General features: G+C 39.6%; 4 protein-coding genes across 16 annotated transcripts in view; 1 reads left to right on the top strand and 3 right to left on the bottom strand.

The window, feature by feature from the left end:
• Window positions 1-49,625: 49,625 nt before the first annotated feature.
• On the bottom strand, window positions 49,626-82,513 carry ATG4C (autophagy related 4C cysteine peptidase). 10 transcript variants are annotated; one of them, XM_070746055.1, is made up of 13 exons: window positions 82,220-82,469; window positions 78,242-78,398; window positions 77,118-77,189; window positions 76,909-77,041; window positions 69,000-69,083; window positions 68,218-68,451; window positions 66,541-66,868; window positions 65,621-65,691; window positions 61,535-61,671; window positions 57,818-57,896; window positions 57,040-57,116; window positions 53,464-53,583; window positions 49,626-50,454 (listed from the first exon to the last, which is right to left on the bottom strand). In XM_070746055.1, exons 4-13 carry the CDS (start codon window positions 76,994-76,996, stop codon window positions 50,284-50,286), a joined length of 1,389 nt encoding a protein of 462 aa, XP_070602156.1. In that variant the 5' UTR covers window positions 76,997-77,041; window positions 77,118-77,189; window positions 78,242-78,398; window positions 82,220-82,469; the 3' UTR covers window positions 49,626-50,283. The 10 variants fall into 10 exon arrangements, with proteins under 10 accessions (XP_070602156.1, XP_070602161.1, XP_070602163.1 ...); XM_070746060.1 differs by having other exon boundaries at window positions 77,856-78,398; window positions 82,227-82,464; XM_070746062.1 differs by having other exon boundaries at window positions 82,227-82,464.
• Window positions 82,514-106,817: 24,304 nt separating this feature from the next.
• DOCK7 (dedicator of cytokinesis 7) lies at window positions 106,818-277,620 on the top strand. Of its 4 annotated transcripts, XM_070746049.1 has the most exons (50): window positions 106,818-106,937; window positions 117,175-117,280; window positions 140,955-141,130; window positions 143,384-143,452; window positions 144,369-144,498; window positions 144,686-144,898; window positions 147,210-147,295; window positions 156,120-156,186; window positions 156,883-157,032; window positions 158,888-158,968; window positions 162,043-162,208; window positions 166,626-166,768; window positions 169,529-169,622; window positions 169,729-169,891; window positions 195,416-195,533; window positions 196,160-196,230; window positions 199,862-200,000; window positions 200,685-200,786; window positions 201,224-201,310; window positions 202,582-202,813; window positions 205,319-205,483; window positions 207,388-207,557; window positions 211,763-211,855; window positions 213,327-213,416; window positions 215,020-215,115; window positions 216,265-216,405; window positions 216,569-216,682; window positions 217,345-217,515; window positions 218,859-218,998; window positions 221,976-222,145; window positions 225,163-225,317; window positions 227,422-227,604; window positions 228,306-228,441; window positions 229,956-230,052; window positions 234,361-234,457; window positions 237,972-238,106; window positions 238,429-238,581; window positions 240,014-240,172; window positions 243,072-243,172; window positions 243,271-243,463; window positions 248,626-248,769; window positions 250,283-250,414; window positions 254,343-254,357; window positions 267,085-267,210; window positions 269,843-269,932; window positions 271,385-271,621; window positions 272,371-272,514; window positions 274,575-274,681; window positions 275,802-275,969; window positions 277,177-277,620. In XM_070746049.1, exons 1-50 carry the CDS (start codon window positions 106,900-106,902, stop codon window positions 277,217-277,219), a joined length of 6,396 nt encoding a protein of 2,131 aa, XP_070602150.1. In that variant the 5' UTR covers window positions 106,818-106,899; the 3' UTR covers window positions 277,220-277,620. The 4 variants fall into 4 exon arrangements, with proteins under 4 accessions (XP_070602150.1, XP_070602152.1, XP_070602151.1 ...); XM_070746051.1 differs by lacking the exon at window positions 211,763-211,855; XM_070746050.1 differs by lacking the exon at window positions 254,343-254,357 and having other exon boundaries at window positions 267,076-267,210.
• ANGPTL3 (angiopoietin like 3) lies at window positions 178,133-192,492 on the bottom strand. Its single transcript, XM_070746053.1, has 7 exons — window positions 191,946-192,492; window positions 188,416-188,526; window positions 187,365-187,467; window positions 185,400-185,513; window positions 184,830-184,925; window positions 182,195-182,467; window positions 178,133-178,954 (listed from the first exon to the last, which is right to left on the bottom strand). Exons 1-7 carry the CDS (start codon window positions 192,429-192,431, stop codon window positions 178,773-178,775), a joined length of 1,365 nt encoding a protein of 454 aa, XP_070602154.1. The 5' UTR covers window positions 192,432-192,492; the 3' UTR covers window positions 178,133-178,772.
• A 2,823-nt stretch (window positions 277,621-280,443) lies between the features above and the next one.
• The window catches only part of USP1 (ubiquitin specific peptidase 1), a 13,577-nt gene continuing 5,662 nt past the window's right edge, over window positions 280,444-288,358 (bottom strand). The window contains exons 3-8 of the mRNA XM_070746047.1: window positions 288,351-288,358; window positions 287,584-287,744; window positions 286,414-287,102; window positions 285,744-285,908; window positions 284,650-284,851; window positions 280,444-281,689 (exon numbers count right to left, since the gene is read on the bottom strand). The exon at window positions 288,351-288,358 is cut by the window's right edge and continues 88 nt beyond it. Of these exons, the coding sequence (XP_070602148.1) occupies window positions 280,963-281,689; window positions 284,650-284,851; window positions 285,744-285,908; window positions 286,414-287,102; window positions 287,584-287,744; window positions 288,351-288,358 (1,952 nt within the window). The 3' untranslated portion in view covers window positions 280,444-280,962. The remainder of the gene's footprint in view (window positions 281,690-284,649; window positions 284,852-285,743; window positions 285,909-286,413; window positions 287,103-287,583; window positions 287,745-288,350) is intronic.

Raw genomic sequence — 288,358 nt, 5'->3', positions numbered from 1 at the left:
AGACAAGGAGGGTGGGGGGCAGTTCTGATCTCTGGGGGGAGTTGATTCCAGAGGGCTGGGGCTGCCACAGAGAAGACTCTTCCCCTGGGACCCGCCAGATGACATTGTTTAGTCGATGGGACCTGGAGAAGGCCAACTCTGTGAGACCTTATCAGCCGCTGGGATTCGTGCCGCAGAAGACGATTCTGGTCCAATGCCATGTAGGGTTTTATAGGCCATTACCAACACTTTTAATTGTGACTGGAAACTGATCGGCAGTCAATGCAAGCCACAGAGTGTTGGAGAGACGTGGGTGTACCTAGGTAAGCCCACAATATTATTATTATTATTATTATTATTATTATTATTATTATTATTATTACTACTACTACTACTATTATTATTTATTAGATTTGTATGCCGCCCCTCTCCGAAGACTCGGGGCGGCTCACAACAGTAATACAAAAACAATATAACAGTGAGACAAATGTAATATTAAAATAAAACATATCTAAAACCCCAACAATTTAAAACCATACAACACATACATACCAAACATAAAATATAAAAGCCTGGGGGAAGATGTCTCAGTTCCCCCATGCCTGGTGATAAAGGTGGGTCTTGAGTAATTTGCGAAAGACAAGGAGGGTGGGGGCCGTTCTAATCTCTGGGGGGAGTTGATTCCAGAGGGCCAGGGCCACCACAGAGAAGGCTCTTCCCCTGGGGCCCGCCAAATGACATTGTTTGGTTGATGGGACCCGGAGAAGGCCAACTCTGTGGGATCTTATCAGCCACTGGGATTCGTGCAGTAGAAGGCGGTTCCGAATGTATTCTGGTCCAATAGGTCTAGCGGCCGCATTCTGCACAAACAATATCCCCACAGGTGCACCCCCTGCTTCTCCCTGCGCACACATGCAGGCTTCACCAAGGACCCCTGAAGCCTGGGGAGACCGAAAATGGCTCAATGGCCCAACCAGAAGTTTGTTGGGCCATTTTCACTCTCCACAGGCTTCAGGGAAACCTTCTGCAGCCTGGGGATGCTGCAAAACAGACAAACAGGCCGAACAGAAGTTCAGAAATTAACATCCAGTTGCGCCATTTGGACATTTTTTTTCTCCCCGGGCTTCAGGAGGCTTCCTTGAAGACTGGGGAGAGTAAACATGGCCAAAAATGAGAGATTGAAAATCAGCTGGCCAGCGCGTGCAAGCATGCTGGAGCCGATATAGGGCAATGTCTCAAGTGCCCTCCACTATGGCTCCATGTGCCACCTGTATCATAGATTCACCACCATGGCTTTAGAGTTTCCTGTCTAAGCAGGAGGTTGGATTTGAAGACCTCCAAGATCCCTTCCAACACAGTTATTCTATATTATATATTCTCACCCCCACTATCACCCCTTGAAAAGGAGAGATAATTTTCTCTCTTCAATACTTTGGTTATATGTAAAACTTTGTCCTCACATCTGAAATAATGCAAACACTAGTATGACTCTGATCATAAAACTTAAGGAAAGATGGACTATCTATATAGCAGGACTGTCTGATCTCAGTCACTTTAAGATATGTTAATTTCAGTTCCCAGAATCCCTCAACCAGTCATGGCAAACACACATATCAGCCTCCCTGAAAATAAGACCTAACTGAAAAATAAGTCCTAGCATGATTTTTCAGAATGTTTGTAATATACGCCCTACAGCCCAAAATAAGCCCCAGTTAAGATTGTCAGCCAGACAGATGCATTTAGTACCCTGTTTCCCCCCAAATAAGACCTAATCAGAAAATAAGCCCTAATATGTCTTTTGGAGCATAAATTAATATAAGAAACGGTTTTATTTTAGGGGAATCAAGATAGTACAATTGCATTCAGGGCTCCTAAGAATTTTCCAAATAATAAAATGGCCTCTTGGACTTAGCAACATGGAATAGTTTATAGATCATTTTGCTCTAGGAAAAAAATGCCTGTCCTTAAGGCCCATAAGAGATTTGATGCCGTCGCCACTTTGATCTAATTGAATGCAGGTAGTCCTCAACTTGCAACTTTTCATTTAGTGACTGTTTAAAGCTACAATGGAAATGGAAAAAAAAGGTATCTTTGGATCGTTTTTCATACTTACAAGCCTTGCAGCACGTGATCAAAATTTGGTTGTTGGACAACTGGCATGTATTCATGACAGTTGCACTATCCCAGGGTCATGCGATCACCCTTTGTAAGTTTCCTAGCTGGCTTCCGACAAGCAAAGTCAATGGGGGAAGCCAAATGTGCTTAATGACTGCATCTTTCACTAAAGATGCCTCCCCGAGTCTACGGAGAGGGGCGGCATACAAATCTAATAAATAATAATAATAATAATAATAATAATAATAATAATAATAATAATAAACAGTTGCAATGATCTGCTTAAAAACTGTGACAAAAAAAGGTCATAAAATGAGGCACAACTGACTTTAATAACTTCCTCGCTTAGCAACAGAAATTTTGGGCTTAATTGTGGTTGCAAGATGAGGATTATCTGTACACAAAACAGCATAATGATTATAATCAATTAAACACTTAAGGTTCATGTATACATATTCTTCTCTGTACACATTTGACAAATTAGTGGGCAGCCTCTCAATCATAATTTTTATGGCAAACCCACAAGTTGCTTTTAATTTTCTTTGCGGGATTTTTTAAAAGATCCTTAGAAGATGGTCCCTGCAATTGTTTCAGAAAGATTTCAGAAGTGGGGACTGAGAGAGAATAACTCACCTAAGGTTACCCACCTCTGGACTTCTGTTGCCAGCCAAAGCGCCCGTTTTCGCGCTGGTGGGATTCCCCTGAGGCTCTCGTCTATGGGAAACACCACCTCTGGATTTTGCAATGCTGCAGGGGAATCCCAGCAGGGGAATCCCACCAGCATGAAAACGGGTGTTTCGGCTGGCAATAGAAGTCTGGAAGTGGGGTTTCCCATGGAGCGGAGCCTCAGGGGAATCCCACCAGCGCAAAAACAGACACTTTGGCTGGCAAAAGGGGTGAATTTTTGGCTTGCATGCGTTAATCGCTTTTCCATTGATTCCTATGGGAAACATTGTTATGTCTTACGAACTTTTCACCTTACGAATCTCATCCTGGAACCAATTAAGTTCATAAGACAAGTTATCAGTGAATAAACAAGCTAACAGGGAATGCTTGTATGTATTGAGGTACTATAGCTTTAAGAGGTAGGGTTGCAAATTGCCATAAGAGGGAGGCAGAAAGCATGATTCTGCTCTCTCTGTTCTTTCTGTTGATTCACTGTGACTGATGTAGTAAGCTCTGTGTTATTGCAGAGCTGTAGTGTATGTCTGATATGTAAAACAAAGACAGGCTTGTAATATTATTATTGTATTGAGATATATTGACTGATCTGAATGTGTATGACCGGACTATTTAACTTGATTGTGCTATTTCTAATGTAAACTCTCCTTAACAACAACCATGTGATTAACAACTGCAGTGATCCATGGCATAGAACCGTGGCAACAAAGATCATAAAGTGGGGCAACCATTAGCCAAAAAAAATTGGAGCTCAGTTGTGATTACCTGTATTTATCAGACCAAGTTAAGCAACCAATCTAATTGTAGCTGGGGGGAAGGGGGGAGAGCATAGTCCTATTTAGAAAGTAAAAATATATACGCACACACAAATCCTAACTGATCACATGTATGTGTATTTTAATATCTTCATTACACTGCCTACATTTTAGATATTGTTTGCCGAGTAGTAAATATTGAACTCGGAAATGTTTTGTTGCTAGCACAGCCTACTCCCAACTCCTCTTTTTCAGAGCAAGCAGCAAGCAATATGTAGAAATGACTAAACTAACACATGAACTACAGGACAAGGACATGGAGGACTTTCATAAAACTTGGGACAGATGGTATATCTTGATTGCAAAAAACAAGTTAAAATGAAAGAAAATTGGGAACTTAAAAATTAAATTCAGAGAGAAAAATTAAATTGATATTAAGAAAAAATATTAACAATACAAAGCATTACTATACCATTGAGAAAATGAAATAAAATGGATACACTAATAAGAAAACCAAAAGGTTGTATATATATGTAATATATAGTGATACCTTGTCTTACAAACTTAATTGGTTCCGGGATGAGGTTCTTAAGGTGAAAAGTTTGTAAGACGAAACAATGTTTCCCATAGGAATCAATGGAAAAGCGATTAATGCGTGCAAGCCCAAAATTCACCCCTTTTGCCAGCCGAAGCACCCGTTTTTGCGCTGCTGGGATTCCCCTGAGGTTCCCCTCCATAGGAAACCCCACCTCCGGACCTCTGTGTTTTTGCAAAGCTGCGATTTCACTGAGTCTCCCCTCGCTGGGAAACCCCACCTCTGAACTTCCGTTGCCAGCGAAGTGCCCATTTTTGCGCTGCTGGGAATCCCCTGCTGGGATTCCCTTGCAGCATCACAAAAACACGGAAGTCCAGAGTTGGGGTTTCCCATGGAGGGGAGCCTCAGGGGAATCCCAGCAGTGCAAAAACGGGCAACGGAAGTCCGGAGGTGGGGCATCCCAGCCGCGGTGGTGGGTTTGTAAGGTGAAAATAGTTTGTAAGAAGAGGCAAAAAAATCTTAAACCCCAGGTTTGTATCTCAAAAAGTTTGTGTGACGAGGCGTTTGTAAGACGAGGTATCACTGTATATGTAATAACTATTAAAAGGAAGATATTCCTTTTTGTATTATATATAAGCTACAAACCAATCACACCACTTTTTAGGTGGTGCAGACACTAAGCTATGATACCAAATATTCCATGTATAAAGCAAGATGCTTTATTCTTTTTTCTATTTGTATGTTGTGTATATATTGTTATTTTGTTGTCTTTTGTTATCCTTCTGTTTTAATGTATATATTTAATAAAGTCTTTTTAAAAAAAAGGTATCAATAGCTTCCAGGTTTAATTTCCATTTTTGTGATTGGTTTGCATATTATGAAACCACCCATCTGATCTATAATGGCAGGCCTGCTGACCCAGTTTGACAATCTGGATAGAAATGGCAGGGCTGGCTGTCCAATGCCTGTGTGACTTTAACAGCGGGGCTTTGGGCCTGGAATCAATTCTCTCTGTTTACAGACCATTTCACAGCCCTTTACTCGCAACATCATTTGTGTCAGTCCCATAAATACTTCAGTGTATATAAATGCTTGAATTAGCATAATGGTTTAGGCACAGGGCTTTGAGCACAAAGAAGGACATGTCAACATGTGCTCTTCACTTAAGCAATTAAGAGTCATTATGCTGCTTCAGTGGAATATCATCAAGGTTAAAGACAATCCTGAGCCCTCGCTAACCTTTTTATTCTAAGTCTAATAAATGAGGCATAGAAATTGAAATGTTAGTAAACAGTGCTACCTGCAAGCCCTTTTTGGATCATGTTTAATCAGACTTACCATTCCGCTGCTTCCGAAGTATAAGGAAAGGGGTAGGTTGCAAATGGTCACCGGCACTGTTAAGGATTGGAGTCATTTCTTGGACGGCAAATAAATTTGAGGGGGGTCTTCCTGAACAAAGCAAATTATTCATATTTGTGAACTTTGCCCTGTTTCTAGTTTGATTTTTTTTAATGCTTTCAAAGTCAAGTCGGTGTTGACTCTAGAAGACAATTTGGATTAATCCCTACAGTTTCCTGTTTTCTCCTTGTTTTCTTCTGGGACTGAGAGAACGTAACTGGCCCAGGGTTACACAGCATTGACAAGGGCAAGGGAAGAACTTACTGTCTCCCACTATATACCAAACTGGGTCTCTTTTTTTGTGTGGATATAACTATTTTTATTTTTATTTTTTTTATTTATTCTTTGTCCAATATACAATACATATGGAAGAGAATAGACATTAAGTAATATATATAAAGATAGTAAGTAAAAAAGAAGAGAACTATATGAGGGGGAGAGAATATATATGATATATGAGATAAGGAAAGACAATTGGACAGGGGACGTAAGGCACACCAGTGCACTTATGTACGCCAAGTACATAATATGTACACACCAAGTGCATACACATGCACTAGAGAGGGGTCAACAACGAAATATATCAGGAAAGGAAATTTGAACACAATGCTATCTGAAAAGGATCAAGGTTGAGTGCTAGTTTGTCTAGTGCAGAGGTGTCCAACTAGCGGCCCACGGGTTTGATGCATAACGAACAGGCCACGCCCACCCCCGATCTGCAAAGGGGAAAAACATCATGAAACATCCTGCGACGGCAATGAGATGCCACAAATTTGACACCTGTGGTCTAGTGGATAAGAGACCAGGTTGGTTAAATGAGGACCCAGATTGTTGGGAGCAATATGCTTACTCTCTGTAAACCGTTTATAGAGGGCTATAAAGCACTGTGAAGTGGTATATAAGTCTAAATGCTATTGCTATATATATAACAACGCTGTGAGGATATATAAATAAAAATAAGTGCATGGAATAACCAATACCCACCTGATGAGGCAGCTGATGTACATATTTTAAAAGTGACTCTGTCTGCCTCTCTGTCTATCATCCATCCAGCCAGCCAATCTAGGAATAGCACCAAGTTATAACTAATTAAAATGTTTGCATTTATTTCTACATACATGCATAAACAAATATATCTCTTTTTTTTAATATAAATTTTTATTTACAAATATAAATATAATACACAGAAAGAAAGAAAAAAACGTATATAAAAAGAAAAAAAACAGTACATCACAAATACATATTAAAATATAGGCGAGTACAGGGTCAATCTATAAATTCTTCCGAAACTATGTAAATTTTCTTTAGCCAGTTACAGTTAATATCAAAATTCAATTTGTCTTTTTTAAATAACATATAAAAGAAAATAGAAGCAGAATATATAAGTAACATAGAAATCAGATGTTCGTCTAGAAGTTCATACCTTTATCTTATTTGCTCTGTTTGCTTTCATCAGGTATAATTTTTATTAAAAATTACATGTTCGTAGTGTACTTAGCAATGATTTTTTTCCCCTATTTTCTAACCACTGGTAGCGTAGATTCCAACATTCATAGAATTATGAGTCATCTTTGCCTTTAATTTTGAGGGTCAATTTAGACATTTCTACGCATTGGGTTTTGAGCATTTCACTGCAATAAATATATCTCTTCTGAAACTCCTCATCCAAAGGGAGGAAAAACATATGACTGTCCACAGCTTTATTGTATAATCCAGTTTTCTCATTTCTTAATTAAATTATATTATATTCCTAATTTCGTCTAGCAAGCATCATGCAGCAAGGTTCCAATGGACCTTCTCTTTACTGGACTTCCACAGCATGTTTTACTTTAAATCTGTTATTCAGCATTAGAGTATTATAAAAAGATGGCAAGTGAGGGAGAGGAAATGAATAAGAGGAAGCCGAGATGCATATAAGTTTTGTTTTCGAAAATAAATAAATTCAGTACAGATTTGGGCAGGAGGCCTAAAAGCAGAGGGGGTATTCAGCCAGTTTGGGATGGTTCTCTCAAACCAATAGCAGAAATTGCTGGTATCGCTATGCAAAATAGATCTCTTTCTTCTATACAATTACATTTTATCCTAAAATGAAATTAATTTTCAAGATTATCATTTTGTTGACAGAGATCATGCATACTCAAGTAATAGGACATTATGCCATGGCAGTTATACCAAAAATTGTCTAAGGTGGCCAGAAAGGGAGTTTTGCTGAGTTATAGCTATTAAGATGTAAAATCTAAAATCTGGCATCGGAACATCTATCTTTAATAAAGATAAAAGTAAAAGACCTTGGAATACTAATATCAAATGATCTAAGTGCCAAAGCCCACTGCAACAATATCGCCAAAAAGGCTTCTAGAGTTGTTAACCTGATCCTACGCAGCTTCTGCTCCAGCAATCTCACACTACTCACAAGAGCCTAAAAAACCTTTGCCAGACCCATCCTTGAATACAGTTCATCTGTCTGGAACCCATACTACATCTCGGACATCAACACCCTTGAAAATGTCCAAAGATACTTCACCAGAAGAGCCCTTCACTCCTTCACTCAAAACAGAATACCCTACGAAAGCAGACTATCAATCCTATGTCTAGAAAGCTTAGAACTATGTCACCTAAAACACGATCTAAGTATTGCCCACAAGATCATATGCTGCAACGTTCTACCTGTCAATGACTAATTCAGCTTCAATCGCAACAATACAAGAGCACACAACAGATTCAAACTTAATATTAACTGCTCCAAACTTGACTGTAAAAAATTTGACTTCAGCAACCGAGTTGTCGAAGCGTGGAACTCATTACCTGACTCAGTAGTGTCAACCCCTAACCCCCAACATTTTTCCCTTAGACTATCCACGATTGACCTCTCCAGGTTCCTTAGAGATCAGTAAGGAGCGTGCATAAGTGCACCAGTGTGCCTTCCGTCCCCTGTCCAATTGTCTCTCCTTATCTCATTTATCTTTTCTTCCTTTCAAATATGTTCACCTATACTTTTATATCTTTTCTTCTATTCTTTTCTTTATTTATATTATTACATATCTATTCTCTTCAATGTGTATTATGTATTGGACAAAAGAAATAAATAAAATAAAATAAATAAATAAATAAATAAATAAATAAATAAATATACTGTATTGGGTGATATCATACTCACTACCCTAAGAACTATGAGTAAGTAAGGAACAAATACCAAGTTCATTGGTTGTTGAAGTATCTATGTCAATTAAGCATTCTCTATTTTCAAAGAAACACAAACTCAACTGAAATTATGATAATTGTTCTGGTCACAATTCCAGAATGTGGTTCAACGTCTTAAAATCTTTTTACTGCTTATTATCCTAAATTGCCCCAAAGCTTTGGAGTTGGGGAAAAAGAAAGAGGGAGAGAGGGAGGGAGGGAGGGAGGGAGGAAGGAAGGAAGGAAGGAAGGAAGGAAGGAAGGAAGGAAGGAAACTATGGAGCTCTAGTCCATTAAAACAATCTCTAAAGACAGGAAATGTAATGTTTTATTTATTTATTTATTTTATTATTTATTTATTTTGTCCAACACACAATGAGGGTTTTAGTGGGTATATATCTATATACACATAGTAAAATACATGATGAAGGTTATAGAGGAGATACTCATAGTAAAATATATCTAAGAAATAATAGAAAAGAAGGGATAGTAATAGAACATATCAATGAAAGAATAGAAGAAGAGATATAGGAATAGAAGAAAGGCATAGGAGATATAGGAAAGCAATAGGACAGGGGACGGAAGGCACACTAATGCACTTGTACTCGCCCCTTACTGACCTCTTAGGAATCTGGATAGGTCAACCGTAGATAATCTAAGGTTAAATTTAAATAAGAGGACTTGCTCCAAGAAAATGCTGAATTGACTTTACAAAATGAGAAAATTATTAATGAAGAGTGGTAAAATCTTTTTTCCCAAACAAGGGAAATTATGTGTTCGGAGAGGGGCGGCATTATGTGTTCGGAGAGGGGCGGCATACAAGTCCAACTAATAAATAAATAAATAAAATTTCAGGATATCTGTTGAGGATAGACATAGTAAATAACTAAGCCAGCCTAAAGTATTATAGATGGGTACAGAATATTTTAGGTCTGAAAGGAAAGACTCAAAGAAAAGCAGAGAAAACAGAAAAATACTAAATTGGGTTTAACTCACATCAAATAACATCAATATGACTGCTTCTTGTATATATTTCATATCTAAATAAACAGTATAACAAATGTTCTTCCTACTGTTATGAATGGTGGTGATTGATCTCTTGTGACAATTGGTTAGAAAGAAAATATGGATAGTAAATGCTGAGGAAAAATGAAATTAAAACGTCATTGAACTTAAAGAATTGCAAAAACTGATCCACTTCATTCCCTCCCTCTTGCTACTCATTTGTTAAATGTTAATGTTGAAGAACTGGAAGAGTTAATCACCTGACCGTACTACTGGTATAAAAGAGAACTTTCTGGAGAATGTAACAATTTATATTTTTAAGTTTTACACCTGAAATTTGCCTATTTCTGTAGACAAAGGAACCTTAACCCATCTAACATAAAAGCACCAATAAATTTAAAATAGCTTGTACATATTAGGCCCTAATGAAAGTCATCTTCTGTTTTGTCATGAAAAAAGATATTCTGCTGCTAAAAGAGACTGATTTAGATTATGAATAGCAGTCCTGATTTGCAAAAATGGCTCCAGAGAGAGAATCAGAGATTCTATAGGCTTGTGGCACTTGAGGTTTCTGCCCTTTTTGTTGAAAATTAATTTGTCCTGTGGGTTATTGGATTTCAGCTCAGCCAATGTAGATTGCTCAGTCATCACAAATTTACTTAAAATTTAGTGTAGTTGAAGTTCATCCTACAAGGCAAAAGTTGGTACCTGAAAATGTCTACTAAGAATTCCTACTAATATATACTGAAAAGTGCCAGGTGTCTGACCAGATTAGTTTTACTGTTAATCCTCTCCAAACAATCATCATTTGACATAAATAGCCCCTGAAAGGGCACAACAAACATTTGTATAAGATATTTATGGAATTAGAATCCTGCTTGTGTGTATACTTCACATCTCAAGACTGCAATTTCTATTGCATGGGGCCCCAAATTCAATCCAAAGAGAGTAACATACATGCCACAGGTAAAGATAAAACTAATATGTATCTGACTAGAGAGTCCTTTTGGAGTGAGCAGCATATAAATACAATAAATACAATTAAGTAAGTAAGTAAGTAAGTAAGTAAGTAAGTAAGTAAGTAAATAAATAAATAAATAAATAAATAAGTAAATAAGTAAATAAGGAAGGAAGGAAGGAAGGAAGGAAGGGAATAAATAAAACAATAGCACTTAGACTTATATACTGCTTCACAGTACTTCACAGCCCTCTCTAAGCAGTTTACAGTCCTCAGCTTGTTGCTCCCAACCATCTGGGTCCTCATTTTACCAACCTCGGAAAGATGGAAGGCTGAGTCAACCTTGAGCCTGGTGAGATTTGAACTGCAAAATTGCAGGCAGCTGGCAATCAGTCTTAATCCAGTGGGCGAAACCAAATCCTATAACAAAGAGGATTTTAGGCTAAATAAATGAATAACAATAGATTGAGAAAGGTTCCTCATTTATATACTGTGAAGAATTAAATACATTTGGTTGAATTCTCTCCTTCCACAAAATATCGCCACCTAGCAAGATTCTCTGTGTTATGTTTGCAAGTTGCTAGAATAAAGGTGATCGCTGATTGGAGCAGGGCGACCAATAAGAAGCCTGCTAGCGCAACCAATGGGAAGCCTGGGCGCAGCCAATAAGGAGCCTCCGGGTTCAACCAATAGGAAGCTCCAGCGCGAAGTCTTGAAACATTGTCACCAATCCCTGCGCTAGTAACAATGTATATAAGGTGCGGTTTTGGCCGCTTGTTTCTTAAGTCACTACCTGCCTGCGAGCTGGTCACTTTAGATGTTCCTGCTTATTAAATAAAGAGCTGTTATCCTCTTCATCGGCCTCCAGCCTCTGGTTTAACACTCTGACTTGTGGAAAGAGCTACAAAGAAAACCTTGGACAGATAGACAATGGTTGGAGAAACAGTGAAAGCTTGAGAAAGAAGCTCTGAGTGACAGAGGACAAACCTCAGGCTTTCAAAATTATACCAATTATACCAATGTGGCTGTAACTTCTATCAATGTGATACAGTTCCAATCCAATTTGTGGCATGCTATTATTTTCAGAGCTGACCCTTCATTAATGGCCTTTGAACCTAATGTTTCTCCCTGTCTACTTTCTTCATTCCACATATGATTTGAACCCATTACTTGCTCATCTTATTTCCCAGACTAAGGAATCCCAAATGTTCAAAGCTTTTCCTATAAGGGAAATATTCAGGATCTCTGTTTCGCAGCTCTCCTCTTATATTTTCATAAATATCATATATTCCAGACATGGATGTAACCATTGAGTTTTACAAGACTACCAAGTAATAAGAATTAGGAAAATAGCTTATATAGTAAAAAAAAAATTATCTGGCTTTGTTTAAATTAAACAGTAGCAGTTAATATAATTTTAGCAGATGTGGCCCAGAAAGCAAGATGGCGGAGGAAGTAAATAACAGAATATTGTTTCCAAAGGTACTTATAATGAGAAAATATAGAGTTGGGTAGGCACAGTAGTTAGAGTGCAGTACTGCAGGCTATTTCAGCTAACTGCTAGCTGTAGTTTAGCAGTTTCAGTCTCACCACCGGCTCAAGGCTGACTCATCCTTCCAGCCTTACGAGGTGGGTAAAATGAGGATTGTTGGGGGATATATGCTGATCCTGTAAACCACTTAGAGAGGATTATAAAAACACTATGAAGGGGTATACAGTGGAACCTCGACATACGAGCAGCTCTACTTACGAGCTACTCGAGATAAGAGCTGGGAGGGGAGCGACATTTTTGTTCGCCTCCCGAGCTCACATTCGGGATACGAGCGCCAAGGAGCTTCCGCGTTCGGCTTCAGGAGACAGCTCCTTGGCGCTCGTATCCCGCGTGTTTTAAAAGGTTGCAGCCAGCCTGGGGGGCTTGGGGGGGTGCTGGCAAGCCCCCCAGGCCGGCTGCAACCTTTTAAAACACGCGTGCCGCTTCGCAGCTGTCTCCTGAAGCCGAACACTAACTTCCGCATTCGGCTTCAGGAGACAGCTGCGAAGCGGCGCGCGTGTTTTAAAACGTCACAGCCGGCCTGGGGGGCTCGGGGGAAAGCCCCCAAGCCCCCCAGGCCGGCTGCCACATTTTAAAACACGCGCGCCGCTTCGCAGCTGTCTCCTGAAGCCGAACGCGGAAGTTAGCGTTCGGCTTCAGGAGACAGCTGCGAAGTGGCGCGCGTGTTTTAAAACGTCACAGCCGGCCTGGGGGGCTCGGGGGGAAGCCCCCGAGCCCCCCAGGCCGGCTGCCATGTTTTAAAACACGCGCGCCGCTTCGCAGCTGTCTCCTGAAGCCGAACGCTAACTTCCGCGTTCGGCGGCAGCGGTTTTTTTTTGTTGTTGCACGGATTAATTGACTTTACATTGTTTCCTATGGGAAACAATGTTTCGTCATACGAGCGTTCCGACTTACGAGCCTCCTTCCGGAACCAATTAGTCTCGTAAGTCGGGGTTCTACTGTATAAGTCTAAATGCTATTGTTATTGCTATAAAAAATGTATAGGTAACAAAATAGGCTGTGAATTCAGAATAGGCTCTGTTGTTCCAAATAATAGAATAAGAGAGTTGGAAGGGATCTTGGAGATCTTCCAAGAGATCTAGTCCAATCCCCTGCTCAGGTAGGAAACCCTATATCATTTCAGACATTCGCTACTAGGTATGTTGATACTTACCTGAATACATTCTTTCTTCCACGTGCACAATATTTCCTGTGCCATTGGCACTCATATAATCCTAAAGCCTAATAGTGCCATCTGGGTGCTTAACATTTGGCAAGTTGACATCTTCAAATGCTTTTTCCTCCCAAAGGCAATTTTTGCTTCCCAATCTTTGATTTTTCAGTTCCTAACACGTTATCCAACGTATTTCTGATTTATCTGGCTTCTCTTTTGGCTTACTTTAGATTAAGATGTTTGTGAAAAGTTTACAAAAATGTTTCCTTTCGACAACTATCATACACAGATTGTTCTTGTATAAGCACTGTATTGAAAGCAAGTGATCTAAACCTTTTTGTTGGTGATTTGCAGTAATCGATTGGTTCTGTTTTCTGAGAGTTCTAGAAGAGATTTTAGTTTGCTTTCAAGTTAATATCCCATAGTCAATCAAGAAACTCAATCCTGCCCAAAAGTTAGGTATTGCACAAGACAATGATTTCAAACATATTCAAAAAGTGACCATAAAAAAATCAGTAACTTTAGAGATAAATGTACTGAATAATTTCTATAGTCTCTAGACTTCAGTACAGATAGTCCTCAATTAACAACCAGTAGTAGGTTCTAAATCCTGTTGCTACCAGTTTATGAACATGCTCACCCGCGTGTCCGACTCTTCTGAGCATGCACAGAAGAGTCCCAGGCAGGTGGGTGGAGCCTCCCGCTGCTGCCACCTCCAGTTCACACAACCCAGAGCAACCCAACACTGCTTACAACAGTTTGTTTAAGTGATTGTTCAAAGTTACAATGACACTGAAAAAACTGATTTATGACCATTTTTCACTCTAATGACTTTGCCGCATCCCCATAATAATTCTCTTGCTTAGCACCAGAAATTGTGGGTTCAATTGCTATTGTAAGTCAAGGACTACCTGTATTAATCAAAGTCTGCAGAGATCTGAAAGATGCAAGGAGGCTTAAAAATATTTCTGAGCATGAAGAATCCTTCAAGAAAGAGTGGGGGAAAATTCCAGGAACAAAAACAGACTCTTAGCTAACTATGTTGTATACAAATGTTTAGACAAACTGGTCAAATTGAAACATACGATATGAATATGGTCTCCTAAACATTTTTATAGAAACATATGTTGCTGGTGAAAGGGTATTTGCAGAGGTGCCATAATTTTCTTTATACAGTGCATTTGATTCAACATTCAGTAGCTAATTTAAATAATAGAACTATGAAATTGTAACCTTTTAAAATACCATACACAGCTCACATAAGGTGAGACTGAAAAAACTAAACCAGTTCTTCTAACACTGGCATGGTGTTACATTTAAAACTGTTTTTTACAATTGTAACAATAATGATTCAAAGCAAGGGTTAGATGCCACAACTTTTAAAATAACCTAATTTGAAAGATTGGAGGAGATACATTTTCTACCCTCGCTTCTGTGGTGCTTCGGTCTCAGCTTTGAGGCTATCCCCTTTGTGCTTAAGGTACAACCTTTACTGCAATTGTAAGAAATGAAATATTGTACGAAAACCAAATCATGGCACGATGGACTGGAAATTTTAGATTAATAAACCTCTTCCTGTGGAGAACTAAATAACTTTTACAGTCTTATCTAGGGCTATCTGCTTCTCTGAAGATTTATGGTCCTCTCTACAAATATGCATCTTATGTCTCACTTCTTCTGGTTAGAGAAAGATGGTTTTAAAGAGGTTTCTGAATGACATAATCTGGGATGATTTAGCTGTGATATTGTGTGTGTGTGAGAGAGAGAGAGAGAGAGAAGAAAGAAAGAAAGAAAGAAAGAAAAGAAAGAAAGAAAGAAAGAAAGAACAAGATCCAATTTGTAATTTGAATAGGATCTTGAAGGCTTACATTATAATGACTTGAAGAAAATAAGTCTAGTAAAACATTGTGCCCATTGTTTTTATTCATCCAGTTGCAGGAAGGTATCCTTTAGAAAGAATTAAAGGTCGTTTCCCTTTAAGGCTGCTTTAATTGATTGATGCTCAAAGTTTAGAAACTTAAAAACCCATCTAGCCATTACAGAGCTGCTTTAACCAAGCCTTCCCCTTTGAAAGCAGGGGGCTCAATTGAAACTGGCAGCCCACAATGTTAGGTTTCAGGCAGCTCTGTCATTCTGCAAGCAATGTACCTGCCACTTCACACGATAGGTTGAACTGAAAGACAAGGACTTTGAATCAAGGAATCAATAGAACACTTAATGGACAATTAGGGGAACAGCTGTAGGACTGTCAGAGTCCCATCTGTACATTGCTCAAACAGATTCAGCCTGGACAGGCCACTGCAAACCAAGTACACTGCTGCAGGGCATTCACTTCCATTATCAAACCTCCCTTCCTTTCTCCGTTGAATCTTAATATAGTGCTCCCCATCTCTCTTCCCCCCCCCCATTACAAATTTTAACACGTGTCGGAAATTATGGAAATTGCTTGGGCCCTTTGTCAACTTATATCATGTGAATTGATCAATAAATTTTACCGCTTTGTTGTTAATGTAGATAAATTTTGGCATTTAATTAAGCAATCGCAAAAATGTGGCCACTTTCAATTTCGGCAGATGCTGCCTCTTGCTCTCAAAGGCAGGCGCGGCTCAGACAAATGTGCGCCATTGCTAAATATTTATAGACAACATGACAATAAGGAAAGAGTTATTGGAGATGGCGTGTTTTTTTTCTGAGACAATTAATAGGAGCATAGCGAAAACCCACGCGTGATAATGAAGTGAAATTATTATTTTAAGGAATCTATGACTGGCAAATCCATTCACAAAAAAATGAAATGCATATGTAAAGGCACATTACATATAAAGATAAAAGTCTCTAATTTCTGACTGCCTCGTGTTTCAGAAAATGAAATGGATGGAAAGACGTTGAAGTTCTTGTCTCTCTCTGGCACATAAAAAGCTATTTTTGTCCCATTTTGATAAATACGAATTTTATTTTATTTTTTAAAAAATGTTAATTGGAGGCATCAAAAAAGCTTTTGGGGGGCACTGACGACATTTTGGATCTTTTCCTAATGGTTCAGTGAAGCAATCTCCATGCCCCATTTCAGTCTTTTTTAAAAAAATAATAATAATTATCTGCCTCTAAAAAAGATTCCACTGTAGTAATGGGGGAGATGTGACAGGGATATATAGAGGAAGTGGACAAAGATTGTTCAGAGAACATTCTAACATTCTCTTTGGGTAGAAATAATTGTTCTGCACTTTGAGTATAAGCCAAAATATTCAATCGATATGAGGTTCAGGATTGCAGTCAGTATTATTTTCCTCTGTACAAGGTTTTATGATATCTGTTCCTTGACAAGGAAAAACATTTTCTTATTATGAAGCATTTTCTTATGTTTTCTTATAAAATCTGACGTTTCTTATGAAAAATGTGCCAACAAAGGAAAGCTGGGATCTAAAGAGTAGCAAATTTGATATTTCCAGTGGGATTTTGGCATATACTTGCCATTCACTATTCTCAATAGGATATAGCTATTGACTTTAGAATAGAATGGAATAGAATAGAATAACAGAGTTGGAAGGGGCCTTGGAAGTCCAATTACCTGCATAGTCAGGAAAACCTACACCACTTCAGACAAATGGTTATCCAACATCTTCTTAAAAACTTCCAGTGTTGGAGCATTCACAACTAGTGTTGGGTGAACTGAACCTGCAAAGTTTGGGTTCATGCCAAACTTTGCAGTGTTCGGCATGTTGAACCCGAACCTGAACTTTTTTAAAAGTTCAAGTAAAGTTCGGGTTCGGGTTCGGCATTCGGCCCCACACCGCGAAACGCCGCCACCCAGGAGGAGAGTGGGGAATCCTATCGTGGGATTTCCCACCTCCTTTTGCTTGCAGCGCTACAAGCAAAAGGAGGTGGGAAATCCCATGATGGGATTCCGGGGGCGGGGCTTTGACATCACAGAGAGGAGTCTCCGTGATGTCAAAGCCCCGCCCCTGGAATCCCATTGTGGTATTTCCCACCTTCTTTTGCTTGCAGCACTGCTGCGGCATCCTTTTCTGTAAAAATAAAAGGAAGCAAAAGGAGGTGGGGAATTCCCCACCTCCTTGTTTATTTTTACAGAAAAGGACGCCACAGTGGTGCTGCTGCTGTTCGGGTTTGGGTAAAGTTCGGGTAAAGTTTGAGTTCGGGTAAAGTTTAGGTTTGGGTAAAGTTCGGGTTCAGGTTCGGTGAACTCACCCGAACTTCACGGCAAAGTTCGGGTGAGTTCGCTGAACCCGAACTTCGTTGGGTTCGCCCAACACTATTCACAACTTCTGGAGGCAAGCTGTTCCACTAATTAATTGTTCTAATTGTCAGGAAATTTCTTCTTAGTTCTAAGTTGCTTCTCTCCTTGTTCAGCTTCTACCCTTTGCTTCTTGTTCTACCCTCAGGTGCTTTGGAGAATAACCTGACTCCTTCTTCTTTGTGGCAACCCCTGAGTTTATTGTTTTTTATTTATTTATTTATTTATTTATTTATTTATTTATTACTTAGATTTGTATGCCGCCCCTCTCCGAAGACTCGGGGCGGCTCACAACATGTAGAAACAAATCATAAGCAATCAGACAAATTTAAAATATTTAAATATTTAAAAACCCCATATGCTAACAGACACACACAGACATACCATGCATAAATTAAATGTGCCCAGGGGGAGATGTTTCAGTTCCCCCATGCCTGACGGCAAAGGTGGGTTTTAAGGAGTTTACGGAAGGCAGGAAGAGTAGGGGCAGTTCTAATCTCCGGGGGGAGTTGGTTCCAGAGGGCCGGTGCCGCCACAGAGAAGGCTCTTCCCCTGGGGCCCGCCAACCGACATTGTTTAGTTGACGGGACCCGGAGAAGGCCCACTCTGTGGGACCTAATCGGTCGCTGGGATTCGTGCGGCAGGAGGCGGTCTCGGAGATATTCTGGTCCGATGCCATGAAGGGCTTTAAAGGTCATAACCAACACTTTGAATTGTGACCGGAAATTGATCGGCAGCCAATGCAGACTGCGGAGTGATGGTGAAACATGGGCATACCTAGGTAGGCCCATGACTGCTCTCGCAGCTGCATTTTGCACGATCTGAAGTTTCCGAACACTTTTCAAAGGTAGCCCCATGTAGAGAGCATTACAGTAGTCGAACCTCGAGGTGATGAGGGCATGAGTGACTGTGAGCAATGAGTCCCGGTCCAGATAGGGCCGCAACTGGTGCACCAGGTGAACCTGGGCAAACGCCCCCCTCGCCACAGCTGAAAGATGTTGTTCTAATGTGAGCTGTGGATTGAGGAGGACGCCCAAGTTGCGGACCCTCTCTGAGGGGGTCAATAATTCCCCCCCCAGGGTAATGGATGGACAGATGGAATTGTCCTTGGGAGGCAAAACCCACAGCCACTCCGTCTTATCCGGGTTGAGCTTGAGTCTGTTGACACCCATCCAGGCCCCAACAGCCTCCAGGCACCGGCACATCACTTCCACCGCTTCATTGACTGGGCATGGGGTGGAGATGTAAAGCTGGGTATCATCCGCATATTGATGATACCTCACCCCATGTCCTTGGATGATCTCGCCCAGCGGTTTCATGTAGATGTTAAATAGCAGGGGGGAGAGGACCGACCCCTGAGGCACCCCACAAGGGAGAGACCTAGGAGTCGACCTCTGTCCCCCCACTAACACTGACTGCGACCGGCCAGAGAGGTAGGAGGAGAACCACTGAAGAACAGTGCCTCCCACCCCCAGCCCCTCCAGCCGGTGCAGAAGGATACCATGGTCGATGGTATCGAAAGCTGCTGAGAGGTCAAGGAGCACCAGGACAGATTATAAACCCCTGTCCCGGGCCCGCCAGAAATCATCCATCAACGCGACCAAAGCGGTTTCCATGCTGTAACCGGGCCTGAAACCCGACTGCCGGGGACCTAGATAATCGGCTTCTTCCAAGGACCGCTGGAGCTGGAGTGCCACCACCTTCTCAACAACCTTCCTCATAAAGGGAATGTTGGAGACTGGACGATAGTTATTAAGCACACCTGGGTCCAGGGAGGGCTTCTTGAGGAGGGGGCGCACAAGCGCTTCTTTATAGAGTGATGGAAAAACTCCCCTCCCCAAGGAAGCGTTGGTAATCTCCTGGGCCCAGCTCCGTGTCACCTCCCTGCTGGCCGAAACCAACCAGGAGGGACACGGATCCAGTAAACAGGTGGCGGAACTCACAGCTCCAATGGCCTTGTCCACTTCATCAGGTGTCACCAGATCAAACTCTTCCCAGACAGGTGGACAAGTACGTGCCCCAGTCACCTCGACTGACTCGTTGTCAGTCGACTCTGTTTTACAATTGGAGTCGAGGTCGGCCCGGATCCGAGCGACTTTATCAGCGAAAAACATGTTAAAATCCTCGGCACTACTCTGCAAGGGCTCCCCAACTCCCCCCTGATTAAGAAGGGAGCGGGTCACCCTAAACAGAGCGGCCGGGCGGGATTCCGCTAATGCAATCAAGGCGGCATGGTACGCGCATCTTGCCGCCTTGAGCGCCACTTTGTAAGTCTTAATAAAAGTTCTTACAAGTGTTCGATCGGATTCAGACCTACTCTTCCTCCATCGCTTCTCTAGACGTCTCTTTTGGCGTTACTGGAACACTGCTATCATGTCTCCTCTGGTCCTTCTTTTCATTAAACTAGACATACCCAATTCCTTTACAAGTCAATCAGTTTCTAAGACTGGTTTGGAACAGGTCTAGGTAAGCTGATGAAAGGGGGGGGAAGTCTGTTGATCAGCTCCAAGTTACAGGTAGTCCTCGACATACAACCACAATTGAGCCCAACATTTCTGCTGTTAAGTGAGACATTTGTTAAGTGAATTTTTCCCTGTTTTACCACTTTTCTTGCCCAATTTGTTAAGTAAATCACTGCAGTTGACAGGTTAGTAATGTGGTTGTTACGTGAATCTGGCTTCCCCACTGACCTGGCTTCTCAAAAGGTGGTAAAAGGTGATCACATGATCCTGGAACACAACAAAGGTCTTAAATATGAACCAGTTGCTAAGTGAAAAATAGCCCCTTTTTTCAGTGTCATTCTGTGATTTCACACTTATCAGAGTGAAATATTATTTTCATTACTAAATTTATTTGCCATCTATCTCACCATGGGGTTACAGTAGGCGCCTTACAACGATAGGTACAGAAACTAGTTACCTTCCAAATTGTGATGAGGGGTTGTCTTCTTCTACGGAATACTGCAACTAAATCATGAATCAGATTTGAGCACATAGGTACATAAAAATACATCCAACTGCACACATCATTATGGTAGAAATACCTGTTTCACAATGAGATATTCTGAGAGTCAATATTTAAAATCATCTCAGAACATTGTAATATTTATAACAGCTTTGAAAACCAGAGACTAACCTAAATCTAAAGACTCCACTGCCCCAAATCCAGGGGTGGGCTACTGCCTGGATGGGGGGGGATATAGTGGGGTATCAAAAAAGGAGCTCTACCCCAGAGCACCCAATTTGCACTGAAAGATGTTGAAAGAAAATGCATAAGCCACGCCCACAGTATGGTGGTAAAAATTTTGGTAGCCTTTCACTGCCCAAATCATTTGGAGAAGTTCCTATTATGCATGGTATGTTTGTATGTATGTTTGGTTTTATAATAGGGTTTTTTAGTTGTTTTTTATTATTGGATTGTACATGTTGTGTTTATTGATGTTGTTAGCCGCCCCGAGTCTGCGGAGAGAGGCGGCATACAAATCCAATAAATAATAATAATAATAATAATTATTATTATTATTATTATTATTATTATTATTATTATTATTATTTGCAATTACTGTAAAAAGAAATAAATAAGGGATTAACTAAAAGCAACAACTAAAACAACTCCTTTGTGACGAAATGCTGCTTGAACTTCATGGGGGGGGGCTGGTGGTTGTGGATATACGCGCATGCAATTGAAGGTCAACTTTGGAAACTTAAAAGCGTGCACAGATGTAGCCTGACAATAGGCAGCATAACTGAACACGTCCAGTTTCCAAGATGGCCTTAGGGACTATAAAATGAAATCCTGACTTAGACAGCCAGAGGCCCTAAACACAGCATTCAGCAGCCAGGCTTGACATGATTAACTGCGGTAACTCATTGGAGTGAGTAGGACTGCCTTGTGCTGCTATTGCTGCTGCCTTGAGATTAGGAAAGAGTTTGAAATCGCACTGTTGTTTTAATCATAATTACCCAGAACAAGCAGATTCTACACCAGATCTGTATTCTTCCCAAATAGCTTTTGCCAGGTAGAGGGGTGAGAAAATGGAAAGAATCGATGTCTAAGGGAAGAGCAAAAACATTCTCGGTCAAAGAAATTCTTCTGCACTTCATTCATAAATTCATCCAGGATTTCTCAATATTTTAGGCTGCTGTAATCTGATATTCTTAGATGTGCTGTGACTACATCCAAAGTGACTAGAAATTATTTGCCAAATTATATTTATTTTATTTATTATTTATTTATTCATTCATTTGTCCAATACACAATATATATGGAAGAGAATAGACATGAAGTAATATATATAAAGATAATATGTAAAAATAGAGGAGAAGATATATGAAAGGAAGAAAATATATATGATATATGAGATAAAGGAAAGACAATTGGACAGGGGACAAAAGGCACACTAGTGCACTTATGCACGCCCCTTACTGACCTCTTAGGAACCTGGAGAGGTCAATCGTGGATAGTCTAAGGGAGAAATGTTGGGGGTTAGGGGTTGACACTATTGAGTTCGGTAATGAGTTCCACGCTTCGACAACTCGATTGTTAAAGTCATATTTTTTATAGTCAAGTTTGGAGCGGTTAATATTAAGTTTAAATCTGTTGCGTGCTCTTGTGTTGTTGCAATTGAAGCTGAAGTAGTCATTGACCGGTAGGACGTTGCAGCATATGATCTTGTGGGCAATACTTAAATCGTGTTTTAGGCACTGGTTTCTGGAGAATACAGGTCTTCGTTGCCTAAAGCATATTGATCAAAGCTGGAATCACTTCTTTTAAAACCAATTCAATTCTTCAAAGGCAGTAGACAAATCTAATATTTCCTTGCCATTAAATTAGCAAGATAGCCCTTGATAAAATTGAAAGATGTAATGCTGCCTTATGTCAGTTAGACCAGAGGCCCATGCCATTCAGCACAGGACTTGTGCTTAGCAGATGCTCTAAGGTCTCCAGTGGGGCTGATTCTAATACTTGTTATTTCACAGCCTCAGTGACAAGTGACAAGAAGAAGCAACCAATTTAGCATCCGTTGAATGACGGCTGTTGAATAGATTCAACACAGTTCTGCTCTGACCATTCCTATTGAGAAAAGTAGGACGGGGGTGATGTATGCACAATTGTGAGATTATGGAATTGCACAATTATGGGGGAAACTGATAGAAGGAAAAAAACAATATTATATTTGGAGATAGAATAATGCAATAACTATAAATTACTTTTGGAAAGATATTTTGGAAAGCTGCAATTCAATTTTAAATCTGTTAAGTCAAGATCACCATGTATGGTTAAAAAAAACCCACTGATATGCTTAGCTGAATTTTTTTGTTTAGTCCAAAAACTAATCAATTTCCAGTCACAATTCAAAGTGTTGGTTATGACCTATAAAGCCCTTCATGGCATCGGACCAGAATATCTCCGAGACCGCCTTCTGCTGCACGAATCCCAGCAACCGATTAGGTCCCACAGAGTGGGCCTTCTCCGGGTCCCGTCAACTAAACAATGTCGGTTGGCGGGCCCCAGGGGAAGAGCCTTCTCTGTGGTGGCCCCGACTGTCTGGAACCAGCTCCCCCCAGAGATTAGAACTGCCCCTACCCTCCTTGCCTTTCGCAAACTCCTTAAAACCCACCTTTGTCGTCAGGCATGGGGGAACTGAGATATCTCCCCTGGGCCTATATAATTTATGTATGGTATGTTTGTAGGTATGTCTGCTTAAAAATGGGTTTTTTTTAACTATTTTAAATTTTAAATTGTAAATTATTAGATTTGTCAGGAATTGTTTTTATTGTATTGTGAGCCGCCCCGGGTCTACGAAGAGGGGCAGCATACAAATCTAATTAATAAATTGATAAATTGATAAATTGATAAATTGATAAATTAATAAATTAATAAATTGATAAATTAATAAATTAATAAATTAATAAATTAATAAATTAATAAATTAATAAATTAATAAATTAATAAATTAATAAATTAATAAATTAATAAATTAATAAATTAATAAATTAATAAATTAATAAATTAATAAATTAATAAATTAATAAATTAATAAATTAATAAATTAATAAATTAAATAATCACTCTATACCAGGGGTGTCAAAGTCAAGGCCTGCAAGCCAGATCCGGCCTGCAAGGTGCTTAGATCTGGCCTACTGGGTGAAGGACTGGCCCATGGTATCTCTGCCAGCAAAAACAGAGCTTAGTTTTCATTGGAAGAAGGTTGCAGGAGGCTCTCCCAGCGGAAAATGGAGCTTGGAAGTCCATTTTTTCTGGCAGAGTGCTTGGGCCACCACAGGCACCCCCAACATGAGTGATGTGAAGCTGGCCACACCCACCCTGAACATGCCCCCCCCAAACGCCCAGGTCAAACACAATGCTGATGTGTCCCTCAATGACATCAAGTTTGACACCCCTGCTCTATACCAACAAATGACCATCAAGAAATTGTAGTTTGCTATCAAATAGCAGCATATAAAGGATGCTATATGTTTTCCTGACCCTTTGAATTAGTGGAATATTTTAGATGCATGAGATCAACATTTAGTGAATAGAAACTGCAGTACGGAGTTGGAAAAGAAGAATCACAGAAAAATGTGTGCAGCACAAAAGATTTTAAGACTATTTTAGGGATCTAAGTTGGCACTGGATTTGTCCAGTGGCTCAACTTGGGCCTTTTTGCAAACTTCTTACAAAATAACTATGAGATTTTCACCGCAAACGGATTGCAAAAGATGTATGTTTCCTGATTGGCAGCTATTTAAATAGGTTTTTAAAAATTCATCCTACCTCGTCATAGTTTCAATAGAAAAAGAAAGGAGATATAGATGGAATCATATAGTACAATGTACACAATGTAGCTTGTTATGATTTGACATAGAATGTGATGTGAATTCACCCACTGTGGCTTGTAAATCACAATCTGTGACTTAGCATGTTGTCTGAAGCTGACCTTTTATAGTTTAATCAATAAATTATGGTTAAGCAATAATGGTTTAACAATCATTGTGGACTTCAGATATCATTGACATTTGCTATGAATCTGAATGAGAAAATATAATTTCTTTTTAAAATGTGGTAACTGTTAATTCAAAGCTTTTGAAATTCAATAAAGCCTAGCTTGAAGGATACCAATCAATAGTGTGGGCTTTTTTTCTATTCCTTAACTATTTTTTCTTTGCTTATTTTTTTAAAATATAAAGAGCTTAAATGTCTATAAATTTATTAGAGGTACAAAGGGTCATAGAAGTATTTGTTAATAAGCCAAGAAAACAATTTATTCCTGGCTTTGTTGTGAAACCACAAATGTTAGAAATGGTCTGTTGGTTATATTGAAGCATTCCTAATGAACCAGAGGGTCAGCTCTATGTAAATAATGTAAAATATCCACATTCATAATGAGATCAGATTTTAGTGGAGCTCAACCCTTAGCCCATTGAACATTACCACCACCACCCAAAAAGGAACTGAGCATGCATCTTAAGTATTTCGTCCTGTTTCATCCTTTCTCATTCATCTTAAACTGTGCTATAAAAATAACAAATATGATCATTTGCTAACATGCCAGATTTTCATGTACATGAACAGCCATCTGAAAAGCAAATCATTTGAAGGACTGCCTCTATTCTTAACCCTAAAAGCTCCTTTTATAAATACACTTTTAAGAATGTATTTCCTTTGCCCATTATTAGACACAAAATAGGCACAAAATAATTGCGAAGCACGAAACACCTACTTCTTTCAATATCCTTATGATTGGAAGCAGCACTGTGTTACTATTTCCTAGCGCAATAAACTTCTACATGGCCTTATATAAAGGCCATGTAGCTGCACCCAACTATGTTCTCCACTAAGTGCCATTTTTAAGGGTTCCCAAAAATGACTTCCTAATTTTCAGTTTGGTATGTAGAAAGACAGATGTACAATCATATTATTATCAATAAATGTACAATCATATGATTATCAATTATTATTATTATTGTATTATTATTTATTAGATTTGTATGCCACTCCTCTCCGCAGACTAAATATTTATTTTTGAATATATTCAGAATTAAATTAAGAAAGGGGTGGAAAGGGAAAGAGAGTAGGGGGGAGAGAGATTTTTTTAAAGTATACAGTTAGTCCTCAACTTACGACTACAACTGAGCCAAAATGAGAGTAATCAATCATTGGAACAGCTTGTGGGAGCTTATTCATTGGAAGCTTTCAAAAAGAGACTGGACTGCCATCTGTCAAAAATGGTATAGGGCAGTGATGGTGAAACCTGGGCTCAACTGGAAGGCATGTGCGCGCAGACCAGAGCACCGGAAATTTAACAACCGGCTGATCGGCATGCATGCAAGCATCAGAAACCCAACAATCAGCTGGCTGAACTGGAGCAATGGTGCACATGCCCACAGAGAGAGTTCTGCATGTCACCTCTGGCACACGTGCCATAGGTTCACCATCACAGGTGTAGGGCCTGCTTGGGCAGGCGGTTGAACTAGATGACCCACAAGGTCTCTTCCAACTCAGTTAATGTGTATTCTGTAAAATTTCCATTGCTAAGCAAGGCACATGTTAAATGAGTTTTGCTCCATTTTGCAGCCATTTTTGCCACAGTTGTTAAGCCAATTAAATTATTAAATTATTAAATTAAATTATTAAATTAAATTATTAAATGAATTGTGCAGTTGTTAAGTGAATCTTATGCAACTGGAACAGATGGTAGCTGATTGCTATTATGAAGCAATACATCTCCATAATATATCATATATATATATATCATATCATATTGTATCATGGAAACTAGAGCCAATATACATTTTTAAATGTTATTTTCATTTTCAGCAGCCCAAAATTGTCATGCTGTTGTTATGCTCACCTGTAGAACAGTGTTATAGGTTTAAGCCTGCAACATTTCTCATTCTCGTTCTCATCTCAAAAAGTTACCTTGGCGTCTCTGAATTCCAAGAACATTGTAAAAATATCTATTAAGAAATTGGTCTAATCATTAACCACTTATTGCATTTGAAGATTCTAAATTACTGTTCATTGGCTGTCAAAAGTGAGGCATATGACTTTACTACTGGATAAATAAGTTGCCTTTATACCCATTTCTATTGAACAGCATCTTTAAAAAAGAATCCATATAAAATATCTTGGTCAATAACCATTGGAAATCTATTTCTCCTGAAGGGCAATAAAAACACCTACTTGATAAGGTTCAAATGTGTTATTAAAAAGGACCACTAGCATACAGAGCCCTAATGGACATTTTCAAACATGCAACCTTCCCCTTTATGGGGAAGGTTGTCGAGAAGGTGGTGGCACTCCAGCTCCAGCGGTCCTTGGAAGAAGCTGATTATCTAGGTCCCCAGCAGTCGGGTTTCAGGCCCGGTTACAGCACGGAAACCGCTTTGGTCACGTTGATGGATAATCTCTGGCGGGCCCGGGACAGGGGTTTATCCTCTGTCCTGGTGCTCCTCGATCTCTCAGCGGCTTTCAATACCATCGACCATGGTATCCTTCTGCGCCGGTTGGAGGGGCTGGGGGTGGGAGGCACTGTTCTTCAGTGGTTCTCCTCCTACCTCTCTGGCCGGTCGCAGTCGGTGTTAGTGGGGGGTCAGAGGTCGGCTCCGAGGTCTCTCCCTTGTGGGGTGCCTCAGGGGTCGGTCCTCTCCCCCTTGCTATTTAACATCTACATGAAACCGCTGGGTGAGATCATCCAAGGACATGGGGTGAGGTATCATCAATATGCCGATGATACCCAGCTTTACATCTCCACCCCATGCCCAGTCAACGAAGCGGTGGAAGTGATGTGCCGGTGCCTGGAGACTGTTGGGGCCTGGATGGGTGTCAACAGACTCAAACTCAACCCGGATAAGACGGAGTGGCTGTGGGTTTTGCCTCCCAAGGACAATTCCATCTGTCCGTCCATTACCCTGGGGGGGAAATTATTGACCTCCTCAGAGAGGGTCCGCAACTTGGGCGTCCTCCTCGATCCACAGCTCACATTAGAAAACCATCTCTCAGCTGTGGCGAGGGGGGCGTTTGCCCAGGTTCGCCTGGTGCACCAGTTGCGGCCCTATCTGGACCGGGACTCATTGCTCACAGTCACTCATGCCCTCATCACCTCGAGGTTCGACTACTGTAATGCTCTCTACATGGGGCTACCTTTGAAAAGTGTTCGGAAACTTCAGATCGTGCAGAATGCAGCTGCGAGAGCAGTCATGGGCTTACCTAGGTACGCCCATGTTTCACCATCACTCCGCAGTCTGCATTGGCTGCCGATCAATTTCCGGTCACAATTCAAAGTGTTGGTTATGACCTTTAAAGCCCTTCATGGCATCGGACCAGAATATCTCCGAGACCGCCTCCTGCCGCACGAATCCCAGCGACCGATTAGGTCCCACAGAGTGGGCCTTCTCCGGGTCCCGTCAACTAAACAATGCCGGTTGGCGGGTCCCAGGGGAAGAGCCTTCTCTGTGGCGGCGCCGGCTCTCTGGAACCAACTCCCCCCGGAGATTAGAACTGCCCCTACTCTTCCTGCCTTCCGAAAACTCCTTAAGACTCACCTTTGCCGTCAGGCATGGGGAAACTAAACATCTCCCCTGGGCATGTTAATTTATACATGGTATGCTTGTGTGTGTGTTTGCTATTACATGGGGTTTTTCTTAAATCGTTAAATATTTTAATTAATTGGATTGTTGTGACTGTTTTTACTTGTTGTGAGCCGCCCCGAGTCTTCGGAGAGGGGCGGCATACAAGTCCAACTAATAAATAATAAATAAATAAATAAGTTTGGAGTACTTCTAAAATCTGGTCCCTTAACAATTAACGGGATTGGAGAATTAAACACAGAGTTCCTTAAACAAAGGTTACTTAAAATATATATATTCAAAAGGTTAACCATTATAGATAGAAAGATTTATCTTCAAAACCACAAGCATCTGCTTATCATTAAAATTTAATCTTAAAAGATTACTGCTTATCAGGCCTCAGGGAGATTCCTTACAAACACAGGCCTAGCATCCTTTTGAAAGAGCACTAAAGATATACTACAAAGATTTATTTAAAGGTGGAAAAAGAGCTAGATTCTGTAACAGGATATTGATGGCTTTGTTACTACAGAGCACTTTTTAGTCTTTCCATGTGACACAAGTTTTTTTTTGTTAGCAAGGAAAATGTAAAAATGGCTTTAGTCAGACATGGACCTAGGGTTATTGCATAGGTGTCTATAATAAACACAGAATAATGTTTAGAATGGAAACAAGAAAAGTAAAAACAAAAATAGTGATCAGGATGAATAGCGATAGCACTTAAGTTTAAGTTTAAGTTTAATCAGATTTGTATGCCGCCCCTCTCCGCAGACTCGGGGCGGCTTAGACTTATCTGCCACTTCATGGTGCTTTACAGGCATCTTTAAGCGGTTTATAGATTCAGCATATTGTCCCCAACAATCTGGATCCTCATTTTACCAACCTTGGAAGGATGGAAGGCTGAGTCAACCTTGAGCCGGTGAGAATTGAACTGCTATAGTAGTCAGCAGAATTAGCCTGCAATACTGCGCTCTAACCACTGCACCACCACTGCTCTTACGTGGTTAATTTCAAATTTTAGAAAAGGTCAAAAAGTATTTGGATCAGGAGTCACTGCTCACAGTCACTCATGCCCTCATCACCTCGAGGCTCGACTACTGTAACGCTCTCTACATGGGGCTACCTTTGAAAGTGTTCGGAAACTTCAGATCGTGCAGAATGCAGCTGCGAGAGCAGTCATGGGCTTTTCCAAATATGCCCATGTTACACCAACACTCCGCAGTCTGCATTGGTTGCCGATCAGTTTCCGGTCACAATTCAAAGTGTTGGTTATGACCTATTAAGACCTTCATGGCACCGGACCAGATTATCTCAGGGACTGTTTTCTGCTGCACGAATCCTAGCGACCAGTTAGGTCCCACAGAGTGGGTCTTCTCTGGGTCCCGTCAACTAAACAATGTCACTTGGCGGGACCCAGGGGAAGAACCTTCTCTGTGGCGGCCCCAGCCCTCTGGAACCAACTCCCCGCAGAGATTAGAATTGTCCCCACCCTCCTTGCCTTTCGTAAGCTGCTTTAAACCCACCTTTGCCACCAGGCATGAGGCAATTGAGATACTCTTTCCCCTAGGCTTTTTACAATTTTATGCATGGTATGTCTGTACGTATGTTTGGTTTTATAATAAGGATTTTTAACTGTTTTAGTATTGGATTATTATTATATGCTGTTTTATTGCTGTTGTTAGCCGCCCCGAGTCTGCGGAGAGGGGTGGCATACAAATCCAATAAACAAATAAATAAATAAATTTGTAAACAATTTGAACCAATGCAGTAATTATAGGGATCACGAAGGGTTTGTCAGGAATAAATTCACCAAGATAGACTTACCTCACTGTGAAATACATTTTATTAGATCATGGAAATGTTTTGCATATGATAAAGTTTGGCTTCAACAAAGTTCTGCATAATTTGCTAATTAGGAAGATTACTGTGATGGCGCTATCATTTGATGGTCACTTAACTGCATTCAGAAGCACTTGTCAATGTTTAGTCAAACAATTAGAAAAAGGGGTCATGTACAGAAGGGGGTGCAAAAACTGGAGAGAATGCAGATTAGAAATATGCAGGTGACACAAAATTGAATGGAATGGGATTAATTGGAGAACAATAAAATCAAACTGAGTACCAAACACACTTTTCTCTTGAGAAATGATTTAGTGAGTCACAAGGCAGCTGATGCGAACAGGTTCTAGCTTGCTCATTGAGTACCAAACTAATGATGAGTACTGGGACACAATTTTCCTGATGAGATGCATTGAGTACCAAATTCAATGAGTTTCAAAGCAAATGAATACCAAATTAACACTGTAAATGGAAATGCCTTAAGGAAATGCCTTAAGCCGCCACCACCCCAAAAACCTTCAGGACATTGGTAAGTTCAGGAATTACATACAAACAAAGCTATGGTACTACCTTAGTGTAGTACTGGGTCTAAGTTACAGGGAGGTAGATTTCATTTGAGCCTCATGAAAAAAATTCTAGGAACAAGACTGGCTTGAAAATCAATTAATCAGGATGAGTGTTGATATTTTTCAGTCATGCAATGTAAAAGCTGAATACACCCTTACTGTACAACTAGTCCTCAACAGACAACTGTTCCTTTAGTGACCATTTAGAGTTATGATGGCAGTGAAAAAAGTGACATTTTTAATCCCTAGGCCACAGGTTATTCTCCTGTCTCAGCTTGTACCAGGGAAGAGTACAAACTCTATTCTATATGTGTAACATATAGAAACATAGAAACATAGAAACATAGAAGTCTGACGGCAGAAAAAGACCTCATGGTCCATCTAGTCTGCCCTTATACTATTTTCTGTATTTTATCTTAGGATGGATATATGTTTATCCCAGGCATGTTTAAATTCAGTTACTGTGGATTTATCTACCACGTCTGCTGGAAGTTTGTTCCAAGGATCTACTACTCTTTCAGTAAAATAATATTTTCTCATGTTGCTTTTGATCTTTCCCCCAACTAACTTCAGATTGTGTCCCCTTGTTCTTGTGTTCACTTTCCTATTAAAAACACTTCCCTCCTGAACCTTATTTAACCCTTTAATATATTTAAATGTTTCGATCATGTCCCCCCTTTTCCTTCTGTCCTCCAGACTATACAGATTGAGTTCATTAAGTCTTTCCTGATACGTTTTATGCTTAAGACCTTCCACCATTCTTGTAGCCCGTCTTTGGACCCGTTCAATTTTGTCAATATCTTTTTGTAGGTGAGGTCTCCAGAACTGAACACAGTATTCCAAATGTGGTCTCACCAGCATTCTATATAGCGGGATCATAATCTCCCTCTTCCTGCTTGTTATACCTCTAGCTCTCTGAGGTATTATATTTTTTGCTGATAATGAAAATGAAGTGAGACTAGTATAGATCTATTTCGAAATAGATCTGTATTAATCTCTCTTCATTTTCATTATCAGCAAAAATATGTTACATACATAGATACATACATATATACCTACATACCTACGTACATATGTATATATGTACAGGGAGTGGACAAATAAATGGAAACACCTTGAAAAATCATCAAAATATCTTTTAATATGGTGTTGGTCCACCTTTTGCAGCAAATATAGCCTCAATTCTCTGAGGTATTGATTCATACAAATTGTGAATTGTTTCCAAAGGAATTTTAGCCCATTCTTCAGTTAAAGCACCCTCCAGTTCTTTTAGAGGTGATGGTGGCGGAAATCGACTTCTTACTTGAATCTCTAAAATTGACCATAAATACTCAATAATGTTGAGGTCGGGTGATTGTGGTGGTCAGATGAGATGCTGAACTTCATTAGAATGTTCCTCATGCCATTCTTTAACAATTCTTGCTCTATGTATTGGTGCATTATCATCTTGAAAGATAGCATCCCCCTCTGGAAACAGCTCGTGAACCATAGGATGAATTTGGTCAACCAAAATTCCTAAATAGTGATGGCTGTTAATTCTTCCATGAAGGGAAATCATTGGCCTGGTGGATTTCCAAGAAATAGCACCCCAGATCGTCACTGAATCCCCGCCATGTTTGACGCTTGGGAGAAGGCAGTCTGGATAAAATGATTCTTTTGGCTGTCTCCAGACGTAAACACGTCCGGAGGTCGGAAAAAGGGTAAATGATGATTCGTCAGAGAAAATCACATTTTGCCACTGCTCGAGGGACCATTTCTGGTGGTTTCTACACCACTCTAAACGCTTTGAAACATTTGTCTTTGAGAGCAGAGGTTTTCTAATTGAAGCTCTTCTGTGGAATCCAGATTTGTGAAGCTCCCTTCGAACAGTTTTTGTGGAAACTGGATTCTGTATGCGTCTATTGAGCTCTGCAGTGATTCTGGAGCTGTGGTCTTGCGATCCGCTCTAACAATTCGACGGTCTTTTTCGGACAACTTTGACTCTCGACCAAACCTGTGCTTGGCGGAGGATGTTTTCCCTTCTCTTTCAAAAGCAATCATTACTTTTAAGACATTACCTCTTGAAATGGCACTTTCTGTTACACTAGCGCCTGCCATTCGAGCACCAACAATTAGGCCTCTTTGAAAGTCTGAGAGGTCTGCCATTTCTAGAAGGTTATAACCAATTTCCTTAAATTTCTGTAAAAACAAAAAAGGTAGTTTAAAAGGACATATCAAATAACAGAATTTTTTAAAAAGCACATTAAAATATGTCACGTTTGGATTGATTTGAACATGTTCAAACATTATGATGCCAAAAAGTCAGGTGTTTCCATTTTTGTGTCCAGGAGAGAGATTTAGCATGGTTTCTTCAAACAAATCAAGAAATTTCTCTTCTTTATCAAGCCACTAAGTTACATTTCATTTCCTAAGACTAAATCTACCAATTTCAGGAGAATTTTCTTCTGAGAATATCTGAAATAGTGCTACAAGGAAATTAGAATGAGCCCAGATGCATATTTAATGGCTGCATTATTAGTTATTAGTCAAGGAAAAGACTTGCACCACAGAATATAAAATTAAATATAGGAACATTAATAAATATATTAAAGTTAATGTAGGAATAAGTTGTCTATATTTCAGTGCTTGGTTGACTCATGACTGCTATTGAAATCATCTGCGTATATGCAATATACCCTTGCAAGTGTGTCTGTGTGTTTGTGTGTGTGAAAACACATGAATTGCATTCCATCTCCACCGATTTAATTCTTAAATGTTACATATACTTGCTTAAACTCCCAATTTATAAAATAAGAAAAGGTTAGATTATAACATTGGTTTAGCTCTCTTTGAAGCTGGTAATAATTAACTTGATTCACTGTTACAATTACTGTCAAATCCCCCTTAATTACCAGAGATTTTATAGCAGCTTCATTACATAGCTGCTCTAATGCAGTGTGGCCCTAAGGAAAAGGTTGCAAGAATTTCTGCAGAGCAGTCGTGATTCTAAGTTGCGCTTAAAGCTGCTGCACTGGATTTCATTCTTTCTCTCTGTTTTCAGAAAGCTTTGAGTAGTTTCACTGAAGCAATACGCCTAAACTCTCTAATGAACATTCTAAGGAAGGATTGATCTTTTCAAAGGTGTGAGAAATACAAATGGGAAAGGAACAAATGGATAGGAAATTATTTCCTGTGGGAAACTTAATAGCAAAATATTAGCAGGGAAGAGTAATATGAAAATACAAAGTCAGCGGACAAGTAGTTTTGATCTCAGTGGTAGGACATTTTTGTTTTGTTTGTCCTAAACATTCTTTACTATTCTGTCACTGAATGAATGGCTTCCAGTTTGCAAATGAAACATATTGGAACCAAGAAGTATTGTTTTATTTATTATTTATTTATTTATTTATTATTTATTTATTAATCAAATTTGTATGCCGCCCCTCTCCGTAGACTCGGGGCGGCTAACAACAGTAATAAAACAATATAAACAAATCTAACATTTAAGTTAATTTAAAAAGAAACCCCAATTTAGGAAACCAATCATACATACAGACATACCATGCATAATTTTTTTATAAGCCTAGGGGGAAATAACAGGTAAGAAAGACAAAGCAGAGCTACTTAACACATTCTTTGCATCAGTCTTCACATAAAAAGAAACTTCAGATCAATTAAAATTCAACATAAGCAAAAACACAGTAAGAGATCACCTGTCTGAACTTAACCAATACAAATCACTAGGACCAGATGGACCATACCTTAAAGTCAGGGGTGGGCTGCTAGCCGGAACATTAAATTGGGCTCGCTACTGCGGCTCGTGTTTTATTTATTTTTATTTTATTTATTTATTAGATTTGTATGCCGCCCCTCTCCGAAGACTCGGGACGGCTCACAACAGCAATAAAAACAATATAACAGTGGAACAAATCTAATATTAAAAACATATAAAACCCTATCATTATTTAAAAACCAAACAGCAACATTCATACCAAACATAAAGCAAAATATAAAAAAGCCTGGGGGGAAAGTGTCTCAACTCCCCCATGCCTGGCGGTATAAGTGAGTCTTGAGTAGTTTACGAAAGACAGGGAGGGTGGGGGCAGTTCTAATCTCCGGGGAGAGTTGATTCCAGAGGGCCGGGGCCGCCACAGAGAAGACTCTTCCCCTGGGGCCCGCCAAACGACATTGTTTAATCGACGGGACCCGGAGAAGGCCAACTCTGTGGGACCTTATCGGTCGCTGGGATTCGTGCGGTAGCAAGCGGTTCCGGAGATATTCTGGTCCAATGCCATGTAGGGCTTTAAAGGTCATGACCAACACTTTGAATTGTGACCGGAAACTGATCGGCAGCCAATGCAAGCTTGGAGTACTTTGCGGGGCCAGTGCAATTTTGCTTCTGCACCTGTGGAGATTGCAAAATTGCGCACAGAGACGCAGGTGTACCCGTGTTTCAGCGAGCTTTTTTTGCTTATATTGCCAGCAATATAAGCCAGCAATGTGTAGCAACAGCCAAAAAGGCCAATACAATACTGAATTGCATTAACAGAGGGATGCAATCTGGGACTAGAGAGGTACTAATACCACTCTATAAAACCTGAGTTAGACTACACCTAGAATACTGCATCCAATTTTGGTCATCACACTACAAAAAAGACATTGAGAATCTAGAGAAAATGCAGAAGAGAGCAACCAGGATGATATGGGGACTGGAAACAAACATATGAAGAGAGGTTGTAGGAACTGGGCATGCCTAGTCTAGCAAAGAAAAGGACCAGAGGAGACGTGATAGCAGTGTTCCAATACCTGAAGGGCTAACACAGAGAGGAGGGGGTCAGGTTGTTTTCTCAAGCACCAGAAGGCCTAGGAATAATGGGTAGAAGCTGACAAAAGAGAAATTCAACCAGAAAATAAGAAGGAACTTTCTGACCGTGAATGATCAACCAGGAGAACAGCTTGCCTAGAGAGGTTGCGAGCATTTCAACACTTGAGACTTTCAAGGGAAGATTTAATTTATTTGACTTCTATGCCACCCCATCAAGGCGGCTTACAGCAATTAAAAAACAGTGCACTACAATAAGATTGGACTACCATTTGTCCGAAAAGATATGGGGAGTCCTGCCTGAGCAGGGGGTTGGAGCAGATGACCTACAAGGTCTCTTCCAAGTCTAATAAATAATAATAATAATGTAAAAATGGTTAAAACTTCAAATCTGGATATGTGATGTCTTCACTTGTGACCGTAATGACTTACTGGGCTTAATTATGGTTGCAGGTCAAGAATTACCTGTACAGCTCTTAGAATTGGTATAGAATAAAATGGTATAGGTTCTCCTGCTTGAGCAGGGTGCTGGACTAGAAGACCTCCAAGGTCCTTTCCAGCTCATTCCATTCTAAATTCTCCAACTTGGCCAATATTCAAAATATGAGGATGTCAATTCTCAGAATTCTCAGCAAAGCTCTAATAGCCAGAGAATTTGGGAAATAGAAGTCTGCCATCCAGAAGATGCCCAAATTGAAGAAAAGGATATATTATCAAGCTATATTATATATTGTTCTATTGAACTCCTATGCACATAAAAAGACCTAGTTTTAGACTATTTCCTGTACTGCATCTGATAAGCAGTATCTCTTTTTATATTATGTATTCATCTAAAAGAGTAGTCATTTATGCAACGGTGGGCTACGAACTGGAACGCTAAATTGCACTCTCCGCTGCAGTTCGTAAATTCTTGCAGGACCAGCACCAGTGGAGGAAGCAAAATCGCGCACGGAACTGCAGGTGCGCCCGTGTTTCAGCATGCGCAGAAGCAAAAACACCTCGCTGAAACACAGGTGTACCTGCGGTTCCGTGCGCGATTTTGCTTCCTCCACTGGTGCAGCAGCAAAATTGCGCTGATCCCGCAAGAACTTATGAGCCGCGGCAGCAAATGCAATTTAGTGTTCCAGCTCGTAGCCCACCACTACATTTACGATATAATTATTAAAAGGAGCGAAATGGAAGGAGCTTCTTTTTTCCTTCCAAGTTGTTGAAGGAAAATATGTTGGCTTCCTGGCCTCCCTATCAAATGCATACAAACACAACAGTCTTTTACAGCTTGCGTGTCCAAGATGGTTTCCACAGGAAAAATCTTTACAAATTAGAGCCAGCAAAGTGAGCTTGCAAAAGTTCAAAATCGAGGAGTGTATCACAATCTTCTCTTGTGTTCAAAAGGAATTCACTTCCTAGCATAGATTTAGATTCAGAAAGGGCTTCAGTATCACAGACACCATTAGCAGCTGTGTTAACAGTGAAGGAGCTTGTTTTGTAAAGCAGTACAGTTATTAAATTTCGCCAGAGACCATGACTCATTAATCAAATATTCATACATCTTTGTAAATACACACAAGACAGAGAAAGGCTTCAGAGTGGACCATCCGAACACAAGGTCTCTTTCTTGCAGGGCTGACAAAAATCCTGAGAACAAGAGGTCATGTTGTCCATTTCTGATGCCCTATGTACCCCAATTCCTAAAACAGAACAGAAGAAAACTTACCACTGGCAAAGGCTATGGAGTTACAATTAAAATTACTTTGCCATTGCTTCATACTATCTTGCCTTCTTGGAAACAAATTAGAATCATGTCTACTGTTCTTTGTTTTCCACCCTGCAAGTCACTTTCCCCTTGGGAGGATGGAAAAACCAAAGATAGAGGAGTTTGTATGAATTTGTCCCATTGCATTTGTATTAGAATGCACAAAAACAACTTTACCACTTGGAGCAGGGATCCTAGAGAAAGCAGTCCTTTGAACTGAGTCTTAGCTACTTTGACAGCCCAGCTTTTACAATCTGCAAAGGGATTAAACTTGCTGTCTTTTACAAGCCATTTGTCTTGCTTCTTATCCATATATATAAGCTGCAGGTTTACTTGTTAATGTTTTGGGACTGAACTAACTAGAATGTATTTCTTCCTATCAAAGTTTTTCAAGCGAAGCAACAAAAGCCCAACATGCAGACTCACTTAAAACAAGCAGTTGGGTTATGCTTGTACTGAGAAAGAGACCAGGCTACCCAGAAAATGACCAACACCTGTGCTGCTGTCCTACCTCTTTAAGCCTTTTCTCCAGCTAGCACAGCAAGCTTGATTAGAAAGGCTGTGCTGAAAGGTAGCTGGGTGTAGTAGGTGGGAAAGGAGGTGTGTGGGAATGAAGCAGTCTAAACAGCTAGAAAGCATTTTCTCTAGTTGGTGTAGCAGTAATAGTAGTAACTGGGGAAAAGTGGAGTAGTGAATAATAGCTCATGAATGTGTGTTGTCTAGGGACTTGTGCTACCCTTGGCTCCTTTGTGTCTTGAGTCCACCAAATTGGGTGCAGTTAAAAAGAACCTATGACAGTAACCCATCAAAATGCTGCTTTGTATAGAGTGTCTAACTTGTTCCCTTAATTTTCTGAAAAAACTTTTCTGAGTACTGTATACCAATGGCTATGTTTTGCAACACAGGTAACCGTGATTTGTTGTTAACTCATAACTAATACAGTGGTACCTTGTCATATGAACCCCTCGTCATACGAACTTTTCAAGATACGAACCTGGGGTTTGGATTTTTTTTTGCCTCTTCTTACGAAATTTTGTCGCCTTACGAAGCCGCCACCGCTTTTGGGATGCCCCACCTCCGGACTTACGTTGCAAGTGAAGCGCCCGTTTTTGTGATCCTGGGATTCCCCTGAGGCTCCCCTCCATGGGAAACCCCACCTCCTGACTTCCGCGTTTTTGCAATGCTGTAGGGCAGGGGTCTCCAACCGCCGGTCCACGGACCGGGACCGGGCCGTTGGGGGTTTTCAGCCGGTCCGCGGCGCCAGGGCCCCCTCGGCCTTTCCGCGCTGCCCACCGCCCGCCCGATTTGCCCCCTCTGCTCCTCTGCCACCTCCTGCCTTTCACCGCAGCTCCTCCCGCACCCGGAACGCACGCCCTGCCCGCCTCACATTTGCCGAGAGGACTTTCACCCCGGGCTCTCAGCAAGGGGGCTGCATGAGAGGCGGGGCCGGCGGAAGGTGATATTCAATGTCGGGGGCGCATGGGTGGTTTTGCGCGCGCTCCCTATCTCCCTGCTAGCCCACTCGGAATACTGTATTCAAAATAAGAAAAGCCTTCGCCGGCAAAGGCTTTTCTTATTTTGAATACGTATTCCGAGTGGGCTAGCAGGGAGATAGGGAGCGCGCGCAAAACCGCCCATGCGCCCCTGACATTGAATATCACCTTCCGCCGGCCCCGCCTCTCATGCAAACCCCCTTGCTGAGAGCCCGGGGCGAAAGTCCTCTCGGCAAATGTGAGGCGGGCAGGGCGTGCGCGCGTCACCGCTGAGAAGAACGGAGAGAGAACGAGAGTGAGTGAAAGCAACAGACAGCAAGATAGAGAGAAAGTGAGAAAGAGAGAGTGAGAGAAAGGGGGGGAGAGAAAGAGATAGCAAGAGAGAGAGAACAAGAGAGAGAAAGAGCGTGAGAAACAAAACAAGAGAGAAAGAGTGAGAGAGAGAGAAAGCAAAAGAGACAGAAAGAAAACAAGAGAGAGAAAGTGAGAAGAAGAGAGAGAAAGAGAGGGAGAGAGAGAGAAAGAGAGAGGGGGGGAGAGAGAGAAAGAGAGGGAGAAAGAGAGGGAAAGGGGGGAGAGATAGCAAGAGAGGGAGAGAGAAAGAGAGAGGGAAAGGGGGAGAGAGGGGGGAGAGAAAGAGGAGATAAAGGAAGAGGAGAGAGAGAAAGGAAGAGAAAGAAAGAAAGAGGGATAGAAAGAGAGAGTGAGAGATGCTCAGTGAGCCTTTCTTTGAAGTTGCCTTTCTTTCTTTCTCTTTCTTTCTTTCTTGCTCTTTTTCTTTCTCTCTTTTACCTTTCCTTCCTCTATTTCTTTTCTTTCTCCTTCCTACCTTCTTCCCTCCCTCCCTCCAGTCCTTCCTCTCTTACTCTCCCCTTTCATAAGTTTCCTTGCTTCCTTCCTCTGTTCCTGTCCCTTCCCTCTTTCCTTCTTTCTTCCTTCCTTCCTTTCCTCCCTTCCTTTCCTCCCTCCATTTCTTGCTTTCCTTTTCCTTCCTCCCTTCTTTCCTCCCTCATTCCCTTCTTTCACTCCTTCCTCTCTTACTCTCCCCTTTCACACCTTTCTTTGCTTCTTTGCACCCTTCTTCTGTTCCTGTACCTTCCCTCTTTCCTTCCTTCCTTCCCACCCTCCGTCCATTCATTCACCCATTCCTCTCTTGATCGCCCCTTTTACGGCGCCGCTGACAGCTAGCTCCCCCCCCCCCACCGGGCCATGGAAAACTGGTCTAGCTGAAAGCCGGTCCCTGGTGCAAAAAAGGTTGGGGACCTCTGCTGTAGGGAAATCCCAGGAGGGGAATCCCAGGATCGCAAAAACGGGCGCTCCACTGGAAACCAAAGTCCTGAGGTGGGGTTTCCCAGCGAGGGAAGCCTCAGCGAAATCACACCATCGCAAAAACACAGAAGTCCGGAGGTGGAGTTTCGAGGACTTCCATGTTTTTGTGATGGTGCGATTTCACTGAGGCTTCCCTCGCTGGGAAACCCCACCTCTGGACATCATTACACAAAGCAGAACAATGTAATATTTAGAGCTTATCTTCAAAACAGATCATGGAAGGGCCTTGACATCTAGTCTTTAGCAACTTCATACTTTCAAGCAAAGGAAATCTTAAACTAATTCTGCTGTGCTCAAGTTTTTATTAGAACTTCGAGATTGAGAATATGGATGAATGGATACCATTGCTATCAATAGATAAATGGCATTTGTAGGCAACCTCTTTTGTGACACCACAAAATTTTATCTGTTGCTATTTGATTAATGTGTGTTTATGCATTACAACTAAAAACTAGAGGAACAGCTATTCTTAGCTCAAAGAACTGGTTTAGGACCACATATATATTGGTTTGGTATTCTTAGCATGCTATACGAGCAGATGCCTTCTCAGTGGCAGAGAAAAGCAGGGGAGAAAGTAAATTTGCATGGTGAAATTAATGAATTCCACCAGACTGGAAGGCTGACATTGATTGGCAAGTTTTTGCAGGATGTAATGGATTACAAAATATTTCCTCAGGCTTAAATTATATAAAAGGTGTGCCTTTCTCTATCTGGAGATCATTCAAAGCATGATCTCTTTTTTATGCAAATCATGGATAGGGAATCAAATGTTTGCAAAAATTAGCAGATGGTAAGATTACATACTCTAAAAGTTGTGTTTTTGCCTCAAATTCATGGCAAAAAATGAAAGGGATATTATTAAAAGGCCTGGTACATTTTTTTATTGCAATCATTTTTTGATTGCATTTTCGTGTTTCTCCGAAAATAAGACACTGTCTTATATTAATTTTTGCTCCAAAAGTTGTGCTACGTCTTATTTTCGGGGGGTGCCTTATATTTCTCAAATAAGACAAATTCAAAGGCAGAAAAGCTGACACCCCCAAAGAAAGTGTACCATATGGTACACTGATTACGGTACAGTACCTGTCAGTATGGCACCCACACACACAAACTACGGCACTTATATGGTACAACAGTATACTCCAGCTATTGCAGCTTCCCGCCACCAGAGGAACTACAGTCTACGCACTGTAGTGGAGACTGTAATGGCGGTGAGACAGCAGCATACTGTGTCTGCTGTACTGGACGGTACAAAGCGATGGAAGGGGCCAGCAGGGGATGCCACATTATTACAGTACCGCTATGAACAGCTTTGAATGGTACTGTATGTTTTTCCACCGTACCGTATGTAAACTTGAACACGCCTTATTTTCGGGGGGTGCCTTATATTAGCAAATTCTGCAAAACCTCTGACATGCCTTACTTTCGGGGTACGTCTTATTTTCGGGAAAACAGGGTAGTAGACCTAACAAAACTGGCCAGTTCTAAAGATAAAATAGGATGGTCTGTAGAACTGGGTTTATATTCTTGCAATAGTTTTCCACCTGCTGTGTCAAGTTCTAGTTGTTTAATACACATTTTAAATCTTCAGTCTGAATCTTAAGCAACTAAAGCCAGGTTTTGATTTACAAAGGTATCTTTAAGGAAACAAGGCTGCTGCTGGGTTTGTGATAATGAATGCTAGGATAGTTTGTTTGAAAGCAGCAACAATAATGACACAAATTAATTGCAGAGATTTCAGAGAGAGAATGCAACAGAGGTAACAGGAAATCACCATGTAATTAACATGGTTTCAAATTAAAGGCCCCTGTAGTTACTGAAAAACATTAATTTATGGTAACTTGGTAATTTAACTTCTCACCACCCACCACAGCCCTCTAAGAATAAAGACAGTTTAGGAATGGATCTAACATGAAACTGGGGTCCAGTGCAAATGGGATTATTAGTTTTAATATATTACTAGTTTTAATATATGTAATATATATTTAATATATAATAAAAAGTTATAAAATATAACTTTTGCTAATGTTTTCAGACTTTAAAACTGAATAAAATTTTATTTTGCAAAGTAACTTATGATGGTAGCTCAGTACTCATCACTTAGTGCCCAAAGTACTTCAGTTCAGGGGAATGTCTTGTTCTGGGCTGCTATGGAATTGTAATATAGCCTGCAATAAACCCATTGTGAACCTTCCATAAGCAAAAGAGAAAGGATATGTATTAATTCCTTGTTTCATGCTTTGATTGGAAAAGTTCCATGGATGCTGATGTAATTATGTAATCTGAAAAATAAAGGTTTGAAATGGCCCTTGCAACAGGGACTAAACATTTGCCACTGATTGAAATACTTTAAAATGTCTCCATGGGCCCTGCCTTTGAAGGCCATTCTGAAACTATAGTTTGTCCAAAATGCAAATGACAAATCATCACTACAGCAACATAGTCCCTGTTTTAAAGACACTGCACTGATTAGTAGTTTTCCAGGAACAATACAAACTGGTATTTTAATCTATAAATCATGGACTTCCTTTTCATCATAAAGGCTGCCTTTCTGATCCACTCAGTATACATATCAGTTTTTGTCTCTCAAGTCCATAAAATAGTGAGGTTACAGACAGGGCCGCCGATAGACGGGTATTACTGGGAGCGGCGTACCGGGCCCAGGGAAATTGAATAATGGGGGGGGGGCGGCGCTTCTCCTGCTGAGCCCAGTCCTCTCCCAGTGGCTTTCGGCTCCTCCCGCCGAGGAGCTGCAAGGCTGGCCTCGGAGCCCCGCGCGGCCAGCGTTCCCTCGTGCCCGGCGGGCTCCCCTTTCCTAAACCCCCACCAGCCCCCTCCTTCCCTTCCCACCCTGCCCTCCTTCCCCAAGGCGTCCCTTGCCCATCATCCCCTGCCGGGCAATGGGGCAGCGGGACTGCTAGATGGGCAGCTCTTCCGGCGAGGGTGGGCAAGGCGCGCCCTTTTCAGCTCTCGGCCTCCGCCCGTGCAGAAAGCATCCTTCCTTGCATCCAGCACCGGCCATGGGGTCTTCCGCTGCCGCCTTCCACAAGGCCCCCTGAGGAGCTGCGTGGGTCTCCAACCTTCTCCTGGTGAGTCACCGCGGCAAGGATGCGGGCGAGGGAGAAAGGGAAGAACCCGGCGCCTCGGGCACTTCCCTCTTGCGGTAGAGGGGTAGGTGGTTTGTGGGGAGCGGGGGAGGGAATGAGCCGGCATAGTCAAAATCACAACTTCTTTCGTTTCTTTTTCTTTCTTTCTCTATTTCTCTCTTGCTCTTTCATTCTTTTTTCTTTATCTTGCTTTCTTTCTTTCTCTTGCTTTCTCTCCTTCCTTCCCTCTTTCCATTTCTTTCATTCCCCCTTTTTATTTCTCTTTCATTCTCTTTCTTTCCTCTTTCTTTCTTTCGTTTCTTTTTCTTTCTTTCTCTCTTGCTCTTGCTCTTTCATTCTTTTTTCTTTCTCTTGCTTTCTTTCTTCCTCTTTCTTTCTCTCCTTCCTTCCCTCCTTCCATTTCTTTCATTCCCCCTCTCTCTTTTTATTTCTCTTTCTTTCTTTCTCTTTCTTGCTCTTTTTCTTTCTCTCTTTTACCTTCCCTTCCTCTATTTCTTCTTTTCTTTCTCCTTCATACCTTCTTCCCTCCCTCCCTTACTTCAGTCCTTCCTCTCTTACTCTCCCCTTTCATAAGTTTCCTTGCTTCCTTCCTCTGTTCCTGTCCCTTCCCCCTTTCTTTCTTTCTTTCTTTCTTTCCTTCCTTCCCTCCCTCCATTTCTTGCTTTCCTTCTCCTTCCTCCCTTCTTTCCTCCCTCACTCCCTTCTTTCACTCCTTCCTCTCTTACTCTCCCTTCACACCTTTCCTTGCTTTCTTTGCACCCTTCCTCTGTTCCTGTCCCTTCCCTCTTTCCTTCCTTCCTTCCCACCCTCCGTCCATTCATTCACCCATTCCTCTCTTGATCGCCCCTTTTACCATTCCTTCCTTTCTTTCTTCCTTTCTTCCTTCCTTCATAGCTCGCCCTCACCTTTCTTCCCTTCCTTCCAGATGGGAGTGCCCCCTCAAGACACCCGCCTGACTGCTGGTACCCTGCTTTTTCTCTCCCCTCGTCCTTTCCAGCTCCTCTCCGGTGGCTGCCGGGTGTGGGATCCACCTCCCCTCTCCCCTCGCTAGAAAGCACATGGTTTTCTCAACAAGAAAGGAGAAGTGCCAAGGAGCCGTAAATAAGCCTCGCTCCACCTGACCGATGCCAGGATCTTTCTTTCCCTTGTCACTCCCGCTTCTTTCTTTCTCCTGGATGAGTCCACACAATCGGCTTAACCCAGTTCCTGAAATAGCCTATGGCAGTGCTTCCCAACCTTGACAACTTGAAGATATCTGGACTTCAGCTCCCAGAATTCCCCAGCCAGCATTCGCTGGCTGGGGAATTCTGGGAGTTAAAGTCCAGATATCTTCAAGTTGCCGAGGTTGGGAAACACTGGCCTATGGGACCACCTCGCTTGGTGTGAAGCGGGAAATGATCCCCGGGGGATGGAGTGGCTTGGCGACTTAAAATAGTTTTAAAATGACGGGGGGCCCAGACACTTAGGCTGTATGGGGCCCCAAAATTCCTGATGGTGGCCCTGGTTACAGACCTAAAAAAGAGAGATTTTAGATTAGATTAAGGAAACTTCTGGAGACTGTTGTCCTGGAGCAGTGTTTCCCAACCTTGGCAACTTGTAGATATTTGGACTTCAACTCCCAGAATTCCCCAGCCAACAAAAGCTGGCTGGGGAATTCTAGGAGTTGAAGTCCAGATATCTTCAAGTTGCCAAGGTTGGGAAACACTGTCCTGGAGGACATTTGTGGAATGAAGTTGGTTCAATTATATTGATCAGGAATCCTGATGATTGGTTAAAAGATACATATGTTAAGATGGCAGCACTGAAGTTCAGGCTTCAGTAGGACTTTGAAGCTATGGAAAGTTCCATAAGAAACCATAAGCCTGTGGGTTAAGCATATGAGCAAAACCACAGAAGGCATACATGAGTATTTTGTAACTTTTATACCTTAGATGTTGTGTGCTAACTTTCTCTTATATAGAGATTTCTTACTTTTACTTAGTTACATATCTGCTATACACTATGTTCAAGGTTCTTCCAATTTAAGGGATCCATCTTTGTTCAGCTGAATAAACTTACTTGGCTTATCAAGAGAGATCAGGGCTACATCTAATTTTTACAGTGTCATACCTTAAGTCTGTTTAACAAAGTAGCAATCACTTAACTTTTCCATTTGTTTATGCTGCATTTACATGTTGAAGTTTTCTACTGTATAGTGTAAGTCACTGGGAATTGCTTTTGTTATACAATAGTAACCAGATTCAATAAAGCTTTCTGAAATTATTTTTGTCCAGAAGCTTGCTGTTAAATGATGGATCTTTCTTATAATTAGAGTATCTGAAAATTAGCTACTTGTTGACAGAACTAAGACTCTCCTGAAACGATCTGTTGTATCTTGAGCTGTACTGGATGGTTTTGAATTGTCTAGCTTACATAAGATCTTTATCCCAGGAACAAAGCGGAAATTATTACTCATTTGCCCTAAAGAGTTTTGTTTCTGCATAACTTCTAACAAAAGTTTATTTTATTCATTTATTTATTTGTTTGTTTGTTTATTAGATTTGTATGCTGCCCCTCTCCGTAGACTTTTATTTATTAGAAAAAAAACCTGATTGCTGGTGAAAACCCCCCAAACCTTTTTATTTAAAAAGTGGAAGATATACACCAAGGTATAAATGAACAGTTAAAGGGGCCTTAGCAATTTAGACATGCGAAAGTAATTTTATATTGTATTGTAACAAAATCTGTGACTAGATTTTAGATACAGAGATTACAATTTACCTCACAGGCAATTTAAGCTTTTAGTTGCACCTCTATATGCACAAGTATTTCCTTAAAAAACCTCATTGGTAAAGCAGATCCCAAATAACATAAATGTGAGCTCCCCTTACAACCAGGATGCAGAGTAAAAATATTTCTGGTTTCAATTCTAATATTCTATTTTTTTCTGTATCATTTCTTCTATCCAAATTTGTGTTTTGCACCAAATTGTTTTGATTTGGGGACACGTCTACCACATGTGGAAATAAGTTCCAACAATTTGGTTTGAGGTTCATATACATTTTTGCTAGCCTTGCAGGTAGTAAATGCCATCTATAAAACATTTTGATTATGTTTTTTTATATGTTGTAGCTTTAGTCATTTTGTACTTTTCCTGCCAAGTTCTTTCCCATTGATTTAATTGTATGTTGTGGCCAATATTCCTTGCCCAAATGATCATGTTTCCTTTAACTATTTCTTCTACCATTTTGTATTCCAATAATACTTTATATACTGTATATTCATAATTGCTTTTCTTCCTTGACCCAAAAGAATTTTATCAAGTATTGAATTTTGATTTTGAATTCCATAATTCCTCTTATTGTAATATGACCTTGATTTAATTTGTGTATATGGCCACCAGTCTATTTTTATTCCTTTATCTAATATCTGTGAATATGTGACTATTTTATCTAAGCCTATGGTGTTTGGATATTTTACAGCCTCCATTCTTGAGAACCAAGCTGCGACTTTTGTGTAGTGTTGTCTTTTAATTTTGTTCCATGTTTCTAACAACGATTCTCTAATTTTATGATTCCTTAAATATGAGTGTGTTTTGTGTTTCCCATCCCAGAAAAAGCTGTGCCACCCTGCCTGTAGATTGTGCCCTTCAAATGCCAAGAGTCTTATATTCTTTAGTTGGATCCATTCTTTAAGCCAAACTAGTACTGAGGCTTTAAACATACCGTTTAGAAGTAAATAAAATCTTGGGTCTATAAGGGATCAGTTCTTCCAGAGATGCAAAGGTCTATAAAATTTCACAAGATCATACTGTAATATACCTGTAACATTGGCTGCTGGTGTCTCACTCCACAATTTTAGATTTATTAAGACTTCTGATGTTATGAGCATTGCTTGAATCCATTATTATAGGCTGTAGTTTAACAGTAACAAAATGAGGGGAGGGAGTCAATATTATATTAAAATTTCTTGTTAGACTTCAATTACAACTATAATGAGTAGTCATTATAAGATCATACTGTTTCATAATAATCTTTACTCACTGTTCAGCTTACAATTACATAAGCAACACTAGTAAAAAGTAAAAATACATTGGACCACAATACTTAGCCTGGAATTTCATGATTACACCATTCAATATTATAGGGACTGACACAAAATAACACTAATATTTTGATTCCCTGGTTCTTTATGCACATTAAGCCAAGGTTTTTAACAAAATAACATTCTAAGTATTTGTTTCCAACAAACTGTATGTTCTTGCAAGCTAGCCAATTCCTTTGTCTTATATTAGTTAAGTGAGGCTCAGTTGAAGTAAATCATGGTCCTTGGAATACTTGAATCCTAGTCTCTTATCAATTTTTATCAAAAATATTTTTAAAATATGCAGTGTACCTTAATAGAAAGATCATCACATTTCAGTGAATCCTTTTACAGTCAAGAATTGATTGAATTCAAAATAGAAATGATTGAAAAGCTAGAAATATGAGAAAACTAGCCTAATGCATCAATATTTAACCATATCTCAATAAGCTTAGTATCCTTTTTATTGCCTGCCATTATATTCGTCTATTAATAAAATAAGTTGCTATGTACATTTTAAAATGTTTTAAAAGACCTACTCTGGTCTGTGAGGACATAAATATTCAATAGATTTGAAGGATACTGAAGGAGACATAATTCCTCTTCAAACACTACCATTTCCCTGAATTTGGGAGAAGCCAGGTGGATACAGTATCCCAGAGGTCATACCTCTAAATCAGGGGTGGGCAATTAATTTTGCCATGGAGCCGCATGAGAAATTGGGATGGTTTTAGAGGGCCGGACTAATATAATTAACTCAGTTCTACCCAGTACTATAAAGACCCAGACCCTGGCCTGACCTAAACACCCAGACCCCTCTACAGACCCCTAATTGTTTGCTTTATGGCAACACAGCGCACCACAGTCACTGCACTGGAGTGTTTGTGTGATTTCTGTGCTCGGCTGCTCTCGGTAGGAGGTCGAGGTTGGCTCCAGTGCGAGGATGAAAGAGCTCATCAGATTCATCAGGAAAGCAGAAACCGGAGGAGTCCCGGCAGAGGCGGTGAGCTCTTTCATCCTCGCACTGGAGTGGACCCCGACCTCTGCAGATAGTGGGCGGGCCGGTCACAGACAGGGCCGCCCCTAGCCCAGGTCTGTTCTAAATGCTACCTGTTAGTTAAAATGATCATCCTAGCAGATATATATATATATATATATATTTTACAAAAGTACATTCTTAGGACAGATGTTCCTCAAAATGCTTTAAGGAAATTCATGCAACTCAATGCTGATCTGCAAAGCAACATTATATTTATTTATTTATTAGATTTGTATGCCGCCCCTCTCCGTAGACCCGGGGCGGCTCACAACACAATAAAACAATTCATGACAAATCTAATAATTTACTATTTAAAATATTTTTTTAAAACCCCATTATTAAGCAGACATACATACAAACATACCATACATAAATTGTATAGGCCCAGGGGAGATATCTCAGTTCCCCCATGCCTGATGACAAAGGTGGGTTTTGAGGAGTTTACGAAAGGCAAGGAGGGTAGGGGCAGTTCTAATCTCTGGGGGGAGCTGGTTCCAGAGACTCGGGGCCGCCACAGAGAAGGCTCTTCCCCTGGGACCCACCAACTGACATTGTTTAGTTGACGGGACCAGGAGAAGGCCCACTCTGTGGAACCTAATCGGTCGCTGGGATTCGTGCAGCAGATGGCGGTCTCAGAGATATTCTGGTCCGATGCCATATATAATGGCTATATCAGTGTATTTACTAATAAATGCAGACTATAGGATTAGAGATGTATTACAGTAGATTGGGCAGTTCAGAACTGACATCCTAGCCTTAAGCCATTTAGCCTAATTGCCAGAAGATTTTTACACCCTTATTGACTTTCTAATGCCCATAGGCCAGGAGGCATACCTGTTGCTATACACGTAAGATAAATCCCTTTTGGGGGGACTGTGTGATGGCTCTGGTCAAAGGCGTCTCTGCAAAGGTATGGAAGATGCTCTACAATTTATGAGGTGCACTTAGAATGGGTCAAACTTTATTATGATGAGCAAATTGTTAAGATGTTCTTGAGCAGATCTTCAACACCGAGCACTGTAGGCCTTCAACACAGATTGTCTTTTGTCATCTTTTACAGTAGAGATTCTGGATTCGCCTTAGTTTATTTCTTTAAACATCAGGAAAAGAGCTACTGATTCTTAAGGTTTTTGACCTATTAACTACAGATCTGTTTTTACTAATTATATGCCAATAAATGCTTTGTTTGGTAAAGCTTATATTTTTATCAATTAAAGTAAATATTTAATTAAACGTTCTATGTGATATTGCTTTATTTTGTTCATAGGAGGAATTCCTCCTGTTCAATTTTCTTTCTTTCTTTTTTTTAACCTAAACTAACAGACTTCTGACCATTTGGGCTTAATATCTCCTGCACTTGGAATTCACTGCTGGAAAGATTGATGATTCTAATCTTGTAGGTTAGACTTGAGTCACCACTGAGTGTCCATTCTCTTACTTGGCAATTGAAGCGTTGGGCATAGTTATGCAAAGCAAAAATTATTGGGCGATGGTGCCTACTCTTTTTTTCCCTTTTAAATAAAGTTTATTAATTTTCAAATCTTTTCTTTAAAATAACTGTTACAATGGTTCTTTGAGCAATTTTACATTGTTCTGTTTTTGTTTAAATATAAACACATTATACTTTTATTTATTTTATCATTATTAAAAACATATTTATATTTACATATTTACATGTTATGGTCCTTATTTATCTATTTTTCTTTTTTGTATATTCAATTCATTGATACCATTATCCCCAAATCTCATAATAATCTGAATCTTTTTGGCCCTGTAATTCTATTGTAAATCTGTCCATTTAAGCATATTGGTAGATTTTATTAATTATTATGCTTTCTGCAAGGATATCTGGGTTTTTCCAGAACTGTGTGAAAATATCCTGGCTGCAGTGGTAATATGTAATACTAAATATTTATGGTAATACTTTTAAGAGGTGCCTACTCTTAAACGCTAGGATCTCCTTTGCTGGAAGTCAGAAAACAATTTTTAACAACTGATTAGCAATGGATACTTCTTGGTAGTCTACTTATTGCCACAAGTTTTTATTAATTATTTTTCGTTATGATTTTTATGTAGCCTCTAGCTTTTAGTTAAGCCATTTTGTAGCATCTGTGAAGACTGAACATAAAAAAAAAATTAAATTAATAAATAAAAATGTCCTCATAGCAAGACAAAGTCTTCATTATTAAAACGTGCCAACTTTTTGTGTTCATCTTCAGAGAACATTGTCTTCTCTTCCTGGACTGGACTCGCCACAAAATCATAGTCTCTGGAATGTCCGTTCACAAAAGTAAACAAGGGATATTTCTCTTTAGATGAGGATTTTAGAATCTATAGTGAAATGTATTTGGGGAAAAAGAACATGAATTAGAAGATCAATGCGCAGAGTATAAGCATATCAGCTTGAAGCAAAATGCACAATTGTTTAAATCATCTCCTTTTCAATTTTTTTCCTTCTGTTCCTCCTCATCATATTTATAATGACAACACAGTTAACAAATATTTCCCATTAAAGATAATATTTAATCACTTCTTGGGCAAGGCAAAATTGAACTAACAATATTCTGACTTTTATTTATTATTCTGCAACGGCTTTGGGGGCTTTTAGAATTTTAATCATTTAAACTGCATAAATGGTTTCAGTATCGTATAAAACTGCATTGATCTATAGATAAAGTGCATAAAACACTGGTCAAATCTATATCGGGAAAAATATTCATAGCAATATTATCTGACATAATTTTTAAAAAGCAAACTATTTAAATGGGATAAAGTGCTTTAGAAGGAACCAACAAGGTCCTGGAAAATTGTCCGAAGTAAAAACAGATTCTATAAATTTTATTGTGCTTTGTAGTTTTAAACTTTATTTCTACTCTTCTTGAGTTGTATCCTCCAAATAATCCATAAAAGAAGCAGGATTGAGAAACAAGAAGAAAAAAGAGAATCAGAAAAGGACATTTTTAAGGTGGCAGTTCATGACAAAGCATCTCAGGGGACATGGTAATTAGGCAGAGACTTTTTATTGTTTGGCTACTGGATCAATTCAGCTCCCATCAATAACAAAAGTTCATAGCATTCTGATGCCTGCTTAGTAGCCTGTGAAATTAGCTGGCGGGCTAACCCCTCCTATTAATTGACAGGTGTCTTATAACTTGACAGCCACCACCAAGTAAGAATCTCACTACTACTTTGCCCTTTGATCAGGATAGCTGCCACATTACAGATCACTTAGCCAGACAATGTAAATTGAGCTTAGTCTAGCAATACAGCATTACATGCTGTTTGAGTCACAAGACGAGGCTCATGCTTTCTGAAGTTAATTACTCCATCCTAGAAATTAAGTTTAAAGAAAATGTGTGACAACTTACAATATTAAGTAAGTACGTGCAATATTAAGTACGTGCAATATTACAGTAGCTATTTTTAAATTGAAATAATTGTACTAATATTTTGTTCTGCCTATACTGATGATTCTTAAAATACATGACAGCTGTATAAACCACTGTTGATCTGAAATCATTTACCCAACAGAAACCACTTTAATGGTCTCATTTTGACATTCTCCAAACATTTGGCGTATAGTTCCGATTTTTCTCTTGATTAAAAATATCCAGGCTCGAACTTGGCTTTCAAAAATTTAGCAAAGAATGTGTCCCCCAAAAGAAAAATGCGGTCCTAACTGTGGCTTTTAAAATAAACCTAGATCTGATTTTTTTTCTACTTGTAGAATAGTTTTCCTTTTATTAAGACACTTAACAAAATTGGAGCTTTCTATATCCCTGATCAATGGCTCGTTTCTAATACAGCTATTTTTCTCACACAGAGATGATTTTAGAATGAATCGTAGGTAAAATGTTACCCTCCAACCAGAAAACTAGAAATAACAGATTTTTTTTCCCAAGGAAAAGTAATTTTAAATGTTGCTCTCTTCCAGAGAGAGAGAAATCTCTTATACGAAAATTACTGGGAATTTGATTGCCAGTGCAAACTATGAGGTTTGAAGTCCGTAATTCAAATGTCATCTTACTCGTGAACTTTCCAGCCTTAAGAAGTGCCTTTCTTCTATCTTCCTACACCCCAAGAAGTTATTTTACATAAAGTTAAAAATAACACAAGATAAAGCATAAATTTTACTCTTTGACAAAAGATTGATCTGAATTATCAAATAATTTTAAAAAGCAATAATTTTATAATCCGCCTGAGATACTAAAAAATACTCATGGTATATTATTTTGACCTACGCAGTTTGGCTTCTTAATTTTTAAATCTAATAAATAAGTAAACATAATAGCTCTGAATTTTATAGAAGTAATATTATGTGCAAGCTGAAAGATGAAAATAAAAGTACAATATAAAAATCCATTTAATCATCCCAATAAAGCGACATATAAAATTATCTAATTGGACAAAATAAATCATTAATGACAGCTTGAGGAAAATGAAGAGATTAGTAAATAGGGGCAAGCATGGCTAAAGTGAAAATGAAATATTTTATTCCAAGAATAGTTTCTTTCTATGTCGTAATAAATATAACTATTTTAATTTTTTTCAACTATATTAAAATAAATGCTCTAGGAAATACTTATCTTTATTTAACACATCATAATAATATTTAAAGTGTAAATGTAAGGAACATACTTCAGCTAATGAAGAAATAATCTACAATTTATTTGATTTAATATTTCCATTTAAAATCCTCCCCTAGAAATTGATTGTCACAATATAGTTCTTCAGGCTAATGACTGGAAAAGAGATTTTCTGTAGATATATTTCTGTTTAAATGCTGCCACCTAGTGGAATAAGCCTCTACTTGACTGTCAGGGAGAAGGATTGAACTTAAACCAGTTTTACTCTATTTGGAAACTGCTAGATTTGCTAGAACCAGAACGCTCAGAATCCAGAAATTTGCAACCCCAGGACATTTAGAGGGTTACCATGCTAGGAAATATTGTCTTACGGTATCAGAAATAATTTAACTTGGATAAAATCTTTATGTACCTATCCTCTACATTCATATTGTCAAAATATAGTCACTTCAAAGTGTACTTTTAAAATGCAGCTAAATCTCCATAAGAAAAAGAGATAATATTTTACATTTTGCTACAATTACTCTGCTTGTTACTGAAACCTGTTCCTTTAGAAAAGTTTCTAAATCTTTTGCAGGTTTTAATTGAATCAATTAAATAGAATCACAACAAACCGTTAAGACGGGGTTATCTTGGGGAGTAGTTTGGCCGTACTATGATAGTAATTTACATTCTACTGCTGTAACTAAAATGGCAGCATAAAATAGAACCAAGCAAATGAGAATTACATTGGTTTCTTCATTTAAAAATTTACCTTATTTATTTCTTCAGCAGTCCTTTCAAAAGCCTGCACGTCACGACAATACAATCCTATGGTGCAACTCGGATCCATTTTTTTAAACGACATCTTTTTTGGAGAAGGGCAGTGGAAAGACTGCGGGTGACATATAATATTTTTGAATGGTTAATAAGCATCAGAGAAAAGACCTATGCGACAAATATCCCTGGGTAGCTAGCCAATATTTATATGCAACGGATGAAGTTTAGGCTTTCAACAGGGCAAAAAATTACGCTACCATAACTCTCCGTTCACTTCTCGGCCACCTACGATAATATTTCGGTTACCTACAATGTGGCATAACATTGAGACCGGGGGGGGGGGGGCACAGATATGTTGGCAGAATTATTCAGAGAGAACATCTTGCTTCATTTTTTCCATTTTTCTTCTGTTACTCAATACCCATTTGAATGTGCAAACTTTGTTATTTTAATGCTTGCTATGAGTGATAATGATAAAGTGTTGGTTATGACCTATAAAGCCCTACAGGGCATCGGACCAGAATATCTCCGGGACAGTCTTCTGCCGCACGAATCCCAGCGACCAGTTAGGTCCCACAGAGTTGGCCTTCTCCGGGTCCCGTTGACTAAACAATGTCGTTTGGCGGGACCCAGGGGAAGAGCCTTCTCTGTAGCGGCCCTGACCCTCTGGAACCAACTCCCCCCAGATATCAGAGTTGCCCCCACCCTCCTTGCCTTTCGTAAGCTCCTTAAAACCTACCTCTGTCATCAGGCATGGGGGAATTGAGTTATTCCCTTCCCCCTAGGCTTATAAAATTTATGCATGGTATGTCTATATGTATGATTGGTTTCTTAAATTGGGGTTTTCTACATTACTTTTAATATTAGATTTGTTCATATTGTCTCTTTACTGTTGTTAGCCGCCCCGAGTCTACGGAGAGGGGTGGCATACAAATCTAATTAATAAATAAATAATAAATAAAATCTGGTAAAAGATATTTAAGCCCCACTCCCACATTCTCTTCTCTATAGAAGAGGGGAATGGACTTTGGAGATCTTTCTGCCTCCTGAATGAAACCAACACGCAAAAAGCTGATGGCTAGTGGTAGTAGAGGCAGACTGGAAGACTTCTATCTGAAATCCCAGAGAGATTCAGCCAATCAGTAAAGACAGTACTGAATCAGAATACTAAAACGATAGCAGCCATCAAAGAATTCCTAATAAAGTGGCAAATGTCCAAATGGACATTTTGAGATTAATTTTTTTTGAGAAGCTATTTAATTACCTTAAATTGGAAAATAGAAATTCAAGAAACAAATGAATAAATGGAAATGCTGTATAGGCAGACATCAGTTTTCTCAATGTGCAATGTTGCTTTATTAACATGTAGTAGTAATAATTGATAGTAATTGATAAGCTTTTTGGATCAACCCCTTAATGTAGTGGGTAAACAGCTAAAAAATTATATTAATCTATGCTTTCTGCACAATCTTCAGTTGCACATAGTACTATAAGTCAGCAATACAGAAAACTAAAAAAAACATAGATATTTTGATATTTGAATATTTTAGCTGCTTTAGAATTTGCTTCTCCGTGTCATGAAATGTCTTTTTCCGAGAAATGTTTTGCACTGAAAAACAAATTATCATTTTGTCTTCATATCTCAAAAGTCCAGGTAGATTAATAATTGAGGCACTAGAAGTTGAGATATATTACAAAAATATCGGAAAACCTCAACAGTAAGCAAATTTGATATATCTAATTATTACATTCAAGTTAAAAGGTAATTGTGCAATTTAATTCAATAAATTGCATAATTCAATAAATTCAATAAAATATGTACACTTGAAAAACAACAAATAACTGAAGGACACACTTAAGTTGATCAAATGAAATGGGTGTCCGTTTCTAAGTTTTAAAGGGGGAAGCTAGATTGCCCTAGAACTTCAAATTCACTGCAAAGAGTATTTAGAACAGCTGGCAATATAATGGGGGACAATTCTTTGAGGCATTGTATCAAGGAGATGCATGAGCAACACAGTAAGATCTAAATCAGTGGTTCTCAACCTTTCTAATGCCGCGACCCGTTAATACAGTTCCTCATGTTGCGGTGACCCCCAACCATAAGTCTAGCGACAATTATCCCAACAGAGCTTTAAGCCGATTGGCAGGAAGGTCGGAGGGATACCCCCCACTATAAATGCCTGATTGGTCAGATTGTGAAAATATGTTCCAAGGCGCCAGAATAGAAGCTTTAGTTCCTAACACTGAGAAATTTGTCTTTTTCCATGGTCTTAGGTAACCCCTGTAAAACAGACCCAAAGGGGTCCCAACTCCCAGGTTGAGAACCACTGATCTAAATGAAGTTCCACCCTGTGTCTGAAAAGGTAGCCTTATTAAAAGCCGACCAGAAGCCATGCTTTCCTGTACAATCTTCCCTATACAAATACACACAAACACACACATTTTCCGAAGAACACACTATATATATGAGACACTGAGTTTCACCTGTTCATGGACTGCTCCCATAGGTCAAAGATCTCCACCTAACCAAGGCCTGAACATTTAATGTATAACAGATAACCCCAACAACTTAAACTAGAAATGAAGGCAATCATTGGAATGGAAGCAACATATAAAATCTAGCAATTAATTAATCAATGCATATCTATAGGTTTGATTGGGGGCTTCAGCAGATAGAACTGCTTGTTTTCTTCCCTCGTACTTTCCAGGCTATCTTCGTATCTGAGAGAAAGAAACAGCTTTCCTATTAGAGTAGTGTCAGCACCTGAAGCATTTGACTTTGGGTTAAACATTTATGAACATAATTGTGTCAAACACCTCTGGAAGACTCTCCTCCCTACAGCAGTGAAATTGGATATCCAACATTTGAAACTCTTCTAACTGCAGCGCAGGACAAACTAGCCTGAGGGAGAAAAGTCATAGGACAGAGATCATGCTGCTAACACAACGGAGTCCTTCTAAGATATTCTCTCAAGTAAAAAAACGTGATCCAGGCAACCTCCCAAAAACCACGGTAGTGTATTTGATATTACAGTGTTCCCTCAATTTTCACGGGTTCGAACTTCGCGAAACGTCTACACCACGGTTTTTCAAAAATATTAATTAAAAAATACTTCGCGGTTTCCCCCCCTATACCACGTTTTTCCCCGCCCGATGACATCATATGTCATTGTCAAACTTTCATCTGCCTTTAAAAAACATTTTTTAAATAAACTTTAATAAATAAACATGGTGAGTAATAATCTAAATGGTTGCTAAGGGAATGGGAAATTGCAATTTAGGGGTTTAAAGTATTAAGGGATGGCTTGGGATACTGTTCATAGTCAAAAATAGTGTATTTATTTCCGCATCTCTACTTCGCGGAAATTTGACTTTCGCGGGCGGTCTCGGAACGCATCCCTCGCGAAAATCGAGGGAACACTGTATATATAAAAGATTAACATTTGACAGAGCAGGGTTGGTTTTTTTTTTGTTTACTCTAGATCTGAAAGGAAAAGGAAGGGATGATTTAATAATTAGGGTTTGGTTCATCCGCGAAGCAAACAGTGCTGTTCTTTACCCATCCTACCTCAAGGGGGAAATCCTTTACGCTGACTTCTACAAAAGATTGGCAATAATGAGGATCCATGTAAATCAAGCTGTCATCTACAAGGACAAAACAAAAGACAAGTAATTCAAAAAACACCATATTATTACACTGCTTACAATCCAATTTCTATGCAGAACAGGAGGAGGGTGTGTGGATAAGAGTCCCCACAGCAAGCCACTGCCTGCCAGAGTATATTCATTGACTGAGGTTTTTGCAGGACAGATTAACTTCTGCATAATCAAAGATGCTTGTAGAAGCAGAATTTTGATAAAGCGATAAGACTGTCATTTAATTTTTGGAGATAAAATTACTTTTACAAACACACAATTATGTACCTTGAGTTTGCATATGAAAAATGCATCGTATTTCCTTATCGTGACAGGAAGAACTTATTTGCTTGTCATTTGATCATCAACTTGCACCATTTAAAACTACTAAAGAATAAATACATAACTAGGATTTGCCAGGTAGTAGGCTGGGAAAGGCTCAGGGAGTTTGATGTAAGAGATGAATTATGCCTTGTTTGTGCAAGAAGGAAAATTAAATACGGTATACATTTTTACAGACTCTAATTATAACTTGGAGCAAAGGACAAATGACTGGACTTTGTTTTAATCTTTTTTCTTTCTTTCTGTGGGTCTTATATTAACTCCAAAGCATTTGGAATTGAGATAGAAGGGGAGAGACATGTTATGTTTGTGTGTGTGTGTGTGTGTGTGTGCGTGTGTGTATGAATATATAACGTTAAAACACTAACCTTGAAAGCCAGCAAAGTAATATGACTGCTTAGGTTTGCCTCCGATAATGCCAACGCAGTAGTCGAGACTCAAAATTCCCTGTTTTATAAGAGCATATAAACTGAAATTCAGATTTTTATGGCCGGAGTTTGCAGTGTAACAAGTTCAGACCTGTGGCCTTTTAGAACAATGCAAGCTGTTTGCAAATCCCTCAGTGCGCAAACATGAACTCTTTTATTTTTAGCTGATAAAGAATAATAAAAGCATTCAATATGCAAATGCTTATGTATAAATAGAATATTTTACAAATGGGAACAGTTAAATTCTACATACACAAGCTCTGGGTTGCAGCTTTTCAAATGAAACAGGAAATCAAATAAAACATCCCAAGGTAAAAACATAAAATAGAGATTTGTTAGCCCAAGAATCAGTGGTGTTCTGGCCCCTGTACCAGCTATTAATCAAAAAAGGAGGAAGTTACAGTGCATTTTATCTTTGTAGGCTATAGATGAGGAAGATCTAGCATCTGTTAAATCTGTCTCCACCCTGTTCTCCCATTCTCCTCTTCACCATCTTCATTTCCTTGAATGTTACTCTAAGGAATACTAATAAAAAAGACAATTGCATTGATGCAACATCTGTCTGTCTTATCATTCTTTTCATTCCAGATTTCCAGTTCTTAAAGAACCAAAAGATTCATTAGATATGTCCTGTCTTACTTTCCTTTAACAGAATACGTCCACATTTTATTTTAGAAAAAAAGATTAAAAATTCAAATATTTCAGCCGGCAATTGATTTCTTCCAACTAACTTGACCATCTGGAACATAGAAACATAGAAACATAGAAGTCTGACGGCAGAAAAAGACCTCATGGTCCATCTAGTCTGCCCTTATACTATTTTCTGTATTTTATCTTAGGATGGATATATGTTTATCCCACGCATGTTTAAATTCAGTTACTGTGGATTTACCAGCCACGTCTGCTGGAAGTTTGTTTTATTAGAATATAATTATCAAGAAAAATATCAACATATTCAAAATATACTGTAATTGTGTGAGTGTCACAGTTTTCCTTATCTTTACATGATAGTTACTGAACAACAGAAAATACTATAATTACTTAGATTCAGCCAAATGGCTCCTCTTGTATTTTTCTTGTTGCATCTTTCTTCAAACAGTATATAAGCTCCTCAATAATGATATGGCTATTTTATTTAGATGTTTAAGAACTGATAATGTTGTATAATATTAATAGAACTTTTTTAGAAGAGGAGAGATAAGAGCCTCCATTGAGTAATAAGAAAAGAAAAGTTTATATATGATAATAACTATAACTATATATTGTTTATTTTATAGTGGAAAAAATAAAAAAATTATACTGGGGGGAAAAAAGAATTCTGGACAATGTACAAGAGTGTCATTTCCCAACATTAAACACTTCCAATGAGATTCAAAAGCCAAACGTCTGCCAAGACAGCTTCTATGCTTTCTCTATTCTTAGGCCTCTAGTGGTTCAGAACATTTTTACAGGGCAAGGTTAAATTATTTTACAAATTGCCATTGGTTCACCATCACTGTCTTAGACCAATGGTTCCCAACATTTTTTTGGCCATGCCCCACCTAAGCATCTCTAAAATCCTGAGCCCCCTCCCCCCCATGACATATAATTTTTATTATTCAAAAAGTTAAGTGCTCACACAGAGGAAGCTTAAAAGGCCATTAATTAGGTTTAAACAAGGTTCCAACTGCTCCCATTAAAAATGAAATTTCCCCCCTATGGGTCATGGGCCCCGTGTTGGGAACCAGAGTCTTAGACAATATGGGAGTGGAGGGTTTGCAGGAGAGATAGCAAAGTCTGCAAATAAATTGACAGAAGGAAGTGGATTAACAAAGGAGAATATTTGTAGCTCAGGTTTGAAATCGTGTTTCTGAGCTTGCTTTTTTTCTTAGACATTTCATTACCCTATCTAGGTAACACCAGAGTTAGTAAGGAGTGCTGTTTGTTATCAAGTTTATATTCTGGTATCTTCCTTGTCTATGTGGGTGAAGGAGGTATTAGAGATTCTTTGGTTGGGCTCTTTACTGATGGCTCTTTGGCAGTTTCTTGATTCGGGTATTTCTCACTTGATTTTGTTGGGCTGAAGTTAACTTTGGAGTTAATCTATGATGGTCTGAGTGCTGATTACTGGTGGAGAAATGCTAGAATCGTTTTCTCTTTGGGGCTTGTTGGTTGTCTCTTTTGCATAGTCTATAGATGTTGTTAAATATCTATGCATCTCTTGATCACTGATTATTTTTTGAGTGCCAGGCTTCTAGAAATTCCATGGCATTTTGAGACTTGGCCTGGTTTAGGATTATTGCCACATTTTTTCCCAATGGAAACTATGGTTAAATCTGTTTCTATATTGTGAAATTAAAGAATTTTCTTCATAACAATAACAACAGCATTTAGATTTATATACCGCTTCACAGTGCTTTACAGCCCTCTCTAAGCAGTTTACAGAGAGTAAGCATATCCCCCCCCCCCCCCCAATAATCTGGGTTCTTATTTTATTGACCTTGGAAGAATGGAAGGCTGAGTCAACCTTGAGCCTACTGAGATTCGATCTGCCAAACTGATGGCAGTCGGTGATCAGCAGAAATAGCTTGCAGTACTGCACTCTAGCCACTGCACCACCGAGGCTCACTCACTCACTCGTGTCTTGACTGCCACTTAGGGCTCATGCTTGCGTTCTGCCAGTCTTGTGTCTGTTTGTCCTACATAGTGGTTGTTGCAGTTCTTACATTGTATGTTGCAGATGGCCCTTTCCTTCCTCCTATTACAGTGGTGCCTGATGATATGAACCCCTCGTGATACGAACTCCTTGTGATACGAACCCGGGGTTCGGAAAATTTTTTGCCTCTTCTTACGAACTTTTTTCGGCTTACAAACCCACCGCAGATCGCAAAATGGTGCTCCGCTGGGCGCCGCCGCCCAGCTGTCACCTTCTGAAACAGCCGGGGGCTTCTCGGCGTTCTCCTGAACGCCGAACCCGGAAGTTCAGGTTCGGGTTCTGGAGGCCGCCGAGAAGCGCCTGGCTGTTTGAGAAGGTTTCAGCCGGGCGGCGGCGCTCGGTGGAGTGCCGTTTTTGCGATCGGCGGCGGCATTTTCGGCTGATCTGGAGGCTAGAAAGCAGGTGGGGAATCCCAATAGGGAATTCCATGGGTGGAGCTTTGACGTCACGAAGACGTCCGACCGGATACAGTGGAAGAAGGGCACAATCCCATATTATTTTTTCACTACTAATAGTTTTTCTAACATAATTTGCTCTCTATCCTCAAATCCTTGGCTCAAGAAGCAAAACACTTTGCGGAACCCCTAATATTGAGTCTATGGATCTATTAAATCAACATATTGGTTCTTATCCTTCAATGGAAAATCAATTTCAGAGATGGCCTATTGCTGATGGTACTGGGAGTAATAATCTTTACATTTTATGGGGGGAAAAGTTGGAAGCTATCTGATCCCTGAAGTAAACCCCAAAAAGTTTGAAATACGTTCAGTCCTTATGGTGAATTCTGTAGCAGGAATAAAGCTATTTAGGGTCTGGAATAGCTATACTAGTTTACTGTTAATACTTAGGATTTTCAATCACGGCTGCATACTGAAATTTCAATTATTAATAGGTTAATTACAATTTTCAACTTTCGTGCCATTTAGTGTCCCATTCTGAAAAGTGATTGACTCATTTCATACCTTCACAAACTCAAGGTATTCCATATTGGTGCGTTCACCACCAAGCCTGACGGGAATTAATATAATCACAGATTTGGCACCTGTCTTTTCAGAATCCGTGAAAGGGCAGAGAGCATCAATAACATCGGACTTGTAAACTTGAAAGAGAAACAGAAAGAAAGCTTTATTGAAACGCAACTTAAGCACAAACTGAGTTTTGTCAAGTACATCAAAACAGCTTACAAGGATAAGTTTATAAGCAGAAAAACCAGCTTGCCATTTCATTTTATTGGTGTGCGTTGATGTGTGAAAACGCAACAAATACCACAAACTAGTGATGGCTTTAACAGGGACCTGTACCATGTGTATGTGTGTTAAAATTGACAAGATGGCAGATGAATGTTGCTATACAAGGCCATCCCTTTCGTACTTACAACATCGACCCACAAATGAAAGAGACAGGGTTGTTTAGACTGACGGCAGAAAAAGACCTCATGGTCCATCTAGTCTGCCCTTATACTATTTCCTGTATTTTATCTTACAATGGATATATGTTTATCCCAGGCATGTTTAAATTCAGTTACTGTGGATTTACCAACCACGTCTGCTGGAAGTTTGGTCCAATGATCTACTACTCTTTCAGTGAAATAATATTTTCTCATGTTGCTTTTGATCTTTCCCCCAACTAATCTCAGATTGTGTCCTCTTGTTCTTGTGTACACTTTCCTATTAAAAACACTTCCCTCCTGAACCTTATTTAACCCTTTAACATATTTAAATGTTTCGATCATGTCCCTCCTTTTCCTTCTGTCCTCCAGACTATACAGATTGAGTTCATTAAGTCTTTCCTGATACGTTTTATGCTTAAGACCTTCCACCATTCTTGTAGCCCGTCTTTGGACCCATTCAATTTTGTCAATATCTTTTTGTAGGTGAGGTCTCCAGAACTGAACACAGTATTCCAAATGTGGTCTTACCAGCGCTCTATATAAGGGGATCACAATCTCCCTCTTCCTGCTTGTTATACCTCTAGCTATGCAGCCAAGCATCCTACTTGCTTTTCCTACTGCCCGACCACCCTGCTCACCCATTCTGAGACTGTCAGAAATCACTACCCCTAAATCCTTCTCTTCTGAAGTTTTTGTTTGTTTTTTAAAATAATCTTTATTGGGTTTTTTTCATTAAAAACAACAAACAAAACAGACAAACAAAAATACATAAACCAAAACGAACACAAAGAATGGCTAGTCACTTTTACAGCTTTTTCAAACTATTTCTAGGTCTAATTCCATATTACAGTATTTTTATGTTCCTTTTAACCCTCAATAATATTTATCTAAATCTATCTAAACAAAATTAAGTCTAATAATATATTTTCCAAAACTATTTCTTCTACTTTACGTACATATAATTCACTTGTTTTTCCTAGGAAGAAAGAGTACGAACATTTATAGATTCATCATGGATAGTCCTGAAACCAACCAGGAGGGGCATGGGTCCAGTAAGCAGGAGGAGAAACTCACAGCTCCCATGGCCTTGTCCACTTCCTCAGGGGTTACCAGGCCAAACTCTTCCAAAATGATGGAACTAAGACCTGACCCTGTCACCTCGGTCTGAATTGCCCAATTAGAGTCCAGATCATTCTGAATCTGAGTGACTTTATCTGCAAGAAACTGAACAAATTCCTCAGCCCACCCTGTAAGGGCTCCACCACTGCCTCCCTGTTCAGGAGAGAGCGGGTTACCCTAAACAGGGCGGCTGGGTAAGAATCTGCAGATGCAATAAGGGTGGTAACGTACGCTGACTCTGCCACCTCTATCACCACAAGGTAAGTTTTCGGTCAGACTCAGAATTACTGATCTTCCATGCTTGCTCTAGGCGTTTCTTCTGGCGTTTCATCTTCCAGAGTCCCTCAGAGAACCAAGGAGATCTGCAGGGTCTACTACCTCAGAGGTGCAATCCGGTCCAAAGCTCCCAATGTGGCCTTATTCCATGCCATTACTAGAGATTCAGCTGGACTATGAACAAACGAGTCAGGAATATGCCCATGTTACACCAACACTCCGCAGTCTGCATTGGTTGCCAATCGGTTTCCGGTCACAATTCAAAGTGTTGGTTATGACCTATAAAGCCCTTCATGGCATCGGGCCAGAATATCTCCAGGACCTTCTTCTGCTGCACGAATCCCAGCGTCCGGTTAGGTCCCACAGAGTTGGCCTTCTCCGGGTCCCGTCGACTAAACAATGTCATCTGGCGGGACCCAGGGGAAGAGCCTTCTCTGTGGCGGCCCCGACCCTCTGGAACCAACTCCCCCCAGATATTAGAGTTGCCCCCACCCTCCTTGCCTTTCGTAAGCTCCTTAAAACCCACCTTTGTCGTCAGGCATGGGGGAATTGAGATATTCCCTTCCCCCTAGGCTTACAAAATTTATGCATGGTATGCTTGTATGTATGATTGGTTTCTTAAATTGGGGTTTTTAAACTACTTTTAATATTAGATTTGTTTATATTGTTTTTTACTGTTGTTAGCCGCCCCGAGTCTACGGAAAGGGGTTGCATACAAATCTAATAAATGAATGAATGAATGAATGAATGAATGAATGAATGAATGAATTTCCTCAAGCTCCCCCTGAAACCCATCCGGGTCCACTGACGCCTGGGGCAGAACCCCCTAATTGGTTCCGCCTCCCTATGGTGGGGGATTGATCGATCAAAATCCAGCCTCAACAGGGAGGGATCTGACCATGACACGGGTGTGGTGACTATATCCATTAAACCAGATCATTTTCCCATTGCTACGAGAAAAATGGCAAGTCAAGTGTATGTCCCCCTCTATGTCTACCCTATGCCAGGGCCTAGAGTCTCATGGACTATGACGACCACTCCCCCACCCCTTCCCTGGTGTCGCAGTTGATGCAGGACCAGAAACCCATCTGGGCACATTTCCAAGAGAGGGACGCCTCCCTACAGACCCAGCCAAGTTTCGGTCACACAAGCCAGGACAGCCCCCTCTTCCAAGAGTAAGTCTTGGATCAAGAGGGCCTTGTTGGCAACCGACCTGGCATTGAGTAGCAGCAGCCTTATTGTATGTAGGCAAGAGGCAAAGGGGAATTAAAAAAAACCACTTAACATATTACAAGAAAAAATAATGAGTCCAAAAGGCAGGCAAAGAGTTCAGAAGACCATTTTATGGCAGATTATAAAGGAACTGAGAACATGCACAGTCTGCTAGACAAATCAGAATATGCATCCACATTCCTTCAGTCACTTTTCCTTTTCAAATATTATTTAAACATTTAGAAGTCTATGCAGCAATTATCATTATTTAGGATTCTTAAGCCCTGCAACATGCGATCTTTTTCCAGACACTGGGTTAGCCCAATGGTTTGCTCCCCCTCCAAAAGGCAAAAAGGAATTACATTTCAGAAGTACAGATCCTGAATTTATCCCCATGCATTTCTACCCTCTTTCACAGATATAATAAAGTATAGTTAATACTCCATAAGGATTGTAGGTGGCACCGGAGAAGTTTGTTCACTAGAAGTTCAGGCACAGCTCTCTTTTGAGCTAAAATTAGTGCCCAGCTATGAGGAGTGCCCTCAGGATTAGTGGATCAATAAGTCACTGTTCGTATTCATGCAACATTCCACATTCCATTCAGTGACCCAGTTAAGTGGCTCATGTGATCCTAATGTACTTTACTTTCCTAAGTAAAATACCAAAAGATTTGCTTGGTTTTTCAGTCAAACACTGAACTTGTTAAATGTATTTAAAATGTGTTTAATATGTTTTGAATAGAAAATTATGTCAGATGTACTTTGCAATGGCTTGATATAGAAAATAGTAAATAATTTAATAACATACTTTTCCTTTTGTAGGCTAGGCATATATAAGTGTACAAGACTTATAATCTTGTAAATGCAAGAATATAATTATTTAAGAATTTTATAAGGTGGAACACTCCCGATCTAATTTTAAAGGACAACCTTACACTATGAGAAACTATTAATCTAAAAACCTTTGATTCTAATATTACACTTTCAGGCTCTCAATAAATTTTGGGAAATACTTTGAAGGATGATCAAGCATGTAATACGCTCCCTCTTACCTGTACAGTCTTGAGCAACATAGATGGTTATTCCTTGTAATTCAGGATCCCTTGCTTTTTCAACTGCTTTCCTAAAAGCATAAATGACAGACATATTTTAAGTAAGTTGCAAAAAGAATTAAAGGAAATGTTTTCTAGAAAAAAGTCACAAAATTTTGAAAAGCTGGCTTTAAAAGATTACAAATGTAAATACTGTACGTGCAATTAGACTGCAAAATATGATGGTGTTTTGTTTGTTTTTTTAAAAAGGCCAATACATTCTTAGATTTATTATTTTGTATCCATATTGGTGCAAAGAAACAAAAAGTAGACAGGTTCGTAAGATTCACAAGTAGTATCAGACTGTCGAATGAAATGCACAAGAATAGAAACTGCTTTGTGTTCCATTTCAAGTGGAGATGACTTAAAATCTTGCTTTTACATGATAATCCTGATGCTTTGGAACATCCTTCTTGGCCTTCTTTGAGGCAAATTATTTGCAGGGTATGTAAAAATCTAATTATTCCACATGTTTCTATAAATGGATTTATGATTTTAATAGCTTCCATATCACGAAGCATAGGTTATATTATTTGATATAACGAAGAATTCCAAAGCACAAATGTTTATTTTTAACTCTACATTCGAAGAGGGAAACTTTTAACTCTAAATTTCAAGATGGAAAGAAAAGACCTGCAATGAAAAAATAGATACTGTAGTTAAAGGCTAAGTTTGCAGTGTGTCTGGTTATCTTGACTTTAGGCCCCATGGGACATTTCAGGAATCAGAAATTGTACAGAGGTTCTCCAATATCCCTTTCATGTTTCTGCAACATTTTTTCATGCTTGAATTATAAATAATCAGGACACATTTTTAAAGGTCTGTTGTTTTTAGTCTGTTGTTTTTAACTAAATTTGTTCTGTCAAGAATGTTGTTTTTACCTCAAAAGGTGTGCTACCACTGCTGGCCCATACCAATCTCCAGCTGATTTTCCAGACTTCCTTCCATATTCTATCAGCTGATGCAAGCCAAAATTGGCAAGTGGTGAATCACCAAACCAAGATATGATTCTTCGGTGATATTGCTCCTCCATGCTTTCTTCACTTTTCTGGATGTGTACTGGGCTTTTAGGATAACTTGACTGATTCCTGAATTCTCTTTCTCCTACAAGTGATGTTTCAAGAGATGCTGTAAGCTTTTTTACTGTTTGAGTTGTCCATGATTCAGACTCTGGATTGTCAAAAACAAAGGCATTGACCCAAGTCCAATCTGTGATAGGATTGAAAACATATTTAAATAAATAAATAAATACTTTATTGTCAATGTATGTATACAGTGTTCCCTCGCTTTTTGTGGGTTCGAACTTCGCGAATATCCTATACTGTACGGTTTTTCAAAAAATATTAATTAAAAAATACTTTGCGGGGGGGGGTTCTATACCACAGTTTTTCCCACGGTTTTTCCCATACGTCATCGCCAAACTTTTTTCTGCCATTGCTGATTGGCCGAAATCTCAACCAATCAGCGTTGTTATCACAAATATATATATATATTGTTAATAAATAATTATGTTTATAAATATCAGAATCACTAAGTGTCTTATTCAATGGTGAGTACCAGTAATAATGGTGAGTAAATGGTTGTTAAGGGAGTGGGAAATGGTAATTTAGGGGTTTAAAGTGTTAAGGGATGGTTTGTGATACTGTTCATAGCCAAAAATGGTGTATTTACTTCCACATCTCTACTTTGCAGAAATTCGACTTTCGCGGGCAGTCTCGGAACGCATCCCCTGGGAAAATCGAGGGAACACTGTATACACAGTACACCCATAAAACAAAATTCACATGATGCCTAAAGACCAGTCCCAACACACATAACACGCTCCAAAAAACATGCCCCACCCACCACAAATTCCCCACCCTGAGCCACCCAAGCATCTACACAACAGACCAAGTAATACTGTCCAACAGCTCACTGATGGTGATCCATTGTTAAGTGCAAGTATAGCTCTGGAATAAAAACTATTCAGAAAACGTGTGGTCCGAGTTTTAATTGTTCGGTATCTTCTGCCAGAAGACAACAGTTCAAAAAGATTGTAAGCAGGATGAGAAGTTGGACACCTTCTCTAGATGCATATATTATAGGATATACTATATTATAGGTTAGTGAAGGTTATAGTATGACATTAACTTGCTTAAGAAGAGTTATATTCTTTGTTGCCGTTTCATATTCAATATTTAAAGTTAGCTATTCTGTAAGAAAATGCTGCAATTTAGCAACTCTACAATAAGCGTTTCAATTAAACAAAACGCATAAATGTACAACAATATAGAGCTTAAGTCAGCAATGTAACAACAGCCTCAAGACATCCACTCAAGAGAAAAAAAATATGGTGATTATTGTCAAATATTTTGTCCTTATAATTTCACATTAACTAAAAACATTAGCCTATCTATGAGATTGTACTAAGATTTAACTGTAATTAAATGGTTAATATTTAAATTATTTCAGAATAAGCTATCCGTGCTAGTTAGAAAACTCTGATATGAGAAGTCTCCATAAATTTAAGATTTATCGAGCATAAACACTTGGCATCCACATAAATCTTAGTAATTTACCTCTACCAAGAAAGTGGAGAACAAGTCCTTGAGCCAGAAGCATTTGGCCAGTCCTCAAGGTACAGCCCCAGCCACAGTCTGTTGTTAAAACTGAACCTTTGATTTGGGGAAATTCTTCCCTATAAGTCAGCCAAATCCTAGAAATAAAGTCTTTACGGAACTCTTCAACGTTTCTGGAAAACGTTTCTTCTGTCATGTAATCACAGGAACCATTTGGTGACTGGTCACTGGACTCTGTATGAGAGACATCACGTGTAAATGTTGCAAAAGAAGTGAAAAAGATTAACAGGTTATCCCCAGTTTATTAACACTGTACATCCTACTGTAGGAAAATATCATTTTCTACAGCTGTAAATAGCATTTGCAATAGAAAGAAAGATAAAAGAGTTTTCAGTAAACAGCAACAACATGTTCTCTTAGTAGAGTTCAAGGACCTTGTTAAAAGTTTCTATGCTCTTCTCTTCAGAAGATGAATCCAAATAGAGCACTGCTTTGAGTTGATTATAAAAGCAGTCTTAACCCTAAAATCTTTTCATGGGGAAAAAAACTGTCAGAACAGAAACAGTCTTTTTCTCCTGCTCAGAGAAGATTCAGGATTTGTGTATATTTCCAACTTCTTTTGTAGTCGTGTTTTTGTTTTTCGCTCAGGAAGTGAGCGTATATCTGAATTGATCTAATACCAAAGTATTTTCAGAAGCGACCACAAAAAGTACAACCCAAGATTTTTTAAATATAAAAACTAAAACCAATAGCCACTCGGATTTAAAATTAGGTGCACATACCATCGCTCTTGAAATGGTAGCATTTTCCCAGCAAAAAGACAGGAGAATTTCTGCTAAAGTAAGTTTTGGTTTTCAGTACCCAGCCTACAAAGACAAGCACAGATTTTGTTAAAGCTGCTCCATTTAGATTGAGTAAAAAAACCAATAAAAGAAATTAAAATTAGTAACTTTCCAGTTTAATCTGAAACACATTCTGGAGCAGTGATAGCAAAACTATGGCAGGCGTGTCATGGGTGGCACATGGAGCCATATCTGAGGGCACCCAAGGTGTTACCCTAGGTCAGTTCCAGCGTGCATGCGCATGCTGGCAAGCTGATTTTTGGGCTTCTTTTCGGCCATTTTTGCTCTCCCCAGGCTTCAGGAAGCCTCCTGAACCCTGGGGATGGCGAAAAATGGTCCAATGGGACTATTGGAAGTCCAGAGGCTTCAGTGAGGCTACCGTGCATATGCATGGGGGCAGCACAGGGGTGTTGTGTGCATGCACAGGGACAGCATAGGAATTGTGCACATGCGCAGGGGCATTGCATTATGGGTGTAGACAGGCGGTGTAGACAGGCGCACACACACTATTGTGCATGGGCACACACACTATTGTGCATGGGCACACCCTTTTGACAACAGGTGCACTATCACTGTTCTAGCGTCTTTTAAAGATGGGAGAAAAATGAAGGTGTGGCTTAGCTTTCAAAATTATTATTATTTATTAGATATCTATGCCGCCCTTCTCAAGGTGACTCAACATTAATATAACAATATATAAGAAATCTAATATCTCTAAATTATGAAAATTTACTAAAAACATTTAAAAGACCCCATGAACACGCGCGTACATTCATCCAATGCAATCATATCTCATATCGGCCGGAGACAGTCTCATCACTCACGGCCCTCATGCCTGCCAGCAAAGGTAGATTCTTTAGGCTTTGCGAAAGACCAGGAGGGAGGGGGCGGTATGTATCTCCGGAGGGAGTTCGTTCCAGAGGGCCGGGGCCTCCACAGAGAAGGCTCTTCCCCTAGGCCCCATCAGTCGACATTGTCTGGCCGACGGGACCTGGAGAAGGCTGACTCTGCGGGACCTAATTGGCTGCTGGGATACATGAGGCAGAAGACGGTCCTGAAGATAATCTGGTCCTAAACCATGCAGGGCTTTATAGGTCATAACCAGCACTTTGAATTGGGCCCGGAGACCAATTGGCAGCCAGTGCAGCTCGCGGAGTGATTTTGAAATGTGGGCAGATCTTGGTAGTCCCACTATAACTCGCATGGCTGCATTTTGCACAATTTGTAGTCTCCGAACAGTCTTCAAAGGCAGCCCCATGTAGAGAGTATTGCAGTAATCGAACCTCGAGGTCCGATTATCATAATTAAGCCTCATATATCATAATTAAGCCTCAAACCAACTTAATTCTCTAACCAAGATTTTTTTCATTCTTTAAATCAGTTTCTCTTTTTAAAAATTTAAGTTTAAAGAAGTTACAATTAACATTTCTTAAAATTCATTATTTTAAGTTGCCCATTATACAAGTTGCTCTTGTACTTCTAGTTCCTTTTGGTCCTTCAACTCTGTAATCATCATTCCTTATCTTTTCTATTGTCTTTATCATCTCTTCCTGTCTTTCCCTGTCTTGTGTTTCATTCCATCTCAGTCTTTTCATTCTTATTTCACTTAATTCTCCCTCTTCTGTTGCCTCCCTTTCTTCTATTTTCTCTTCATTGCCAAAATTTTTAAAATAGAATTCTTCTGCTCTTTCAATTGTGTCAATCCTTATCCTACTATCCTGCCAAGACACCATTACTCCTTCTGGGGTTAACCACCTAAAGTTAACATTGTGCCTAATCAACTTGGTTCTCAGGAAAAGATAAGGTTTTTTAAAGTCTCTGACTCTTTTCAGAATTTGCATCAAGACCACCAGTTGCCTCCCTCTAAATTCTCTTGGATCATCTCTTGCTCTATGTAGAATTTCGTTTCTAGTTGATTTTTTTCAAAACTTTATGTGCATTTCTTTTGGCAGATTATGGGGTCTCACATAGCAGTAAACTTCATCTATTTCCGTTAGCATCTCTTCCTTCTCCGTGCCTAATGCCTTGGCCAGAATTTCTGACATCACATGGGGGAGATCCTCACCCTTTTCTTTTTTTAAAATTTTGAAAGGGTAAATAGTGATTTGATTTTTCAGATTCAAGAAGGATTATAGTGGTTTCCAGTTCTTTATTGGCCTAAGTCAGTTTCTCCTTCATTTTGTCTATTCTTTTGTGTTCTAGGTCCATCTTTTCCTCTATCTCTTGAACCCTTTGTTCATTTTTGAGCATCTATTGCTAAAATGTTTCAAATTTCTCATCCATAGTTTGCATCATTTATTTTAGTTCTCCTGTATCATTTCTCACTTCTTCTATTTCTCTTTAGATGTCTTCATGATTTTTAACTATGGTTTCCTGCACCTGTAGAAGCATTGCCTGTAAATCTTTATAGGAACTAGATCTCTCCCTCGGCATCATAACTTCCAATAGATCTTTGCGATGAGGAATTGGGGATTGCCAATGTTGATAGCCTTCTTCCTGTCCCTACCCTTGTAAGGTTAGACATATGTCATTTTTATACATTTCCATCACCACAATTCCCACTTTGTCACCACTCTTTCACCTCCCTCCTATTATTTCTATTATTGTCTATAAACAGTTCATAGTAGCACATGGTTTACCCCATTCAGGGTTGTCTATGGCCTATGATTTGCTTTTTCGGACTCAAGAAGGATTATAGTGGTTTCCAGTTCTTTATTGGCCTAAGTCAGTTTCTCATTTTATACATTTATTTTATTTATTTATTTATTACTTAGATTTGTATGCCGCCCCTCTCCGAAGACTCGGGGCGGCTCACAACATGTAAAAACAAATCATAAGCAATCAGACAAATTTAAAATATTTAAATATTTTAAAAAACCCATATGCTAACAGTCACACACACAGACATACCATGCATAAATTAAACGTGCCCAGGGGGAGATGTTTCAGTTCCCCCATGCCTGACGGCAAAGGTGGGTTTTAAGGAGTTTACGGAAGGCAGGAAGAGTAGGGGCAGTTCTAATCTCCGGGGGGAGTTGGTTCCAGAGGGCCGGGGCCGCCACAGAGAAGGCTCTTCCCCTGGGGCCCGCCAACCGACATTGTTTAGTTGACGGGACCCGGAGAAGGCCCACTCTGTGGGACCTAATCGGTCGCTGGGATTCGTGCGGCAGGAGGCGGTCTCGGAGATATTCTGGTCCGATGCCATGAAGGGCTTTAAAGGTCATCACCAACACTTTGAATTGTGACCGGAAATTGATCGGCAACCAATGCAGACTGCGGAGTGATGGTGAAACATGGGCATACCTAGGTAGGCCCATGACTGCTCTCGCAGCTGCATTTTGCACGATCTGAAGTTTCCGAACACTTTTCAAAGGTAGCCCCATGTAGAGAGCATTACAGTAGTCGAACCTCGAGGTGATGAGGGCATGAGTGACTGTGAGCAATGAGTCCCGGTCCAGATAGGGCCGCAACTGGTGCACCAGGCGAACCTGGGCAAACGCCCCCCTCGCCACAGCTGAAAGATGTTGTTCTAATGTGAGCTGTGGATCGAGGAGGACGCCCAAGTTGCGGACCCTCTCTGAGGGGGTCAATAATTCCCCCCCCAGGGTGATGGACGGACAGATGGGATTGTCCTTGGGAGGCAGAACCCACAGCCACTCCGTCTTATCCGGGTTGAGTTTGAGTCTGTTGACACCCATCCAGGCCCCAACAGCCTCCAGGCACCGGCACATCACTTCCACCGCTTCGTTGACTGGGCATGGGGTGGAGATGTAAAGCTGGGTATCATCCGCATATTGATGATACCTCACCCCATGTCCTTGGATGATCTCGCCCAGCGGTTTCATGTAGATGTTGAATAGCAGGGGGGAGAGGACCGACCCCTGAGGCACCCCACAAGGGAGAAACCTAGGAGTCGACCTCTGGCCCCCCACTAACACTGACTGCGACCGGCCAGAGAGGTAGGAGGAGAACCACTGAAGGACAGTGCCTCCCACTCCCAACCCCTCCAGCCGGTGCAGAAGGATACCATGGTCGATGGTATCGAAAGCCGCTGAGAGGTCAAGGAGCACCAGGACAGAGGATAAACCCCTGTCCCGGGCCCGCCAGAGATCATCCATCAACGCGACCAAAGCGGTTTCCGTGCTGTAACCGGCCCTGAAACCCGACTGCTGGGGACCTAGATAATCGGCTTCTTCCAAGGACCGCTGGAGCTGGAGTGCCACCACCTTCTCGACAACCTTCCCCATAAAGGGAAGGTTGGAGACTGGACGATAGTTGTTAAGTACGGCTGGGTCCAGGGAGGGCTTCTTGAGGAGGGGGCGCACAAGCGCTTCTTTATAGAGTGATGGAAAAACTCCCCTCCCCAAGGAAGCGTTGGTAATCTCCTGGGCCCAGCTCCGCGTCACCTCCCTGCTGGCCGAAACCAACCAGGAGGGACACGGATCCAGTAAACAGGCAGCGGAACTCACAGCTCCGATGGCCTTGTCCACTTCATCAGGTGTCACCAGATCAAACTCTTCCCAGACAGGTGGACAAGTACGTGCCCCAGTCACCTCGACTGACTCGTTGTCAGTCGACTCTGTCTTACAATTGGAGTCGAGATTGGCCCGGATCTGAGCGACTTTATCAGCGAAAAACGTGTTAAAATCCTCGGCACTACTCTGCAAGGGCTTCACCAAGACTTGGCCAAGATTTTGTACCCATCCCTGAACTGTCATAGGAGAAACCTCAGATCCCTTCATTAAAGAAGTGTATCAAGCAGCTCCAATTGATTTGGCCTATGACTCGCAATGCATTAGACAATGCTCACCAAGCCCATAAGAAATAGGCTGACAAGTAAAGAGTTAAACCAAAGGAATGCCAGATCGGTGATAAAGCTTGCTTGTCTACTAAATACCTACAGACTACACAGAAGTCCAAGAAGCCTGGCCCCAAGTATGTAGGACCTTTTCCCATCTGAAAATTGTAAACCCAGTGGCAGTGCCCACCCTGCTCAGAAGATCTTTGATACAATTGGAATGACAGTACTTAGCAATTCTAAAGTCCCAGGATTCCATCCATCTATAACTAGAAATTTCAGAAACATCCAAAACCTAGAGTTATTGAGACCTCTCCACAACTAAATCTGGTTTGATGAATGAACCCCCAAATGGTATAATAGGCTCACAACCCAGGAGCAGACACTGTCTTGTCACAAACGTTGGTACAGATGAAGGATTGCAACTGTGCAATAATGTTCTTCCAGCACCAAGAGAACATGGCAGCAGCATCTTTTCTTTGGAGCTTGTAGAAGCGCTGGGTGAAAGCATAATTCACCCTACAGGCATCTTCTTGATTTTTTTTACCCCTACTCCTGCCTCAATTGCATTAAAAAATTAGCTAAAGCACCAGACTAGAGACTTGGAGACTGAGTTCTAGTACTGCCTTAGGCATGAAAAACCAGCTGGGTGACTTTGGGCCATCAGTCTTTTTCAGTCCAACTCACTTCAAAGTGTTTTGTTGTGGGTAAAATAGTAGAAGAAAGGAACATGAAATATGTTGCTACCTTGGAGTCGTTTACAAAAATAATAAAAGGATAAAAAGAGACAAATGGCATTTCAACTGAGCAACTAAAACAAAAATAATCAACCCACACAAAACGCCATTAGCAAATACATCAGACAGTTGAAGTGTCTAAAGTTATATTTTGTTGTTTTCATTTCTTCATTAATATTCAATTTTTAAACAATATAGTCAAACTAGGACATAGAGAATCTTATTATCTGCTCTCAACTGTTATTCAATACAAAGCTAATTTAAAGGCTGAAAGCTGACAAATTTCATTACAAGAAGTTTTATAGTTTGGCACATAAGATTTATTTCAGGAGAAAATAGTCATCTTTTTCTAACAGTCCAATATATCAAAAGTTCGTTTTGAATCAAGATGTTCACATTTTTAGTACATATCTTACTATTTTACTGATACTTTTCTTTTGTAAATACCTGGCAAGTTCCTAGTTCATTATAATAACATCTAATAAAGAATTGTAAGTTGACACACCTATAACATGATTAGCAAACTTCCTTCAAATTTATTGCATCTTTGGCATAGAAAACACAGTAATCTTTTAAAAACATTATTGGATTAGTTATTTATTAAATTCATGTTGCCCACCTCACCATCAAGCAACTCTTAATGTCATTATATATATATATATAAAGTGTGATTCTTCAGTTCTATATTCTATGTTCCATTTTTTAAAATATATATTCCACATTTATTTTTGCGATATTTTAAATTTATGTCACTAATAAATTGTTGGTTTAATATAAGTAAAGAAATTTTCCACTACCTTCAATGCCTTCAGAATTTCAAAGACTAGCTCTTAGCATTAATTTCAATACGATACTAAACTGTAATTAATTAAAAGTAGAACTGAAATAATTTACTTACTTGACTGCTTAAGAGTTCATTCAAAGTTAAATCATGAAACCTAAAAGGTCTGAAGTTGACTATATTTCTCCCTCATTATGTCTTCTGAACAAATTCCTTTTCCTTCTCTTATTGATGTGTTTCACTTGAACCAACTTAACCATAGCATATTTTAGTAATTTAGTTATTAATGGTCAGCAAAAGCTATTGTTGGTGTCCACTCTGCCTGCTTGCTTCGGCTGCCACAGAAATTGGGGGGGGGGGGCTTAGGTATTTGGGTGAAGGGAGGAAGAGTGCTAGAGGTTGTTCTACTTGTGTAGAAAGTTAGGGAGGAAAGTTCTCGTCAAGCTTGGACTGCCAAGGTACATAGACATTTTATAACCTGCTCGGGGTCAACGGCCTCGTCGGACCAGATGTAGAAGACCAAACAACCAGTGCACCCACCTGACTTCTTGGAATAAGGGGATTGGGTGAACTGCCGGGGGGGGGGGGGAAGAGTATGAGGGAGGGTTTGGGTATTTCTTGTATATGCATTTTACACACTTTTTACCTCAGAATTTGCTTTCCTTTTGTTGCTATCACATTTTGTCTATTAAAAACACTCCGCAGTCTGCATTGGTTGCCGATCAATTTCCGGTCACAATTCAAAGTGTTGGTTATGACCTGTAAAGCCCTTCATGGCATCGGACCAGAATATCTCTGAGACCGCCTTCTGCCACACGAATCCCAGCGACCGATTAGGTCCCACAGAGTGGGCCTTCTCCAGGTCCCGTCAACTAAACAATGTTGTTTGGCGGGCCCCAGGGAAAGAGCCTTCTCTGTGGCGGCCCCAACTCTCTGGAACCAGCTCCCCCCAGAGATTATAACTGCCCCCACCCTCCTTGCCTTTTGTAAACTCCTCAAAACCCACCTTTGTCGTCAGGCATGGGGGGACTGAGATATCTCCCCTAGGCCTATACAATTTATGTATGGTATGTTTGTACGTTGTCTGCTTAATAATGGGGGGTTTTAAATAGTTTAAATTTTAAATTATTAGATTTGTTATGAACTGTTTTATTTTGTTGTGAGCCGCCTCGAGTCTGCGGAGAGGGGCGGCATACAAATATAATAAATAAATAAATAAAATAAATAAAATAAATAAAATAAATAAAATAAATAAAATAAATAAAATAAATAAAATAAATAAAATAAATAAAATAAATAAAATAAATAAAATAAATAAAATAAATAAAATAAATAAAATAAATAAAATAAATAAAATAAATAAAATAAATAAAATAAATAAAATAAACAAATAAATAAATATATTCATCTCTATCAAGTGAAGATGGAGTTTTTCTTTCCTGGACTTTGAAGGAGAGATACCTGACAGCTATCCTGCATTATTTTGCTAATAATTTAAAGTAAGGTTTAAAAAGCCTATTACATTTCACTCACCATATTTCATATTATTCCATGCAGATATAAACTTTGATTTTATTTTATCTACTTCATCTGTCCCAGTGGCCTCCATATTCAGATTCATCAGAAATAGCCATCACTATCTCAAAGACCTTGATTGACTTTGTTCCTGTGAAAGAAAAGGAGTTAAGCACAGCCATTGTTACTCAGGACAGAACTGGATGCTTGTGTTATTAGGTACTTACATCCATTATGACCAGGAAGAGAAATAAAATCTCAAGAACATCCACTTGCACAGAGAGAAGCAATTGTAAGTTCTATGAATAAATAATAAAAACATTTGATTCCAAATATACAACAGTAAAATTATCCTGCAAACCTAAATAAAACATAATGTCCTCCAACTGCTTTCTACATCACAATAAACTATCCAGCAAGGGTGTATGTGTGATTGTGCAACTGAGATCACCGAAAGGCTAATTGGAAGGCAGAGGAAAATATTTGAATTGCCGTACAAGGGACACCGTTTTATATTATGCCTATTCAGTTCGCAGCAAAACTCAAGGCTTATCAATACTTAATGCTCTATTTTAAAAAGCTGGGTTTTATCCCAATCCAAATTGCATGAAGCAGAAGAGGTTGAGATGCAAATAAAAAGAACGTGTTTAAAGGAAGTAAGAAACACAAAGAAAAAGACAGAAACACAAACATTTTGTTGTGCAACACTAACCCAAAACAGTTTTAAGAGAATGAAAATTACCACACATCCAGATACGTTATTTAATGTAGTGGTAATCAGGATTAGCCTTTTTATTTTGCTAAGTTATCTTTCACTCCAAATATTTACCAAACCAATAAAGACTTTTGCTAAGGCACAGGAATTGTCTCTTACTCAAACCATAAAATGCATCAGCACCTTTTTTTCTTTTTTTAAATTAAACTTTATTAAATTTTTCATAAAAACACAAACATGACATACTTACATTTAATGTAATGTCAACCCCATCAGCACCTTTTTAAAAACACCATATCACACAAGTTATGTTTACCCAGCTGTGGGGCGGGGTGTTGACTTTTGCATACTCAGAATCAGATGCTAAGACTAGTGATTTTGTTGTGTTAATAGCGGACAATCTGTTCTTTTATTGACTTTCTCAGATCTGTCAAGGACATCACTTCAGTTTCATTGAGTCAGCAACCTGAGAAACTCTTCCTGTTTATTTTCTGGAATGTCATGAAGCCTTAGGTGATTTTGTGCAGAAACTTTCCTTTTCCTTGCCAATTTAAACACATTTTCCGTTCCATTTACTTTATGTGTATGCACCAAGACAAATTCCTTCTATTGTAAAAAATGTTGCAGGATTAATACCTGATTTCACCATTCCTTACATGGGTTCAAGCTTAATGTTTCCAGTTGTCCAAAAGATGTCTGGAGAAATATTTAATAAGCCTTGAATAGCCAAACAAAACTCAATTCTCATATTTACAGGAGCAGGTTCCTCAGCTAAACTGTCCAATATGCAAACCTGGAATTGGAGAAAGTAATCTAAGATGACCTTTCGTCATGTTTTACTTATTTGATTTTTATCCCGATTTTCTGCTAATAAATGGGAGTTGCCACTTACAAAATAACAATCCAATTAATATTAGAAATAAATAATTAACATGCTTTAATAGTACATAATACAATATTAAAATCAGGTGATCCAACCATAATTCAAGTACTTCAAAAGCATTATGTGAAAGAAAAAGGAAGTGAATTCGGCAATTTTGGACCCATATCTTTAGATATGACCCATATCTTTAGAAAAATCTCATCTGCAAAATTTTATATCTAGACTTCTTCATAATGATCTAGATCAAGGTTGTCAAACTCAAGGCCCAGGGTCCAGATCCAGCCCACGAGGTGCTTAGATCTGGCCCACAGGGCCGCCGTAGAAACAGTGAAGGACAGGCCTATGGTGACTCTGCCAGCAGAAATGGGCTCCTGAATTCTATTTTCACTAACAAAGGGTTGCTCAAGGTCATAGCCAAAAATGGAACTCTAGAGCCCGTTTTTGCCAAGAGTGGTCGAGCTGGCCACACACACACCAGTCCCCTCCCAAGGTCAACACACAGCCTTCAATGAAATTGAGTTTGATCCTCCTGATCTAGATAGTTTATTAAGTAATCTGGTAAATCATCTAGGACTGTAAAAATTCAAAATGAAAATCATGAGTTGATTCAAAGGGCACTGAAGACCTGATTTTTCCCCGCATACATTAGGTCTAGCAGGGATAAAACCCTTTGGATGAACCTATGCGTTTGTATGCTGCTACTTTACATTTTTGAGTCTTTTGTGGGTTTTATTGGTGACTGTTTTATTGAGATACAATGCCCTGAGTCATTTACTGAGTCATTTATCTATAGATAAGAAAGCACTTGTAAATCTTTAATTTAAACAATCAGTTTACTCATCACGATTAGTTTTTACACACTCTTTGAGTATAATTTGCTTTATGTCTCACAGAATCCCTACAATCAAAAATTTTGGACTTGGCTATTAAGAGCAACAAAAATCCCATATAGCCAAACTGATGGTAAAAATCCAGTGATTTTAAAAAAAAACTACCTAGCGACCTGCATTGCTTTATTCAGGAACTTATCAACTTATAATAACTTCCAACTTTCCTCTGAAAGCAATATGCGATTTGTAATATGCAAGCAATAGTTTGGGAGTTAAGCAGATCATATATAAGGTGATCTATATGGAAACTCAATAGAAGCGAGTTTGAAAATTAGTCTGTATGTTGACCCCAAAGACAATTAGTTCAGTTTAATTTTTATGGAGGACTGCATCCTTTTTGTTAAAAAAATTAGATGACTACCTTCAAAAAGGAGAAAGAGCACTTAGAATGAAAGATAGGACTTGAATTATAATTTATTAGCCTATAATCCTATATACATTTTCTTGGAAAATTAAGTACTGTTGGATTCAGTAAAGTTATCTTGGACAACGCACGTTTGCAGTGTTTATCAATACATTGATCACTGCAAAGCACTATTTTTAACTTGAGAGTAGCTATTACAAATGCCATGAAGTTTCATAATTTAACTTTCTCTTTGCACGTTAGACTCAAAATTAGCACATTCTGTCCAATGTACTGTGTATATAATAATCATCACTTTTAAGATACAATATATAAAATTGTAGAATGTAATAAGAAAAAAATGTGAAATGTTAATTCACTTTTAGGTTCAACTAAAGGAGGATTTAAGAAATATATAGTAGAGATTGAAACTGGACTTGTCAGGCCTCTACAGTGATCCCTCGATTATCGCGAGGGTTCCGTTCCAAGACCCCTCGCGATAATCGATATTTCGGGATGTAGTGGTGCGGAAGTAAAAACACCATCTGCGCATGCGCGCCCTTTTTTCATGGCCGCACATGCACAGATGGTGGAGTTTGCGTGGGCGGCGGGGAAGACCCAGGGAAGGTTCCTTCGGCCGCCCAGCAGCTGATCTGCTCGGCAGCGCAGCGAGGAGCCGAATCGGGGTTTCCCCTTTGCGTGGGCGGTGGGGAAACCCCGATCTTCGTCTGCTCGCTGCTGCTGCGGCCGCCCAGCAGCTGATCTGCTGGGCAGCACAGCAGCAGCGAGCAGACGAAGATCGGGGTTTCCTCGCCGCCCACGCAAAGGGGAAACCCCGATTCGGCTCCTCGCTGCGCTGCCGAGCAGATCAGCTGCTGGGCGGCCGAAGGAACCTTCCCTGGGTCTTCCTCGCTGATGCCCCCGCCCGCCCGCCGCCCGCCCGCCGCCCGCCAGAAAGAGGGGGAGAGATAGAGAAAGAGAGAGAAGGAAAGAAAGAGATGAGAGAGGGAGGAAGAGAGTGTGAGAGAGGAAGAAGCAAGATAGAGAAAGAGAGGGAGAAAGAAAGATGAGAAAGGAAGGAAGAGAGTGACGTCATCGGGTGGGAAAAATCGCGATATAGCGTTTCGCGAAGAACGAGATCGCGAAAATCGAGGGATCACTGTATTTCATTCTCTTTTAAGTTCCTGCAATGAAAGTCAATAGAACAAGGAAAGAAGAAATCTAATATGTAATCAACAGGCATTAATGTTGAAAAACCCAACTAATATTATATTCATCGCACTTTGTGATTTTTTTTTTAGTTCCTATTAATATAAGTTCTTGTTAGTTTACTGCGAGGGGTCAGAGAAGATGAAAACTTGCAAACTATTATAAATTTAACATCTCCTTGGCTCTACTTCTCCAAAACATTACAGGAAGTTTTATGGGATTTTTAAAACATATTTAAACGTACACACAATGAGCGTTTAACAACTAAACTAAAGCTCTTTGTAAATCTATTTATCAGGGTAGAAAGAAGACAGTACACGGTATATATACAGTAGATCTAAAAATTGGGAGGGATATCAAGGGCCAGGATTTAAAAAAAACACACAAAATAATTAGACACACTCCATTTCTACCCATATTTATAAAATGCTGTCAAAATGATTTTAAAAGATGAAGAATTCATGGGAACCTTTGCATATAATAATAATAATAATAATAATAATAATAATAATAATAATAATAATAATAATAAACAAAACAACAACAACAAAGTTGGAAGGGACTTTGGAGGTTTTCTTGTCCAACCCTTACAAACCTTACAAAAAACAGCACTTGTTTTTTTCCTGTTGGTTTGATTTATTTGAAGGATAGATGTTCATGCCAGAAGGCAATAAATTTCATAGCATTTAAAAGAATATGAAGAAAAACTACCCGTCCTACTATACTAGTGTTTTACCAAACAAGCATTCTAAATGAGATCAAGACACTTCCAATTTTCAAAACGTATTTTAAAAAATGAGTTGGATTTTCCTTACATTCAGTTGAAATTTATTCCTGGAATTACTGCTCTTTAATTTCCAAACCTTACCATCTTTGCAGAAAAAAAAAAGCAGAGTAATCTTCTATTGCAACTGAATTCAATCTCAATTGAATTTAATTCACATACACAAAGACCTCCGAGTCAAACCCGTTCACACGCGCCCTTCTTCGCCTTTTGCTCCATTGGTACACGTTGCCCCCCAACCAGGTCCCCAAATGATCAAAACTTCTATTTCAACCACTCGACTCGTAGAATAAAAAGCGAATTTTTTGTACTAATTTAGATGATTCTCGGTACCCTTTTTTTAAAAGCCAATCTTTCTGATCTTTCTTGAATTAAAGAAAACTTTTCCCAGTTTTTTCCCCCCCTGCAGAAATTTCAGAGATCCACTCTCTCTCCCGCGCTCCATTCGAGTCCCACGATCTCAGATTATTATTATTCACCCTTTGCAAAAGAATTTTCCACGCACCGGGTACCTCGCTCGGGGTTCGGAACCCGATTGTTTCCTCCCCGAAGAGAACTCCGAAGAATCGAGGGGTTCGAATCCCGTCCTGGTCGCCTTCATCCAGGACACCTGAGCTAGATTAAAGCGAGGGAGATACCCTCCCGCCCACCAAAAGGGGAGGGAGGTGAAATCCCGTTTTCATTTACCACCGATTCTTTTGACCCACTCCGGCTTCCGTTACTTATGCCACCAGAGGCACCGTTTCCGGAAAGGGAAATGAAATTTGCAAACGGTACAGTACATTGTTACCATCAACTGGGGGAAATCCGACATTGCGGCCGTCTCATTTGATAGCGAGGCACGGACTGCATGTCCCAGAAAGCATTGCTCTCTGGACGGAAGTCGACCCTCGGGGAAGAACTGCTGTTTGGGAAATGTAGGCTTTCCGCTTAGAAAAGTTGCAATGTTGAGAATCCGAGGAAATGGCAATTGAGAAATGTAGTTTTCAGACTAATATATATTTAGCACATTTTAATAGTTACCAGTAGATGGCTCTATTAATATAATGTCTGGATAATTTACGTGATGGCTGTATTTCTTTTTTGCCATAATGTATTACTTGTTTTACCATTTACGTTTTCTATACAGAATTCAACATGTGACATGTGCAATATTTCTTTCTTCTACTGTATTTCTTTTTTGCCATAATGTATTACTTGTTTTACCATTTACGTTTTCTATACAGAATTCAACATGTGACATGTGCAATATTTCTTTCTTCTATTTTTGCCACAGTACCTTTGAGGTACTTTCTAAAATAAAAGTAATCCGTAAACTTCATCTGCATTATTTGAAAACAATGGCCCAGATATGGTGCACATAACATAGCCTATAATGCAGTTTTGTTACTATCAACATATGTGCATGCATATAAATATAGACCCATGATAAACCATGTATTCTTCTACTGTTGTCCAAATTGTCATTTTTTTTATTTCTCTTAAAGTATCTATTAAATTTGTCTCACTGTCTCTGCATTCTGTGAGCTGTCCAGGGTTGTTTTGGACTTGAGTGCAGTCAAAATCAAATTAAATAAAGAAATTATGAACTGAGCTTTACATCCACTATTTGTCTTGTATTACTTGCATATTTAATAAGTACTTTATTAAATAAGTACTAAGTATTTATTAATTTAGAGTACTAAGTATTTATTAATTTAGATTATCAACCAAATTCTAGTATGAATTCTTTGATTTTGATTTACCATATTACCATTAAATGGCTTATTGGTGAACTTAATCAGAACATGATGCATACTGATTTCATGTTTGACCTTATGTAAATAATTGCATAAAATCATATAAGGAATCACTTCAGTTTAGTTTATCAAACCTCCTGAGGATTAAGTGGACCATTCTGTTTCCCAAATAAATGGCTTTGGATTTGCTCCTTTTAACTGTAATATATTCTTTTCAGACCATTCTACTATATCAAGATTGTTTTGAAGTTTTTATTCTGGCATCTCAAATATACAAATTCATTTTGGGGACCTTGGCAAACCTACTCCATACAATGCTCAAAAAATAAAGTATCCCCAGCAGGTTCAATACAGCCAATGAAGAGGATTTATTATTCTTTTGTTAGATTTTTTCTATATTATTTGGAAAAATATGATGACCTGTAATTTACATTCATTACTTTTTGTTATGTAAATATAGTGCCAGACTTATAAGAATCTGTTCAGGTATTTGAATAGTGGCATCATGTATCTTCTTAGAGTAGCCATGACTAATTCTATGGATATATTTTACAGTATTGGATTTAGTTTTTAGTTACTGGTCACCATCATCAGCATCAGCAGCAGCAGCAGCAGCATCATCATCATCATCATCATCATCATCATCATCATCATTATTATTATTATTAGACTTGTATGCCGCCCCTCTCCGAAGACTTCTCTAAATCTGATATAATTTGTCTGAAGACTTAAAGTATGTCCTAAAAGCTGAACATACAATATTTAATATGGAGTCTACTATCTATCACAGAATGAAATGGAATTATGTTCTGTAATGTGAAATATATGCCTCTATTAATAAGCCTAAATACTTTTAGCAAAGCTAGTATTCCTCATTCCATGTCTGTTCATTTGATTTCTGTTTATAAATGGCTTTGGATTTGTTCCTTTTAAATGTAATATATTATTTTCAGATCATTCTACTATATCAAGATTCTTTTGAAGTTTTTATTCTGGCCTCTGAAATATACACATTTATTTTTGTGAACATATGCTATGTATTTCTTTTATATCTTTACCCAAGTCATTAAGAAAAGTGTGGCAGCACTCAAGCTCAGCACTGAAACTAGTTTGCATTCCACTTGATACCACTCTCTGGTTTAATATTCTTCTATTATAGTAGTCAAGCCAATTTGTTTCAGCTCTCTAGGCCAGTGTTTCCCAACCTTGGCAACTTGAAGATATCTGGACTTCAACTCCCAGAATTCCCCAGCCAGCAAATGCTGGCTGGGGAATTCTGGGAGTTGAAGTCCAGATATCTTCAAGTTGCCAAGGTTGGGAAACACTGCTCTAGGCAACAAACTTCAGAATCATATATTTCCCAACTTATTTACTGCATTAAAGAGATACCAAACATTGAAGAACATCATGCTATATATTCTTAATTCCTTTTAGCAAATCACTTCATTTTTCATAGTATGCAAGATTTTTATTTCTGACACACCAAAAGTACTTAAAGTGCCTTCAATATTCTCATGTGAAGAATTCACTCTTATTTTGGATGAGAAACAAAACATTTTCAAGGGGAAAAAACAAAGTCCACTTGCCTTTTGGTTAACCCCTTTGGGCACTCTTATTTTGATGAACGAAATACCTACATTTTTAAATTCAGCACATCTTACTCAGTTACCATTTATTCTGAGCTAAAAATTACATTTTAATGTATCCTATAATGCCTCCATGTCAATTAAGCGTAGCATAGTAATTTCTTTAAATAGGTTTGTTACAGCCATCCACCAAAAGGCACCTTAGGGAGACATCCAATCACACATATATTTAAAATGCAGTAATAACAGCAGCATGACCAGAAGAAAAACACTCCAGAGCTATATCAGAACAAGGAAATGTATCCACCAGAAGAGGATCTACATCTCATGCACTTACTGTATAAATTAATATTAGCATTGACATATACTGTATGCATAAATGCTTTATATATATGATGCATCTAACTAAGTCAACAATTTAGATGTTGAAATAAGTATTTGTTCCTATTAATGTGCAGTTACAAAATATTTTTATGGCTCAGACAAATAAATATTTGCATATTATTTCCCAAACAGTCATACACGAGGTTTCCTCTTTGTGAAATACAGTGTACTACAGCTGCTTTCATTTATATGTTATTGGATAGCCTATCAGGGCTTGCTGTATTTAATAAGAATTTGCATGCCTTCACTTCCATGCATGATCATCCCCGGCTATTATGGTATATTATACCCATAGTAACTGTCTCAAGGGAAGTACACAAATGTTGATCATTAGTTGCAAGCCATTTCCTCAATCTTTGGACAATAACGGATGAAAGGTGCTAATACTAATAACTATAGTCATAGGAAATGAATGGCCGGGAGTCGATTGTTCAGAAACTTCCTGTACATTAGGTAAAATAGCTCTTTTCCTAACAGAGTGACCATCTGTTATCTTCTGCATAAAACAGTTAAACTGTACGCAACAGCCATAGTGGCACACTGATTGGAATGCAGTATTGCAAGCTAACACTGCCAACTGCCACAGTTCAATTCTGGCTAGCTCAAAGTTCTTCTATCCTTCTGAGATCAGTAAAATGAGGACTCCGATTATTGGGGGCAATATGCTGACTTTGTAAACTGCTTAGAGAGGCTGTAAAGCAGTATGAAGCAGTATATAAAGATAAGTGCTATTGCTATGGCTGTACACATAGTTAAGCACAATTCACTTTAATTACCCTTCCCTGCATATAAACCAGTTACCCATCCTATACTACATAATTGTTAGATTGAACAGCCCTGGCATGAGATCAGTGTCTCCAATCAATACACCTCAGTTTTAATAAATTATTATTTACTAGAAATATGTTGATTCATATGGCACAGTGACGGCGAACCGTTTTTTGTACATATGCCAAAATGAGGTATGTGTTAGCATGCGTACACATGGACACACCCAGGGTGCCTTGCAACCAGGGGTGGGCTACTGCCCGGACAGGGGAGGAATGCAGTGGGGTAGTGAAAATGGAGTTCTACCCCAGAGTACCCAATTTCCACTAAAAGATGTTAAAAGAAATAATAATAATAATAATAATAATAATAATAATAATAATAATAATAATATTTTATTATTTTATTATTTATTAGATTTGTATGCAGCCCCTCTCCACAGACTCGGGGTGGCTCACAGCAGTGATAAAACAGTATACAATGGCAAATCTAATATTAAATCTAAAATAACAATTTTACATTAAAAACCTAAAAAAAACCTAAAAAAACCTACACACAAACATTCCATACATAAAACTACATAGACAGGGGGAGATGTCTCAATTCCCCCATGCCTGACGGCAGAGGTGGGTTTTAAGAAGTTTACGAAAGGCAATGAGGGTGGGGGCAGACCTGATCTCCGGGGGGAGCTGGTTCCATCACAGAGAAGGCTCTTCCCCTGGGTCCCGCCAGCCGACATTGTTTAGTCGATGGGACCTGGAGAAGGCCAACTCTGTGGGACCTAACCGGCCACTGGGATTCGTGATACTATTATTATTATTATTACTATTACTATTATTATTATTATTATTATTAATAATAATAGTAATAATAATAATAATAATAATAATAATAAATTAGATTTGTATGCCACCCCTCTCCGAATAAGCCACGCCCACAGTGTGGTAGCAAAGATTTTGGTAGACCTTCACTGACCACACCTATTCCCTCCCCCCCATGCATGTGCACCCGACATGCTGCCCTGCACATGCACATAATAACAACCCCCCCCCCCCGTCCCTATGCATATACACAGGCCTCAGTAAAGCCTGGGGTGGTGAAAATGCAAAAAAACAGCCAAACAGGCAAACTGGAAGTTTGGAAAAATGAACTTTCAGTTTGTCCATTGTGCTGTTTTTCGCACTGGGGCTTTAGGAAGCTTCCCTGAAGACTCAGGACTCAGGAGTGCAAAAAACAGCACAACGGCAAACTGGAAGTCCCTTTTTCCAAATTTCCATTTTGCCTGTTTGTACTCTGGAGCCTCCGTAGGCCAAAAATCAGCTGGCTAGCATGGGCATGTGCACTGCACCTGACATAGGGCAATGCCAGGGATGGGCAGCAGGCAGGATGGGGTGGAATGCAGTTCCACCGGCAGAAATGAAGCTGCATGCACAGCTCCAGCTGACAAGCAGCAGTAACTTCCTGGATTACTGGTCTCAGCTCGGCTCTCCTTTTTTCCCCTGCTGCTGCTGTGCGCTCCTCGCTTTTTCCTCTTTCCTCCTTCCTGGTCTCAGATGAGCTTCACTCTCTCCTGCCCAGCTACCCTCCAGCCTCACGCGGCCACCTCCCAAGGCCAGGAGAGCTGCGCCACGCCAAAGCAGTCTGGGCTGCGGTCTTTTTCCCCTCATGAAGCCCTCACTCTGCCCATAGCTGAGATGAAAAGGCATTGTGCGACAATAACAGTTCACTTGAACGATGGTGATCATTCAAGCCATTCCCACCTGGTCACATGGCCAGCAAGCCACTCCTACCCAGTCACATGACTATCAAGCCACACCCACAAAATAAGCCATACCCATAGTGTGGCAGTAAAAATTTTGGCTGCCCATTACTGGGCAACGCCTCACATGCCTTCCAATATGCCATAAATTCAACATCACAGATATAAGCAGAAGAAATCTCTCATCAGGACAAATGAATTTTGGCAGAAGTCAGACCTTTGATTCCACATCTACACTATCACAAATCTTTCCTTGTGTTAATCGGCTAAGTGCTCCTTGGAATATGTCCAGGTTCTCTTTATATCATAAATCTTTTGTAAGTTTCAGGAAATTTAATTTACAAACAACACAGTGTTCTATTAGAGACTTCGGTGTTCCTGTTACTTCCTTCTTGACAGTTTATAGTCTTATTATCAGCTCTATTTCCAGCTTCCCATCCCAATAAACCTCCACACAGTTCTTTTGTTTGTAATGTTGTGACATCACTATTGCCCACACTTCTTCCTGCTGTAAATTTTCCCACTTATGTCCCATAAAGCTTACACGGCATAAAATTGGAATCCGTGAATATCAGACATTATCGTAATAGCAATCAATGGCTTTGATGAAAAACTAGCAATACAAATACAAATATATATTATGCAGATTATTCATTCCATTGTTTCAATATTACTCATAGTCTTTGGTCAAAGTTCAGTTCGCATTATAGGGGCTAGGCAATCAGGCATTCTAAAGGCTATCTGGGAATTATCTGCAGAAGTGAATTTTATTATATGAAGACTATACTCAGGTCTGTTGGCTATACCTTTGGCTATTTCATCATGTACTCAGCCAAATAATTGATGCATTGTCACACACACACTACAAATATCCACTTCTTGTTTATTCACAAAGACAAAGGATTCTCCCATGGTTCCCTTCTGGACCAATCCATTGTTCCTATGACCCTCAAGATTGTTCAGGGAGCCTTCATATCGTTCCTATATAGGAGATCACTAATCCCCTAAAATATCCAGTACTTTGGCAATATCCCATACATTTTGCAGGGACGTGTTCATATGAATGTTGTTGGTAGATCATTTTATTTCAGTAGGAGAGGCAGAGACTGCATTGTACCTTTTCAGACTTGATCAATTTTTCCTTCCGTTTGTTTGGTTAATCTTCCATGCACTGAGAAAACTTGAGTCAGACTTCAATATCAGTTGGTTTGCCTTATAAGGTCATGCATATTATTAGTCATTTCCTATCTGTTCTGATTTAAGGTTACTGACACTCATATAGTTGCTTATAACACAGCTGTATGGGTCATAGAAAACACTTCTAGAAAGTGTTCCTTACCACAGTGTAAAAAAAATAAAACAAAACTATACAAAATGTATCTTATAACTTTCTTCAATAAAATCCTAAAAACCAATGACTCTGAACTTGAATAAATAATATTGAACTCTCTATATAAATACTATGGAGAAACTATACTCAACACTATATAATCATACTGAACACAATTTTACTTTTTCCTTATCCCTCTACTGGTTAATTCTTTATTCATTGATTTTATATATTTTATTATTTTTAGAAAGTTAATAATGTTTTGAAAAAAGAGTCTTTTTCCTTAATTAACATATTGAAAGTTACTAAAATGAAAGTACTCTACCTTTGGTTGGATTAATTTTAGAGACAAAATGTAGTGGATCTGCAAGGTCTAACTTTGCAGAAATAAGTGGTATGATTGTATAATACTTTGCAAACTGTGGAGGTTTATTATTAAATACTTGTTAATTTATAGGTCTACAGTACATTTAGACCTTATGCAAAAAATAATATTGGGGATCTAAACAATAAACTGAGTCAGAATTTATTCTATTAAATGCTAACAAAGATTAGTAAGGTGGGCAGTACATTTTGATAATATATACTTCATATAATATATACTGCATACTTTACTTTGTGTTTTCATTTTTATTAAGTTTATCAGGATATAAAACACCTGAAAAGAAAAGAAAAAGGAGGAAAGTGGGAGAAAGGGAAGAGAAAAAAAGTATCTTTTTGTCAGGTTCTGGAAGGCTGGAAAGAAATGCCAATAAACACAATCCTGGTTTGTAATGGGTTCTCTCTGGTTCTGGCATGAACTGACCATCAATAAGTGCAAAGCAACGCAATGAAATCTAGTCAGGGCTAACTGCCCAGTGCTCCCCATCACCTTTTAAATGTTTCCCACCACTGCACCCAATCACAAGCCATCCCTAGCTAGCTCCACTGGCGCGGCTGCCACTCTGTTTCCGCTGCCATTGTTACCTCTCATCTGTTGCAAGTGGGGGTTCCTACTTACCACTGCTACCAGTGCAATACGCATGCAGCTTTGTGTTGCCGGCATGCACACACACGCATCCCAGTGAGATTTTGCTTCTGCACATGCGCAGAAGCAAAAAATTGCTAAAATCTCTCTCTCTCTCTCATGCAAGATTTTGCTTCCTGCACATTTATTATTATTATTATTATTTCTTTATTATTTGGATTTGTATGCCGCCCCTCTCCGAAGACTCGGGGCGGCTCACAACAAGTGAAAAACAATCCAATACAATCCAATTAATTAAAATATTATAAATTTAAGAAAATCCCCTATACTAACATACACACATACAGGCATACCATATATAACTTCAACGTGCCCAGGGGGAGATGTTTAGTTTCCCCATGCCTGACGGCAAAGGTGTCACTGGGACACATGTACACAGATGTCAGAGATGTTTAGCTGCATGCACAGCTCCATTTTCGCTACCAGTGTGCAGTGTGGCCGGTACCGGATAGCAACCCGATTCTGCCACCATGGCTCCATTCTTCCGGACAGGGCTAATACAGGTGACAGGCAGTCAGTCCTGAAGGGGCAGGTGGTGGTTGTAGTATCCCGTCACATTTCCCCCTGCCAGAATGGAAGCCCTGAGACATCAGGTGCACCAGGGCTGACATGCGGCCCCTCTACCATGCAGACAGTACCTGAAAGACAAAGAGTATTGTGAGCAACGTTGTAGTGAACCCTCCTCCCTGATTCAGTTGGGTGTTTCCACTGGAATCTAGTGTAGAGTAGCTCTCATATCAGTGCTGGGTACCTATGATGTTTCTGATAGATGGTACCCTTTCCATAATATCACATATTGTAGCCGGCCTCTATGCCAATGCAGTGCTGGATGGCAGAACAATGAGCCGGAAACCAGTGAGCAACCTGGAAACGCTGAGAGTGATTGCTGAAGTTACAAAGCAGCTGGAGAGGGGTGGGGAGGCAGAGACTCGTATTGCTAGCTTAGCCTCACATAGACATACTTTGCGCCAGGATTCTGTGCTTGACCAAAGACGTTGACACTCCGTAGTGTGTACTTCATTGGCTTGGAGCTTGGAATGTGAATGAGGAGATGCCCAGTCAGATGTATGCCCCAAGGAGCGCAAAGGGCCGGCTGATGTGCAGCCAGCCTAGGAGCAGTCTGCAGTAGGAGCAGGGCAGGAGTTGGAGCCAGGAAGGGACTAGTGGCACATCTCGACAGCAGCAGCTAGATATGGAGCTCCACTACCAACACCAAGCTTCTCTGATACTCATTTGATAGGTGGTGGGAAAGAAGACTGACAGATGGTGATGAGGGAGGGAATGGAGCTACTTGATTGCTCCAGGCAACCAGAAGATGGAGTAGTTGCAGGAGCATTTTGGAGAGGCCTACAAAGTTTTGGCAACTACACCCCATGCTCTTGGAGCCACCAATTTTGAGAGCTACCTTTGATGGGAACCCTGGTAGATTGGCCCTGTTCCTGAGCCAGGTGATCAGCCACCTGGACTGCTACCTCCATCTTTACCCCACCTAATGGGCCACGGCCATGGCAGTGACAATGGGATTGGAAGGAGAGGCTGCCTCTACACTAAGCACCCCCAAGAGTTGGGGGTGTCGTCCTGTCCCTGGAGGCATTATGGGACTACATCGAGGTTGTGACCTGAGCTCAGCAGGCCAAAGGGGAGATCCTGGCACTAAAGCAGAGTGGGAAATTATGTGCAAGAGTTTCGCCACATCACCAGTAAGTTGCGGCCATGGATGGAAGAGCTCCTGATTCACCATTACACCAGGCCTAGGCCTACAGAGGCTTCTCCCACCAGCTCAGTTAGTGGTACAGACAGCTACCAAGTTGGATGTTGAATTGCGGGAGTGCCACCCCAAGGCGATGTGGGTCGTAGGCTGCGGAAGCTCCTTGAACGATAATCAATTATCAACTGGATGAACCCTCTTCTGGTGTTGACCCCACTGGAGAGATTTGCAAGACCGCCTCTCCATTGTTTCTGATGCAGCCAACCGGGCCACCATGCAGCCAACCAGCAATTGAAAGCCAGGTCTCCTTGGACAGGGAAGCCTAGGAAGTCACCCAGGAAAACCTAGGTGAAGAAATCTAGGGTGGCACACCAAATGATGGAGGTCCCAGCATCATTGGCAAAGGGAGAGCAACAGCAGAAAGGAAATGCCACCTGACCCCCTATAACAGTAAGAACGAGGGGGAAGGCAATTCAATGGTGAGTGAGTCTATCATCAGAGTGAGACTGCAAATAACCATTCACCATTCACTTAAAACTGAAAAAGGTTCTTGGATAAGAAATGAAACATTTTCAAGGGGGAAAAAACAAGTCCTCTTTCCTTTTGGAAAAGCACATTTGGGAACTGAATATGGTTTTGCCTCAGTATTGGGTTCCTACTGGAACGGTAGGGGATGATGTACTGGTAGTAAAACTGGAGCTGCACACACAGCTTAGGGTCTCTGGCGTGCGCATGTGTGCATCCCAGCAAGATTTTATTTATTTATTTATTAGATTTGTATGCCGCCCCATTCCGTAGACTCGGGGCGGCTCACAACACAATGCGTAAAACAGTTTATAACAAATCTAATAATTTACAATTTAAAATATTAAAAAACCCCATTATTTAAGCAAACATACATACAAGCATACCATACATAAATTGAATTGAATAGGTCCGGAGGAGATGTCTCAGTTCCCCCATGCCTGATGACAAAGGTGGGTTTTAAGGAGTTTACGAAAGGCAAGGAGGGTAGGGGCAGTTCTAATCCCTGGGGGGAGCTGGTTCCAGAGAGTCGGGGCTGCCACAGAGAAGGCTCTTCCCCTGGGGCCCGCCAACCGACATTGTTTAGTTGACGGGACCCGGAGAAGGCCCACTCTGTGGGACCTAATTGGTCCCTGGGATTCGTGCGGCAGAAGGGGGTCTCGGAGATATTCTGGTCCGATGCCATGAAGGGCTTTAAAGGTCATAACCAACACTTTGAATTGTGACCGGAAATTGATCGGCAACCAATGCAGATTGCGGAGTGTTGGTGTAACATGGGCATACCTGGGGAAGCCCATGACTGCTCTCGCAGCTGCATTCTGCACGATCTGAAGTTTCCAAACACTTTTCAAAGGTAGCCCCATGTAGAGAGCGTTACAGTTGTCGAACCTCAAGGTGATGAGGGCATGAGTGACTGTGAGCAGTGAGTCCCGGTCCAAATAGGGCCACAACTGGTGCACCAGCCGAACCCGGGCAAACGTCCCCCTCGTCACAGCTGAAAGATGGTTCTTTTTGCTTCTGCGCATGCACAAGAAGATGAATCTCGCAAGGGGACACACACACGTGAGATTTTGCACACAAAAAATCACCCAAATTTCTCGCGCACATGCGTTCCCTTGTGGCATTTTGCTACTTGCGCATGCACAGAAGCAAAATATCGCTTGGACATGCAGACACACCAGACACCTGAAGCTGCATGCACAGCGCACCAGTCGTGGTGGTAGTGGCAACCCCCACCAGTTTTGCCCCATGAAGTAATGCTCCATTATCGCTCCATTCTGCTCAGCAAATTAGAAATCAGTTTCATTAACAATTCTTGGAAGAGTGAGAAGGAAAGACGTGTGCTTTTCTTTGTGCTTTCGTAATCTTGTGCAAATGAACTTACCTTAGTGGGGCAATTTGGGGAAACAAATGTTGAAGGGCACTGAGAGTACTTAGGCCTCTCAGCAAGAGAAGTCAATTTATCCAGATACTTTAATAGCACATTGTTGTGTTATGGTAACATTAGGGGGTTTCACAGCAAGGTTTCACACCTGGACTGTGAAGTTCACATCTTGTCTATGATGGTTTATGACTGTAATAAAGATTTGATTTGATCTGATTCAGCTCTTACGATTGAGTCTTGTTTGTAGTGGATCTGGGACGAAGAAACTATACTTAGATTCTAGCATTCTGGAAGATGAATTAAGAACTGAATAAAGCCTTGGTATGATTTGATTAGCCTCTCTTTGAGAAAGATGGGGAGTTTAGAAATATGAAATATAAATAATTTAACTAGTCAAGTGGAATGTATGATGTAAGTCCGACCGCTTTAAAAGGGGAATGCCCAGGGGTGGGCAGCAGGCAGGACGGGGTGGAAATAAATGTATGTTTGTTTGTTTGTTTGTTTCTTTCTTTCTTTCTTTCTTTCTTTATTATTTACTTACTTACTTACTTACTTACTTACTTACTTACTTACTTACTTACTTACTTACTTACTTACTTAATTTATTGGATTTGTATGCCGCCCCTCTACGTGAACTCGGGGAGGTTCACAACATAAATGAAGCTGTGTGCCCAGCTCCAGCTAACCATCCCATCCTCCCATCCTCCTCCTCGGAAAGCGGCAGGGAGACCAGCATCAGCAGGAGTTATAGGGGGCCCATTTCCTCCCCCCTCTTTTTTCAACAGCCGATTAGCACCCGTTCCCCTAGCTACCCAGCCTGAGGCAGGGAGTGACCCAGGAAGGAGAGCGTGAGAAACACGAAGCAAATTGTCACCCCAGAGAGTGACACTGGTGAGGTTATAAGTCGAGGACTTAACAGTTCACTTGAACGATAATGATCATTCAAGTCACTCCCGCCTGGTCACGTGACCATCAAGCCACACCCACAAAATAAGCCACACCCACAGTGTGGCAGTAAAAAATTTGGCTGCCCATTAATGGGAATGCCATTTATCTGGTGACAGTGGGAAAAATGAATGCATTTAGATTAAAACAGCTAGAAATAGAAGGTGTTTTTTAAAAAAAAAAATAGGAGCTAAATTAATTAATAGTTGTTATTCTGAATACTTCCCACACTACTAATAATAGCTTCCTTTTAGGAAAACAATTGTTTGCAGTGTGTTTGTTAAGCTTGGTTTTATTGCACCTAATTAATTTTGTAATTATTTGTTTCTAATTACACCAAAAAGAACTACAGTACTTATGTATTATTAAATTATAAATTTGCAATATAGGAGTTATATAGTTTAGACAGGTTATAGTTCTGGCTTGTAGTCACACATATATTTACTCTTAAATCATACATGTGTTACATGTTAGTCCTTTGAGATAGTCCAGACTAAAAGCACAAGAGGAATACTAACTCTATCTTTATTTCAAGTTTGCATTAATATAATCTTGCAAGACTGTTTCTCCTCTTCTATCCTTTTACTCTCTGGAAAAACAGAGAGGTTTCCTCTGAAATGTTTGCCACATTTTCCCTGCCTGATTAGCCTAACTAAATATAATAAATATAGATATAGGTTTCCCTTTTTTTGTCAATGTCCTTGACTATTTGATCATGCTGTGCAGTGAAATGCAGACCATCTTCCAACAGGGTTAGAATATGGAAAAGCTATGTTTACTTTAAAACTATTTTCATGTGATCTCTTTTATCCTTTATTTTTTTACTATTTGTAATGCAATGTTTGGCATAAAATTGTGACGAGCCCAAGAGAGGCCTCAACTTGCCTCAACTGCTTTAGCAATGCTATCTATTTGTGCATGGGAACAGATAAGAGAAATAAAAGTTATTACAGTAACGGGAAGGTTGCTATCTTTCCCACGCAGTAAAACATCTTGGAGTTTTGGCCATCTCAGGCTACAATTTTTTTAAAACTGGGAGATAGCTAGAAACCTATCATCCATTTGAAGTGTCTGTAATTATACTGCTTCATGTGTAGGTGCTTCCTTTGCAAATAGGCTGTTGCTATGACACACTTACTTGAAGTTAAGGTAGTTATAGTAAAACTCAGTGAAGTGAGATGCATGGTTCATTCAGCATACTAGTTTGTGCTTCATGTTCCAGAAGAACAGAGAAAGCGTAATTATATTTTGTACTAAACATCTGTCTATTTTTTAAACAAACAGTTTAAGATGGAACTTAATCCTAGAACATTGTAACATATAGAGTTTTAAGTTCTCCTAGTGTAACTTTTGGATCTGAATCCATATGGTTATTGATAGGTCTTCATGCCAAATACTGTGAGTTTAAAATTCACTTTTTTGTAGTTGCACCAGTATTTGGAATCCATAAAGATCACCAAGAGTAGAATTCAACTTAAGGAAGGAAAGAAGGAAGGAAGGAAGGAAGGAAGGAAGGAAGGAAGGAAGGAAGGAAAAAAAGAGCATGTTCCTACCTGTGCTTAACAGCAATTGGATTAGAAGGAAGTTTATTTTATTTATTTATTTATTTATTTATTTATTTATTTATTTATTTATTTATTTATTGGATTTGTATGCCGCCCCTCTCCGGAGTCTCGGGGCGGCTAACAGCAATAATAAGACAGCATATAATAATAATCCAATACTAAAAACAATTAAAAACCCATTATAATAAAAACCAAACAGACATACAGACATACCATGCATAAAATTGTAAAGGCCTAGGGGGAAAGGGTATCTCAATTCCCCCATGCCTGGCAGCAGAGGTGGGTTTTAAGTAGCTTACTAAAAGCAAGGAGGGTGGGAGCAATTCTAATCTCTGGGGGGAGTTGGTTCCAGAGGGCTGGGGCCGCCACAGAGAAGGCTCTTCCCCTGGGTCCCGCCAAGCGGCATTGTTTAGTTGACGGGACCCGGAGAAGACCCACTCTGTGGGATCTAACTGGTTGCTGGGATTCATGCAGCAGAAGGTGGTCCCGGAGATAATCTGGTCCGGTGCCATGAAGGGCTTTATAGGTCATAACCAACACTTTGAATTGTGACCGGAAACTGATCGGCAACCAATGCAGACTGCGGAGTGTTGGTGTAACATGGGCATCTTTGGAAAAGCCCATGATTCATTTATTTATTTATTTATTTATTAGATTTGTATGCCGCCCCTCTCCGTAGCTGCATTCTGCACGATCTGAAGTGCATTGGAAGGAAGTGTATATCAATAACCCATAAGAAGGAAGAAAGGAAAGAAGGAAGGAAGGAAGGGAGGGAGGGAGGGAGGGAGGGAAGAAGGAAATAAAGAGCATGTTCCTACCTATGCTTAACAGCAATTGGATTTGAGGCATATTAATGAGTAACAATAGTGTTTATAGTCTTGTTTTTCACAAAATGACAGACTCAGAAATCCCCTCCCAGTTACTATAGCACAGACAGCAGGATATGGGGAGAGCGAAAAACAGCCCAACAGACCTACCGGAAGTCTGGACACTTCAGTGAGGCCTGTGAATATGCGTGTGAGGGGTTTGTGTAGCGTGTGGGGGATTGTATGACTGCGGAAGGCAGCACATATGCAAGGGGAGGAGGGCATTACATTATGGGTGTGGGCAGATGCGCACACGCTATCTCACACCTGCGTACCCTTTTGGCACCTGAGCAAAAAAAGGTTTGCAATTGCTGATATAGTACCATGCTCCGAAATCTCTCTTCTGGTTATACATTATGGGATCTCCTCTTTCTCCTGATTCTTGCTCCTTTCTTCTGCATTGTGTGAAGTATCTATTTTGGAATGAACATAATTCAAAGGCACATCTGGAAGGAAGGAAGGAAGGAAGATAGGAAGGAAGGAAGATAGGCAGGAAGGAAGGAAGATAGGAAGGAAGGAAGATAGGAAGGAAGGAAGATAGGAAGGAAGGAAGGAAGATAGGAAGGAAGGAAGGAAGGAAGTAAACGAATATACATTAAAAGCCAAATCGTTGTGATAAATATTGTGTCTGTTACTGCTAGACAAGGAAGGGAATGTCTGGAATTCAGAGTGTGGTGCTAAAATAGTTTGGCAGCTGGCCCTGGGTGATGCTTAGGAAGGGTAGTAAGTACCATTTGTTGGGGGTCAAGGGAAAGGGAGGGTCTTGCCTTCTCTTTCTGCTCAAGATCCCTATGTACAATTGGTGGGCCACTGTGTGACACAGAATGCTGGACTTGATGGGCTTTGGCCTGATTCAGCATGGCTCTTCTTATGTTCTTAGTAGGAGGGGACAACTCTTGGATGCTCTACTTTAGGTGATAAAATAACTTCTGGGGAACTAACAAAAAACTAAACACAGGCATTTGCTTTCTAAATTGTTACACTTGTTTGCTCCTGGCCTGTGAGGGATCTGGTGATCTCTATCATGTAAACAAGCTTGTGTTTGTGTGCTTCCGAGTCGTTTTTTGACTATGCTGACTTCCTGCACCAATTCCTTGCAGTTTTTTTGGCCAGGTTTTTCAGAAGTGGCTTGCCACATTGTCTCCTTCCTAGAGCAGAGAGCGAGCAAGTGAGTGAGCCGCCCAAGGTCGCCCAGCTGATTTTGTGGCAACAGTGGGCCAGGAATTCACAATTTCTCAGTTTCTAAGGGGATGCCTTAACCATTACATCACTCACTCTCTCACAGCCCTAAAATAAAAGCCCTAAGAATAAAGGGGAGCAATGGAATAGTACGGTAGGCACGCTAGTGTGCTTATGTATGCCCTTTACTGACGTCTTAGGAATGAGGTGAGGTCAACAGTAGACCGTCTAAGGGTAAAGTTTTTGGAGTTTGGGGAAGAAACCACAGAATCTGCTAGTGCATCCCAGGCATTAATAATTAATTAATAATTAATACATTAATATTCCTCAGCTGTTAAGAACATTCACAGGGAGGGGTGACTTGAACAGGATACTCTTAAGAAATGATGAAAAACTAATTGGTAAAATATATAAATTCTTGATTCGTTATGAGACAGAAGTGGAAATCGTAAAAGAAAGTATGATAAGCTGGGGAATGAATTTTGGATACACAATTGAATTAGAAAAATGGGAAAAATTATGGACTAATAATTGGCAGATGACAAAATCGACTGCATTCAAGGAAAACCAATTAAAAATGTTTTACAGGTGGCACTTACCACCAGAAAGACTTTCAAAAATGTTCCCAAAAACCTCCCCATTATGCTGGAAGTGCAAAAAAGAAAGAGGCACGTTCTATCATCAATGGTGGACATGTGTACAAGCAAAAAAATTCTGGAATAAAATAACAGATTAGTTAAAAGAAATAATAAAAGAAGAATTTGAAAAAAAAACCAGAATTGTATTTATTGGGTATTTTTAATTTAAAAAATGGAAAAAGAGGTAAGATACTTAGTTATACACATATTAACAGCTGCCAGGATAGCATATGCCAAACAATGGAAAATGGATAAAGCACCGGAAGAAAATATAGTAATTAAAAAAATATTGGACTGTGAGGAGATGGACAGGTTATCCAAAAAATTAGAGGGAAAGGAAGATTCAGATTATTATAAAATATGGGCAAAATTTTATGACTGGTTAAAGGAAAGAGCAACAAAGAAATAAACAAAAATTCAAGCAAAGCATCACGTCAAATAAAAGAATTAAAGAATTAATACTATGTGAAAGAAGTAAAATTCTCTGATCGAACATTCAAAAAAAGTGGGAAAACTTTTGTTTCCCAAATGTTGTATGTATATGTTTTGTGTATGTCTTTTTTGTTATATTTGAAAAAAAACAAATAAATTTTTTTTTTTTTTTTAAAAGAACATTCACTTTATCTGGATCCCCGTTATTTTCCCATTGTCTTATTCTTGGCTCCCTTTCGCTTTCTTTCCTTGGTTTGGGGACCTCTCTTACCTATAATAATTTATTTTTTGGGTGGGGGGGGTTGTGTGATTCCTTTCGATGCCCTCAGCAGGGTCCTTGGTGCTTTCTGAGCTCAGTGGTTTTCCCGCAGACATTTCTTGACCCAACTGGGTATCATCATCAGTGCTCTGATATTACCTAGCACTGAGGTTGTTGCCCAGTTTGTGTGGTGAAAGGTTTGCAAGAAAGCTGCTAAGCTTGAAGGACACCATGGAGAGAGTGCAGTCCTTATTCCTCCTCCCACCCTTCTTCCCCTTTCCCCCTCTTCCCCACTCTCTTCTAGCACTGATGTTACCTAGTTGGGTCATGAAAAGTCTGCAAGAAATCCACCAAGTTCATGCTCTCAAAAAAACAGGAAACAATCTGATAAGTGCACTAGCCTGCCTTTCGTCCCCTGTCCAATTGTCTCTCCTTATCTCATATCTCATATATCTTTTCTTCCTTTCATATATCTTCTCCTCTGTTTTTATATCTTCTCTTTATATATAATACAGTACTTCATGTCTATTATCTTCAACATGTATTGTGCATTGGACAAAATAAATAAATAAATAAATAAATATAAATAAATAGAGCCTTGATGGTGCAGTGGTTAGAGTGCAGTAGTGCAAGCTACTTCTGCTGATCACTGGCTGCCAGCAATTTGGCAGATTGAATCTCAGTAGGCTCAAGGTTAACTCAGCTTTCCATCCTTCCAAGGTTGGTAAAATGAGGACTCAAATTGAGGGGGGGCAATATGCTTACTCACTGTAAACCTCTTAGAGAGGGCTGTAAAGAACTGTGAAGTGGTATACAAGTCTAAAAATGAGCTGAGGTGGTGCAGTGGGTAGCATGCAGTACTGCAGGCCACTAAAGCTGACTGCTAGATCTGCAGGTCAGCAGTTCAAATCTCATTACCGGCTCAAGGTTGACTCAGCCTTCCATCCTTCGGAGCTGGATAAAATGAGGACCCGGATTGTGGGGGCTGTTGTATCTTGAAATGGCTACCTTGTATTTCCTGTAGATAGTTTGTTCCGTCTTCCAGCGCTGTCTGAGCTGAAGCAGGAAGTCGCTCCTGATTGGCTCAGACGCGGCTGGCTCTTGCTTTGGCGGGAGCCGCAAATGTATAAAAGAAGCGGTTTCTCCAAGCAGAGTCAGTCGGTACTCGCTGAATTGTCACTTGCCTTGCTGAGCTGTCACTTGTTCTCTGAGCTGAATAAAAAGTACCGATTTGTTTGAACCCTGTCTCTGGGTCTACTTCACTGGCGACGAACGGACGGAAGAAACACCGCGTGCAACATGAGCAACGTCCAGATCGGCCGGGCTCCAGAATTCTGCGACCCCGAAAAAACGTCCTGGGACGAATACATGGCCACCTTCGAGATCTTCCTCGAGGCGGCAGGGATACAGGACGCCGAAGCCGATCGCAGACGGGCTATTTTTCTGAATTACTGCGGCCCAGAAATCCGTGGCATTGCCCAGACTCTCACCGACCCGCAGCCAGCAAGAACCGTCGCTTGGGACGTCCTACAAGACAAGCTAGCGAGCCACTTCAAACCGACCAAACCAGCCATGGTTTTTCGGCATCAGTTCTCCATGATGGCTCAGAAGGAAACGGAATCAATAAACCAGTTTACAACGCGACTTCGGACGGTACTTGCACAATGCAAGTTTAAAGCCCCGGAAGCTCGCCTCACCGATGCCTTGGTTTTCGGCATGAGAAGCGCCACGGTGAGGAACAAACTCCTCACCGAAGACGAGCCGACTCTACAAACCGTGATTAAACTAGCGCAAACCGCAGAAGCTGCCGACGCAGCAGCTAGAGAATTAAAAGAACACGGAAGGCGAGAACTCATCGCCAAGATTGACTCCGCATCTCCCCGCGCCGTGGAATCAGACGACCCCAGCCAACCAGCTCACAACGGGGACAACTGCTTCCTGGTACAAGACCAGCCGAGACACCACAGAGCTACTCACCCCCCAGCCCCCTGCGCGGGCTGCCGAGGAAACCACCAGCGCCATCGATGCCCTTTCCGAGACGCCACATGCCGCCGCTGCAACCGTCGAGGCCACATCGCCATCGCATGCAGAGCAACGGCACCAGAGGAGACATTCGCCACACCGCAACACCAACGACCACAAAACCAGACGCCCCAACCGCGAGAAAATCGACCGTTCCGCTATTCGGGCCAAAGGAACTACTCAACCGCTAACCGCGACTACTCTAGAGGTAACACTCAATTTTCCGTGAATAACACGGCAACAAAAAAAGGGGCCAAAATTGTTATCTCGCTGTTACTAAATAACCAACCATGCTCAATGGAGCTTGATACTGGGTCGAGGTATACCATTATGCCGTGGGAGAAGTTTAAATTGTATATGCCTAATCTGTCTAAATCTGATCTAAAACAAACCTCTTTAGTGATTAGAGATTTTCAAGGGGGGGTGATCTCGGTCCTGGGAACAGCAAATGTACCTATTGTATTCAAGAATGTCAAATGTACCCTACCCATGCTTATTGTAACAGGGGCTAAGCACTCTCTCTTGGGGTTGGCTTGGATGGAACCTTTGGGGATTGAAATTTCGGGTGTGTGTAATGTAAACTGTGATAATATGCCTAACTTTGTGCAAGAGTTCCCCGAAGTGTTCAGCCCCACCTTAGGATCGTATAAGGGGCCCCCTATATCATTTTCCATTGACCCCAAGGTCCCACCAGTCAGGCTCAAACCTCGCAGGGTACCCCTTCCGCTTCTCCCCAAACTAGACCTGCAGCTTGATAAACTTATAAGCCAAGGTATTTTGGTCCCTGTGGAACAAGGGCCATGGGAAACGCCCATAGTTACGCCTCTGAAGCCAGATGGTTCGTTAAGAGTTTGCGCTGACTATAAATCTACCCTAAATAAGGCCCTCCAACATCACCCCTACCCCCATCCCGGTGGTACAACAACTCCTACACTCCCTGGGGGAAGGGAAAAGGTTTGCAAAAATCGACCTCGCGCAAGCTTACCAGCAGCTTCCGGTCGATGAACAAACAGCAAACGCACAAACAATTGTAACGCACAGGGGGGCTTTCAAATGCACGAGGTTACAGTTTGGGGTGAGCATAGCCCCAGGGATATTCCAGAGCATTATGGAACGCCTATTGTCAGGGGTAAATGGGGCCATTCCATATTTTGATGACATCTTAATTGCAGGGGAAAACCAGGAACAAGTAAACAAAAGAATAAGAGAAGTACTTAAGAGGTTACAGGATAAAGGGTTAAGAATCAAGCCTGACAAATGTGTCTGGGGAACCAACAGTATAGAATTCCTAGGATATAAAGTAGACAAAGAAGGTATCCACCCCACAACAGAGAAGCTGAGAGCCATTAGGGAAGCCCCAGAGCCACGAGATAAGAATGAGCTGCAGGCATTTTTAGGCCTCCTTAATTTTTATTCCGTTTTTTTAAAGCAGAAGGCAACAGTAGCAGAGCCTCTACATCGTTTACTCCAGAAGGAAACCCGCTGGACCTGGGGGGAAACTGAACGTGAAGCCTTTTTCCAAATAAAGCAATTACTAACTTCTAAAAGTGTGGTAGTCCAATATAGTGCTTCACTACCCATTAGACTCACGTGCGACGCTTCACCGTACGGCATAGGAGGAGTCCTAGCTCACGTTCTGCCTAATAAGACAGAGGCCCCAATAGCATTTTTCTCCAGAACCATGACCAGCACAGAGAGGAATTATAGCCAGTTAGATAAAGAGGCTCTAGCTTTAGTGGCAGGGGTGAAGAAATTTCACAATTACATTTTTGGAAGAAGTTTTGAATTAGTTACTGACCACAAGCCTTTACTAGGTCTGCTAGCCCCCAATAAGCCCACTCCGCCTTTTATGTCTCCAAGACTGATCAGATGGGCTCTTTTCCTCTCAGGGTACCAGTATGATCTCACCCACAAGGGGGGGGAAGGAAATCAATCACGCAGATGGCCTCAGCAGGTGCCCCATAACAGACTTAGTGGAGGACCCTGCTCCTTCCACAGATGTACTAATGATAGAACTCGAGGATAACCCACTAACCACGGCCAAAGAGGTAGCTGCACACACGCAGCAAGATCAAATCCTTAAACAAGTGGTAAACTGTGTACTTAAGGGATGGCAAAATGATTCTGTGAAACCTGAAGTGGGTGACTTCAAAACCAAAAGACTTGAGTTATCTTATGTAAAGGGTTGTCTGCTGTGGGGAGATAGAGTGATCATCCCCAAAAGCCTAAGGGTAAAGGTACTCAAAATGTTACATGTGGGCCATCCTGGGATTGTCAGGATGAAGAGCCTAGCAAGAGGGCATTTATGGTGGCCAGGTCTGGATGTTGATATTGAGAGCTGGGTATCGAAGTGTGAACCATGCCAAGAGTCACGGCCTAATCCCCCCAAAACAACTCCGGCTGAATGGGAACAGCCTGCTGGGCCTTGGTCAAGAATCCACATTGACTTTGCTGGTCCAGTGGGGTCCCAGTATTTCTTAATAGTGGTTGATGCGTTCTCCAAATGGGTGGAAATAATAGCAATGAACAACATAACCACAAGTGCCACCATCAAGGTATTGAGTAGACTGTTTGCCACCCATGGTTGCCCAGATATCTTAGTGTCTGACAATGGGCCACAGCTAACAGCCAGGCAATTTGAATTGTTCCTAGATGGCCTAGGGGTCAGGCATGCCCTCATCTCGCCTTACTCGCCTTGGGCTAATGGCTTGGCAGAACGTTACGTTCATGTGGCAAAGGAGGCATTGCGCAGGTCAGGCCCTGGGGATGTACAACAAAATTTGGACCAATTCTTACTCACCCAACACATCACCCCTAACTCGCACACACATGTAAGCCCCGCAGAGTTATTAATGGGAAGAAAATTAAGGTCACCACTAGATAGGTTGAACCCAAGATTCTGTATTAATAACAATCAAATGTGTGTAAAACCTGAAAGAGAAATGTATTTGGGACAAAATGTGTATGTAAAAAGTTTTGATGGAAATGTAAACTGGATGAAAGGAATTGTTGTTAAGCAAAATGCACCAAAGACTTATATAGTAAAACTAGAGGATGGTCGTTTGTGGAAACGACACATAGACCATATTCGAAAACGAACAGAAAATCAGTTGCCACAACCCGCTGACATGGACTCTCCCCCTTCAACAGACTTTAACACATTGCCCGAATTAAGAGACACGCAAATGGACTTATCGGGCCAGGGAGAGCCATCCAGCGACGCCGAGCCATCCTCCTCTTCCGAAGCTTTCGTTGGGCCCGCCAGGCCAAGTCCACCGCACCGGGAGAACAGCGCGAGCCGTCCTCCACAGTCAATGTCGAAGGAGAAATTGAACTGCGCAGGTCAGCGCGAGCTTCACGGAGACCCCACCGATTGGACGACTTTGTCACGTGGCTTTCGTGATGGATGTGCCCAACTATGAGGGGAGGGGTGTTGTATCTTGAAATGGCTACCTTGTATTTCCTGTAGATAGTTTGTTCCGTCTTCCAGCGCTGTCTGAGCTGAAGCAGGAAGTCGCTCCTGATTGGCTCAGACGCGGCTGGCTCTTGCTTTGGCGGGAGCCGCAAATGTATAAAAGAAGCGGTTTCTCCAAGCAGAGTCAGTCGGTACTCGCTGAATTGTCACTTGCCTTGCTGAGCTGTCACTTGTTCTCTGAGCTGAATAAAAAGTACCGATTTGTTTGAACCCTGTCTCTGGGTCTACTTCAGGGGCAATATGCTGATTCCGTTAAAACGTACTATTGCTAACATGTTGTAAGCTGCCCTGAGTCTAAGGAGAAGGACGGCATAAAAAATTTGAATAAATAAATAAATAAATAAGTAATAAATAAATAAATGCTATTGCTATTGCTAAATAGATGGTGAAACTAGCAAAACTTGACAGAATTGATAGGAACGGACACAGGGAGGACAGAAACAAATCTCCCTTTTTGTTTTGCTTTCAGAGCTTCTTTGGCTTTGGCGTGATCCCCTCCCCCTCCATTGGATTGGATCTTCTTCTGGATCTCTTGCACTTGTTTTGAATGGAAGCCTCCACTAAGGATTCCAAGGAAAACAGACCACACCTGCATTTTTTAAAAGTGAAATCGGTGCCATCTCTTTCGGGCAAGGGTAAAGAGCTGGGGTAGCAAAGTGGTTAGAGTGCAGCAGTGCAGGCTACTTCAGCTAACTGCTAACTGTAGTTCAACAGTTCAAATATCACCACTGGCCCAAGGTTGACTCAGCCTTTCATCCTTCCGTGGTGGGTAAAATGAGGACCCAGATTGTTGGGGGCAATATGCTGATTGATTCTGTAAAACTGCTTAGAGAGGGCTGCAAAAGCACTATGAAGTGGTATATAAATCTAAATGCTACTGTTATTGCTATAAGTCTAAATCAGTGGTTTTGAATCTGGGAGGTCAGGACCCCTTTGGGAGTCTAAGGACCGTTTCACAGGGGTCACCTAAGACAATGGGAAAAGATAAATTTCCCACGTTGTTAGGAACTAAAGCTTATTTCTGGCGCCCTGGATCATATGTTCACAATCCAATCAGGCTTTACAGTGGGGGTGTCCCTCTGACCTTCCTGCCAATCATCTTCAAGCTCCGTTGGGAGAATTGGCGCTAGACTTATGGTTGGGGGTCACCACAACACGAGGAGTCCCCTGGTCTAAATGCTACTGCTATTGGAGGGACTCAGGAAGGACGTTCCTGCTTTTTCTCCAGGGTTCCCCAGCTCTCCACACAGTTCAAGTCCGGGTGCAGCTCCAACGAAGCCACTCTCCCCCACCACCACCTTAAAAGAAAATTGGAGCCAAACGCTCGGCTCCCTCCTCCGTAGCCCACACCCACTCATCCCCGTCCAGCGAGGCCCGTGACGGAGCATATGTCTGCTAGGAGAGGCGCACCAGCTTTCCCTTCCCTACTTCTCGCTTGGAAACGGCAGTGGAGAAAGCCCGCGGTTTTGGGACGCGCGTCCTTCAGGAACATTACGGCGCCCATTCCTGCTTCCTTTGACTGCTCTTCCAGCGGCGGCGAAGGCGGCGAAAGAACCGAGGAGCTTTTCGGGGGTCGCTGGGAGCCGAAGCGGCCATGGCCGAGCGCCGCGCCTTCGCTCAGAAGATCAGCAGGTAAAAAGAGCGAGGAAGGTAGCCGCATCCTAAGATGCGGGAGGGGGGGGGAGCTGCGCGAGGGGCCTAGCAGGGAGATACATTCCCGTCCCAGCTAAGGGGAGACGATCTTGCCGGCGTAAGAGGGGGGGGGGATTCCGGAGACTTGCGGGGGGGGGGGGAGAAGAGAAGGGAAGGGCTGGGAATTGCTCCTATTGTGTGGATCGCTTTGGGGTGCGTTGGCGCCGTTTTGGGTGCAAAAGGCCGGGCGGGGGGGGCGCATCTCTGGGAGGGTGTGTGGGTGTCTTCCGGGGCGCGTGGCGGTGAGACTGGACGGGATTTTTTGGTCAGCAGCCCGATCCGGTAGGCGTGGATGTGATTTATGCAGCAGCAAAGGGGAAGGCCGTCCTGTGGGGCGGCCGGCTGCGTTTTGCGCGCAGACTTGATTTCCAAAGCAGCCTCCCTTCACGGGACTGATTCTAACGCGCTTGCTTGTATGTATGTATGTATGTATGTATGTATGTATGTATGTATGTATGTATGTATGTATGTATGTATGTATGTACGTATGTACGTATGTACGTGTGTATGCGCCCCTTTCTCATCGAAGGGGCGCCAGGTTTGGGATATTGGCAGGATTGCGGGTTGAGATATGCCCCCACCCCCGTCTCCTCCTCCTCCTTTCCCCCCCTTTGTCCTTTGGCTTTATAGAATGGAATGGAATAGAATTTTATTGGCCAAGTGTGATTGGACACACAAGGAATTTGTCTTTGGTGCATATGCCCTCAGTGTACATAACAGAAAATATACATTTGTCAAGAATCATGTGGTACAACACTTAATGATTGTCATAGGGGTCAAATAAGCAATGAAGAAACAATATTAATAAAAATCTTAGGATACAAGCATACAGTCATGCAGTCCTAAGTGGGAGGAAAGGAGTGATAGGAATGATGAGGAAAAAAGTAGTAGATTATACATAGATTTATTTATTTACATTCCATTTGTATGCTGCCCATCTCCAGAGGGACTCTAGGCGGCTTACAACCAAAAATTACAACATAATAAAAATATTAAAACCAAAGGAATTATTAGATGGTCCTCCCTAGGATTTGCGTCTGGTTCACTGCCTGCGAGTTTGGACGTTCCTTTTTGGACACAGGGTGAGCTGTGGTTTTTTGCATTGATGTTTATGTGTCTGTTTAATAGGTCCTTGGCCTTGAAGTGAGGGACACTGCCTGTATTGAGTTAGAAAGAAGAATTGGAAACAGATTTAAATTGTTAAAAGACATAATGGGGGGGGGGGGAATTAGCAGAGCAGTTCCACTCTAATTGTCTTTTTTATTTTTGTTGCTGCTTTGTTTGATGCTGAACTTGTCATGCTCTCTGGTTGTATTTATCCATTCCCTGAGGTTTATTTTTATTTTTATTTTATTTTATTTATTTATTCATTCATGCATTCACTCATTCATTTGAACAAAATATAGGATTGTAGTTTGTATAAGCATAACATAAGTAGTAAATAATGATAAAGGAAGACAGTAGGACAGGGATGGTAGGGCACAATGGTGCACTTGCACACGCCCCTTACAAACCTCTTAGAAAAGGGAAGAGGTCAACTGTGGACAATCTGAGGTTAAAGATTTTGGGGTTTGGGGAAGTTCTTTCGCTGCAGGGTTTTCTCAGTGAATATTTATACCCGTGCACATGAGTGGGGTGGGGGAAATCCAGACGTCTAAGTTTCAGATTCCTTAGTTCGGTGGTTCTTAACTTTCCTAATGCTGTGATCCTTTAATTACAGTTTCTCATGTTGTGGTGACCTCCAACTGTTAAATACTGTAATAAAATTACTATTAGAAAACTCAGGGGTAGATTCTAACTTACCTCGTTGCTTGCGTTGCTGTGCATTGACGCGTGAGTGTTTTGCGCCAGCACACATGCACAGTGCAGAATTTTACTTACAAACTTTTCTACTTAAGAACCTGGTCCCGGAACAAATTAAGTTTTTAAGTATGGGTACCACTGTATATTCTAGCTTTGCTTACATGAAATCTGCCTATAACGTTACATCTGTGAATCTGGTTTTAAGATCATGATCATATTAAAACAAATAATTCAGAATTAAATGATTGATAAAATGCTGTCTCATCTCTCTTCATTTTTACACATCTTGATATTGGATATGGGATTTGCAGCAAAAAGAAAATGGGAAATTCTGGAGCTGAAAGTTCATACAGGTAGTCCTCGATTTAATAAGCATTCCTTCGGAACTCTGTTTCCATTAGACCAATAACTATCCTGGAAATTACATGTTCAGAAGGAAGCTGAATCCAGTAAGCCTCTTGAAATTAATAGGATTAACTTCTGCACATAGATAGTCCTCAATTTTCAATAGTTCATTTAATGACTGTTCAAAGTCATTACAAGAGCTGCGGTGGTGCAGTGATTAGAATACAGCATTGCAGGCCAATTCTGATGACTGCCAACTGCCAGCAGTTTGATCCTGACCCGGCTCAAGGCTGACTCAGCCTTCTATTCTTCTGAGGACGGTAAAATGAAGACCTGGATTATTGGGGGAACTATTCTGACTCTGTAAACATCTTAGAGAGGGCTGTAAAGCACTGTGAAGCGGTATATAAGTCTAAGTGCTTTTGCTGTAGTTATACTGAAAAAGCAACATGGATGTTTTTCATATTTACGACACTTGCTGCATCCCTAGGGTCAGTGATCAAAATTCAGACGCTTTGACAGTTGACTCGTGTGACATTTGCAGCATCCTGGGGTCATGTGATCCCCTTTTGTGACTATCAGCTAAGCAGAGTCGTTGGGGAAGCCAGATTCACTTAACATCTATGAGCCGGGGTGGCGCAGCAGGTAGAGTGCTGTACTGCAGACCACTGAAGCTGACTTGTAGATCTGAAGGTCAGCGATTCAAATCTCATCACCGGCTCAAGGTTGACTCAGCCATTCATCCTTCCGAGGTGGGTAAAATTTTGTGTTAAAAAAGTGCTATTGCTAACATGTTGTAAGCTGCCCTGAGTCTAAGAAGAAGGGCAGCATAAAAATCAATCAATCAATCAATCAAACAAACAAACAAACAAACAAACAAACAAACAAATATCTGTGGCAAAAGACGTAAACTGAGACAAAACTCTCTTAATAAATGTCTCATTTAGCAACAGTAATGTTGGGCTCAATTGTGGTTGTAGGTTGAGGACTACCTGTATTTAAAAAAGATGTAGGGATGTCTTTTCCAATCTCTGACAATCAACAGTGGTATTAAAACAGATTCAACACAAACTTTTCTTCATTTTGTTAGAGTACTATGTGATGAAGAGATTTATGTACTTCCTGTTTCTCTCAGCTACTGGCTTCTCCAGATTGGCCAAATATTGCTTTAATTATAGCTGTTTAAAAGAAAGAATGTTATTTTGCTTCTCTTGAATGACAAGCGCTAATAGCATTGACAGAAGCTACTTATAGCAAATGAAAAATGAGGACATCTTTCCTAAGGAGTGTTGTGAAATAAGAGAAGGGATATATTTCATTACTATTGTTTGTTTTCTTTTTTAAAAATTGCGCTAGCAGCAAATATAACAATTAAATATGACAAATATATATCACAATAGAGATGTGAATTCAGGAAGCGATCCTCCAATCATTTTCTGATCTTGCAACTATGTTTACCAGATGAATTATTTTCATAAAATATATCAGATTAGAATGATATTTCTTTGGTAAATCAAAGTGAATTTTATTGGATGTGATTTTGTTTATAAAGCAGATTTCTTTTTGTGATGTAATATATACATTTTGAAAGTATTGTGAGTACAAAATTTAATTCCATGGAATCTTAAGGTTCTTCAAGAATCTCAGAGATTTAAATGCAGAAAAGAGAGAAAGAGAAAGGTCACTCAAACAAAGACAATTGCCAGAGCTTTGCTTCTCTTTCTAGGATTTTTTAAAAGAAATCCACAGACCGTCAAAGTTTGAAAAGTGCTGATTTAGTAAATTCTTTACTGTCATTGTAGGAAAAATATTTTCCAAAAATTGAAAGTTAACCAAATTACCATGGACAAAACTTAGCAGATAATTTACAGGATTGCCAGTAGGTTTTGCTTCTAATTTAATAGGTTTGAAATTCATGGTTTATTTAGGAATAAATAGAGAATGAAATAATGACTTTATCCTGGTTTATTTTAAGTTATGATGGGATAAACCAAGGAAAGGCAAATATTTTTGTTCTGATAAGCAAATTTGCAATTATGAAATTATAAATTATTATTTATGTATGCATGTATTCAATGTAGTTATGAATAAAAGCAAATAAAATATAGCTATGAATAAAAGCAAACGAACGACAACATAAAAGCAAACGGACTCCAATCCTTCCAGAAATGTTTCCTTCATGGATTTATCTGTGTCTCTTTTTCTGGATTATATGGGCACATTTACTAAAGAAGCATTGGATTGGAGATGTATCATTTATGTTTCCAAAATGTTCCCTTAAGAGGCATTCTTTATATTAAAAATTATGGTGGCTATAATAACAATGGTGGCTTGTAACATGTTACTATACTTTAAATAAAAGAATTTAAAACACATGGAGTCTGATGGAGTAAAGAGTTAGCCACCAAGGGAAGGCCCTATGTTCCTTTGCTATCAAAGTGTATTGTTTTGTCTACTACAGATCAGGGTGGATAAAAATTGATGATTTTTTTAAATTAAAAAATTTAAATGGATTTTTAAAATTTTTAAATTAGATTTTTATTTTTATCAGTGAGCCAGTGACAACCATTTGAATAAAGATTTTTTAATTAGGCTTTTGAAATATGTTGTGTTAATAGTTTTATAATCATATTTCCTAATAATAAGATGGTTCTCTTCATGGAATCCTGAGACCCTTAAATAGTAAAATGTCTTACAATAAAGTACCTTAGGAACAATAATGCATGTTATTTATTATGATTTCAGAGGATTCCTACACATACGTTTTATACCTACAGGTAATCCTCGACTTAGTGAAGTTACAATGGCATTGAAATCACTGTTTTTCAACTTACATTCAGTGCAGCATCCTCGTGGTCACATGATCAAAATTCAGATGCTTCATATTTATTATAGTTGCAACGTCCCAGAGTCATGTGATCAACATTTGCAACCTTGTGATAAGCAAAGTCAATGGGGAAGCCAGATTCTCTTAACAACTTGTTATGAACCTTAACAACTGCAGTGATTCACGTAGCAACCGTGGCAGAAAACTGTTACAATTGTGATTGTAAGTCGAGGTCTACCTCTATTGGGGAGAAAAAAGAGATCAGAACCTGATCTTTACAATTCTTCCTTTCTCTGAAATTCAAAAATGCTGTTCTGCTAATTGGGAAGTCTTTCAGAACAGGCTGTATTTATGCCACAAGGGCTTTAATGGTAAATGGGAGATTACCAAATTTTTCGGAGTATAAGATGCATCGTAGTTGGGTTTTTTTTGGGGGGGGAAGGGAAAAAATCTACCTACCAGGTATTCATCTGGCTAGCATTCTTAGTCGGGTCAGCTTCAGCACACTATTTTATCCCCTGATTACGGCTTAAAAAAACCCTTATTCGGAGAGAGTAACAATTGAAGAGCTTGCAAGCCGGTAAGTGCTGGGAACTTGATTAGCACCTGGTTAGGGCTGAAAGAAACATTTGGAGCAAGTAGAGCAATGAAAAAGAACCTGCAAAGGTTTAGTGCTTGGAAAACATTCTTTGCAGAGAGTAACAATGAAAGAGCCTGCAAGGTAACAGGTGGGAAGACCGTTAGCAGCTAGTTAGGGGTGAAAAAAATGCTTTGAAAAAAGCTACATTCAGAGTAAGCACTCAAATTTTCAGCCTCTTTTAGGGAGGAAAAAGGTGCGCTTTATAGTCCGAAAAATATGTTAGTTTGGAATCTGGTAGTATTTGACTTTTATGAACAGAAAAGCAAATTTAGTGGCACAGCTTGATCCAGCCCTGTGAGTTTCTTTTCAGTTGTTCTTTAGAATTACGCTATGTCAGCACTATAACAAAATGATTAAATTTGGCAATGATTGTAGGTAAATTGTGCTTTAATTTTAGGTATGGCACACATTCTGGAAAGTTTTATGTGAGCTTATGTTTAAATTTAATTATGATTCAGTGCACTTTTCCCCCTTCAGAAGACTAGATTGACCATGAGGTTTGTAAACCTTGTTCACGAATCACATGCAAGATCCACAGAGAGAATTAGATTCATCTCCACCCAACCATGTTGGTGGAACATTTTGATAGCTGTAGTCTTCTGCACCTGGAGAGCACCATTTGAGCTGTTCTAGAACAATGTTGTCTATATTATTGCTATAGTTGCTACAAGTCTGTGCCTAAGTATTTATCCCAATATACAGTACACATAACCCACACATAGGTAATTGGCAACATTGCTTAATGTGAAAAAAAATTGCAACCATCTTTTTATTAAGTTTTAAAAACTGCATTCAAGAAAAAAGCTTTGAGATGTGGAGAAAAAATATTATATTGGAAACAATGTTCAGCAAAAGACAGAAAAGATTAAAAGATACGAAACTGCCAAAATTGCCTGAAGTGGAATGTTCTGTGTAGAAAATGTTGATCCCAGAAAATTTTCCAGCGCACATCTCTGTCATGTCATAAACATCAGCATTTTTCAGTGTCGTTGTAACTTTGAATTGTCATTAAATGAACTGTTGTAAGTCAAGGGCTACGTGTAATGTACTGAAATAAATGGCATTGGATATGGGGGAAAAAGTCATGTATCTAGATAGAACTCAGGGATAGACAATGGTGCCTCTTTGATGACTTCTGGACTTCAACTTCCAGAATTCCTGAGCCAATCCTGCTAGCTCAGTAATTCTGGGAGTTGAAGTCCACATGTCATAGAAGAACCAACTTTGCCTACCCCTGGGATAGGTTAAAGAAAGGCATAAGTTGAGAATGAGCTGCCTTGGTTTTAATACTCATAAAAGATATTAAATTTCCTTTCAGCCAGTTCAGTTAAATATGAGTTAGCAGTGGTATGAAGCTGTTTAAAAAAGAAAAGACTCTCTTGGGTATACAGTATATTAAGAGGAACACAAACTCAATATTGTTAGAAATAATTACTCCATTCTACTTTTCTCTGGTTAGACTGTTTGGAATACTGCCATCAATTCTGGGCCTCACAGCTCAAAAAGGAGGAATCCAGTTTTGTTTTATATTTTTAAATATTTATTTGTGTAATTTAACTCAATTTTTTTTCAAAATCATTCAATAATAAGTAGAATTCCACAACCAATATGTTGCAATATGGAATCCTCCTTGAGGGTTACTGACACATTTCTATTCCCTGACTCAGCTATTTTTTCCCCTTCTCAAATCAAGAGCAGATTTATCTTGGATTCCGTTCTCATCCCATTCCACTCCCTCTTTAGAGTATTTTTTTTCTAGAGCGGTTTTTGTTTTGCTTGCTTTTGTTTTGTGCTTGCTTTGTTTTGTACTGCGAACAGTAATTTGCAATACTGTTTTGTACTGAAATCTGCTAGTATGTCCGTGTACATGGGTGTATTTTTTTTGAACTCCTGAAGGAATGTTCCTCAGAAATTTTTATGTTGTTATATAAGCATACGTTCTCTTGATTATTGTGTGGTTCAGTGGAAACTGGAACCAAATGCCGTCTGTTGGATTAGAGGGGCGGCATACAAATCCAATTAATAATAATAAATAATAAATTATTCCCGTTCATGCTATCATTCAACTGAGCCATGCATTTTCTCAACTTCTTTATTCCATTCTAACTCTTCCCTTTTTTTAAATTTATTTTTTGTGCATTTACAGAAGTCCAGAGGGAACAAAAAATTTTCCTTTCTCTGTGTGCTTGGAGAAGGAATAAACCTTTACCAGCACCCAGAGAAAAGAAATACTCCCTTCGCTCTGGGCAGCCCAGAGCGAATTGAGCATTTTCCTTTCACTGGGCATTTGGAGAAGGAATAAACCACTTCGCTATGGTGACTCCCTCGTGCTGCCTCCTACACACCTGGCGTGAGGTTGCCTCCCGGAGTGTCTGGGTGTGGAAAGTCAAAAGGGGGCGCTTCGCCCCGGCCAGATCAACTTGGCTTTAGCCAAACCTTTAGCGTCACCCAAGTGAAGGAAAGGTGCTGACTACAAAGCGAGCGAGAGGAGAGGGGAGTCCTTCAGCATGGGAAGGAAGAGGAAGCAGGTAGCAGCAGCAGCCGTCGCCTTTTGGTCAAAGGAGTGGGAGGTTCCCCCCTCTCGCCAGCCTGGGTTTCTCTCTCTGGCACAGTGTATGGGAGGCAGCCTCCTGCCAGGTTTATGGGAGGTGTGTGCTCCTCCTCGCCGCCTCAGAGTCCCTCTTTTTTTTTTTTAAGCCTTAAAGTTTTGGATTGTTTTGATTCCTCTCACCTCGCCTTCTTCTTTTGGCAGTGACAGTCCTCTTCTTCCTTCTCCTCCTCCCACCCAGATTCCAAGCTTTTATTTCTTTCCTAATGGGTTTGCACATATTATTTGCTTTTACATTGATTCCTATGGGAAAAATTGATTCTATTTACAAACTTTTCTACTTAAGAACCTGGTCACGGAACGAATCAAATTCTTAAGTAGAGGTACCACTGTATTGATTATTAAGATATAAAAGAACTAGTTTGATAATGCATGGCTTGAATTTATGGCTGATGCATTGTATATATTGTAACTATCTTTATGACCTTGCCTTTATATCTTTTTGCATATTGAATGTTTCATGGTAAGCTGACCAATCTTATTTAGGATATTACTAAGTTAAGGTAGTTAAATTTGCATGAAATAAAAAATGGCAATTTGTGTGAGTTTTAATTCAACCTTAAGGTATGAAAGCTGAGTGGTAACTTTGGGCCAGTCACTGTCCCTTAGCCTAACCCACTTCACAGGGCGGTTGTTATAGGAAAATAGAGGCAGGAATGTTAAGTATGTTCACCATCATGAGTTGTTTTATTTATTTATTTATTTATTTATTTATTTATTCATTCATTCATTCATTCATTCATTCATGTACGTATTGGTAGTATTCAAAGATATAACTATGTTTATATAGATGATACTAGTAAGAGAGAAACATTAGGACAGGGGATGGTAGGTACGTTGGTACACTTATCTAAGGAATAAGGAATAATTATCTAAAGAATAATAAAGATAAATACAATATATTATGGCTTAGAACTAGCTGGAATCAAAATCAAGACATTTGGCAAATTTACCCAAGAACTTGTGTAATATTTTGGCCATTTAACTTAGAAACAGGAGTATTGGACTTAAACAGATGCCTTAGTGACAATGAATATCTGCTGAATTGTTGATCATTTAGTACAAAAGTGTGTTTGAATAATATACTAATCCTTGAATCGCATAAATTCAAAGAAAAGATGTGGTGGAATTGTTTCATATTATCCTGAGTATCTTCTAAGTTTTATAGGTATTAACCCCTATGTTGTACTGTATATACAAAACTACTGATAAAAATATGTGTTAAGTTAAAATAACATATGACCACTCTTTCATTTACTATGAAATGAAACCCTAATTTTATAATTATAAATACAGAATTTTAGAATAGGTCTCTTTTTCAGTGTCACTGTTTTATCAGCTTTCCTTTGTTTCTAATAGGTATCTTTTAAATAATGTTTAGAGTCTGTGATTGTAGCATCACTAACTTCAACAATGCCACAGAGTTTGTTCTGCATGTTGGATTAGGCCAGTTGTGGATCAATAGAATTAAATGTTTTAATGTACTAATTACAGGTTAGGGTGTCAGTAACAAAAGTCAATAAACTGAAGAGCACATCACCACTACAACTTGATATCGTTTGTATAATTACATTATCCCATGTGACATAATTTGTGTTATTTACATCCTTTATATTATTAGGGTAATGATGCAGTAAATGATATTTGCAAAATTACATCATCATTCAAATAATTTAAATTAATAAATATGTCATACGTGTCACCGATGCGATGGCATGCAAAGTGTGTTATTTGCACAGTGGGGAAATTACCAGTATGTAAACTAATCTAACAATGGAATTTGGCTCCTTGCTTGCAAAATTACTTGCCTCAAGGTTTTGCTATGTTAGTATAACTGATAACGGTATAAAAATGCTAATTTTTGTCCTAAAGGGTTTGTACATTTTATTTCCTTGATGATAGTAGTGAAAATATTCAGTAGTTAATTAAATACCATTGCTTCACTTTATTCTAGAACTGTGGCAGCTGAAGTACGGAAACAAATTTCAGGGCAATATGGAGGATCACCACAACTTCTCAAGAATCTTAATATTGGGGGCCCAATTTCCCACCATACAACTGTAAGTAACTTCTTACATTTATAAACAAACCGGCCCACTTCATATTACCTTTCTAAATTTAAGAATAATTGTTTTCGTGGTTAATGAATTGCATAGGAATTTGTAGGATTCCAAGTAAAAAAGGTATTTTAATATATTATTTGCCTAACACCAAAAGTTGAAGTCAGCGGGAAGTTTTCTGGATTCATTTAGTCTATTTACTGATTCCTAGAATGTGCAAGATTACACAGCATTGTTTGTTGTTCGAGTTTGGGATTTTAATTTTTATTATTTTATTATTTTATTTTTATTTCTTCCCTGTAATTTGCAATTTGTTTATTGTTAACAAGTTGAACAATAATAGCCACAATAGCATTGGGCTTGTTGAGCAAGGGGGCATGCGCGCAGTGACTACATACTAATTTCTACAGTAAAATATACTACAGGTTTGCCACATTACTGGAATCCTAAGTCATTTGTACCATTTCTATACATTTCCAGCAAATGAATAGAGGGAGCTAGCAATCCTGACTTTGCTTGCTGATAAACTTAGCACCTCCCGTTGTTATAAATCAGGTTTTATATTCCGAATGTTCCTTTTAAAAAGAATTCTTACCCAGAATGAGAATAAAGTTACGCATAGCCAGTTTCTTAATCCCACTGAATTCTTTAATTGCTAGCAGTTGGGTTGTGTGTTCATGCTTAGTTCATGCAATCTGTGACAGGACAGTAACTTTAATGAATGACCTACTCATATACTATTATATGGTAGATCGCAAATCACCTGACAGATAATGTAAAAGTCAGATTGAAATTAAATAAAAGGCAGTGCATTTGTTAAATCTTGTTTTATTGAAATATGAAAAGGTCAACGACTCTTACTCTTTTCTTTCATTTCTAAGACATTTCTTTGAACATTTGCCATTGCCCAGTGGGGTACTAGAATTAGAGCAAGATTTATCAAGAGGTCTGATGAGAATTCATTCTGTCTATTAAAAGAAGTTCATTCTTTTCAGCAGAGCTGTGGCTACTCTACCAGCAAGGGAAAAAAGAAAATCAATTGATTGGGTGAGATTTTAGGCCCCAATTATTTGATGGATTGTGAACCAGTAAAGAATTGTGTCTTGATGCATTTCAGCATCTCAGGCAAATCTTGCTGACGTACCATGTCTTAATTACATTATTAAAATTTATAGCCTGTTCTGGGTTTAGATTGGTTGGGATTAAAAGAATAAAATGAAATAACTACTGGTATCAGATGGAATACAGTTTCCAAATCTTTTGCAAATATTCCTGGTGACATTCTAAATGAATTTGCTTCAATTCTCATCTGCAACCCAACAAGACGGGCACAGACTTCAGAGGATGATCGGAACTGCAGAAAAAACAATTGCTGTCAATCTGCCTTCCATTGAGGACCTGCATACTGTAGGAGCCATAAAGAGGGCTGTGAAAATATTTACTGATCCCTCGCATCCTAGACATAAACTGTTTCAATTCCTACCCTCAAAATGTCGCTACAGCGCATTGCGCACCAAGACAGCTAGACACAAGAACAGTTTTTTTCCAGATACCATCACTCTGCTAAACAAATAATTCCCTTAACACTGTCAAACTATTTACTTAGTCTCCACTACTGTTACTACTAGTTTTTTCTCATCATTCCTATCACCCATTTCCTCCCACTTATGACTGTATGACTATAACTTGTTGCTTGTATCTTCCGGAACCGCCTGCTACCGCACGAATCCCAGCGGCCGATAAGGTCCCACAGAGTTGGCCTTCTCCGGGTCCCGTCGACTAAACAATGTCGTCTGGCGGGCCCCAGGGGAAGAGCCTTCTCTGTGGCGGCCCCGGCCCTCTGGAATCAACTCCCCCCGGAGATTAGAACTGCCCCCAGCCTCCTTGCCTTTCGTAAACTACTTAAGACCCACCTATACTGCCGGGCATGGGGGATTTGAGACATCTTCCCTCAGGCTCATTATTATTTATGTTTGGTATGTATGTGCTGTTTGGTTTTTAATTATGATAGGGTTTTTAGTTATTTTTAATATTAGATTTGTGCCATTGTAATATTTTTATCTTTGTTGTGAGCTGCCCTGAGTCTACGGAGAGGGGCGGCATACAAATCTAATAAATTGAATTGAATTGAATTAAGATTTTTATTAATATTGATTGTTTCTTCATTGCTTATTTGACCCCTATGTCGATCATTAAGTGTTGTACCTCATGATTCTTGACAAATGTATACTTTCTTTTATGTACACTGACTGCATATGAACCAAAGACAATTTCCTTGTGTGTCCAATCACACTTGGCCAATGAAGAATTCTGCTCTACTCATCTACTCAGACAAGTGCTTTATACTTCAAATAATGAGGAGCTTGAAGATATGTCCTATAACAAAGTTATAGAAAATGAAGACGCTAAAATGTTCAAACAAATAAGCACCTGCCACATGATACTTCAGAGTTAAGGAAGAGGAAAAAAGTCTGGATAGTGGAGGTACAGTGTCTGAAGGCAACAAAGTAGAAGAGAAAAAAAAGGGGAAAGTTATAAAATATGAAAACCTGCAAATAGAAGTAGTATGACTATGGCAAAGGAAAACAAAAATAATGCCAATAGGAATAGGTACTATGAATGTAATTCCAAAACATTTGTTTTGGAACAAACATTCCAAAACATTGGTATTAACAAAGTCATAATCCAGATATGGCGAACCTTTTTTTTCCTCGGGTACTGAAAGAGTGTGCGCGCACGCTATTGCACATGCGGGAGTGCTCACACCCATAATTCAGTTCCTGGGGAAGGTGAACCCAGCTTCTTCCACCTCCCGGAGATCCTCTGGAGACCGGAAATGGCCTGTTTCCCAACTTCTGGTTGGTTCAATAGGCTCGTGTTTCCTCTTAGGCTCCAAAGGCTTCTCGGAGCCAGGGGATAGTAAAAACGCCCTCCCCCATCCCCAGAGGGTCTCTGGAAACCAAAAACGCCTTTCCAGAGCCTCTGTGCGAGCCAAAAACCAGCTGGCCAGCACACACATGCACGTTGGATCTGAACCTGCACTGGCTGCCGATCGGTTTCCGGTCACAATTCAAAGTGTTGGTAATGACCTTTAAAGCCCTACATGGCATTGGGCCAGAATACATCCGGAACTGCCTTCTACCGCACGAATCCCAGCGGCCGATAAGGCCCCACAGAGTTGGCCTTCTCCGGGTCCTGTCGACCAAACAATATTGTTTGGCGGGCCCCAGGGGAAGAGCCTTCTCTGTGGCGGCCCCGGCCCTCTGGAACCAACTCCCCCCAGAGATTAGAACGGCCCCCACCCTCCTTGTCTTTCACAAATTACTTAAGACCCACCTTTGTCGCCAGGCATGGGGGAGTTAAGTTATCCTTTCCCCTTAGGCTATTACAAGTTATGCATGGTATGTTTGTGTGTATGTTTGGTTTTTTATAATAAGGGTATTTTAGTTGTTTTTATTAATTGGATTGTTCATGTTGTTTTACCACTGTTGTTAGCCGCCCCGAGTCTGTGGAGAGGGGCGGCATACAAATCCAATAAATAATAATAATAATAATAACAGCTCGTGTGCCAGCAAATATGCCATCACTGTCATAATCAGTCAATTACAAAAGGCAGCATTTACTTGGAACAGATTATATCCTGTGCTGACATATTTTATATTATTTAACAACAAACTCTGCTGATCCCAGGTTTTTGGACAGGACTTAATAGATGGACAGAATGCCTAAATCCAGTCAAGACATCTGGTTGACTATGTCAGCGTTTCCCAACCGGTGTGCCGCGGCACACCGGTGTGCCGCGAGACATGGCCAGGTGTGCCGCCAAGCTCCGGCTGGGCGGGGCGCTGCCGGTACTTCCGTCCTGGGGCTCCCGCTCGCAGCTGTCCCCCGGCTCCTGCTCGATGCCGCGGTTTTCGGCGCTCTCCTGCTGGGCTCCAAAGAAGGAAGGCGGGAAAAAGCCTTTTTCCCGCCTTCCTTCTTTGGAGCCCAGCAGGAGAGCGCCGAAAACCGCGGCATCGAGCAGGAGCCGGGGGACAGCTGCGAGCGGGAGCCCCAGGACGGAAGTACCGGCAGCGCCCCGCCCAGCTGGAGCTTCTCTGGCATCCACGGCAAGTGTCCTTTGTGGCCCCGCGGGAGGGCACTGGCGTTGGGAGCGGGGGGGGGCGGCCGCAGCGGCCGCAGGCAGTCGCGAGGAGATGTCGGCGGCGAGAGGGAGCTCTCTCTCTCTCTCTCAGCTGACTGCAAGCGGGAGCCCTGATGGTGGCGGTTGGACCTGCGGCAAGTGTCCTTTGTGGCCCGGCGGGAGGGCACTGGCGATGGGAGCGGGGGGGGTGGCCGCAGCGGCCGCAGGCAGTCACAGGGAGATGTCGGCGGCGAGAGGGAGCTCTCTCTCTCTCTCAGCTGACTGCAAGCGGGAGCCCTGACGGTGGCGGTTGGACGTGCTGCTGGCGCTGCGGGCCTGGCATATACGGTGTCCAGCAGCACGTCCAGCTGCCGCCGTCAGGGCTCCCGCTTGCAGTCAGCTGAGAGAGAGAGAGAAAGAAAGAGAGACATAGCAAGAGAGGCAGAGAAAGAGAGACAGAGCAAGAAAGAGAGGCAGAGAAAGAGAAAGAGAGATAGAGAAAGAGAGAGAGAAAGAGAGACATAGCAAGAGAGGCAGAGAGAGAGAGAAAGAAAGAGAGACATAGCAAGAGAAAAAGAGAGACTTAGCAAGAGAGGCAGAGAGAGAGAAAGAGAAAGAAAGAGAGACATAGCAAGAGAGACAGAGAGAGAGAAAGAGAGAGAAAGAAAGAGAGATAGCAAGAGAGGCAAAGAGAAAGAAAGAGACATATAGCAAGACAGTGAAAGAGAGAGAGAGAGCAAGAGAGAGAGAGAAAAGCAAGAAAGAGATAGCAAGAGAGACAGAGAGAGAGAGCAAGGGAGAGAGAAAGACATAGAGGAAGGGAAGGAGGGAGAGAGAAAGAGAGAAAAAAAGAGAGGAAGAAAGAAAGAAAGGAATGGAGAGAGAGAAAGAAGGGAAGGAAGGAAAAGAGAGAAAGAGGGAGAAATAGAGCGAAAGGGAGGAAGAGAGAGGGTTTTTTTGTCCAAACTTTTCTTTAGCCCGCCCCCCCGCCCCCCTTCAGTGTTCCCCAGGATTTTGAAAATATGAATAATGTGCCGCGGCTCAAAAAAGGTTGGGAAACACTGGACTATGTGACTACCATAATAATAATAATAAAGAAAAGCTTCTGATGGCTGTGGAATTAATAAATGAAAAATGGAATATATTTGTACATCTTTAATTATATTTTGGTTTAATTTAATTAAACAAGCAGAAATCTTTGGCATACTGCCTCCCCACGGTGAGTCTGCCAACCAGAAAGTTAACCTCAGTTTTCTAAAGTAGGAGATTACTCCCTTGTTTTAGTAACTATGGTTACCAAAAGTATGGTTAATATGCTGTTTTTGCTTCAGTGTGGTAATCATAGTTTCCAGATTTTGATGTAATGGGAAACAAAGGTAATTAAAGTTTCCTCATTTAATTGGAGCTTGCACAGAATAATTAGATTTGTAGCAAAAGGTTTTTTCTAAAAAGCAAACAAACAAATCTCTTCAGCTCTAAGGCTTAACTTTTTCCGAAGTATTTAAGTACCTCCTATGTTTGGAACCCTCCTGATACCCTGTTTCCCCAAAAATAAGACGTACCCCGAAAGTAAGGCATGTCAGAGGTTTTGCAGAATTTGCTAATATAAGGCACCCCCCGAAAATAAGGCGTAGTCAAGTTTACATACGGTATGGTGGAAAAACATGGTACCATTCAAAGCTGTTCATAGCGGTACCGTAATAATGTGGTGTCCCCTGCTGGCCCCTTCCATCGCTTTGTACCGTCCAGTACAGCAGACACAGTCTGCTGCTGTCTCACCGCCATTATAGTCTCCACTACAGTGCGTAGACTATAGTTCCTCTGGTGGCCAGAAGCTGCAATAGCGGGAGTATACTGTTGTACCATATAAGTGCTGTCGTTTGTGTGTGTGGATGCCATACTGACAGGTACCATACCGTAATCAGTGTACTGTACGGTACACTTTCTTTGGGGGGTGTCAGCTTTTCTGCCTGTGAATTTGTCTTATTTGAGAAATATAAGGCACCCCCCGAAAATAAGACGTAGCACAACTTTTGGAGCAAAAATTAATATAAGACAGTGTCTTATTTTCGGGGAAACACGGTATGTTGGAACTACAGCACCATTGAGGATATACTAAGAAGAAATGCTTTCAGATGCATTAGTTTTTCCATATGTTGATTAAGTTTGTTTTGGAGATTGGCATTCCATCCTATGAGTTGGTAGTCTAAATGTCCACAGATAGTCCTTGACTTACAGCCATTCATTTAATGACCATTCAAAGTTGCAATGGCACTGGAAAAAGCGACTTATAACTATTTTTAACACAACCGCAGTAGCATCCTCATGGTCACATGATTAAAATTGGACACTTGGCAACTGGCCAGTATTTATGATGGTTGCAGGGTCATGTGATCACCTTTTGTGACTTTTTGACAAGCAAAGTCATTGGGGAAGCCAGATTCAGTTAACAAACAAATTACTAACTTAATAGCTGCAGTGACTCACTTAACAACTATGACAAGAAATATCCTAAAATGGGCCAAAACTCACTTTACAATGTGTTACTTAGCCATGGGCTCAATTGTGGTTGTAATCTGAAGACTACCTATATTAAGAGAGGTTTATTAGATTTCAATATGCATCCACCTGTCTATACACAAAACTTTTAGCTATTCAGTTCAGTTCAAACAATAACTTGAAACTCATCAAGTTTTTGTCCAGGACTAATGAGAACAGTATCGCAAAATATCTGGAGAACTTTAGCCAGTGTGCGCATTCAGTTAAATAGCTATAAAGCAAGGAAGCATGTAAATAAATAAGACATTGGGGAAAGACTATAAAGGCTTAATGCACTTCTGGTCTATTCAGTGCTAAGTCACCCTCGAGTAAAACATGACTCCTGATAATTCCTGCAGCTTGTATGACTGCTTTCTGAGTTGTAATGTGATATTTCTTTTAATTAGAAACGTACCTGGTATGTTTTAGAGCCATGATCAACTCCCTCCCCCCCGGGAGATCAGAACTGCTCCCACCCTCCTTGTCTTTTGTAAATTACTCAAGACCCACCTATATCACCAGGCATGGGGGAACTGAGACTCCTCCCTAGGCTTTTATATTTTATGATTGGTATGTATGCATTGTTTGGTTTTAAATGAGGGGTTTTATATGTTTCTTTTTAATATTAGATTTGTTCTTTGACATTGTTTTTACTACTGTTGTGAGCCGCCCCAAGTCTTCGGAGAGGGGCGGCATACAAATCTAATTAATAATAATAATAATAATAATAATAATAATAATAATAATAATAGCAAACCTATGCCACGTGTGCCACAGGCGGCACACGGAACCATATCTGAGGGAGGACGTTGCCTATATCCGTTCCAACCCACATGTGTGTGTTGGTCAGGTGATTTTCAGCCTTCTGGAGAGTAGGGAGAGGTCATTTTCACCTTATGCAGGTTTCAGGAAAGCCTCTGGAGCCTGTGGATGGCGAAAAACAGACTCAACAGGTCTACCAGAAGTTCGGAAACAAGTTCCAGTTGGGCTGTTGGGGCCATTTTTCACACTCCGCAAGCCTGGTGAGGATGAAAAACTGCCCAATGGCCCAACTGGAAGTGGGCCATTGGGCTGTTTTTCATCCTTCCCCAGGCTTTAGGAAAGCCTCTGAAGCCTGTGGATGGTGATTGGGCCGTTGGGTCTGGTTTTTGCCATCCACAGGCTCCAGATGCTTTACTGAAGTCTGGGGAAGGCGAAAACAACCTCTTCCCACCCCCCGGAAGGGCGAAAATCAGCTGGAAGCCATTTTTCATCACCCACAGTCTCTGGAGGTTTCAGTGAGCCCTGTGTGGGGTGGTCATGCAGAGCGGGGGTGTTGTGTGCGCATGTGTGTGGGGAGAGCATTGCACTATGGGTGAGGGCACACACATGCATGCTATTATGCATGTGCGCACCCTTTTGGCACCCAAGCAAAAGAAGGTTCGCCATCACTGTTTTAGGGTTTTTTTTATTTTTAAGCTTAGCTTTAAAATTAATTTATTATTATTTTTTAACTTAGCCAAGGTCAGGTAACTCATTTGATGATACATACCAGTGGTCCCCAATCTTTCTGACTTGATGGCCCAGCTGGAGGTGTGGGAAGGAATAGCCCTGTGCAAGTGGCAAGTGCACACTCTCACATGCACAGCTCATGCAAATAGAGCTGCATGCGTGAACGATCACTGCTTGTGCTAGTGGAGCTGCATACATGGACTCTCCTATAACTTTGTTTTGAATGGGCTGTGGTTCCCTGGTGGGCCACAGCCTGAGGTTTGGGGACCCCTGATATATATAATTTATTAATGTGAGATTACAGTGTTATTATAAGTGTTAATATTAAAAAATATTAATTAAAAAATACTTTGCGGTTTCCCCCCCTATAACACGTTTTTTCCTGCCTGATGACATTATATGTCATCGCCAAACTTACCGCCTTTAATAAATATTTTTTTAAATAAACTTTAATAAATAAACATGGTGAGTAATAATCTAAATGGTTACTAAGGGAATGGGAAATTGCAATATAGGGGTTTAAAGTGTTAAGGGAAGGCTTGTGATACTTTTCATAGCCAAAAATAGTGTATTTACTTCCGCATCTTTACTTCGCGGAAATTTGACTTTCGCGGTCTCGGAACGCATCCCTTGCAAAAATTGAGGGAACACTGTATATGATGTATTTTAATTTTGTAATTCTTGTAAAATAAATTCCAGTATAAAAAAGCTATTTAGACTTCACAGTGAAACATCTTTATAAATACTTATATTTATTTTATTTTATTTATTTTATTTTTTTATGCTACCCCTCTCCTTAGACTCAGGGCGGCTTACAACATGTTAGCAATAGCACTTTTTAACAGAACCCAGCATATTGCCCCCACAATCCCGGTCCTCCTTTTACCCACCTCGGAAGGATGGAAGGCTGAGACAACCTTGAGCCGGTGATGAGATTTGAACTGCTGACTTGCAGATCTACATTCAGCTTTAGTGGCCTGCAGTACTGCACTCTACCTGCTGCGCCACCTCGGCTCTTCTTTGGGAGAATCAAACATTTTGTGGGGGAATATAACAAAGTAACAATTATAACGATGTATATCTGTGAATTTGAATTGAATTTCAGGAATTCCAAGATAGGGTTTAAGACTGAGTCAGCCTTCCATCCTCCTGAGTTCAGTAAAATGAGGACACAAATTGTTGGGGGCAATATATTGACATCTGTAAACGGCTCAGAAAGTGCCGTAAAGTAGCATGGAGTGATATATAAGTCTGAGTGCCATTGTTATGTGATTGCCTTATGTTATAAAATTGTATTTTGTTGGACTTATGCTGTACTTGGTTTCATTAACTTCTTACAAATTAATAACCATTACACAAGTATTCTTTAATCTTAATAATTAGATAAAATTACATTAAGAGAAGAACATTCACATCATACTTAGATAAGGGCAACGTAGGCTACATAGATGATGCCAGCTAGGTTGATCTATCTGCAACAGTGTTTTGACAAAACAGCTTATGTATCATACTTCTTGACAGTTTTAAAAATGAAAACAGCTGTAGGAAATACAACAGTGTTGTATGGATGGAATAATGGATAGATACGCTTAGCTAACACATTCCTCATGTGGTATTAGAGGCAGGCAGGTAAGAGACCAATAGAAACAAGTACTGGCTGATTGGAAAAAGCATTAAAATACATCAAAACACTGTGTTTGACACCCAGGGAAGGACAAAGTTGATAAGCAGCGTTTTATTTTCAATCTTGCAAGGTACTGTAGCAGTGAAGACTAACAGAGCCTTAAAGGCAAAAAGCTTTAACGTCCTTGTAACCATCCAGTAATAAACAATTGAGACAGGATTTTATAATGTAAGCATTGGTAGCGGTAACTCTCCCTGTGCATTCTCAGAGACACAATAGAGTAGAAAGATGATAGTGTATATAAACCTTATCTAATAAACTTGCATTTCATTTTTTTGTGAAAGGGCATTTGCACATTTATACTGATTTAAGATCGCTTTAACTTGACTTTCAACATGGAATTGGGAGTTTTTTATGCATATACAGTGTTCCCTCGATGTTCGCGGGGGATGCGTTCCAAGACCGCCTGCGAAAGTCGAATTTCCGCGAAGTAGAGACGAGGAAGTAAATACACTATTTTTGCCTATGAACAGTATCACAAGCCTTCCCTTAACACTTTAAACCCCTAAAGTGCAATTTCCCATTCCCTTAGCAACCATTTAGATCATTACTCACCATGTTTATTTATTAAAATTTATTTTAAAAAATATTTATTAAAGGCAGATGAAAGTTTGGCGATGACATATGACATTACCGGGCAGGAAAAAACGTGGTATAGGGGGGGAAAACCGCAAAGTATTTTTTAATTAATATTTTTGAAAAACCGTGGTATAGACTTTCCGCGAAGTTCGAACCCGCGAAAATCGAGGGAACACTGTATTTATTTATGAAATCAAGTCTTTGCAGGCCGGTCGTGGGAAGGAATAGTTACAGTGCCTACTAAGAACACAACATTCTCTATGTGAAGATTCTACTGCACATAATGTAGCACATGAAACATGGCAAAAGATAAGCCTTGGCACCAGAAAAGGAAAAATATGACACATTGAATCAATTTGACTTTCTGCATTTTAAAAAAATGAAAGAAAATTAATTTGGAATACACCTGCAAGTTGCAAGTTAGTCTTCATTTTTAGAATACTGTATGTCAATGTTTAAAACACAAGAAACTACCTTTTCTGTGGTATTCTATTGAACAAAGAATATGCAGACAGATTCTCAATTATGAAAGAAAAGGTCTGAATATTATTTTTAATAGGATCTGGCTGTCTATTTTTTAGAATGGTGATATCAACAAATCTCTATTCCCAAGGAGCATATTTGGGAATTTATTTAGGCTAATGAAGCAATTTGTATTTGTTTGTAAGTAGAAGATTCAATTTGGGACTGTCACCTCAAAGGTGCTTCTGTAAAACAATAATCTTGATGTTGGTGGGTGTAAATTGTACATTCGTTATTCAAGACCTAGAAAAGGGGTAATTGGGTGAAACTGTTATAAAACTAAATCCTTTTACTGTTGGTTTCAGCTAGAAAGAAGATAGGCTGACTTCCAAATCTCTCTCTCTCTCTCTCTCTCTCTCTCTCTCTCTCTCTCTCTCTCATATCTATCTATCTATCTATCTATCTATCTATCTATCTATCTATCTATCTATCTATCTATCTATCTATCTATCTATCTATCTATCTATCTATCTATCTATCTATCTACAGTATCTTTCTTCCAATAAGCTAATACAAAGTACTGTAATTCCTCTTTGGTGCTATGACTTTGTGTTATGCTTGTTTGTTTTTTTTAAAAAATAATTTTTATTGATTTACAAAAGAGATTATGTACAAAGGGAGAAAGATACATCGATTAACAACATTGTAATAACCTGACATACTTGCAGTTATACCATAATTGCTCCATTCAATTATTTACATATCATAACTTATTGTGGTTAACATAATACCTCTCTATAGTTCGTTATTTTTTGGATCTTTGGATCTTCCTCCCAACCCCTCCCCCCCATTGAACTGTAATAGTTCTAAAAGGTCTAGATTGTTTATTTGGGCGGCATATGGAAGCCGCGGTTTCGTTAGTGTAGTATTTATATCAATATGTATTTACATTTGAGAAGAAATCGTGCTGGATTGATCAAGATATTCTTAGTAGTCCGATATTATCCTTCAGAATTCTAGAGTTTTTCTACAGTCATTTCTACGCTTTCCACTTATATTTTAATATTTTAGCATTTTAATATATCTACTTTTTGTAGTATTTCGTTATATTTTCCCCTTTTCTTCATTTATTTCTTTTCTTACTTTTTACCCAATTGTAAAATTTTTCCCAATTTTTGTAAAATTTCGAATCTTCTTTATTTTTGAGTTTTTGAGTAAGCCTGTCCATTTCTGCACAGTCATAGATTTTTTTGATGATTTCTCTTTCAGTTGGTATAGTATCTCTTTTCCAGTTTTGTGCTATTGTTATTCTAGTAGCTGTAATTATATGGTGTATCAGGTACGTGTCTTCTTTCTTGTTTTTCAAATCAATTATGCTCAAAAGGAATATTTCTGGTGTGAGTTTTAAGGAAACTGTTGTGATTTGTTGTATCCATGTTTGGATTTTTTTCCATAGCTTTTTGATAAGGGGGCAAGTCCACCATAAATGGAAAAATGTTCCAATTTTACTATTGCACCTCCAACAGTTTGGTTTTATGGTGGGATAGATCTTGGCCAGTCTCGTTGGTGATAGGTGCCATCTATAAAACATTTTTTGTAGGTTCTCTTTGTATGGAATTGATTTAGTAATTTTCAGGTTTCTCCACATTTGTTCCCATTGTTCAATGTAAATGGGATGCCCTATGTTTTTAGCCCAGGTAATCATATTCTCTTTTACTAATTCAGTTTCCATAGAGTACCCCATTATATAATTATACATTTTGGTTATAAATTTTTTCGGATATCCTAATAGTATTTTATCAATTATGCTTTCTTTTTCTTGGATCCCTTCTTTTTTTTTGTCTCTATTCCATTTCGTCAAAATTTGAGCGTAGGACCACCAGTCAATATCGATATTTTGGTTTCTTAGTTGTTGTCTGGATTTTATATCTCCTTTCTCATCTAATATGTGGTTGTAGTTCAATATTTTTGGTGATTGAAATAAGTTTGGGTGTCTGAGCGCTTCAAGACTGGAGTACCATTTTGGAATTCTGTGGTAATGTTCTTTTTTAGTTTTTAACCACACATTTATTAAGGAGTCCCTAATCATGTGACATCTAAAGTATACTGGCGTTTTCCCTTTTTCGCTCCATAGGAAACTGTGCCATCCTTGGAGGATGTTATGGCCCTCCAAGGCCAAAAGTCTTTGATCTTGGAGAGTTATCCACTCTTTAAGCCATAGAAGGACCGATGCTTCGTAATAGGCTTGGAAGTTTGGTAATCCAAATCCGCCTTGTGTTACTCTATCTTGTAAAGCTTTAAATCTCACCCTTGGTTTTTTCCCCGCCCAGATAAATTTTGAAATGGTTGTATTTATTTTGCTGAAAAAATTTTGGTTTAATTTTATTGGGATCGTCTGGAATAAATATAAAAATTTCGGTAGTATAGACATTTTAATTGTGGCTATCCTCCCTGATAATGAGATATGAATTTTGTTCCACCTAATTAACTGTTGTTCTGTTTTTTTAATGAGGGATTCGTAATTATCTTTTTGTATTGTACCACATCTATTCGTTAGTGTTATGCCCAGGTATTTAACTTTTTTAACAGTTTGGATTCCTAATAATGTCTCTAATTCATGTTCTTGTTTAGTGTCCATATTTTTGGTTATAATTTTAGTTTTTTGTTTATTGATTTTTAGGCCGGCCACTTCTCCATACCGTTGTATCTCTCTCAGCAGGTGTTCCCCTGTTTCTATTGGATCCTCCAAAATGAATGCTAGGTCATCTGCATAAGCCTGAACTTTAAATTCGTGTTTTTTTGTTCTAAGACCTATAATTTCCATGTTGGATCTTATTTGATTAAGAAGTGTTTCTACTGCCAGGATGTATAGAAGTGGGGATAGAGGACATCCTTGTCTAACACCTTTTGCAATTTGAAAAGATCTTGTTAATTCCCCATTAAATATAATTTGAGCCGATTGCATATTGTATATAGATTGGAACATGTTTATTATTTTTGGGCCGAACTGCATTTTTTTAATTAATTCAAGAATAAACTCCCACCTTAAATTGTCGAAAGCTTTTTGGGCGTCCAAGAATATTAATGCTAATTGTTTTCCGGAGTGTGTCTCATAGTATTCTAGAGTGTTAAGAATTATTCTTGTATTATTCCTTATGTATCTGCCTGGGAGAAACCCATTTTGATCTTCCTTTATTGTTTTGTTTAAAATTGGTTTAAATCTTTCCGCTATTATTGTCATGAATATTTTATAATCAACGTTGAGGAGGGATATGGGCCGATAGTTTTGTATATGTTTTCTTTTTTCCGGGTCTTTCGGGATTAGACTTATCAAGGCTTGTGTCCAGGATATTGGTAGCAAGCCTTTTTCCAATACTTCATTAAATATTATTACTAGGATTTCTAATAAATAGTCTTTTAGTTCTTTGTAGAATTCGGCCGGTATCCCGTCTGTACCTGGGGTTTTACTGTTCTTTTGTTTGGTTATTGCGTATTCCACTTCTAGTTTGGTTATTTCTTTGTTTAGTATGATTTCATCTGATTCTGATATCTTTTGTATTTCCGCTTCCTCAAGATATTTATTTAATTGGGATTGGTTTGTTTCTTCCTTTTGGTATAAATGAGCATAATATTCAGTTACTATATTCTTTTTTTCCCCCAGTGTATGTTGTAATTCCCCATTTTTATCTTCTAATGTTTGTATGTATCGTTCTTCTTCTTGCTTTTTTAATTTATAAGCAAGCCATCTGCCTATTTTATTCGCATTTTCAAATTGATATTGATTGGTCTTCCTTAGTTTTGTGACAATTTCATCTTGTATCATTAAATTGATATTGTGCTTTATTACATCTATCTCTTCTCTTATTTTTCCGTTTTGGAGGTCTTTTTGGGCTTCTAATTCTGCGTGTTTTAATTTGGTCTTGAGTTCGTTTAGTTTCCTATCTTTCTGTTTCTTTTTTTTTGCTAAATAAGCTATTGTTATGCCTCTCATAAATGCTTTTGTTGTGTCCCAAATATTCTGAATAGTGGTATCAGTATTCCAATATCTCTTAAAAATAATTTTAATTCTTGTTTGATATGTTTGATATAATCCTGATCTTGAAATAACAGTTGATTTATGGACCACCGGTGTTGACCTGGGGTCGGTATTTTAATTTTCATCAATATTGGTTGGTGGTCTGCCCAAATATTTGGACCTATTTCAATTTCATAGATTAACTTCCCAAAATTTTGGTCTGCCCAAATCATATCAATTCGTGACCATGACTTTTGCGGTGATGAGTAAAAGGTGTATTCCCGTGCAGATGGGTGCCTTTCTCTCCAGATATCTGCCAGTCTATATTCCCTTGCTATTTCCTGGAATTCTGGTGGTAGTATTTTCCTGTCTTTTAGTTTTTTCTTTGCAGATTTAAAATCTTTTTTGGGATCACTCACTGCATTATAGTCTCCAATAATACAGATGTCCCCTTTTTGTACCTGTGCTAATTGTTCAGCTAGTTTTTGATAGAATTGTTTCTGTTTTGTGTTTGTGGCGTAGATCGCCACTATCGCTATTTCTCTATAACCTATTTTAATTTTTACAATTAGAATTCTGCCATCTTCATCTGAGTAAATTTTTTCCGGTTGGTAAAAGTCCTTAATGTACAAAGCAATCCCTCTCTTTTTTGAGTCTGATAGGGCTGTGAATAATTTACCTAATTTTTTATTTTCTAAAAGTTTACAATCTTGCTTCCTAATATGTACTTCCTGAAGACATGATATATCTGAATTTTGTTTTAATAATTTTGTCATTATCTGTTTTCTTTTTATCGGAGAATTCAATCCGTTGATGTTTACAGAGATCAACTCAAGTATCTTTCGCGTCATTTTCCTCCCTCTTCTCTCCGGTTACCTTCTCTTCCTTTATTGACGTTTAGCCGCCGCTCTCGTTGTTACCCTTTGTTCTTTTTGTTGTCTTTCCTCACCTTGTTCTTCCTCTCCTCCATCCTCCCTCCGTCTCTCCTCCTGCGATAGTTCCTCTATGGTCTGGCGAATCTCTGTGTCTTGCTCTAAATTGTTTTGAATAAAATAGTCCGCTTTCTCGAACGAGTCTATTTTAATTTTTTTTCCGTTCCATGTTACTAGAAGACCGTCCGGAATTAGCCATCGGTATGGGATTCCCCTTCTCAGTAGTTTTGCCGTAAGAAAGTGGAATTCTCTTCTTTTCTCCCTTATTCTTTTCGGAATTTGTTTGAGTATTATAATTTCTTTTTCTTGGTACATAATTTTCCCGCTTCTTGTTGATTTGTATATTTCATCCCTGATGGACTTTTTCGTAAATTTTACGTGGACCTCTCTGGGTAATCTATGGTTCTTGGCATAGTTTGTTTGTATTCTATAAATTTCGTCAATGTGGTCCTTGACCTCCTCTAGTTCGATCTGTGTGTTGTCAGTAATCAGCTGGGCTAATTTGTTAAATAGATCTTCGTCTGTATTTTCCGGAATGTTTTGGAAGCGAAGGAAATAAGCTGCTTTTTCCATCTCCAGGATTGCTATTGAATTTCCGAGCTCATTATTGGCCGCAATTAATCTTCTTTCTGATTCAATTCTTCTTTCATCGATTCTTTTGGTGTCTGTTTCAATATTTTTTATCCTCTGTTCATGGTTTGTTATAATTTCTTGTATACCTTCGAGTTGATTTTCCAGGCCTTCCATATTTCCAGACATCTTTTCAAAGTTTTGTTTTGTTTCCTCGTGGTTTTGCCTAATGGTTTCTTCGGTAACTGTAGCTACCTCTTGGCTGCGGACCATAAACTCTTGAATCAAACTTAGTGAAGCCTGAATTGATTGCAGAGAAGTTTTGTCGGTGGTTGCCATTTCTGTGTTTGGTTTTACAGTTTGCATTGTCGGAGTTCCTGGTGTAGCTTTTTTTTGGTATTTAGAGAAATTAGTTGTCATACTCCCTAACCAGACGAGGATAGTTGACAGATTGTCTAAATTGTCCAAATTATCCCAAAGTAGTGACCTTTCCACGTGTTCAATTGAGTCGTAAAGATAGGGATGTTATTTAAGTCACAGTTCAAAAATAGTCTTGTTTGGGAGGTTGAAATAATTAGGCTCGTTCTAACACAGCTGAATTCTCCAATATTAGTAGAAAGAAGTTAAATACAGAGTGCAAAATTTCTGATTTCTACTTTCTAATTAATTATATCTATGTCTATCACTTAATTGTTCACTTATTGGCAGTTAGTCAATTACAACAGTGTTCAATCAGAATATGAGTAGAATTTAGATAGAAATAAGGTTTAAATACAGTTTAAGATAAATAGTTACTCCTTCATAAAAACTATACTCTAATATTAATGTTAATAGTAATCAAGATTGTGTAAATTGATTTAGTAATAAAAGATAATAAATAGTATAGATATTATAAATATAAATATTATAAATATTATAAATAGTATAGATCTATCTTAAGTTAATTCAAGCTTAGTCTTAAAAAACCTTACAACGTTCTATAAGTACTGTTATAAACACTATATATAATAATTATTAATTAATCCTTCGTAGTATTGTTTAATATCAACTATCAAGTATCAATTAATTTAAGGTTCTTGGTATAACCCCTAAGCCAATAATCAGTTAATCACAATTAATCACAGTTAATCATTTTGGACTGTTAAACCGAGGGAAATCAAGACAGAGACAAGATTTCTTAATCTTAGTTAGAGGAGGAGGAGGGGAGGAGGGGGAGAGATTAAATTAGGGAAAGCACATGGGCATAAGGAAGGGCAAGAAAAGAAATGTAAAACGAGAGGGAAGATAGGCAAGAATGAATCAGCAAAAAGGAAAAAAAGAAAAAAAAACGAAAGAAAGAAAGAGTGGGGAAAGAAAACAACACAAAACTAACAGTTACAATGGTCAATATTGATAATAGTAAGAGTGGTAGTAATAATGTTAATAAAATATACTAATGTATTAAGAAAATAGATGACTAATATAAGTAGTTAACATAAGTAACATAAGTGATTATAAATACGACACGTTTCACTCGGCTCCAAATTTGCAGCGTTGGTTTCAATTAGGCGTCAGCAGTTCAGTCAGTAACTTTCAGCGGCGCACGATGTCGACAACGATTTCAATTCTCCCACTAGGCAAACAGAAGAGAGGGACGTCTTCTCTTCTCTCTGTTCTTCTCCTTCTTTCAGACAGCTTGAGTTTTACAACCCCCCACAGACCATACCGAAGCAACAAGCTTTTTGCTTTTAGCTTTTAGCCCTCCTTCACCCTCTTCCGCCTCTTGTCTGTTGCCTCACAGCCGAGTTTCTTTGATGGTGGCTGATTCTCTGGACTCGCTGGAGGGGAGGAGGGGCAAGTAGCGCAAACGGCGGTTGTCTCAGCTCTCAAACCTCTTGCAACTCACGCAACTCCTCTCGCCGTTCTTGCTTGTCTCTTGCTTGTTTCCTTCGGGGTGATAGATGGCTGTAGAGGAGTCTTCTTAATCCAGCAGCACAGCGTCCCCAACACTCCAAATCTCCCTTCTCGTTAACCGTTCCCGAATCTCACTCCAACTCGTTGCAGCGCTTTCCCACCACGCCACGCCAGCCTTACAGCTCCGGTCCTTCTAGGCTCTCCGTCCCGTTCTCCGCTCCCGAGCCTTCAATATAAGCTCTCCAGCCAGCTGCAACTACTTCCGCCCACCATCAACGACTTACTTTTCCCTCAAACAATAACGCGCTCCACTCTCTTCAATCGCCGCTTCTTGATTATAGGAGGCTATATCATTGTTTTCCACCTCTGAATCTTCCTGGGTAGGTATTATTAATGTTGTTGTAGATATATATAAAAAGAATTTTTTTTTCCCCCCAAACCGCTGGTGCCGCCGCCGCTCAGTTTTTTTTGCTTCCTGATGACAGTTTAGCAAGCCAGGCCTTCGGGCTGAGGACAAACCCCCAGCTTTTTTCCCCGCCAAAACACGGGAGTTTCCCACCCGCTAGGGGGGGGAGTTGCGGACCCCCCAATAGCTGGATGCTTCCCCTCACTGTAATTCTTCCCACCAAGAAGAATTAACACCATTAATTGGTTTTTTAACGGGAAATCTCGAGTACAAACCAGGAGCTTCTGACTTGCACGTCGCTTCAGCCTGGCTCCACCCCGGAAGTCCTTGTGTTATGCTTGTTAATTCATCTGATAGGCAGCACTTCTTACTCTTGCCAGGTTGGTGAGATTAATATCGGTTTCTTAATTTGATATTTATGTTGTTTTATATCTTCATGCTATTTTTTTCACTTGAAAAAAGACTGGAGCAAAAATGAGTCATTTTACAAAATTCTGAGCATTGCTGTCTCAGGATGTCGCAGTTTTTGCTTTGGGGTAAAAACTGTTTATGGCAGAAGGTTGAACTAGATGACCCTGTACGTTCCTTCCTACCCTACAATTCAATGATTCAGTGACTGGCATCAATAAAGGATATACAGTACAGTCCTTGAAGAGAATATTGGCACATTGTCTGAATCTAAAATAGAAATCTTATTGTCCTGTGTACATTTCATACTTCCATGTTAGAAAAGATTTTGTGCATATTACTACCTTTACATCCTTTTAGCCTAGTCTGTGATTCATTCATCCTTCCTCTGAACATGCATACAAAGCTAAAAGGAATTCAAAGCTGTGGGCTTAATTGAATACAGTATTTATTTATAGCTGATTCGTGTAGTCTTCTGTTAAAATTCTGCATGCTTAACCATCAGATTTTTATGAACGTGTAAATAGAATATGTGCAGTGCTGCCTTTGGATAATTTCCCTGATCAGCCCAATAACCTGCAGATAAGTATCTATGCACAATATATCTTGCACAGTGTATTAATGGGCAATATATTGATTTATATAAACACAAAACAATTCACTTTTTCAGCATTTTTCATATTAGTTCAGGTTTGCATAAATAAAACAGAGCTACAAATAGGGATAATCAGGCCATTTGGGCCTTGGTTCAAGCCCTGATTCAATACAGCAAGCTTTATATATTATATCTTCATCAAAAGTCTCCGCAAACTTGTATAAAGTGAATTTGCATATAGTAAGACACAGGCCAATGGGTGTGAGGGAGGGAAGAGATATGGTGCCAAATGTACTGATGAATATGCTCATATTATTTTTATTCTTAAGCATCCCTATTGCACAGTTCTGGATTCCAGGCTCACACTGGATAACTGAGTCCATTGGGCACACATAAAGTCCAGAAAGCAGGCCAGAAGTTGAACAGGCCAGGATACACAAAGCACAAAACTAGGCACATTGCTCCAGCAACACTTAAATCCTCAGGGCAGGGTTAAGTAGGCAATGTGGTGCAGCCTTTATTTTATTTTTATTTTTATTTATTTATTTATTTATTTAGTTAGTTAGTTAGTTAGTTAGTTAGTTAGTTAGTTAGTTAGTCCAATACACAATAATATACAATGAAGGTTATAGAGGATATAGTAGAGAAGAAATATGATATATAAGAGGGACTATAGGACAGGGGACGGAAGGCACTCTAGTGCGCCCATGCACGCCCCCCACTGACCTCCCAGGAATCTGGAGAGGTCAACCATGGACAGCCCAAGGGAAAAAAGTTGGGGGCCAGGGGATGACACCACAAAGTCCGGCAATGAGCTCCGCGCCTCGACAACCCGATCACTAAAGTCATATTTCCTACAGTCAAGTTTGGAGCGGTTAACACTAAGCTCGAATCTGTTGCGTGCTCTTGTGCCGCTGTGGCTGAAGTCGAAGTAGTCCCCGACAGGCAGGACATTGCAGCACACGATCCTGTGGGCAATACTAAGGCATCGTAGTCCCAAGCTTTCATGATCCAGGACCGCAAGTCTAGTCTTGCAGGGCCATTCTGTTTCGAGTGGAGGAATGAATGGCTCCCCCCGCGAAGTACCCCTGAACATCCTCAAAGGGGTCAATGTCCGAGATGCGATATAGGCTCCAAACAGACGAGCCGTATGCGAGGATGGGTCTGGCGAAAGCTCCGCAAGCCCTTTATGAGATGTGAGATTGCCTCCTCATGAGTAATATAGCTGACTGGTATTGTGCCAGTCAATCTCCTCTCTGCTGTATGCTCCCTTGGATCAGGAAGAGGACTTCATCTCCTCCTCATTGCTAATGGATTTCAAGTGTCCTCACCTGTAGACTTCTGGCCAACATGTTACAGGGCACCTCACTCAGTCTGTTCCTGGTCATATTGATCCAGCTGAGGCTCCATCAGGCTAGCGTTTCTCTGAGCCCCAATCCTGACCAATACTCGGCTCCACATTTTTTTTTTTGACGACTCAAACTCAACCTCCTGTTCACATTTTTTAGACTTCTGGTGCAAATGGACTGTGCTGGTAAAAATTGCATAGTAGCAGATTTGTTTTTCAATTAAAGCAAATTCTGGGATGAAAATATTCATTAACACAAATGAAAATTTGCATAAAGTGGGGGGGGGGGAGGAAATCTGAAATATGACAGGCCTTACAAGACTTTTTGGACCTTTGCAATAGCTGTTCATACTTCCCAGGCTGTTCTGAAAAAAAACCCTTGCCACCAAAATAAAAGTCAGATCAGAGGCTTTGTTTTGCATCGGTAATTAGTTTTAAATAATAGAGGGGCTGCCTTAGAGGCGTGACTTTAACCTGACATTGCAACTAAGCACTTCTCAGATTTCATGACTTGGTTTGCTTCAGGGTGGAAACATCTGTCTTCAGAGTCACCTTGATGCCTAAGCTTGTAGTATAATAGAAAGTGATATAGCTCAGGAATAAGAGCATCCACATAAATCAACGCATAGCACTCTGCTGCCTTCCAGATGTATTGGACTTCTGCACCTTAAAAATCTTCAATTAAATTATGTGAGGGATTTGGGGAGTTGTTGCTTGATGCATTGGATGGGCACCAAGTTGGGAAACCTGATCTGGCATTATGTTGACACTCTGGCACGAGACATGGAATTGTTAAGTGACTTTCCATCCAGACATTGAGAGATTTTTAGCAAGATTTCTGCATTACATCTTTTCTCACAAAGTTGTAAGAATTTGATTTGATCTATTGATCATGCCTTTAATATAGTACTTAATTTTATTCCTCTTCCTGCAGGGAGTCCTCGACTTACAACCACAATTGAGCCCACAATCTCTGTTGTTCAGTGAGACGTTTTTAAGTGGGATTTTGCCCCACTTTATGACTTTTCTTGCCACAGTTGTTAAGTGAATCTCTGTCGTGGATAAGTTAGTAACTTTGTTAAGTGAATTTGGCTTCCCCGTTGTCTGGTTGTCAAAAATTGAAAATGTGATCACATGACCTTGAGACACAGCAGTGGTCATAATAATGAACCAGTTGTCGAGCATCTGAATTTTGATCATATGATCATGGGGATGCTACAAAGGTCATAACTGTGAAAAAGTTAGTGAACAGTCACTAAGTGAGCTGTTGTACGTTGAGGATTACCAGTACTTTTAAAGAACACTCCGACGCAATATCAGGGAGACAATAACTAAAGTTTGCAAGGATTGAGTTTTCCGAAAGGCTGGCAGGGTGGGGTGTTAAGTGTGTTACATTACAATTTTTTCTCTCTCCCAATAATGTAGCAGGTGCCTGGAAGGAAGTTCAAATATAGTATTAAAATATTCATATTTAATTCTACATTCTACATCATGCTTATATGCAGGAAAAGACCCAGTAAGCAGTAGGGAAAAAAACAAATGTGTATCTTAAAACCTGGTCATTTTCTTTTCTTTTTCCCCATCTCTTTCATTTTTATTTTATTTTTTTAAAAAAAAATCTTTATTAGGTTTTCTAGTTAAAAAAAACCTAAAAACACGACATACAAAAATACATAAAAAACAAACAACCATGGTAAAAGCTAACCACTTTTATAGCTATTTCATTTCCAAATATATTTACAATTCACAATATTACTATTTTAATTTAAACGATCACCATTATTTATCCAGTTCTATGTTCAATGGATTGTGTCTCCTACTATATATTCAACATCTATTTTTCCTGTTTTAATTAAATGCACCTCTAATTATATAAATAGGATGCAAGATTGAGAACATTTGCTATTTCTTTATAGCTCACCTTTTATAACCAAATTTGAAATTTTTGGTTGCGATTTAACCAATTTTATACCAATTTTTCCAAGTGTCATAAAATTCTGTATGTTTCATTTCTGAATCTCCATTGTTAATTTACGCATCCAGAATTTTTCTAATAACCATTGAGGATGTGGGGATGGTATCATTTTTCCAGCTCTGGAAGTCCTCATGGTGGTGATTATGTGGAGTATTAAGCAACAGTCCTCTTTTTAAAACTTTTCTCTAAAAATTCCCCCCAAAACCCAGTTCCGGCTTCAAACCAATCGCCTGTTATGTTTTCTTCCAATCAATTTCTTATTTTATTCCAAAATATTTTAATTTGGGGGCAGGTCCACCAGATATGATAATAGGTTCCTTGCTCTTTCTTGCACTTCCAGCATTTCAATGATACCTTTGGAAACATTTTTGCCAACCATGCCAAAGGGAAATGCTAGCGGTAGAATATTTTGTATATATTTTCCTTATAAGATGTCACCAGAGTCAATTTATAATTTATCTCCTATGTTTTCCCCATTCTACTAAATATATTGCATACCCAAAATTTTCTGCCCATTAATTGTTTCCTTAATTACTTCTTCCTCTAATTTGAATTGTAATTGGAAATTGTATAATTTTGAAATCATTTCTTCTTCTGGGCCAAATAAAATTTTATCTAATCCCTGAGCATTTTGCATCTCTTTCATTCTTAATAGGTACCTCTTACTGAGCCTGTGGATCCAGTGGATTTGGAAGATTACCTTCTTACACATCCACTTACAGTGGATTCCGGCCCTATGAGAGACTTGTTTGAATTTCCTTCTGATGATACTGAAGTAATCTACAGCCCTCGAGAATGCAGAACATTGGTGTCAGCTGTACCAGAGGAAAGGTAAGGCACATAGAGAAAAATGTACCTAGATCACACACAGATACCCATGTACTGTATGTATACAGTGATCCCTCGATTAGCACGATCTCGATTAGCGCGAAACACTGCAACGCGGTTTTTCAAAAAATATTAATTAAAAAATAAGTCCGCGCTAGTTCTCTCTCTCTTTCTCTCCCTGTTGCCGGCGTGGTATATGAGAGAGAAAGAGAGAGGCAGAGGTCGGGCGCATTACCGGGAGGTGGAGGCGGCGTGGGGACGCTGGGTGCCGGGGACACCAAGGAGGGGGTGGACGTGGCCTCTCAGCTGCAGAGCCGAACAAGGGCGGAGGCAACGGCGGAGTCCGGCGCTGGGGCCATGCGGGGCCGCTCATCCAGGGGGGCGTGGACTGGCAAGTCGCCCTCCTTTCTCTTTCTTTCTCTCTCTTATACCACACCGGTAACAGGGAGAGAAAGAGAGAGAGCGGAGGGCACCTTGCCGGTCCACGCCCCCCTAGATGATCGGCTCCGCATGGCCCCAGCGCCGCCCAGGCAAAGGGGAAACCCCAAGATCGCTTGCCGCTTGCCGTATTGCAGCGAAGGAGGCGAAGCAAGGCTCCAAGCTGCAATACGGCAAGCGGCAAGCGGCAAGCGATCTTGGGGTTTCCCCTTTGCCTGGGCGGCGGGAAGACCAAGGGAAGGTTCCTTCAGCCGCCCAACACCTGATCCGCTCCGCAGCGCGGCAGCAGCGAGGAGCCGAAGATGGGGTTTCCCCTTTGCCTTTACCCCATCTTCGGCTCCTCGCTGCTTCCGCGCTGCGGAGCAGATCAGCTGTTGGGCGGCTGAAGGAACCTTCCCTTGGTCTTCCCCGCCGCCCACACGCAAACTCCACCATCTGCGCATGTGCGGCCATGAAAAAAAATGGCGCGCATGCGTAGATGGTGTTTTTTACTTCCGCACCACTATAACGCGGAAATCGGTTAGCGCGGGAGGTCTTGGAACGTAACCCCCGCGCTAATCGAGAGATCACTGTATTTCAGATTTATATATACAGTAGTATGCTGGTACTCCATTGCTTTGAAATTCATCTAATTTTGTCCGGGTACTTATCATTTGCTTGGTACTCAACATACAAGCTAGAACTTGTTGGTGTTGGCTGCCTCGTGACTCAATACATTATTCTTTATACAAACGTTTTTGGGGTGCTCATTGTTTTTGACACTCATAACTCTTCCTGGAACCAATTAATGATGAGTATCAAAGTACCAATGTATTATGTACTGTATTTTTCAGGGTATAAGAGGCACCTTAGTTTTGGAGGAGGAAAATTGGGGAGGGGGAAATGTACCTATTCATCTGGCTAACGTCCTTAGTCTAGTCAGCTTCAGCACATTGTTTTATCCCCTGGTTGTTCTGGTTTCTGGTAGAACTTTATCTATTACAAATAACTCTTACTAAATGCATTATTTCATAAACAAAGAAACTCAGTTTTTATTTCTCTTCCCTTTCGTATTCACTACAGTTCATTCTGCCACATTTCTCTTCCTCCTCCTTATCTTTCTTAATTGCATTCCTCATACATTCCTCCTAGTCTTCTCCGTTTAACAAGATTTATTTACTCACAACATGATTCACGAACAGCAGAAATGACTGTAAAATAGCATTTGCTTGCTTGGAAGCTGAACGGAAAAAACCTTTCATTTTGAAACTCCACCCTTCTTCCCCACTGACCCCCTGACATACCAAATACATCACTACAGTATTTAACCCATTCCTCCCCTCAATATCTTCTTCCAAAAACCTGTTCTTTACGTTTTTGGACCCTTCTGAATTTAGGATTGACCCATTGAAGGTCTGATTCTTCCTCGCTAGATTCTGGACTCATAGCCACATCCTGTGGCTGGCCTCCCACCTGTTCTACTACCTGTAACCCCGGGCCCACCACTAATTCATAAACACTATCTGTATCAGAGTCCTCAATTTCTTCATCATCCTCCGACTGACCAAGAGTATGTACAATACTGGTTAGGGCTGCAAAAAAATCTTTGGAGGGAGTAGCAAAGAAAACAAGCCTGCAAAGACTTAGGGCTGGAAAAAAACTTATTCGAATGGATATATTTGGAAATGGGACATAAATTAAATTGAAAAGAAAAGATACACGTTTGTACGGTGGAGACTATTTAGATTTGTTGGCCAACTAGAAATAAGATTTTTGGGATCTTTGTGGTCTGGAAAAAAATAGTCATACCTTTTTCTTATTTATCTCTTTCATTTGCAGTGAAATGGATCCCCATGTTAGAGACTGTGTAAGAAGTTATACAGAAGACTGGGCTATTGTGAATAGAAAGTAAGTGTTTGTATTTAAATAAACACAGTTGTGCAAAAGGATGTAACAGTGGCCATTATCTATAAAAATGGAGGGCTGCTTTTAAAACACTGTCAAGCAGACACCACTAATTATCATTTTCAGTAATAAAAAAAAAAATTCTTTAAAAAACCGACAGGAATTTTATGCATTGAAATGCCAAGACTTGTGGAGGAAGATAAATAGAACCAACACAGAAAGAGTAAAAGCTAAGCGTTTGGAACTGAAACAGAAAATTGGAATTTCTTATCAGCATATATTATTTCTTCAGCTTAATTGTGCTGAAGAAATTTGTATTTTTATGATAATTGCACTCTATCTGAATATATTAGATATGACCCGTGAGGACATATTTCCAGTATTTCAAGGGAAATATTAACTTGTATTTAACTACATTCTGTATGACGATGGAAATATCTACTGCTTGTAGAAGAGAATATGAAATGCACCTCTCTATTAAATTCAGAATGTACAAAGCAATTCAGAATGTTGTATTGCTATAGCAGTCAAAACACCTAAAATCTGCAATAAATTACTTATCCCTTTCTCTCAGTTGATTTTCATATCATAATTTATTAGAATTAATTGGTGAGTATTCACATGTATTACATAATACAGATGTGATTATATTTGTTAGCAGTAATTGCTTATTGGAACAAAGAAACTATAAAAATGGAGGATTACAATTCTAAATGCACTTTAGTGAAAACAGTTGAACTTTCTTATACCCAAAGTAGCAGCTTCTAGTATCTCCTACTAACAAATATTATTTTGACTATTGAAAATCATTTCTGATGACGGGATTAAGCTTTCAAGAGTCAATAACTTGGGCTTTCTCTTCTTTTTCTGAGGTGAGGCAGGGCTGTAATTTAATTTGTTTTTCTTTGCTTTTGAATAGGTATCACAAACTAGGGACTGGATTCAATCCCAACACCTTGGATAAGCAAAAAGAGAGGCAAAAGGGCTTGCCCAAACAGATATTTGAGTCTGATGAAGCTCCAGATGGAAACAGTTACCAGGATGAACAAGTAATATTGCTTGGTTTACTTCATTAAGATTATTTGCTAGGGTTTTCATGGCTGTGATTTCTTTTTCAAACTGTGTATGATTTGTTGGATCCTTGCTGCTCTCTGACTTTTCTTGTAAAGGACAACGAAGCTCAGATAATTCCAAGAACTCAAGAATTCAATCCTCCTCTATTCGATTTATCATTAGGATGATCTGAAAAGACGGTCCATGTCAATAGATGATACACCACGAGGTAGCTGGGCCTGCAGTATTTTTGACTTGAAAAATTCCCTTCCCGATGCTTTGCTCCCTAATCTTCTGGATCGGACCCCAAATGAAGAAATTGATCACCAAAATGATGAACAAAGGAAATCCAACAGACACAAGGAGCTTTTTGCTTTGCATCCGGCACCTGATGAGGTACGGTTCAGATACTTGATGTTTGACTCTTATTCATGTTTTAATTCTATATGTATACACATACTTTTATGACTGTAAACCAACCAGGGTTACTCTATTGTAAGACGGGTGACCAATCAATCAAAACTGAATGAATGAATGAAAAAAATATTTTGAGTTAATTCATACCAGGGTGGATTTGATTTAAATCAAGTCGATTTAAACCACGATTTAAATCACTAGTAAAAAGGCTTGATTTAAATCAACTCGATTTAAATCATATTTTTAAAGACCAACTGTCATCTCTGTCCCACAGTAGCGCCTCCTCTGGCTCGCCGTTGATTCAACGACTGTCCAAATATTGCAGAATATACAGCCTCATGCTACATAACTAAACTCCATTTCATGCTGAATAAACTAAATTATTAAGGTTTTATCATTTTTAATTATATATTTATAATTATATGTCTTATAATTATAAAAGTTTTCTTAAATAGAAAACTATCTTTAAATAGATTTTTTTATACTTCAAAAGCATTTTATTAAATTTGATAAAAATCTTTTAAAAATCCATTTTAAATTGAAAAAACCTGTTTCAAATTTAATGAATGCAATTTATTTGATTTAAAAAATTGATTTTTATCCACCCTGATTCATACTAGTTCATGCTGTGGACACATAATTTTTGTTTATATGTTTGGCATTTTTGTAGAAAGATATTAAACGTTTTCTTTTTACTAGTAGATAAATGCACAGCTGTGAATTTCATAAATAAGTCCAAAAATTTAAAAATATACACAAGGAAAAGATGTCATATTAATATATCCCAGAATATCTCCAGGATCATCTTCTGCCGCACGAATCCCAGCAGCCGATAAGGTCCCACAGAGTTGGCCTTCTCCGGGTCCCATCGACTAAACAATGTCATCTGGTGGGCCCCAGGGAAAAAGCCTTCTCTGTGGTGGCCCCGGCCCTCTAGAATCAACTCCCCCCCAGAGATCAGAACTTCCCCCAACCTCCTTGCCTTTCGTAAATTGCTCAAGACCCACCTATATCGCCAGGCATGGGGGAATTGAGACATCTCCCCGAGGCTTACATAGTTTATGTATGGTATGCTTGTGTTGTATGGTTTTTTAAATGATGGGTTTTTAGATGCTTTCTTTTAATATTAGATTTGTTACATTGTACACTGTTATTATTATTGTTGTGAGCCGCCCCGAGTCTGCGGAGAGGGGCGGCATACAAATCTAATAAATTATTAAATAAATTATTATTATATTAATATGACATTTTGTGTCTGAGAATAAATTCTCAGCTGGAGTTATTACTGAGTTGACAAACATAGTCCAATAGCGTGAATTGCCCATATGTTCCTTTCTTCCATATACTTGATGTTTTGACCTGTGCTCTAAAACAAATGCTAATGTTTGCTTGCTCCACCACATTCCATCACAATGCAGGTTTTGGTGTGGTAGTTCTTGGCTAATAATCAGCAACCTTTGCCAAGTATAAAAGAACAAGTACTTAGCCACATACCACCTTGGTTTGTTTTATGGGATTATTATAACTTTGTTTGAAGAAACAGTAATGACAATATAATCCTTTTAAATATTGATTCTCAGGGCATTTTTAAAAGGGTTTTAGATTGACTATATTCTTATTGAAGGTCCTAAGCAAAGCAACCCTTTTGTTTGGCAGAGAGAAGTGAAGCAGCCATGTTGCTTTGATCTTACTGCTTCGCTTTCCTCCTTTGCAATTTTATCTGGCATGAAAAGTACCTGGAGCAGGATTTTCCAGTGGTGCTCCACTCATGCCAACTTCTCTGCCACCTTCTGTGTGCATCACAACTAGATGCAGAGAGACCCAAAGATGGTGGAGGGGGCGGGGGAGACATTTCTGTTTGGTTTAAGGAGGCAGATGGTGACACTTTCGCAGCGGGAAAGTTTTCATTGAGGTTAATCCAGAATGCCTTGCATTACATACGCAGATCTACAGAGAACTAAAGAAGCTTGTTGGATGAGAAGCAAAATGTCTTCAAGGAAAAACAAAGTCTCAGTTGCCTTTTGAAAAAGCACCTTTGGTACAACCATGGCCTGGTTGACTGAGAATCTCCATAGACAAGGAAATCTACATTTACAGTCCACTGAAATTAAGCCTCTCTATGTACTATTAGTATTAGTTGCTGCCAGTTGATCAATTTGGAAATTAAACTTATGCTTTAGAAAGGGATGGATGGGAATCTGTCCTGCATTTTGGTTTTAGTCATTTGATGCTATGCTTTGTTTCTCAAAGTGATGCATTCCTTCCTTCCTGGGTTTGCACCCAATTTTAGGAGGAGCCCATAGAAAGGCTTGGCATTCCGGAAATCCCCAAAGAGCACTTTGGTCAAAGGCTTCTTGTCAAGTGTTTGTCTCTAAAGTAAGTATTACGTTGGCCAGCTTGAGTTTTTTTTTTTTTAAATGTTGGATTTTCCCCTCCATCTATTAGAAGCCACTCTGAATTTAAGATGATTGTGGAGAGGGGGGGGGAGGATACAAAAAGATATTGACAAAATTGAACGGGTCCAAAGACGGGCTACAAGAATAAAACTTATCAGGAAAGACTTCATGAACTCAATCTGTATAGTCTGGAGGACAGAAGGAAAAGGGGGGACATGATTGAAACATTTAAATATCTTAAAGGGTTAAATAAGGTTCAGGAGGGAAGTGTTTTTAATAGGAAAGTGAACACAAGAACAAGGGGACACAATCTGAAATTAGTTGGGGGAAAGATCAAAAGCAACATGAGAAAATATTATTTTACTGAAAGAGTAGTAGATCCTTGGAACAAACTTCCAGCAGACGTGGTTGGTAAATCCACAGTAACTGAATTTAAACATGCCTGGGATAAACATATATCCATTGTAAGATAAAATACAGGAAATAGTATAAGGGCAGACTAGATGGACCATGAGGTCTTTTTCTGCCATCAGTCTTCTATGTTTCTATGTTTCTAACATAGGACAGACACATGGACACACATATACACAGACACACAGACATGTACATAATATTCATTGTGTCAAACTAAGATTGCCAGCTCCACTGTTTTCCCACAAACATACAATTTCCACGTTTTCCAAATAGCATTTAAATAATGGAGGCACTATTAAATAGTGCAGCTCAAGGGAATGACCTGCCTCACTGTTTCATATTCACAACTAATACAACTATGAATAATATGCACCTTACTTGCAATTACTTCTATCTCTTCCTGCCTCTTTCCAAAAAAGAGTAGCTGAGGTATATTTCTTCTTCTGGAGAAATGTAAATGTAACGAAAATGTAAACTGAAATACAAGTTGGAGATTTATGATGCCATGCGTGGAGAAAATAGAAAAAGAGAACTTGTTTTCCCATAACATTAAAACTCAAAACTATGCAATGAAGACTTGGTTTTTTTGGTCTAGTAATTAAGGCACAAGGCTAAAATTCTGGAAGCCATGAGTTCAATCATCCCACCTTAGTTAGGAAAGCCAGCTTGGTGACTTTGGCCCAGTCACTCTCTCTCAATCCAACCTACCTCGCAGGGTGATGGTTGTGGAGAAAATAGGAAGAGGGAGGTGTGTTGGGTATATTCACCATCTTGAGTTATTTGTAAAAATAATAAAGGCAGGATGCAAATTAAATAAATAAAAATAAGAAGAAACCCAGGAAAGAGATTAGGAATGGTGAACAGAAGCCTAGAATATAGAATAGAATAGAATAGAATTTTATTGGCCCAAGTGTGATTGGACACACAAGGAATTTGTCTTGGTGCATATGCTCTCAGCGTACATAAAATAAAACATACATTTGTCAAGAATCATGTGGTACGACACTCAATGATTGCCATAGGGGTCAAATAAGCAATGAAGAAGCAATATTAATAAAAATCTTAGGATATAAGTAACAAGTTACAGTCATACAGGCAACATGGGAGGAAATGAGTGATAGGAATGATGAGAAAAACTAGTAGAATAGAAGTGCAGATTTAGTAGAAAGTCTGACAGTGTTGAAGAAATTATTTGTTTAGTAAAGTGATAGCGTTCGGAAAAAAACTGTTCTTGTGTCTAGTTGTCTTGGTGTGCAGTGCTCTGTAGCAACGTTTTGACGGTAGGAGTTGAAACTGTGTCCAGGATGTGAGGGGTCAGTAAATATTTTCCCCGCCCTCTTTTTGACTCATGGAGTATGCAGGTCCTCAATGGAAGGCAGGTTGGCAGCAATTGCTTTTTCTGCAGTTCTGTAACTATGTAACTATGTAACTAATACATAGAATTTGCTGGTTGGAGTAAATCAGCTCCAATACAATTGTGAACAGGTGGGTTAAACTACCCTGTTATTCATGCAGCAATGCTAATTTCCATGCTGGTTAGGAATTCTGGAAGTTGCAATCCATTGCTTCCAAAAGGCACCACTTTAAGGCAAGCTGAGGCTCAGAAATCCAAACTCTCTTTTAAACCTTGAGCCTTGAGGCAGCCAGCAAAGCATACACCAGGGAGGCAGGAAACTTGTTAAACAAGTTTAATGAAGTGGAGCTCCAGAACAGAGGGTTATCTGTAGTTGGTTCATTGCCTATAACTTTTCTCTAATAACAGGAGGTAAAATTTTACTGCTATTCCCTTAGAGAAATAAAGCACAAAACTGATTTTCCGCATGACTTTATTCATCTTGCCTGTCCTTAGTTCTGTCAACATTTCTTGTTAGGGAGCACCAGTTACTGGAGCTTTTGAAACTGAGACGCAAGTGGGACTTAACTTGCAGGGTTGCACATCTCTGTCCTCTGTTCGAGCTGTGGACTTAAGAATTCCTGAGTCAGCTGGGAGTTGAAGTCCACAGGTTGTAAAGGGGCCAGAGTTGCCCACCCCATCCTAGAGGGAAACTAAAGTCCTGGCATTAATTCAGCTAATTCTGAACATTTTTCTGTTACAGTGTTCCATAAGAACCTACAGCATGAAGTCGTACACATGCAACAAAGTCGTATATCAATCAATGTTCCCTCTAATTTTTTTCTGGTGTGGGCAGAAAAGTATAGTGTCTGAGCGGCAGTCCCCTTGGGCCTGGGCTGCATAGAAAAAGAAATAAAAAATAAATAAATACAGTGATCCCTCGAGTATCGTGAGGGTTACGTTCCAAGACCCCTTGCGATACTCGATTTTTCGCAATATAGTGGTGCGGAAGTAAAAACACCATCTGCGCATGCGCGCCCTTTTTTTCCATGGCCGCGCATGTGCAGATGGTGTTTTTACTTCCGCACCTGGGAAGACCCAGGGAAGGTTCCTTCCGCCGCCCAGCAGCTGATCTGCTCAGCAGCGCCGCAGCAGCGAGGAGCCGAAGATCCGGGTTTCCCCGCCACCCACGCAAAGGGGAAACCCCGATCTTCGGCTCCTCGCTGCTGCTGCGCCCGCCGCTTGTCCGCCCGCCGCTTGTCCGCTGCTTGTCCGCCCGCCGCTTGTCCGCCGCCTGCCTGCCCGCCGTTTGTCCGCCCGCCGCTTGTCCGCCGCTTGCCTGCCCGCCGCTTGTCCGCCCGCCGCTTGTCCGCCGCCTCGCTTGTCCGCCCGCTGCTTGTCCGCCGCCTGTCTGCCTGCAGCAGCAGCGAGCAGACGAAGATCGGGGTTTCCCTGCCACCCACGCAAAGGGAAAACCCCGGCTCCTCGCTGATGCGCCCGCCCGCCCGCCGCCCGCCGCCCGCCAGCAAGAGGGGGAGAGATAAAGAAAGAGAGAAAAGGAAAGAAAGAGATGAGAGAGGGAGGAAGAGAGTGTGAGAGAGGAAGAAGCAAGATAGAGAAAGAGAGAGAGAAAGAAAGATGAGAAAGGAAGGAAGAGAGTGACGTCATCGGGTGGAAAAATCGCGATATAGCGTTTCGCGAAGATCGAGATCGCGAAACTCGAGGGATCACTGTACATAAATAAATAAATAAATACATAAATACATACATACATACATACATACATACATAAATAAATAAGAAAAAAAATCCCTTCTTTTTTATTAAAATAAATTAATAATTTAAAAAAAGCAAAATCCATTACTATTAAAACTAAAACAACCAGCAAAACAAAAAACATAACTATTAATAAAAACAGGTGAGGGCTGGGTTTTTTTCCCTCTGTTATTATTTAAGTGCTTTTACCATATGCTTTAAATCAAGAGTCACAAGGGTGTGCGGGGGGTGGGTGATGTTTTGGGGTGCACGCGCGCAGCCGCACACAGCTTAGAGCAGAGGTCCCCAACCTTTTTTGCACCAGGGACCGGCTTTAAGCTAGACCAGTTTTCCATGGCCCGGTGGTGGGGGTGGGGGGGCTTTGGTCATATGGGGGTGGGGTTATGGAGGGGTGGAGCCAGGGCCGCCATCAGGAATTTTGGCGCCCCATACAGCCTAAGTGTCTGGGGGCCCCCCTCCCCACCATTTTAAAACTACTTTATTTTGCGACATACCAATTATGTATGAAATTTACCTTCTTTGGGGAGGGGTGAAAGGGGAGAGTAAGAGAGGAAGGAGTGAAAGAAGGGAATGAGGGAGGAAAGAAGGGAGGAAGGAAAAGGAAAGCAAGAAATGGAGGGAGGAAAGGAAGGAAAGAAAGAAAGAAAGAAAGAAAGAAAGGGGGAAGGGACAGGAACAGAGGAAGGAAGCAAGGAAACTTATGAAAGGGGAGAGTAAGAGAGGAAAGACTGAAGGAAGGGAAGGAGGGAAGAAGGTAGGAAGGAGAAAGAAAAGAAGAAATAGAGGAAGGGAAGGTAAAAGAGAGAAAGAAAAAGAGCAAGAAAGAAAGCAAGCAAGAAAGAAAGAGAATGAAAGAGAAATAAAAATAGAGAGGGGGAATGAAAGAAATGGAAGGAGAGAAAGCAAGAGAAAGAAAGAAAGCAAGAGAGAAAAAAAGAATGAAAGAGCAAGAGAGCAAGACAGCAAAAGAAAGAGAGAAAGAAAGAAAGAAAAAGAAAGAAAGAAAGGCAACTTCAAAGAAAGGCTCACTGAGCATCTCTCACTCTCTTTCTATCCCTCTTTCTTTCTCTCTCTTTCTTTCTATCTCTCCTCTTCCTTTATCTCCTCTCTCTCTCTCCCTCTCTCTTTCTCTCCCCCCTCTCTCCCCCCTCTTTCCCTCTCTCCCTCTCTTGCTATCTCTCCCCCCTCTCCCTCTCTCTTTCTCTCTCTCCCTCTCTCTCTTTCTCTCTCTCTCCCCCTCTCTCCCTCTCTCTTTCTCCCTCTCCCTCTCTTTCTCTCTCTCTCCCCCCTCTCTCCCTCTCTCTTTCTCTCTCTCCCTCTCTTGCTATCTCTTTCTCTCCCCCCCTCTCTCCCTATCTCTTTCTCTCTCTCCCTCTCTTGCTATCTCTTTCTCTCTCTTTCTCCCCCCTCTCCCTCTCTCTTTCTCCCTCTCCCTCCACTCACCCATCCCGGGGGTCTTTTTCGGACTTCCCAATCCAAGTCACGCAGCCTTGCGGAGCTCCTGGTGGTCTCTCATCCCCGAATCAGCCAGGTAAACACGGCCCCCTCTTCCCTGGCCCGAAACCAGCGTGAAGATTGGGGGAATTTCTGCGCAACCCCGGCCACTTTCGGGGTTAAATTCCTCTCCCCACCCTCTCCGCACCTCCGAAGGGAGCAGGGCAGCGTTGCTGGGCTGGCCAATTCTGGGCAGGGGGCGAATTCCTCCCGAGGGGGTGGAGGTGTGGATGTGTGCGTGCGCCCGGAAGGCGTCCGAACTTTGCCCGGCGGAGCTCTGCAAACACGAGGCAGGGAGGGAGGGAGGCCGTTGCCCGGCCAGCGGGCACCAAACAGGGCAGGGCTCCATGGGAGGGGAGGGGGCACCTCGCGGCTGGGGGCTGCCTGGCTTTGTGATTTTGGCTGGGGGGGGGAGTTAGGAAGGTCCTACTTCTCCCCCCCCTCAGCCAAAAATTCAAAGCCTATCTGCTGGATACGGGCGATGAGTGGGACAGAGCGGCGCGGAAGCCTCTTGCAGCAGCTGCCACAGCCACCGGCTTCGGCGCCGCTCGTCCCGCTCATCGCCCGTATCCAGCAGATAGGCTTTGAGTTTTTGGCTGGGGGGGGGAGAAGTAGGACCTTCCTAACTCCCCCCCAGCCAAAATCACAAAGCCAGGCAGCCCCCAGCCGCCAAAGGAGCCTCCTGATTCTCCCCGCCCTGCCCGACGCCCCACCCTGTCCTGCATAATGTCCTCTGCCGGGAGGGCAGCGGCGCCGCGGACCGGCTGGAAAACCCCAACGGCCCGGTCCCGGTCTGCGGACCGGCGGTTGGGGAACTCTGGCTTAGAGGGAACAGTTATATCAATTTGCCCTTTGCTGAGCTCTATTGTTGTTAGACTCCAGAACGGATATTTTACATAAAAACTCCTGAGTATTTTGTACTGATGTTCCAGAAGCAGTCAGAATTTTGTTAAGTTTCCCAAAAGGGGACTCATGTGCTTTGGTGGACTGAATGATGGGAATTAAGACATGAAAGGCTGAGATCCACAAATGTGACAAATGTAAAACTCAAATTTGACTCAGTCAGCCTAGTAACAAATGCTAAGTATGTGGAAAGCTGGGGAACCTCCACTTTAAATATATTAATTCACCAGATAATGAAAGTCTGGAAGTTTTTAACATATGCCACCCTGGTATATTGTTGTAGGAACGACAAAGTCAGAAGAAATCTCAATTTATCATTTACAAGAATGGGAGACACAGATGATGAGCGGAATCACTAATAAGTTTTGTTTTGTTTTGTAAATGAATACGGCTGTTGTCAAGTACCTACTTAGATTCATGTTCTGGGAAACCAAGAGCGCTTTTTATCTTTGTTAAGTGAGCTGTAGGATAAATAGAATCAGGAAATAAGAGAGAAAATCTTCAAGTAAACAAAGGCTTAAAACATCGCTAGTAATTTAGAACAGTAGGGTATTTTCATGTTGCGCCTGAGCTGTGTGGTGAAATAGATGCCTTTGTTCCTTCTACAAGGGCTCAGTTTCCTTCCCTGAGTTTCTAGCGCCAAAAATGTTGCCCCAAAACTTTGATTGTTGCTCCCCCACCTTGTTGACAGTTTCAACAACAACAATAGTTTCAATGACAGTTTCAACAACTGTCATTGAGCTTTAACATGGCGAAAGGGAGAAATTATTAAATGTATGGGGGAAAATTATGCCAATTGCAGTTATATTGATCGTATGTTTTTCTCAGTCAGTGTGGGCCTGGGCATGCTATTTATATATATGAATATGTTCACTGTGTTGAACAAAGAATTTAAACTTTAACATGACATCCTGAGCTGTGGCAAAAGCTGTTTTTTTCCAAGTTGCAATTGCATACCATTATTTGTTTTCTTATGATTCTTGGTGTACTTTGGAAAAAATTGGATAACAGCTTCAGTTTGGACTGCAAAGATTTAAAGTTCCCACTAATTTTAATCCTTAGTAAAACTTATTTCTGATGGAGATGATTGTACGCAAGTATACAGTCACACTATCTACAAAAAAGTAGCTATAGCAAAAAGCTTTATTTTTTGCTTTGGTCAAAAATCTTTAGTGTAGAATCTTTCTATGCCAACTGGGGAAGGCAAATTATTACACTTTTTTTTTTGAAGCTTCACAAAAGGAAGCTTTGGTTTTCTACTTATGAAAATGTTTTTGAAATTCATAGAGATCAGTCATTTATGTTTGTAACATTTATAGCGTGTGCTAGGATTATATAAATGGATAGAACATTTATTAATTAGTTAGTAATACAACCATATAAAAATAAAATAAAACAGGCTCTAATTCCAAGGTAACAGCAAAATATACAATATGAAAGACTTGTTCCTTCTCAGGTTTTTAGCTGAGATCAAATGGATTGTGTAGGAGTTGGTTGAATCCAGTGTTAAAAATAGACTATGAAAAAATGTGCAGTTGCACAATCAATAGACGATTATGCCCTTGAACACCTCATTCTTTTTCTTGGGTTGATGTATTGCGGGAACTTTATGGATATAAAGCAGCATTCAGAGATATTTGATTGTATCTTATTCAATATCTTACTATCCTTGCATTTGTGGTCAAAGCTTTTATTTGATTGTTATTGTATGCATCTAGGTGAAATATCTTGAGGTACTTGAATGCTTTAGCCAGCGGCCCCCACCTTTTTGGGCAACAGGGATTGGTTCCATGGAGAGATATTTTTCCATTGACCAGTAGGGGTCTGATTTTACTTGTTGACAGTATCCTGTGAATGGGGCTTCATTTGTTTGTGGGGCCTGTTTTCTGGCATGCTGTGTCCCAGTGCTGGTCCATGGACCAGGGATTGGGGACCCCCTATCTTAAGCAATGCTACGAGTGTTAGACTATTAAAGTCATATACAGTGGTACCTCTACCTAAGAACACCTTTCCTTATGAACTTTTCTAGATAAGAACCGTGTGTTCAAGATTTTTTTGCCTCTTCTCAAGAACCATTTTCTACTTACAAACCCGAGCCTCCGAAACTGTAACCGGAAAAGGCAGGGAGAAGCCTCCTTGGGGCCTCTCTAGGAATCTCCTGGGAGGAAACAGGGCCGGAAAAGGTGGGGAGAAGCATCCATCGGCCTCTCTAGGAATCTCCTTGGAGGAAAGAGGGCCTTCACCTTCCCTGTGGTTTTCCCAATTGCATGCATTATTTGCTTTTAGATTGATTCCTATGGGAAAAATTGCTTCTTCTTACAAACTTTTCTACTTAAGAACCTGGTCACAGAACGAATTAAGTTCGTAAGTAGAGGTACCACTGTAATAGAATCATTGTAATCAATCCTAATCCTAGTTAAGTATCTCTCCGTGTGCCTGTGAGGTATATATAGTGCAGATATGGATTCCTCCCGGTTCGGAACGGTTTGCCAGAACTGGTAGCAAACCACTGGTGATGTCACAATGACATCATGGAACTGGTTCACTCGGTGCCATCTTTTATTTTATTTTTTCAGATTTTTTTTAAAAAATTCCCACAAATTTTTAATGGCTTTTTTCTTCTGCCCATGTGCAAAAGCCAAGTTTCCGGCACTATGCACATGTCAGTATATTGGGTTTTTTTTGGGGTGGTGATGGTGGTTTTGGATTTTTTACAACTGCGTATGCACGCACGCGCAAAGCGCACATGTGCTTATGAAGCACAGCCATGCTGTGCGAGAGTAAGCGAACTGGCAGTGAAGTAAGTTAGAACCCACTCTTGATATAGTGGAGTGTAATGAAGTTGCTACTCTGGTTGTAATTCATCTTTTTCTTTACTTGGAAGGTTTGAAATTGAAATAGAGCCCATTTTTGCAAGTCTGGCATTATACGATGTTAAAGAAAAGAAGAAGGTGAGTTGAGACTTACCTGCTCTGTATGGAACTTTTATGCAGTACACTATATGACAGAAGTCTTCACACTTGGCAACTTTAAAACTTGGGGATTTCAGTTCCCAGAATTCTCCAGCCAGTTGTGCTGGCTGGAGAATTCTGAGAGTTAAAGTCCTCAAGTCTTAAAGTTACCAAGTTTAGGGACCCCTGCTATATGAGATAGTAATGCTTCTATGCTCAGCACTTGTAATGTTGCATGTCCTTTGTTTGCAATCATGATATAAGAATTACATCAACAAATAAAAAATGGAAAAGATAGTCCATTTGAGAAATAACAGAAATGTCACTGTATTGTAGCCCAAACTGTGTCACAAGTGACTCTAGCAAATGTATGAACAGCAGTTAGCTTTAATCCAAAAGTCCCTGTTTGCCTAGGATCAATTAAACCATTTTTGGTTTAAGGTGTGCTTGACAGGTATGCATACATATGCACATTCCAAATCACATTTTGCGCTCCTAATCTGAGCCTTGTGCAGTCTTAAATGGCATAAAACTATGTGAAAATATAAAAAGTATCTTGAGTTACTGCCATCTCTAGAGGTGAAAGAAGTAGTTATATTATGAACTGTTCTGATACTTTAAAATGTTTATATTAGGTGAAGAATATTTATTTGTCTAATTAATAACATCCAATTAGCTAGCTTCTTTTTTTTAAAGATTTCAGAGAACTTTTACTTTGATTTAAACTCTGAACAAATGAAAAGCATGTTGCGACCTCACGTTCCCCCTGCGGCCATAACCACTTTGGCTCGTTCAGCCATCTTTAGTATTACATACCCTTCCCAAGATGTCTTCCTGGTAATAAAGGTATGATTTTTCTTCTCTAGTTCAAAAAGAGAATATTTTATGTGATGATAACGTTTGAAAATATAGCTACCCAATACACAAATATTCAAAAATTAAAGATGAAAGTCATTTAAAAGTCTGATGGGCTATATAATTTCATAAGACCTGAATATTGTTCATAAGTAATCATTTCCTTTTATATAAGTAAGGAAAAATATACAAGGGGTAGTTGGAGAAACTATTTTTTTTAAGAAACAGCCGAGCCAAACAGACTTAGTATATATAAAATCATACATGCTGTATACATAACATTCTTAAAAGGAAATAAATCCTGTGTTGTGGCCTGCCAGTGGCCTGTGCAGCTCATAGCGAGTCCCGTTCAAGAAGACACCCACCCAGATATGTGAGTGATAGTACAGTGGAACCTCGACATACGAGCAGCTCTACTTACGAGCTACTCGAGATAAGAGCTGGGAGGGGAGCGACATTTTTGTTCGCCTCCCGAGCTCACATTCGGGATACGAGCGCCAAGGAGCTGTCTCCTGAAGCCGAACACTAACTTCCGCTTTCGGCTTCAGGAGACAGCTCCTTGGCGCTCGTATCCCGCGTGTTTTAAAAGGTTGCAGCCGGCCTGGGGGGCTTGAGGGGGTGCTGGCAAGCCCCCCAGGCCGGCTGCAACCTTTTAAAACACGCGCGCCGCTTCGCAGCTCTCTGCTGAATCCGGAACGCTAACTTCCGCGTTCGGATTCAGCAGACAGCTGCAAAGCGGCGCGCGTGTTTTAAAACGTGGCAGCCAGCCTGGGGGGCTCGGGGGCTTCCCCCCAAGCCCCCCAGGCCGGCTCTGAGGTTTTAAAACACGCGCGCTGCTTCGCAGCTCTCTGCTGAATCCGAACGCGGAAGTTAGCGTTCCGGATTCAGCAGACAGCTGCGAAGCGGCGCGCGTGTTTTAAAATGTGGCAGCCAGCCTGGGGGGCTCGGGGGCTTCCCCCCGAGCCCCCCAGGCCGTCTCTGAGGTTTTAAAACACGCGCGCTGCTTCGCAGCTGTTTCTGAACGCTAACTTCCGCGTTCGGCGGCAGCGGGTTTTTTTGTTGTTGCACGGATTAATTGACTTTACATTGTTTCCTATGGGAAACAATGTTTCGTCATACGAGCGTTCCGACTTACGAGCCTCCTTCCGGAACCAATTAGTCTCGTAAGTCGGGGTTCTACTGTACAGGTAATAGTCCTGACCCTATGTTTAGATGTTACGTTCCAGTATCGGGAATTACACATGCTTTCGTAGACGTATTTTTGTATACAGCAGGAGGTTTGCCTGCAGATTATACATGTATAGCTACTACCTAAATGTTGATTTTTTTTGTCCTGCCTCTCCTCCTGTGGTTACCCTACTTTGTAAGTGTTCCTTGATCATTCCAGGCCTTAAATTCTTATTAATGTGTTCCAGTAGCCCAAGGGCATAAGCTCTGCTAAGCAAACAAATGGGGAAAAAAGTTGTATTAATTAGGCTGATCTCCTAGTAGGAAATTTTAGAGAATTGTCATATTATAAAGACTTGAGTCCCTAGCAAGCAAATCTAAACAGATGGGACTTCAAGAAGGGCCTTTTTATTCCCTTAGTTAGAAATCTCATATTGGCAATTGAGAGATAATAAATTGCTCTGTCCTCCTTTGTACATACAGTATGTGACTGCACCTGCTTTTTTTTAGCTTTGTGGCTATGGCTTATATAACTAGTGCGTAAAAGAAAGAACTTCTCTTCCTAGCCGTAGGATTGAGTAATTGAATGGAAAGCTCAGCTTCAGTCCTGTATTGTACATATGAAACATGTATTCTATATCCTACCAATCCTTCTTTCTGCCTCCTTTTCTTTGAGTAGCTGGAAAAGGTACTACAGCAAGGAGATATTGGGGAATGTGCTGAGCCATATATGATTATGAAAGAAGCAGATGCTGCAAAGGTAAGTATTTTTTTTTAAAAAATCATCCAAATGTAGATTGTGTCCTGCACTTAACAGCTGATTGCTACAGCCATTAAACAAAATGGAGCAGTTCACATATAATTTATTTATTTATTTATATATTTATTTGACTTCCATGCTGTCCAATCCTGTGGGACTCAGAGCAGCTTACAACAATGTAAAACACAATAAAATACAATAAGAAAAGAAGTCAATATTAATACTAAAAACATTAAAATAATAAAAACAATAAAAAATAATAATTTAATGATAATTTATTAGATTTGTATGCCACCCCTCTCAGAAGACTTGGAACAGATCCTATAATATCCCACTGCAATCCAATCAACGAGACATACATACCTATCCAATCAACAAAATTTGGCATTCACAGCCCTCAGGCCTGCCAGCACAGCCAGGTCTTCACTGCCTTTCGGAAGACCAGTAGGATGGGAGTAGTACAAACATCGGGGGGGGGGGGGGAGTTGGTTCCATAGAGCCAGGGCAACCATAGAGAAGGCCCTCCCCCACGTTCCCGCCATCCTACATTGCTTAGTTGACGAGATCTGGAGAAGGCCAACTGTTAGTACAGGGTACATGTTTGTTAGGGTTTGCCACTGTAAACTTGTACTATCACTTTAAACGTGTACTATCACTTTAACTGTTAAATATTCTAGGCTGGTTTGTCATAAGAGGGCGCCAGTACTCCTTCCCTCAAATGATGCTGTGATGCTCATTTCTGCTCAGTCATTTTTACTTTGCCTTGATGGGGGGGAGTGTATTTGCTTAGTGCGTATGTTATTGTATTTGCTTAGTGCTTATCATCTTGTATTTGCTTAGTGCTTCTTATGGAATGTTTCTATTTTTTGTCTATATGTAAATAGTACTTATTAAGCATAACTAAGTCTGTGTCTTTGTTTATTTGACTTTATTACACACCCACGCTCTGTTAAAATACTCTGCTCGGTGTTTGTCGAAAGTCTCATAGCCTAGCTATACAGAGACATACCAACACCAACCCTGTGAGATCTTATTGGTGTCTGGGAGGTATGTGGCAGGAAACGGTCCTGGAAATAGTCTGATCCTTAGTCATGTAAGGCTTTATAGGTAATAACCAACCTATGGTTATAGGTAATAACTAACACCTTGAATTGTGACCGGAGACTAATTGGTAGCCAGGGCGACCCGCGGAGTGTTGGTGTTATATGGGTGTACTGAAGTACACCCATAACGGCTCGCACGGCTGCATTCTGGACTATTTGCAATCTCCAAACATTCTTCAAGGGTAGCCCCATGTAGAGCGCATTGCAATAATAAGAGATACAAATCATGAATTGCAAGTCATTCTACTGAGATATAGTGCAAAGTGAAGCAATTTGCCGTAATTCCCATTCCCCTTGAATTTTAGCCTTTTGGAGATGCCAAAATTGCTAAAGTTTTTATCTATCCTGTTCTGCTTCTGAAACCCATTGAGTATAACTTCTCATAAGTAATTTGCTTGAGTAAGTTCTTGGGAGGATTTAGACATATTGCTCAATTAGATTTGCCACTATGTGACTAACCGAAATCTCGTCTCTTGACTTCTGCTCTTGCCTCTTTGCATCATGTCCCCATCCTTCCACTTCAAAAGAAAATTGGTGGTTTGCTGTTGCCACTTAGTGCTTGCCTTCTAAACAGAGAGACCTCACCTACAAAAAGATATTGACAAAATTGAACGGGTCCAAAGACAGGCTACGAGAATGGTGGAAGGTCTTAAGCATAAAACGTATCAGGAAAGACTTAATGAACTCAATCTGTATAGTCTGGAGGACAGAATGAAAAGGGGGGACATGATTGAAACATTTAAATATGTTAAAGGGTTAAATAAGGTTCAGGAGGGAAGTGTTTTTAATAGGAAAGTGAACACAAGAACAAGGGGACACAATCTGAAGTTAGTTGGGGGCAAGATCAAAAGCAACATGAGAAAATATTATTTCACTGAAAGAGTAGTAGATCCTTGGAACAAATTTCCAGCAGACGTGGTAGATAAATCCACAGTAACTGAATTTAAACATGCCTGGGATAAACTTATATCCATTGTAAGATAAAATACAGGAAATAGTATAAGGGCAGACTAGATGGACCATGAAGTCTTTTTCTGCCGTCAGTCTTCTATGTTTCTATGTAATGGAAAGCTACCAAGATAATGGTTTGAAATTCTGCTCTGTAAAAAAATACAGGAAGCCCTCATTTTATGACTTTTCTTGCCACAGTTGTTAAGTGCAGTTGTTCAGTTAATCTAGATTCCCTATTGACTTTGTTTGTCAAAAGGTCACAAAAGATGATCACGTGACCCCCCTGAGACACTGCAGCTGACATAAATATAATCAAGTTGCCAAGCATCCAAATCCAAATTTCACATTTACAACCATTGCAGCATCCCCAGCATTGTAATTGTGAAAACAGCCATAGGTCACTATTTTCAGTGCTATTGTAATTTCAAATGGTCACTAACAGAATGGTTTTAAGTCGAGGGCTGCCAATATTAAAATAAAAATAAGATATTGTGAATACTTTTGATGTCTTGGCATAAACCTAGAAAGAATTCTAAATAAATAATAGCTCTGTCTGAGTTGCTTTTTTTATAATCTTGCTTCAGTCTCCTTTTGTTTGGTTGCAACAGATATTTTCTCTTGTAGATACAGTGTAACTTGTAATTATTTAGAGATATATTTTGGGAATTCTTTTAGGTTCTTTTACTGACTTAATTGCAAATTCTATGATTTTCACTTTCAACTAGAGGCAAGTCCTTTTAATTCCACCATGTATATTTAAACCACATTTAAAGGTTCATTGCATTACTTAAAACAATATTAGGAAAAATCTTTAATTCATGTGAGGAATGTCTATACAATCAAATTCTTCAATATAAAAAATCCTTTTTATTTCCTACCATATATGGAAAAAAAAATTCTTAGAAATATGCCAAGTTTCTATTTTTAAACATGAACTGACATGTTATAATTAGCAGAGAACTATTAATGTTTTAGAAATATTTCAATTGTGTGAACGGGTTTGTTTGCTTGTTTTTGCAGAACAAGGAAAAGCTAGACAAACTGAAAAGCCAATCGGAACAATTTTGCCAAAGGCTTGGCAAATATCGCATGCCTTTTGCATGGACTGCTATCCATTTAATGAACATAGTCAGCAGTGCTGGAAGTTTGGAAAGGGATTCTGCCGAAGTAGAAATTGCCACTGGAGGTAGATATCTAAACATATTACAAGAAATTAAGTCTTAGCAAACAAAGAAAACAAACAATATGTGAAATTGCTTGCTTTTAAAAAACCATTTGCTTACTAGCCACAATATTTGTTTTGAGTTATGTACTATCTATCACTTTAAAAATAGCATTTCATTAATAGTGGAAATTTATATATTCTACATTCTAAATATATAGTATATATTTAGAATGTAGAATATGCTGCTTGAAAACAAGCAAATGGATTAGTGGTGCAAAGGACTGCAGATTTTGCTGCTAAAAAACTAGGTTAGCTATTAAGTTTTAGTGTCTAGTGAATTTTAATATTTTTGGAATGTGGAGTCCTTGGTGCCCTCTGAGCTTGGTTGCTTTCCTGAAGATATTTCATTACCTAAGTAGGTAACATATTCAAGGCTCCCTGAGAAGAGAGTAGAGTTTGTAATGTCTGAACAGAGCTTCCCTTCTCTCTTTTACTTTTCACCTGGTTCGTATAATTCTTCCCCTGTCCTTATCTTAATCCAAATTTATTCTATTTCGTTGCCCCTTCCTTCCTTCCTTCCTTCCTTCCTTCCTTCCTTCCTTCCTTCCTTCCTTCCTTCCTTCCTTCCTTTCCTTCCTTATTTCCTTCTTCCCATCTGTTCTGGATTCTGGTAGAACTTCAGTTACATTGGGAATAATGCTTACTGAATGCTGGATTTCATAAACAAAAACTCCATCTCTATTCTCTTCTCCTCCATGTTCAAAATGCATTACAGACAGTCACATTCCTCTCTCTTTATCTTTAGCAATTAGAGCACACAAACATTCCTCCATGCATCCTCCCTTATCTTAAGATTTATGTCTATACAGCGTAGTTCAAAAGCACCAGGAATAGCTGTGAAATAACAAAGAATAAGCTAACTCACTCCGGAGCCAAAACAACACACGTCCATGATGGATTTACATTGAAAAACTCTGCCCTTCTTCCCCGTTGGCACCCTGATGTGACGAATACATCACTCCAGTAATTAACCTATTCCTCCCCTTAATATCTTTTCCCTAACACTTGCTCCTTGCGTTTTTGAACTCTTCTGAAGTGAGGGTTTAACCAGCGATTGTCTGTCTCTTCTTCACTGGAGTCTGGACTCATAGCAACATCCTGTGGCTGATCTCCCAACTGTTCTGATACCTGTAACCCAGGGCCTGGCACTAATTCATAAACACTATCTGTATAAGAGTCATCTAACTCTTCACCATCCTCCCAATTGACCAGGAGTATATACAACACCACCCACCTACCCACTTATCTATTACTGCAGCTGCCCATTCAGTCATTGATACCGGATGGCTTACAATTCAAAAAGGAAAAAAACCATAATTAAAAATACTAAAAATATTTTAAACCAATAAAAAACATTGAAGCATCCATTGATTAACAGAAATATTAAGTTACGATTTAGAATCTAAATCTGAAATATATTAGGAATCATTAGAGGGTAACATAAAAAGGCAAAATTATATTTAATAATCCACATACTCACAGTGGCAAGATTGAGTTTGTACAAAACTGGAAAAAAGAAAACAACAGAACAAATGGTGATTAGGAAAATATTATAATGCACAAAAATGAATAAAATCACACTAGAATTGCAGAATAAACAGGAGAATGAATACTATACCGTATGAAGTGAAAATCTACAAATGGAGAAAATGAAAACAAAACAACTAAGTGAAGTAAAAAGGGAACATGTAGAAACATAAATGTAAAAACAACCTTATTTTAAATATGTAAATGCTTTTGTAATTTTGTGTCTATTTTCTGTCTTTGTTTTTTGTCTGTTTTATGTTTCAAAAAATCCAATAAAATATATATATAAAAAACCATTAAAGCAGATTAAATGCTTTAAAGGAGCAAGATACAGTACTTGGCCAGTTAGCAATATAGCCAATTGGGTCCTTAACATTCAATACCAGAGGCACAGGAACACAGCCAAGTTTTTAAGCCTTAATGAAAGGCTTAGAGGTTTAGGGCCCAGTACAAACAGCTGTTGGGGGAGATTGAAAGGGAAGTTGACCAAAAGGGCAAATATTGCTGAATATCAACCTCTTCCAGAAATAGATTAGCTCTTCCTTTCATAGAACAGAGAGCTAAGTTTGAAAGTGGTTAAGGCACTGGCCTAGAAACCGGAAATTGTTAGTTCAGTTCTGCCTTAGGCAAGAACTCTGGCTGGGTGACTTTGAGTTAGTCATACTTTCTCAGCCCAGCTCATCTCACTGGTTTCTTGCTGCAGGGAAAATAGGAGGCAGAAGTATTGGGCATATTTGTTATTATATATATGCATACAATAAAAATCTAATAATAATAATAATGTAGTGGTGTCCAGGAACGCTCTAATTATTTTTCTTCAAAATATAAGTTACTGTTGCATTTCTGTGACTGTCACAGAGTTTGGATTGAGTTGCTACACAACACATATTTATTAACTTGCATTTCATTTTTTCACCTTTTTACTAAAGCCTCCCTCCCTCCCTCCCTTCCTTCCAGCTGCCTCAACTCAAAGACAACTAGCTGGATGGTATTTTATTTATTTATTTAGTTTATATTACTGTCCATATCATATACAGGGTGGCTTATAAAATTAAAGTTAAAAACGCACAAAAAATAACCAGATGCATGAAAATAAACAACATTACAAACAATTAAAAACTGTAAAAAAAAACATTAAAAAACACAATCTGCATACAATTAAAACCAACACATCACCTAAAAACAAATAAAGCCAAAAATAACATCTCATAAAAGGGGGAAAGCCATATCATCACAAAAACTAGCCAAAGATTCCAAATATTCACATCGCCAGCCTATCTTATGGGAGCTTGTGGGGAATGCCAGTTTGTAAAGAATGCTTAAATGCTTGAAGGCCACTCTCAAAGGGTAGGAACAGCGAAGACCCTATGATGTAAAGAATTCTGTACTTATTATGGGGGAAAACAAGTCAAAATTAAACACCATAGCACAACATATACTCCTTCTCAATTCTTTCAAGTTCCAACCTATCTAACAGGATATTTTATCCTGCCATAGCACAACATACACTCCTTCTCAATTCTTTCAAGTTCCAACTTATCTTCTTTGCTCAAGGTCAATCTCCAACTGTCAGCCAATTCTTCTACAATTTGTTGCAGTGGTTTCTTTTAGCCAGCAGATGGGGTTGCTGATTTCTCAATATAATACACTAACTATTTTACAAAAATCACAAAAATACTTTAAATCCACATAAAATATTTTTCCAGATCTATTGTTCTTTTTCAAATTTCTCTAATTTTCACCAAGTCCAATTGCAAGTATCTCAACAATCTTCTTGGGCTTTAATCTTCATTTATTGAACTCTCTCTATGGTGTTCCCAGTGGTTAGATAGCCACTAATTCCGTTCTGGGATATCTTTTGCTATTTCCTTTTAACTCCCCCTCTCCCCCCCCCCTTTTAATTAGCCAGTCACTCATCCAATTCCAGCACTTTACTTCCTCTCTGCTCCTGAATGAAAGCTTAGGTCTTCTTACCAGGCAATCCACAATCTTCTTACCGTTTCACTGTGGCAGTCTCAGCTAATGGCAACTAAGTCCTCAACCACCGACCTGTGCTTCCCTTCGTCTCCCAACTCCAGGGTGGCTCCGGCTCGGTTCCAATGGATCTGAGCCCCCGAACGGCTGGAAATTCAGTATTTTCCTTGGAGATCCCGAGGGAAAAGTCATGGCACCAAGACGTTGGGTACACCTTCCCAGAACATAGAAACTTGAAGGTCTCTGTTGATACCGTGTTGTCTAGTATTGTAAGAGATGGATAAGATATAAGATCATGGATCTTGTCACTGTTTTATTATCTCATCCTGGCATTGAACAATGCCAATTGAAGAACCAGACCTGCTGAGAATCCTTGTGTGCAGCTCATAAAATAAAATGGAAAACCCTGCAATAACAAATAGAATGATCTTTTAGGGATTTTATTCCTAGTCCATCTGCTGTTTTCTAAACTATTCTGCTAGTTCTGTGAAAGTGTTACTGGCTGGCGAACATATTCCACAAGAGGGGTTTTATTGTGAAGTATCATGGAGTATTTTATTGTTGGATACAAGTATTCACTGTATTCAGAATTTTACTTGTTTATATTTCCTATTTCTAAACCGCCCATATCTTTCATAATGACTTCATTTTTTTGAGAAACAAAGACATAAATTGCAATATGATTTATAATAAGCACAAGACACGTGGTGTGGTTGTTGCGAGGGAAGTAAGGATAATGACTGCTTTGTGCATTTTTGATGCCCCAGGAATAAAATTGTGTTATCATAACTCTGTCTTTGTCTTGTTTTTCCCGAAGTTCGTACAGCTACCCTCCAAAAGTAATTATGAAAGTTTTATTTCTCTTTTTTTTTTAAAGAACGCAAAGGATCTTGGTCTGAAAGAAGAAACTCTAGCATTGTTGGTAGGCGTTCTCTAGAAAGAACCACTAGTGGAGATGAAGCCTGTAACCTGACTAACTTTAGACCAGCTACTCTGACAGTGACAAACTTCTTTAAACAGGTATTCCTCTATTCTTCATATAGTAACACTATATATAGTAACATCATATGATGTTATTGTTACTATTTTATAAATATCTTATCCTAACTAGTTAAGGTTTCATTGGCCTTCAAAAACTATACATTATATTCACATATGTGCACATTAAAAAAGCCAGTTTAATATCCGGATAAAATCAGGAGGTCTCCATGAGTCAGACATGCACAAATAAGCTATATTTTGGTGATATATTTGGTAAATAGCACCTATTCCATATCTTTCTTAACAAAGATTATAGATTGTAGAAATACAATGAAACCTGTTAACATTGATTCCTAGCTTGGAGTTATCCAATTCGCTGCACGAATCCCAGCAACCAGTTAGGTCCCACAGAGTGGGTCTTCTCCGGGTCCCGTCAACTAAACAATGCCGCTTGGCGGGACCCAGGGGAAGAGCCTTCTCTGTGGCGGCCCCGGCCCTCTGGAACCAACTCCCCCCAGAGATTAGAATTGCCCCCACCCTCCTTGCCTTTCGTAAGCTACTTAAAACCCACCTCTGCCGCCAGGCATGGGAGAATTGAAATGCTCTTTCCCCCTAGGCCTTTACAATTTATGCATGGTATGTCTGTATGTATGTTTGGTTTTTTATATTAATGGGTTTTTAATCATTTTTAGTATTGGATTATTACTGTACACTGTTTTATTATTGCTGTTAGCCGCCCCGAGTCTCCGGAGAGGGGCGGCATACAAATCCAATAAATGAATGAATGAATGAATGAATGAATGAATAAATAAATAAATAAATAAATAAATAAATAAGTTTGTTTGTTTGTTTTCTTTTGTTTTGGCCACATTGAGTCAATGTTGACTCCTGATAACTGCCTAGAGACGTTCCTGCAATTTTCTTAGCAAGATTTTTCAGAAGTGGCTTGCCATTGTCTTCTTCAGAATGCTGAGAGAGATTGGCTGGCCCCAGGCCACTCAGCTGCCTTTGTGGTTAAGATGGGACTAGAACTCACAGTCTACTGTTTTATAGCTGGTTCCTTCATCGCTAGACCAATGTTGGTCTCATCCATTCTTGTATCATAGCTAATATTTTTACAGGTGTAAGCTTCTAATGGAAATGGAAATTTTATTTATTTATTTATTAGATTTGTATGCCGCTCCTCTCCGTAGACTCCTTTTTGTATAGCATTTCTATTTAACTTGTGATCTGTGATTGCACACTGTATCAGACATAAATCTGATACGGAATTGTGAGAAGCCACATACTTTTGAGGGGCAAGAGTTTGGTGCATCAGCCTGCTTCTATCCCCATGTGTGGACTCCGTGCAAGAGGACATGTAACACTAAAGTTTATATTCTCACTCTTGATATACAGTACAGTGTTCCCTTGATTTTCGTGGGGGATGCGTTCCGACACCGCCCACGAAAGTTGAATTTCCGCTAAGTAGAGATGCGGAAGTAAATACACAATTTTTGGCTATGGACAGTATCACAAGCCATCCCTTAACACTTTAAACCCCTAAATTACCATTTCCCATTCCCTTAACAACCATTTACTCACCATTATTACTGGTACTCACCATTGAATAAGACACTTAGTGATCCTGATATTTATAAACATAATTATTTATTAACAATAATTTTTTTGTTATTTATTTGCAAAAATTATTAGTTTGGCGATGACGTATGATGTCATCGGGCGGGAAAACCGTGGTATAGAAAACCCCCGCAAAGTATTTTTTAATTAATATTTTTTGAAAAACCGTGGTATAGGCTATTCGTGAAGTTCGAACCCGCGATAATCGAGGGAACACTGTATATGATTTCAAATGAGATAGGCTGTGTGTCATAAGCATCATACAGCAATTCTGAAGCACTCTTTTCCACTGAATTCTATAATGTCCTTGTGTAACCTAGCCTGGCTAGTGTACCATATTTTAAATTGGTTACTTCTAATGCTAATACTTCTAAGAGCCGGGGTGGCGCAGTGGTAAGAGTGCAATACTGCAGGCTACTTCAGCTAACTGCTAGCTGTAGTTCAGCAGTTCAAATCTCACCACCAGCTCAAGGTTGACTCAGCCTTCCATCCTTCCAAGGTGGGTAAAATGAGGACCCAGATTGTTTGGGGGCAAGAGGCTGATTCTGTAAACCGCTTAGAGAGGGCTGTAAAAGCGCTATGAATTGGTATATAAGTCTAAGTGCTATTGCTATTACTATTTTCTAAGTTCAGTAGTTCCAAGAATACAATGAAATAGGAGTAATTACTAAGTTAAAGTTGTTCTGATAGTCCAGAAGAAGATGGACTGTCATGTGGCTTTTCCTAATTTTTGAACGAATTCCGAAAACATTTAGTGCTCCCCTTTGATCTGAATCCTATCTGACCCTTTTAATTGGGTTTGCTTATAATGCAAAAAAGAGAAAAAAAGAATAGGACCTGTTTATGAAAGTATGAGTAAACAGTTGTTAAGTGAATTTGGCTTCCCCATTGACTTTGCTTGTCAGAAGGTAGCAAAAGGTGATCTCATGACCCCAGGACATAGCAACTGTTATAAATATGAGCCGATTGCCAAGTGTCCAAATTTTGATCATGTGACTGTAGAGCTGCTGCAACAGTCAGAAGTGTGAAAAATAGTCATGTCACTTTTTTCAGTATTGTTGTACCTTCAAATGGTCACTAAATGAATGGTTGTAAATCAAGGACTACTGTATAGAAGAGGTCAACTGGTGGAGACTTGTTACATTGCTGGAAATGATTGCTTCCTTTATTTATCTGTAGGAAGGTGACCGGTTGAGTGATGAAGATTTATACAAATTCCTTGCAGATATGAAGAGGCCTTCTTCTGTTCTAAGGCGACTGAGACCTATCACAGGTATAGTGTACATATCACTGCTGAAAAACATTGAAGATCAGTTTTTGTTTTCTTAGGCAAATGGCTATTTTAATGTTTGATTATACTATAATTTGTCATTCAATAGCTCAGTTGAAGATTGATATTTCTCCAGCCCCAGAGAACCCACACTATTGTCTAACTCCAGAGCTGTTGCAAGTAAAACTTTACCCAGATAGTAGAGTTCGACCAACAAGAGAGATCTTGGAATTTCCTGCAAGAGATGTTTATATTCCAAATACAACTTACAGGTAATAAGAAAAAAAATATTTTAGCACATTCAGGTTTTGCAGCTTATCTTATATTCTGCTATTCTTCATGCAAACATAGTTAGCTGAGGCAAATTGTATATAGGTTGTGGAACATATTGAGGCAAATTACTTTTTCAATAATTGACTAAGTGTTGATATACTGTAGATGATAGCTTTTACATTCCTCATTGAACCTAAACCAGGATTGCCTTATGCAATTGTTTTTGAATCGTATCAGAGTCAATTTGAATCACTGGTTTTCAGTTTAGAGTATATTCAGAAGATCACTTATGACACCAAAAGATTAATTGACAGAATTTATTTATTTTTTGTGTTCATTTAATTTGAATAGTTAAAAATTGAGTTAAAAAAGTATCTTTCCTCTTTGGTCTTTACATTCCTAGATAAAACCTTGTTAATCTTGTTTTGTGTGGATTCTACCTATTTTTAGCTGTGTAATATTACCACTAGATTAAAATAAAAAGCATCAATGCTAAGGTAATATGTGTGGATAGAATGGAATATTTAAATTATACAATGCTCTGGTTATATTAAAGGTACTAAGATTGCTACATAATTTTGTGTGTTACTCCATGAAGATCTGGCTGGAGGAAATACCACAGTGGGAGAAATATATCCTGTATATATTTATATTTATATATAATTTTTATTAGAGTCTTAACTATTATTAATTTAATCTATATTTTAACTAAATTTTTTGGTTTTTTTAAAAAAAATGATGGATAATTGGGGTGAGTGTAGTAATATGCATGGAATGAATGACTGGGATGGGTGGGGTGGGTGGTACTATGGCATGAATGAGGGGAATGGGAATGGTATGAATGACATATTTGGCCCACCTGACGTAGGAGAGACAGGAGGGGAGGGGGCACCTATCTCAGGTGGCAGAGGGTCAGAATATCCCAGTCCTGCTGGGGAGAGGCAGATATGGCGGGAGCCACGGAGCTAGCCGTTCCAGGGGAAGGAGAGATCGCTGCTTAATAGAGATCCCTTGTTCCGGCTCCGTGAGCTCAACCTGCCTCCCAGCGCGTGGAACCAGCCCTGGAGATTAGGATTGCCCCCACCCTCCTTGCCTTTCGCAAACTCCTTAAAACCCACCTCTGCCGTCAGGCATGGGGGAATTGAGACATTTCCCCCCAGGCCTATATAGTTTTATGTATTTATTTATTAGATTTGTATGCCGCCCCTCTCCGCAGACTCGGGGCGGCTTTGGTATGCTTGTGTTGTATGTTCTTTTAAATAATGGGTTTTTAGATTTTAAATATTAGATTTGTTCTCTGTACATATTGTTTTATTATTGTTGTGAGCCTCCCCGAGTCTGCGGAGAGGGGCGGCATACAAATCTAATAAATAAATAAATAAAAAAAATAATAAATAAATTGTGTGCTCCTATTGTTAATTATACTATTTCAAGAATGTATGGCATTTTCATTTTAATCAAAAGTGAACTATGGTTGTGGAAGCACTATGCCAGTTATAATTGTCTGCTTACCACTGAGATGCAACTCTTTAATATATTTAATACCATAGCTGCCCCTTTTGCTGATGATGTGATATATGAAAATGATTCAATTTATTTAATATTCTGAATTAGATGGAATTGTATTTTCCCAAAATATATAGTGAATCAATTAAAGTTCCTGTGTATTCCATTTACATTTGTGTATACACCCATCACTGGATGAGCTGGCCCTCCAAATACCATGAAAAATGGATAATCTTATGATTATCTATGATAAGCCAATAGTGAAAATTAAAATGAGCAATTTGAGGGGTGGCTTATCTGCGGCTGGCACATTTTTTCATCGTACTTTAGTTTAAAAATTTAGGGTCAGCTTAACTGTGGATAGGCGTATATGCAAGCATATATAGTACAGTACTAGATAGATCTGGGAAAATGCAGACAAAACTCCAGATGGTGCAAAGCTATAATAAATTATCATCCGGGTTTTTGCTACCAACCTTGATAACTATAACTGTGCTTGTTCTTTTCAACTACAAATAATATGGACATTTATGATGGTTAATAACTTAATGCTACATTATGAAAGTGATACAACAGGTAAAGAGACATGCTGCCTGTCTCATAATGCTGAAACAGGGTCATTTAAACAAAGACAAGGAGCATTATTTTGCAAATAGAAGCTATTAGGATCTGCATGCTGGAATAGCTATTTTCTGTTTGGTAGATGTTTTGTCACTACTTGCTAGCACAACGTCCTGCAGCCTCACTTTCTGTTTTGGGGAGATAGGTGAGCTTTGTCATTTCTTTTCTTTGCTCCCACAGCAATCAACCAACTCCTTTGATATTAATCAATTTATATTCAAAAAATGTCAACTTGATCTTTCTTCTAAAAACTATGGGCCCGAAAATAATAATTTTCCTAATGGATTTTCTAGTTTATCTGAATTTGTTAAGCTCTTGGCTAATCAAATTTGTGCATTAGTATTTCCATTTTCAATGCACCCTTCCAGGCAAAGTTATCAGAGTTTGTTGCAGAAAACCCAGTTTCCAGAAGCAGACACAGATGGCTGATTCTGCTGGATTCATAAATTTCTTTATAAACATAGTAATATAATATATATGTATATTTGCAATAATCATTACCTGATTATTTCTTCAAGTAAACACCAGCAGGGAGTTAGTTTCTGCTTGTGTTTACATGAACATGGCTTTCCCAGTTCATGAATATCTTAAAAACAAGAACAATATCACATGCTTTGAGTAGTATGTCAAAATTAAATCTATGGTCTTCTCATTATACTAAGAACAACTTCACTGTGTGTGTGTGTGTTTGCACCAAATTTGTTTTGCCGTTGCCTTCTTCCTAGAGCTGAGAGATAATGAGTGGCTCAAGGTCACCCAGCTGGCTTTGTGCTTAAATCAAGACATTCTCCAATTGCTAGCTTGATGCTCTCACCACTACATCAAACTGTTTTTTTCTCTAGCTTAATGCCTTGACTATTATGAATGATAATATACAAATTATCAAAAAAATGCAATAGTTCTTCGAAAAGCATTTTGCTTGGGAAACTTGTGGAACAACCTTCTCTCAAACTTGAGAGTTCTTGGAGGGAGCAAGCCAAATTTCTAATTTCTGAAGGAGAAATTTAATCATCTTCAATGCCATATCAGGAAGAACGTTTGGGAGGTAATTTTATCTCTTACAACTATATATGTTTTAGGGATTAGGGAAGAGGGATAATAGTTGCAGTCAACCAACCATTAGGTGTAATAAATCAATGCGAGTAAAAGTCCTAGCAAGGACAGAAAGATACCGAATAATATATCTATAATCAAATCACGAAAACTTTATGCCAGATTTTTTTTTCTATTGAGGTTATAGTTTCCAACTGAATTATGTGTCACCTTTCAAAGAGAAGGCATAAACTACTACCAGCTAGTTCACATATTGTATTCATTTAGTTGCAGATTGAAACATTCTTCTCCTTTATATTTTCTAGATTGTTACATAGTAATAATATCTGTTTACTCAAATAAGATTCTTGGGAGCGGACTGTATAGGAAAATGTAATATGGATTTTCTTCAGTAGTTCCAGAATCTGAATTTAAGTATCTTTAGGCAGAATTGCTTTGTGTTGTTATTATTTGTTATTTTGCATTTATTTTAATAGATACTTTCTCCTTTGCCATGTAATCAAGGATACTAACTTTTTTTCAAAAAACATGAAAAACTAAAATAAAAATAATAAAATAGATAACTAATTTAATAGTTAAAAGTTTGGGGGAATTATAGGTGTTTTTGTAGATTTTATAAGTAGTAAAGAATAGAGCTCAGATGTAAATATTTAGGGAATGTGTTTTTACATAAACAGATTTTTGACTTGAGCAACATGTGTCATATAGGAAGCAGCGACCAGTTAGGTCCCACAGAGTTGGCCTTCTCCAGGTCCCGTCGACTAAACAATGCCGTCTTGCGGGACCCAGGGGAAGAGCCTTCTCAGTGGCGGCCCCGACGCTCTGGAACCAACTCCCCCCAGAGATCAGAGTTGCCCCCACCCTCCTTCCCTTTCGTAAGCTCCTTAAAACCCACCTCTGTCATCAGGCATGGGGGAATTGAGATATCCCTTCCTCCTAGGCTTATAAAATTTATGCATGGTATGTCTGTGTGTATGATTGCTTTCTTAAATAAGGTTTTTTTAAATTAACTTAAATATTAGATTTGTTCATATTGTTTCACTATTGTTGTTAGCCGCCCCAAGTCTACGGAGATGGGCGGCATACAAATCAAATCAAATCAAATCAAACCAAACCAAACCAAACCAAACCAAACCAAACCAACCAACCAACCAACCAACCAACCAACCAACCAACCAAACAAACACTTCAACATGAAGAAAAGGTCTCCGTTTTCAGGAGTTCATCTCAGCTTGCCAGCAGCAACAACAGTGTGGGCAATATCTTTAAGTGACCAATAGTACAGTGGTCCCCCGATCATTGCGATGGTTCCGTTCCAGGACCCCTCGCAATGATCGGTTTTTCGTGAAGTAGCGCTGCGGAAGTAAAAACACCATCTGCGCATGCGCAGATGGTGTTTTTACTTCCGCCGCAGCAGCGAGGAGCCGAAGATTGGGGTTTCCCCACCGCCCACGCAAACTCCTCGCTGCTGCTCGCCCGCCCTTCGCCCGCCCACGCCGTTCGCTCGCGCCGCTTCCCAGCTGAGTCCTGAAGCCAATTCGCTTCAGGACTCAGCTGGGAAGCGGCGCGATCGAACGGCAAGGGCGGGCGAGCGGCGCGCGCGCGCGGGCAGGCAGGCGGCGGACCAGCCGTTCGCTCACGCCGCTCACTCGCGCCGCTTCCCAGCTGAGTCCTGAAGCCAATTCGATGGTGTTTTTACTTCCGGGTTGAAAAATCGCCATATAGCCGTTTCGCAATGATCGGGATCTCAATACCCGGGGGATCACTGTATAACAGAACCTCTTTGTATTCATTGCTGCTTGTGCCTGCACAGTCTCTTAATAGGAATATTGTACTTCCAGATAGATAGCGTTAAAGAGAGAAAATTGCTACCATTTAATGACCATTCAGATTTTTACAGCCCAGATTTGCTAATCTTAAATACTGGAGATAGAGCAGGCAACAGCCATGTGAGAAGCAATGATAGAAAAGGCATAAGTTAATGTTTTTTAAAATGACTCTACTATCGAGAAATAACATTATGGGAAATGCAGTCCTAGGGCAGGTGGTCATTGTGAGGGACACACAAAAATTGATCCTGCAATAAACAATATCCATGCACAGGTAAGCAGCCAGATAATACAATCCACTTAATCTCCAATACTGTTCACCAGGATCAGGTGATGTTCTTTCGCTTTCATTTAACTGGTGATAATATTGAACACTCATACCATCCTGCAGATAAAGTCCCCCAATATCTGATATTTTAGGATACAACTTTTGAATCAGAATGCCTAATGCTAAGAGATGTTTCCTTGATTTAAAAGTACTGATTTCTAAATTTAAAAAAGTGTCACTTATTTTGATATAGGATTCTGCACTCTATGGGCATTTCATGTTGATTTTTAAAATGCTTCATTATAGATATAATATTTTAGTATCATATTGTGATATAATTACCACCAAAGTTAGTTATTATTGTAAACCGAAAGATGGTATCAATGAAATACAGCTCTATAGTCTTTTTATTGAACTATTAAAATGTTTCAAATGGGTACAACAGATTTTTAATTAGATAATACACAATCTTATAATGTAATTGCCCAGATACAATGCTAATAACTTAGCCTAAAAAAGAAAATTTACATTCAAAATGCATTTCTGTGAAGATCTGAACTGCAAGCATGAAACATATTTTGTATGCATGGTCTATTAACATACCATAGTTTTTCTTTTGGTAATGTGCATATTTAATCTATTATGTTGTTGGCATGTATTAGAAAAAAATATTTAGATGGGATGTATTGTATACATCTATCTGAAATCCCTCTGAAAGCCCTCTGATTAAAACAAAATTGCTGATGTAAATCTAAGGGTTGTTTTTCCACTTTAGCAAGTAATTTTCATGGTTTTATAAACCATTGTTTTCAAAATACATTGCAGTTGATTTGTTCATCAAAAACACCAATAATATTTTTTGCTTGATAGCTTTTTTTGCATGATTTAATGACTCAATTTCTCACAAAATTATTTACTTAATTTGTCATAGGCCCAGTGATGGGCTCCTACGGGAGCGGTCAGGAACGCATTTCCGGTAGCAAAATTTGGAGCTCCACCCCAGAGCACCCAATTTGCACTGAAAGATGTTGAAATAAAATGCATAAGCCATGCCCACGGTGTGGTAGTAAAAATTTTGGTAGCCCATCACTGCAGAGGTCTAAATGTTTAATACTACAGTGTTCCCTCGATTTTCACGGGTTCGAACTTCGCAAAAAGTCTATACCACGGTTTTTCAAAAAATTAATTAAAAAATACTTCACGGGTTTTTTCCCTATACCACGGTTTTTCCCGCCCGATGACGTCATATGTGATCGCCAAACTTTCATCTGCCTTTAATAAATATTTTTAAAATAAACTTTAATAAATAAACATGGTGAGTAATAATCTAAATGGTTGCTAAGGAAATGGGAAAATGCAATTTAGGGGTTTAAAGTGTTAAGGGAAGGTTTGTGATACTGTTCATAGCCAAAAATAATGTATTTACTTCCGCATCTCTACTTTGCGGAAATTCGACTTTTGCGGGCGGTCTCAGAACACATCCCCCGCGAAAATTGAGGGAACACTGTAATGTCAATTTGAATTATTTGATAGATTCATTAATAAGGTTATGCCTATGTTTATAGGAATATATAAATAACAACATCAAAACACTGTAATATAATGTCATAAGCATGATACTCTGATTCAAATTTTGTATACTTCCAGTGAAATATAATTGGATTTGTTCTCACATTTGGAAGGAACTTTAGAAATGCATACATTTTTTTTATTTTAACAGAAAGCCTGCTTATTTATTCCTTCATTCACTCCACTTACATACCACCAACTCATTTACAGATTTGTGGTGGTTTATCCAACAATCAACAAAAAAATCCATAAAGCAAGTTAAGCATTCTGTACTATAATGTAGTTATCTGTATTGTGATCTCAATAATTTATAATTTACAACTTTGAAATAAAAAGGAACTACTTAAAGTTACCTTCTTAGTCGAAGCCAATTTTAAGAAGCCACACAAAGGCATTTACATTATTAGGAAAGTGAGGATGAATATTAGGCACACAGTGACAGGCACAAAATTAGACAGCTATGTCCACCAGGGTGATATTTAGGATATTTATATGTAGAACATCACATTTCTCCCAGAGTGAACGTCAGAGCAATAATCCAGGATTCCCAAACAGTCTGTACATGAACCCAATATATGTAGACCAGGGGCGGATTCCTATTACCACTGATATTGGTGCTTTGTGTGTGCAGCTTCAGTTACCTTGCGTGCGTACTTGCATGTTCCAGTGTGGTTTTGCTTCTCCCCATGGACAGGAAGCAAAATCTCATTAGGGGACATACGTGTGTGCAAGATTTTGATGATTTTTTTGCTTTGGCGGATGCGCAGAAGCAAATAAATTGCCAAAATCTCTTGCACACGTGTCCCCTTGCAAGTCTTTGCTTCCTGTGCATGCATAGAAGCAGAACCAAGCTGGTATATGCACGCATGCAAGATAACTGAAGCTGCGCCCGCAGTGCAGCGATCGCTACCAATGCGGCATCCTTTACCGTAACACTAGCAACCCGCTACTGATGACACCACAGAGAGGGAGCACAAAGCTAGGAAAGGCTGCTATATGTAAGGGGAAAAAATGAATAAAGGGATTTATTTTGCAATGTTGTACAGTCCCAGCGGGGTGGAATCAATGGCCATGTTCCAGTTGAACATTTTGAACATGAGGCTCATTTGATTTATGTAATTCATTTCATAAGATCTTACTTGGATGAATGGTGGGGTATAGGCATATTATGAATAGAGCTGTATAGCTAGGAGCAACATAACTTGCATATTGCCCCTTAAATGACTTCTGCTTTTAGGTGTCTCCCTTGCACCCTGCTTAACAAGACCTGGAAAATCCGTGGTCTATATTCCATATATAGTCAACCCCAGTCACTGTAATCCTTTAATAGTTTCATTAAAAAAATAAGAGAAGAAAAGAGGTATGTTAAGCCTCTGCCAAACTTCACATTCCTATTTTCTTTTGTTAAAAATCTCCCTCTGTGGCTCCCAGATGCAAAAAAGATGCCCACATTTTGCTTTAGAGAACTGAAATAAAGCATTAAACTAAATAGAGGAGAAAAACAGCTTCCCCTATGCCTAAAGCATTAATATTGCTGTTGGCAAGTCCCTCCCCCACTTGTTTGAAAACACACTGCTTGATCTCTGCCAAAGAAGTGAATAGAGACCACTTCTATCCTTGGCAAAAATGAAAATAGTGATTCCTTGTCTGATTAGACATTTCTTGCAAGATAAAATCTTTTTCCCCCCTATCCCACACTTCACAGAAGTGAAGCAGTGGCGATTTCCCTTCCCTCTGTAAGCCAAAATCTTGTTCCAAGGAAGGTGTCCCTTCCTTTCTTGAGGTAGCATTGATACTAAGAAATATTCTACTAAACTGGCCCTCAAGGAAAATTATCCTTGTCTAACAGCAAAGCTCTGCTTGTATTTTGAGCATATGGAGCAGGACAAAGCACACTGAGATATAGATCCAAAGAAACACGATTATTATGGTTTGATTACATTCTTAATATGATTTTCTTTGTATACCAGAAAGGGCTGTCACTAGATTCTGACTGAAGTAGCTTGCAACTTCTTAGGTAAACTTTGATAACGTTCAGTCAAATGTTTCAAAATCTGTAGGATATATCATCAGTTTGGTTGACTTGAGAAGATAAGATTTTCCTTTCTGAGGCTTCCAATAAAGTCCTCGTTTCTTCCTCTCTAGTTTTCCTTTTGAGCTTGACCTGTATCTTCCATTCAGATTTGTTTCTTCACATACATTGTACCACCAGCCACCTGAAGGTGATAATAGAAATATCACTGAATTGATATACCAATATACAGTGATACCTCGTCTTACAAACGCCTCGTCATACAAACTTTTCAAGATACAAACCCGGGGTTTAAGATTTTTTTGCCTCTTCTTACAAACTATTTTCACCTTACAAACCCACTGCCGCTGCTGGGATGCTCCGCCTCCGGACTTCCGTTGCCAGTGAAGCACCCGTTTTTGCACTGCTGGGATTCCCCTGAAGCTCCCCTCCATGGGAAATCCCACCTCCGGATGTCCGTGTTTTTGTGATACTGCAGGGGGAATCCCAGCAGCACAAAAACGGGCGCTTCGCTGGCAACGGAAGTCCAGAGGTGGGTTTCCCAGCGAGGGGAGCCTCAGTGAAATCGCAGCATCGCAAAAACACAGAGGTCCGGAGGTGGGGTTTCAAGGACTTCAGTGTTTTTGCAATGCTGCGATTTCACTGATGCTCCCTTTGTTGGGAAACCCCACCTCTGAACTTCTGTTGCCAGCGAAGCACTCGTTTTTGCGATGATGGGATTGCCCTGCTGGGATTCCCCTGCAGCATCGCAAAAACAGGGAAGTCTGGAGGTGGGGTTTCCCATGGAGGGGAGCCTCAGGGGCATCCCAGCAGCGCAAAAACGGGCGCTTCGGCTGGCAAAAGGGGTGAATTTTGGGCTTGCACGCATTAATTGCTTTTCCATTGATTCCTATGGGAAACATTGTTTCATCTTACAAACTTTTCACCTTAAGAACCTCGTCCCGGAACCAATTAAGTTTGTAAGACAAGGTATCACTGTACAGTGATCCCCCGGGTATTGCGATCCCGATCATTGCGAAACGGCTATATGGCGATTTTTCAACCCGGAAGTCAAAACACCATCTGCGCATGCGCACCCTTTTTTTCTATGGCCACGCATGCGTAGATGGCGCTGGGCAGATCAGCTGCTGGGCGGCTTCCCTGGGTCTTCCCCCTCTTGCTGGTGGGAGGGCGAGCGGCGGGCATCAGCGAGGAGTTTCCCCACCGCCCACGCAAACTCCTCGCTGCTGCCGCGCCCGCCGCTTGTCTTGTCCGCCGCCTGCCTGCCCGCGCGCCCGCCGCTCACCCGCCCTTCGCCCGCCCACGCCGTTCGCTCGTGCCGCTTCCCAGCTGAGTCCTGAAGCGAATTGGCTTCAGGACTCAGCTGGGAAGCGGCGCGAGCGAGCGGCGCGAGCGAACGGCTTGTCCGCCACCTGCCTGCCCGCACGCCCGCCGCTCGCCCGCCCTTCGCCCGCCCACACCGTTTACTCGCGCCGCTTCCCAGCTGAGTCCTGAAGCGAATTGGCTTCAGGACTCAGCTGGGAAGCGGCGCGAGCGAACGGCGTGGGCGGGCGAAGGGCGGGCGAGCGGCAGCGAGGAGTTTGCGTGGGCGGTGGGGAAACCCCAATCTTCGGCTCCTCGCTGCTGCGGCGGAAGTAAAAACACCATCTGCGCATGCGCAGATGGTGTTTTTACTTCCGCAGCGCTACTTCGCGAAAAACCGATCATTGCGAGGGGTCCTGGAACGGAACCCTCGCAATGATCGGGGGACCACTGTATTAACCTCATATATTAACCATGGTTAGTAAATAAAATCTTTTAAGATAACTAGACGGTTGTTCTGTAGGTCTGGGATTCCCACAAATGTCCAGCTTTAATAGCAGTTTATTTAACGAGGGTGGGGATAAGTTGAGGGTTACAATTCTCATAGTCCCAAGCAGAGGTGTGCTCACCCCCGGACCTTTGAGTGCTAGCGGAGTCCAACGCAATTCTGCTACTGCACCTGTGCCGGTAGCAGAATTGTGCACGGAGACGTAAGTGCGCCCATGTTTCGGCATGGTTTTTTGCTTCTGCGCATACGTGGAAGCAAAAAACCACATAGAAACACGGACGCACCTGTTTCTCCGCACACAATTCTGCTACCAGCACAGGTGCAGTAGCAGAATTGCACTGGACTCCGCTAGCACTCAGAGCCATGGGGGCGGGCACACATCACCATTCCACCTTAGCAGCCCATCTCTGGCCCCAGCTAATATGGTCTTTGGTCATAGTGATGGCAATGATGACAGCAACTGTATTTTGAAGGAAACCTTTTCTAACCAGGTTATCTGGAGTCAATTGCATGTTCAGGAAAACTTTAGGATAATGTTCAGGAAAGCTTTCTGTGCTGATAGACAATGTAACATAATATAATTGGATATTATATTGGATATCAAATCTGTGGAAAGTTATGTGAAACAGGATATGAACGTGATGGCGAAACCATGGCATGGATGCCACAGGTGGCACGCGGAGCCATATCAGAAGGCATGCGAGATATTGCCCTATGTCAGCTCCAGTGCCCATGCGTGTCCTGGCCAGCTGATTTTTGGCCTTGGGAAAGGCCGTTTCACCCTCCCGACACTTCAGGGAAGTTTCCCTCAAGCCCTGGAGTGCAAAAAACCCCCACCCAATAGACAAACTGGAAGTTTGGAAAACACACTTCTGGTTTGTTGTTGTTCTCTCTCTCTCTCTCTTTTTTTTTGCACACTGGAGGGTTCAGGGAAGCCCCGGAGTGCAAAAAAACACCCAGCAGGCAAACTGGAAATGCATTTTCCAAACTTCTCGTTTGCCCATTGGGTTATTTTTTGCGCTCTGGGGCTTCAGGAAGCTTCCCTGAACCCTCTTGAGTGCATAAAACAGCACAATGGCCAACCGGAAGTGTGTTTTTGTGAACTTCTGGTTTGCCCATTTGGCCTTTTTTTGTGTCCCAGGCTTCAGTGAGGCCTGTGCATGCATGCATGGGGACGAATGTATGCATGCTCGGGGCAGCACGGATGTGTGTGCATGCGTAGGCGGAGGGGAGGATTGTGGGCATGTGCACGCACACACACCCTTTTGGCATACAAAGCAAAAAAGGTTCGCCATCACTAACATTGGATTTTCTATTATGTACTAGAATTTTACATGCAATCAACTTTTTTTAAAACTAAAGGGACATTTAATCCTCTTTCATCTAAACTCTTTGATTTTTCCCTTCATTTGCTTCTTGTCCCTTCCTTCCTTCCTTCCTTCCTTCCTTCCTTCCTTCCTTCCTTCCTTCCTTCCTTCCTCTCTCTCTTTTATAATACTATATTATTAATGTTTTATTCTCAGCATAGTACATTTATGAAAATCTTACTCTCTGCTACTTTTTTCCCAGATTATAAGAAAAGTTAAAACACTGGCATATACAGAAAATATCTACCTGAGTCACTTTCTGTACAGTTAAGTTTTCTTTCAGTGCTGTTGCTATGATCTTTAGTAGAAAATTTTATTTCTTTCTGTTCAGGTAGAGCATTTGGAATATTTCCAGTAATCCTAGAGAGAAAGAGTGCATAATCTGTGTCTGGACCTCCCATTTTGAATGTATACTCAATATAACGTTTGTTAGTTCTCCAATCTTCAAGCTCAATACGCAGAATGTAGTCAGCTTGATCTACAATGGAATAGATCTTTTGAAGGCCCAGCCAAAATTCTCCTGAAAATACAAGTGGACAAACAGAACAATTAAGGCAGATCCAAGAGGAAGATGCAAGCTTTAGTGCTTGATTTGAGAATTGGATGAAGTACACAGTCATCTTGAAACTTGGAAGTCCTTGAACTTTGTATCACTTTCAAAAAACTTATCCCTTTACAATATTCATCAATGAACAATAAAGCAGGAAACTAAAACTATGTATAGATAGAAAAAGATTTTGAAAAAGTCTGCACAGGAGGATAAAGAAGCATTCTTAAATAAAGTACTGTATTTTTTGAACTATAAGACACACCTAAATTTTGAAGACATCAACAACAAAAAAGGTTTCAGTGTATCCCATTTTTGGGCCTTTTGGGCGGTCCTTTTCCAGCTTTTTTTCTGCCCATTTTCAAGGTTTTTTCCAGCCCATTTTGGGGGGCTTTTTTGGCCTGTTCTTGAGGGTTTTTTTTCTGGATGATCTTGAGGCTTCTGGACTGTTTTTGAGGCTTTTTTCAGCCTGTTTGTTTAGGGAGGTGGGGTCTGAAAAAAGCATCAAAAGCACCCCCCAAAAAACCTTCAAAAATGGCCTGAAAGAAACCTTGAAAATGGCCTGAAAAAAACATTGAAAATGACCTGAAAGAAGCCTAAAAACAGGCTAGGAAAAAAGCCCCCCAAATGGTCCAAAAACCTCAAAATGGGGTGAAAAAGGCCTGAAAAGGGTGTGTGCGGAGCCCAATAAATGGCCAGTGGGTGAGCAGGGGTTTGCAATATTCGGTCTATAAGATGCACACACATTTTCATCCCCTTTTGGGATACAAAAAAGTGTGTCTTATAGTCCGAAAAATATAGTATATAAAAGTGAAATAAAGTATATATATAAAGTGAAGCAAGTGGTATATATAAATATATACACTGCTCAAAAAAATAAAGGGAACACTTAAACAACACAATATAACTCAAACTTATGTGAAATCAAACTGTCCACTTAGCAAGCAACACTGATTGACAATCAATTTCACATGCTGTTGTGCACATTCATTTTTGTACAAAACAAAGTATTCAATGAGAATATTTCATTCATTCGGATCTAGGATGTGTTATTTGAGTGTTCTCTTTATTTATTTTTTATCAGTATATTATAATCCTTGAGGGGAAAATACAGTGATACCTTGTCTTACGAATTTAATTGGTTCTGGGACGAGGTTCGTAAGGTAAAAAGTTTGTAAGATGAAACAGTGTTTCCCATCGGAATCAATGGAAAAGCGATTAATGCGTGCAAGCCCAAAACTCACCCCTTTTGCCAGCCGAAGCGCCCGTTTTTGCACTGCTGGGATTCCCCTGAGGCTCTCCTCCATGGGAAACCCCACCTCTGGACTTCCGTGTTTTTGCGATGCTGCAGGGGAATCCCAGCAGCACAAAAACGGGCGCTTCACTGGCAACAGAAGTCCGGAGGTGGGGCATCCCAGTGGCGGCGGCTTGGGTTCGTAAGGTGAAAATAGTTCAGAAGAAGAGGCAAAAAAATCTTAAACCCTGGGTTCGTATCTCGGAAAGTTCATATGATGAGGGGTTCATAAGACGAGGTATCACTGTACCTTTAAATGAATATTGGGTAGTTTCATTTACAACATTATGAAACACATAACTTTAGCATTTTAAGTGGACAGTATATAGCATAAACCTGAGATGTAAACCTCATTGAACAAGCATGTTTAAGAGAAACACAAAAACATTTCTTAACAAAACAAAGTTTTGAGAAGAATGAGTCTGCTACAGCAAGGACAACAATCTTGCAACTTAAAAAAACATATAAGGAATTTCACTGAAATTATCCTCCATTAATTTATTGTTCTTTTATGTTGCATACTGGCCATTAAGATTATAATGTATATGCCTTTAATCTTGCTCGTGTACATGTTGCAGATCTTTCTAATTTGAAATTTGTTTTTGATGAGCCAGCTTCCAGAATATTTTCACTTTTTTTGTTCTTTTTCCAGGGGGAATAAGTGTTAAATCCTAACATTCCATTTTTCTCACTGAAAATCTTAGACAGTAACTAAACAAATTGCATGGATTCCTCTTCCAAAAATATTTGTAGCGTGTACATTAATAGAATCCATTAAAATCTACATTTATGACTAACTAGATATGGACTTGTTAAAATCAAATCTATTTAAATGTGCTTGTAATAATTGATATGACTGCTGTCCTTTGCTTAGGAATTTAAATATACAAGATTGAAGGGAGGGAAAACAATTTTGAGACCAACCATTGAGACCAAATAAGGAATCACATTTACCACTGTCCAGGATTTTTATCTCCCTTTCAAAAACTATAGTCAACAAACCATACATGTTATTTTGACTAAACTGGAAAATGTATTTACCATCAAGATTACCAAACCCATCTATATAGCTCTCCCAAGTTTGGTTGAAATCTACTGATCCATCGGATCTCTTCTGAATAATTGTCCATGGGTTTTCTGTGGATGAAGATGATAAATTATTAATACAACCATTTGATTGTTTTAAATCATTTTTAGAGCTTGCAAAATATATATTATCTCTCTGTGTGAATGCTGTATATCAGATCGTATGGAGAAAACTGGGGCACAATTTAACAAAAAAAATTATTAGGTTGACTGACTTTGCATTTCGGCATGAACTTCAATCTATCCAATTTTGTTTTCTATTCAGAGATAATTATAATATGTGTTTGCCTAACCGAATTAAACAGTCACTTAATGATTTACATATTTTCTAAAATAACCAACCAATTGTAGTTAAAAATCTAAATACTTCATTGATAACTCATTATTTGATTAAAATTACATTCTCAGCAAATAGGAGTAGTGACAGCAAGTTTGTTTAATAAAGAAATATATGAGGAAGTCAGCATTTTGCAGAAGGTAAGAATTAGTTTTAAAAAAGAAGACTGCTAATGTAACAAGCCATACCTCCTTTCATTTCACAATATACATTAAATGCTTTGGATCCATTGGGCTTAATAGAATAAATGCCATTAGATCTTTCTCCTGTGTTGTAAATCCAAGTACAATCAGTAGCATTACCTAAAAGAGGCAGAAATTTAGGGAAGTAAATATTTAGGTATGTCGATATATTCAATTTTTCAGAATATATATAATTTTTTTAGCAGACATTTAAACAAAATTTGAATCTATTTAAGGTTTTTTTAAATTTGGAAATTAATATAGACTTATGAAAATGACATTCACATATACTCTTGAGATTAGAAATTTCAAAGGTGGAAGTGATGGAGGGAATATTGTATCCATTATTTTTAACATTGGGTCCAGTTAATTAGTTCTTTATTAAGGTCACTGACTAAAATTCTGCAAATTAACAAAAAATAAATAAACATTTTTTTTCCAGTTAACAAAATCCAAGCACAAAATTTTTCCAAGGTCATCAAGGTAATCAACATGTGTTTAGTTTTAAATACCGTAGTATAAAAATTTGCTACATTTAATAAAACTGAATCATACTGTTCTGACAGAATTACCTGTATCTAAAATAAATCAGGATTATCTGGGTTCTTTGTCAGACAAGGGAAACTCGAAAAATCAGAGTATCATGCAAAAGTTCACTTATTTCAGTAACACAACTTAAAAGATGAAATGTAATATATGGAGAAAGACTCATATGCAAGGCAAGGTAGTTCAAGCGGTGATTTGTCATAATTCACGATTACTTCTCATGGAGTGAGTGGCATATAAATGAATGAATGAATGAATGAATGAGATGATTACGAAATCAGCTCATGAAAAACGCAAACCCTTCATCTCAGAAAATTAGAATGTTATATGCGATCAATAAAACAAGGTTTGTTTGTTTGCTTGTTTGATTGATTTCTATGCCGCCTTTCTCCTGGGACTCAGGGCAGTTCACAGCATGTAGAAATCTAAATAACATTACATATTAAAATCCCCATAATTAAAAGTTAACAACACATTCATCCATTATCCATCACACATTCATTCATTGGGTGGGGCAAGGTGTTAAAATAGAACAATAGCGGACCTCTGAAAAGTATAAGCATGCATATGTACTTAGTACTTGGTTTGGGCCTCTTTTGCAGCAATTACTGCCTCAATGTGGCCTGGCATGGAAGCCTGTATTCCTATCAGTCTTTGGCCCTGGAAGACCAGGATGCTTCAATAGTGGCCTTCAGCTCTTTTGCATTGTTCCGTCTCCTGTCTCTCATCTTTCTCTTAGCAATGCCCTAGATTCTTTATGGTGCTGGAGAAAATTGTTGAAAATGCCTCTTTGTAAGATCAAATAATTCAGTTCAAGATGATGTGAAACCAGATTGCTTTCTGGAAGCCCTAAAAGAGCTAAACCTTCAGTATTTTGGTCACATAATATGAAGATAAAGAGTCATTGAAATCTAGATTACTCGTAAAAATCAAAGGCATTTGAAAGGGAACCAGAGAGAAGATAATGTGCCACTGTAACAGAAGTACGAGCTTTTTAAAAAATCTGAAGAAGCCATTACTGGCTGACAAAATAATGTTCATCGTCATGAATAGAAAACAATACACCATTCAGGATTTTAAAGATCTATTTTCTAGAATAGAAAATAGCTAGAAGCTAGTATCGCTGTTTCATTAAGAGAATCATGGAAGATTGAATGAATGCCTTATTTTGGAGGAAAGGACTAACAAGAACCCTTAATTTTATTTTAGGAGATTTTAGGTAAGAGACAACATTTTATTTTATATCTCACCTTTATTCTTAAATAAAATGATTTTTAGTGTTGTTGGAAGAATAATAAGCATAATAAAATATGTTTCTTACCTTCATACTATTGCTATCAAAGCATGCACCAGAACAGTATTTTAAAATAGTGCTGTATTCCAAACGCTAGAATTACTTTTAAAAATATCCATAAGCAGATCTACCTCTAGAATTGCTATTTTTAGCCTTTTTTTTCAGTTTAGGATGTCTGTCATCTTCCTTCGCAGAAAATAATGGTGAGTCCTCTTGAAAATTGGGACTGTTCATCTGAAAATAGAAAGAAATTACTTCTACATCTGTACTTCATTTGGTAAAACAGGTTACCTGTCCACCGAACAGTTTGAAGTTCAAATTATGAATGCACCAGGGTTGGACTAGGAGGAGCGGATAAATCTTCGTAGGCCAAGAAAAAATTGGGGGACAAAAATGCTTGAATATGTCTGTTCTGACCACCTATGTTACATATAGTAATTGTGATATAAAACTATGAAGCTACGTGCTTGAATGATGAAAGCTATGTCTTCTTCCAAGGAAAACTTACCAGAAAGAAAAAAAACACCATGGAAAAAAATTATCTTTGACTGGAGACAGCAGTATCAACCATATCATGTGAAGAAGTTAAACACAATCATTTTAGGGCAAAAACTAACCTTGCTACCATCTATAGTAGTTGTTCAAATATTTGCAGCCCAAATCTGGCAAATTAAGACAAGTTCTTTCAACCAATACAATGAGCAGTAAATTCTTTCAATTAGAAAACACTAGACTTTTTTTCAAGAGCTGCATGGATGGTATACACATGCTAATCCATAAACCATAATTTACCTAGACAGTGACTGAATTTACATAATTTGTTGATCAAACAAACCAAATTATAACTTGCATGATGTATGAGCCCAGTCATTGAATCCTCTTGTGTTACACACAAAATGAAATCTGCAATGCTAAACATACCTTCTGATGAAACTCATTTGAACACAATAAGACTTAAACATGCATAAGAATCTTTTGCATTCTCACATTAAATATGGCTAATTCAAATACAGTTAGACCTTGGCTCCCTAAATAGTTGTACTTTGGAGGTTTTTTGGCTGATCTAAAGTTAATGTATAAAAACTTTCTGGAAGCTAGAGTTTTCTTTCCTTCTTATATGTCATCTAACCCATTGAAATTGCCTCTAGATTAGAGATGACCATTAATATTCAACAATTTTACCTTTTCCTCCAGGTCCTGTATTTGCTCTTGCTGTTTTGTGAGCTGAGCATGTTGCAGTTGAACAATTTTGAGAAGGTGTTTGAGGTGGCCATCTTGCTGTTCAACAAAATTCTATATGGAAAGCAAAAACAATGTCTTAAACCTAAAGGATCATAATCTGAAGCATAAAATGTCTTCATATTACTTTTTGCAGTAATGTATGCAGCAGAGATGTTACACAAGAGCTTAGCCAGATATTACCTAGTGGTTTTTTTTGCCAAATCAGAAGTGCTTCTCCAAGATTGCCTTATGTTTTAATAAATGTTTGGCAATCCCAATCCATTCAGAAATCCTTATACCAGATCTCAAAAATCCATTAAATATATCCATCATTGGGTCCATGTTTAAAAATGCACATTGGACTTCCATTTCTCCAATTACGTTGTACGCCGCCCTGAGTTGGTGGAGAAGGGCGGCATAGAAGTCTAATTAAATAATACATAAACAAACAAACAAATAGGTTTTCTGCTGCCCATCTTTCCACTCATTTCTACCAAAATCACTGTACTTTTTCCACATAATGGATGAATAGTTACTAGACTTGTTTATACTTGTAATGAAGAATGAAACCCACTTCCTTATATATTTCCCTTTTCATTATTGATTTTGTTTCATTTCCTTCTCTTTCGTTCTCTTTTTTCCTGCAAATATTTCCCCCCCAATTCAATTTGTATTGATTATTACTGTTGTTGTTGTTGTTATTATTATTATTATTATTATTATTATTATTATTATTATTATTTATTAGATTTGTATGCCACCCCTCTCCGCAGACTCGGGGCGGCTCACAGCAGTAATAAAACAATATACAGTAATAAATCTAATATTAAAATTCTAAAATAACAACTCTAATATTAAAATTCTAAAATAACAACTCTAATATTAAAAGTCTAAAAACCCATTATTTAAAAAGCATACACACAAACATACCATACATAAAACTACATAGGCAAGGGGAGATATCTCAGTTCCCCCATGCCTGACGGCAGAGTTGGGTTTTAAGGAGTTTATGAAAGGCAAACCTGTATTGCCTTGCTTCCTGTATTGTCTAATAATTCATAGAGAGTTTCTTCTTGAAATTTTTTCTTCCTTGTTTTTTTTCTCTTTTTTTCTTGCCAGAAAGAGCAGTCAGGGTTGACTTCCTCTAGGACTGACCAGTTTGATCGCCTTGCAGTCCAAGGCACATAGTTCAAAGGCCTCAATTTTTGGTGCTCAACCTTCCTTATGGTCCAACTTTCACAGCCATACATTGCAACAGGGGAAACCATAGCCTTGACTATATGCACTTTTGTTGGCAGTGATGTCTCTGCTTTTTAGTATGCTATCTAGATTTGTCATAGCTTTCATCCCCAGGAGCAAGCGCCTTTAATTTCTTGGTTGCAGACCCCATCTGCGGTGATCTTGGAGCCCAGGAAAATAAAATCTGTCACTACCTTGATTTCTTCCCCATCTATTTGGCAGGAATTGAGAGGGACAGAGATCTTAGGTTTTTAATGTTGAGTTTCAAGCCAACTTTTGCACTTTCCTCACCTGCAGCTTTAGTTCCTCTTCATTTTTTGCCATTAGAGTGGTAATATCTTCATATTGGAGGTTGTTGATATTTCTCCCGGCAATCTTAATTCTAATTTTTGAGTCATCTAGCCCGCCTTTCTCATGATGTGCTCTGTGTATAGATTAAATAGGCAGGGCGACAGTATACACCCTTGTCGGACTCCTTTCCCAATTTTGAATCAATCAGTGGTTCCGTGTACAGTTCTCACTGTTGTTTGTTGACCCGCATATAGGTTTATCCTATAGATAACCATGTATATAAATATCATTTTGATTTGAAGACTCTGATGATAAAGAAATCGTTGGATTGCCAGAAATGGATAAATTGTTCTGCTTCATTTTTCTTTCCTTGGTCATTCACTCCAATTATATTTTTTCTCCTTAGTATTTCCAACTTTGGCACTCAAGTCTCCAGCCTGTTGCTTAAATATTCTATTCTTTTTAATTTCAACACAAAATCTATCAGCCTCCCCTTCTTCTGCTTCAATGGTTGGTGACTGAATTTGATAAGCATATTAAAAAGTTGTCCACAAAATCCAGAAGCATTGTTTTTATGTATTTATATGTCCAGTTTTCAGCAACTTTTTCACATTTCAGAGCAGTAAACAGTATGATATGGGAATTGAAACTACAGTTTTAGTCTATTTCAGCTGATGGCTAAGATATCAGTACATGTACCGTGATTATGCTGTATCACAAAAATGTATTCTTGATGCTTGCTGTAGAGTTAAGCAAATGTTATCTTTCAAATTTTATTAACCAACTGCAGTATATAAAATCAGATTGACAACTTTAAGATGCAATTATTATGCCTGGAATAGAGCTATAGGTTTGTAAAATTGAAGGAATGTCAATTTCTTCTTTATGAACTATACAAATGGATTATTGAAAAAGCATATAGCTATTAATATTATAGGGCAGTGATGGCAAACCTTTTTTTTTCCTTTGGTGCCAAAAGAGTGTGTGTGTGCACTATCGTGCATGTGTGAGTGTCCACACCCATAATTCAATGTCTGGGGAGGCGGAAACCGCTTCCCACACCCCCAGAGGCCCTCTGAAGGCTGGAAATGGCCTATTTCCCAACTTGATGGGCCCAGTAGGCTTCCCTGGAGCTGGGGGAGGGTAAAAACACCCTCCCCTATCCCCCCGGAGGCACTCTGGAAGCCAAAATGCCCTCCCAGAGCCTCTGTGTGAGCCAAAAATCAGCTGGCCAGCACACACATGCACGTTTGAGCTCAGCTAGGGCAACAGCTTGCGTGCCAGCAGATATGGCTCCGCGTGCCACCTGTGCCACCTGTGCCATATGTTCGCCATCACTGTTATAGGGTGAAGGAAAAGGCAGTTTGCTAACTTTACTATTCAGTTTCTTTTTGGCATAAAACTATCACTTGTTAATTACTTCTTTTACTCTAAATATTCACAATTAAGCCAAACTGTGAAAATAAAAATAGTAACCTGTACATATGTTAATAAGGAAAACTATCCGAGCAAATTTATTTCAAGAAACAGTCATTATTTTATTGATTATTTTAAAGACTTTTTACATGCTACACATTTCCTTAATGGCTATGGGTAGCATTCAAAGCACAATTAAGCAGCATTAAGCAGTCTTCGGAGAGGGGCGGCATACAAATCTAATAAATTATTATATTATATTATATTATATTATATTATATTATATTATATTATATTATATTATATTATATTATATTATATTATATTATATTATATTATATTATATTATATTAAGAAAAAAGCTGGTTTTAGTAAAAGGGCGAAAGATTTATACGATCTGAAGAGAAACCAGAAAAAAGCTGGTTTCATTCCTTAAAATGCAGCACTGTTAGTCCAGCAGCAACAGGAATGACTAAATCTTTTTGAGTTATTGCACAGAATACAATTTACTTTGGCAACACTCAGTATGTTTCATTTCTACTTACTTTAAGTGAGGCAATTTCTCTTGGCTCATGGATATCAAGCTGGGTCTGTACGAGTTCAATTATTTTTCCTTCAAGTTCCCCAACTTTATTCTTCAGTTGAATCTTCTCGATGGAAAGGACGTCTAATTTGGAATTAAGCTGCAAAGATACATTTCTCATCGCTTCCTCCGTTGCTTGCAATGTACTTGTGGCTTTTTTCAACCGCTGCTCTTCTTCTTTCATTTCATTGGTTTGTTGGAAGATCTCGGAGAAAGATTGGTCGAAAATGTTAAGCCTTTGAAAGATGTCGTCCATTTGGGTTTTGGTTTTGATCACAAAGTCTTGGAGGCCACGCCCAAGCTGGAGTAGTCCAGTGGCTAGCAAATGCACATCATCAGACATAGCAAACCTTGACTTGGGCTCAGGAGTTGCTGATTCCAGATGATCGTCTAGTCTACCTGAAATTACTAGAGAAATCATAAAGACCAATACTAGAATAATTTTCATGTTCTTTCTGCTTGTTCTAGTTCAGAAAGAAATATCTCCCTTTGCTGTTTGTCTTTGTCTGGGAGAGTTCTAGTATGCCTATAAATACATATAGCATGTTCAGTTCTAAAAAAAAAAAATCAAGTTGAGGTAGTTGATAATTAAACCTGAACGAATGTAACCTGTGTCCTGTTTAGACTCTTTGAGCCCATCTGATGTACATTTCCTGATAGCAAATGTTATGCTAAGTGTAAATAAGGCTTACCTTTAAAGATGACTTGGAACGTTCAATTGATATCGAACTTGGCAACTTGAGTGTGGCTGTCAGTTTACATGGCACACATATTATGCCAGCTGTGCTATTTTAACTTTGAAAGCTTTGAGCAATTTGGAATGAAGTACAGGAGCAGCGATCCACATCTTTGGGATATATACTGGTAATTAGTGAGACTCCTCAAACCCTATTTTTGCTTCAAATATGGATATAATTATCTTGACTGGACCTGGTCATCTATTATTCAGCAAATGAGAGTTAATAAAACTACCCTGTTTCCCTGAAAATAAGACAGCGTCTTATATTAATTTTTGCTCCCAAAGATGTGCTACGTTTTATTTTCAGGGGATGTCTTATTTTTTTTTTCAGTGAAGAAGAATTAAGTCTTCCACTAAACAATTAATTTATAATAAGCTTTAAGTATGGTAAATTGGGACTCTTATGTCTATCAATCAAAAATTTAATAAATAGAAGCAATATATATCAAGCACTATCAATGCCGCCAATTACTAGTCTAGCTTATAATTATTAAATTGTAAAATATATACAGTAAAATTATTCTGACAGATTATATAGATTCCTATGCCTATGGTTATTTGGAACAGGATATTAGAGGGAACACTGCCCCCTACCATATTTAAAACTACAGTTTATGTCCCCAATGTTTTACTTTTGGGGGATGCCTTGTATTAGACAATTCTACGAAACCTCTCCTGTGTCTTATTTTCAGGGGTGTCTTATTTTTGGGGAAACAGGGTATATGTTAAAAACAGGGTTATTTTAAAAACAAAACAGTGAGATCTGGCTTTTGTTAATGTTACATGAGAAGTGTGTACTTCAAACAGCAACAGAATTGGCAATTTTTTCAAGAAAGATGGAAACATCACAAGGAGGTTTTTTTTAAAAAAATACTAATTTTCCTATCTGATTTGAAATTCTAGGACAGTGATGGCGGATCTTTTTTGGTTCACGTGCCAAATTGGGGGGGGGGCGCTCAGGGAGGCACGCACATGCTGCCCACACCCATAATTCTACAGGCCTCCCCATGCATGAGCGCATGATGCCCTCCACTCCTGGTACGCTATCACATGCTTGTTTTTCTCTCTCTCCAGGCTTCGGAGCCTTTCTAGGATTCTGGGGAGGGCGAAAACGGGACTTCCCCATTCCCTCTGGAGGCTGAAAAGAGCTGTTTCCCGATTCCCAGTGGGCCCAGAAGGCCCAAAAATCAGCTGGACGGCCTGTGCATGTGCGCCGGACCTGAGCTTGTGTGCTCATCAATATGGCTCCATTGGTTCTGCCATAGGTTCTGCCATAGATTTGCCATCACAATTCTAGGAGATTTCCAATGTGTTCCATACCATTCTGTCCTAGAAACTCCAATACTCACTGTAATATTCTATCCGTACAGCTTTTTAAGCTAATACATGAATGTTGAATATAAAGATTACTAAAGTTCCAGCCTAATTTCAGAAGATAAAATTTTCTCTCTTTTGATATTATGGATTAAATAGGACAAGTTTGATTTGTACACTGTACGTATTATGGAATGAAATAATTCACAGAAAAGGCATGTATCAAAGCTTAACTATGGACAAATAAACAAATAGATGTTTATAATGGAAATAAGGAGAGGGCTGTGTCATCATTGTTGTAGATTTAAATCTGTGTGTTAATTTAAGAGAAACACAGATTCATAAAATAAGTGTAACTCTATCACTGCCAGCTTTTATCAATGGTGGTCAATTTTTATCCTTCTCCCCGTTCAGCAGATACCTGGAAATAGAACCTAAGAATAAATCAAAGTTAGCTATGCTTAGTTCACATTGAAATCAATAAGAATTAAGTTGTCCCTAATTTACCCCATTGATTTCATGGGGTCCTAATTAGTTAACTAATTACAGGCTTATGTGTCAGCTAACTTTTATTTGTCCCTGCAGTTTTTTATTATCTCTGGCTTAGTAGTTTCCATCTCCTATTATTTGATGCATGGTTTTATCATTCATCAGCCCCAGATGTCTCATATATCCGAGTCTACGGAGAGGGGCGGCATACAAATCTAATAAAATAAATAAATAAATAAATAAATATAACCTAGTCCAGTGATGGCGAACCTCTTGTTTCGCATGCCAAAAGGGTGTATGTGGGTGTGCTAGCATGCATGCTCGTTCCCACACCCGTTCACTCCTCCCATGCATGTGTACCCCTTGCGCATGCGCACAGACTTACTGAAGCCTGTTATGTGAAAAAAAATGCCCAAACAGGCAAACCGGAAGTTCAGGAAAATGCTCTTCTTGTTTGCCATTGTGCTGTTTTTTATACTCAGAAAAGCTTTTTGCTTAGAGTGCAAAAAACAGCACCACAGGTAAACCGGATGTTCGGAAAAAACACTTCTGATTTGCCCATAGTTCTGTTTTTTGCACTCCGGAGCTTCGGGAAGCTTCCTTGAACCCTTCAGAGTGTAAAAAACAGCACAATGGCAAACCGGAAGTGCGTTTTTCTGAACCTCTGATGTGTCCATTGGGTGATTATTATTTTTTTTGCCTCCAGGGCTTCAGGCTGGAGGGCGAAATGGCCTTTCCCAAGGCGGAAAATCAGCTGGAGCTGACACAGTGCAAAGTCTTGTGTGCCCTCCGATATGGCTCCGCTTGCCACCTGTGGCATGCGTGCCATAGGTTCGCCCTCATGGACCTAGTCACTATGTAATTTTTACACTTTTTTCTCTTTTTTATAGAAATCTTCTCTATGTTTATCCACAAAGCCTTAACTTTGCCAATCGCCAAGGATCTGCTCGGAATATTACTGTAAAAGTGCAGTTTATGTTTGGAGAAGATCCAAGCAATGCAATGCCGGTATGCTGTTTTTGTGTGTGTTTGTTCCATTTTGGTTTTGATGTGTAAATTATCTGTTCTATGTTTTGTACATTAGATGCGCATGTTGTGCTATATCAGGCTGGGACTCCTGCTGGTCCAGAATTAGACTGGATCACTGGTTCTCAGACATTTGAGTTATTCGAGAATTTGTTCCTTAACTTTATTTCATTTTGTAAACTTTTGCGTTATTTTTGCACTTTTCTGCTTGTAACTTAACAGGGTTAACTTGCTGAAATGTTTGTGATCCAAGTTTTATCTGATTTTGGTTTTACTATTTATGGCATTTGAACCCTTGTAAGCGACTGACTCATTTGGTGATTAAATGAGTAATAATTACAAACTTCCGCACAAAGCTCACTCCACAAAGTATGCAGCAGACATAAACAATCAATTTTCTTTTGAAATATTAATAACTATTTCTGTATTTATTTTTTAACAAGTCAGTATTTATATATTTATTTTTAACGTCAGTATTTAAACTGAATCATATTTATCAAGGTTGTAAATATATTCTGGGTAAATAGGTATCTTGATATTCATTTTGCCAGTAAAATTTCCAGTTCTGAAGAATAAAGAAAATACATTTGATCATTTTGTTTTTACAGGTAATCTTTGGAAAATCTAGCTGTGCTGAATTTTCAAAAGAAGCTTATACAGCTGTTGTTTACCATAACAGGTAAAAAGCAGAAACTTTCTGAAAAGCAATTTTTTTATTTTTATTGACACTGTATATAATATTGTGAGACCAGAAATAAAATATCTTCTGCACTCATATATTACAAAAATGATCTCGGGATTACAAGAATTTCATACTTTTGATTATAATGAAGCAGAAAGTCTGCAGTTGTTTAGCCAAATGCAGATAGTCCTTGCATCACAATGGCAATTAGGACGGGAATTTCTGTCGCTAAGGGATGCAGTTGTAAACCCTGATGCCACGTTAATGACTGCAATCCCAGGAATCCCAATTGCCATTGTTAGCCATATCCCACTGATCATTAGCTAAGATCCATCTCAAGTTAAGCCTTTCCTGAATTGGTTCCTCCCAACCCTAAGTCTTGGTAAAATAAGGGACTACCTCCTCTTCAATTCCTCCCATCCTCCTATTTCCCCCAGATCTCTGACCTTTTTGCTGTATTACATTCTGCCATCTTTACTTGTCTGGCCCAACTCCTTCCCAATCTTGTTGTCCATGTCTGACCTTTGCTATCCTCCTCCAGTTGTTGATTAGCCACTCTCAGCCTGATCTTTGCAAGACAGCTGCTGGCTGTTCCAGGCCTTCTTCCAGACGTTTTACCGATCTCATATCCAAATTGCGTTTGGCTTTTTAGAAGGCAGAGGCATGAAAGAAGGTCCTAGATGTACCAATATGAAAGAAGGGCTCAGCTAAAAGTCTTTAGTATTGATGCTGCTAGAGTCACCTTATGAGTACTTGCCTTCCAAAACTTGTTGAGAAGGCCCCATGTGATAAGGCCACGTGGGATTTGGACAAGGGAAAAAGATCCAGCATAGCCAGGAGCTGCCTTGCAAAAGACAAGCGCATGCAGAGTTCAGCAAAAGTGACTGCAAATGATAATGAAAGTCAGTTGGAGGCAGCAAAGATAGCAGGGCATGGGAGGGCCAGCAAGTGTAGACTGGCAGAATCAACAGAGCACAGGGTGGTCAAAAGAGCTAAGATTTGATTTGATTTTGATTTTATTGGATTTGTATGCTGCCCCTCTCCGGAGACTCGGGGCGGCTAACAACAGTAGTAAAACAGCATGTAACAATCCAATATTAAAACAGTTAAAAACCCTTATTGTAAAACCAAACATACATACAGACATACTATGCATAAAATTGTAAAGGCCTAGGGGGAAAGAGTATCTCAGTTCCCCCATGCCTGGCGGCAGAGGTGGGTTTTAAGAAGCTTACGAAAGGCAAGGAGGGTGGGAGCAATTCTAATCTCTGGGGGGAGTTGGTTCCAGAGGGCCAGGGCCGCCACAGAGAAGGCTCTTCCCCTGGGCCCCGCCAAGCAACATTGTTTAGTTGACGGGACCCGGAGAAGACCCACTCTGTGGGACCTAACTGGTCGCTGGGATTCGTGCAGCAGAAGGCGGTCCCTGAGATAATCTGGTCCGGTGCCATGAAGGGCTTTATAGGTCATAACCAACACTTTGAATTGTGACCGGAAACTGATGTGGAAGAGTTAGGCAGATGGAGGCAACTGAGGTGCCCCTGGAGACCAAACACCCTAATTTTGATCACTTAACCATGGGGATGATGCAATGGTGGTAATTTTGAGGACCAGAGCTACCCTGTAACTTTGAATAGTTGCTGAACAGATGGTTGTAATTGGAGAACTAAATATATGTATCTAGTGGCAGGCAGCCACTTAAATTGCTACCCAGGCGGTCCTCGGTGGCCGGCGCAGGCACACACACTTCTGACACATGCATGCAAGCACTTAGCGTGAAATTTGGCTTCTGCGCATGCTCAGCAAGCCAAATCTCGTGAGATTTTGACTATTTTCACCTATATTTTTGCTTCCGTGTATTGCGGGGAAGCGAAAAACATCAAAAATAGCCGAAATCTTGTGGGCATAAGTGAGATTTCAGCTATTTTCACCCGTATTTTTTGCTTCCACGAATGCGCAGAAGCAAAAAACCTGCAATTTTCACCAGAAATCTGCCGGCCCTGGGCCATTTCCGCTGCCTGTATGGCGTTCCCCCCCATGTGGGGACAGGAGCCCATGACTGCAAGTATCTGTTTGTATCTCTCATCATGTTTGTACCCTTTTGCGTTTCATAATTTCGTAATCATGATTGTCTGAATTTCTGAATTTATGTTTTGTGCACCCAGAGAGATCACATCTTCTGCATATGTGATATCACATGAAAAAGAATAGAAGCCCTTTTGTCGCTTTGCACATGATTAGGAGGCTGAGGAAAGCAGAACATTTATTGGTAGAACAAATCAATGAAATATTTATTTATGTGAGCAAGAGCTGGAGAAAAACCTAGGAGTGAACCTATCATCGTGTAGTATTGAGTGCATTTAAAAGCCTTATAGTATCTTCTGAGGTAGGGAGTGTTACCTAAGTAAACAGAAATGTAGATAAATGTAGAGAAAATGTATCAACCGATAGAAAAAAAATTTAAAAACTTAAAATAGGAAATTATCTTTCTTTCTTTTGACATTTTATCTGAAAAGTTTCTCTTTAACTAATATAATACAATACAGTAATACCTCATCTTACGAACCTAATTGGTTCCAGGGGGAGGTTCGTAAGACAAAAAGTTCATAAGACGAAACATTGTTTTACATAGGAAACAATGTAAAATCTATTAATCCGTGCAACGGAAAAAAAAAACGCAAAAAAACGCCGCCGCCCGGCTGTCACCTTTTGAAACAGCCGGGGGTGCTTCCCAGCAGCCTCCCGAACGCCGAACCCGGAAGTTCGGGTTTGGCGTTTGGGTTCAGGAGGACGGTGGGAAGCCCCCCGGCTGTTTCAAAAAGCGACAGCCGGGCGGTGGGGCTTCTCGGCGGCGGTGGCGGCGGATTCGTAAGAAGAAAAAAGTTCGTAAGAAGAGGCAAAAAAATTCTGAACCCTGGGTTCGTATCTCGGGTTGTTCGTAAGACGAGGGGTTCGTATCATGAGGTACCACTGTATTTTGAAAACTGGGGGATGGAGCCTAAGCAATTAAAACTACAGTCCTTAGCTCCTTGAAAGAGTCTTCCAGGGACTGCAAGATTTTTTGGGATTTCTCTCCTAGGTCAGAGAGAGCACTTTATCCTCAGAGAGGGAGAACTGCCAAGATTAGGTTTGTTTCACGGGGAAGTTTTTGTTTGGCAAGAATCCCAAAGAGGCCATATGATCTACCAGCAGGAGGTTTGGCTCGGAAACTGTTTTAAATAATCTCTAAAACTGATTTTGGGATTGCAGAATGCCGCGTGTAACTTCATGATCTATTGCCAGCATGACTTTGGAATTGTTGGAAAATTGTCTGTTGCAGTCCCAAAGATACTTTTTCAAAAGGCAACTGGACTTTGTTTTTCCTTGAAGATATTTCGCTTCTCATCCAAGAAGTTTCTTCAATCATCTTCTTCAAGTTCTATTCAATCAGAACTGAAGAAGCTTCTGGGTTAGGAAGTGAAATGTCTTTAAGGAAACATCTTCACGGAAAATGACCCAAAGGATGACCGAGAATCTCCATAGGCATTTGTCTGCTGCGTCTTTCTTCCATAGAGGATATAAGGCTGCTTTATAAACCAATCAGACTTAAACATTTTGTTTACAGATAAAATCTCTATTTACCTCAAAACAGATCTCCTGATTTCCATGAAGAAATGAAGATCAAGCTTCCCGCTACTCTAACGGACCACCACCATTTGCTTTTCACTTTCTACCACGTCAGTTGCCAACAGAAGCAAAACACCCCTCTCGAGACTCCTGTTGGCTACACGGTAAGACAAAATGTCTTCCATTCCTCTCTGCCTTCATTCTGACTTTCAGCATCGCAGAAATCATCTTGCTTGATATTATTTCCGTACATGTTGATTTGGAATAACACTTTGTTTGTTTGTTTGTTTATTCATTCATTCATTCATTCATTCATTCATTCATTCATTTATCTATTCATTTATCTATCTATCTATCTATCTATCTATCTATCTATCTATCTATCTATCTATCTATCTATCTATCTATTTATTAGATTTGTATGCCGCCCCTCTCCGTAGACTCCGGGCGGCATAAAATCTAATAAATAAATGTACAATAGTACCCCTAGATACGAGCTGCTCCACATGCGAGTATTCCAAGTTACGAGCCGAGACGCGAGCAAAATTTCTGTTCGACACCCGAGCTCAAATTCGGGATACGAGCCGAGCTTCCACTAGGTGGCGCAAGAATTCCTTGCTTCCAGTTATCTCAGCACAAAAAACAAAGTCTAAAGGCATTCGTTCGAGATGCAAGTTGATCGACATACGAGCTCGGGTCTGGAACGAATTAGACTCGTTTGTCGAGGTACCACTGTATTACAACTTTTAGTTTTAGTTTGTTTGGTTTATTTTTAACTTGAGTGACTCAGAATGGCAGACGTGATATAGATGCTAATGATGTTTCGGTTCTTTTCCCCCCCATTCAAGTGGATACCGATGCTACAAAATGGACGATTAAAAACTGGCCAGTTCTGTCTCCCTGTTTCTTTGGAGAAGCCACCACAAGCTTATTCTGTACTCTCTCCAGAGGTTAGCAACTTCCTTATAGTGGATGTAATAATACTAATAATTTATTAGATTTGTATGCTGGATGTAACTCTGTAAAGTGGGTTAAGCAACAAATATTAAAAAAATATTAAGAATGTCTATTTCTAAAGTAAATTCTAGAAACATTTTATACACATTTGATGATTAAAATGTCTGGTTTTTCACCATAATGATAGTCTGATTGTAAATCAAAAGACCAGGCAGTTTGAATGAATATGCAGATTTATTGCAAGCCTATTGCTCTCTACAAGAATCTGAACTGTCGTACTAGTCAAAGCAAATTGGCAGTAGATAAGAGTAAGTGGAATTCAAAATCACTTGTTGGGAGCAAAAGGATTTGAGGCCGATGACGCGTTTGACCCCTCCCTGGACTCAGCCTGGTTATCTCCTACATTTTATTATGTTTTGCTTTTTGTCAGGTGCCTTTGCCTGGAATGAAGTGGGTTGACAACCATAAAGGTGTTTTTAATGTGGAAATAATTGCTGTGTCAACTATTCACACACAGGTATGTATTAAAAGTGATTCCGCTAACACAGGAGAAGTAACAGTAAATAAAGTTGTTCTGGAGACCTCATCTACAAAAAGATATTGACAAAATTGAACGGGTCCAAAGACGGGCTACAAGAATGGTGGAAGGACTTAAGCATAAAACGTATCAGGAAAGACTTAATGAACTCAATCTGTATAGTCTGGAAGACAGAAGGAAAAGGGGGGACATGATCGAAACATTTAAATATGTTAAAGGGTTAAATAGGGTTCAGGAGGGAAGTGTTTTTAATAGGAAAGTGAACACAAGAACAAGGGGACACAATCTGAAGTTAGTTGGGGGAAAGATCAAAAGCAACATGAGAAAATATTATTTTACTGAAAGAGTAGTAGATCCTTGGAACAAACTTCCAGCAGACGTGGTAGATAAATCCACAATAACTGAATTTAAACATGCCTGGGATAAACATATATCCATCCTAGGATAAAATACAGAAAATAGTATAAGGGCAGACTAGATGGACCATGAAGTCTTTTTCTGCCGTCAGACTTTTATGTTTCTATGTTTCTAATATTATGACAAAATTTACAGAATGTAGGGGCAGTCCTTGACTTATGTCCGGTCACTTAATGTTTGTTTGAAATTTTGATGGTTTGGAAAAAGTGGTTTATAAGTCATTACAAATTTTCTAATTCCTGCCTATCATGTGATGGCAGTCAGCTACTGGCATATTATAAAGAGAGTTTATCAGTTTACATTCAGAAATGCCACCTGCTCATTCTTGACTACTTTTTCAACTCTGTGTCTGCACCTATTTTTTCATTATTAGCATATGAATTTTTTTAGAAATGTTCCATTTTGGTGACTATATTAAGCTGTTGTTTATAATTGGTACAATCTTCTTGCACGAACTGATTATATGGTCTACTATTTCTCCTGCCTCTTTGCACTTTGAGTCATTCAGTGATTTTTAAATTCTGGCCTTGATTGCATTAGTTTGAATAGGTAAACATTAAAATTATTATTATCTCGTTTATTCATTAAACATGAAACTCAGTCAACTGAACATTTTAAAAAGTGTCACAAATATCACTTACTGGTACTAATTGTTGATACTGGTTGCTGCCAGCATCCTGGGTATCAACGAAGTACTGTATTTTCTTAAAATTTATGATGTTCCGAGTAGTGCAGATTTTTGTAGTTCAGGTGTGATTTCAGGAAGCTGTAATTTCTTGATATGTTGTTGCTGCTGTTGTTATTAGTATTTATTTATTTGTTTGTTTATTTAGGACCCCTATCTTGACAAGTTCTTTGCTCTTGTTCATGCCCTGGATGAACATATGTTCCCTGTACGGATAGGTGATATGAGAATTATGGAGAACAACCTTGAAAATGAATTAAAGAGCAGTATTTCAGCTTTGAACTCCTCTCAATTGGAGCCTGTGGTTCGGTTTCTCCATCTTCTGCTTGACAAATTAATTCTTTTGGTTGTAAGACCTCCTATTATTGCGGGCCAAATAGGTATTTCATTTAGGCTTATGTTTTTAAGAGAAAATATGATATGAATTCTCTTTGTTGTAATTATTCCATTATAATTTAACATGCCATAGCTATGTTTAGAATTGTTAAGTATTTTCGTTTTAATCACTTCATAAATTATCTCTAATATCTTAAAGCTATTAGAGATCTTCAGAGCAAGTCTGAAAAGTTTTCATTGGGTGAGCTTGTCTTCAGCTCTGAACAGAATACAAATGAACTACAAACTTAAGAACTTAAATAATTTGAAATATGCAGTCAAAAGAGTCTCCTTGCAGCAAGATGAGCAGCAAACAAATTTGTTTGATAGACAGACAGACAGACAGATGCTAAATAAGATCTTAATACAGTAATACCTCATGATACGAACTTAATTGGTGCAAGGAGGAGGTTCGTAAGACGAAAGATTCGTAAGACGAAACATTGTTTCCCATAGGAAACGATGTAAAGTCAATTAATCCGTGCAACAACAAAAAACCCCCCGCAAAAAAACGCTGCCGCCCGGCTGTCACCTTTTAAAACAGCCGGGGGGGGGGGGGGGCTTCCCAGCAGCCTCCTGAACCCGAAAGCCAAACCCGAACTTCCGGGTACGGCGTTGGGAGGCTGCTGAGAAGCCCCCCGGCTGTTTTAAAAGGTGACAGCTGGGCAGCGGGGCTTCTCAGCGAAAGTTCGGGTTTGGGAGGCTGCTTTGAGGAGGCGGGGAAGCCTCTTGCAGCAGCTGCCACAGCTGCCGGCTTGCCCGCCGCCCGCCCGCCCAGGATGCTGACCTGCTGCCTCGCGGGGAAGCCGGGCAAGAGCGATCTTCTGCCGGCCATGGGCGAGCGGCGGAGAGTCGCCCATGGCCGGCAGAAGATCGCTCTTGCCCGGCTTCACCGTGAGGCATCAGGTCAGCAAGAGCGATCTTCTGCCGGCCATGGGTGACTCCCCGCCGCTCGCATTGGGGTAGGGGGGCTGTCAGGACACCCCCCCACCCCAGCACTTTGCATCCCGCCGGCTAAGAGCTGTCGGGCAGCAGCTTCTGCCGGACACGGGCAATGAGCGGGACAGAGAAGTGGGGAGAATCAGGAGGCTCCTTTGGAGGCTGCCTGGCTTTGTGTTTTTGGCTGGGGGAGGAGGCAGTAGGACCTTCCTAACTCCCTCCCCCCCAGCCAAAACCCTAGAGCCTGTTTGCTGCCACACGATTTAGCCAGGACAGGAGCGAAGTGACGTGGAGGAATGGGGAGCTGAAACCGGATGGTTTCAACTTTCCATCCCTTCATGTCACTTTGCTGCTAAATCGTGTGGCAGCAAACATGCTTTGGGGGTTTGGCTGGGGGGGAGAAGTAGGACCTTCCTAACTCCCTCCCCCCCAGCCAAAACCCCAAAGCCTGTTTGCTGCCACACGATTTAGCCAGGACAGGAGCGAAGTGACGTGGAGGAATGGGGAGCTGAAACTGGGCGGTTTCAGCTTTCCATCCCTTCACGTCACTTCGCCGCTAAATCGTGTGGCAGCAAACATGCTTTGGGGGTTTGGCTGGGGGGGAGAAGTAGGACCTTCCTAACTCCCTCCCCCCCAGCCAAAACTCCAAAGCCTGTTTGCTGCCACACGATTTAGCCAGGACAGGAGCGAAGTGACGTGGAGGAATGGGGAGCTGAAACTGGGTGGTTTCATGTCACTTCGCCGCTAAATCGTGTGGCAGCAAACATGCTTTGGGGGTTTGGCTGGGGGGGAGAAGTAGGACTTTCCAGCAGCCTCCGAACGCCGAACGCGGAAGTTCGGGTTTGGCGTTCGGCTTCGGGAGGCTGCTGGAAAGCCGCCCGGCTGTTTTAAAAGGTGACCGCCGGGCTGGGGTGCTTCCCAGCAACCTCCCGAACCCCGAACTTTTGCTGAACTTCCGGGTTCGGGGTTCGGGGGGTTGCTGGGAAGCCCCCCAGCCCGGCGGTCACCTTTTAAAACAGCCGGGCGGCTTTCCAGCAGCCTCCGAACGCGGAACCCGGAAGTTCGGGTTTGGCGTTCGTAACTCGAAAAAAGTTCGTAAGAAGAGGCAAATTTTTTCTGAACCCCGGGTTCGTATCACGAGTTGTTCGTAAGACGAGGGGTTCGTATCTTGAGGTACCACTTTATAAGAAATATTTAAATGGATTCAGGACCCAGATACATTTTGAATATTCACTTTTATTATAAGATTTTGGAATTACAGTAACTATAAAAGAATACATCTTCTAGGAAAAACTTATTTTGGCTATCATGCCAATTACAAGTCATAACTAAAGATAAGTGATAATTTTAGAACTGGTAATCTTCAAGTCATGACTATTGCTCAGTGACCATATGAAGTTATCTCAGTGCTGAATGAATTCATTTGCCATCTCCATTGATATTCATAATTCAACACGTATTTAAAATATTGTCATATTACTTGAACGTGATCACTGTTCTTACTCCCTCCTTTACATAGTTTTTCAGTAGAAATAAACAGATTGATATCTAACTTTTTATATTCTTTCTAGTCAATCTAGGTCAAGCATCTTTTGAAGCTATGGCCTCTATTGTAAACAGACTTCACAAAAACCTTGAAGGAAACCAAGATCAGCATGGAAGAAATAATCTTCTTACTTCATTTATTTATTATGTTTTTCGGTTACCAAATACTTCTCCCAATTCTCCATGCCCAGGTACATTCACTTTTAAAATGCTGTTGTATTGCATTCAAAGGGGTGGCTTGTTTGAACTGTATAAAATCATGCGTGGGATAGAAAAGGTGGATAGAGAAAAATTAATTTCTCTATCACACAATACTAGGACGAGGGGGCACTCCCTAAAGCTCATAGGTAAGAAAGTGAGGACAAATCAAGGGAAATATTTCTTCACCCAGACATTTGTTGGTTTATGAAATTCACTTCCAGAAGATGCCGTGACAGCTGTCAGCCTTGATAGCTTCGAGGCAGGATTAGACAGATTCATGAATGGGAAGTGTATTGGTGGTTATTGAAACGGATGTCCATGTGCCGCCTCTATGTTGGTTGAGGCAGGCAGGATTCCCTTGAGTACCATTTGTTGAGGGTCAAGGGAAAGGGAGGGTTTTGCCTTCTCTTTCTGCTCAAGATCCCCAAGGACAATTGGTGGGCCACTGTGTGACACAGAATGCTGGACTCGATGGGCTTGGGCCTGATCTACCACGGTTCTTCTTATGTTCTTATGTTCTTAAATGAAAAAACATATCAGGTCCTTAGTTTCTGAATCTCACCTTGGTGATCAAACATGTAGCATAATTAATAGTTAATTATTAACAGTCCCTCCCCTCAAATTATGCCAAATTTTAAATTCTTTTAAATCTCCCTAGGTCATATTCTATACCCCTATATGGATCCATTATCTCCAGGAACAGCTGTTTAGGAGAGAGTATAGAGAAGGGGCTGACATTGTTAGTATTTACATTCATAGAAGGGTCCTTCTGTCACGACTAAAAATAAGTATTTTGATTAAGGAAAGGAAATCTATACAGGTAGTCATTGCTTAATGACCTTTTGCTTAGCAACCATTCAAAGTTAGGACAAACTTCCTACTTACAGACTGTTTTTGAAGTTCCAATGACTGCATTGTTATCACCCTCTCATAATTATGTGATCACATTTTTGGTGCTCAGTGGTTATGGCTGTTTGCAGCGTTCAAGGTCACGCGATTGCTCTCTCTCTCTCTCTCTCTCTCTCTCTCTCTCTCTCTCTCTTGCTAACGATTGGTTTGCTTCTGGTTTCTAGAAGAAACCCTATTACTAAAAAACAAGTTCAGTTAAAAATGATGGTGTTTATTTAACAACTGCAGAATGTCACGTTGAATATTGCCAGCCCCAGAGACATGTAGTAATTAAAGAGTTAATTGTGTGTGCTTTATTAAGATCCTCCCATTATGATGTAATATCCTGCCACATCTAACATTACTTCCTTCTTCTTCATCCTAAAACTCCATTCTCCTTTTTTATCCTCCATCATGTAATACGTATTTGTTATGTTGTCTATCTAGACATGTTTTATTTTTCTACTTTTATAATAAAAAGAAATCTTGTTTTGAACAAATGACTAAAGGGCTTCCATCCATCGCCTCCGCGGTGATTAAGCTTCTAACGCACTTTAATTATTTACTGTTACCGCGACACAGAATGTGGTAAATTTGTAAAATGACAACTATGGTTAAAGACCACCATCATTACGATCATAACTTCAGTCAATATGGTCTTAAGTTTAGGACTAGTTATAATAAATGCTACTTCCAGGCAAACTTGATTTTTTCTTCAGAATTGACCTAATGAATGGAACTGTCAGTGAGAAAAATTAGTTAGGGCTATCTTTCATAGTGATACTAGTTATATTAGTAATTTAGGTATACTCCCATCTGTCTCTTACCTATTTTAGCTGCTATTTTAATACAGTTTTAAAAAATAGTTTATGATTTGTGTCATTTTAAGTTTTTAAGTATTTTTATGTGTTTTATAATTTGGTAGTAGAGATGAGCGACATAAAAATTTAATAAATAAATGAAAATAAAATAAATAATTTATGACTCTTGCTGTGCATTTCTTTAGCTCCCAGTGGTTTAGGAGGATCAATGCACTATGCCACCATGGCTCGTTCAGCTGTCAGACCTGCAAGCTTAAACTTGAATCGCTCCAGGAGCCTTAGTAACAGCAACCCTGATATATCAGGGACTCCAACCTCACCCGATGACGAAGTACGATCAATCATTGGAAGTAAGGTAAGGTGGCTAATAATAATATCCCACTGTTATTAATCAATAAGTGTCAAATCAGGAATCCTGTTGGGCTCCAGATTTGACTGTTTGCGTCAAATTGGACAAATTGTGAGCATAGGATTCCTATTAGTTACAGGAATACTCATACTTTTTTGGCTGCTGCTGCACATTGCTGGCTCAACTAAATAGGAGCCAGCAATGTGCAGTGCCAGCCAAAAAAGCCAATACAAACCTGAATTACATTATTATTATTATTATTATTATTATTATTATTATTATTATTATTATTATTATGTCAATACAACACAGCAAACGAGATCACTATGCTGGATTTCGTATTTCATCACCAGTCAGGCGCTTCCCAAGCACCTAGGACTGTGTGATGTAGCGGCGAATTATGTGTGCCGCTCCCAGTAAAGCGGCCTTTTGCAATTGACAGATGGAGATTTTGTCAATTCCGATGGTTTTCAAATGTCCGCTGAGATCCTTTGGCACTGCGCCCAGCGTGCCAAGTACCACTGGGACCACTTTCACTGGCTTATGCCAGAGTCGTTGCAGCTCAATTTTTAGATCTTCGTATTTCACTAATTTCTCTAGCTGCTTCTCCTCAATTCTGCTGTCTCCTTGGATTGCTATGTCGATGATCCATACTTTATTTTTCTCCACAATCACAATGTCTGGTGTGTTATGCTTCAGAATTCGGTCAGTCTGAAGTCGGAAGTCCCACAGTAGTTTTTATTATTATTATTATTATTATTATTATTATTATTATTATTATTATTATTATTATATTAGATTTGTACGCCGCCCCTCTCCGGAGACTCGGAGCGGCTCACAACAAAAACAGCAATGTGACAAATACAATATATTAAAAGACATATAAAAACCCATTATTAAAACCATGCAACACAATCATTCCATACATAAACAATATAAGCCCAGGGGTATTTTAATTTCCCCATGCCTGATGACATAGGTGGGTCTTCAATAGCTTACGAAAGGCAAGGAGGTTGGGGACAGTTCTGATCTCTGGGGGGAGTTGATTCCAGAGGGGCCGCCACAGAGAAGGCTCTTCCTCTGGGGCCCACCAGATGACATTGTTTAGTCGACGGGACCCGGAGAAAGTCAACTCTGTGGGACCTTATCGGTCGCTGGGATTCCTGCGGCAGAAGACGGTTCCGAAGGTATTCTGGTCCGAAGGTATTAACAGAGGGATGCTAGAGGAATAGAGAGATACTAATACCACTCTATAAAGCCTTAGTTAGACCACACCGAGAGTACTGTATCCAGTTTTGGTCACCATATTACAAAAAAGACATTGAAACTCTAGCGAAGGTGCAGAAGAGAGCAATCTTGGCCAGTCTGGTGAAGAGAAGGGCCAGGGGTGACATGATAGCAGTGTTCCAATACCTGAGGGGTTGCCACAGAGAGGTGTTTTCCAAAGCCCGAGAAGGCCATACAAGGAATAATGGATGGAAGCTGACCAAAGAGAGATTCAACCTTGAAATAAGGAGGAACTTTCTGACAGTGAGAGAGATCAACCAGTGGAACAACTTGCCTGTGGAGGTTGTGAGAGTTCCAACACTTGAGACTTTCAAAGGGAGACTGGACCGCCATTGGTCTGAAATAGTATAGGGACTCCTTCTTGAGGGGGGGAGGGGGGGTTGGACTAGATGGCCTACAAGGTCCCTTCCAATTCGAATAAAAAAATTAAAATGTTAGATTCTTCCACTGTTAGTAGATTGCATTTCCAGTTGCCTTTTTCAGCAAGGATAATGACACCAAAGAACAGATTCTTTTGTCATAAACTTATCATAAGTAAATTCAGTTTTCCTCCCTGCGAAGGATATTTTATAAGCCACTTTAAAAGCTTTTAGGAGGCATTTTAAAACCATATTTACATCCCAAAAGCTCACCCAAAATGGAGAGCCTTCTGAATATTTACATCAGCAGCCTATTTGCATGAGTAAGACAAGAATACAAGAAGCACAGAAAATAATCTTTTTATTTAATTAATGACAACGAAGGAGAAAAGTCTCACCCTCCAAAATGGTTTACCTGTTGTTCTTATTAAACCTTGGGCTGGAAGAGCTAGGAGTCTTTTAGTATTCATTTGATAGTCTTGCTTAATTAAACCACCTTGACCTTTTTTGTGAAATGCCGGCGGGAGTAATGTGCACATGAAATTTACCTAGGAAATGATAAGTTTTGCATGAGCTGCCTGCCTGCCTGAATAATTTGGCAATAAAATAGATAGAAGCTTTCTTACAGAAACATACTAGCTCTTTAATAAACTGGAAGAGCTAATGTTTCTGCCTGATAGAATCCCATAAAGCTCTCAAGATGTTGAATTTTTTCTCTCTCTTTAAAATCGAATGATGCCACTTAGCAAAATTTGACATGCTCATTGTTATAGCTCATTTAAAATTGATATTAGGATAAATAATGGATTTGAAAAGTATATTACATGTAGTCCTTGAATTGTAATAGTTCATTTAGTGATCATTCAAAGTTATAACTGCATTGAAAAAATGTGACATGACTGTTTTTCACATGAGCTCTTTAGCATCCCCATGTTCACATGATCAAAAATCAGATGCTTGGCAACTGGTTCAGATTTATGGCCGTTGCTGTGTTCCTAGATCATGTGATCACCTTTGGTGACCACCTGATGAGGAAAGTCAATGGGTTACTAACTTATCAACTGCAGTGATTCACTTAATAACTATGGCAAGAAAGGTTGTAAAATAAGGCAAAATGCAATTAGCAAGTGTCTCACTTAACAGAAAATTTGGGCTCGGCTGTGGTCATAAGTCAAGGACTGTGAGAACATCGCACCTTTCTTCAAACCCAGACTACCACATCAAGGGATCCTTGTGAAGAGGGTGAACTATGGCACAGAAATTGCAGGTTCTCCAAATTGGAAGATGGAGTTGTTTAACATGAAAAGCCAAATCACAACACTGACCTTCAGGCAATTGTTTTAATAACCATGTATGGTATAGAAAAATCAACCAGTCAATCACAGAATATTTCTTAGTGAGATTTAGTTTCAAAGACTGATAATTTTATTTACTATGAATTCCTGAATATATAATGGTTTGCCATTATTTTCTTCAGAGGCCTGGGTTTTTTATTATTTGAGAACCAATTTTTAATCCAGAACAGAGGTGGGTTCCTACCAGTTCTAACCAGTTCTTTAGAACTGTTAGTAGTTTGGCAGTGATGTCACGGAGCCGGTTCTGACGGTGTCTCCGTGGGCGCCGCCATCTTGGATTTTGTTTCTGCACATGCGCAGAAGCTACATGTGCTGCATGTGCGCACAGCCTGACTCTGAGTGAATCGGTAGCAAAAGGATCCAGAACTCCCCCTTGATTCAGTTATTTATGTTATGTCTATATAGTGCCAATAGATGATTGCAGCAAGTTACAGAAGCATACAAATCCATGAAACAAAAACCGATTCCCAAAAATCTCTATGAATGATCTTTTCTATTATGCAATGATTGAAAATAAGACACATGTATTATAAAATAAATGGTTTTTGAAGGGGTAAAATATAATCAGTGCTCCAAAACCTAAGAAATTTGGTTTAGTTTTATTCTATCTAATATCAATAGTGGAAGATCCAGTTAATAATTCATGTCCTGATACTCAGTGACTTTGCAGCCTGACTGGATTTCTTTAGAATTAATATTCTAAATAGTTAATATTAATATTTATAAGCTGACTAAATATAGCACCTTAATGATTTAAGTAAAATCATAATTAAACGGGAACTGGCATAAGATTAAAATTAAACAGAAATGGAGAAGGTGCCACTTATTAGCTATGCCTTTATAAGGTGCTGCAAAATATACTTGATCTGATGACATTTTAGCATGTATACTTAGGGGGGAAATATAAATAATTGTGGAACTGATGATGCTATCTAGTTTGGTAATTAAACATCTGCAAGAAAACAAGCAAGCTCAAAGAGCACCAAGGATCCCATAATTCCACTCTGAGCTACCAATATTCTTCTCTATCGATACAAATAATTGTTTGGACTAAGCAAATTATTTAACAGTACTAATTGGTGATGCGTTTGTGCTGCATACATTCTGAGTTTCTTTGAAGAAATTAATCTTCTCCAATTTCCAATGCAAATGTGGCATGCAACATGTAACATTTCTTTCCTTTCCTTGCTGCTTTCTGTTATGTGCCCAGGGCTTAGATCGCTCCAATTCTTGGGTAAACACTGGTGCTGCAAAAGCTGCCCCATGGGGATCCAACCCCAGTCCGAATGCAGAGACTTCACAGGTGGTGACTCCCTTAGAGCTTCCTTACTTTCCTCTTAGTATCTTTCATTGATGTCACGGTTCAGAAATCTTTCTCACTTGAGTCAACACTGTGATCCCTTTCACATACTTTTACTTGTTTTGAAGAAGTCACATAGTTCCTTTTTCACCTGCTTGCATGAGAAACTATCCATCCCTAATTTTTTCTGTTCTCACGCATGTTCAGAACTGTTTCCCCCCCTTCTGTATAATTAATTTTTACACTTGTTTTACAGCATTTCATTACATGTAATATAGTCCAAATAGAGATATGTTATGTGCAAATGTAACATTTCTAAATATTACATCATTAATCATATATAAAATTGGCTTACTGAAATAATTAGGACTTACATTAACCACATCTAATTAATATGTCTCATTAATTTCCTTTTATTTTAAGGAGGCCAATCTTATATTTTGTATCATCATCATCATCATCATCTGTATCTGTTATGATTTTGATAATGCAGTTTCTTCCTCATTTGCCATCTTCTTTTCATAACAATTTCTTTTTCTTGATGAAAACTGAATGTTAAAAAATGTGTCAAGTAATACAAAATGCTTAGTATCATAATTTTAACCTTAGTTGATTGCTTCTTAACATAGTGTGATTATTTAAATGAAGATCCAGGTTAAGTTTAGTTGACCATTCTTTCAGCTTTTAATATGTTTAATTACTTCGTAAAAGTTTTTTTTTTTAAACGGGTTGTTAAAAGCAAATGAATAAATACAATCCCATTTGATTATATACAGGTAGTCCTCGACTTGTGACCATTCATTTAGTAACCATTCAAAGTTACAACGTCATTGAAAAAAATGACTTTACAACCACTTTTTCATAATAATAAAAACCGTTGCAGCATTCCCATGTTCATATAATCAAAATTCAGCTGTTTGACAACTGATTCACTATGAAGATTGCAGCGTCCTGGAGTCATGTGATCTTCTTTTAAGACCTTCTAACAAGCAAAGTTAAGATTCACTTAACAAACATAACAACTGCAGGGATTCACTTAAATGTGGTAAAGTGGAGGCAAAAGTCACTTAACAAATGTCTCATTTGGCAACATAAATTTTGGATCCAGTGGTGGTCATAAGTTGAGGACTATGTGTAATTCTATACAATAAATACTGATATTTTGAGCAATAGCTCAAAAATTTTTAAATTGGCATAAGTGACAGAGAAGTTAGAATATACTGTAAATTGTTTTCTTGTATGTCAGCAAAATGCTTTGGGCCCTACAAACCTTTTTTTTTTAAAGAAAAACAAACAGCTTTATTGTCTATTAATAAGTTTCCAAATCTCCATAAGGTTCAGTACTACTTTATTGAAATGAATTAGAAGTTGAAATCTTAAATGTTGCTGTTATTTTTTTTCCATGCCCATTGTCTTGAACTGTGTATATCATTCATAGCATATTTTAATGTGCTGTCACCATTTTATTTTGCAGACTGCAGATCGAAGCTGTAACCGTATGTCTTCCCATACGGAGACACCAAGTTTCCTACAAACATTAACAGGGCGATTGCCAACTAAAAAGGTAGATATAGCAAAGATCATTTCATGCTGTTGTGCAAGGCAAGGAGTGATAAACACCAGTCAGTGTTGAATGTGTCCTGAATTTGAAGAGTGCTGAGTCAACTTGAGTCGCAGTGGCTTGTTCTAGTTCCACAAATATAAAATATCTTGGGATGTTAATTCAGATGAATCACTTCATTTTTTGCAAAAACATTAATTCCTCTCTATTACACTTGAGAGTATGTGATTAAACATTGAGCAAATGCTCCAGTGTAGTTTACAGGGGGGTTTCACTTATCCTATTTTATGGCTTTCATGGAGGTTAGGAAGAAGGTATTATGTACTGTACTGTTTTTTATTATTGTTGTGAGCCGCCCCGAGTTTGTGGAGAGGGGCGGCATATAAATCCAATAAACCTAAACCTAAACCTAAGTTATTGTAGATTACAGACAGGCAGGGGTGGCCGCTCCCGCTGCTACTGGTGCACTGCGCAAGCAGCTTTACATCTCCAGCATGTGTGCGCATGTCTCCTCATGAGATTTTGCTTCTGTGCATACGCAGGAAGCAAAATCTTGCAAGGGAATGTGCATCTGTGGGAGATTTCCGTGGGTTTTTTTTTTTTTGCTTCTGTGCATGTGCAGAAGCAAAAAACCACCAAAATCTTGTGTGCTCGTGCATCCCCTCATGAGATTTTGCTTCCTGTGCATGCGCAGAAGAAAAATCTTGCTTGGACATGCAAGGGATGCTTAATATTCCCAATGGTGCGGTGTCCTGATCCATATAAGTAGCACCCCAATACTGATTCTGGTTTGTTTGATGACATCAGGGACTGAGCGGCTGGGAATCTATATGGATATCTCTCCCCCCCCCCCCATCATTTCAAAGATGGATGAAAAGAGTAAGAAATTTTTCTTATTCGTTTTCCAGCAGATCAAAAGTTTTTCTCCCTTACCTTCTCTTCGGTAAAACTGGAGAAAAGAGTGGAACTCTTTCATTCTGAGTTTCATTTTTCTCTCTCTTCTACCAATAATAAGGAAAAGATTTCAGGACAAACTAAATCATAACTATCAGAAATTACAATTTGTCTTTAGTTCTGCCTGGCATAGATTGGATTTACTGTACACTTCCCATTACGCAATATTTCCGTTTTAAAAGGTTATTAAAGAACTGTTAACCATTGCTATCCTGTCCATAAAGTTGTTTTGCTTGTTGTCATCCCTGTATATTACTTGATATTTATTTACTAATTATAGCAGCGGCCCCCAACTCTTCCAGTTTTGTGAACCAGTGGCAAGGGAGGGGAGAGGGGATGGTTCTACCCGAGCAACAGGTGAACGTGTGCACAGCTCTATTTGCGCAAGTGGCGCGCATGCACATAAACCGCTTGTACAAAAGGAGCATCATGCATGCGCCCGCTCAACTGCGACTCGCCCAAGTGGAGCAGCACATGCACATGTGCGCTTGCTCGCTATTTGCGCAGCCTGGTTGTGAACAGACTAGGCTGTAGCTCAGGAGTTGGGGAATCTCTGAAATACAGTTTCAGAGGTTCAAGGTTTCAATTAAATGCTATATTCAAGGTTGCAATTAAATGCTGGATGAGTAAACATGAATTTTAATCCTGCTAGCTTTTTCATGAAGAACTGGCTTTACAGTGGGTTGTCTGCAGTGGAAGTGTCCGTGAAGCAGCTCTTCAGCAAGCATGGTTCTTCTTTGAACTTATGGTAAGAGAATGAGAAAAACTATTCATTTTTGTGAGATGAACAACCTTCACGTGTCCTAGCCTAAAGTCACAACCCTTACACAAGAGATCAGTTCAGAACTCTCTTAAGATCTGCCTAATCTTTTCCTCTATTGGAGAAGAAGAAAAAAGAGATCAAGAAGGAAGTTGGCCTACTTAACTTTTGTTGTTGTTATTGCCTCTGGACTTCTTTCCTGATCCCTATCATAGTTTAACTATCAGTGAAAATGGCTGTTCGTTATCCAGATAATATCTGCTTGTGTAGAAGATAAAATGCCTCTGAAAGTTATTCTCCAAATGGATTTTAGAGTTTATTTTATTTATTTATTTTATTTATTCATTTGTCCAATACACAAATACATATGAAGAAAAATAGACATGTAGTAATATATATAAGGGTAAAAGCAAACTTAGAGGAGAGGATATATGAAAGGAAGAGAATATATATGATAGGTGAAAGAAAGGAAAGACAATTGGACAGGGGACAAAAGGCACACCAGTGCACTTATGTACGCCCCTTACTGGCCTCTTAGGAACCTGGAGAGGTCAATCGTGGAGAGTCTAAGGGAGAAATGTTGGGGGTTAGGGGTTGATCAATTGAGTCCGGTAATGAGTTCCACACTTCGATAACTCGATTGTTGAAGTCATATTTTTTATAGTCAAGTTTGGAGTGGTTCGTATTAAGTTTGAATCTGTTGCGTGCTCTTGTGTTGTTGCGGTTGAAGCTGAAGTAGTCATTGACCGGTGGGACGTTGCAGCATATGATCTTGTGGACCCAGGTGTGGAATGCTCCCGTTTCACTCGTGCCTGTTGGTTGTAGGAGTGCCGGTCACGAAGGGAGCGCACAACCGCCCACCTGCTCGGACTTAACCATTTGGGTTCTTTTACTCTCTGCACATGCAAAACAGGCTTTGCTCCCTTCGCGACTTGCTCTCCTATGACTGGCAGGCACAAGTGAACCGGAAACATTTCACCCTTGGTTAGATCAATGGGAAAAGAAGACAACCTGGAGCCTCTCCCAACTGTTATAATGATTAAATCTAGTTTAGAGAATAGTATCAAGTCATACTGCTATCCACAGCTGACCTTTTTTGTGCAAGTGATGGCGAGTGGTAATATATGTTTCCTCCAGGTAAAAAGTATTGTGCATCATTTATATTTTGCTGACAAACTCGAAGCCCCAAGGAAGAATCGTTTTCCAGAGCGCTTCATGGATGACATAGCTGCGCTGGTCAGCACAATCGCCAGTGATATAGTTTCCCGGTTTCAGAAGGTAATAGAAGCAATTCAGCTTTGTTATTGTCAAATGTACACCCTATATGAAGAGATAATTTCTAAATAACAGACAAGTAGTTGGATAAGAGCCTCGACTTAAAACTTCTGTTTTGAAACATTCTGTCCTTTTCCTTTTTTTTCCCTTTTCCCCTCTGATATAGGATACAGAAATGATTGAAAGGCTCAACACTAGTTTAGCATTTTTCCTCAACGATCTGTTGTCTGTCATGGACAGAGGATTTGTCTTTAGCCTTGTTAAGACTTACTACAAACAGGTATGGTGGCAGAATCGAGGTAAAAAGAGAGCATCTAAGATAGACCTGGGCTCGGGGTAGAAAATCCTTGGCGTTGCCTACGTCCAAGAATGAGGGGAACAGAAGTAAAATACATTGTGGCATCTGACCAGAAGGATGTTTTCCAAAGAGGCCAAAATTCTGTCTTTCCTCTCTTCCCCTCCTAATTTGATGAACAGTTACTGGGCATGCTACCACTGTTAGAGTCAGTTTGTAGACTCCAAAGCATCTTTTTGGCTCTTGACGTTGGAAACGAACTTTGGAGAAGATAGAACATATTCTGGGCCAACAGCGTGATTGTACTCAGAAAAGATATAGTCTTAAGTGGCATGGAAATGCTTCAAATGGTTTAAATATCAAATTGAAAGTAACAATGTCTTGCTCATTTTTTATGAAAATACCAAATTTAATGTGCCTGACCTTTGCTCTCTATTTTGATAGTCTAGAGCAGTGTTTCCCAACCTTGGCAACTTGAAGATATTTGGACTTCAACTCCCAGAATTCCCCAGCCAGCGAATGCTGGCTGGGGAATTCTGGGAGTTGAAGTCCAGATTTCTTCAAGTTGCCAAGGCTGGGAAACACTGGTCTACATGAACATGGATCTGCCTTAACACTTTTTAACTCTGCTTTTTCTATTTCACAAGGTATCCTCCAAGCTTTATTCTTTACCAATCCCCAGCACGCTAGTGTCCTTGAGGCTGGATTTCCTTCGGATTGTCTGTAGCCATGAGCATTATGTTACTCTGAATTTACCATGTAGTTTACTAACACCGCCTGCCTCTCCATCTCCTTCAGTGTCATCAGCAACATCACAGGTGGGTAATATACCAAATGTATAGTGTAGTGTTAGATGGCTAATATAATCCAATGGACTGTTGGATTACATGTAGAATTAGAATCGTCTTTAGCTCTGCTCTCCTTTAATTGCAGACTTAATATTTTTAAAAAAGTTGTGCTGTGTTAAACCAAATTGTTACTTGATTGATTTTGACTTGATGTGATAAATATAAATCAGCTATTTGATTGATTTTGACTTAATATATAAATTATAGCTTATCAACATAGTTATTGCAAACCATGTCTTAACATGAATTGTTATCCTTGTTAAACGATCTAATTTCTAAAATTTATAATTTGAATATCCAATATTTGTTTTACATGCATAAAAATGGAAACCAAATAGTACATATCAATGATAATGATAATAATAATGATTATGATAATTTTGATAATTTATTTATTAGATATGTATGATTTGTATAATAATAATAATAATAATAATAATAATAATAATAATATTATAATAATAATAATAATAATAATAATAATATTATAATAATAATAATAATAATAATAATAATAATAATAATAATAATAATGTGATCCCCGTTCATAAATTCCACCTAGAAATATCAGGAATCCTTTTTAATTTGCAGTAAACAAGCCCTATTATATTTATTTATTATTTTATTTTATTTATTGGATTTGTATGCCGCCCCTCCCCGGAGACTCGGGGCGGCTAACAGCAATAATAAAACAGCATATGATAATAATCCAATACTAAAAACAGTTAAAAACCCATTATTATAAAAACCAAACATACATATAGACATACCATGCATAAAATTGTAAAGGCCTAGGGGGAAAGAGTATCTCAATTCCCCCATGTGGGACCTAACTGGTCGCTGGGATTCGTGCAGCAGAAGGCAGTCCTTGAGATAATCTGGTCCGGTGCCATGAAGGGCTTTATAGGTCATAACCAACACTTTGAATTGGGACCGGAAACTGATCGGCAACCAATGCAGACTGCGGAGTGTTGATGTGACATGGGCATATTTGGGAAAGCCCATGATTGCTCTCGCAGCTGCATTCTGCACGATCTGAAGTTTCTGAACACTTTTCAAAGGTAGCCCCATGTAGAGAGCATTACATTAGTCGAGCCTCGAGGTGATTTAGCTGTGGAATAGTAATAAAATCTCTAATTAAATTATTTTGCTGAACTACAGTTGAACGTATTTCTTTCTTGTTGCTTTTATTCTTTCATACTGTTATTTTATTATGAATATATTTATATAAATAAATAATGGGAAGTTATGAAGGCCAGTAGGATAAATACATATAATAAAACCTACAAGAAGTTTTTTGTTTTGTTTTACAGAGTTCTGGCTTCTCAACAAATGTTCAGGATCAGAAGATTGCAAATATGTTTGAGCTGTCCGTTCCTTTTCGTCAACAGCATTATTTAGCAGGACTGGTGCTTACTGAGCTAGCTGTCATTCTAGATCCTGAAGCAGATAGGTAAATTTTAAAATCATTTCCAACAGACTATAATAATTTAAAACATATCATATTTTTCAGAGTATAAGATGTGCCTTAGTTTTGGGGGAGGAAAATCTACTTACCTTGTATTCATCTGGTTAGTGTCCTTAGTCTGGTCAGCTTCAGCACATCATTTTATACCCAGGTTAGGGTTGCAAAAAAGCCTTTTTCAGGAGGAAAAGCAATGAAAACAAGCCTGCAAAGACTTAGGGCTGGGGAAAAAACTTTGGAGTAGCAATGAAAACAAGCTTGCAAGCCAGGAAGTTCATTAGCACCTCGTTAGGGCTGAAAAAGCCTTTTTGGGAAGGAAAAGCAAAACAGGCCTACAAATACTTAGCATTGGGAAAAAAATAGGAGTAGCAATGAAAAAATCCTGCAAGCCAGGAAGATCGCTAGCACCTTGTTAGGGATGGGGGAAAAAACTTAGAAAAAGCTACATTCAGAGTATAAGATGCACCCAAATTTTCAGTCTCTTTTAGAGAGGAAAAAGGTATGTCTTATATTCAAAAAATATGGTATTTCCTCTCTCATAAGGGTGTTGTAACAGGACTGTGAAAGAATATATTTCTTCTCAAGTCCTTGTTCCTTTCACACTCAACCACTCTTTAAATTTGCTGAGATAGTTGAATAGATAGTATTCAACATACACCAGTTTATTTAGTTACTGTTCAAAGTTACAACAGAATTGAAAAAAGGGACATGATCATTTTTCTCACTTACAATGTGTGCAACATACCTAGAGTCATTTGATCAAAATTCAGATACTTGGCAGCTGACTCATATTTATGATGATTACAGTGTGATTACCTTTGGTAACCTGCAAAGATCATGACTGAAAAACGGTCATAAGTCTCATTTTTAAGGATAATTGTAAGTTTAGAATAGAATAGAATTCTTTATTGGCCAAATGTGATTGGACACACAAGGAATTTGTTTTTGGTGCATATGCTGTCAGTGTACATGGTCACTTAGTGAATTGTAAGTCAAGAACTACCTGTAATAAAGTTGAATGCTTCAACTTAAGTGTTGTGGTCCACCAGTGGCCTGCGGAGCTGGCAGCAGAGTCGAGTAGCGAGAAGACAGGGGAGGACTGTCGGCCAGGCCTGGAGTCTGGAGAAGGCTCTATGGTGGAGCCAGCCATGGGGCCCCGACCCTCTGGGAGTTCTGTGCTGACTCCAGAGCCTCCAGAGGCTGTTATGAGCAAGGCAGAGGAACCGAAGGAGCCTTTTTCCAATGTGTTCATGTGCAGAGCTGGCAGAAGGCACAAAGTTATGGAAGAAAAGGACTACTCAGGAGTAAGGTTTGGAGATGATTGGCCCTTCCCATAAGACATAAAAGTGGGGCAAACTGATGTGGTCATTGCAGAAAGCAACTTTGTTCAATTCTGGTTGGTGTAACTCAGTAGCTCCGTTCTGGCTCCATGTTCTGTTTGGCCTTGCAAAGCTCTTTGCCAATTAGGTCTTTGGAAGTGTGTCAACAGAGATAAAATTTGGTGCTTGTCAGCCTTCTTTGAAAAGACTGTGACAGACTTCCGTCAGACTAATTAACATTGTTTGAATAGAATAGAATTCCTTATTGGCCAAGTGTGATTGGCCACACAAGGAATTTGTCTTCAGTGCATATGTTCTCAATATACATAAAAGAAAATACACATTTGACAAGAATCATGAGGTACAGCACTTAGTGATTGTCATAGGGTCAAGTAAACAATCAGGAAACAATATTAATATAAATCATAAGGATACAAGCAACAAGTTACAGTCATACAGTCTGTGGGAGAGATGAGTGATAGGAATGATGAGAAAAACTAATAGTAATAGTAATGCAGCCTTAGTGAATAGTTTGACAGTGGTGAGGGAATTATTTGTTTGTGATTTACTATGGCTGGGAATAAACACCATTACGTTCTGCTACTTTGTGGTTCTGAGAGTTAACCTTTGGTTAACTCTTGCTACAGCCATCAATGCAAAAAAGTAAAAATGGGCAAGAATAGAAAGAAGCAAAGTTGTTAAAACAATCAATCATTTAAAACTGAAAGTACTAAGCATCAAAAAACCCTCTCAGAATGACTAACTCTTATTTTCTCACAAAGAATGCTGAATTGGTTTTATTTGTGGCAAGTGCTACAAAAGTAATCCACACTTCCTTTTGGAAACTATACTCATTCAATCTGCAGAAGAATATCTAATTAAGTTCTTGGTGTATGCCTATGTGTCTAAAATATTTCAAAAATAAAACTGAAACAGAATGCAATTCCACTTGGAAATATTTTTGGATTGCAATTCCATATATGGGATTGTTCCATATCTGAGAGGTGGGTTTCTCTTAGTATAAAGTCTTAATTTGCTTAGATAGAATTTCCTGTAATTCTTAATCTTATTTTCTGACTTATATACCATGCTGACCGTTGCAGTTGATATTCGTATAATGTTTTAATAATGATTAGTACTTTTAAAATGATGGAGTGCATTAAATGAAGGAAACATTGGACATTAAAAAAATTCTAATGATGTTTGTAAATTATTGTAAATGATTGGAGTGTTTGTGTTTTCCCCCTTTCCCCCTCTTTTTTGTTTGTGTATCTTCTTTTTTCTCTTTTCCTCTCCTTTTTTTATAAATCCACATCATAAAAATAACAATTTATCTGCAGATCAATTTATATATTAACCACCATCTACATTTTGTGTCTGGAGCTAAGGACGCAGAATCAAATGGCTAATATTGGCTCGTTTTTCATATTCTAGTTTAAGAAGTTAATTCTAATTCTGCAATATATTTGCTATATTGTTTCAGATTAGCCAAATAAAGGATGAGATGAAACTGAAAAAAAGAAATTATAAAATAAGGAATATAATTGAAAGCAGTCAAATTTGTGAGTGTGTGTATATGTGTGTTTACCATGCCATATCTGCTCTAAAACTATTAACTCATCCTACTATCTCTTTTTTTTAAATAGTTTGTTTGGATTGCATAAGAAAGTCATCAACATGGTACACAATTTGCTATCTAGCCATGACTCTGACCCACGGTACTCTGACCCACAAGTAAAAGCCAGGGTGGCTACTCTGTACTTGCCTCTGATTGGAGTGATCATGGAGAGTGTGCCTCAGCTGTATGATTTCACAGGTATTTGGTATGCTCACCCATTAACTGCACTGCTACTTGAATACTATATTCAGTGAAAGCAGCAAATTGGGTTTCTTTAAAAGAGTTTCTAAACTGCATCCAAAAACTTGAATGTGTCCTTGAAATGCCTATTTGCCTTTGCAATTCCACATCAAACACACAGTGAATCATTGCCGTTGTTAAGTTAGTAACCCAGTTATTAAATGAATTTGGCTTCCCCATCGGCTTCGCTTGTAAGGAGATTGCAAAGGGGGATCACATGACCTTGGGACCTTGCAGCGAAGTGGTGGGTTACAAAATATTGTAAAATATTTTATCGCCGGTTTGCATATGCACTCACTATGCTTCTGTGCATGCACAGAAGTGTCACAAGTGGGTGGGCAGACCTGTTCTAAGAACTGGTTGTCACCCACTGCTTGTCAGCCCCAAGCCATCATTTTGCCTTGCCACAAGTAGAAAAATACTATGGGAATTAGGGAGGTGTGGTTGCATGAGAGGGAAAAATACTAGCCACAACAAATTATTTCCAGAAGATTCAAGGTCATCTTTTATTCCGCACCAGTCAGAAGTACATGGGAGGATTGTGGACGTTGAGGCAACCAGAGTGATCCATGTTGTTGGCTTGTCTCAGTTAGACTATGAAACCTTCGACAACACCGAGCAGAGAATTTTAACAGAGTGTGGATGTGTGATAAAGCCAAGACACAGACTTAGTTAAATAAGTATTATTTACATATGAACAAAATATAAACAATCCAGAATAAGCACGAAGCAAATACAGAATAATAAGCACTCAGCAATTACAAGATTAGCACAAAGCAAAATACAATATAGATAATAAGCACGAAGCTAAAATACAATATAGATAATAAGCACAAAGCTTATACAAGCATGGAGCTTAGACACAACTCCCCCTTCTCTCAGGCAAAAGTAAAGGAATGACCGAGCAAAAGCTTCAATGAGGAAGTGACGAAACAGCCTTGAATATTAACTCTTCAAGTACAAGTTAACCCTTTAAGTGCACATTAACTCTTTAAGTACAAGTTTGGTTCAAGTGTACAATATGCAGTTTACAATGGCAATCCCTAACAACCATGTACCCTGTACTAACACATGTGATGAACTTGTGGGTGTGGGAACGAGGGATGAACCTTAACCTGGGTGGAGAACTGTAGGGCAAGTTAGTATCGGGATGACTAGAGTTTGTAACCAACATGGCTCTGTTAATAATAATAAATTTAATTATTAATTAATAATAATTTATTAGATTTGTATGCCACCCTTCTCCGAGGACTAATAAATTGGAACTTGGAAGAAGGCCAAGGTTTGGATTCTGATTTATTTCTCGGATGTTATTTGGAATGCTGACACCGCTGCTGCAATGGTCATAAATAAGAGGTAGTTGTCAAGCATCTGAATTTTAATTATGTGACCATGGAGATGCGGCAATGGTCGTAAGTGTGAACAATGGCCATAAACCACTCTTTTCAGTGCCATTGTAATTTTGAATGGTCATGAAAAGAACTGTTGTAAGTCAACTAACCACAGAGTAGGAAATGAATGCAAGCTGTACAGGTAGTCCTTGACTTATAGTGATTTAGTGCCCGTTCAAAGTTACGACGACACTGGGGGAAAAAAGACTTCTGACTGGTTTTTCGTACTCACAAGCATTGCAACATCCGCATAGTCACATGATCACAATTCAGACGCTTGGCAACTGGCATGTATTTATGCAGCCTCCCAGAGTCATGCAATCACTATGAACTTCTGACAAGTAAAGACCTACTAGAGTAACTTGCGTGAAGGGGCAATAAATAAATAGAAAGTGACATCATTCTTTCCCCCCATTTAAGAATGATTACCTAAACCAGAGGTAGGCAAAGTTGGCTCTTCTATGACATGTGGACTTCAACTCCCAGAATTCCTGAGCTGGCATGATTTGCTCAGGAATTCTGGGAGTTGAAACCCACAAGTCATAGAAGAGCCAACTTTGCCTACTCTTGACCTAAACATTCTAGAGCAGAAGTTTCAAACTTGAGTCGTCACGTGACGTATCGGGACTCCCCCTCCCCTTTGCTAAACTGGGGAGGGGAGAGGCCAGTGCATGATGCATCCGGCCCGTGGGCCTAGAGTTTGACACCCCTGTCTGGAGTCTTTAAATACCAAAAACGATGTGTCACCAACGGCCGATACCTATTGCTACCCTCCCAGACTGTAGATTTAATTATAAATTCTGCATTTAATTATAAATTCTGCATTTAATTATAAATTCTGCTAGAATGTTTAGAATAATTAGGAATACAGTGGTACCTCGGTTCTCGAATGCCTTGGTTGTCGTACATTTCGGATACTGAACAAAATTTTCAGCAAAAATTTCCTTCAGTATCCGAACAAAAATTCGGATATCGGACATCTCAGCAGTTGCCGCCGCTCCAGCAGCTTCCCTTCATTACGTGACGTTCCCGGCGCTGTTGCTACTTGAAGGGAAGCCGCCGCCGTTGCCGCCGCCAGGAAGGAGAAAGTTGGTGCAGCTGCCTACAGGTAACAAGAAGAAGCACTGAGGAAAGGAGCCCCCCGAAGCTGCTGGGATTGCAGCCGCCCCCACCCTTCCTGCAGCTTAGAGCGCTTATAGAGCTCCTCAGATTTTTTATCCCATAGGAAATAAAGAAAATAGATTTAATTGGTTCCCAGGGAGTCAACAGGGGCTGAGAAGCAATTAAATCCATTTCCATTATTTCCTATGGGATAAATTAATTCGGTACTCAACCAAATCGGTTTTCGACCACACTTCTGGAACGAATTGTGGTCGAGAACCGAGGTACCAGTGTAATTAATTTTAATTTTAATTGGATTAGATGACTAAAATAGCCCTTTTTAGTGGGATTCTGGGTTATTTATATGCCATCTAATGCAAAACTTTTCTGTGTTTTGCTATTAAGTGTCCGTATCCCATGTAACTGTATTAAAGCAACCGCATTAATGTTTCATTTCATTGAAATTGGCTTGTTTCGCTGCAGAAAGTCACAACCAGCGTGGAAGACCAAGCTGCGTCGCAGTGGAGGATTGTGAAAGTGAGGGTGGGAACATGATCAGTCAGACAGTTGCTATGGCCATTGCAGGAACGTCTGTCCCGCAGCTCACCCGGCCTACCAGTTTTCTCCTCACATCAACGGTACAAAAACATCCTCCTACAATAGATCTAACTACAAATATTTGGAAATCTGCATTCATAAAACAAAGGCTGGGTGAATGCCATGTCATGAAATGATGCCACTATTGTTAACATATTTCATGGAAACTAAATAATAAATAAGGGAAGATGATAATACTGGAAAATTATTGTTTTGGTTCTTTGGGAAACTAGCACAATAATGTGATAGTTTGATATTTTAAGGCAGTGCCTTAAAGATTGTTCTGTCGGGCTCTCTGGTAGAATCCTCCCAAAAATTCACAGGTACAAATTTCAGACACACACACACGTTTGAAAATTCAAAACAATGTTCTTTATAATGAAAAGTCACTTAACCTAAGCCCTCTTTTGGTATAGCAAAGAGCACTTTGGTCTCCAAACAAACTGGTAATTTGTACAAGTCCCTTATCAGTTCTGTGATACTTAGCTTGCAGCTGTGAGGCAATTCACAGTCCTTCTTCTTTCACAAAGTGAAACACACTTTGCTCTGGTTTAGTTTTAAAGCGGGGAAAAATCAGCACACAAAAGGTCAAAGTCAGTAAAGCAGTCACGAAACACAACGATCAGATAATCCTCCACAATGGCCAAACCCACAGGCTGCTATTTATAGCAGCCTCACTAATCACCACAGCCCCACCCAACCACAGGTGGCCTCATTTTCTTTGATAATAATCTCTCAGTTGTTGTTGCCTATGCATCGCTCTCCTCATGCGTGGCTGTATCATTAACTCTTGTTCTGAATCCAAGGAGGAGCTAGATAACTGATCTCCTTCTGAGCTGTCTGCCACACTCTCCTCCTCCCTGTCACTCATGTCTTCTTGGTCAGAGGAGCCTTCATCAGCAGATTCCACCAGGGGCAAAACAGGCCTGCAGCATGTGGATGTCTCCCCCACATCCACAGTCCTTGGGGCAGGAGCTGGGCCAGAGCTAACCACAACAAAGATATAACTGTCCATGGAGATTTTCAATCATTCAGGTCATGGCGGTCCCAAATGTACTTTTTTTCTAAAGACAACTGGACTTAATTTTTATTTTTCCTTGAAAATGTTTCACTTCAGAACTAAAGAAGCTTCATGGACAGGAAGTGAAATATCTTCAAGCAAAAATAAAATCCAGTTGCCTTTTGAAGAAGGACCTTTGGGATGATCAAGATATAAAAGTTTTATTTCCATTTTGAAACTTGTCAAGAGACTTATCCGCACCTTGCTATTGTTTATATAGCATATTACATATCGTACATATCCATGGCAGTATATATTAAAATTTCATGTAGATTAGAAAACCACAATAAAATATAAATGTTAAAAAGATCTATGTTCAAATACCAGTGTCTAGGCCAGTGAAGGCGAACCTATGGCGCGCGTGCCACAGGTGGCTCACGGAATCCTATCTGCCGGCACGTGACCCATTGCCCAGGCTCAGCTCCTGTGTGTGCACATGGGTGCCAGACAGCTGATTTTTGGCTTTCACAGAGGCTCTGGAAGACGTTTTCTGCTTCTGGTGGGCCTCTGAGGGGCGTTTTCAGCCTTCCCAGGCTCCATGTAAGCCTTTGGAGCCGGGGGGGTGGGGTGGACAGGCCCACCAGAAAAACTCTGGCCTCCAGAGGGCCTTGGGGAAGGGGGGCAGGAGAGTTTCTGGGCTCCAGAGGACCTCGGGGGTGGGGGCCATTTCTGCCCTCCCCAGGCATCGAATTATGGGCACCTGCACGCTTTTGGCACCCAAGGAAAAAAAGGTTCGCCATCACTGTTCTAGGCCATCAAAGCATTGAATCTCAGCACCGTTTATGAGCTTTAAAAAAAAACCTACACACTTGACTGGTATATGCCCTCAACTTATAGCTGGTCACACTGTGATCTACAATTTGACATGGGACCCCCACAGTCACACTGGGGGTGGGGGCGAAATACTATGCACCATTTATTACAGAGTCATACCCTAAGCAGGATGGCATTAGGTCTATCTGAATAGCTTGCATGCCTTTCTCAAAAGCTGCAAAAGAACACAAAACTTTCCTTTAGTTGAACTAGGTTTATTTCGGAACCAAAGCACTAACCACAGTTTTGATCTCTTCTGTCTCTGAATCCAGGCCGGTAGGCAACACTCAACATTTTCAGCTGATTCCAGTCGGAACCTTTTGATCTGCCTCTTGTGGGTCCTGAAGAATGCTGACGAAAGCGTTCTGCAGAAATGGTTCACAGATCTCTCTGTGCTGCAGCTCAATCGCTTGTTGGATTTGCTTTATCTTTGCATTTCCTGCTTTGAATATAAGGTAAAACAACACTGCCTACTTAAAAATGTGCACCTTTGATTGGAGATGGGCCTTCTTCAAAAGTTTGCACAGTGTAAGTCTTAAAATTATATTGGCAGTTGAACTTTTTCAGACATTTAAGCTTTTGTTGATCCTGCACGATTTTCTTGAGCCTGAATTTGCACTGAATACTTCCAGAAAATATTGAATGACACATGAACTGTATAATTTTTCTTCTTCATAAGAATGATAATGAGTGCACTTAGCTGGAAGATGCCTGAATTGTAAATGTAAATTCAAGATTCTGAGATTTGACTGACCGAGCAGATTTGTATTAATATTGTAAATATGTCTATCAAATTCATTTGTTTATTTATCAGATTTATATGGCTGCCCATTTACAATATGTTCCTTTGGGTAGGTAATATTAAAAGTGATTAAAACAAATCCATAAAATACCGTTTTCTGTTAAATTCTGTTCTAAAACAGCATTTTCCACTAAAAGATACCAGAATTAGTTCCTCTAATGCTTTTTTATGTTCCTCACATTACCCTTTGCAAGTTTATCTCTGGATGAAACAAGGGCAACTCTGGTTTGTCCTTTAATATTACTTTCATTTTATAGAACGTCTCATCTTTTTAATATTTATTTTTTTAGAAAGAACCTCTTTAGAAAGAAAATGTTCTTCTTTTATATTCTTGTCCTTTTGCGAAACATCTAGGGGAAGAAAGTTTTTGAAAGAATGAACAGTCTGACTTTTAAGAAGTCAAAAGATATGCGGGCCAAACTTGAAGAAGCTATACTTGGGAGCATTGGAGCCAGGCAAGAAATGGTACGAAGAAGCAGAGGACAATTGGGTAAGTGGATTCGTGCTTTTAAAGTTGAAAGAAGGAAATTTCCTATTCATGCATTATCACTTCCAACCAGGGATGGACAATTAATTTTTCGAAGGTGCCATGTGAGAAAGTGGGACTTTTGGGCTGGGCCGAACAAATAGGGCTGTGAAGGTGTGTATACATGTACATACGTAAATTGTAGGCGAAAGTTGCCTTCAAAATAAAAGAAATTTACATGGGCTGGACAGGGATGTTGGCCTTGGAGCCATAAAATACTGAAGTCTGCCTCTGATTAAAATTCCATATGATGAGCACCATTGTCTTCAATTTGTTAATACCTATTCATGATCAGAACACACACCCATATACACAGAGGGAGAGAGGAGAGATTAGATAGGGTGGATGGATAGATAGATAGATAGATAGATAGATAGATAGATAGATAGATAGATAGATAGATAGATAGATAGATACATAGATACATGAGCCGGGGTGGCGCAGCAGGTAGAGTGCTGTACTGCAGGCCACTGAAACTGACTTGTAGATCTGAAGGTCAGCGGTTCAAATCTCATCACCGGCTCAAGGTTAACTCAGCCTTCCATCCTTCCGAGGTGGGTAAAATGAGGACCCGGATTGTGGGGGCAATAGCCTTGCTCTGTTAAAAAAGTGCTATTGCTAACATGTTGTAAGCTGCCCTGAGTCTAAGGAGAAGGGCGGCATAAAAATCAAATAAATAAATAAATAAATAAATAAATAAATAAATAAATAAATAAATAAATAAATAAATAAATAAATAAATAAATCATAGATACATAGATACATAGATAGATACTGTAGGTAGATAGATAGGTAGGTAGGTAGGTAGGTAGGTAGGTAGATAGATAGATAGATAGATAGATAGATAGATAGATAGATAGATAGATAGATACTGTAGGTAGATAGGTAGGTAGATAGGTAGGTAGGTCAGTCGGTAGATAGATAGATAGATAGATAGATAGATAGATAGATAGATAGATAGATAGATAGATAGATAGATAGATAGATACTGTATGTAGATAGGTAGGTAGATAGGTAGGTAGGTCAGTCGGTAGATAGATAGATAGATAGATAGATAGATAGATAGATAGATAGATAGATAGATAGATAGATACATTTTATCCTTTTCATTAATTCATTCATTCCCTATGCCATGGAGGCAGTCCTCATCATTGTACTAAGTTATAACTGGGAAACTGAACAGTAACATTTACCAAAATTAATTATTGCTTGAGCAAAAGTAAAGGTTTCCTCTGTCCAGTTGTGTCTGATTCTTATGTGGCAATGCTCATCTCCATTTCTAAGCTGAGGGAACTTCAGCTTTGTCTGAAGACATTCTGGGTTTGCGCAACCAGCAAGGCGCATGGAATGCCGTTACCTTCTCACCAAAGTGGTACCTATTTATCTACTCACACTTGCATGCTTTTGAACTTCTAGGCTGACAGGAATTGCATGGAAATAGTTGTTTTATTTTATTAAATATTATAATTCCCTGGCAGAAAGAAGTCCTTCCGGAAGTGCTTTTGGAAGTCAAGAGAACCTGAGGTGGCGAAAGGACATGACGCATTGGAGGCAGAACACTGAAAAACTGGACAAGTAATGTTGTCTTTTCCTGATGTTAATAGATTGAGCACCTGGCATAGCGTATATAGAGGCTTGTTGTCTCCTTTGAAGTTTAGTGGGCTAAAATATGGACAGATTTAGACACTGATTAAGCAAGGATTTCTCACATTATGGCTTTGAAAGGGGTTAAATTTATTTATTTCTTTGTTTGTTCATTTATTGGATTTCTATGCCACCTTTCCCTGAAGACTAAAAAAATACAATGACAAACCAATAAATTAACTAGATAACTAAGCTAAAATCCCTAATATTTTAAAAATCCTCAGCCATACTTAACATTCACTGGCCAGGGGGCCTGAGATCTAATGCCCCAAGCCTAGCGACATAAGTGAGTCTTAAGACTCTTACGGAAGGCAAGGAGGGTGGGGGCAGTGCGAATCTCGGGGGGGGGGGCTGATTCCAGAGGGCCAGGGCCCCCACAGAGAAGGCTCTTCCCCTTGGCCCCGCCAAGTGACATTGTGATGGAACCTGGACAAGGCCAACTATGTGGGACCTGACCAGTTGCTGAGATTTATACGGCAGAAATGCCTGTGCAAGCTTAGTTTAAAGCAATTTTATTCCCATGTATCTGGAAATTAAATGTTGAATTCAATGGGACTTTTGAATAGACCAGTTGGATTATGTTAAATTACTATTTACTACTACTATTACAGATAGTTCTTGACTTACAACCACAATTGAGTTCAAAAATTCTGTTGCTGAGTGAGACATCTGTTAATTTCGCCCCATTTTATGACCTTTCCTGCCACATTTCTTAAGTTAATCATTCTGGTTGTTAAGATAGTAAACTGGTTGTTAAGTGAAGCTGGCTTCCCCATTGACTTTGCTTGTCAGAAGGTCGCAAAAAGGGATCCCATAATCCTGGGACCCATCCTAGAATACAGCTCATCTGTTTGGAATCCATACCACATTTCTGACATTAACACCCTCGAAAATGTCCAAAGATACTTCACTAGAAGAGCCCTTCATTCCTCTACCCGAAACAGAATACCTTACGAAACTAAACTTACAATCCTGGGTCTTGAAAGCTTAGAATTATGACGCCTTAAACATGATCTAAGTATTGCCCATAAGATCATATGCTGCAATGTCCTGCCTATCAAAGACTACTTCAGCTTCAGCCACAACAACAAAAGAGCACACAACAGATTCAAGCTTAATATTAACCGCTCCAAACTTGACTGTAAAAAATACGACTTTAGTAATCGAGTTGTTGATGCGTGGAACTCATTACCGGGCTCTGTAGTGTCATCCCCTAACCCCCAACACTTTACCCTTAGACTATCCACAGTTGACCTCTCCAGATTCCTAAGAGGTCAGTAATGGGCGTACATAAGCGCACTAGAGTGCCATCCATCCCGTGTCCTATAGTCTCTCCTATATCTCCTACATCTTCTCAACTATATTCTCATTGTGTATTATTGTGTATTGGACAAAGCAAACAAACGAACAAACAAATAAATAAAAATAAATAAATAAATCATCATAAATATGCTGTAAATGAGTCAGTTGCCATGGTCTGAATTTTGATTAAATGACCATGAGAAATGCTGCAGTGGTCAAAACTGTGAACAACAGTCATAAGTCATTTTTTTAAAATGATATTGTAACTCAACGCTCACTAAATGAACTGTTGTAAATTGGGAGTTACCCTGTATAAGAAAGTAATCTTTGCTGTAGTAAAAACTGATATGATATCCTATTAGATACAGCCAAGATCCATAAATAGTACAAGCAGGAAATATATATGCCATCAGTCACTAGAGTATTAGGATATTCATTAGAGTATTCTGGAGTTTAAAAATTGCTTCTTTCTTACCCTAATCCATGACTTTAATTATTTTTCTACATGCGCTGTATTTTTAGAAGCCACAAACCAATCAGGTATTGTAGCCTTGGTAGCCTGCTATGGGTTTTGTTTTGTTTTGTTTTTCAGTTGTCACTTTGTACTTTTGCCTATTTTGTTATTGCAGCTGTATGTTTTTTGATGCTTTGCAGAGGTTTTATATGCCTGTGTGTTACTGCAGTAATTGTTATATCAGGAATTGCTGGAATTTGAAACATTAGGGTTAATTAGCTGTAAAAATTATAGCTTTGCCTGGCTGGCATGCTTTTTATCCCCAGATCCTGGTAGATTGAGATGCTTTGCAGAAGTTGTTTTGTGAAATAATTTGGCTATAAAAAGAGAGAGTGCGAACATTCTGCTACAAAAAAAGTTTCCTGTTTTGTAGCACGAGGCATGTCTGTATTCTTATGTGATTATTGCATATCTAGCATATGGTCTCGTATTCCCTTAACACCTGTGATAAGGGTCATAAACAGCTCTGTATGCCAAATGAATTGTATCTTTAATACTTTTGAAATTTGCTGTAGATGAGATTTTGGAAAAAATTGACAAGAGAGCCTAGGGGCCCTGCCATATACCACCACCAATGGGGGAAATTTACTACTGCAGTGTTTCCCAACCTTGGCAACTTGAAGATATCTGGACTTCAACTCCCAGAATTCCCCACCCAGCATTCGCTGGCTGGGGAATTTTGGGAGTTGAAGTCCAAATATCTTCAAGTTGCCAAGGTTGGGAAACACTGTACTATTGTACTAAGGGCTAAATTATTTCCGATGATATTTTTCAAGGTTTGGTGTCATAGGACATATTTATTTATAAGAAATGTATTTTTCTGCTGGAACAACATTTATGCTACAGGCTACGTAATTAATAAATTTGTGCCATGATCTGGGTAAATCTTGCAGCAGTTAAAAGTGGTAGGTGGAGATTAAAACAATCTGTAATGAGTGAAAACTTGAGAAAGACACATTGAGCAAGGAAATCAGCTCTTCTTTCTCTGCTCCAGAATAATTGAGTTAAAGGAGATCTTAAAAGTGAGTGATCACAATATATTTAGAACCCAAGTTGCTTACTAAATTCTGAAAATAATTTTCTTGGCCATAGAACCATTAATTTTAAAGCCAGACATACAAAAATGTATTGCAGAGCACCCAAAAGGAGTGCTGTAATGTCTGGATACCAGGTTCATGTCAGTGTGAATTTGAGACGTCTGGATAGTTTCCAGATATGTAGCCTTCAACTCTCGGCTATGGCTATGGTTTCATAAGACCAGTAGAAGCCAGTGTGGATCAGGGCCAGCCTTTACTTTTGAAACAATAAAATTCTTCACTTAAAATCAAACTATGCTGTTTTTCTTCTGAGGTTTTTAGCATTGACATTCCACAAACAACTGGAGATTGTCTGCAACTAGTTTGGAGCAGTGTAATGTACTGTTTGTGAGGAATCATCAGATTTTTAAAAGCAGGTTGCATTTAAGAATAGTTTAGCAAAACAAAGATATCTGCCAGATGTAAATTTCCATTTTTATCACCCAGGTATTTTAGGAAGACACCTATTCACACAGCACCACCCTGTGTTCACATTATGAAATATGGAAAGCCATTTTCACTGTTACAAATAAAATGTTGGGGTTTTTTCCCCCCATCTTAAAGGGACTTAAAATTGTACTGACAGAATGGTTATAATTTTAATCATTCTTTTTAGATAAAGAAACAGTTGGAATCATTTAGTCTTTTGACCTAGTAGGAAAACTAAAAGAAAAATGTAACTATATAAGGCATAGTGGGATGAGGACTATAAAATAATCATCCTTATGCTATCAAAACAAAAGTCTGGGAATGTTTTAACAGTCCCAATAACATCAGAAGTGGTTGCAAAAACAATTTGGTAAAGCTGCAACTGGGTTGTTTCCCAAGCAACCTTTGAAAGAATAGTGGATTAATGAAAACCTAAATTATAATTAGGTAAAAACCTATTAACTGGTGCAGCAAAAATATGGTTTCCATTGTGGAAACACATCAGCTTTCTGGTTCTATTTCAGTCAAAATATTATCTCATTTAAGCTGGTCGTTATCTATTAATTTGTCTTTTTTCATCTCTGTGCGTATGCATTTGCCTCTGTTTTATCTGTATTTACCAGAAAAAAATGTGTCTCCAAAATAGCTAGATTATTGGTCCATCTAGCCCAATTTTACTCTTTGGAGATGAAGTTGTTCTACAGCATCTTCAAATCCCATGCACGATTTTAAAATTACAAAAAGACAACAAGAAACCGATTAGTTATTTTATTTTCTCCTTTTTGGAACTTTTGTTTTTATTATGGGAGTGGTTTTAGAAGGCATGCTATTTTCTAAGGAGATTGACATTTGTTTGCTTTGCTTTGTTTTATGTTTTGAAGGAACATGGATTTTTAGTATTTATTTTACTTCTACCAGGTCCCGGGCAGAGATTGAACATGAAGCACTTATTGATGGTAACTTGGCAACAGAAGCCAATCTGATCATATTGGATACCTTAGAAATAATTGTGCAGGTGAGGATACTAAGGAGTATTTGACATACTGTAATTTCTAATGGCCTGAATGCAACATGTGCTGTTGTTTTTCTGTACAAAACATAATATTTCAGAATGCCTCCTTCAAAAGCATATTGCAAATGGATTGACATCACAGCTACTTTTATAAATAAGCCAATCATTGATACTAACTTGCTATGGGGAGAGCTAGGTTTCTTAAATGACCACAGAAATATGAGAGTCTCATCTTCCTTGAAAACCTAGAGAGGAAAGTGGACTACCTTGATGGCAAAGGAGAAGATCTGTTACATAAGCAACTAAGAGGAAAACTTTACCTGAGTCCAGTTGATGGGACTAGATTTCTTGTCCTGGTTTATGTCGGTTCAGACTTGCCAAGTCCTGTGAGACAGTCTTCTGTCACAGAGATCCATGAAGTCCTTCTGCTCCATCATGTCCATTGTAGCAGTAGGTAAAAGTCCCTTCCTTCATCTACAACCAATATAGAAACTGAGTGAAATATTGGAGACAGAGGTATAATTCCTGCTCCCTCTGCTAACCATGTATGCTAACTATATATGGTAAGAATGCTGGTTTAAGAATGCAATTGAGACCAGGATTTTCATTGCTAAGGGAAATTGGTAAAGCATGACTGCATTTTTAGTAATGCCAGAATGGATCTCACCGATAGAAGCCATCTCCCATCCTAATTTGTTAAAAGAAGGGAAAATATGGAAATACAGTGTTCCCTCAATTTTCGCGGGTTCGAACTTCTCGAATAGCCTATACCACGGTTTTTCAAAAAATATTAATTAAAAAATACTCCGCGGTTTTTTTCCTATACCACGGTTTCTCCCACCCAATGACGTCATATGTCATCGCCAAACTAATAATTTTTGCAAATAAATAACAAAAAAAAAATTATTGTTAATAAATAATGTTTATAAATATCAGGATCACTAAATGTCTTATTCAATTGTGAGTATCAGTAATAATGATGAGTAAATGGTTGCTAAGGAAATGGGAAATGGCAATTTAGGTGTTTAAAGTGTTAAGGGAAGGCTTGTGATACTGTCCATAGCCAAAAATGGTGTATTTACTTCCGTATCTCTACTTCGCGGAAATTCGACTTTCGCGGGCGGTCTCAGAACACATCCCCCGCGGAAATCAAGGGAACACTGTATAGAGATTTACTCGATAATAAATTAAAACTGAAAAAAAACCAAGAATTACAGGAGTCAGGGGTGGAAATAGATTGGTGGCAGTACGCCCAGATTAACTCTAGATATCAAAAAGACGTGAGAATATTCATTTTCAAGAAGGATAATAATACACTCAGGAAATTATTAATCCAAAACCAAGGAAAATTGATTGGGAAATTATATAAATATTTAATAAATTATAAGATGACAGGTTGGATATTGAAAGATAATATGATTAGCTGGTGTAAAAATTTTGCAAAGGAAATAAATTTAGATACATGGGAAAAGGTTTGGCTATATAACTGGAAAATAACTAAATCAATTTCCTTTAAAGAAAATCAAATTAAGATGTTTTATAGATGGCATTTCCCACCAGATAGGATTTCAAAGATGTTTCCAAGTGCCTCGCCTATTTGCTGGAAATGTAAAAAAGAAATTGGCACATATTTTCATGCGTGGTGGACATGCCCAAAATCTAAGATCTATTGGAATAAGGTAGAAAAATGGTTAAAGGAAATTACAAAACAAGAAATTAAGAAGAGCCCAGAATTTTTTTTATTAGGTATTATTAGGTATTACTGATGTTAAATATAAAAAAGAAATATACTATTTAATAAGTCATATATTAGTAGCGGCAAGAATAGCATTTGCACAAAAATTGAAAGAAAAAGAAATTCCAAAAGACGAAGAGGTCTTAAGAAAGATTATGGAATGTGCAGAATTAGATATGATGACGAGACTGTTGAACAATCAAGTAGAAACGGAGTTCTGTAAAACTTGGGAGAAAGTATACAATTGGTGGAATGTAAAAAAGGATTATTAAAGATATTAAGATAAAGCAGGGAATAATTAAAGTTACTAGGTTGAATATATTTTATAGTGATATTCAATGGATAGGTCGGTGATTATCTTATATAATCCTTCCAATCTGGCAGGATTGCAACGGTTCTCGTATATGAGAATCATTGGCCCAAAAGGCTAAGAAATGTTTGAACATAAAATGAAAGGAAGTTTGATGGTCTTTCTTCTTCTTTTATTATTCATTTGTTTCCTTGTAAATAACAAGTCCCGCAATTTATTAGTGAACTATTTCCATATTGTTGGGAATTCTTCTCAAGCAAATACACATACGATTAAAAATGTATCGATATTCCCTCCCTCCTTGCTGTAGAATATAATCTTTTGAGCTTATAATCATCAAGCTTCTCAGTTGTTAGCCTTTGGGGCAGTGTTTTTCAAACTCGGCAAGTTTAAGATGTGTGGACTGCAAGTTCCAGAATTCCCCAGCTAGTCATAACTGTGGTCTGGGAGATAAGCTCACGTGTTGTTGAAGATCTGCTTCAGTCCTCTTCAGCATATGCGTCAAAGTGCATACAGATAGTGGTTTTTAAAAAAATAGTTTATTAAATTTCACATTTTAAAAAAGGTGGGGATAAGAAGGGAAGGAGGTGTGGGTCAAAAGAGATAAAGATGATAAACAGGTGATTACATCACCTACAAAAAGATATTGACAAAATTGAACGGGTCCAAAGACGGGCTACAAGAATGGTGGAAGGTCTTAAGCATAAAACGTATCAGGAAAGACTTAATGAACTCAATCTGTATAGTCTGGAAGACAGAAGGGAAAGGGGGGACATGATTGAAACATTTAAATATGTTAAAGGGTTAAATAAGGTCCAGAAGGGAAGTGTTTTTAATAGGAAAGTGAACACAAGAACAAGGGGACACAATCTGAAGTTAGTTGGGGGAAAGATCAAAAGCAACATGAGAAAATATTATTTTACTGAAAGAGTAGTAGATCCTTGGAACAAACTTCCAGCAGACATGGTTGATTAATCCACAGTAACTGAATTTAAACATGCCTGGGATAAACATATATCCATCCTAAGATAAAATACAGAAAATAGTATAAGGGCAGACTAGATGGATCATGAGGTCTTTTTCTGCCGTCAGTCTTCTATGTTTCTATGTTTCTATTGTGTAAGTAATTGTGAAATATATGAAAAATTATAAATGATATGAGTAATTATCTTGGGGGAAAAAGTTACATTTCTTGTCAATAGATACATGATGTGTTTACAACATACATAAAATATATACATATGATATATATTAAGTAATAGTTAGCTAAGTAGTAAGTATAACACCCTGATAATAGACCGCATATGGATAGTTTTATTGCCCTAAGTATGCTTGGTATTTTCCATAATGGTTCTTTGTGATGGGCTACAGATACCTCAGAATGAGGATTAGATTTTCATTGTGCGTTTGCCGCACTTCACTTTAAAATGATTTTTTGACTGCTTCTGGTGCCCTGTTGTCTTTGGCTACAGACGGTTTCGGTGACTGAATCCAAGGAAAGTATTCTTGGTGGGATACTGAAGGCTCTTCTACATAGCATGGCCTGCAATCAAAGTGCTCTTTACCTCCAGCATTGCTTTGCTACTCAAAGAGCTTTAGTCTCAAAGGTGAGTGTTTTGAAAATAGAGTACCGAGTGAGGAGGTTTTATTTAATTCTGGAACTGTGACTGACTAATCTAAATTCAACCATTCCTTGTCACTCCTGAATGAGTTTACTTTGCACCCGGGACAGCTTTACTTCCACGGTTTCTGCTAGCAAAATGCAACTGAAGGCTTGCTTTATTTGGACTGGTGAGCAGGTGATCCCAGGAAAGATGAGCACAGATAATTAGCATTATAGTGCAAATAAAGTAGAATCACCTTGACATTTGCAACGCTCATTGTTTCTAGCTTTTGTTGAATGATGTGCCTCTCATCCTGCTGTTTTAGTTCCCAGAGCTGCTGTTTGAAGAGGAGACTGAGCAATGTGCCGATCTATGCCTTCGACTCTTGCGCCACTGCAGCAGTAGCATTAGCACCATACGGTCCCATGCCAGTGCCTCTCTGTATCTCCTCATGAGGCAAAACTTTGAGATTGGGAATGTAAGTAGTACATTATTTATGTAAGAGCACAGATTATCTAAGTTAGTGGTCCCTAACCTTTTCGGTTTGGCAGCCCTACTGGGGGGGGGGGATGAGGGGAACTGGGCTGTGCAAGTGATGGGTCAGCATACACGCGTGCAGCTCAACTTGGCCAAGTTGTGCGCTGGTGCATGTGAATGCACACAAATCCCCCCACTCATGTAAATTGATTGATTGATTGATTGATTGATTGGATTTGTATGCCGCCCCTCTCCGGAGACTCGGGGCGGCTAACAGCAATAATAAGACAGCATATAATAATAATCCAATACCAAAAACAATGAAAAACCCATTATTATAAAAACCGTACATACATACAGACATACCATGCATAAAATTGTGAAGGCCCAGGGGGAAAGAGTATCTCAGTTCCCCCATGCCTGGCGGCAGATGGGTTTTAAGTAGCTTACGAAAGGCAAGGAGGGTGGGAGCAATTCTAATCTCTGGGGGGAGTTGGTTCCAGAGGGCCGAGGCCGCCACAGAGAAGGCTCTTCCCCTGGATCCCGCCAAGCTGCATTAAATCATATTATGTGTGCTCTCACCATTCGTGAGACCTGGTTTTGAATAGATAGATCACAGTCCATTAGTGGGCCGCGTGCCGGGGTTGGGAACCCCTGAACTAATTTGTAGGATGTTTGGAATTATGGAAAGAGGGGCATCTCCTCTAAAATGAGAATTTCAGTAGCCTTTTGCTGACCAAAAGACATGTATTAGATTTGATGAATGTCAGGTAAAATCGCTTGCCTTCTCAGCCACAATGCCTCCTCTCTGGAATAGCATCCACTTAACTATATATCTGTATAAATCTGTATAGCTCCCAACCCTGATGACATTCTAAATCGCAAATATTTTCCCCAGCCATGGGGTAGGGAGGTTTTTAAGCCATGTTAGAGTTTGGAGTTTTTTTGCCTGAAATTGTAATTTTTTAGTCTTCTGGATGTACACAATCAGTTTCCTATCTTATTGTCTCTTTCTTTTAAGAATATGAACATCTGGAACCAGATGTTTGAGGTGGCCTCAAAATCATACAACTAAATCAATACATAAATACTTTTCTTATCTCTTTCTTAAAGTAAGAACAAGTAAATTTTTGGTACTGAGGAAAATTATTTTTCAGCAGCGGGGATACAGCTATCTTCTTTTTGTTCTACGTTGGTCACTTGGTTTAGCATATCCATCTTAATTTTCTGTGAATAATTTTAGGGGAGAATGTGTTACTTTTATTTGCCTATTCTATCACCAAATTTAATAGTTCTGTCTTAGAGAACTTCAGGTACTAGGAGAAAGAGTGTTGGGGGATTATTTTCTGTTTCGAGTTTATGAAATTTATGAAGCTCTTCTTTTTGAGAAGCTATTTTTCTTAACGACTTGAATGGTAATTTGTCTGTTTCAGAACTTTGCCAGAGTGAAAATGCAGGTGACTATGTCACTCTCATCTCTAGTGGGAACATCTCAAAATTTTAATGAAGAGTTTCTGAGACGTTCTCTGAAGACCATTTTGACTTATGCTGAAGAAGACCTGGAATTGAAGGAGACAACCTTCCCTGATCAGGTTAGACAAAATTCTCACTCAGCATGGAAAAGTACAAGAAGCTTTTGCTTAATGACCATTCATGACGGACTATCCCAAAATTACTTAATACCATTAATACAACTTAATACAAGTTATGTGTGGTATACAGACCCATCCCTGCGACCGTGTGGGGACTTGGCAGCCAGCTCGCATTTATGACCAATTGCAGTCATGACAGCTATTTGGGATGTTTCTTTCTGTTTTTTAATCAAAACACGTTCATTAGGGAGAATGGATTTGCTTAACAATCAGGGTGGCTCACTTAATGACCAGATGAGTTATTTAACAAACATGGTGACTCATTTTATGACATAGTAAAATCAGTCATAAAATTGAACCATTAACTATCACAACAACTTAAAACCAAAATATCAGACTCATGGGGATTATTCAGTTCATTTCTTAAATTTATATGCCGTCGGGGTGAAATCCAGCAGGTTCTGAAATCTGACAAGTTCTCTGGAGAACCAGTAGCAGAAATTTTGAGTAGTTCAGACAACTGGTAGCAGAAATTTTGAGTAGTTCGGACAACAGGCAAATACCACTGGAGTGGGAATGGGGATTTTGCAGTATCCTTCCCCTGCCCCACTCACCAAGCCGCACAGAACTGGTAGTAAACAATTTTGGATTTCCCCACTGTATGCCACCTTTCTTATTCTTGAAATGACTTTGGGTGACTATTATGTGAAGACTCCCTGTAAGTACACTGATCAAAAAAAATAAAGGGAACACAACACAATATACAACTTCTGTGAAATCAAACTGTCCACTTAGGAAGTAACATTGACAACCAATTTCACATGCTGTTGTGCACATTCAACTTCATACAGAACAAAGTATTCAATGAGAATATTTCATTCATTCAGATCTAGGATGTGTTATTTGAGTGTTCCCTTTATTTTTTTGAGCAGTACAGTAATACCTCATCTTATGAACCTAATTGGTTCCCGGAGGAGGTTCGTAAGGCGAAAAGTTCATAAGGCGTTTGGGTTCAGGAGGACACTGAGAAGCCCCGCCGCTTGGCTGTTAGCTTTTCAAAAGAGCCGCAGAGCTGTCGGGCTGGTCGAGAGGCTGGAAAGGAGGTGGGGAATCCCAATAGGGAATTCCATGGGCAGAGCTTTGATGTCACAAAGACGTCCTTCCTGGCCGGCCACTCCTGAACCTGAACGCTGACCCCGAACTTTTGCCGAACTTCCAGGTTCGGCATTCAGGAGAATGCTGAGAAGCCCCCCGGCTGTTTCAAAAGGCGACAGCCAGGCGGCGGGGCTTCTCGGCGGCCTCCCAAACGCCGAACCCAGAAGTTTGGCAAAAGTTCGGGGTCGGCGTTCGGGTTTGGGAGGATGCCAAGAAGCCCCCCGGCTGTTTCAAAAAGTGACAGCCGGGCGGCGGGGCTTCTCGGCGGCCACCCGAACTTTTGCCGAACTTCCGGGTTCGGCGTTCGGACTGCGGGTTGGTAAGACAGAAAAAGTTCGGAAGAAGAGGCAAAAAATTTCCAAACCCCGGGTTTGTATCTCAGATTGTTCGCATGGCGAGGGGTTCGTATCACGAGGTACCACTGTATATTTAATTCCTTAGAGATTTGTTGTATCAATATTTAAGAGTTTGATGTTTTGACAAAATTGTAATGAAAGAACCCTGAAACTACTTCATAAAGCAACATGATTTCCTTTCTTTAAACTACAATGTAGCTCAGTCCAATACCATTTCTACATGTCCTCTGAAACTTACAACACTTAGATAAAGTGCTTTCTGTGCATGTGCAGGAATTTCTCACAATGTTTGCAATTGCTGCGCTGTGAGAAGCAATGTAAAGCAGTTTATGAATGGTAACCAGATTGTCTGTTTGCTTTGATAAGGTAAACACATCATGAAGCAACTTGTTCAGGTAAATCAAAGCTGCCCTTCACAGACTATGGAAATCCTCAATTTCCATAGTCCGTGAGGACTACGTGCTTTTAGATTTGGTGAAAAAAAACAAGTATTTTTCTTTGAACATAACAAGTGTTCGTTCTCAGAAGGTCCAATCGATGCAGAATCTTAGAAGTGTTATTGATGCAAAAATGTGAACTAAATATTTAAAGGTGGTAGAAAATGTAAAGTAAAATTCCTGGAAGTCGGCACAGAAAGTTGAAGTTAAAATTAAATAGACGCGTTGATTCAGATTTGGTTGAAATTCAAATTCACTTTTTAATTTATGTTGTAAATGTGTGTTTGCAAAAATTTGATGTTTTTCCCCCCCTAGCATTAGTAGTTTATACACAGAGGGCAGGGAGAATAATGATTTTGGGCTCAGTGGAAACCTGACACCTGATACAATGAACGACAATACAAAAGGTGAATAAGACAAGGAATTGTAAACCAGCCTAAATTTATCATGAATCTTTTTAGTTCTGTCAAAGTTGGCTACCAGACTTTGAGCATTGATTGATTGATTGATTGATTGATTGATTAGATTTATATGCTGGACTTACAACATATAATAAGAACAATACAATAGCAAAATACAAATAATTAAAACTAGCTAACTAACCTAAAACCCTAAATCGTACTCATTCAAACCATACATAACATTCATCGGCCAGGGGGCCAAGATTTAAATGCCCCAAGCCTTGTGACATAAATGAGTCTTAAAACTTTTGCAGAAGGCAGAGATGGTGGGGGCAGTATGAATCTCTGGGGGGAGCTGATTCCAGAGGCCCCCCCCACAGAGAAGCGACATTGTCTGGTTGATGGGACCTGGAGAAGGCCAACTCTGTGGGACCTAACTGGTCACTGGGACTCATACTGCAGAAGAGGTCCCATAGGTAACTGATTAAGAGATTAATATATGTATATAAACAAGTATAACTTTATTTTCTTTTGTGTTTCATATTTTCAGGTACAGGATCTTGTGTTCAATCTCCATATGATCCTCTCGGATACAGTTAAAATGAAGGAACATCAGGAAGATCCAGAAATGCTAATTGACTTGATGTACAGGTAGGATTTATGGAGCTTGCCTCTCTCTCTCTCTCTCTCAGAAAACCCAGGCAAAGAAATACACATTAACATGAATCTTCTGGCTTTTCAAAAACTAGAATTGCAAAAGGGTATCAGAATTCACCAGATCTACGACTAACCTGGCTGCAGAACATGGCTGGAAAACACTCCGCCAGAAATAACCACGCCGAATCGGCACAGTGTTTGGTTCACTCTGCAGCTCTGGTGGCTGAATATCTAAGCATGCTGGAGGATCGGAAATATCTCCCTGTGGGATGTGTTACATTTCAGGTACATTCTTTTCTTTTCTTTTAATATCCCAGACTATGAAATTGGATTGTATGGGTAGTCCTCGACTTACAAGAGTTCATTTAGTGACTAGTCGAAATTGCAACGACATCAAACAAAGTGACTTAGGTCCATTTTTCACCTTTACCACAATTGCTGCATCACTATGTTTGTCACGTTTTCTGCCGGAGACTCTATGGTAAGAGTCTCCCGAAAATTCAAGGGTACAAATTTCAGACACACACACACTTGATAGTTCAAAAACAATGTTCTTTATCACAAAAATTCAAAAGAAACAAAGCACCCTTTTTGTATTGCAAAGAGCACTCATCCCAAAACAACCTGGTAGTCTGTACAATCCCCTTAATCAGTCCTTAAGTACTTAGCTAGCAGCCCTCCTTCTTCCACGAAGTGAAACACACACACTTTGCTCTGCTTTGGTTTCAAAGTCAAACGTGAAAAATCAACGAAGTCCGGAAACAACAAGGCACAGTCCTGAAGCACAACGATCAGATAATCTTCCACAATGGCCAAGCCAACACGCTGCTATTTATATCAGTAGCTCTAATTACTGGAGCCCCACCCAAACACAGGTAGCCTCTCTTACCTCCTGTAATATTTCTGCAATTGGTCTCTTCTATGCATAATTCTGCGCATGCGTGGGTCTAATACTTCCTCATCCGAATCAACCGAAGATAATGGAGATTGGCTTCCTGGGCTGTGTGCCAAGCCCCCTTCTTCCAAGTCACCCCCACCTCCTTCTTCGTCCGAGGAAACTGCACTACCTGACTCTGTCGGCAATAAAACAGGCCTATGACATATTGATGTTTCCCCTGCATCCACCTCCAGATTTCTTGGGGCAGGAGCTGGGCCAGAGCCAACCACAACATCATGTGACCAAAATTCCGACGCTTGGCAATTGACTCATTTATGATGGTTGCAGAGTCATGGGTCATGTGATCACTTTTTATTTATTTAATTGGATTTGTATGCTGCCCCTCTCCGAGGACTCGGGGCAGCTTTTGTGACTTTCGACAAGAAAGTCGACGGGGAAGCAGACAGTGATTTACTTCATAACTGGCAAGAAAGGTTGTAAAGTGAGGCATTTAACAAATGACTCGCTTAGCAACGGAAAGTTTGGGCTCAGTTGTGGCTGTAAGTCAAGGACTATGTTTATAAAGTCCAAGAAAGCATAACTTGGTATAGTGGTGAAACTATTAAGAAAGCCATCCTAAATGGGAAAGAAGACTCCCTTGGATAGCTATTTCCTAGGGCAGTGATGGCGAACCTTTTTTCCCTTGGGTGCCAAAAGAGCATGCGCGCACATTATCATATATGTGCGAGTGCCCACACCCATAATTCTATGCCTGGGGAGGGCAAAAATAGCTTCCCCGCCCCCCCAGTGGCCCTCTGGGGGCCGTAAACGGCCTGTTTCCCAACTTCTTGTGGGCCCAGTAGGCTCTTGTTTCGCCCTTCCCTGGCTCCACAGGCTTCCAGGGAGAGGATAAAAGTGTCCACCCCCATCCCTCTGGAGGCTCTCTGGAAACCAAACATGCCCTCCCAGAGCCTCCAGGCAAGCCAAAAATCATCTGGTCGTCACTCATATACGTTGGAGCTGAGTTATGGCAATTGCTCACGTGCCAGCAGATATGGCTCTGCGTGCCACTGGTGGCACCCATGCCATAGGTTCGCCATCACTGTCCTAGAGATTGTTCTAAGAGGTGGAAAGAAAAATTTTGTGTGTTACAAGTATTGAGCAGAACATGGGTACTTCTTGACTTACAACCATTTGTTTAATGACCATATGAAGTTGCAGCCCTGAAAAACGTGACTTACAACTCTTTTTTCAATCTTACGATCATTGCAACATCCCCATGGTCACATGATCAAATTTCCAACGCTCGGCAACTGCCATGTATTTATCATGGTGACAGTGTCCCAGAGTCATGTGATTGCCTTTTGCAACCTTCTGAGAAGCAAAGTCAATGGGGGAGCCAGATTCACTTCCCAGCCACGTTACTAACTTAACAATTGCGGCAAGAAAGGTGGTGAAAGGGGCAAAACTCATTTAGCAACTGTCTTGCTTAGCAACAGCCAGTTTGGGCTCAATTGCGGTTGTTAAGTCAAAGACCAGCTGTATTCATACTAGCTTCTTCAGGAAGTTGCCCCTTGGGAAATCTGTTTGATCTAAATCCAGTGATCTCTTAGTGCAGGGGTGTCAAACTCCATTTCATTGAGGGCTGGAACAGGTTTGTAGGGGGACAGGGTGGGCACGGCAGGGGTGGGCGTGGCCAGCTCAATGTCACTTGTGTCAGGGGCCAGAGCGCTCTGCCAGCAAAAATGGAGCTCAGGGGAGCTGCCTGCAGCCCTCTCAACTTCCATTTTTGACTGTGACAGCCTCCTGCCAACCCTCTTCCAGTGAAAACCGAGCTCACGAGGGCCACACTCAGCCCTCCCGCACTGTTTTCACTGGCAGAGGCACTGCGGGCCAATTCTTTGCTGTTTCCAAGGCGAACCCACAGGCCAGATCTAAGCAATCCACGGGTCGGGTTTGACCCATGGGCCTTGAGTTTGACACCCCTGTCTTAGCAGCTACTGGCTGTCCCATAATGCTCCACTTAAGAGCATTCTCTTGACATTCCTGGTAGCAAAGCTACTTGTATGTTTTTCTATTTGCAGGGGTCTTCCCAGCGGAATGTATATTATGCGCATTGCATATTATTAGAACTATGTCTACCTATCTTGATCATGAACTGACTGGTCATCTTAAAAGTTGTGATTCTCATCTTTCCAGTGGGCGTTAGGTTTGGGAAGGTTCATGTGAAGCAAACTGTGTGGCTTGGCTCTTTTACTGACTATTTTGACAAAATTCAAAGAAGCTCCAATACAGAAAGATAAACTGTTGGAATTGTAGCTATCGTACCAGCAATGAAAAATACCAGGAAATGCTGGTACTATATTAGATGAAGCCCACAGAATGATTGCATCAGCCCCAACGGAAGTTACAGCAAGTAGGAGAAAGTTCAGAGATTCAAGGTTTGGATAATGTTATGTAAGAATTATCACAAAGAGTGTCACAATCTGTATATATTTAACCGAATGAGTGTTCATCTACATCAGGGGTCAGGAACCTTTTTGGCTAAGAGAGCCGTAAACGCCACATATTTTGAAATATAATTCCGCGAGAGCCGTACGTATCTCCCTTTCTCTCTTTCTTTCTCTCTCTCTTTCTCTCCCCCTCTCTTTGTCTCTTTCTATCTCTTTCTCTCCCTCCCTCTATCTTTCTCTTTTTATCTCTCTCTTTCTCTTTCTCTTTCTCTCTCTCTCTTTCTCCCCCTTCTCTCTGAAGTGGGGAGGGCCGGGTTGGCACCAAGGGAGCTCGAGACGGGGTGCAAAAGCAAACTACTCTGCTGGCCCAGGCCCACATCGGAAGGAAGGAAGGAAGGAATGGTAAAAGGGGCGATCAAGAGAGGAATGGGTGAATGAATGGACGGAGGGTGGGAAGGAAGGAAGGAAAGAGGGAAGGGACAGAAACAGAGGAAGGGTGCAAAGAAAGCAAGGAAAGGTGTGAAAGGGGAGAGTAAGAGAAGAAGGAGTGAAAGAAGGGAATGAGGGAGGAAACAAGGGAGGAAGGAGAAGGAAAGCAAGAAATGGAGGGAGGGAGGGAAGGAAGGAAAGAAAGAAAGAAAGAAAGAAAGAAAGAAAGAAAGGGGGAAGGGACAGGAACAGAGGAAGGAAGCAAGGAAACTTATGAAAGGGGAGAGTAAGAGAGGAAGGACTGAAGGAAGGGAGGGAGGGAAGAAGGTAGGAAGGAGAAAGAAAAGAAGAAATAGAGGAAGGGAAGGTAAAAGAGAGAAAGAAAAAGAGCAAGAAAGAAAGCAAGAAAGAGAGAAAGAAAGAATGAAAGAGAAATAAAAATAGAGAGGGGGAATGAAAGAAATGGAAGGAGGGAAGGAAGGAGAGAAAGAAAGAGAAAGAAAGAAAGCAAGAGAAAGAAAAAAGAATGAAAGAGCAAGAGAGCAAGAGAGAAAGAGAGAAAGAAAGAAAGAAAGAAAGAAAGAAAGAAAGGCAACTTCAAAGAAAGGCTCACTGAGCATCTCTCACTCTCTCTCTCTTTCTATCCCTCTTTCTTTCTCTCTCTTCCTTTCTATCTCTCCTCTTCCTTTCTCTCTCCTCTCTCTCCCCCTCTCTTTCTACCCTCCTTTCTCTTCCTTCCTTCTCTCCCTCCCTCCCCTCCCTCCCTCCTTCCTTCCTCTCCATTTCTCTTTCCCTCCCTCTCTTTCCCTTTTCTTTCTTTTGGTCCACTTCTCTCTCTCTCCGCTTCTCCACTTGCCTCCCCCTCGCGCCTCGCCCTTCCCACCCGGCCACCCGCGCGCGCTTACCAGCAGCAGGAATTCAAGTAAGCCCAAAAGAAGCCATTGGCTCCGGGCGGCGTTCATGGCCCCCCCGAACCCCCAGCCCAGCTGGAGCTCCCTCTCACCGCCGCCATCTCCCTGCGACTGCCTGCGGCCGCTGCAGCCCCCCCCTCCCACCGGGCCACAAAGGACATTTGCCGCCGACGCCAGTGAAGCTTCAGCTGGGCGGGGCGCTGCTGGTACTTCCCTCCTGGGGCTCCCGCTCGCAGCTGTCCCCCGGCTTCTGCTCGATGCCGCGGTTTTCGGTGCTGTCCTGCTGTGCCCCAAAGACGGAAGGCGGGAAAAAGGCGAGAAGAATGGAGCTCTCCTTCTTCCTGCCTTCCGTCTTTGGGGCCCAGCAGGACAGCGCCGAAAACCGTGGCATCGAGCAGGAGCCAGGGGACAGCTGCGAGCGGGAGCTCAGTGCTAGGAGCCCTGTCTGCGAGCCAGATACGGCCATCAAAAGAGCCATATCTGGCTCGCGAGCCATAGGTTCCCGACCCCTGATCTACATTCATCTGAGCCAATTGCTTTACAAAACAAAATGATATCTTTCAGGCATAATTTGGACATCATCGTAACAGCTTTTAAAAATTTTCACGGTCTATGAAGACTCTCTCTGACAAACCAGAAAAGGGAATACGGCTTTTATTACCAAAATAGTCTCATTATACTGAAATATAATTGCACATCAAAGAAAAGATTTAGTGCTCTGGTCAGGAGATTTGCATGTTAGCATTAATAAAAATTAATTGCTTTGTATTTCCTCAGAACGTCTCTTCAAATGTTCTAGAAGAATCTGCAGTTTCTGATGATGTGGTATCTCCAGACGAAGAAGGGATATGTTCTGGAAAGTATTTTACTGAAGTGGGCCTGGTTGGACTATTAGAGCAAGCTGCAGCTTCTTTTTCCATGGTAGAAGAATTTCACACTTATTATTAATTAATTAATTAATTGAATTAAATAATTAATTGAATAATTAAATAGTCCGGAGAGGGGCAGCATACTAATCTAAATAATAATAATAATAATAATAATAATAATAATAATAATAATAATAATAATAATAATAATATCATCGACATCGCAATCCCAGGAGACAGCAGAATTGAGGAGAAGCAGCTAGAGAAATTAGTGAAATACGAAGATCTAAAAATCGAGCTGCAACGACTCTGGCATAAGCCAGTGAAAGTGGTCCCAGTGGTACTTGGCACGCTGGGCACAGTGCCAAAGGATCTCAGCGGACATTTGAAAACCATCGGAATTGACAAAATCTCCATCTGTCAATTGCAAAAGGTCGCTTTTCTGGGATCGGCATACATAATTCGCCGCTACATCATGCAGTCCTAGGTGCTTGGGAAGCGCCTGACTGGTGATGAGATACGAAATCCAGCATAGATAGTGATCTCGTTTGCTGTGTTGTACTGACATAATAATAATAATAATAATAATAATAATAATAATAATAATAATAATAATAATAATAGGATTTCTGTGCCGCCCCTCTCCCCTCACTTTCTGTATTTTGTCTGCTAATTCCTTATAGCTACGTAGAATAGATCAGAGCTGCCCAATGTTTCTGGCTTTGCAGACCAGCGGGGTGGAGGAGAAGGGATGGTTCCACAGAAGTGGATGGTGAACGTGCGCGCAGGTGACTCCATTTGCACGAGCAGAGTGCATGTGTGCCACTGTTCACACACCACATACATGTGCTCGCCAGCCATTTCCGTGACCCTGTTACAGTCTCCTCATGACCCACTAGTGGCCATGGCCCACAGGTTGGGGATCCCTGGTGTAGATGATACATGATATAAATATTTGAAAGCACTGAGCACTCTATGGTAAACATGAAACATATCTGTACCAGGTGTTTACATTTCAGTTGCTTAACTGAACTGAAATGGAATAGGAGTGAAAGGAATGTTCACTGCATTGTATATGGATAAGATGACATTTTTGTGCTATTGGGAGAGCAACCAGAGTCAGTTTTCAAAGTTATCCAGGATGCAACTGTAATAGGTGCTTAAAATTTGCCTTTTAGTTCAGCAATGGGATTCCTTTGAAATCTTCTTCAGATTGAAGTGGAAGAAATTTGAAGACAAGGAAGGCAGTTACTTTTTGTATAGGCAAATAATGGGACTGTTTTTTCAACCCTCCGAAAGGCAGTGGAAAGAGGGAAATGGCCTTTTTGTGGAATGTATAAAAGGAACACTCAGAATTATTCTGTGCTCTAGATTACATTCTCTTATAGTAATGAATCCAGAGCATGATATCATGGTCTTTCGAGACAGAAGGATGCCAATGCAATAGCAAATGAGCTTTTCAATTTCTTTGTAATAATGAAGCATTTTTATCATGTGCTGCACTTAGGATGTTTATTTTCTTGGTGAAGCAATAGATCCATCTGACATGCAGTCTCTTTTTGTAGGCTGGTATGTATGAAGCGGTCAACGAGGTTTACAAAATCCTTATTCCAATTCATGAAGCTAACAGAGATGCCAAGAAACTGGCCACAATTCACGGTAAACTCCAGGATGCATTCAGCAGGATAGTTCATCAGGTAATGCCTATGGGATCTATAGCAAGAAAGTGGCAAAATAGACCAATGCACTTTGTCAGAGCAGATGTCCATGGGTTATATTCCAAAATGTACAATCAACTTGGGTGGCAAAACAATGGCTAAAAAGTTCTTCTAATTAGTACTGTTTTCTAATTTTTTTTCTACAGCTACCTACTTAAGTCAGATGGAAATTATTGTGTCCATTGGTACATTTTATTCTGTACCTATTGTACAAACATAAAGGCGACTCCACAAAACATGAAAGAATTGAGTGCAATTATTATGCGAGCCATTTTCCCCATTAGGTTTTTTATTTGTTTGCTTGTTTATCCAGTTTATATAACCATCTACCCAAGAAACTCTGGATGGCAAACAAACAAAAACAAAGAATGACAAAAACTAACTGAAACCAGTAAAAACACAAACCATTACACACTTGCAACTATGCTGGAGCATCCAAACTCAGTAAATTGAGTGCTCAGTGCTCTTGATTGGCAGGTACCTAGTTTTAGGTCCTGCAGCTGATGCCTTGTTTGTCCAAACTGTGTCCTGTGTTGGACAGATGGTGGGAATGTAGGTGGCTTTATGTTTGGATGTAGAAAATTGGATGGCATCTTGTTGCTAAAAACTATAGCAACAGCTAGTAAGCTTTTTTTATGACCTGGCCAAAGCACAGAGAAATTTACATCATAATATCAGGAGACTATGATAAGACCAGATTGTAAATTAAAAGTAAAGCTAGACTATTTTAATATAGTTTTTCTACTGTATTTCAAACACAAGTTCTAGCCATATCACAAATAGGATGTGTAGAACTTAATAACCATTAAATCTGTTCTAGAAGCTATTAAATCAACATAAATAATCTTGATGTCTCCACTATTAAGAATGTTCCATTGTAAATAAACTCTGGCTGCTTGAAAAATAGCTGGTTTCTTGATTACCAGACATATAACACTTCTCTAGTGCCTTTCTTGCCCAGAATCAACCCCAAAGTGGTGTTTCCTTTTGATTTGTTTTTGAATTGGCATTAATTTTAACCTTGACTGACATGAGTAACTTAGTTCAAGACTTACAGTACCTTTTTCACATGCATTTGGAACAAGACTTGAAACAAAAGAGATAATTATAAGCATAATAGGCCAGAGGTTTGGATTTGAATACTGAACTATTTGAGCTATTGGGACTGCCAAGCTGAGAAGGTTATGGAAGATGAGTGGGTGAGATCTTATGGGACTTTAAAATCCAAACAGATAATTGACTATAGCATCCTGATGTATTGAAATGAAGTGAATTTGGGTCATTGATATTGCTATTTTGGGTTATGGTAGGATTGAGGAAAATCAACCTGAAAACATTGTGAAATATAGGACTTGCAGATTAAATAATAATAATGAAAACATAAATTCACCATTATAGTAATCATGACTGGATTCCCTGGAGCAATACCTAAAGGCCTCTCCCAATATTTGGAAATTTTTAATTTATCAGACCTGAACAACCTAATTTTACTAGAAAGAAAAAAAGAAGAAAAAACCCACCTTACTTGGTGCTGCCTATATTTTTAGAGGCTACTTTGATATTTCTTAGGTCTTTGGACTATACAGATAATATACAGCATTGTAAATACCATTTATATGATTTGGAGAAAATGTGCGGTGATTAAGAATTTTTTTAAAAAAAACTTGAATATTTGTAGAAAATAAAATTTATTTTGATTCATGTACTAATATTCCCTGAATCTTACAGTTAGCTCTCAATTTGGCCATTCATTTAGTAATGCAAAGTTACAACTATGTTTAAAAAAAGGGACTTATAACTACTTGGGATCATGCAGCATCCCAGCAGATATGTGATCACAATTCCAGCCCCATGGCAGTCAGTTCCCACTTAAGACAGTTGCTTCATCCTGCAGGCATGCATTCAACATTTCCCATCCAAGCTCCCACAAGCAAAACCAATGGGGAAGCCAGCAGGAGGTTGCAAGTCACAGTCATACAGTGTCTCATTATGGGTGATTTGCTTAATGACAATGGCAAAAAGTCATAAAATCTGGTGATGCCTCTCTGACTGCACTGCTTAGCAGCAAATTTTTCTGCTCCTAATTGTAGTCATAATCCTCTGCTTACTATTGAATTTGGGCCCAGACTCGGTTGTTGAGCAAAGTGGTCGTTTAACCAAGACACTAAGTGAGCTCTTTGCTAAGCAACTGCAATCCCAGGTCTTCCAGTTGCTGTCATTTAGTGGAGTGTCGAGTCCAGGCCTTCGGGTGTGATGGGATGGCGAGAGGGCCTGGGCATCCCTGCACACTGATGAGGCCTGGCCCTTCTCACCACTCCACCATGCCCAGGTGACTTGGGGCCTTTCCCTTCCTCACCAAGCCCACATCCACTTACCTTAGTATTACCACTTACCGATTCCTAAGAGGCAAAGAAGGGGCGTGCATAAGTGCACCAGAGTGCCTTCCGTCCCCTGTCCTAATGTTTCTCTTTTACTAGTATCATGCATATAAATATTATTATATCTTTGTATACCATCAATATGTACTTGACAAAACAACCAACCAACCAACCAACAAATATTATTCTGCAGTTCCTGATTGCCAAGGCCACCAGTTCCATCTTGCAAGTCAACTCCATTCTCACAATGATTCAGAAGACTCCTTCTCCAAATCAAGAAGAAAGGGTCTTCTGAATGATCACTTTCACTAGCACTTTGGCCAGATGTGAAGGCTACTTCAGCCTTCCAGAAGGCTGCCATTCATTGGTGTTTTCCCCTCCCCTAATACTGCTAGCAAAGGCCAGCCTTCTGAACTTTTCAGAACCGGTAAGGGACATGATCCCTCTGAACTGCTCAGAAGGCTGGAATTTAGTAGCTGTTTTGCCAGGTTTGAGGTCCGTCCCTCCAGTGGAAGATTTTTCTTCCTCGCCAGAAGAAGGAAGGAAATCCCTCAGTGCACTGGGGAAACAGACCTCAAACCCTCCATCCCTTCTGCTTGCAATCTTCCCTGCTGTCTTCTTTTGATTTCACCATTCACTTTCTGGGGAAGCCAGTAGAGAAGATTGCAAATGTCGATCACATGATTGCATTTGTTGAACAACATTTGTTATAAACAACATATCATAAATGTGAACAGGTTGCTAAGCACCTGAAATGCAATCATGCGATGCTACAGGGGGGATGAAGGCCTCACCATTTATGATGGCTTGGAGGCGCTTTGTAGGCTGTAAAGTATCAGTTCTGAGGCCTTAGTAAATACAAATGGTCGTAAAATGATCACTTATAAGTCAAGGACTACCTCTACCTGCATTGCACAACAAACACTGCATAAAAATTATTGTATAACTCATTTCTCCAGTCTTGCATTAACCTGAATGTCAGGCTGAAATAGTAAATATGTTGCAGCAGTAAGAGAAGTTTCATCTTCTCTCTTGATTCTCAGACCTTTATAATAAAAAAGAAGAAGAAAAATTGGACACACACCAACATGCTGTGTGTATATATAGAGCAGGAGTTTATGTACATTTGCCAATGCAATGGGGCCCAAGGATGTAATCCCAATATTCCCATCATTAAACCTTTTAAGCCACTTTATGTTGGGTATTTTCTTTATCACATTCCCCATCAAATTTCACAATGAACAGAAAAGAGCAGATAGTTAGAACAGAATATCTATATAGGAGGCAGACATCCTCTGCAGAGTTAGCCTTCAATGCATTCAGCAAAAATATCTTATAACCATAGGTTCTTCTTTTCCATAAGATGTTTTTTCTGGTGAAATTGGGGGGGGGGACTGCTAATGTAAATACATGGTACCTAAAAAGCATTAAACTATTGTAGATGTATATTGCTTTATTGTTGATGGCATGTCAAGAAAGTTCTGCATTTGTTTCTATTACATACTTTTTTTTTACTTTTTATTATACAGAGTACTGGCTGGGAGGTAGGTAATGTTTTAGCTAGTAAAAAAGACTAATAGATTGGTTTGATGCCTCCTGCCAATGCTTTGCCCGCATATGCTAGTTGTGGGTGTCTGTTGCTGTCTGCTATTGATTGACCTGAATTAATTAACCAAAAAAGTATTAGTAAAACTGTTGTGGTCATTTTAGACAATTTAGGTAGTGCATGAGTTATGACACTAATGAGGTTCTTTGCAGAATGAACCATTTTTTTATCATTGTGAGCCTGTTATTTTTATTAATTTTATTTCTCATCTATGTTGACTTAGATTATCATTTCTTTCTACCATGTTCTTACCCCCAACACAGGGGTCGATTTAAGTTCTAACGTTCAAGGAGTTGGGATGCAAAAGTGCATAGGTTTACTCATATCATAACACATAACAAGTATTTATGAATTGTATGTACTTGTCTCTTGTACAAAACTGAAACAAAAACCAAATTAATTCAGATTAACACTTAGCTCCCAAATACCTAGAACATGGGTTTCAAGTATCCCATTGAGTAAATGTATTTGTGTTGATAATGTGATACATCATTTCAATGTCTCTAGTACTTTTCAAATTACATTATGATCCAACATAAAATTTGCAACCTGTAAAAGTAGCCACACAAATCTAAATTTAACCTAACAGCTTTTATCTTATTCCTAGAACATTATTCAGTCTTATTTTTCTGGTAAGAGCCACAGTTAAATATTTAATAAATTAATACAGTCATTCATTTAGGTCAAAACTGGGGAGTTATGGTTAATAGTACCAAGCTACCGGTAATCAGTTTATTTGCTTACACAAGGGGCAAGCAAAATAACAGTTAGCAACACACTTTTGAATTGTAATTTGAGATCTTGATCTGGTACAAGCTTTCTTAGTTTTAGGTAGAAGTGTGATTTAATGGTAGAAATGAAAAATTAAACAATTTTTAAATAACCCAAATCAATAGAGGTCATATCAGTTTTATTTCTCTCTTTTATCATCAGTGGTCTTTTTTTTTTGCTGAAGACCAAAACTACTCCCCATATTGCCTTAAATTTAAATCAAAACAATGTTAATAGAATAAAACAAACTTCTCCTCCCTTCATGTTCTGTTAGCCATTCTTTGGAATTCTGAATGCTGAAGTCTAGTGTATCTGATAGATAGCTGTGAGGGGTGGCTAGTTTAAAAGAACAACCAAGATTGTCAGATTCAATTGTACAACCGATTTTGTTCTACCGCTAGTCCTTGACTTAGTGACCATTCAAAGTTACAACGGCACTGGAAAAGGTGACTTACAACCATTTTTCACACAACCATTGCAGCATCACAAGATCAAAATTCAGTATCCCAAAGTCTTGGGATCGCCTTTTGTGACCGTCTGACCAGCAAAGTCAATGGGGAAGCCAGATTCACTTAACTACCATGTTACTAACTTAAGAAATCCAGTGATTTACTTAACAGCAGGGATGAGTTCCTCCTGGTTCAACCAAACTGGTAGTGACACGCTGGTGACGTCACAACGATGTCACTGACCCAGTTCAGTCGGTGCTAGTCAGTGGGCACTGCTATCTTTAATATATATATATATACACTGCTCAAAAAAATAAAGGGAACACTTAAACAACACAATATAACTCCAAGTAAGTCAAACTTTTGTGAAATCAAACTGTCCACTTAGGAAGTAACACTGATTGACAATCAATTTCACATGCTGTTGTGCCCATTCAACTTTGTACAGAACGAAGTATTCAATGAGAATATTTCATTCATTCAGATCTAGGATGTGTTAGGAGCCGAGTTGGTGCAGTGGGTAGAGTGCAGTATTGCAGGCCACTAAAGCTGACTGCTAGATCTGCAGGTCAGCAGTTCAAATCTCATCACCGGCTCAAGGTTGACTCAGCCTTCCATCCTTCCGAGATGGGTAAAATGAGGACCCGGATTGTGAGGGCAATATGCTGGTTCTGTTAAAAAGAGCTATTGCTAACATGTAAGCTGCCCTGAGTCTGAATGAATGAATTAATAAATGAACAAACAAACAAATAAATTGTGTATATATTGAGCATGTGCAAAAGCTGAGTTTCCAGCACTGTGCATGTGGTCGCAATCTTGTTTTTGACTAACTCCCCCTGGATTTTTTGGCCCTGCACATGCGTGTCTGCGCCCATGACGTGCGCCCACAAGGCACAGGAGGAAGCGAACCGACAATGAAGTAAATTAGAACCCAGTCCTGCTTAACAGCTGTTGCAGGCAAGGTCGTAAAATGGGGCAAAATTCACTTAACAGACATCTCGCTTAGCAACAGAAATGTTGGGCTCAATTGTGGTCATAAGTCAAGGACTACCCGTATTTCATAATTTCAGGGACATCAGTGCATGTATACCCTTCAAATAGAATACAGTAGTACATCTAGATACGAGTTTAATTCGTTCCAGAACGGAGCTCGTATGTCGATCAACTCGTATCTGGAACAAATGGCTTTAGACTTTGTTTTTCCCCACGGAGATAACCAGAAGCAAGGATTCTTGCGCCACCTAGTGGAAGCTCGGCTCGTATCCTGAATTTGAGCTCGGGTTTGGAACAGAAATTTACCTCCCGTCGTGGCTCGCAATTTGGAATACTCGCATGTGGAGCAGCTCGTATCTATAGGTACTACTGTACAGAGAAATTCAGCAGATGTAACTTTTCTACACGAATCTTTCAGACAGAAAAGGTGGAAACTTTCAGAGGCTACACACTTTTTTCATTGGTTGGGTTAAAAATTTTGCAGGTTTAGGTGCAACATGTCCATTTGATTGCAGTTTACCACACATTGGTGTCTCTCAACCTGGGTCCCTTTAAGATGTGTGAACTTCAACTTCCAGAATTCCTGAGCTCATGATGCTGGCTGGGGGAAATTTTGGGAGTTGGAATCCACACATCTTAAAGTGATCTAGGCTGAGAAACACTGTCCTACACTACACCCATGAAAGTGATATGCAATTTGAACTAATTAAATTAATTAGTAAAAATATAATATTTTTTTGTAAAAAATTCTTTCAATTTTTGCTTTTGTGGAGAAAGCCCCTCCGTTTGGCGCATGAGTTGCCCTCTGCTCCTTTGGTATTTTGCCTTTTTAATTCCTGATTGTGTTGTGTTCCCCTGGAATCCACTGCATTTAAGCACGCAGGTCCTGAATTAATATCAGTGAAAACTCATTGCATGTGGCCTCTTTATAATTGTGTGGAATATGTGCTAATAAAATGTTGATCGTCCTCTGAACATTAATGCCAGCATCTCGTATCCAAATACTTATTGTTCATGCGGAGAAGTCGTAGATGAGATTTTTAAAAATCTGCACCTTCGTTTGGTGTTGCAGAAGTTAATATATTAGTTGTTTTAATCAGTCCCTTCTACCCATAAAAATGTACTGTGAAAATAATGTTTTCTTCTTTTTCCTGGCTTGTGATCCTTTATTTTGATCGTTCCCACTGCAGGACTGGGTTCTTTAGAACTTTTGCTTAGGAAGGCACTTAGCAAATAGAGGCAAAGATACTTAGAGCACATGAGGTCAGACTTCCTGGACCCATGGCCATTCAGCCTCAAGAAAGACCCTCATGGATTCAGATTTTGTTTTGAAACCCAACATGTAACTTGGCAGCCTCACAGAAAACCCAAGTATGGCCACACCCCGTCTACTTAGGTAGTTTTTGACTTAACGGCCATAATTGAACCCTAAATTTTGTTGCTAAGTGAGGCAGTTGTCAAGTGACTTTTGCCCCATTTTTCCATCTTTTGTGGCTCAATTGTTAAGCAAATCACTGCCGCTGTTAAGTGAATCATGCAGTCATTAAGTGAATCTGGCTTCTTTTATTGACCATTTGTTGGAAGCCGTCCGGGAAGGTTACCCAGATGGAGAGCAAATGACGCCAGGACAATAAATACATGCCAGTTAAATTTTTGGTCACGTGGTCATGCTTCAGTGGTCTTAGGTGAGGAAACCGCTCATAAATCACATGTTTCTGTGTTCTTTTAAACTTGAATGGTGACTAAAGAATGGATCTTTATAATTACAAATATGGAGCTTGATCAGACTTTTATGACAGTTTAGCAAGAAATGATAAATGGTTCCTATTTATTACTACAAAACCTGGCTACTTTGGGGGAGATAGGGCCTAAGCACTATTTAATCTTTTACTTTTCTCACTTTTGACATAACAAGAAATCAAAACATCTGCCATCCTAGTAGCAACATCTATTCCTAGGAGTTACATATCTTTTATAAAAGGTTTCCCTTTGAAATTAATACAGGTAGTCCTCAAGTTGCAATAGGCCAGTGACTATTCAAAGTTACAACAGCACTGAAAAAAGGTGACTTATGGCTATTTTTCACACTTATGACCATAGTAGCATCCCCATGGTCACATGATTTATATTTGGATGCTTGACAACTGACTGCACTTTATGATGGATGCAGTGTCCCAGGTTCACCTTTTATGAACTTCTGGAAAGCAAATTCAACTTCTGGAAGCCAGATTCACTTATCCACCATGTTTCTAATTTAACAATTGCAGTGACTCAACAATTAAGAGCAAGATCAAGAGCAACATGACAAAATATTATTTTACTGAAAGAGTAGTAGATCCTTGGAACAAACTTCCAGCAGACGTGGTAGATAAATCCACAGTAACTGAATTTAAACAAGCCTGGGATAAACATATATCCATCCTAAGATGAAATACAGAAAATAGTATAAGGGCAGACTAGATGGACCATGAGGTCTTTTTCTGCCGTCAGATTTCTATGTTTCTATGTTTAACAAACGTGCCCAGAAAAGTCACAAAATGAACACATTTCTCAGCAACACAAATATTGAGCTCAATTTTGGTCACACGTTGAGGACTTCCTGTAGTTGGCACAAATCTGTTGCAAGAGACAAACAGATACAGATGAAGCGCTCCCAGTTCTATGGCTGTGCAGTGACCAGTTAATGGATGACAGCCTAAGGGGAGTCTTTTCAATGTGTGTGATGCTAAATCGACCCCTGAAATACTACCCTCTCCTCAATTACAGTTTTAATATAGTCAAGGAATGTTTTATTGCATGGTAAAACACACCCATGGTTTATGTTCTTGTCCACTGCTTTGCACTTGACATATCCTCTTGCTGGATATTTCTCCCAATGTGGCCTTTAACCCCCCGTTGCATGCTTTTTAGCCCATTTTCATTTTGTAGAATGCTTGTTTGCCTTTATTTGCTGCCAAATGCTGCTTATTTGTTTTTTGATTTTCCTTAATTAAAATACTTTCTGTTCTCTCCTCTATTGCCCTGGTTGCTGATTCTCCTCCCCACTTTTACTATTGTCTGTTGTGGTAAGTTCCTACTAAGTTGTTGATGATTCTTAACACCATGGCATCTCTCAATAATTTTTTAAAAAAAATATTTAATCAAAGACTTATGCCAGCTCAGGGGTTTATGAAATGCCATATAAATTCTCTTCAATTGGGTTGGTGGGAAGGGAGGAATTTACCTCAGAGACTGATTGGGTCACCATTGATGAATGAGTAGGTTTTTTTCTCAAACAGTTTGGGTGGCCTTCAGAATTTGGGTTATAAATTCAAAAGCTGGATTAGATAGGAAATTGCTAGAACAAAACCTTTTGGCCTTAATCTTTCTATTTCAGATTATATTACTATAGTCTAAAATTATATATTTGAGAATATTTTCATCTACCTGTTCGAAACGACAGGAGTAAGATGGACAGTGATTTTAGTCATTTTTGGTGAAATAAACCCAGTTGGCAAAGCTTTTGGTCTATATGCAGAAGGAAAAAAAATTAAAACTTTACACCTAGCAGGTATTTACCATGCATAATAACATATTATGAACCCTTCATAAATCATGATGGCTGTATACCCGCTCTGCCAGATCTGTAACGACTCTACAGCGTTCACCTTCATTCTCTCTGCCTCCCAAGGACTATTATTTTTCTCAAAATAATAGACAAAAATGCTTTTATAATATCTTCCTTACTCATAACTGCATTTTGCATCTCTCAGAAACAAAGACCATGGAGTATTAATGTGTTTTATGGCTTGAAAGCAAGAGTTTTATTTTCGTGAATACCTTGGATCAATGTCAGAGTTTCCACATAGATAATGTTCTACATTCTGAACAATAACATTATACCCTACGGTGTTATTGCCCTCTTCCATTTTCTCCCTGTTTATGCTTCATTTCATTCCAGCATGTTTTATATTCACCCCATTCTAAAAATTTTTCCCAGGAATTGACCCATCAATGCATTCCCATCTCCCTAAATAAATGGAAGCTAAATGGAAAGAGACTTCCTTTCATTGCCAATTCCTAATTTGTCTTGGGTGACCATTGTTTTGGAATTATGGTAATCTGTTTGAAACTCATTATCATGGAATACTTCTAATTAATTACATGGCAGCAAGCATTTTCTTAAATCTTTCATGTAGGATAATTAGGGAATAAAGTTTAACGAATCCAAAACCCAGAAATTCAGCAACCTTTGGAGCATCAACAGATTCACTGTTCCGAATTGTTAGAGAACGTTACCTTAGCAACCTGATAAAGAAAGATGTACATTTGCTAGATACGGTAATCAAGCAGATATCTTACATTTATAAAACAAGAACAGTCTTAGGGTTTGTACAGTGGGTTGGTGTGTTTGAGGCCATTTTGTTTTCAAAGACCAAGCTAGGCCACATAATAATTAACTTAGAGCAGACTTGGGCTCTTAATGGCCCCCCAGGCTACATCTGGTCCTTTGATTGTCCCTGCCCAAGCCATGCGGATTGCTTTTATTTTGAAAGTGACTGCTATTTTCTCCTCCAATATACTTTTGGGCATGGGTACATGCATGCTTATTATGCACCTTAATGGCCTTATTGGTTCTGCATTCCACAATTGTCCTAGTTTCTGATGGGGCCCTTTGTTAATTGTCCATCCCTGGCTTAGAGGAACAAATGAATTGTAAGATTCCATCTGTGATAAGCCTTTTTCAGTGTAGGAGTAAGTAATGCCAGCTATAAAATTGCCTAATATTGACTAGCTCCTGCACTCTAGAGCAGTGTTTTTCAACCAGTGTGCCACGGCACACTAGTGTGCCGCGAGACATGGTCAGGTGTGCCGTGAAGCTCAGCAAGAGAGAGAAAGAGTGAGAGAGAAAGAAAGCAAGAGAAAGAAAAAGAAAGAGAGAGAGAGAAAGAGAAAGAAAGAAAGCAAGAGAGAGAGAAAGAAAGCAAGAGAGAGAAAGAAAGCAAGAGAGAGAGAAAGAAAGAAAGAGAGAGAGAGAAAGAGAGGCAAGGAAGGAGGGAGAGATAGAAAGAGAGCAAAAGAGAGAGGAAGGAAGGAAGAGAAAGAGGGATGGAGAGAGAGGAAGGAAGGAAGAGAGAGAAAGAGGGAGAGAAATAGAGCGAAAGGGAGGAAGAGAGAGATAATTTTTTTTGTCCAAACTTTTTTTAGCCCCCCCCCCATTCTCCCCCGCACAAGGTGCCCCATTATTTTGTATATGTAAAAAATCTGCCGCAGCTCAAAAAAGGTTGAAAATCACTGCTCTAGAGAACATAAGGAATGCAGGGGGGGAAAAGCAGTTACATTGAATACCATTTTAATACTGTAGGGCTATATGTGTGTGCAGTACTTTCTATATACTGTATACCGGTAACAATATGACAAGCTTTTTGCCTCTATTGTGTAAACAATATTGCTTGTGGCAGAAGCTTTCTTCTTGTTTAAAATTGTTAAAGTAGACAGTACATTGACAGTCGCCCTAAATAACTGTTCATGCTTTGAGCGATTTTATATTTTCTTTTTCCCTGATACCACCCGCGAGACAAAAATGTCTTGCTGTATTTTTATCTGATTTTACACTCCCTAAAACAATTTTCAGATTGTCCATTTTATTTCAATGTTATATTAATACTTCTTCTTCCCAATTGCACAATTCCAGGATAGGCAATAATAACTGCAGGAAAAAACATAACATGCAATTAAATATACACTAGCACGTGTTTGCTATCTTCACAGTTCATAATAATAATAATAATAATAATAATAATAATAATAATACCATTTTACTTCTACTGTATGCTTGTTTATTGACCATAATCTTAGACTTATTGTGTTTCCCAAAACAGCTAGCAGTTTAAAGTTCTGAAAACTGACTTTTTAACAAAGACTTCTTGTCTGCTCATGCAAATATTATTTGGATTTAGAAAATACAACAGGTCTAAATCTTTGGTTTTTAAGAAGTCCATGCTCTTAGAGTCAGATAGCACTGTAGAATGCCTCTTCTTTAACAATTTCCTTATGTCATAAGGATATCCATCTAGTGCAGGGGTAGGCAAAGTTGGCTCTTCTATGACATGTGGACTTCAACTCCCAGAATTCCTGAGCTGGCTCAGGGATTCTGGGAGTTGAAGTTCACAAGTCATTGCCTACTCCTGATGTAGTGTGTACCCACACCCAGGAAGCGTGCAGAGGTAATCTTTCAGAACTAGATACTTAAGATTGCACACAAAACCAACCCCTAGCTCCCCAATTATTCTCCCTTTCTCGGCCATGCCCTATCTGCTTCTCTCATTCTGTTATTTCTTTTTGACCATATCCATCCATCTGTCAGCGGAGACATCTAAATTCTAAACTCAAAGCTAGACCAAGGCCTCGTGCAGCATTAAACTCCGTGGATAGCCTTTTACTGAAAGCAGTAGCCAAACACCCAGTATACTTCACAGAGCTGAGTTTTACTTTTAAATTGTGTTTGTGCAATATGAGTATCTGCCATTTTCCCATGGTAAATTATATGTTTGATGAGCCTGGACAGATGATCCTGGACACAGCTTGGAAATGAAGAGCATATAGCTTTTTCGTTTAGTAGATTTAAATAATAATAATAATTAGGGGGCATATGTTGTCTGTATTTTATCTCCCCATGAGTCTCTGGGTAGAATAAAAAATGTAAAACTAGAAAACATCCTCATTGTAGCCAGACATCTCTTAAATCCTGTTTGTAGAACATGATCTTATACTGTAAAATTCATCATTTTTATAACAAAAAATTGGGGATATATGAGGATCGAGAGTGACCACTTTTTTGCATTTGCACAAGTAATTATACTTTAAAATGATCCAATTAAATATATTATTAAAAATACATCTTCATTTAAGCCATACAAATATTTGATTTGTGGCCTTAGAACTACACAAGATAGAAATAGTATCAATGTCCTTTTTTGTTTGTCCAACTGTTTAATTGACAAACAAGTCTAAAAGCTTCATCTGTGTTCACACTTCCAATCCTGGTATTCGCTTAACAACCATAGATTCACTTAATGTCCAGGATGACCTTCATAAAAATGGTCATAAAATCAGATCCAATTCAACTTACGACTGCAATGATTTCAGACATAAATTTTCATCGTAGTTGTGGTTATAAATTCAGGAGCAGTTGCTTGACAATTTTGACCCATAAAATGTGAAACTTTAGCCCCTTTTTTCAAATTATTTCACATTATAGATTGGTGGGCTTTTTCAGAACTGCCATGCCATGGTATGTAAATGCAATCAACCTATTGGATTTAGCCACATGTTTTTAAAAAATATGTATCTGGAAGTATGCAAAGGGTAGCTTTTATCAGTAAATTCAAATCACTTGATACTTGTTACCAGTACTGAAGTAGTGTTGGAAGAAATGAAAGATGGCCTCCTCCTCTAAGGCTGAAGGCTGAATTTTAAAATGCCAGTTTAAATTTATGTGGCTAAAACTTTACACATCAAAGTTCCATCAATGCAAGACAGAAAATTAGTTTTTCTACTTATGTGATAAGCAAACATTGTATTGATTCTATGTTGTGTTGCCCATTTCCCTTCTCTTATCAAGGCAAATTAGCTTATTTTCACTGACAATCTATCCTAAGAAGGCTTAGCATAAAGAAATTGCACAAGACATTTTTGTGCTGTAAATATTGTTACTGAACTTATGTGACTTCAAAGAAGTGACCCCTACCTCTAGCTGGGGCTGTTGCAATTGATGGTGATGAAACCCTATTTTCTAAAACAAGAGTTCTCCAAACCTGGCAACTTTCAGATTTGTGGATTTTAATTCCCAAAGTTCCTCAGCCTACCATGCTGGCAGAGGAATTCTGGGAATTGAGGTCTGCAGCTCTTAAAGTTGCCAAGCCAAGTTTGGAGATTCCTGCTCCAAAAGGAGGAAAGACACCAAAAAGTATTGGAAGAACAGGCCTGGCTCCAATCTTGAATAGTAATTTAATTAATACTTAAAATTTTAATTGTTTGAATGATCAGTTCCTGTACAAAACGACAATAGGCAGCTGCTTTCCCCTCAAAGCTTTTTGCAAATTGCAGTCTGAGTATCATTATTATTATTATTATTATTATTATTATTATTATTATTATTATTATTTACATTTGTTCGCCGCCCCTCTTCGTAGACTCAGGGCGGCTCACAGCAGTAATAGAAAACAATGTATAATACAAATCTAATATTTAAAAACTAAAACCCATAATTTAAAAACATGCACCCAACATACCATACATAAATTATCTCAGTTCCCCCATGCCTGACGGCAGAGGTGGGTTTTAAGAAGTTTACGAAAGGCAAGGAGGGTGGGGGCAATTCTAATCTCCGGGGGGAGCTGGTTCCAGAGGGCCGGGGCCGCCACAGATAAGGCTCTTCCCCTGGGTCCCGCCAGACGACATTGTTTAGTCGACGGGACCCAGAGAAGGCCAACTCTGTGGGACCTAACTGGTTGCTGGGATTCGTGCGGCAGAAGGCGGTCCTGGAGATATTCTGGTCCGATGCCATGAAGGGCTTTATATATTCTCTGTTCAGGCTAAAGCTGGAAACTAAATGGAGGCTTGGTTTAACTATTTTCTCCTCTATTCAATGTATTTAGAAACATAGCAAAGGGAACCTAGTTCAAAATATTTCCACGTGGTGGTGTTTTTTTTAAAGAAAAGCGAGAAAGGTAATGCACAGAATATAATTGTGCCATGAGAGTTAAGGTGAACATTTGGAGTTCTTTTGTCAGCTATATTTGTTCGAGCAGTGTGATCTTTTTGTGAGGGAGGAAATTCCAGGATTGGTAACCTTAATTTCAAACTCTGTGCTACTATGTGTCTTTCAGTTACTTGTTGTCTTTATAAAAGAGTGCACTTTTCAGTTTTGCTGCTATAAATCAGGGATAAGCATTCTGGTGCCTTCCAGATGCCTTCCATTGCAATCTCTACAATCCATGGTTAGTATGTCAATGGTCATGGATTCTGGGTATTGTAATCTCAATAGTCTGGAAAACACTAGTTACTATCCTTGGCATTAGTGTTGCTTTGATTAAATGCCCAAGTGAAAGGAACTGCATGGGAACCTATAAAGAATAAACAGGATATTTCACATTCTATGGAACTCTGCACCCCATGACCCAAGTCCCCCTAGACATGCATATGTTTTTCATGGCACAAAAGGAGAATTGGCAGGCAAACTCCTTAAACCATAATCATCATTCCTATACTGTATAGAAGATAGAGTGATTACTTGTATCCCTTGCAGTGTTGGCAGTGCAAATTTTATTACTACAAATAGAAGAATTTCAGCTGTCACTGATATTTGAGCTGCAGGCACACAGTATAGATCTCAGGAATAGTGGTTGGAGGAAGTTTGGTGACTGTGTAACTAAAATCACCATCCTAAATCAGGGGATGGCAAAGTTGGCTCTTCTATGACATGTGAACTTCAACTCCCAGAATCCCTGAGCTAGCATGATTGGCTCAGGAATTCTGGGAGTTGAAGTCCACAAGTCATAGAAGAGCCAACTTTGCCTATCCCTGTCCTAAATCGTTTTCATTTCTTCTAGAACATAAAATTATACTTGAAAACAACTCAAGTGTTACCATGGCATTCTTCTCTCTACATTACATATAGAACCAAGCATTACATTTGACATATTGAGACAATGCCATGTTCATTGCACAGCAAAGTGGAGCTTCTTTAAACCAAGGTTGCTGTTTCAGTATTTGGCTATTGTTTTAAGAGAAGTTACAAATAACAATCATTACACACTTACAACACCTCAGTATTTTTTTTTTAATGCAGCAAACCACAATAGTGCTAAACTGGAAACACACATAATGACATCATACAAAATGCAACCATTATGTACTCATGTCTGTGAGATATACTTAGTAAATCAGAACATTTGATTGATGGCATCTTTATGTATCTTTTGTTATCTGGCTCCCTGTTTCCCATGATGCCTATTTTGAGTTGACCTAGTTGAACATAGTTCATAGACTGTAATGTGCAGATTCATTCTGAAGTTATTCAAACTTGTAGAATTTAGAAAAGTATCTTCCAGTAAAAGTAGAAATAATAGTTAAAGAAACTTACCTATTTTTAAGGAACCCTCTTCAATTGATAACGCCTATTATCATCTAAATTCAGGCCATTAAAAGTTATTCCATTCATCCTATGCAGAGCTAAGCCACTGGGTTTTTTTCTCCCAATAATGCATGAGATTCCCATAGGTCTCATAAGTGTAATATTTTAATTTTGAATTTTGCCTTTGTGATGTAACTTGTATAAATTATCACTAGTACTTTTGGTTAGTTGACTGTTGCTGTTTTATCCTGGCATGAGGTTGTATTTTAGAATTTAAAAATAATAAGTACTTTACATTAAATATCACATAACTTTATATACTTTAGGATGGTAAGCGAATGTTTGGTACATACTTCCGTGTTGGCTTTTATGGAACTAAATTTGGAGATTTGGATGAACAGGAGTTCATGTACAAGGAGCCTGCTATAACAAAACTTGCTGAAATTTCTCATAGATTAGAGGTGAGATTTCCTGCTCAAGCTGAGAATATTTCCCTACATTAATAAAGATTTTAAACTGTTATGCTTTATTTCTTTTACTGTATTTAAAAGAAGTTTTAACTGCTAGTTTTAGTAACTTTAGTTTACAATGTTTTGTCAGTTACCTTCATGATCTAGTTGCATTGAAATTTGGGGTATGTATATCAACCAATATTGTTTATTTAAAAAATCCTCTTTATCTGAATACAATAATAGCTCATGCTTTTCACCATGCTGATACGTGCTATGGTCAGTGATGGCAAACCTATGGCACGCATGCAACAAGTGGCACATGTAGCCATATTAGTAGCATGTGTACCAACTAGCTGATTTTCAGGCCTTCTAGGCCCATTGGGAGTCAGGAAACAGCCTTTTTATAGCCTCCAGGGGTGAGGAGGCTCTTTTTTTTGCTCTCCTCAGGCTTCAGAGTCTGGAGAGGGCAAAAATGGCCTCATCCCTGGAGGTCCACTTGAGGCGGGAAATGGCCCGTTTGCTATTAGGAAATGGGCCATTTCTGGTCTTTGGAAGGCCTCTAGGGTGGAGGAAGGCTGTTTTTGCCCTCCCCCAGGCTCCTAGAAAGGTTCTGAAGCGTGGCATTATGTGTTGGGAGTGGGAGGTGTCACATTAACATGCGCAGGGCTCCTCTCCTAGAATTATAGGTGTGGGCACGCACTCGTGTGACTATCCCTCCCCTCTTTTGGCTACTGGACCAAATAGGTTCACCGTTCCTGCTATAGATAATTCTATTTTGTTTATATGAGGATTAGCAGTGGGAAAATGTTCTGTATATGAATACTTTGAGTCTCTAGATGAAAACACAGGATATAAATCAGACAAACTATAGTTCATTTATTATTCAGAATGGGATAAGAAGAAAGCATAGTAAGAATGAATAATAATTAATAATAATAATAATAATTTATTAGATTTGTATGCCGCCCCTCTCTGAAGACTCGGGGCGGCTCACAACAGACGATAAAACAATATATATAGGCACAAATCTAATATTAAAAAAAAACAACTAAAAACCCTATCATAATTTAAAAACCAAACAGCACATACATACCAAACATAAATTATAATAAGCCTGGGGGAAAGGTGTCTCAAATCCCCCATGCCTGGCGGTATAAGTGGGTCTTAAGTAGTTTACGAAAGACAAGGAGGGTGGGAGCAGTTCTAATCTCCGGGGGGAGTTGATTCCAGAAGGCCGGGGCCGCCACAGAGAAGGCTCTTCCCCTGGGGCCCGCCAGACGACATTGTTTAGTCGACGGGACCCGGAGAAGGCCAACTCTGTGGGACCTTATCGGCCGCTGGGATTCGTGCGGTAGCAGGCGGTTCCGGAGGTATTCTGGTCCAATGCCATGTAGGGCTTTAAAGGTCATGACCAACACTTTGAATTGTGACCGGAAACTGATCGTCAGCCAATGCAGGCCACGGAGTGTTGTAGATACGTGGGCGAATCTGGAAAGCCCCACGATGGCTCTCGCGGCTGCGTTCTGCACGATCTGAAGTTTCCGAACACTTTTCAAAGGTAGCCCCATGTAGAGAGCGTTGCAATAATCGAACCTCGAGGTGATAAGGGCATGAGTGACTGTGAGCAATGACTCCCTGTCCAAATAGGGCCGCAACTGGTGCACCAGGCGAACCTGGGCAAACGCCCTCCTCGCCACAGCCGAAAGATGATGTTCCAATGTCAGCTGTGGATCGAGGAGGACGCCCAAGTTGCGCACCTTCTCTGAGGGGGTCAATAGTTCCCCCCCCCAGGGTAATGGACGGACAGATGGAATTGTCCTTGGGAGGCAATACCCACAGCCACTCCGTCTTGTCTGGATTGAGTTTGAGTTTGTTGACACCCATCCAGTCCCCAACAGCCTCCAGGCACCGGCACATCACTTCCACTGCTTCGTTGACTGGACATGGGGTGGAGATGTACAACTGGGTATCATCCGCATATTGATGATACCTCACCCCATGCCCTTGGATGATCTCACCCAGCGGTTTCATGTAGATATTAAATAGCAGGGGGGAGAGGACCGACCCCTGAGGCACCCCACAAGGGAGAAACCTAGAGGTCGACCTCTGACCCCCCACTAACACCGACTGCGACCGACCGGAGAGGTAGGAGGAGAACCACTGGAGAACAGTGCCTCCCACTCCCAACCCCTCCAGTCGGCGTAGAAGGAGACCATGGTCGATGGTATCGAAAGCCGCTGAGAGGTCAAGAAGCACCAGGACAGAGGACAAGCCCCTGTCCTGGGCCCGCCAGAGATCATCCATCAACGCGACCAAAGCAGTTTCCGTGCTGTAACCGGGCCTGAAACCCGACTGCTGAGGCCCTAGATAATCGGCTTCTTCCAAGGACCGCTGGAGTTGGAGCGCCACCACTTTCTCAACAACCTTCCCCATAAAGGGAAGGTTGGAGACTGGACGGTAGTTATTAAGCACGGCTTAATAACTACCGTGAAGCTATAGAGATAGGAAACAGTGCTTTCAGATCAGATAAAACGCTTGGGTTTATAACAGGTACTGTATATTCCAGTTCTAAATCTGGGAAAAAGAAGTCAATTATTATGATATTCTATTCGGTTCCTAATATCATGTTTATCATTTTCAGGGATTTTATGGAGAAAGGTTCGGTGAAGATGCTGTGGAGGTTATTAAAGATTCTAACCCTGTTGACAAGTGCAAACTAGATGCCAATAAAGTAAGATATTAATTTCTGACCAAACATTGTATTTTAGGCTTTGTCTCAATGAATATTTTAGTGTTAGAAATGGCCTATATCTACCCGATTACCTCTCTCAAGAAAATAAGGATAACAAATTGTATTTACACTTTCCCTTTCAATCTAGATATGAATAGCATGATTCAGGAATGAAATTGAAAAGGAAGAATAAAACTTCTCGTCCTCAATGTATGACCACAATTGAATCCAAAATTTATGTTGCTAAATGAGAAAATTGTTAAATGAGTTTTGTTCCATTTCACAACTTTTTTTTGCCACATTTTTAAAGTGAATTTCTGCTGTTGTTAAGTTAGTCAACATGGTTGTTAAGTGAATCTGACTTTCCCATTGAAGACAGAAGGTCACAAATGGTGATTGCATGATTTTGGGATAGTGCAACCATAATAAATATGAACTGGTTGCCAAGCATCTGAATTTTGATCACTTGATCCTGGGGAATATAAGTGTGAAAAATGGTCATAAGTCACTTTTTTCAGTGCCATTGTAACTTTAGACTGTCACTAAATGAATTGTTGTAAGTCAAGGACTACCTGCATTAGATACATCACGAGACCCTGAGACCCCACACCCCACCCTAAGGAATTTGGACTGGATTTATCCCAGAGTGATAATGTACAGTTGCGGAGGATTCTGGTATGGTGGTATGAAAATATGTTTGTCCATTTTTGATTCTCTGAATGGCTGTATATTTTTCTTCCTGAATCAAACATTTCTTGCAGATCTTCCTGATACGGGATGAGAACCTGATTGAACAAATGATGCTGTTTGGCACGTGCTTCCTTTATTTCATGAAACAAAGTTATCCAACCTGGGCCGGTGTGAAAAAAGAATCATCCCATTAGATTCTGTAACTGTTTGCAACTTCTGTAAACATCTGTATAGGCAGCCTTAAAATTATAACTATTCATTTAGTGACTGTTTACAGTTACAACAGCACTGGAAAAAAAGTGACTTATGACCATTTTTCATGTTTACAACCACTTCAGCATCCCCACGGTCACATAATCAAAATTTGGTCACTTGGTAATTAATTCATATTTATGACAGGGTCATGTGGTTATCTTCTGCAACCTTCCATCAAGCAAAGTGAGTGGTGAATCCAGATTCACTAACCACATGTTACTAACTGAACAACTGCAATGATTCATTTTATAACTGGGCCAAAAAAAGGTAAAATGGGGCAGAATGCACTTAACAAGTTGTTCCTTACAGACAACAACATTTGCATCCTTTTAAACTACTCTCTAAAAGGAGAGACTTCTTCAAAGAAAAGTCCAGTTGGGCCATGAAATGCTTGTTTCAGAATGAGCATGTGGGAAAGGACTTTTTCCAGCATTAATAAAATCTCTCATTTCTATGATCAGTTATGTTCTAACATTCTGTTGCTGATCATCTGTTTCCCTTCCCCAGGCGTATATACAAATCACTTACGTTGAGCCCTACTTTGATACTTACGAAATGAAGGACAGGATAACCTATTTTGACAAAAACTACAATTTGCGTCGATTTATGTATTGTACTCCGTTCACGTTGGATGGCAGAGCTCATGGGGAGTTGCACGAACAGTTCAAAAGGAAGACTATCTTGACCATATCCCATGCTTTCCCCTACATTAAGACAAGGATAAATGTCATTCACAAGGAAGAAGTAAGTCTGGTACTTTCATTATACTCTGCCTTGAAGAAAGATGAAAGGGCTAGATGATGAAAGAAATGATGGACAATGCACTTAATACTCATAAATGTACTTAACAAGTTATTTTTAATTTGGTGGCATCTTCCTAAGCCTTTGAGAAAATGGCCTATGCTTTATTTGCCAACATTTTTTGCTTCTGTTTCTATTACCGTATTAACATAGATTTATATGACTGTTGAATAAACAAGGATCCTAAATTTATAGAAGCTTATAATTTAAAGTATGATGAAGGGGGATGAAGTAGAAGAAAGAGTGAAGTGAAAGAATGCACTGTTATCTATTTGAATCTTACCTGTATTCTGTAAACTGTGATTAAAATAAACCACAATGAACATAGTCAATCATCAATATCTCGGCATCATCAATTAGCAATTAGAATCCCTGGCCTACTAAATGGCCCTGATTTTTTTTTACAGGGTATTTTTCAGATTGTTCATGTTTTCTACTGTAGAAAACTAGTATAGGGCATTAGAAAATTAGCTGAAACATGAGATGGTCTCCTGGGACATTTGACAATAGTGATCACCTGTTTAGGTACAATTGCTTGGTATCCTTCTGCCCTAACTTTTTAGTAATATTCTGCACTGAGTAATGCAGCCGAAGGGGAGTAATCCAAATATTTTATTCTCCTTATTTATAAAATAAAACCCCTGCCAATGTCTTAATGCTTTCGCACATCTCTTGGGTCTTTATTTTGTTAGATAATTTTGACACCAATTGAGGTTGCCATTGAGGACATGCAGAAAAAAACCCAAGAATTGGCTTTTGCAACCCATCAAGACCCAGCAGATCCAAAGATGCTCCAGATGGTGCTTCAGGGTTCAGTGGGCACCACTGTAAATCAGGTAAGAATATAGAGCGTCATAATGGGTTCGAAGGCACAGCAACTTAGATATTTGCATGTTAGAGTAGAGTGTACTGTTGAATATAGCTGTATTTTGATGGCTGCATGGTAGACTTTAAAAGGCATGCAGTATTAGATCATTAGAATAATGGAACAAGGTATAAAACGGATGATTGGACCATCATTTTGATCTATCAAATGCATTATGTAGACAAACTGTAACTTACCGTAATCTGCGGGACAGAAATGAGTGGAAACTGCTATTGAATATGTCTGAGCACAAGCTGGAAATTTGAATTTATGCTCCCATAATCATTTGCAGATGTGATACATTACCAGACAATCTTAGCATAGTTCAGATTTCTTCCTGTTAGCATATATAGAGGTGAAAAGAGTGGGTAATTTTCTATTGTAGAATGGTTTACATTCTTGCCCCTGAATTGCTTGGAAATAAGAATACGCAATTATTATTGCTTGGCAAAAGGTAAAATTTCAATTATGTTCATCCCTAAAGAGCCACAATAATCCAAGATCCAGTTGGCCTCCGCTGGGAAAACCTAGTCCTTTGCCCAGGTCTTTTGGAGGGAAGAGTGAGACTCCTCACTTTATCATGCTTACAATTTTTTATTTCATTGTACAGTGATCTCTCGGTTAGTGCGGGGGTTACGTTCCAAGACCTCCCGCGCTAACCGATTTCCGCGTTATACTGGATGCGGAAGTAAAAACCACCATCTGCGCATGTGCGCCATTTTTTTCATGGCCGCACATGCGCAGATGGTGGAGTTTGCGTGTGGGCGGCGGGGAAGACCAAGGGAAGATTCCTTCAGCCGCCCAACAGCTGATCTGCTCCGCAGCGCGGGAGCAGCGAGGAGCCGAAGATGGGGTAAAGGCAAAGGGGAAACCCCATCTTCGGCTCCTCGCTGCTGCCGCGCTGCGGAGCGGATCAGGTGTTGGGCGGCTGAAGGAACCTTCCCTTGGTCTTCCTGCCGCCCAGGCAAAGGGGAAACTCCAAGATCGCTTGCCGCTTGCCGCTTTGCAGCTTGGAGCCTTGCTTCGCCTCCTTCGCTGCAATAGGCAAGCGGCAAGCAGCAAGCGATCTTGAGAAAGAGAGAGAAAGGAGGGCGACTTGCCAGTCCACGCCCCCCTGGATGAACAGCCTCGCATGGCCCCAGCGCCGGGCTCCGCTGTTGCCTCCGCCCCCATTCGGCTCTGCAGCTGAGAGGCCTTCCCGGCAGAGCCCTCCCCAACAGCTCCCGCTGCCAGCGCAAAAAAGAAAAGAAAAAGAAATCCCCAAAAGAGGCAGGCACAAAGCGGGGGCACAAGGGGAGCTGCCCGGCAGAGGTTGCTTTTTTTCTTCTCGTGGGCAAGTGGAGGGGGGGAGAGAGAAGGGAGGAAGAGAGAGAGAAATGATAGAAAAAAGGGGAGAAAAAAGAGAAATGAGAAAATGATTGAAGCATAGTGACAGGAAAGAAAGAGAAAGAGACAGAGAAGTGACTCTTGGTGATGACGTATGACGTCATCGGGTGGGAAAAACCGTGGTATAGCAAAAAAACCGTGGAGTATTTTTTAATTAATATTTTTTGAAAAACCGCGTTGCAGCGTTTCGCACTAATCGAGACCGTGCTAATCGAGGGATCACTGTATATTTGATTGTTGAAGTCCACAGGCCATAAAGGGGCCATACCGGTAGTTGCCCAGCCCTGCTGTAATGAGTAGTGTCAGTAATATAACTAGGAAGTGTCTTTATGAATTAGTTTGTGGTTTTATATTATGAAGCTTTATTGATTTTTGCAATGTTGTGGATAGTTCAGAGTTATAACTTGATGTTTCTTAGCATCTTAGAACTGAAGTAGCATAATTTTAAATAAATAACAACACCTCAAATTAGTCCAAAAATACTCTTTCTCCCAATATACAGTATTAAAGGCAATTTACTCCTTTCACTATGATGCAACTTTTGTGTTGTCTAAGAGCTTTTGGTGTACAATGTTATAAAAAAATCTTACATTTAATTAAACATTTTATGTCCATAAAATTATTCTGTCCTCTTTTCTGTTTAAGGGACCACTGGAAGTTGCACAAGTATTTTTATCTGAAATACCGAATGATCCTAAACTGTTCCGTCACCATAACAAACTGCGGCTTTGTTTCAAAGACTTTACAAAAAGGTATTATGTCATTTCTTGTAAAGACCTGTACTTTTTTCTCCTGAGTTAAGAAAGAAAAAAGTGTGTGTGTGTGTGTGTGTGTGTTTGTGCTCATTGCTGTGTTTCTTATGTTATTTGAGTCCCTTTCCACTTTTCAGTCTAATGGGTAAGGAGGTACTTTCATAATACAATGCAGTACAATTCTGAGAAATCACTGAAATGTTAGTCTTTTTTTAAATGAAAAAGCGGAGTCATCCTTATATTCGAGTCAATTGCTACCGCACGAATCCCAGCGGCCGATAAGGTCCCACAGAGTTGGCCTTCTCCGGGTCCCTTCGATTAAACAATATCGTTTGGCGGGCCCCAGGGGAAGAGCCTTCTCTGTGGCAGCCCCGGCCCTATGGAATCAACTTCTCCTGGAGATTAGAACTGCCCCCACCCTCCTTGTCTTTCATAAATTACTCAAGACTCACTTATACCACCAGGCATGGGGGAGTTGAGACACCTTTCCCCCCAGGCTTCTTTGTATTTTGTTTCATGTTTGGTATGAATGTGCTGTTTGGTTTTTAAATATATGATAGGGTTTTATATGCTTCTTTTAATATTAGATTTGTTTTGTTATAATATTGTTTTTATTGTTGTGAGCCGCCCCGAGTCTTCGGAGAGGGGCGGCATACAAATCTAAATAATAATAATAATAATAATAATAATAATAACAAAAACAACAACAACAACAACAATAATAATAATAATAATTATATTTGTAAAATTTTGTGGAGGCCAGACATATAGTATAGAGTATACAGCACACCGGTTTCATTTCCCCCAAAAAATCCTTTCCATATTGGAAAAAAGACAATATCCAGAATTACTTGGTAGCAACTGTGCCAAAATATAGGGAAACTATAGTGTTGAAAAACTAGCTTCAACAGTACAGTATAACTAGCCACTCCACCCAGCCACCCCAAAAAAGCAAGCTGTATGGTTTTTATGTGAAATGGATTTTCAAACAGACATAGATTTTCAAACAGACATTATCTGGGAAGCTTAAGGATGAATGAATATAAATTGACAAAATGTTTAATATCATCTAATGTTTATGATCATTTGCTCACTTAAAATACATTGTAATGTGTTCCAGGTGTGAGGACGCACTCCGCAAAAACAAAAGCTTGATTGGTCAAGACCAAAAAGAGTATCAGCGGGAGCTTGAAAGAAATTATCATCGTCTCAAGGAAGCCCTTCAGCCCTTGATAAATAGAAAAATACCCCAATTATACAAGGCTGTTCTACCTGCTGCTTGTCACAGGTCATTCTAATGTAACATTTCACATTTTCCCCCAAAGGCCTCTTGAATGAAAAAAAAATTCTACCATAACTATATCTAATGTAACCTATTGGGAAAGATGGTGCCGTTTTCCACATAGGTAGTCCTTGACTAATGACCACAATTTCCATTGCTAAGCAAACTGAGTCACACCTAATTTTGCAATCTTTTAAGTGAATCACTGATGTTGTTTTAGTGAACCATGTGATTGTTAAGCTTTGCTTATCAAAAGCCTTCTGGGAAAGTCACAGGGTGATCATATGACCCCATAAATATATGCCACTTGCCAAGCACACACATTTTGATCACCTGACTATAGGGATGCCATGGAGTTCAAACGTGTGAAGAGCAATTAAGTCACATTTTTCAATGTCGTCATGACTTTAAACAGACACCGAACATTGTTTGTTTGTAACACAGGGTTACCTGTGTTTCATTTTGCCTGGCTCAAAGCCTGACCATCTTTTCCCATCTATTCTAAGTAAAAAGTAAGTGATTCCACAAAGTGGCAAAGTCCTCACAACTTCCTGCTGACCTCCAACAATCAAACTTAGAAAGTTGGCAGGAAATTACAAGTCCCAGGTGGATCACCAAAAGACCAGCAGTCAGATATTTGAGTCCCTGCTGGTCTATTGGTGGGAGAGGCAACATGAGAGTTTTGCTGAGGTGATGCAAGTGTAGCACGCACGTGAGAAGGGTATGTTTGGAAAGGGTGCCAAGGATGTTGGAGTTGCCAAGAAGGTGCAGCATGAGCACAAAGCTGCTAGGGTACAAGGGGGAGAGAGACTTGCGAACTTCCATATCAAGTTCTATATTGACTTTGCTTGTCGGAAGCTGGCAGGGAAAGTTGCAGATGGGAATCACATGACTCTGGGACACTGCAATAGTCATTAAGTGTGGCCCGGTTGCAAGGGCCTGGATTGTGATCATGTGATCTGAGAGGTGGTGAGACAGTCGGAACTTCAAGTATTGGCCCTAACTACTACTTATTCAGTGCCATTGGAATTTCAAAGTGTTGCTGAACATTTGATCCTTAACCAAGGGCTGCTTGCATTGTTTTAGTTGGGAGTAATTCTTCTAAGGAAGAAACACTTTGTTGCAACGGATTTTTATTCAATGGGCAAGAAATAAACTTGATTCTTTTGTTTAAGGCACAGTAGCTCATTTCATGTTTTTTTCCACCCTCCAGAGATTCCTTCAGCAGAATGAGCCTTCGCAAAATCGACATATAAGCACCTCAGAAGGCACTTAAAAGAGTTTTAAGGTACTGAAAAAGCAGGTTCAGTGTTATCAACACCAGAAAATGTGTGGAATTTGCTCTGGGCAGCTAACACATGTTCTTTTTGACTTGCATGGGAGCATTAAGTGGCCAAATCTTTCCTCCTGGAAAATGTAGTTTTAAAAGTCTGTTTTTGTAAAATCTATTGCCAACAGTATGAAAGTATTTTAAAAACTTTTTCTTTTTTTAATATTCAAAGGTACTCGAATTCATCAACCTTATTTATAGCATTCTGTAATGTGAGGTTTTTTTAGTTTGTATATTTAATTTATAATAGCATTTTAAAAAGCAAACAATTTTTAATATGTTTGTTTATATTAATGGTACTATTAAATATTTGAAATTTCCACTTTATTTCATGCTTTTTCTATTCATTGCCATGTGCAGTATATTTTTAAAAATATGGACATATTACTCTTGATTTATATATGCATGATTATTATATGTGAGCTTAAAATTATTAGGGTAGCTTGGAACATTTTAAATTTAAATTTGTACTTTCTAATATTTGGGGCTACTATAAATCAAACAGAAGGTCTGAGTTTTAGGTAAGACCATGGGTGAAATTCAATTTTTATTCCTACCGGTTTTGTGCGCATGGCATGGTGGGTATGGCAGCGGAAGGATACTGCATAATCTCCATTCCCTCCCCATTCCTGGGGGAAGGATATTGCAAAACATTTATTCCCATCCCACTGTGGGGCGTTTGCCAGTTCTCCAAACTATACTGTGTTCAGTTCTGGAGACCTCACCTACAAAAAGATATTGACAAAATTGAATGGGTCCAAAGACGGGCTACAAGAATGGTGGAAGGTCTTAAGCATAAAACGTATCAGGAAAGACTTAATGAACTCAATCTGTATAGTCTGGAGGACAGAAGGAAAAGGGGGGACATGATCGAAACATTTAAATATATTAAAGGGTTAAATAAGGTCCAGGAGGGAAGTGTTTTTAATAGGAAAGTGAACACAAGAACGAAGGGGCACAATCTGAAGTTAGTTGGGGGAAAGATCAAAAGCAACATGAGAAAATATTATTTTACTGAAAGAGTAGTAGATCCTTGGAACAAACTTCCAGCAGTCGTGGTAGATAAATCCACAGTAACTGAATTTAAACATGCCTGGGATAAACATATATCCATCCTAAGATAAAATACAGAAAATAGTATAAGGGCAGACTAGATGGACCATGAGGTCTTTTTCTGCCGTCAGACTTCTATGTTTCTATTCAAATTTTCCGCTACCATTTCTCCAGAATCTGATGAAATTCACCCCGGGTAAGACAATTTACAAATACATCTTATTTCCCATCTCTGCTAAAGTTTTATGCTAGAGCATCAGATTGAAAGAATATGAATTATAAAGTAACATTTAAGATATACAGTAGTCCCTCGCTATACCGCGCTTCACCTACTGCGGCTTCACTTCATCGCGGGTTTCTGAGGAAGTCGATCGGCAGATTTAAACAGCCCGCCGAACTCGATCGGCAGGTTTTTTAAAAAAAAAAAAAATCTAAAATTGTAAATACTGTATTTAAATACTGTATCTAAAATAAATACTGTGTGGGAAGGGTTTATAAACACTTAAAACAATGAAAACTTACCAAACAATTACAATATAAATACTTAAATAAGTACTATCAGTCGATAAATTCCCCATCGCGGATATCACCTATCGCGGCCAGGTCTGGAACGTAACACCAGCGATAGGTGAGGGACTACTGTAATCATATACTGTACTGTCATACCATATCCACTATTTTATTTACACATTTGAAAGTTTACCTTCTGGTTAATATATTTTTCTTCAGTACAAAATTATCCACTTTTATTTGTAATGATTGGAGAACTTTCTTGGCTACTTTCCAAGTGCCTCTGCTATGTGGACATAGGGAAGAAATTATCTGGAATGTTTGTCATCACAATTTTTATTCTGATCTAGCATATTTTAAGTTTAAAGTTTTATTTTGCCAGTGTTTTTCCTTAACGCCCAATTTTGTTTCATTTTGTTTTATTATGGCATTATGCTAATAATGGACATTCTCACCTCTCTTTTAGATAAAATTATTTCCAACATTCTGTTGAGTTGGAAAACAACAGAAATGGAGATATAATTATCTCCATCAAGCTTTACAATAAGTGTTCTGTTACCAACATGATCTACCACTGAAATTTGATGACAAATTATCATCAAATTCAAAATGATTCAGAAACTCAAATCACAGGTTTGGCACCTTTTAACAGCATCATCTTTTGGGACGTCTCTTCCCACTGTTTTGAATGGAAAGCCCTTTATTACAAATGCAATCTATATCAATAACTGTGGAGGCTCACATGGTTAGAACACTGGCTTGACAATTTGCAATCCCACGTTGGAAGCCCAAGTGCTGCTGTGTTACAAGGTGAGTTCCTGTCATTCATTCCAGATCCTGCTGACCTAGCAGTTCAAAAGCGCGTGAATGAGTAAATAAATATGTATCACTTCAATGTGATCATTAATGGAGACATGAAAAGAGACCCCAACTGGGCACCCCCCACCCCCAGTAATATTGTCACTATCTGATCCTATCATCTCAGTGCTTCCAACAGATGTCTATTACTATTTGTGGGAGACGTTTACATATAATGTACCAAATTTTTGTTACTTTTAGAAAAATAAATTTATCTTGCTTTAAGTAATTAACTGATGAATGTCTTTATAAAGCCGACAATACAAAAGGAGCTAGGCCAGGGGTGTCAAACCCAAGGCCCAGGGCAAGATCTGGCCCTCCCCCACGGTCCCGTCATCCTGCATTGCTTAGTCAATAGGACCTGGAAAAGGCCAACTGTGTGCTCTTATAGGTCTCTGGGAAGTATGCAGCAAGATGGTCCCATAAATAGTCTGGCCCTGAGCCATATAGAGCTTTATAGGTAATAACCAACACCTTGAATTGTGCCTGGAGACTAATAGACCCTCTCTGAGGGGGTTAATGTTTCTCCCCCCAGAATAATGGGCGGACAGATCGAATAGTCCTTAGGAGGAAATGCCCACAGCCACTCAGTCTTATGAGATTTTCCTATATTTCCCTTCCAAAACAGCTGTTGGGAGAGCATTAAGTAAGCATGCCATTACTAACCGTTAACTATGATCAAATAAATCCCTGAAACAAAATATAGTCAATAATATGGAAGTCAGTCAATCATACAAATATCATTTTAATACCCATAATATACATCGGCTGTACTGAAAAAGAGATGAGCATCTTTTCAACCTTAATTAGAACACTTACAAAATGTTGATAGGATAGAAGAACATGTTAAGAATGTGAGGTTTTCAAATGTGGAATGAAATCTCAAATGATATACAGACATACAAGGTTTCCTTTTTTATATATATAAAAAGCCTGTTTCTTTTATCACCAGCTACAATTTTTTGCAAGATTGTAAATACATGCAACTTTATTTTTTTTAAAATATATTTACTGTACAAGTAGTGCGATGAAGCTGGAATCATTGTTATATAGTGCTTGCTCTTAAAACATTATTTATTCAACAAATATATACAGACTTGTACTCTAAAACAATTTGTATAACGTCTACAAATTGAATTATTGCCTTTAAAAACACATTTGCCCATTTTTATAGAATGGCAACATGTATCTACAAAATTGCCGTTCTATGCTTTTTAAAAACTATCATTTGTATTTTAAAACACAATCTCACTCTACAATTTTCTTATAAAATAGCAGATAAGGAGTAGATGTAGATGATGAAATTGGAGACAACAAATTAAGAAAATCTCTTTCCTCTATAAGTTTAACCTCAGAATCATCAAAAAGTAGCCACTTGTCTTTATACTGTTTTAAGGAATGCATTACATGTGCTACTTCATTGTCTAGTCCAGTGGACGTGCCAGTGGACGTGCCAGTTTGTTCACACTCTTCAAATGATACGATTGCTTTAGGACAGTTCCATTCGACATTTCTTGCTTCACCTATCACATGAGCGATTTTCTCAGAGTGGGCTACTTTGTTGTTTGGCAAATCACAGTTGGACTTGCTTTTCTGTCCGCCCAGAAGACCCACAGCTTCCATGTTCTTTTTGTTCAGTCCTTTGTTAGGTTGAGTGCTTTCTCCAACTTTAAAAGAGACCTCGCCATCATGATAGTCCTCAGTGATAGCTTCTTGTTCATTTAGTGGCTCTGGAGAAAATTTACAAAGAGCATCACTGTTGAAATTAGCATTGTCTACTTGCAAGCTGTCAAGATCTGTGAGTTTCACTGAGGCTGTGTAGTGGCCGCTGCTGATAGTAATTCCACTGTGCATCACTATGGCAAATAATCCATAGATTTCATTGGCTGGGTTTATGCTCCAGTCATCCAAGGACAGTCTGAGAGGTGTCTGTAAAGGAGTATTTATTTTGGAGAGTCCACCGTAAGAATCAAATCTTTTGGAGAAGATAATATGTAAAGTTAAAAGCACTGCTTTCCATTACAATCGTTTTAAAGATTTAAACAAATATTTTGATTATATTTAACCTCGTACTATATTTTCTGATTTTTCTATATAATCATCACCCAAAAAGATGGCAAGAATATTTTTTTAATCTTTGAATGCTACTATGAAAGGCATTCCTTTGGCTATATCTTAAAAAAAAAATCCACTTTTGCAAAAAAAAGATACAAGCAGGGACCAATTATCTTATGTCTTACTGCCACACAGATCTTTCAAGCATTTATAATAAGCAATCAAAGCTAAGAATTTTATTTGATCTGCTATATTTCAAATATAGTCATTTCAGATACTACATGTATTAAAGTAAGTACTGAATTAATCTTTAAATTCTACTTAATTTTCCCAGTATACTGGTGAAATTATATACACTAGAATATACCTTTACAATGGACAAATGTTTTTCACCACTAAAGCACAATCGCATCTATTTGTAGAAGCTAAAAAATATTTTTAGATGTCTCTCTAATTACATAATTTTTGGAAAGTTGTGGGAGCATGTGGGTTATCCAAGATCACATATTTCCCAGTGAATAAAGAACATAAATCAAGTACAGGTTAACAGGTAAGCCTGCATGACCACTGGAAGCAAATGGCTTATTTTATTTATTTATTTACAGGTAGTGTGCGTGTGAGAAAGAGAGGGGGAGAGAGCGAGAGCATATATTCATTCAGGTTGTACTATTCATTAAATTTATATGGCTAATCATCTTACATCATGACTCTGGGTGGCACACAACTTTAGTTAGAATTTTTTGGCTAAGCCATCAAGGCTGATGAGTAGTAGAGTAGAATACAGTGATCCCTCGATTTTCGCGGCTTCAAACTTCGCGAAACGCTATACCACGGTTTTTAAAAAAATATTAATTAAAAAATACTAAAAAATACTCCACGTTTTTTTCCCTATACCACGGTTATTTTGACCGCCCTCTTTTGCAGTATATAAAGTCCTCAATGGAAGGCAGACTGGCAGCAATTGTTTTTTCTGCAGTTCTGGCTCAGAAAATAATTTTTAAAAAAACCTATACCAGGACAGCTAGAAATCTCTCAACAAGAAGAAAATAATTAAAATGGGGATTGAAAGCATGTAAAGACGCCAGTGCAGTTTAGCGGCTGCGCTCCAATGGACTTACTTTCCCCTCGGTGCCAAGGGGCTCCAAGGAGAAGGCGTGAGCCGTCGCGACCACTCCTACCTTCGGGCAAGGCGGAAGCAGCCTGGGCTCCGGGACGTTGTGAGGGCGGCGCAGTGGCCATTCCGTTTGGCAAGAAGCGCGAGGGAGGGCGCGCGCGAGGGAGCGAAGGAGAAAGGCAGGCGGCAGGCTGGGCGTGAGGGTCCGGCTGGCTGGAAGGGAGCCTCCCCCTGACCCTCCTCCTTCTTCTTCTCCACTACCACCACAGCAGCAGCAGCCTGGGCCTGGGCCGAGAGGCGGAGGATCTCGGGAGAGCCCCCCCAAAGTTTTGCAGAGCGGCTGTTGCGCTGGCGGCAATGTGGCTGCTCCTGGGCTCGGCGGGTGAGTGGGAGCTGGACGAAGGGGAGCAGAGGCGGGTGAGGACAGCTGCCCGCTCCAGCGGAGAAGAGGCGTGAGCTTGAGGGGCGAGCCAAGGGGGAGATGCTGGGGGAAGGGAAGCCTTAGGGCAGCGGGACGCGGGACTGCCTCCCGCCGCCTCTTCTCCTTCCTGCCCCCTTCTCGCTTTGTGTGCGTGTGTGTGTGCGCGCGGGGAAAAGTTGCTTAGCCGTCCTTAACAGCAGGTTGGACAGAAGGGAGTGGGCAGCGGGCGGGCGAGCGGCGGGTGCCTACGGGGAACGGGGTGGATCGGGCGGGCGGGCGGTAGCGGCGAGGGCGCCAGAGGCGCTGGGGGGGCGGGGGCAGCCAAAAATGGTGTTTTTACTTCCGCGCCGCTGTATCGCAGAAAATCAATTTTCACGGGAGGTCTTGGAACGTAACCCCCCGCGAAAATCGAGGGATCACTGTAGTATAGAAAGAAAATTCATTCAATTAAAACTGTTTTAAATCATGCTATCCAACAAAGTTGTACTTACTGCATTTTTCACAGTATAAGACGCACCCCTTTCCTCTCTAAAAGAGGCTGAAAATTCAGGTACGTCTTATACTCTGAATGCAGTTTTTCTGAAGCTTTTTTTCCCCAGCCCTAACTAGTGCTAATGATTTCCTAGCTCTTACCTTGCAAGTTCATTGTTACTGTCTGTGAAGAATATTTTCCAAGCTCTTAAGTCTTTGCAAGGTTTTTTTCATTGCTCTAACTTGCTCCGAAAGTTTCTTTCCAGCTCTAACCAGGTGCTAATGATGTTCCCAGCTCTTACCCGCTTGTAAGCTCTTTCAGTTACTCTGTGAATGTTTTCCAAATCCTGTCTTTGTAGGGGGTTTTTATTGTTCTACTTGCTCAGAATTTTCTTCCCCAGCCCTAACCAGATTCTAACAATGTTTCCAGCTCTTACAGGCTCGTAAGCTCTTTCATTGTTACTCTCTCCAAATAAGGGTTTTTTTACAGCTTTAACCAGAGGATAAAATAATGTGCTGAAACTGACCAGACTATGGATGCTGGCCAGATGAAACTCTGGTAAGCAGATTCTTTTCTCTATTTTCCTTCTGAAAAACTAAGGTGCGTCTTATACTCCAAATAATACAATGTATATGCAGAATGATCTTAAAATAAAAATTTGAGAACAGTGCTTACATATAGAATAAAACCTTAAAATGTATCTCTCCAGAGAACAATGTATAGGACCCTATTTTTCATTGTGTTTATTAAACATAAATACCAATTAACATCTGAACAATAATTGAAGAAAACTCTTTTCATTTTATCATTAGTCTACATTTTAATTAGCTTCCAGTAATTCAGATTTTTTTTCATACTTTGTCCTATACTCACTCTAAGCCATTTGCAGCAAAGCACTTCAGGTGAATTGTTACAACCTCAGGCATTTTATCAAATAAAAGACTGCGTTCTGCTTCTGTGTAATGTAGACAATTTTCACAAAAATATTTATCTTCTCCCACAATCCTCTCTATGGAAGCAAACTGCGAAATTGCCCATTTCAAAGTCTTTACTTCCATTTTGGGCTCTGGGGAAACTGTAAAATATAACATTAATTAATTCAACAATATTTAATGCTGTTCTGCAAACATAAAGAGAAATTGCTGTTAATAATAGTAGTAAAAATAGGAAAAACAAATTAGCTGTAAGGAATAATTGGGTCTTATATTTTGCTCTTATCTCAGAATTCCTAGGTCAAGTTTATGTCCTCAGCTTATTAATATGGATCAAATAATGCAATAATTTAAGATAGGGGGGAATCAGTAATGTCCATTATTCATTACACCTTAACTGCAATGGCAGCATTCTAGTAGTATTGGAAAAATATATTGGGGGGGGGGGACATTTTGCTACTGAGAAACTGTCATACATTTAGGGCAAATCCAATTAAGGATTCCCCTCTCCTAGTTCAGTCACTATAACAAACTAGCTGGTGTAGCAGGTTATTAAAGTTGTACTGAAAAAATTATAAAATTCTCTTTTAAACTCAGCAATGCATATAACATTCCAGTAATATGTGTTTGTCATAAGCATACAAGATGGAGTTATGTATCTTCCTTTATGGTGTAATACAATAGAACAGGATATTTAAAAGTAAAGACAAAAACTCCTAAATTGAACAAAGACTAGATTGCTTATAGATATTATTATAGATAATTATATTATAGACAATAAGCATGACACAAATATTTAGGACAAAAAAATAGTAGTTCTAGAACTTGTGACACCAATGACATTAGAATTTTCTTTCCAAAAGGTGCAAAGTAATCCCATAACAATTATTGTACTTCACTGAAGAAAGCAAAAGAATCTAAACTACTTTTCATTCATGGTGTCCATTGAATACTCTTTAGCAACACCTGCTATCCAATAAGTTCTACTATAAATCATGAACGTTTAGCTATTTTTACTTTAGAGGTTCTACTTACTTTCAGCATTTTCCTCTACTTTTAAGAGTTCATCTTTTTGAACAGGTACACTGATATCTTGAAAATCTTCTCTTCTCTCAGTAAAGCACTCACACTCTAAACATCGGGTTCGTAAGACCAATTGACCTTGGAAGAGTCTCTCCACTAAATTGAAGATAGCCAATTCTGTAAAAAAAAAAAAAAAAAGATTCAGTGAAATACTTGCAAAGAATTTTGTTTACAAATGGGATTCTGATTATGTTTTTTTTTAATTCCTTGATATTTTATCAATGAGTTTGAATAACTGAAGTAAAAATTAGAATGATTCATATGTGCATGGCCATCTGGTTCTATACTCCATAATAAACTTTTTTATTTAAACAATACATTTCAGGTGTGACACCGGAACACAATTATGCTAAGATTACAAAGTTCTATTTATGTTGACGGAGCACAGACATGGAAAGAAATACATGTTTGAAATACTCATAGGAAACCATCTCACTTGGAGGTAAACACATGTGCAGTGATGAGAAAACTAGATACATGGTTTACATTGCCTTTTCTTACAGCTTAATGATCAGTTATAAACTTTTACTATTAAATTTGATGACACAAAAGGATATTCAGATCATTAGAGTATCAAAGTTGGTAAAATTCCCACTCTCCCATGTAATGGGCATAGGCTAACCTTGACTAAAGCATTCAATTCTTTCTCCAACAGTAGTTTTCATAGATGAGGAATCACAACATTCCCCGCTTAATTTGCTGTCGTTTTCATACTTGACGGAACTGTCCGTAAATTCACAGTTTTTAATGTCTTTTACTGGATCTTTAGATACCAAATTTGTTTTCAGTTTTCCCAGACTACAAAATTTAGATAAAATACTAGGCTGGTCATTGGAAGATTTTAACCAATTTAATCTAGGTCTTGATTTTTTATGTACTGGTTTTGTATTTTCATTTTCAACAGGCTGTTTAATGATAGCTTCAGTTTGATTTTCTACTTTTACTTCTAAAGCTTTTCTTTTTGACCGAGTCTGTCTCAAATTTTCTTCTATTCCATTTTTCTCTTTAGAGACCTTCAATTTTTTCTTTTCATTGCCACCTTCCATAATATTTTTCCTCTTTGCATTTTCTTTTTTGATTTCATAATTCTTTATAGTTTGGCTTTGGAGCACACCGTCATCTTCCTCAAAGCTAGTGCCATTGGCATCCAAATTAGACCTTTTTTTCATTTGAATTTCAGGCTCCTCCAGAGATTTCTGTCGTAGTTCTTCCTTTAAGAGCTGACAAGTTCCTTGAATATGTCCTAATATACATTGTAATACTTCTTGAGCATCATGCTGCAAATATCCTTCATACATGGGATTTAGCTCCCTATAAGTACATGAGAAATTAAAAAAATACATTCAGTTAACTTAAATCTAATAGCAATTATAAAATCTGCAGATATACATGAGCGTAAGCGAGGTTAGTAACTATTTTCCAAGACATACAAGAACTGCAATTTAATTATAATATAGAGACTATATTAAACTATAGTAAGCAGTTTCATTCATGATTATGTGTATTAATTTATAAAAATCCTGTCTGTGCAAACCAAAACTTACTATTAATTTTAATTATTGAGATTTATACCATTGAGATCACACAAAGAGAAAATTCTAAACTGATCATTATTGAGCTACATTAATTAAAATTAATTATTAAAACTAATAATTTGTCAGAAATCTTTTACACCCTTAATATAAATAATATAACACTATACAAATATACAGTACTGCTTACAGAAGGCTATTGTAGTATTTGAAAATAGGAAATTTCTTATATTTGGAAACATTGTAAAAACATTATTTACCTAAGTGTATTTAGCAGTCTTCTTGGTTGAGTAGCAAGTTCATCTGTGTATTTATCTGGATTTAAGAGAAAGCTTGCCTGAAGCTGTTCAACTGAAACAATCAAAGAGTGTAAGCTGTATACCAATTCATAACTTCCAAAAGAATGTTCTTTAGTAGTTTCCTGTAAAGACATAAAATTGTTTAGTATCTTTTTTGTTATGACAATATTGTGTTTTTGTATCATTGACATCTAGGTGTAACTTTTGTTACTGTAACATTCATGCAATCAAAAGTTACTTTATTGCACAAAGAATACAGTACAGAAGATTTAAGACATGAATCTCTGAGGAGAGATATTTAAAAAGTGGAGTAAACATTATCAGCCTTTCAATGTTAAACGTACATTTATATAAGCAGGTCTACCTGCAGGCCTGAATCTAGTCAGCCCAGTTCTGGATGAGAGGGGAGTGAACATGTTTCAGACTAAACTTCTGCAATGGTCTCCTGCAAAAACATGCATATGGCTGCAATTCTACTGCTTTCCAGAAGCTTTTGAACCGTTTTTCATTTGGGGACTGATGCCAGTATGTATGGTTTTCAATTTTTAAATTTATTTTTGTGATTATGCATTGTTTTCTCATGAGGTGAGCCACCAAGAGCCTGCATATTATTGCATCAGGATATGTGACAAATTATCCTGATAATAAACTCCTAAAAAAACAAAACTGTTACATCATTCTGAATTCTCTAAAGGCAGCTTTATGTAACAGTGGGCAGTAAATCTCACCTTATCTA

Source organism: Erythrolamprus reginae, chromosome 3, assembly GCF_031021105.1.
Source record: "Erythrolamprus reginae isolate rEryReg1 chromosome 3, rEryReg1.hap1, whole genome shotgun sequence".
In the NCBI taxonomy this organism is placed as follows: Eukaryota; Metazoa; Chordata; class Lepidosauria; order Squamata; family Dipsadidae; genus Erythrolamprus; species Erythrolamprus reginae.
The sequence above is the reverse complement of the archived record's forward strand: the minus strand, read 5'-3'. Positions and strand labels throughout refer to the sequence as shown.

Coding starts and splice junctions, on each gene's coding strand:
- ATG4C (XM_070746054.1), bottom strand. CDS start 76,996: ATGAATCTGAATATGGAGGCCACTGGGACAGATGAAGTAGATAAAATA. Junction 65,692..66,540: donor GTGGTAGCACACCTTTTGAG/GTAAAAACAACA, acceptor TTATGCTTTTAG/GAAAGCAGTTGAAAAAGCAA. Junction 53,584..57,039: donor TAAAGGATTTCCCCCTTGAG/GTAGGATGGGTA, acceptor TGTCACCCGCAG/TCTTTCCACTGCCCTTCTCC.
- DOCK7 (XM_070746049.1), top strand. CDS start 106,900: ATGGCCGAGCGCCGCGCCTTCGCTCAGAAGATCAGCAG. Junction 211,856..213,326: donor CGAATGCAGAGACTTCACAG/GTGGTGACTCCC, acceptor TTTATTTTGCAG/ACTGCAGATCGAAGCTGTAA. Junction 218,999..221,975: donor CTAGATCCTGAAGCAGATAG/GTAAATTTTAAA, acceptor TTTTTTAAATAG/TTTGTTTGGATTGCATAAGA.
- ANGPTL3 (XM_070746053.1), bottom strand. CDS start 192,431: ATGAAAATTATTCTAGTATTGGTCTTTATGATTTCTCTAGTAATTTCA. Junction 188,527..191,945: donor GAGAAATTGCCTCACTTAAA/GTAAGTAGAAAT, acceptor CTTTCCATATAG/AATTTTGTTGAACAGCAAGA. Junction 184,926..185,399: donor ATATTGTGAAATGAAAGGAG/GTATGGCTTGTT, acceptor CTTCATCCACAG/AAAACCCATGGACAATTATT.